We start from the raw sequence: 253,977 nt of genomic DNA, 5'->3' as shown, positions 1-253,977 counted from the left end.
CCAGTAAGGCCGATCCCAGGTGCCTGCCTTAGCCTCTCATTTTGCTTCTGGGAGGCAATGGGTACCAGGAACAAAGAAGCAGATGGGGCTGCCACCTCCTTCCCTATGTATGCTTCCCTGTACTTGGTCTTCAAGTCTAGACTGATATTCATTTTAATATTTTAAATCTTTGATGATATTCACTCCTGAGTACAAATGGAGGAAAGGAAAAAGGGTCACACACATTGTTCTGGTCCCATCCATTCCAGCCCATACTGGGCACTGTATGTTGCTGCTGCTAGCAGAGTCCTGATTCTCCTGTGTTCTTGGAATACAATTGGACCGGCTTCTCCTCCTGGAATTGACCTCCATCCACCTGGCCTTTCTAGCTAGAAACAATGTACCACCTTCACTTCCTCCCCTTCCCTTCCTTCCTCATCTCCCACTTCTGTCACCAAAAACTGTCGACTTTACCTTAGTCTCACAAATTCACTCCTCCCCCATTCATGCACAGCTTCATTCCATTTGTATATACCCTAAGGGTAACAAATACTAAAGGCTAAAAGGATCAAAAGGTGATAGGAAGTGAAGAAGGCCAGTGTGTCAGGCAACAGGGAGGGTGGGGACTGTGGTGAACTGGAAAGAGTTATCAGTGAAACCTAAGCCCCATGTGTGTCTCAGCCCCAGCCAGGTGTGGTCATTTGAGAAGACAGGTCCAAGTGTGGCCAGTTTTTTAAACTGCTGTTGTTTCTAATGTGAAATGTACCAAGTTAATATTGGCAACTGACTTTTTTTTATAAAAATGTTTTAAACAAGTAGACCACAAAGGGCAAACAAAACACATCAGTGGTCTGAATTCAGCACATGGGCTGCCAATTTTGGACCACGGGTTTGAACCAACATCCTAGCTAAGACTTTTTAAAAATATTTTTAACAATTGAAATGTAGTTGATTTACAATATCGTGTTAGTTTTAGGTGTACAGCACAGTGGTTCAGTTATACATATGTATGCTATTCTTCTTCAGATTCTCTTCCCTTATAGCTTATTACATAATATTGAGTATAGTTCCTAGCTAAGACTATTAATATGGTTACTTCTTTGGTCTCCTGCCTCTACTCTCTCTCACTTCCATGCACTTTGCCTGATAACTGAGTCACACCAGCTCATTCCTGGCAACTCCCTTCTCACTGTCCCCCTGCTAACTTTCCCACGAGATCAAGGGCAGATGATTTAGGCAGGCGCCAGACTTATCACTCTCTGACCCCAGGCCCATTCCACTCCCACCCGTGCTCTTCCCTGGCAAACACACATCAGCGCCTGTGTTACCTCCCCTGAGGTCTTCCCCAGGCACCTGTGTCACCCCGTTGTATTGTCTATTTACATGTATCTCCACCCAGACTGATGGTCCTTGACACATTGACCACCTTAGCCAAGTCAAACTATATTAAGGATGTTTATTTTCTTGCCCCATTTATACATAATTAAGACCTGAGCATCCTTTTGATAAAGACAATTTCTTCTTTCCCCTCATTGGTCCCCCACGCCCTCAGGTACAAGTGTGCTGGGATCCAGGGCGAGCTGGCCCTCTGCCCCAGCTGGGTATTCTTTTGGGCAGGTCTCTGGAGTTTCTGGGGCTTCCTTAATCCTCTTTCTCTTGAGTTGTGTTTTTTGAGGAAGTTTCCTTAAAGAACCTGAAAAAGGGCAAGTCAGAGACAGTGCTGATGACATCACGAATAGTAAGAGAATCTCAGTCTGTAACATGTGGGGGGCATGGTAGGGACTCAAAGGAAGAACAACAAAATCTTATCTTGCTTCCAACCTATGTCCCTTACTCTTTTCTCACAGAAATGTGGGGTAGGGAGATGGTATCCCTCCAATTTACAGTTGAGGGATCTCACACAGGCACAGAGTAAGGAAATGGGCTGCTGCTCAAAGCCTAAGCCAAGCTAGGGGTACAGTTGGGACTAGACCTCTGGCTTCCGACTCTGATTCCTTCCCACTCCTCTCTCTAGTTTCACAACCCAATTCCCAGTACTTTGTTGCTGGGTTGTTTGCAAACACCGTTGCCATCTTTTTCCTTAAGAACTGACTCATGAACATGGTGCCCAAGAAACACCATGCAGGTCACTTTTAACTGCACGATAGACTTGGTGATTCACTTAGTCATGGTGGCTCTACCAGGTAGTATGTGTTATCTCATGTAACACAATGTGAAAAACACAACCTTGTCTGTAACATATCCCAGCCAAAAACATGTTTAACATGAATTCATCGAGACTCTTGACCTACAATCCTGCTCCTGGATAGAGGAACAAGCTTCAAAGATACCAAAAGGAAGCAATAAGAAAAAAGCAGAAATTGGAACATTCTGTAGAATAGGCTGATCTCTTCAACAGGCCAGGGTGTAAAAAAGGGGACTTGGTTAGGTTAAAAGAGGCTTAAGAGACACAACCAGGTGAAACACATGGTTTGGGAAACCAGAGCAAAAGATATCTTTGCTGGGAAAATTTGAAAGTGGAGTATTTAATCCAACAATAAGATGAAATGAAGATGTTAACATGGAAGGTTTCTATAATTAACTGAAAAAAGCAAGTTCAAATCAAAATCCTATATACGGCATGGTCTCATTTTGGTTTAATACAGATATTTATATGCGTAAAAAACATCTGGAAAGTGCTAACTGTGGATGACAATGTTTATATTTTTTGCTGATCTGTATTATCTAATTTTCTAGGATATGCTTATGTTTGTCATAAAATGTTATTTTAAGAATTACAATTTCAAGCCCAATTTCTTATGCCACCATCCAAGCCTTTTTCCTGTTACCCGCCAGCCTGCACCTCTGCGGTGTGCTTGGCCATTCACCCCTGAGCCCAGCCTGTCTACTCACTGCCCCCTCACCTCCACGCACGCGTCCCTCCCACCTCTTTCCCCTTCCCCCTCCCTCTCCTTATTCCTTTCTTTAAATCCTGTCCCAAACCTACCTCCTCCAGACCTACCCTGTACCCTGTATCCTGAGATTGCCCATTTGTAGGAGGGGGATAATAATGCCCATCTCATCAGGATGCTGCAGGGTTTGGGTGAAATTGAGAGATACAAAGCTCTTGGTACAGGGAGACGCTGGCCCAAAAGCCTGCACCTCACTACCCTCATCTGATTCATGGACAGCTTGGCCTAGATCATTTTTTAAAATCAATTAATTAATTTTATTTATTTGGTGTACCGTGTCTTAGTTGTGGCAGGCAGGCTCCTTAGTTGTGGCTCTCCGGCTCCTTAGTTGCGGCATGTGAACTCTTAGTTGTGGCACGCATGTGGGATCTAGTTCCCTGACCAGGGATAGAACCTGGGCCCCCTGCATTGGGAGTGCAGAGTCTTAACCACTGCGCCACCAGGGAAGTCCCTGGCCTAGATCATCTTAATGATGGACTGGCCTTCATTCCACTGTATGTTTTACTTCCTCAATTTAAACAATAGGCACTGGGGCCACGGGCCCCCAGAGAGCCCAGGCAGAGAGAGTTCTGGGTCTCGGTAGCTGCCTGACCTGGGCCCTCTGTACCTGACCCATCCTCAATCCTGCCCTCCCACTGGGTCCAGCTGTGACTGGTGAAGACGCCCTGAGGGCTGCCCCAGCCAGCCCGGCCTTCAGAGGAACACCTGGGTCCAGTTTCGGACCATGCTCTGCGGTCCTAGGCGACCATTTGCCTTCATTTTCTCCCCCAGGAGCTAAGCAAGAAGCCAGTTCCAGAAAGGTGAGAGGTAGGTGGTCCAACACCTCTCCGCACCTCAGTGCACAGGAGGGGCCTTCATAGGTTCCAACCTTGGCTGGGGTCCCTCTCACTGAAGAGTCTCTGTCCCCTAATCCCACACCCTCTCTCCAGAGAGCCAGGCCGCGCAGTCACTGCAGAGGCGAAGGCTGCTGGGAAGGCGGTTCCCAGGCCACCTGGCTGGATGGCCTCCTCCCTGGTGGAATGAACCCCTCCCTCCGCCCATACGCTGCCCAACGCTAAGAAGGGGCATTCTGCTGCTGCTTGGACACTTCCTGGGAGTTCCTGCTCTTAGCCTCTAGAAACATCTCTGCTCTGCTTCTGGTTGTATGGGAAAGTGCTTTGTTTACATGTTAACTGAAAAAGCATGTCTCCTGAGACCTCTGGGTTGGGGGGTTGGGATGAAACAGAACAGTGAAGGAAACACACCTAAATGTTAATAGTAATGCGTCTGGGTGATTTTCCTCTCTTCTATTTTATACTATCTGTACATTTCAAACTTTCTATAATGAGCATACCTGTGGGGAAAGGGCGAAAAAGAGAAAAGAAAAAGTGGAGAGGGGGAAGGAAAATGGACAGAAAGAGAAATGTAGGGATGGGACTTCCCTGGTGGCGCAATGGTTAAGAATCCGCCTGCCAGTGCAAGGGACACAGGTTCAATCCCTAGTCCGGGAAGATCCCACATGCCGTGGAGCAACTAAGCCTGTGTGCCACAACTACTGAGCCTGCTCCCTAGAGCCCACGAGTCACAGCTACTGAGCCCGTGTGCCACAACTACTGAAGCCCGCATGCCTAGAGCCCGTGCTCCTCAGCAAGAGAAGCCATCTCAATGAGAAGTCCGCACGCGGCAACGAAGACCCAACACAGCCAACAATAAATAAATAAATAAGTGTAAATAAATAAATTTATAAAAAAAAAAAGAAAGAAGAAATGCAGGGATGGGGACTTCCCTGGTGGTCTAGTGGTTAAGACTCCGTGCTGTGAATGCAGGGGGCGTGGTTCGACCCCTGGTCTGGGAACTAGATCCCACATGCCGCGTGGTGTGGCCAATACATAAATAAATAAATAAATAAATAAATAAATAAATAAAAGAAATGCAGGGATGAAGAGAAGATGGGGAGGAGGGATGAAGACTATGTCAGGTGTTCCACGGGACACACAGGCCCCTTCTCCAGGCATTACCTCTCCTGCTGTGGCCCCTAGGTCTCAGCTCCCTGAGCAGGGAGACCTGGTGGCCCGGGGCGTGCACCTTGGACAGCCTCTCCTTCATGCCACTGAGGTGACTGTGCAGCCCCCAGGCAGTGCAGAGATTGGGCAGACTGTCTTCCTTGTTGGCCAGCAAGGAGCTCTCTGGGATGTCCAAGGGGTAGAAGGCTACCTGCAAGGGGGCCACAGTGTTGAGGAGAAGAGAGGGGCCCATGTGCCAGAGCCCCAGCCCTGCCCTTGTTAGGCAACTGCTTTGACTGCACCTCACACCTGCGTAGCCAGAAGGATGGAGGGCCACAGATGGGGAGCATGGGGACATTGAGACCAGGCTGCCAACTGTCCCTTCTTGGGTGTCTCTTTCCGTTGGGATATGTCCTTCATCTCTTTTTGAGTATAGTGTCTTATGTGTTTGTAATGAAACAGTGGTACTTGTTTTAAAGTCCTTTGCAAAATTAAAATTGAGAGCCTGAAAACATCTTTTGAAATTTTCCTGGCTGCTGAAATCCAAGAATCACCAAAACGGCAGCTCCTTATATTCAGAAGGGGAATCACTGAAACGATCCACTCATTCATGTTCAGAGGTAGAAATAAAGACCCAGAGAAAGAGAGGATTTGATTAAGACTGCACAGCTAGAGCAGTGGGTGGGGTGAGGGCAGGGCAGGGCTTTCCTTTGAGCTAGATTATGTTTGAATCCAATTCTTCCCTTCCACTTGCCCTGTGGTTTGGGTCAAGTTACTTTACCTCACCACCTTCATTTACACACTGTGGACAATAATTCTAATTACCACTTAGGGTTACTTCTGAAGATGACATGAGGGAACATAATGTGCCTGGTACATAAAAACTGTTATCTGTGATTATCCTTTTTTTTTTTTTGAATCTTTTTTTTTTTTAATTTATTTATATATATTTTTTATTTTTGGCTGTGTTGGGTCTTCGTTTCTGTGCGAGGGCTTTCTCCAATTGCAGTGAGCGGGGGCCACTCTTCATCGCGGTGCGCGGGCCTCTCACGGTCGTGGCCTCTCCTGTTGCGGAGCACAGGCTCCAGACACCCAGACGCTCAGGCTCAGTAGTTGTGGCTCACAGGCTTAGTCGCTCCGCGGCATGTGGGATCTTCCCAGACCAGGGCTCGAACCCGTGTCCCCTGCATTGGCAGGCAGATTCCCAACCACTGCGCCACCAGGGAAGCCCAATCTGTGATTATTCTTTCGGATCAGTGGTTCTCAAAGTGTGCTCTGTGAAATACTCTAACCTCACAGACCCCCTGAAAAGTGGGGTCCACTCAAAGTGCAAGAGAGAAACCAATGGATTCTAATGTACCCTAGTGTGAAAAGTTCATTGATACAAATCTGAAAAGGCTACATACTGTATGATGCCAACTACATGGATATTCCAGAAAAGGAAAAACTATGGAGACAATAAAAAGATGAGTGATTGCCAGGCGTCTGGGAGAAGGAGGGAGGAATGAATAGGTGGAGCACAGGGGATTTTTAGGGCAATGAAATTATTCTGTTTGCTACTGTAATGGTGGATACATGTTATTGTACATTTGTCAAAACCTATAGAATGTACAAAACAAAGAGTGCACCCTAATGTAAACTATGGACATTATTTTTTTAGCTAATAGTGTATCAATATTGGCTGATCAAAGATACAAATGTACCTCTCTAATGCAAGGTGCTAATAATAAGGAAGACAGAAAAGAGTGGGATATGGCAACTCTGTATTGAGTTGGCCAAAATGTTGGTTTGGGTTTTTCCATAACATTATATGGAAAAAGCCGAACTAACTTTTTGGCTAACCCTATACTTTATACTCAATTTTTCTGTAAACCTAAAACTGGTTTAAAAAAAAACTCTGGGACTTCCCTGGTGGCGCAGTGGTTAAGAATCCGCCTGCCAATGCAGGGGACACGGGTTCGATCCCTGGTCCGGGAAGATCCCACGTGCCCCGGAGCAACTAAGCCTGTGTGCCACAACTACTGAGCCTGCACGCTAGAGCCCGTGAGCCACAACTACTGAGCCCACGTGCCACAAGTGCTGAAGCCCACGCGCCTAGAGCCTGAGCTCTGAAACAAGAGAAGCCACTACAGTGAGAAGCCCTCGCACCACAACGAAGAGTAGCCCCCGCTCGCGGCAGCTAGAGAAAGCCCGTGCATAGCAGCGAACACCCAACAATGACGACCCGACGCAGCCAAAAAAAAAAAAAGAAAAATTAAATAAATGTTTTTAAATTCTATTTTAAAACATTCATCAATATGGTTTCAGATTCCACACTGCAATTAAGTAACTGCCACTTTCTGAGTTTTGGTGTGGTATCAAAGAAAAATATCCACAATTATCTGAAAACACTAATAAAATACTCCTCTCTTTTAACTATATATCTGTGTGAGGCTGGGTTTTCTTCATGCACTTTAACCAAATCATTATACCATAAGAGATTGAGCAGAAGCAGATATGAGAATCCAACTGTCTTCTATTAAGCCAGACACTAAAGAGATTTGCAAAAATGTCAAACAATGCCACTCTTCTCTCCAAATTTTTTTGTTTTGGAAAATATAGTTAACTCTCATAAAAATTATGTTAATATATAATGGACTCCTTGTTTTTATTTTTAAATGAATTAGTAAATACATATTTTGAATTATTTCTTTAGCTTTAATTTCTAGTAGGGCAAATAAATATCAATAGATGTAACCTACAGGAATACATGTTTTGGGGGGTTCCCAATGATTTTTAAGAGGGTAGAAGTGACCCGAGACCAAAATGTTTGAGAAGCACTGTTTTTGGACAAAGCCTGCCCAGGAACTTTTTTTTTTATTTAATTTTTTGGCCTCATGGCATGTGGGATCTTAGTTCCCCGACCAAGGATCGAACCACGCCCCCTGCATTGGAAAGCTTAGAGTCTTAACAACTGGACCACCAGGGAAGTCCCTGCCCAGGAATTTGTCCTCTGTTTTCTGTCCTTTGCAACAATCTCCAGAGTCTTCCCCAAGCTGGCTGTGCCTTTCTGCCTGGCCTCAATCATCCCTGCCCATGGCTCCCCAGGGATGTACTTGCCCCTGTTCACATCAGGGTGTGGGGGTGGAGGATGAATAAATACCTAGAACTTGAAGCTGGGTCTCTGCCCTCTTCAGCCGCACTCTGTGCCCACCGCAGGGGCAGTGGCGTCTTCCTCAGGCAGTGAGTGTGGAAGGGACTGAGGGGTGCTGGCTGTATCAGAGGGCCCTTCAGGGACTTCCCTAGTGGTCCCGTGGTTAGGATTCCAGGCTTTCACTGCAGGGGGCGCCGGTTTGAGCCCTGGTTGGGGAATTAAGATTCCACATGCTGCCCTTCAGTTGCAGGCCTCCTGTCACAAGTTAAGAACACATCAACCAACGCTCAGCTGGACCCTGGCAGAACCTCACCGGGAACTTGTCCGTCTGGTTGTTCTTGGTATACTTGTAGAGCCTGTGAAGCTGCTTCGCCTCCAGTTCTGAGAAGAGGGAGACAAATCGCCAGAGCATCCTGCAGGGGAGAAGTCCAAGCCCAAGGCTGAGGGGGGCGGAGCACAGCCCCTCTCCCTCCAGCATTTGTCCTGTGGCCAGGACCACCCAGGGGGAAATGCTGCCTCCTTAGTTTTCGGTTGGGGACATGGAGTTACGGGGATTTGCCAGACCTTGGATACCCTGTATCGGTGAGGAGCCCCCCACACCACACAGCAGTTATTCGATCAGAGGCCATTCTCCCCGGGGTCAGGAGAGTTCTTTGTCTACTCAGTGCTGCCCTGAGTCACTAGCGGACCCTGTTCTCCCCATCCCCCTTCACCATGCTCACTCCAGGATCCTGACTCTTTCACACTAAGATGAAGGACTAGGAGATTTTCACTAAGGTGTGACCTTGATTCTAGAGGGGTCGGCCCGGGAGTGAGTGTAGCGGTAAGGGTAAGGAGGCTGCCCTACTTCCTCCAGTGCTTGATTTCCCAGGCTCGGCAGTAGTGCTGCAGAAAGGTGTTGATGTGGTCCCCTAGGACCACCAGGCTCTGCTTCATGTACTTTAGCTTCTTCTTCTGGGGAAGGTCCCTGGGCAGGTGCAACTTTCGCAGGAACTTCTTCAGCGGCCTTAGATATTCTTTACACTTAGGAGGCAACAGGTGAAGTGAGGGGCCACAGGAAAAAGGAGAGGCAGCTGGGCAGCCCCACATAGCCAGCAGGTTGGCCCAGCTGCAACCCTTATGGCCCAGGAAGTGTTGAGGAGGTTCCCGTCAACCTCTTACCCCACTTCCTTCCCAAGGGTGTGTCAAGTGGGGCCGTGAACTATGAGTCTGAGGCTTGCCAATTTCTGACCCAGGTCTCCTGACCTGTGGGGAACAGGGGGCAGGGTCCTGGGCTGGCCCCTTACTCACAATTTTGAAGGTGTCCTGGCCCAGGCCCTTGGCCTGGCACACAAGTGAGCCTCTGGCAGGGATGGTGCTGGAGCTCCCCTCTGAGCAGGGTGCATCTGTCCCCTGGGAGAAGGCAGGGGCAGGAGTCAGCTGGGGGGCTTGGGCTACTGCTCCTGAGGGGCAGTGCTGGGCAACCACTGGTCCAGATGCCAGCCAAAGCCCTTCTCTGTTTTCCCAGTGACCTCGTCCTTGAGCCAGCACTCAGGCGAGTGAGCCCCGGGCAAAGAAAACCATCTCTGAGAATCCCTGTTTAGAAAACCTAGAACGCCCGACCCATTTCTTTTATAATAATGATAGCACAGTATACTAGCTAACTTTGCAAAGCACTTGATACACATTAACTCATTTTATTCTCCCACAGATTCTGTGAGGCTAGAAATCATTAATCCTGGTTACAGATGAGAACACTAACGGCACCAAGAAGTTTAAGTAACTCCTTGGGGGAATGATTAGGGATTCATTTACTCACTCATTCAGCACTTATTGAGTGCCTAAATCCCAGGTCCATGGGCTAATGGGCACTCAGAAAGTGTATGACGGTGATGGTGATGATGAAAAGGAACTTTCTGACAGCAAGCTGGGGCAAAAAAAGCTGAAACTTAATAACGACGAAGTGACTGTGGAATAATACTTGAAGTCAGAGCACAGGATTAGACTGACATGGGATTTACACCTGACCTTTCAAAAGCCTCTCAGAAAAGTGAGCATTAATTCCTGCCTGTGTTCAGGGGGCACAAGGAAGATCCAGGCCCAGACCACTCTGAAGGGAGAGACCAGGGAAAGGGAGGGAGAAAGAGAGGGAACGGGACACAGGCTCCTCCAGACCCGAGAGAGAGGGGACTCTGGCTGATCAATTCCATAAACATGCCACACAAATCAGGCAACCACCCTCACAGACCATAACGCATGCGCACACATACATATACACACACACACACACACACGCACACGAGCCTGTGTATCTTCATAAACAACAATCATCTTGCCGAGAACCTTCCCATCATCTAGCCAGGTATATATGTCCTTGATAAACATCTGTCTGAATGAATTAACCTCTTGTTCTTTCAGTCTCTTGCCCACTCGTGTACCTCACCCTTTTTCTTTCTTCTCTCCTTCCTTGAATTTCATACTCTCTGCCTTCCCAAACCAGCCCCTCCAGGGCCCTCCTTTCCTCCCTCCCTCACATCTCCAACCCCACTTCACCTTCTCTAGTGGCTGGTCCCCTTCACCCCCCTGCCCCTCTGAGGCTTCCATCTCAACAGGTGTGCTGATGGGCTCCAGAGATAGCACTCCTCAGCCCCCTCAGGCTTCTGACCTACTGCTTCTGGGATCTGAGTGTCTCACGGAGTGGGCAGGTTGGCACTCAGAACTTGGAGCAAAACCATGGCAACTGCCAACACAGAGCGTGCCCCTCCCCTCCCCTGCCCTCGTTCCCCAGGTGACCAGCCTCTCCTTCAACTGGGACTGGCTTAGGGAAGTGAGCAGGTTGTGCCAGGTAGACCCCGGACTTTGTCAGAGCGCACAGCTGGGCAGGAGGGGCTGGCATCCCTTCTGCCAAGAGAACTGTCAGATGCTGTCCATTTTGAACCCGGGTAAGGCTTTTGAAGTCATTTTCCGGCGTGTGTACCATTCATGCCCCTTCAGTTACAGCGTGGGCTTCCCGAGTGTGAGGACCAGGTCTTGTAACATCGCTTTCCCGATTGGGGACGATGGGCTAGAGGGTGTAGGGAGAAGGGAACGCTGTAAATCTGTCCTGGGATAGATCTTCTCTTCCATCCCCCGTAATCTCCAGGAAGGGAAGCAGCCCGTTGTGTTGGGTGGTGGCGGTGTTTCTAGAGAGGTGTACAAAAATACTAGCCACCGTGTATTATCTCAATTAACGCTCACAGCAGTCTTCCCCGGGGTAGGTCCCAGCAGTGATCCGCATTCACAGAAGACTAGCTGAGCTGAGACGCACAGAGGTCCCGTAAATTGCCTTGGGTCCGCCGCCACTAGGTGGGGCGCGAGGGTCTGGGTCGGATTCCGACCGCCCTGGCTTATCCCTCCTGCGTCGCCCTCGGGGGGATCAGAGGTCGCGGGGAGGTCCTCGGAGGCGCTCGGGGGCGCGGGTCCAAGCCGCCCCCTCACCCCTACCGCGGCCCGGGTGGCCGCTCCGGGCGCACAGCGGGTCGGGGCGCTGGTAAGACCGTGCGGCCTCAGTTCCCTCACCTGACCCTCATCTTCTTCCTTGGATCGCGGAACTCCCTCTTCTGGCCCTTGCCTTTCTGTCCTCTGGGCCCGGGTCCCGTTTTCCCCACTCCGTTTGGCCCTCTACCTCCCCTGCCTTCGCGGGCACTGGGTCGGACGGCCGTCGGCCAACCCAGCCCGGGCTGAGGCTGCGGCACGGTCCTCCCAGGCCTCCCTCTCGCCATCTGGCAGCAGTAGACGCGTTTGACAGGGGCATTTAGCTCCTGACGTTCCTAGGGGACAAGGTGGCTTTGCCTCTAAACTGGAGCAGCAATTCAAGATTATTTTGCGGCTATTAAGAAGGATAATTACACTGGCAAGAGTGAGGGGAAAGGAGCTCTTTTACAAGCTATTGGGAGTGATAATTAGTAAAAAAAAATGTAATTTAAAATGTTAAATATGCATTCTCTTTGACCCACAAATTCTACTTCTAGAATTAGCCCTACGGAGAGGTATATGTATGAGGACTGTTACAGTGGTGACAATTTGTAAACAACTGAAGCGTAATCCATAGGAAAGGGTAAATACACTGTGGCACACACATACTTAAAAATACTACTCTAAGGGCTTCCCTGGTGGCGCAGTGGTTGAGAATCTGCCTGCCAATGCAGGGGACACGGGTTCGAGCCCTGGTCTGGGAAGATCCCACATGCCACGGAGCAGCTGGGCCCGTGTGCCACAACTACTGAGCCTGCGCGTCTGGAGCCTGTGCCCCGCAACGGGAGGGGCCGCGATAGTGAAAGGCCCGCGCACCGCGATGAAGAGCGGTCCCCGCACCGCGATGAAGAGTGGCCCCCACTTGCCGCAACTAGAGAAAGCCCTCGCACGAACCGAAGACCCAACACAGCCAAAAATAAATAAAAGATTTAAAAAAAAAAAAAAAAAAAGAAAGAATAAAATAAAAATGGTAAAAAAAAAAAAAATACTACTCTAATATAAAGGTTAAGATTAATTTAGAAAATATTGGGCTTCCCTGGTGGCGCAGTGGTTAAGAATCCGCCTGCCAACGCAGGGGACACGGGGAGATCCCACATGCCACAGAGCGACTAAGCCCGTGCGCCACAATTACTGAGCCTGTGCTCTAGAGCCCGAGAGCCACAACTATGGAGCTTGCGAGCCACAACTACTGAAGCCCGCACGCACCTAGAGCCCTTGCTCCATAAGGAGAGAAGCCACTGCAATGAGAAGCCCGTGCACCGCAATGAAGAGTAGCCCCTGTTCACAGCAACTAGAGAAAGCCTGTGCGCAGCAACAAAGACCCAACACAGCCAAAAAAAAACCCAAAAAACTTTACTACTAAAATACTACTAATTATTAAAATACTACCCTACCAAATTAAATTTATAAGAATAAATTTAAATTAAATATGAATTAAAATTTTTAAATTTTAAATTGCTAATCTATATCTGTATTTAATTAATTAATTAATTAATTTATTTATTTATTCTTGGCTGTGTTGGGTCTTTGTTTCTGTGCGAGGGCTTTCTCCAGTTGTGGCGAGCGGGGGCCACGCTTCATCGCGGTGCGCGGGCCTCTCGCTGTCGCGGCCTCTCCCGTTGCGGAACACAGGCTCCAGACGCGCAGGCTCAGTAGTTGTGGCTCACGGGCTTAGTTGCTCCGTAGCATGTGGGATCTCCCGAGACCAGAGCTCGAACCCGTGTGCCCTGCATTGGCAGGCAGATTCTTAACCACTGCGCCACCAGGGAAGCCCCTATATCTGTATTTAATGACATGGAAAACAGGAACTGGAACAGCATGTATGGTATGATCCCATTTATTTTAAAATTTATTTTATTGACGTATAGTTGAGTTACAATGTTTTGTTAATTTCTACTGTACAGCAAAGTGATTCAGTTATACATATATTTACATTCTATTTCATATTCTTTTCCATTATGGTTTATCATGGGATATTGAATATTGTATTGTGCACCTTGTTGTTCATCCATTCTCTATGTAATAGTTTGCATCTACTAATCCCATACCCCCAATCCATCCCTCTCCCACAACCCCACCCCCTTGGCAACCACAAGTCTGTTCTCTATGTCTGTGAGTCTGTTTCTGTTTCATAGATAAGTTCATTTGTGTCATACTTTATTTATTCATTTATTTTAAATTTATTTATTATTTATTTTTGGCTGCATTGGGTCTTCACTGCTGCACGCGGGCTTTCTCTAGTTGCGGCGAGCGAGGGCTACTCTTCGTTGCGATGCGTGGGCTTCTCATTGCAGTGGCTTCTCTTGTTGCGGAGCATGGGCTCTAGGCGCGCAGGCTTCAGTAGTTGTGGCTCATGGGCTCTAGAGCGCAGGCTCTGTAGTTGTGGCGCAGGGGCTTAGTTGCTCCGAGGCATGTGAGATCTTCCCGAACTAGGGCTCAAACCCATGTCTCCTGCATTGGCAGGCAGATTCTTAACCACTCCACCACCAGGGAAGTCCCTGTGTCATATTTTAGATTCCACATATAAGTGATATCATATGGTATTTGCCTTTCTCTTTCTGACTTACTTCACTTAGTATGATAATCTCTAGGTCCATCTGTGTTACTTCAAATAGCATTATTATTATTTTTTTATGGCTGAGTAATATTCCATCATATATCCATTGTATACCACATCTTCTTTATCCATTCATCTGTCGATGGACATTTAGGTTGTTTCCATGTTTTGGCTATTGTGAGTAGTGCTGCTATGAACATAGGGGTGCATGTATCTTTTTGGATTATAGTTTTATCCGGATATATGCCCAGGAGTGGGATTGCTGGATCATATGGCAACTCTATTTTTAGTTTTTTGAGGAACATCCATGCCATTTTCCATTTATACCAATTTACATTCCCACCAACAGTGTAGGAATGTTCCCTTTTCTCCACACCATCTCCAGCATTTGTTATTTGTAGATTTTTTTGTAATGGCCATTTTGACTGGTGTGAAGTGGTACCTCATTGTGGTTTTGATTTGGATTTCTCTGTTGATTAGTGATGTTGAGCATCTTTTCATGTGCCTGTTGGCCATCTGTATGTCTTCTTTGGAGAAATGTCTATTTAGGCCTTCTGCCCATTTTTCGATTGGGTTGTTTGTTATTTTGTTGTTGAGTTGTACGAGCTGTTTGTATATCTTGGAAATTAAGCCCCTGTTGGTCGCATCATTTGCAAATGTTTTCTCCCAGTTCATAGGTTGTCTTTTTGTTTTGTTTATGGTTTCCTTTGCTGTGCAAAAGTTTGTAAGTTTGATTAGTTCCCATTTGTTTATTTTTGCTTTTATTTCTATTGCCTTGGGAGACTGACATAAGAAAATATTGGTACGATTTATGTCAGAGAATGTTTTGCCTATGTTCTCTTCTAGGAGTTTTATGGTGTCATGTCTTATATTTAAGTCTTTAAGTCATTTTGAGTTTATTTTTGTGTATGGTGTGAGGGTGTGTTCTAACTTCATTGATGTACATGCAGTTGTCCAACTTTCCCAACACCACTTGCTGAAGGGACTGTCTTTTTTCCATTGTATGTTCCTGCCTCCTTTGTCTAAGCTTAATTGACCATAGGTGTGTGGGTTTATTTCTGAGCTCTCTATTCTGTTCCATTGATCCATATGTCTCTTTTTGTGCCCATACCATGCTCTTTTGATTACTGTAGCTTTGTAGTATTGTCTGAAGTCTAGGAGGGTTATGCCTCCTGCTTTGTTCTTTTTACTCAGGATTGCTTTGGCAATTCTGGGTTTTTTATGGTTCTGTATACATTTTAGGATTATTTGTTCTAGTTCTGTGAAAACTTTCATGGGTAATTTGATAGGGTGGTATGATCCCCTTTTTGTAGGTATTTATATGCACATAGAAAAAAGTTTTGAGGGCTACACTTCAAAATATTGAGGGTGATTTTTCACTTTCTTTTCATGTTATCTGCATTTTTAAAAATAATGAATATGGGGCTTCCCTGGTGGCACAGTGGTTAAGAATCCGCCTGCCAATGCAGGAGACATGGGTTCAAGCCCTGGTCCAGGAAGATCCCACATGCAGTGGAGCAACAATGCCCGTGCACCACAGATACCAAGCCTGCACTCTAGAGCCCATGAACCACAACTACTGAGCCCACGTGCCACAACTACTGAAGTCCACGCACCTAGAGCCCATGCTCTGCAAAAAGAGAAGCCACCTCAATGAGAAGCCTGCGCACTGCAATGAACAGTAGCCCCCACTCGCCGCAACTAGAGAAAGCCCGTGCGCAGCAATGAAGACCCAACACAGCCAAAAATAAAATAAATAAAAATAAATTAATTTTAAAAAAAACATAGTGCTAAAAATAATGACTATGCTTTAGATTTACAATCAGAAAGAAAGGAGAGCTCTGTTTTTAAAAGCTATTTAAGGAATAAATAACATCATTAAAAATGTAATATAATGCTAAGTTTAAAAGCATAATGCAGAAGAGTATTACATTATAACTCATACTTAGGTAAGTGGATGTGAATATGGACCAAGACTGGATGAAAACAGAGAAAAAAAAAGAAGAAGGAACAAAGAATATATGTACATTTATTCCTCCACCAGCCCCAAACAATATCTAAAATTCAGAAGGGGGAATTAAGTATCAGAACCCCAAAGCTTCTCTGTCTCTGCCTGCTCCCTCACCGCACTCCACCCCTCCTTTTCTCTCCCAGAGCCTCCAGCAAATCCTAGAATCTGGATGTCTGCCCTATTCCCATAATGGTTTTATTATAAACCATAGGAAGTAGCCTGAAGAGACAATTAAATCTAACAGCAGTCACAAATAATGGCTCAAAGCTCAACGTTAACTAAGACAAAATGAAAATCCATTGCCTTTGGGAAACACTCTTCAAAATCCAATTGGTCAGGGTTCCCTGGTGGTGCAGTGGTTAAGAATCCGCCTGCCAATGCAGGAGACACGGGTTCGAGCCCTGGCAGGAAGATCCCACATGCCACCGAGCAGTTAAGCCTGTGCACCACGACTACTGAGCCTGCACTCTAGAGCCCGCGTGCCACAACTACTGAAGCCTGCACACCTAGAGCCCGTGCTCCACAACAAGGGAAGCCACCGCAATGAGAAGCCCACATACCGCAACGAAGAGTAGCCCCTGCACACCGCAACTAGAGAAAGCCCTTACGCAACAATGAAGACCCAACACAGCCAAAAATAAATTAATTAACTAATTAAAAAAGAATCCAAATGGTCAGCATAAAATGACTCTATAGGGCAAGGCAACTCTTTCAACAGTCATTCCTCCAATATTTAATTTAAAAAATAATCCTGTATGCCACATACTTTAGGCAGGAGGAGATGGGGGTAGAAAGGTGTGTGAATTTGTCCACCCTCCACTTTCTGCAGGCTGGCATGTTCCTTGATGGTATGGACCAATTTCATAATCATCACATCCCCCTCCCCCTGTAACCTGAAAACTGGGTTCACCTCTTGGTGGGTGTCAAGCCAAAGGACACAACCAAGCCAAAGATTGGGAGAAGGAAGGATTTATTACTTGCAGCAAGGAAGGAGAACACCGGGGATCTTTCCCAAAACAGTGTCTCCCAATGGCATAAGTGGGGAAGTTTTAAGCTAAGGGTGCATGCATCTTCATGAAGGGGCTTGGGCAAAGAATTCAGCATAAAATTGGGGCAAAGACTGAGAGTCCAAGCTTCAGTTGATTGACATCATAGGGTCAGAAAAGGTCAACATCATCATTCCAACCCCTTAGATCCTGCAGAACTCAAAGATAAGTATCAGATTTTTATGTGTATCCCTTGAGGAGGAACTAGGACTCTGTTTTATCACTGAACTATTGTTTCTTTTTCTTTTTTTTTATACTTTTTTAAAAAATAATTTTTATAGATTTATTTATTTTTATTTATTTATTTTTGGCTGCATTGGGTCTTCATTGCTGCTCGCAGGCTTTCTCTAGTTGTGGCGAATGGGGGCTACTCTTCCTTGCGGTGCGTGTGCTTCTCATTGCGGTGGATTCTCTTGTTGCGGAGCAGGGACTCTAGGTGCGCGGGCTTCAGTAGTTGTGGCTCACAGGCTTAGTTGCTTCACGGCATGTGGGGTCTTCCCAGACCAGGGGTCGAACCCATGTCCCCTGCATTGGCAGGCGGATTTTTAACCACTGCGCCACCAGGGAAGTCCCTGAACTATTGTTTCTTGACTGCTTTTCCTTTGTTCCTGCTTTCCCTCACTTTCCTTAAGATCATTAATTACTGAGACCTGTACAAGGGCAAGCATTGCAGCCAGGCTTAGATGACAAAATGGCTTAGGCTATACTGGCGTCTTTTATGTCAAGAAAGCCATGACTGGTTCTTTTTGTCCGGGGATCTCCTACTCTATCTGCTTATACCACCTCCCAGTGCACATGGTAGAGCTCACAAAATTCTATGCTCTGAATTCAGTGGACATGGAAAATGACTTGAGCATCTACTGCCTGCGCTTCCTCTCATAGACTTGAAGATTTTCCCGTCTCTCTCTCTCTGGGTTAAACAGTGACTCAGAGACTTTTTATTCCCCAAAAGAACTCTGCTCTATTCCTCTTGATGATAAGAAACCCCAGGGTATTTTAGCATTGCCAGAAGAAGCCTCTTGATCTTACTTTGAATTATCCAATTATCCAAATAGAATTATATCAAGACTTCAAGAAAAAGGGGGTCATTCAATTTCCTGTCGTAGCTGGAGTGCTGGATCTTCAGGGCTTGAGACAGTTCCCAGTGGAGGGCCAAGGCATCCCTACTCCAAAGCTACCAGGGTCTAAATCACTACCTAAGGCACAGTCTCTTTCTCTCTCTCTCTCTCTTTTTTTTTTAATTTTTATTGAAGTATAGTTGATTTACAATGTTGTGTTAGTTTCAGTTGTACACAAAGTGATTCAGTTATGCATATGTATATAAATATATATATTCGTTTTTTACATTCTCTTCCATTATAGGTTATTACAAGATAGTGAGTATAGTTCCCTGTGCTATATAGTAGGTCCTTGTTGGTTATCTAATTTATATATAGTAGTGTGTATATTTTAATCCCCAAAAGAGTCTCTTAATATGGATCCACTGACGGGCTTGAGGAAGTCAACAAGCCCTTTGGAACTCTAACTAGCATATTGTATGCAGGGACCCACAGCCTTCATCAGGCAATCAGAGAAGTCTATAGCCCCCAGAAGGTTAGGAACCAGTGATCTAAGAGGTCGCACCTAAAAGTGTGAACCTTCTCAGCCGTAGTTTTCCAGATGGGTCTTTAAACCTGAGCTGGTGGAAGCAAATAGAGACACTGAGAAATGCCAGAAACACAGCTAGTCTGGAGAGAAACAGGATGGAGGAAGAAGGCAAGAGGTTTTTAGGCCTAACTAACCATATTCCAGACCCAACCGAAGAAACCAGGGACTAAGCAGAAGACCAGTGAGGTCCTTGACCATGTCCAGTAAAGCTAAAGCACTGTGTCCCCTGCCAGGGACCTACAGCCAGCCTTACTGGTGGGAAGGAAGTATCTCTTGCTCTAATACAAGGGTGAGAGCCTGTCAGGACAGGGCTGCCTGCGTGAGGCTTTTCCCTCCATCGCTGGCAGGACCCAGGCACGTCTGTGCATGCTGATCAGCCACCTCAGTGAGAAGCCTGCACACCGCAATGGAGAGTAGCCCCCGCTCGCTGCAACTAGAGAAAGCCCACACTGTAACAAAGACACAATGCATCCAAAAATAATTAATTAAAAAAAAGTCCTCTCTCTCTCAATAAATAAATAATTAATAAATAAATAATAAAATCAAAATCAAAATTTATGTATCAGAATTTAGGCATTAAAATGAGTACTGATATTCAAAGTATTCTCTGATAAAAAAAAAAAAAAGTCCCAAAGGACTTATGCTCACCTCCCCTCTTCCAGGGCACCATATTTGTACCCCCTGCCTTCAGGCGTAGGTTTATTGGTACTGGAGGCTCATATCAGGTTTTCCAGACTGAGACAAATTCTGATGAGTAAAATCACTTCACCTCAGAGCTTCGGAATCAGAATCTCCCACGAGGGCCTGGGAATCACTATTTTAATGGATGTCCCAGGCAATTCTTATCATCAGGCACATTTGAAAGATGCTGGAGTTGAATCCCAAATTGGCCCTTGTTAGGTCTAATTTACTGAATAATGGACTCTCCAGCGTTGTGCTAGAGCTAGCTCTGACAGGCTCTAAGAGGCTCACCAGAGCTGATCGGTAAATTTTCAGGAATTTTGTCAGCTGTTTGTTAAACACAGACATTAAATGATATTGAAACTCCACATACTTGTACACTAATGTTCATAGCAACATTATTATCAATAGATAAAAGGTGGAAATAACCCAAGTGTCCATCAACAGATGAATGGATAAACAAAATGTTGTATATACATACAATAGAATTTTATTCAGCCATAAAAAGGAATGAAAAAAAAATTTAATTTTATTGAAGTATAGTTGATTTACAATGTTGTGTTGATTTCTGCCGTACAGCAAAGTGATTCAGTTATACACATATATATTTTAATTTATTTTTTTATTGAAGTATAGTTGATTTATAATATCATGCCAACCTCTCTGTACAGCAAAGTGACTCAGTTATACACATGTACACATTCTTTTTTTTTTTTTAATTTTATTTATTTATTTTTGTCTGTGTTGGGTCTTCGTTTCTGTGCGAGGGCTTTCTCTAGTTGTGGCGAGCGGGGGCCACTCTTCATCGCGGTGCGCCGGCCTCTCACTATCGCGGCCTTTCTTGTTGCGGAGCACAGGCTCCAGACGCGCAGGCTCAGCAATTGTGGCTCACGGGCCCAGTTGCTCCGCGGCATGTGGGATCTTTCCAGACCAGGGCTCTAACCCGTGTCCCCTGCATTGGCAGGCAGACTCCCAACCACTGCGCCACCAGGGAAGCCCTACACATTCTTTTTTTATATTCTTTTCCATTATGGTTTATCCCAGGAGACTGGATATAGTTCCCTGTGCTATACAGTAGGACCTTGTTGTTTATCCATCCTATATATAATAGTTTGCATCTGCTAATCCCAAACTCCCAATCCTTTCTTCCCCCTTGGCAACTACAAGTCTGTTCTCCATATCTGTGAGTTTGCTTGTTTTGTAGCTATGTTCATTTGTGTCATATTTTAGATTCCACATATAAGTGATATCATATGGTATTCGTCTTTCTGACATTCTTTGCTTAGTATGATAATCTCTAGGTCCATCCATGTTGCTGCAAATGGCATTATTTTATAAGGAATGAAAATTTTATATATGGATTTTACAGTATGGATGAACCTTGAAAACATTATGCTAAGTGAAATAAGCCAGATACAAAAGAACAAATATTGTATGATTCCACTTATATTAAAAAGACAGAAAGGAAAATAAAAGTTACCAGCATCTGGGAGAAAGAAGGAATAGTTACAGTTTCTGCTGGGGATGATGGAAAAGTTTATTGTTGGAAATAGATAATGGTGATAGCTATAAAACATTGTGAATATACTTAATGCCACTGAATTGTACACTTAAAAATGGTTAAGGGCTTCCCTGGTTGCGCAGTGGTTGAGAATCCGCCTGCCAATGCAGGGGACATGGGTTCGATCCCTGGTCCGGGAAGATCCCTCATGCCGCGGAGCAACTGGGCCCGTGCGCCACAGCTACTAAGCCTGCGCTCTAGAGCCCACGAGCCACAGCTACTGAGCCCATGTGCCACAGCTGCTGAGGCCCGCGTGCCCAGAGCCCATGCTCCACAACAAGAGAAGCCACCACAATGAGAAGCCCGCTCACCGCAACAAGGAGTGGCCCCTGCTCGCCGCAACTAGGGAGAGCCCACACACAGCAACGAAGACCCAGTGCAGCCAAAAAAATAATTAAAAAAAAATTTTTTTAAATGGTTAAAATGGTAAATTTTGTGTAATGTATATTTTACCACAATAAAGAAGTTAATTCTGGGACTTCCCTAGCGGTCCAGTGGTTAGGACTGCCCTTCCAATGCAGGGGGCATGGGTTTGATCCCTGGTTGGGGAACTAAGATCCCATATGCCATGCAGTGCAGCCAAAAAAAAAAAGGTTAATTCTGTAAAAATAAAATTATAAACTTAGTTAAATAAATTATATCGGAAAGAAAATAATACTCAAAACTCAGCACTTCTTGATTATTTTTCTACATTTTACAATGATCTTTGCCTGGGAGATGTTTATGTCTATTGTATCTGTTTGGTGGAGATACTATATCACAGTATCCTGTTAAGCATCTCTTCCCATCTCCAAATTCAGTGATGTCATATTGGTAGCTGGATGTTGGCTGCAGTAGGAGTATTTACACAGCAGAAACCAAAAACACTACAAATTAGGGTCTTCTCCCCACCAAACTGTTGGTTAAGCATTTACCAGCACCCCACTGTCTCTAAGCCATAATTTCCTCAATGGTCAAAAGGAGATGACAAAACCTACCTTACAGAGTTTCTCTGAGGATTAAATAAAGATAGTTCTCTATGTGAGGTGAGGGATGTTAATTAAACTTACTGTGGTGATCGTTTCGCAGTATATACATATGTCAAATCATTATGTTGTACACATTAAACTAATACAATGTTAGAGAGCAATAAAAAAATAGAACAAACAAAAAAAGTTTGTTCAGGTAAAGGGGCCCATTCACATGCCTGCTGCACAGGAAGTGCTGGGTTGGCGTCCCTTTCTCTAGAGACCACGAGCTCCCCCAGCAACTTTATAACTCCGGGGGCAGAAGGTGATACCTGCAGGCAAGGAGCCTTATCATCAAAAAGAGATAGCTAAGATGATGTGAAAGAGAAAATGAGAAGAATTTGGCCTTTGTTTTTACTTTCAATCTAGAATGCCAGGGGAGTTCCCTGGCAGTCCAGAGGTTAAGACTCCGCACTTCCACTACTGTGGCCTGGGTTTGACCCCTGGTTGGGGAGCTAAGATCCTGCAAGCTGCGGTGCAGCAATCCATCAGTGCATGCCAGAAGGGAGAGGAAGAAAGAGGGGACACTGCAGAGCGAGAAGCCAGCAAAACAGATAATGATAAGCTGGCTCACTGTGGGGTGAGTTGGAAGTTGGGTCAGACGGAGACTACACTTCCAATAAGACATTCCTGGGAAAGGGTGGCCAAAAGGATTAATATGGATTGTGTTCACTGGCTGTAAGGTACAAGATGCAACCCTTCACTAAAACCCTTCATGTCTACCCTACTCAACAGCCTCGGATTCATGTTTCTTTGGGAATGAAATGAATCAAAAAGAATCTAAGCTATCTTATTTTGGGCCCTGGTTGCCACTGAGAGATAAAGGGACAGCTAAAAGATAAGGTACAGAGGGAAAAATTCAATCAGAAGGTACCACCATGGTGACATAAATTCCTGGGAATTTGGAGAAACCTTGAAAAACACTTTGGACTTCTATCCTCTGCAGATTGGAGATCTGCATAAATTTTCTCTAGATTTTAAGAAGCTGGGAGATCTCGGCTGTCAATAGATTGCATTCAATTTTGTTAAAAAATTTAGAGCTATGTAATGTTGCATTGCTTGACAAGTGGGCATTAATACATTTTGGTTTATTTCTATAGTTCAGAAGGTCAGACTTCGAGAAGATTCTTTGTCTGTTTGGACTCCTTCTGGAATTAGGAATATTTTGAGTAAATCCATAAAACCTAAGGCCATTATAGTGTCAAATTACCCTGCTCTCTTTACAAAATGGTTTTTGATGCCCATCAAGATCTGAGCCATCCAAAGAATAGAGTAGGAACAGGGAATGTTAGTAACTTTACAGTGGAGAAGACTGGTAACACTAAATCAACCTAATGATGAAGGTTAATATTACCAATGATGTCATGTGGTTTTCATGTATGCACTCCCAAGTATGACGTGTGATGAGGACAGTTCAGCTTCACAGTATTTTTCAAAAAACCCATAACCCCAGTCTAATCATGAGAAAAACATCAGACAAAACAAGATTGGGAGACATTCTACAAGATATCTGGCCAGTCTTCCTCAAGACTGTTAAGACCATGAAAAACAAGGAAAGACCAAGAAACTGTCACGGACTAGAGAGGAGAAGGGAGACATGACAACTAAATGCAAAATGGTACTCTGCGTTGGATCCTGGAACAGAAAGTGAACATTAATGGAAAAACTGGTGAAATCCAAATAAAGCCTGGAGTTTAGATAATAATAATATACCAATGTCTATTTCTTGGCTTTGACAAATATATCATGATAATATAAGATGTTAACAATGGTGGAAGTTGAGTAAGGAGTATATAGAAACTCTCTATACAACCTTTGGGGGCTTCCCTGGTGGCGCAGTGGTTGAGAATCTGCCTGCCAATGCAGGGGACACGGGTTCGAGCCCTGGTCTGGGAAGATCCCGCATGCCGCAGAGCAACTAGGCCCGTGAGCCAAAACTACTGAGCCTGCGCGTCTGGAGCCTGTGCTCCGCAACAAGAGAGGCCGCGACAGTGAGAGGCCCGCGCACCGCGATGAAGAGTGGCCCCTGCTCGCCGCAACTAGAGAAAGCCCTCGCACAGCAACGAAGACCCAACACAGCCATAAATAAATAAATAAAATTAAAAAAAAGAACCTTTGCAACTTTTCTGTAAATTAAAAAGATTTATTTTATTGAAGTTTAGCTGATTTACAATGTTGTGTTAATTTCTGCTGTACAGCAAATTGATTCAGTTATACACATATATACATTCTTTTCGTATTCTGCTCCATTATGGTTTATCACAGGATATTGAATATAGTTCCCTGTGCTATACAGTAGGACCTTGTTGTTAAAAAGTTTATTTTTAAAAAATCTGGGACTTCCCTGGCAGTCCATTGGTTAAGACTCTGTGCTTGCAATGCAGGGGGTGCGGGTTTGACCCCTGGTTGGGAAACTAAGATCCCACATGCTGTGTGGCGTGGCCAAAAATAAATAAATAAATAAATAAATAAATAAAGTAGGGGTGGAAGCGACCAGCTCTCCATTTAAAAATTAAATAAATAAATAAATAAATAAATAATCTGAATTAAATGGCCTTTGGTCTAACCCAGGGAACCCACATATCCTTATGTTCTGGGCTTTTCTGTTTAAGGAAATATAATTATATGGTTTATTTGTGCCACCTGGCAGAGTATGTTTCAAGGAATCTTCATTTATCCCCACTGGCAAAAAAATGGGAGTCTCCTAGCCCATAAAAAAGAGATGCATTCGGGAACCTGGTCTCACAAAAGACATTCTCCCTTAAGCTGTTTCAGTAGGATCAAACCTGGCTTCCTTTCCAGGCCTGCACTTGGGGTGAATTACCCATTGATGTTTCACTTGTACAACTGTAATGTATTGAGATTGAGTGCAACTCTGTGCAGAATTCTGTCCTGAGTAGTTGCATGAGATACAACTACAAGGGATCAACTTGTAGTTGATCAACTACAACTAAAAGATACAACAGATACAAGGGAAAGAAGCAAGCAGGTACCATTTGGAAGGAGTTCATAGTTAGTGGAAAGTACATAACTTCATACAAATCCATCATGATGATACAAGTGGGTGACGTCTCCATAAGTGCAAAGTCCCCATGTTTCAGGTTAAATCCAAAGGGCTGGTGAGAAGCAGAGCATAGAGATTGAGAAATGTTAGGTAAGAATGATTTCCTAAAATAAATAATTTATAGGCCAAATCTGATGGATTGGCAAGAAGGGATTAGGATTTCTCTGTGGAAGGAATAGCATAGGCAAAGTCATGGAGATGGTAAAAAAGGAAGAATTGTGTGCAGGAAAGGGATCACATTAGCTTGACTGGAGTGGAGAAGCCAGATTAGAGTGAAGAGATGAGAATGTCAAGGAGGATAGCCACCCAAACCAAGGGCAGCATCTCTGATGTCATCTACAGGTAGAGAAGTGAGCCAGTTAAAGAAGAGAGATGGGCTAGGGATGGGGAGTGGGAAGAGAAAGGGAAGGGAGAGAGAACACTCACAAAGGGCATGGCAGAGTGAGGTATTTGAGGCCATAGTTCCTCTACCTGTTGGACAGAAGGGACTCAATTTCTTTCTTTCTTTTTTTTTTATTGGAGTATAGTTGATTTACAATGTTGTGTTAGTTTCTGTTGTACAGCAAAGTGAATCAGTTATACATACACATATATCCACTTTTTTTTAGATTCTTTTCCCACATAGGTCATTACAGAGTTCCCTGTGTTATACGGTAGTGGGACTCAATTTCTTGTCTGTGAAGGATTTTGTACTTATAGGACTAGCTTGTGTACGTTGAATGAAGTAGAGAATTAATTTACCAAATACATATATTTACACTGTGCCAACCACTATGCTAGACTCTGGGGATATAGAAGTGTGTGAAACAAGCCCAGTCTCTGCCCTTGGGGAGCTTTATTGTCTACTGGAAGAGAAAGATGTCAGTCAAGTACTCCCAGAAATTTGTAATTAGAGTGACAAGTATGACATCAGGTATCATGAGAGCTATAACAAAAGGACCTGCTGACCAAAAAAATCTTCAGATTATTAATTTAGTTTCCCAGGTTCCCTGATGCTCGAAGGGGGAAATTCTTTGTTTATTTATTTATTTTTTGCTGTGCTGCGTGGCTAGTGGGATCTTAGTTCCCTGACCAGTAATTGAACCCAGGCCATCGGGAGTAAGAGCACGGAATCTTAACCACTGGACAGACAGGGAAGTCCTGGGAAATTCTTTTTTTTTTTTTTTTAATTTAATTTATTTTTTTGGCTGTGTTGGGTCTTCCATTGCTGTGCGCGGGCTTCTCATTGTGGTGGCTTCTCTTGTTGTGGAGCACAGGCTCTAGGCGCCCGGGGTTTGGTAGCTGTGGCACGTGGGCTTAGTTGCTCCGCGGCATGAGGGATCTTCTCGGACCAGGGATTGATCCTGTGTCCCCTGCATTGGCAGGTGGATTCTTAACCACTGCACCACCAGGGAAGTCCCTGGGAAATTCTTAATAGAGACTAATATATCATATATCCCGGAAGAAATTTCTCCTATATAAAAGGCACTAACCATTTAGGTATGTATATTTGTTTCATGGGATTTTATTTTCAGTTTAAAATTCAACTTTACTGAGGTAAAGTGAACCCATTTCAAGCATAGAGTTCAGTGAGTATTAACAAATACGCCCTTATAACCTATAGAGCTACAATCAAGATATAGAACATTCCCATCACACCAAAATTTCCTTTCTCCTTTCCCAGCCAACCTTCACTCCTCCCTCCTCCTTCCGCCCTCACCCCCAGGCCCAGGTAACTATTGGTCTGCTTTCCATCATCATCAATTGTCTTTTCTACAGTTTCATATGAATAAATCATACAGGATGTACTTTTCACACCTGATTTCTTTTGCTCAGCAGAATGTTTTTGAGATTCTCCCATGTTGTCACATGGATGTATAGTCTGTTCCTTTTTATTGCTGAGTTGTATTCTATTGTATGAATATGTCAGTTTGGGGGGAGTTTTGTTTGTTTGTTTGTTTTCTAAATGGCTATCCAGTTGTTCCAGTACTATTTGTTGACGAGGTTCTAGCATGAGTTATCTGCTGCTGCTGGAAAATACATTGTTTTAAATTTTAATGGCTTAAGACAATCAGTACTTATTATCTGACAAAATTTCTGTGGGTCAAGAATCTAGCAGTTGCTTAGTTTGGTGAGTCTGACAATGTTTCTCATGAAGTTGCAGTCAAGATGTCAGCCAGGGCTGCGTCATCTGAAGACTTGACAGGGGCTGGAGCATCCACTTCCAAGGTGACTTGCTTGCGTGCCTGGCAACTGAGTGCTGGTTGTTGGTGGGAGGCCTCAGTTCCTCATTAGCTGGACCTCTCCGTAAGGCTTTTTGAGTCTCCTCAAGATGATAGTCACGTCAGACTTCTAGCCTACAGAACTGTGAGAGAATAAATTTTGTGTTGTTTTAAGACACCAAGTTTGTGTTAAATTATTACTGCAATAGAAGAGGAATATACTAGGTCATAAAAGGCATGTGCCTTCTTCCTTGCAGCCTCTTTTTTTTCTCTCTGAACACTTGCTTTGGGGGAAGCTAGCTGCCATGTTGAATTTTTCGTTTCAGGTATTATATTTCTCACCTTTAGAAGTTTTATGTGGTTCTTATATCTTCCATTTCTTTCCTCATTATGTTTGTGTTTTCTTTTAAATACCCCATTGTAGTTATAATAGCTGTTTTATCATTCTTGTTTGCTCATTCCATCATCTCTGTCATTTCTGGGTCTGTTTCTGTTGACTGGTTTTTCTCCTGGTTAGGCTATTCTTTTTTTTTTTTTTTTTTTTTTTAATCAGTCATCAATTTTTGGTTAGGCTATTCTTTTTCCTGCTTCTTGGCATATACGGTAATTTTTTTATCAGATGCTAGGATGTTAACATTGTTGAGTGCCTGAATTTTGTAGTCTTCCCTTAAACACCATAGGCTTTTGTTTTACCAGACATTTAGGTTACTTTCAGATTAATATGTTTTTGAGGCTTGTTTTAAAGTTTTGTTAAAGCAGGTCTAGAGTATAATTTACTCTAGAGGTAGTTTAGACCAACTGGTAATGTTTGACACTTCTGAGGTCTCTCTTGAACATCTTGGGTAGTCAGTGAGGTCTTTCTACTCAGACTGGTCAGAATGTTTCTTAGCCCTGTATGAGCTCTGGGAATTGTTCAGTTATATCTCTTTGATTATTCCTTGCTCATTCTCCTGGAATTTAACTCTACGTATGGCCACATTAGTATCCAGCAAAGACTCAAGGCCCTCAGCAGATTTTTGGAGCTCTTATTATATAACTTCTTCCATTTTGCTATTTTGTCTAGCAACTTCCAGCTGCCACAGAGACCCTGAACTCCAATCTCTGTCTTCTCAACTCAGTGAGACTGCTGTGTTCTGCCGTGTTGTGAATTTATGATCCAGAATGTGCTTCTAGGCATAAAGCCAGGGCAATTGTAGAACTCAGCTCATTTGTTTTTCTTCTCTCGACGATGTCAGTTCTGGACTACCTATTGTCCAATGTCTGAAAAGAATTGTTTTATATATTTTGTTTAGTTTCCTAGTTGTTATGGCAGAGGGTTAGGTCCCTTTAACTGCATCATGGTCAGAAACAAAGGTCCTCTGTTTCATGGTCATTTTATTAGCATAATCCAGTCTGTGAGAAATGATCAATCTGATAAAATGGAGTTTGTAAACCTAAAAGCTCCTCAAGTGAGGTGACTGCACTAAGATTAGTGTCAACCTGGGAAGCCTTTTATGGGCAGCTAACAAATCTGTCCAGGTGGTATCTCACCCCAATTTCTTACCCCATATGGTTATTTGACAAATGTTTGTTGAATAAGTGAATTACTAAATGAACATAATTACATTTAAGTGAGGTCATTCTAGGATCCAAAAGAATGGCCAGACTGATTTGCTCTATCCTAAGAATTTACTAACTCCTTGATCTATGAGTCTAATGGCAAAGAAGTTATCTAAGCATACTCATCATGAGAAACAATGCTAATTTATCAAAGAATGAATGTTCAGCATATGTGTGGGCAAAACTCATCAATGTTCTCACAAAGGAAAAATAACTCACAAAGTAGCAACATGCTTAAGTTCATACTTTATTTTATTCTATAATCCATAGAGTAAGTATAGGTTAGAGCATGATTCTGGATTTAGATTGCCTGGGTTCAAATCCTAGTTCCATTAACTAGTTGTATGACTCTGGGCAAATTATTTAAACCTGATAAACTTCAATTTTCTTCACCTGTAAAATGGAGATAATGATAATATATACCTCATAGGGCTGTTGTGAAGATTAAATGATTTGGGGCTTCCCTGGTGGTTCAGTGGATAAGAATCTGCCTGCCAATGCAGGGGACACAGGTTCAATCCCTGGTCCAGGAAGATCCCACATGCTGCGGAGCAACTAAATCCGTGCGCCACAACTACTGAGCCTGCGCTCTAGAGCCTGTGTGCCCTAGAGCCCGTGCTCCATAACAAGAGAAGCCACCGCAATTAGAAGCCCATGCACCAGCGTACTACACTGAAGAGTAGCCTCTGCTCGCTGCAACTAGAGAAGGCCCGCGTGTAGCAACAGAGACTCAACACAACCAAAAAAAAAAAAAAAAAGATTAAATGATTAAACAATATGTATAAAAGACCTTAATCCAGTGTCTGACACATGTAAGAGCTCAATAAATGCTAGCAATTATTATTAAATTGTTTAAGAGGATGATCCTTGATTACATATCTCACAAATGAACTCTTTATACATCTTCAGTATAGCTAATACTAATAATACAGCCACTATTTTTAGAGTTTGTGCTCTGGGAGCACAGTGATGGTTCTTCAAGAGAGTTAATCCCAGTCTCTTTTTGTTACAAGGAGGCTGATGTGCAACCCTCTGTAATTTCTCCAAAAGCCGAGCCACTCTTACAGATGCCTTTATTGTGTAGGTAACGCAAAGACCATGGAAAAGCTGAGTTTCAGCGAGGCCAAATCTCCCCTCTCAGAGAGGGATCTTTCCAAGACTAGCTCTTTAAGGAAATGGGATGTGGAGGAATGTAGGCTAAAATATGGGAGGTGATGGTTTCTTCTTGTAGACATCTGGGAAAAGGGAGAATTAAAGGGTCTTAATGTCCAAAAGTTAATAGAAAGGTCAAGTCAGGACTTGCCCCTGGAATGAAATATATCAAAATATTAATGCTCAGAACCTATTTCATTTTTTTTGAATTTTGACTATTTCACTTTTTTATTTGGAATTAATTTCAAGCTTACAGGAAAGTTGCAAAAATAAGAATAGTACAAATAATACTTTTATGCCCTTTACTCAGATTCATGTATTGTTAACATTTTACTGAATTTGCTTTATCATTTGCATTCTCCCTCTCTCCCATTCTCTTTATATATTTATATATATAAATACATATGTACATATATATACACACACACTACAGATATATGTGCCTACAATGCATATATATGTGTGTGTATATATATATATATATATATATATATATATATATTCTATCCTCAGATGTAACACAGTGCCATTTCTGCTGCATTCTATTCATTGAAGCAATCACGCAATCACGAATTTCTGCTCAGGCTCAAGGAGTGGGGAAATTGTTTCCAGAAATTGTGTGTGTATAAAAATAGTCTTTTCCTGAACCATTTAAAAGTAAGTTTCATACATCATGGTCCCTTTTCCCTGAATAACCTCAGTGTATATTTACAAAGAACAGGTGATCACGTCAAGAGATACTGTATTCAAAACACAACCAAGGAGCCTCACTCACAGCTGGACCTGATCTAGATGATGAGATCCCAGACTCCATGCCTGATCCTGATGTCATAACGGGAATTTTGGAGAAAAGGGTGAAGGTATATTGCATATGGGAAGAATGTAAATTGTTGTGACCAGAGGGCAGACTGTGGCACAGCAATATTTCTGGAGACTGTTTCCCCTCCCTTTGAACCTGGGCAGAACTCTGTGACTATTTCAATGATTAGAATGCAGCAGAAGTGACACTGCATTATATATAAGGCTACGTCATAAAAGGCGATATAGCTTAGGCTAATCCCCCCACCCCCCGCCCCTCTCATCTTTGGAAGCTAGCCACAACATTGTGGGGAAAGAAGAAACACATTACACGTGTAATCATTCCACTTGACAGTTCCAGCTACGGTCTCAGCCAACAACCAGGATCAACTGCCAGGCATGTGAGTGATCAAACCCTCAGAGGATTCCTACTTCCTAGCTTTCAAGCTGTTGCAGCTGACACTAAATGGAGCAGAGGTTAGTTATCCCCACTGAACCTTGCCCAAATTGCAGCTTCATGAGCAAAATAAATGTTGTCATTGTTTTAAGCCACTAAGTTTTGGGGGATAATTTCTTGTGCAGCAGTAATAACCAGAATCACGTACAGTAGCATAGGCATACTCACTCATGTAAGCAAAGACATATGTACTAGAATGTAATTACAATGAGTGCTCTAGCACTTCAGAAGAGTGAAAAAGTAAGTTGAAGATCAATGAGGGATGGAGTATTGAGGATAGAGAAAATCCTTATACTAGTATTTGTATAATGCTAAGTTGGGTGCCGTTAAATAAATGCACACAGGGGCCTATTAACTAGAATTTAACTCTGCCCATCTTTGTTTTTGTTCCGTAGCCACAGAAACTAGAAGATTTGGGTTAATTTAACACCCTTTTTTCAGAAGGTTGCCCATGAGTCCAGGACGTGGTCTGAGCTACTAATTAAAAGATAGTTCGACTGAGTGGAGGAAATCTGAACCATTTCCCTATGGATTTTCTGGGAACAATCTTTGTATTTATTGACTACTCTCTTAGATTTTTGTATGAATTAACTGGGATGTCAGTATTATTTACTAATGTACACAAAAGTATGGGCCTCAACAATCTCTTCTGAGTGACATCCGGGCTAAAGTTCATGCATTTGTAGAGATCTACTTTCAACCATTAATTTTTTTTTTTGGCTGCGCTGCTCACGGGATCTTAGTTCCTCGACCAGGGATTGAACCCTCGGCAGTGCAAGTGCAGAGTCCTAACCACTGGACCACAGGGGAATTCCCTCAACCATTAATTATTATACTTTAGCCTAATTCATTCTTTTAGATCAAATTTTAATGGTGCCTCTTGTACCAAGAACCTCTTGTCCAGTATTGCCCATTGACAAGCTCAAAGAGATCACAGCAAAATAGAAATCTCACAAAAACAAACTAAGTTCTAAAAAATCTGCCTGAAAGCATTCTTCAAATGCTTATAATTCTTACCAAGTGGTAAAAGTGAGAACTGTTGCCTTGCTAGTTAATAATGGATTTTGATTTTTCAGTTGTTTTAGCAGCTAGCTTTGATTTTGGTGGTACAAAAGGCATTTCTTTTTTTTTTTTTTAATTTATTTAATTTATTTATTTATTTTTGGCTGTGTTGGGTCTTCATTGCTGCACGCAGGCTTTCTCTAGTTGAAGTGAGCTGGGCTACTCTTCGTTGTGGCACACGGACTTCTCATTGTGGTGGCTTCTCTTGCGGTGAATCACAGGCTCTAGGCGCACGGGCTTCAGTAGTTGCAGCACACGGGCTCAGTAGTTGTGTTGCATGGGCTTAGTTGCTTCGCGGCATGTGGGATCTTCCCGGCCTAGGGATAGAACCCATGTCCCTTGCATTGGCAGGTGGATTCTCAACCACTGCGCCACCAGGGAAGCCCTGGTACAAAAGGCATTTCTGATGAAGCAGAGCTTCTTTGGAGTTCTACTTTATATCTCTGTGCCTTTATTCACACTCTTCTTTTTTCTTGGCATGCCCCCTCCCCTTATTTGCTTTCCTACCTCCCTGGCTTCACCTTCTCACTAAGTCTTCTTGTTTGTTCCCCATCTCTGAACTTCTAATGTTGGAAGCCCTTTGGGAGTGGAACATGTCCTTGGAGATATTATCCAGTCTCGTGACTTTAAATGCCATCAATCTCTAATGACTCCTCAATTTTTATCTCCAGCCTGGACTCTTTCTAACGTCAGACAAGTATTTAACTCTATTCACTTGGGGGTCTAACAGGCATCTCAAACATAACAGGTCCAAAGCTGAGCTCCTGATCTTTCCCCACAAACCTGCTCCTCCAATTGCCTTTCTCATCTCAGTGAATTGCAATTCTATCCTCCTAGTTACTTGGGCCACCGACTTGGGAGTCACCCTTGAATGTTCTCTCAGACATCCCAATCCAATTTGTCAATAAGTCCTGTCGGTTGTTCCTTCAAATTATTATCTTGGACCCAGCCTCTCACCCCTCAACCTCACTGCCTGGATATCTGTAATTGCCTCTTAACTGGTCTCCCTGTGTTTACCCTGTGTTTATCTCTTCTCTCACCCGCCCATTTTCAACACAGCAATTAAGAAATCGTTTAAAAATAGGGAGTTCCCTAGTGGTCCAGTGGTTAGGACTTGGTGTTTTCACAGCTGTGGCCCAGGTTCAACCCCTGGTTGGGGAACTAAGATGCCACATGCTGTGCGGCACGGCCAAAAAGTTTAAAAAAAAAAAAAAAGAGTGAATGAATGGCTGATTTCTTATTCATCCTTCAAGACTCCCGTCGCCCAAGACTTCCCTCCCTCCCTACTTCTTCAGTTTGGACTAACACCTCTCCCTACTTTCGGTTCCCATAACATACTGTGTTTATCCTGATCATAGTACTTCCCACAGGCTTTAAAAAGTTCATCTTTGATTCAGCACAGTCCTTTGCACACAGAAAAATGCTTAATGTTAAAATGAACTATTTGCAACATTCATACCAAATGTTGGGGTGGTGGGAAGATGTTAAATAGGAAGGATTGAGGGACTTGTCAACTTCCCGTTTTATTATGAGAATTTCCTTCCTCTTTCAAAGAAATCCGGATTTGATTCTAACCCCCAACCCCTGGGGGGCCAGTAATTGAACATAACTGCCAGAAAAATTTTGACCAAATGCTATTGTATAGCTTTCCAATCCTTTTAGAAGAAAATACTGGGATTTAAAAAAATAATAATTTATTTTATTTATTTATTTATTTTTGGCTGCATTGGGTCTTCGTTGCTGTACGCGGGCTTTCTCTAGGTGCGGTGAACGGGGGCTACTCTTTGAGGCGGTGCGCGGGCTTCTCATCGCCGTGGCTTCTCTTGTTGTGGAGCACGGGCTCTAGGCGCACGGGCTTCAGTCGTGTGGCTCGATTCTTAATCACTGCGCCACCAGGGAAGCCCAATACTGGGACTTTAAACGATGTTAGTTGTTGGATCAGTAACATCAAACAAACGTTTCACCTAAACCTACAATCACAACTTACACATACTGTATAGCTAGCTTCACCTCCTAACTCCTTTTAAGATTCCAATGATTTACTCCATCCTCACTTCCACTGTAAACCCGTGAGTTTTCAAAGTATAACACAATTACTAGCTATTAAAAACTGATATGTAGGCAGGCATATCTCTGTATCAGAATTTTTGAGTATCAGACTTTATTTTTTTGAGCAGTTTTAGGTTCACAGCAGAATTAAGCAGAAGGTACAGAGATTTCCCACTTACCCCCTGCCGCCACACATGCATAGCCTCCTCCATCAAAATAATAGTTATTGATCAAAAGGAAGCCTCAAGAGATGGAGGATAGTTAGACAAACAGCAGACTGGGAGTTCAGTAAAATGTGGGAAACAGAATAGAAACATTGCATTAATTAGCCATGTGAGAAAAAAAACTCAACCTGAACTAAAAATAAAAACAGATTTGAGGACTTCCCTGATGGCGCACAGGTTCGAGCCCTGGTCCGGGAAGATCCCACATGCAGCGGAGCAACTAAGCCCATGCACCACAACTACTGAGCCTGTGTGCCACAACTACTGAAGCCCGCGTGCCTAGAGCCTGTGCTCCGCAACAAGAGAAGCCACCGCAATGAGAAGCCCGTACACCGCAACAAAGAGTAGCTGCAACTAGAGAGAGCCCGCACACAGCAACGAAGCCCCAGTGCAGCCAAAAACAAGTAAATAAATTAATTAAACAAACAAACAAACAACCCCCCAAAAGACCAGATCTGAGCTGGCAAGAGAATGTACATTTCAAGAGCTAGTAAGATCATAGAATTTTTTTTTTTAATTTTATTTATTTATTTATTTATGGCTGTGTTGGGTCTTCGTTCCTGTGTGAGGGCTTTCTCTAGTTGCAGCAAGTGGGGGCCACTCTTCATTGCGGTGCGCGGGCCTCTCACTATCACGGCCTCTCCTGTTGCGGAGCACAGGCTCCAGACGCGCAGGCTCAGCAATTGTGGCTCACGGGCCTAGTCGCTCTGCGGCATGTGGGATCTTCCCAGACCAGGGCTCGAACCCGTGTCCCCTGCATTGGCAGGCAGATTCTCAACCACTGCGCCACCAGGGAAGCCCGATCATAGAATTTAAGACCTGAGAAAAGCCTGACTGAGTTTAAATCGCTCATCTACTAGATGAAGAAATCAAACTCAAAGGTACATTTGGCATTTCTCAGATATCTAAGAAAGCGTATTAGACTGATAAGCTGGACTTTGGATGACTTGACAAAGCTATTTAGAACCTAGAAACTGAAGTAAGGTATATCCTATCTGTTCAGAGCTGGATTCTGTATTATTCTATGTTTTAATTGCTGAGTGGAATTCAATTAATGGACTTATTCTCAAACTTGTAGTTCCTATTTTGCTGGAAAAGACTGGCCTAAGAGTACAATGAAATTGCCATATCGGAAGGAATAAGGAGATCAGAGGAGGACTAAAAGGAAGCTGCTTGATTTTTCAGTAGCTGACAAGAAAAAGCAGCCACTGGTGGTCCTGTCCTTAAGACCCATTTCCTAACATTTGTAAACAATTTAAAAAAGACACAAATACAAGTTAATTGCAGGTGGGGTGGAGGAGGGCAACAGAGGAGCATTATAAAGGCAAAACATCTACTCACAGGTTCAGTGGGTAGTGTAAAATGTTTGCCAAGCATGGACTGTGGTTAAGACAGAAGAAAACTTCTAAAGTAGGTCTAAGTTAAAGGCCCTCACTCTGAATATTGTACTTCTTTCCCATTCTTAGTTTTAGCTTAGGTATCTTGTGAGTTGGAAGCTCTTAGGCGATGGGCCCTGTTGAAATCTTGCCAATTTTAGGCACCTTTTTTAAAAAAAATTTATTTATTCATTTATTTAATTTTTGGCTGCATTGGGTCTTCACTGCTGCACGCTGGTTTTTCTCTAGTTGCTGAGAGCGGGGGCTACTCTTTTTTGCGGTGCGTGGGCTTCTCATTGTGGTGGCTTCTCTTGTTGTGGAGCACGGGCTCTAGGCTCGCGGGCTTCAGTAGTTGTGACTCACAGGCTCAGTAGTTGTGGCGCACCGGCTTAGTTGCTCTGCAGCATGTGAGATCTTCCCAGCCCAGGGCTCGAACCCGTGTCTCCTGCATTGGCAGGTGGATTCTTAACCACTGCGCCACAAGGGCAGCCCCTAGGCACCTTTTTAAGAATGATAAATGGGAAAGAGAAACATCTCTAATTGCTGATTAGAGAATGACATCTCTTTAGTCATTCTTCAAATATTTTGTCCAGGTTTAAAATGAAAATGAATTTCATGTCTAGAAAAGCAGGGGTTCAATTCTTTGTTCATAGGATTTGTAATAGTTAAACGGTAATAACAAAGATCAGCTTAACTTGATATTAATGTTAGCAAGGGTGAGGGGAAATTGGTTTTCTCAGATACTCTTGATTAGAATGTAAATTTTATTTTTATTTTATTTTATTTTTTTTAGATTAGAATGTAAATTGATCCAACTTTTTAGGCAGGCAATTTGGCAACATCTATTGAAACTTAAAAGGTGCATACTCTTAGACTCTGCCATTCCACTTCTGGAAATTTCGTCTACAGATACAGTCACATATGTAAAGAAGGATATATGTACTAGGATGTTTATTGCAACAGTATTTGTAATATTGAAATACTTGAAACAATCTAGTGTTCATCAATAGGTAATTGGTTAATTATACATTAAATACAGCTACTATGCTTCTGTTAAAAAGAATAAGATAGATCTGTATGCTGAGATGAAAAGCAGTCTGGGATATTCTATTAAGTGAAGAAAGAAACTGCAGATCAGTAGGTAGACTGAAAAATATGTGTAAAAATAAAGGGAGTATAGATGCATATCTTATATTCATGAAAAATATGGTGGGTATAGTCACAGAAAAGAGGAAGGATACACACTCCTAAGGAATGAGACTGGGTGAAGCAGGGAGTGTGATCTTTTGTTTTAGATACACTTTTGTACTGATGGAAAAATTTTTGTACAATGAGTGGTATTATTTTCATTAAAAAATAGCTTAAGGGACTTCCCTGCTGGCGCAGTGGTTAGGAATCTCCCTGCCAATGCAGGAGACACGGGTTCGATCCCTGGTCAGGGAAGATTGCACATGCCGCGGAGCAACTAAGCCCGTGTGCCACAACTGCTGAGCCTGCGCTCTAGAGCCCATGAGCCACAACTACTGAGTGCGTGTGCCACAACTGCTGAGGCCCGCGCACCTGGAGTCCATGCTCCATAACAAGAGAAGCCACAGCAATGAGAAGCCCACACACAGCAACGAAGAGTGGCCCCTGCTCGCCGCAACTAGAGAGAGCCCGCGCACAGAAACGAAGACCCAACGCAGCCAAAAATAAATTAATAAATTTATTTTTAAAAAAAACCAAAAAACTTAAAATGTTTTAAATAAAAATGTAATACAAGTAGGGAATTCCCTGGCAGTCCAGTGGTTAGGATTTGGTGCTTTCACTGCCGTGGCTCTGGGGAACTAAGAGCCCACAAGCCATGAAGCACGGCCAAAAAATATATATATATATATGGTGACCAGAACTTCACATTGTGTCACCATAAGGTAAAAAGTCCCTAGTTCTGGAAAATCAGTTCTCTTATTGTAGAGTCATACTTCCTACAGTGTTGGCCTCACTTTGTGGCAATCCGATTATACAAAAGTCAGGTGCTGTTCCACCCCTTCTTTATTGTAGTGACCTCCCTGTCTGTGACTTAAGCTTCTTTGGTAAGTACTAAAATGACTCTATCCTATTCCTATGTCAATTCTCTGGGAATATAAACTGAGGAACACTGTCATTTAGCTTGCCCAACTGGAAGTAGAAATTACATACCAATCTCCCATGCTTTACATCTTCGTATGGATAACTCTTTCACAGACATGTAATCATAGTTAAAGCAATGGTTGCCCAAGTGCGACCTAATGCTTAAAGTCAGGGGGCTGGTCAACTCTTCAATGGATGAAGTGAAAGATGATGAAACTGAACAAACTAAATGATTAATAGAATTCCTTTCAGCATGACAGGTAGACTTTAGATTTTCTACATCATCAAACTTAAGTGCTGTATCAATTTTAAGTTATAGAGGGATGTTTAACATTTGACTGCTTGATACCGTGTAATACAAACAGAAAAGCAGGTTTTAATCCCAGCTTAACATTTAAAATTCCCATCAAACATGTAACTATCTGCTTCACTGCCTTCAATAATATGCTTAATTTAACTTAGACAAGGGAGAAATAGTATTTCCTAGTTTTCTACCTCAACCCATAATTTTGAGTTGTGCTTAATCCATGGTAAACTCCATGATGGGGTGAAATTTTTTATGGCTCCAGGGGAAGCTGGGCCTAAAACCAAGGAGGAAATCTTAAAAGTTCCTGTGTATTAGTACTGCTCTTAAATGTTTCATTATATAGTTTATCTTCTATTCTTTCCTGAGTATTTTGTAATAATTTACTATTTCATGAGATAGATTAATTCCAACCCAATCCCACCTTTCAAGCGGGGCAAGTACTACAAAGAGATAAAACAATTTCTTCCAATTCTACTGTAAATCAAGAGAGTAGATAATCACCCAGGTCTGTCCTTTGTACAGCAAGGTCGCCTTTAGGTACTGATTATTTAGGACAGTAATAATGCCAAGGCATGCTGCAATTAAACTCTTGAGGGTCCTTTCTCCACAGCTGAGCCCTTTCTTAAGATTCACTTCCCATTAATTACTATAATCAAACTGCAGGCTGAAGATGACTGAGTTGTTTTGTCTGGAGACTTATGTCTATGCCGAGCTAATCACCCGGAAATTAAAGGCTTTGAAGTACATTCCCAACCCCCTTATTCATGGCTTTTTAGTAGTGAAACTAATCTGAGGCCTTAAAATTAACTACCTCACAGTGAACTGGAAAGGGCAGCACTGTGACTAATGCCACACCGCTGATCTAGTCTGCCAGGAAAGATGAGTAGAGAGTTAATTACCTTCTCTCTCTAGCAGGACGTATTATAACATGTTGGCTTTAGGAACTAAAAATCCTTTTGCTGCCCCTCAATTACCTAAGTAGCACCTTGAGTCTAATCTAATCCAAATGCTTATTTTTCAAATAAATGGTTGTGTTTCCTTATCCAGAAGTTTGATGCTGTGGCTTTCAGGGTGAAGACTAACGAAAGCAAACTGAATTTAAAAAAGCAAGGAACTGAATGTATTCCATTGTACACATATACTGTATTTATTTATTCATCTGTCGATGGACACTTGAACTGCTTCTACCTTTTGGTTACTGTGAATCATATTCTATCAACACAGATGTATAAATATCTGTTCCTGTCCCTGTTTTTAATTCTTTTGGGTATAATTTCACAAGTGGAATTGCTGGGTCATATGGTAAACCTGGGAAATTCTGATACTGTGCTGCAACATGGACAAACCTTAAGGACATTATGCTAAGTGAAATAAGCCAGTCACAAAAAGGGAAGTACTGTATAATTCTGCTCTTGAGATATTTAAAAATGGTTAGCATGGCCAATTCTCTTATACCTTACCACAATTTAAAAAAATAATAATTAAAAAAAAGCGTAGGAAACGCTGTTATCAGTCTTGTAACTCCCACATTTCTGGCAGGGAGCAACTCTTGCAGATCAGCAAGCTAAGCCTTTGCATTAACAGCTTCCAAAGACTGTGTACACGAAGCAGGCTCAGAGCAGGAGGTGCGCCCAGGGCCGGCAGGACATGCGCCCAGGGCCGGCTGGCTGAGCGTATGTGAAAGGAAATCTAGCGTCAACTGGGATGGGGGATGGGGTAACGCGAAACGGAAGATCTTCTCAACTCTGTCAGAACATTCGCTTTCCTTAAGGATCGCCCCACTAGGATAAAGAATTCTCTGGTGACATGAAATCCCTGAGAGTCTCCTTTCCTTTCACAGCTCCCTCCCAATCAAAAATGTCCTTAACGTTAGGAATGCACCTTCTGCCCGCTCCTTTCTCTCACGAACCGCACCGCTAGGACCCCCGCACCCTAAGATTCCATTTCTCTTTCAAGATGCGTCTGGGCCCAAGCCAGACCAACAGTCAAGGGCTCCGACCCCGCCCAGCGAGCGCCAGAACATGTGGGCGGGAGGACGGCCTCGAGCGCCCCGGAAGTCACTGGCCCCCAGGCGGGCGGAGGCTCCTGAGCCTCGCGGCTTCGGATTGGCCGGAAGGTGGCGATGATGCGTTACGCGCGAGGTCTGGCTCCGCCCCTACGCCCCTGCGCGCGGCGAGCGTGGGGCGGGGCGGAGTGGGTGGCCCCAGGCGGCCATTACCCGGAACAATCCCCGGCCTCGGGTCAGGTGACCCTCGGCGGGGCAGGCAGGAGGCGGGGAAGGGAAGAGGGCGTGAGGAGGGAAGGGAAGGGAGGGGAGGAGAGAAGAGAAGGGCGGAGTAAGAGGGAGGGGAAGGGGGCGGGGTGGGAGCGGGTCACGTGATTCGGCATGGAGGCGGTGGCGGCGGCCGGGAGGAGCCGCCGGGGCAGAAGCCGCACTTGTTAGTGTGGGGGGAGGAGGAGGCCGGGGGACGCCAACACCGTCTGCCAGGGACGCCGAGGAGAAGGCGGGAGGGGGGTGGGGGCGAGATCGGGCTCCGACCCCCGGCCGAGGGGATGAGGGGAGCATGGGCGCCAAGGAGTCACGGATCGGATTCCTCAGCTACGAGGAGGCGCTGAGGAGAGGTGAGGGGGGGGGAGGGGTCTGGGCGAGCTGCCGGGGAGGCCGGCGACGGGCTGCCCTGAGGGTGGGTGACCGGGGAAGGGGAGGGGAGCTTGAGGGCGTGGGGCCTGAGGCGGAAGGGAAAGGAGGCCACGATGGGGATACCGTGGGGGAGAAGGGTCGGGTGGGAGCAGTGTTTGGGGATTGGGATCGTGTGGACGGGGGCGAAGCTTTCCCAGAGAGAGGGGTGTCAGGCGCTAGCAGGGCACTGCCCTTGCTCTGTGGTGGCGTTGTTATCCTGGATGTGTCCAGGGAAGTCCCTCCTCCCTCTTTTTCTTGGGTGGCACCAGCCCTTCCAGCCCCCCTCATCCTTTACTGCCATTTTCTCCTATCACTCCTTCATAAACCCTCCAGCAACATCCTAACCTCCTACCTAACAACCCCGGCTGGAAAGGGAGACGGGAGGCGGCTGCAAAGCCCTCCTTTTGCGAAGTAGAAGCCCCTTCAAGCCCCTTCCAATTGTAGTGTCTCTGCCTTTTCCAAGGGCTTTTGGCAGTCTCTTGGGGGCTGTCACCATCCCCTGCCTGCCACCCCCTCACCCTTTGAGCAGCTGACTTTGATAAGAACGACCTGAAATTGAGTTGTGTTTGAGGTGAGATGAGACTGGACAGCTGGTGTTGCCAGAAGACCTTGTCTTCGGTTTCATCGCCTCAGACGTTGGTCAAAGCCTTTCATTGCACTTGATCCCCAGTTCTCATCCCCTCCTTCCCCATAAAATGGCATTCGGAAATCCAGCATTCTGATATTGTGTTATAGCTCCCTTTAGAGACCGGCCTTGCTGTCAGTCCTAGCCTGCTGCTTATTGGCTCTGATGCACTGTATGTTGTCAACCACCTCCAACCCCCTATCACTCACTCTGATACCGCTGTCCATGATCACTAAGGCACACGCTAACTCGAAGTGTCTATTGCACGGTTTATGGCCGGAATGTGACTTAATTTTTCATGACTGGGATTTGAATGTGTGTGTGTGTGCGTGCGTGCGCGCGCGCTTGTATTTATTTCTTTTCGACGTTTAATGGATTTTCTTGGTAAGAAGTGAAAACCATTAAGCAGCTTAGGTGCTAGGCATTATTGGTAACAGGTTTCTGAGTCAAGAAACCAGCCGTGCTCCAGGTGATGGTTTTAGTAGCTAAAGATATAAAATAAAAAATCTAGATTACAAGACAGGCATTCAAAATGAGAATTTAATAGTGAACTCTTGTTCATGTGTAGGAAGGAAAGGGGTAAGTTCAGTGGGCCATCACCTGAAAATAGATACAGAATTTTGATATATTCTTGTGGACTGACCAGAATAACAAAAATATGCTTTTTAGGTCTTTTTTTTTTTTTTCCCCCCCTGTGGAACAGTATACTGATTGTTCTTAGGGACAATCTCACTTGAACTTTTTTCCTTTCTTCAATATGAGAAATATTCCAAATTCTTGATGTGTTTCCAGCTCTAGAAGTAGTCATTTCTGGGATGCTGTTGAGCCTGACAGGTCTGGCCTCAATTAGGCAATGGCTTACATGGCATGAAAGAGGACATCAGTCAAACTGATTTCAGCTTCAAGGTTTAGAAGTGTTTAGTTTCTTAAGTTTGAGGGTGTTTTAGCTGACATTAAGGAATTCTGAAATTAAACTTTTATCCAACTCTAGCCTGCATACTTTCATATAAAACTAAGATTCTACCTTTGTAAATATAAAGGAAATTAATAGTTGGTGTATTTTAAAGTGATTTGACCGAAGGTATTTGTTCAATTTGTTAGGAAGTGTCTGTTGAATTTTAAAGCATATATTTGAAGAGGTAGCAAAATATTTGTTAAAACCTTATTTAACTGTTGTTTGAATGAATTTATGTTTTATCATTTTTGCAGCAGAGGAAAATTACGGCAAGAAAGAGAAGCAAGTTGATAACATAGCATTTCTAAATGTAAACCAGCAGCTTTTTCTTTTATAAAATGGGTAGTTCTTTTGAATATGATACTGTTTACGCTAGTAAATGTCAGATTTTGATATAGAATTTTTTTTAGTGAGGTTATGGAAGGAATTTATAAAGCTTTTGGTAGAGCTAGAAAATAGTTTGAGAACTTTTTTGGGGCATGAGAATAATGTAAATAGGTACTGAAACTTCCATCCTTAGTCTTAGCTGCTTGCTTATATTGTATAAGGTGAATGGGAAGGGGGAAAGGATTGGACAAATACACATTGTGTGTTATATGAATCATTGTACAAGTAAAAAGCAAGCTTGATAAACTACTGAAATACCTACTTGCTTGGCTTTACTTAAAAGTACTGAGCACTAAATAATGCCTAACCACAATTAGATCGTATTAAAAAAATATCAAGTACATATTGCCACCTACAAATATGGAGTTACAAGCAGTTTATCTTGCAAAATGGGGCCGTGGAAATGGAGTGTTATGTGACAGATAACTCCTACTGAAAGGGCAGGCTAGTGACTTCTCATTTACATTTCAGAAGCTCTAGAAATTAGAAAGATTGGTTTTGCATACTATTTTAGCTACACTATATCAGTTTAATAAAAATTAATTTCCTTAAAATATACCTTCACTTTTTTTTTTTTCTTTAAGGGAGATGTATTAGTGGTAGCTTTTATTTTTGGCTTGTATCTATCTTTCTTAAATAGAACACAAACTTTCCCTTGAAGGCTTGACTCTGGTTCAATTGCATGTATTTTCTAAAGTACAGTATTACTGTACTTTATGGATAGTGAGAATTTTAGCATCTAAGTTCTTTATCTCTTTACTTCATTTCCTTATTGCATCTTAAGTTTGTGGCTCTGTATTCCTAAAAATGTATTCTAAGTGCTTGGAACATAGCAATAAAAAGAACGTTGAATGAAAGGAATTGCAGTTTAGAGCATTTCAGAACTCTCAAGAAACCTTAAAAAATCTTCTCCAGTTCTTTAATTCTTTCTTCCTGCTCCTCTCTTCTTTCCTTGCATCATTCTGGAAACAGAATTATAAGGCTTTTTTTTTTTTTTTAAATTAAGAACTGGCTGAATTAAAATTGTCCGTAGCTTTTAAATTGTAGTAATAAAATACAGTAGGTAAATTTCTTCTAATCCCTTTCTTTAAGTAGAATTTGGCACTTATATTAGACTAAGCAGCTGGCTGATGTCAAAAAGTTATGTTGTGGATTCACGTTTCAAGTGTCTCTTTGCTCATACATTCAGCAAATTTTTACTGAGCGCCGTCTATGGCTTAGACACTGAAGAAACAGAGATGACTAAGACCCCTCTGCTATAGCCTGGGTCGATGATCTCCACCGAAGTGTACAGTATATATTGTAAGGTGTGTGTAGGACTGTCCATGGCAAGTGGGAATAAAATATTAGAACTTCTATGTTAAGATTCTTTTTGTGTGTTTTTTTGATAATGGGCATAATACTTTCAAAATGTAGTATATATGTATTTAATTTATAAATGATTAACATGCAGTATATTAAGTGCTCCAGTGCTATAGAAGGGAGTGCTGTAGGAATACGGAGTGTGTGTGGGAGTATTTGGTGATCTGGAAGTGCCCTATCACCGTACTCATTTCATAGTATGTGCTCAATTAATTGTTTATTAAAGAATTTAATTTCCTAGTCACTTAAAGGTTGTTGTGTTTGCTAGTGGAATAATTAGGCATGTAATAGTTGAGGATTTCAGAACTTTTCATTTTGCTTATCCACTAACCCTAACATGCTCTAAAACATTGACTCCCCAACCAAGATTTTATTCTCCATGTTTTGTAGTATTAATATTAAAATTTCATTAGTATTATACTACCTATGATGTGATGTTAGCTGGTTTAGTATAAAATATCATTGTATAAATGGAAATTGAATTTCACAGTTGGTACCTTCTGGGATGCACTATTCTCTTTTATTAAAGCACTAATTTGCCTTCATCTAAATTTGCTAAATTTACCAGTGAATGCTCTAGCATTAGTGTGGAATGGTAGGTTTGGGTCAAGCCTTTTGCAAGTATGCCTCGCCAGCTGTTATTATATGTAAAGGAGAAAAATGGGGCAATTTAAAGTTAGTCTGCTTATATGTAGTCACCTAAGTAGTTACAAAGGTTCTATTCTTCATAATCTCTAGTTTGACACTCCATATGAAGTGTCAGTGACAAAGAGGAGATAAATACACCAATGAACCCTAGATATGGGGGGAATGAGCAGAATGAGGTGACATCACTTGATGGTTAATGGCCTCCCCATTTACCCAGCTGGACAGCTGTTGTTTGTTTTTTGTTGTTCATTGTTTGTATTTGTGCTTGGTTAGTGAGACTTTACAGTGACAGCATTCAGGGTTGCCTTCCAGAAAGATGTGTAAGTCACTTAGACTTGGGAATGTGGTGACCAACCAATAGCCAGGTGTTTTCTCAGGAGACAGGGAAGAATTTTGGCACTTGATTTTATGATAGGTCCCAGGAAAAGTTAGGGAAGTGATTATTATTGTTGCTGTGGCTATAGAAAATCTGTTTTTGGAGCGCTAGAGATTAATGCTGAGAGTTTAGAAGCTCCAATGTTAAACAGCTGCAGAGGTGAAGAGGTTTTTATTTATAAATTAAAAGTTGGTGGTTTGATAGTAGTACTGAGAAGGCTGGGACTGACAGGTTTTTTTTTTAAATATATCTTTAAACTTTAAAAAAAATTATTAAAAAATTTTTATTTTATATTGGAGTATAGTTGATTTACAATGTGTTAGTTTCAGGTGTACAGCAAAGTGATTCAGTTATACATATACATATATCTGTTCTTTTTCAGATTCTTTTCCCATTAAGGTTATTACAGAATATTGAGTAGAGTTCCCTGTGCTATACAGTAGGTCCTTGTTGATGACAGTTCTTTCCATACTGTTTCCAGAAAGCATGGCTTCTCTCTTCAGGGCTTGTTTATGCTTCTGCTTTTACCTTTTGGGCTTCATGATATTTGTGTTTAAATTGAGCCACCCACTCAGCCTCTTTCCTTTCTTTTAATAATAAAGAGCTCTTGGAGGTCAGAGATGGATAGTTAATTACTGACCCAAAAGCCTGATAAAACTAGCTTTATGGTATTTACTGTTACAGTCAGAGACCTGTTAGAAGACCCATCTATTCAAAGATGAAGGCTTTCCCTTGTCACCCCTTTTCATTAGGGAGTTAATATTAACATAAGGCTCTTTTTACTTTAGAGGAATCCCAAGTTCATCGCTATCTTGTGAACAACGTTCAGGAAAATTGATGCTTGCTGGAGTTCTTGATACTGGACTGCATTAAGAGCAAATCTATGCTAAAATGAGGTTTTACAGAGGAAGTTCTCCTCTTTCATTTCTGTGAAGTTAGAATGTCTTAGCATCTTACCCCTTGCAGAAAAAACTTTGAAGGTTTGCTGTGGTGTCTTGCCTTTTCCTAATGACTTGTAAAAGAGTCTAGAGAGGTTGCGTTGCGAAAAGGCCCTTCTGTCAAGGTCGGCCTCTCCTAGTCTTTCCCGTGACAGTAAATGGCACCACTATTCCAACACAGTGGGTAAAGCCAAAAATCTATAGACATCCTTAGTTCCTCTCTTTCACCATCTGACCTGACCTCTTATCCCCAGTTTGAGTCTGTTGCCTGGTCGTGTAGTTTGGTATCCAGTCCAGTCTGTTGACTTCTTATCTTCACTGCCACTACTCTAGTCCCAGCTGCCAGCATCTCTTGCTAAGATACCATGCAGTGGTTTCCCAGTTTCACACAGCGGCCAGTGTAATCTTAAAATTCAAATCAGATCCTGTCATTCCTTTCTTCTCAGGCTGTTTTCCTCTCAGTCTGGAAAGGCTGTTTACAAATTTTCACATGTCTGGCTCATTCTTCATACCTGAAGTCCTGACTCTGGTTGCCTCAGCTTGGCCTTTTCTTATCATCTTATATGAAGTGGTCTTCTGTCAGTATTGCACTATTCTGTATAGTTCATAATTTGTGATTATCATGTTTATCGTCAGTCATGATGATGAATCCCCAATGCCAAGATAGGTTCAGTGCCTGGTGTATTTTGTGCTCAGCAAATATTGCATGACTGGGTGAATATACAATTGATGGAGAGAAGATTTGGAGAACTGCATAATGTTTGTGAGGTTGGGGGGTAAAGAGTGGAGTATTGACAGGGATTGAGTATTCTGAGCAATCCATCTCAGAATTTCTTTTCCTTTCATCAGCTTTGAAAATCTTTGAAAAAAATTGCTCAAGGTTTTGAATCATAGTTAAAAACATGGGAGCCTTAAAAGTAATATGTAATTTTGTCTGTTTAGTTCAGATATTTAAGTTCATACCTAATAATGTAAAGTCCTGAGTAGTCATTGAGAGACTAGTATGGCAGTAAGTATTATGTTTATGAACACTTAAGAATGTCTTTTAGTAATATATAATATTTAATAATTTTGCTCATGAAGTGATTTTTTTGGAAGGGATTTATTTTTATTTTTTTATTTTTAAAAAAATTTAAAATTTTATTTATTTTTGGCTGCATTGGGTCTTCGTTGCTGCACGTGGGCTTTCTCTAGTTGCAGCGAGCGGGGGCTACTCTTCGTTGCTGTGCGTGGGCTTCTCATTGTCGTGGCTTCTCTTGTTGAGCACGGGCTCTAGACACGCAGGCTTCAGTAGTTATGGCACACGGGCTCAGTAGTTGTGGCTTGTGGGCTCTAGGTTGTGGGCTCAGCAGTTGTGGTGCAGGGGCTTAGTTGCTCAGGGACTTAGTTGCTCCACGGCATGTGGGATCTTCCCGGCCCAGGGTTCGAACCCATGTCTCCTGCATTGGCAGACGGATTCTTAAACACTGCGCCACCAGGGAAGTCCCTAAATTTATTAATTTGGTCTTTATATCTTGAAATTATATGCTTGTATTGCTACTTTTTTCTTCCATTTAAGGAGTATTTATTGTGTTCCCACTATTAAAGAGGAGGATTTGGCTCTTTTTCTATACTGCTACCAGTCCTCAAAGGACACACGTGCTCCTATCCGCCCATTTCCTTATCTTAGTATATGCATATTTTAATTTTGGTTAGGGATCATCGTTTGCTATTTACATAATTAGGCCTTTGTAAATGCTGTTCACCGCTAAGCTATTTAATATACTAGGATTACTTTTCCTTTTCTGTACACTTGATTTCCTCTTAAATATTTCCTTTAATAATTGCTTTTTATATTATTTGCTTAGGTTTCTATTTACTATAATTCAACCGCCAAAGTTACCACCAAATGTTAAATCTACTCCGTATGTTTTGTTTTTTTAAAAAATAATTTATTTATTTATTTTTGGCTGTGTTGGGGTCTTCGTTACTGCACGTGGGCTTTCTCTAGTGCCGTGCGCGGCCTTCTCACTGCAGTGGCTTCTCTTGTTGTGGAGCACAGGCTCTAGGAGCGTGGGCTTCAGTAGTTGTGGCGCATGGGCTTAGTTGCTCTGCGGCATGTGGGATCTTCCCAGACCAGGGATCGAAACTGTGTCGCCTGCATTGGCAGGTGGATTCTCAACCACTGTGCCACCAGGGAAGTCCCTACTCCATATGTTAATATACATCAGGTGTTCACTCAGTTCACCATATTAGAAAAAACTTTTCCTGGAACTTTCTGGCCTGCTCCAATCTGTACCTTTTGCCTTTGTGCATAAAGCATAGCTGCCATCCTGGGATCTTCCTCACCATTATTCTGGGGATTTCCTTTGCTGTCCTGTGTTGGATCCTGTTGTTTGTATTCTTCGTTTCCTCTTTCTTTTTTTTTTTTTTTTTTTTGTGTTTTTTTGTGTTGTTTTTGTTTTTGTTTTTTTTTTTTAAATTATTATTTATTTTATTTATTTATTTTTGGCTGTGTTGGGTCTTCGTTTCTGTGCGAGGGCTTTCTCCAGCTGCGGCAAGCGGGGGCCACTCTCCATCGCGGTGCGCGGGCCTCTCACCATCGCGGCCTCTCTTGTTGCCGGTCAGGCTCCAGACGCGCAGGCTCAGCAGTTGTGGCTCACGGGCCCAGTTGCTCCGCGGCACGTGGGATCCTCCCAGACCAGGGCTCGAACCTGTGTGCCCTGCATCGGCAGGCAGACTCTCAACCACTGTGCCACCAGGGAAGCCCCGTTTCCTCTTTCTTGATTTACTCTTCCATTTTGGTGGGACACCACTGCACAGCTTGTGGGATCGAACCCGCCCGCCGGGCAGTGGACAGGGATCGAACCTGTGCCCCCTGCAGTGGAAGCACAGAGTCTTAACCACTGGACCACCAGGGAAGTCCCCAGTCTGGTGCTTTTTAAAAAATAATTCTTATATCTCTACTTTTTAATTTCCGAGAGGCCTTCTATGTTTTTACCAACTAATTATTTTGAAGTTCCTTTTTAATGATCCTTATACTTAATCTTCAGTCATGGGGATCTTAATTTAAGGCTCAGGGCAGATTCACTGCAGTGTTCACTTAGAGACTGGGGTAGGAGCAAGACATTGCCCCAGCATACAGTTTTCATGATCATATGCCACTAGGGTATAAAACTCCATGAGTGTGGGGACGTGTCTTACTCACTGCTGTATCCCTAGCACTTGCACAGTGCCTGTCATACATTAGCTAATCAATACATATTTGTTGAATGAGTGAATTGTATATCAAAGCAATCTTTTCTAAAAACCAGATTGAATTTTTAGAGGAAAATTGGTTCGGATATGTGTGTGTGCCCAGAGGCTTAAGACTCATGTTTTCTTATCTATAGTATATATGTATTTAAATGCATCTTTTGCTTTTAAAAAATGGTTAGTTGTATTAGGCATGTTATTATGTCATTTTTGGCTCTGCTTTAAAGTTGGTTTTGGAATCTATTGGTGAGTAGCTGTGGTAGGAAGCTGTGGTGAGTTTGGAACAGTTGTTTGATTAATAAATTTGGTTTAGAGATTCTTTAGTTTATGTAAGCATCTATAAATGAAATCTTTCACTGTATAGAATTTTATAGATCAGAAGTTATCATTTTGTCAGAGATGCTGACTTGAGAATACTTCTTTACAGCTGATTATGGAGGGACAAATTGCTTATTCTTTGTAGGCTTAGAGGTGTAGTAAGGAGCAATTACCTAATGATGGAAACATTTTATATTGTCACATCGCTGGTACCATAGAGATTCAAATTGAAGTTGACAGATGATTGCCAAGCAAATATATTTATTAAAAAATTTTTTTATTTATGGCTGTGTTGGGTCTTCGTTGCTGTGCATGGGCCTCTCTAGTTGTGGCGAGTGGGGGCTAGTGCGCGGGCTTCTCATTCCGCTGGCCTATCCCATTGCGGAGCACGGGCTCTAGGTGCATGGACCTCAGTAGTTGTGGCTCGTGGGCTCCAGAGCGCAGGCTCAGTAGTTGTGGTGCACAGGCTTAGTTGCTCTGCGGAATGTGGGATCTTCCAGGACCAGTGCTCGAACCTGCGTCCCCTGCATTGGCAGGCAGATTTCTAACCACTGCGCCACCAGGGAAGTCCCAAGCAAATGTATTTAAATAATAAAGGAAAATAAGACATCAACTGAATGAACACTTGGCAATGAATAACATCTCATAGAAAAATGTTCCATTTTGAGTGGAGCATGTTTCTTATATTATTTCAGTAGAGTCCAAAACTAAATGCAACTTCGGGCCCAAGCCAGAAACCTAGTCATCAGTTGAGACTCTTTCTTTCCTCTGTTCACATTTAATCAGTCACAGTGTCCTTTTGGTGCTACCTTCTTATTATCTTCTGTTTCTTCTCCACCTTTAAAGTCATTGCCTTAGAAAAGGGCTTCATCTGTCCCCTGGGCTATTAGTCTCGTACCCCTCCAATCCATTATACATCTGGAATAGTCTTTCTGAAATGGACATCTGGTCATTTTACTCAAGTGCCTTTCAGTGGAAGGTACACATGGTTTGAAGTCAGTCTTTTTAGCATGGCAAGCCCTGGTAGTTTCTGTGATTTGGTCCTTGTCTGAATACTCTGTGCCTTTGAAAATGCTGCTTCCTAGATCTGGGAATGCCCCCCTTCATTACTTACATACAACAGAATCTCACTGTACAGCTTGATGAAATTTTAGGTATGTACCCAAGTAACCACCATGCAAAACCAAGATAAAGAACATTCCCACTGCCCCAGTAGGTTCCCTCCTGCCCTCTTCCAGTTGATACTGCCCTTCAGAGGTAACCATTGTTTTTTTTTTTTTTTTTTTTTTTAAACATTTTTTTTTTTTTTTTTTTTTTTTTTTAAGGATTTTCTTATTTTATTTATTTATTTATTTATTTATTTTTGGCTGTGTTGGGTCTTCGGTTCGTGCGAGGGCTTTCTCCAGTTGCGGCAAGCGGGGGCCACTCTTCATCGCGGTGCGGGGACCGCTCTTCATCGCGGTGCGCGGGCCTTTCTCTATCGCGGCCCCTCCCGTCGCGGGGCACAGGCTCCAGACGCGCAGGCTCAGCAATTGTGGCTCACGGGCCCAGCTGCTCCGTGGCATGTGGGATCTTCCCAGACCAGGGCTCGAACCCGTGTCCCCTGCATTAGCAGGCAGATTCTCAACCACTGCGCCACCAGGGAAGCCCCGGTAACCATTGTTTTGACTTCTATCACTATAGATTAGTTTTGCTTATTTTTGAGTCTCATATGAATAGAATCATGCAATATTTACTTTTTTGTGCACAGTGAACTCATTAAAAAAAAATTGAGTGTGAACTCATTTTTAAGACCAAATTTTAAGCCTTTTCTCTATGAAGTAAATTCTTGAGAAGATTACTAGTGTCTTGAATTAGCGTCAATGTATTATTTTTATTTCCAGAAGCTGACATAGAGGCTGGCATGAAGTACATGCTCATCAATGAATTTACATGCATCTTTCTCCCTGAGCTATCTGCCTTACTAGATCCTCATCCATCAAAACTAAACCCAGGCATCAAGTCCTTTTAGAAACCTTCCGTGATATTGCTCCTACTTTCTCTCCTGCTGTAATATACTTTTATTGTAGTAGTTATCCCGCTGCATTATAGCTGCTGGTTTAATTGGCTGTCTCCTCTACTTTATGTTGAGTTCTGAAATCCTTCAGAATGAGAACTTTGGGGTCTAGAAGGTGCCTGGTAGGGCTTATTAAAATGTTGACTGAATGAATGGGACAACTTAGTGCCTTTTGAATAAAGGAGAAAGCTCACAGAATAAAGCTAATAGTAATAATCTGGTAAATTGTATTTTTACAGGATAAATTATGGTTGTTTCATGATATTTGTGCAAATATTTAAATGTTCCAGGAATATAAACATTTAAAATTGGGTTAAAAACTGGCTCTAAACTAAAATTACATGAATCTACAGAGCACTCAGTAGAACATATGAGGAAAACAGAAACATGACCTTATATGCAAGGACTAGTATATTTCTTTTAAAAATATTTATTTATTTGTTTGTTTGTTTAATTTATTCGGTTGCGCCAGGTCTTAGTTGTGGCAGGCTGCTCCTTAGTTGCGGCTTGTGGGCTCCTTGGTTGAGGTTCACTGGTTCCTTAGTGGGGGCTCGTGGGCACCTTAGTTGTGGCTTGCCAGCTCCTTAGTTGTGGTGTGCGAACTTTTTTTTTTTTTTTTAATTTTTAACTTTTAAAAAAATCTTTATTGGAGTATAATTGCTTTACAATGGTGTGTTACTTTCTGCTTTATAACAAAGTGAGTCAGCTATACATTTATATATATCCCCGTATCTCCTCCCTTTTGCGTCTCCCTCCCACCCTCCCTATCCCACCCCTCTAAGGTGGTCACAAACCACCGAGCTGATCTCCCTGGGCTATGCGGCTGGTTCCCAAGAGCTATCTATTTCACATTTGGTAGTGTATATACGTCCATGCCACTCTCTCACTTCGTCCCAGCTTACCCTTCCCCCTCCCTGTGTCCTCAAGTCCATTCTCTACGTCTGTCTCTTTATTCCTGTCCTGACCCTAGGTTCATCAGAACCTTTTTTTTTTTTATTAACATCTTTATTGGAGTATAATTGCTTTACAATGGTGTGTTAGTTTCTGCTTTACAACAAAGTGAATCAGTTATACATATACATATGTTCCCATATCTCTTCCCTCCTGCGTCTCCCTCCCTCCCACCCTCCCTGTCCCACCCCTCTAGGTGGTCACAAACCACCGAGCTGATCTCCCTGTGCTATGCGGCTGCTTCCCACTAGCTACCTATTTTACGTTTGGTAGTGTATATATGTCCATGCCACTCTCTCACTTTGTCACAGCTTACCCTTCCCCCTCCCCGTATCCTCAAGTCCATTCTCTAGTAGGTCTGTGTCTTTATTCCCATCTTACCCCTAAGTTCTTCATGACCTTTTTTTTTTTTCTTAGATTCCATATATATGTGTTAGCATATGGTATTTGTTTTTCTCTTTCTGACTTACTTCACTCTGTGTGACAGACTCTAGGTCCATCCACCTCATTACAAATAACTCAATTTCGTTTTTTATGGTTGAGTAATATTCCATTGTGTATATGTGCCACATCTTCTTTATCCATTCATCTGTCAGTGGACATTTAGGTTGCTTCCATATCCTGGCTGTTGTAAGTAGAGCTGCAATGAACATTGTGGTCCATGTCTTTTTTTGAATTATGGTTTTCTCAGGGTATATGCCCAGTAGTGGGATTGCTGGTTCATATGGTAGTTCTATTTTTAGTTTTTTAAGGAACCTCCATACTGTTCTCAATAGTGGCTGTATCAATCTACATTCCCACCAATAGTGCAAGAGGGTTTCCTTTTCTCCACACCCTCTCCAGCGTTTATTGTTTGTAGATTTTTTGATGATGGCCATTCTGACTGGTGGGAGATGATATATCATTGTAGTTTTGATTTGCATTTCTCTAATGATTAATGATGTTGAGCATTCTTTCGTGTGTTTGTTGGCAATCTGTATATCTTCTTTGGAGTAATGTCTATTTAGGTCTTCTGCCCATTTTTGGATTGGGTTGTTTGCTTTTTTGATGTTGAGCTGCCTGAGTTGCTTGTATGTTTTGGAGATTAATCCGTTGTCAGTTGCTTCATTTGCAAATATTTTCTCCCATTCTGAGGGTTGTCTTTCGTCTTGTTTATGGTTTCCTTGTTTATTTTTGTTTTTATTTCCATTTCTCTAAGAGGTGGGTCAAAAAGGATCTTGCTGTGATTTATGTCATAGAGTGTTCTGCCTATGTTTTCCTCTAAGAGCTTTATAGTGTCTGGCCTAACATTTAGGTCTTTAATCCATTTTGAGTTTATTTTTGTGTATGGTGTTAGGGAGTGTTCTAATTTCATACTTTTACATGTAGCTGTCCAGTTTTCCCAGCACTACTTATTGAAGAGGCTCTCTTTTCTCCATTGTATATTCTTGCTTCCTTTATAAAAAATAAGGTGACCATATGTGCGTGGGTTCATCTCTGGGCTTTCTATCCTGTTCCATTGATCTATATGTCTGATTTTGTTCCAGTACCATACTGTCTTGATTACTGTAGCTTTGTAGTATAGTCTGAAGTCTGGGAGCCTGATTCCTCCAGCTCCGTTTTTCTTCCTCAAGATTGCTTTGGCTATTCGGGGTCTTTTGTGTTTCCATACAGATTGTGAAATTTTTTGTTGTAGTTCTGTAATAAATGCCATTGGTAGTTTGATAAGGATTGCATTGAATCTGTAGATTGCTTTGGGTGGTATAGTCATTCTCACAACGTTGATTCTTCCAGTCCAAGAACATGGTATATCTCTCCATCTGTTTGTATTATCTTTAATTTCTTTCATCAGTGTCTTATAGTTTTCCGCATACAGGTCTTTTGTCTCCTTAGGGAGGTTTATTCCTAGGTATTTTATTTTTTTTGTTGCAATCGTAAATGGGAGAGTTTCCTTAATTTCTCTTTCAGATTTTACATCATTAGTGTATAGCAATGCAAGAGATTTCTGTGCATTAATTTTGTATCCTGCTACTTTACCAAATTCGTTGATTAGCTCTAGTAGTTTTCTGGTGGCATCTTTAGGATTCTCAATGTATAGTATCATGTCATCTGCAGTGACAGCTTTACTTCTTCTTTTCCGATTTGGATTCCTTTTATTTCTTTTTATTCTCTGATTGCTGTGGCTATAACTTCCAACTATGTTGAATAATAGTGGTGAGAGTGGACAACCTTGTCTTATTCCTGATCTTAGTGGAAATGCTTTCAGTTTTTCACCATTGAGGATGATGTTGGCTGTGAGTTTGTCATATATGGCCTTTATTATGTTGAGGTAAGTTCCCTCTATGCCTGCTTTCTGGAGGGATTTTATCATAAATGGGTGTTGAATTTTGTCAAAAGCTTTTTCTGCATCTATTGAGATGATTGTATGGTTTTTCTCCTTCAGTGTGTTAATATGGTTTATCACATTGATTGATTTGTGTATATTGAAGAATCCTTGCATTCCTGGGATAAACCCCACTTGATCATGGTGTATGATCCTTTTAATGTGCTGTTGGATTCTGTTTGGTAGTATTTTGTTGAGGATTTTTGCATCTAAGTTCATCAGTTATATTGGCCTGTAGTTTTCTTTCTTTGTGACATATTTGTCTGGTTTTGGTATCAGGGTGATGGTGGCCTCGTAGAATGAGTTTGGGAGTGTTCCTCCCTCTGCTATATTTGGAAGAGTTTGAGAAGGATAGGTGTTAGCTCTTCTCTACATATTTGATAGAAATCACCTGTGAAGCCATCTGGTCCTGGACTTTTGTTTGTTGGAAGATTTTAAATCACAGTTTCTATTTCATTACTTGTGATTGGTCTGTTCATATTTTCTGTTTCTTCCTGGTTCAGTCTCGGAAGGTTGTGCTTTTCTAAGAATTTGTCCATGTCTTCCAGGTTGTCCATTTTATTGGCATGTAGTTGCTTGTAGTAGTCTCTCATGATCCTTTGTATTTCTGCATTGTCAGTTGTTACTTCTCCTTTTTCATTTCTAATTCTATTGATTTGAGTCTTCTCCCTTTTTTTCTTGATGAGTCTGGCTAATGGTTTATCAAATTTTGTTTATCTTCTCAAAGAACCAGCTATTTGTTTTATTGATCTTTGCTATTGTTTCCTTCATTTCTTTTTCATTTATTTCTGATCTGATCTTTATGATTTCTTTCCTTCTGCTAACTTTGGGGGATTTTTTTTTCTTCTTTCTCTAATTGCTTTAGATGTAAAGTTAGGTGTTTTATTTGAGATGTTTCTTGTTTCTTGAGGTAGGATTGTATTGCTATAAACTTCCCTCTTAGAACTGCTTTTGCTGCATCCCATAGGTTTTGGGTCATCGTGTTTCATTGTCATTTGTCTCTAGGTATATTTTGATTTCCTCTTTGATTTCTTCAGTGATGTCTTGGTTATTTAGTAATGTATTGTTTAGCCTCCATGTGTTTGTATTTTTTACAGATTTTTTCCTGTAATTTATATCTAGTCGTATACTGTTGTGGTTGGAAAAGATACTTGATACAATTTTAATTTTCTTAAATTTACCAAGGCTTGATTTGTGACCCCAGGTATGATCTGTCCTGGAGAATGTTCCATGAGCACTTCAGAAGAAAGTGTGTTCTGTTTTTTTTGGATGGAATGTCCTATAAATATCAATTAAGTCCATCTTGTTTAATGTATCATTTAAAGCTTGTGTTTCCTTATTTATTTTCATTTTGGATGATCTGTCCATTGGTGAAAGTGGGGTGTTAAAGTCCCCTATTGTGATTGTGTCACTGTCGATTTCCCCTTTTATGGCTGTTAGCACTTGCCTTATGTATTGAGGTGCTCTTATGTTGGGTGCATAAATATTTACAATTGTTGCATCTTCTTGGATTGATCCCTTGATCATTATGTAGCATCCTTCTTTGTCTCTTTTAATAGTCTTTATTTTAAAGTCTATTTTGTCTGATATGAGAAGTGCTGCTCCAGCTTTCTTTTGATTTCCATTTGCATGGAATATCTCTTTCCATTCCCTCACTTTCAGTCTGTATGTGTCCCTAGGTTGAAGTGGGTCTCTTGTAGACAGCATATATATGGGTCTTGTTTATTTATTTATTTATTTATTTATTTAATTTTTGGCTGTGTTGGGTCTTCGTTTCTGTGCGAGGGCTTTCTCCAGTTGGCAGTGAGCGGGGGCCTCTCACTATCGCGGCCTCTCTTGTTGCGGAGCACAAGCTCCAGACGCGCAGGCTCAGTAGGTGTGGCTTACGGGCCTAGTTGCTCCGCGTCATGTGGGATCTTCCCAGACCAATGCACGAACCTGTGTCCCCTGCATCGGCAGGCAGATTCTCAACCACTGCGCCACCAGGGAAGCCCTGGGTCTTGTTTTTGTATCCATTCAGCCAGTCTGTGTCTTTTGGTTGGAGCATTTAATCCATTTATATTTAAGGTAATTATCGATACGTATGTTCCTGTTACCATTTTCTTAATTGTTTTGGGTTTGTTATTGCAGATCTTTTCCATCTCTTGTGTTTCCTCCCTAGAGAACTTCCTTTAGCATTTGTTGTAAAGCTGCTTTGGTGGTGCTGAATTCTCCTAGCTTTTGCTTGTCTGTAAAGGTTTTAATTTCTCCAACAAATTTGAATGAGATCCTTGCTGGGTAGAGTAATCTTGGTTGTAGGTTTTTCCCTTTCATCACTTTAAATATGTCCTGCCACTCCCTTCTGGCTTGCAGAGTTTCTCCTGAAAGATCAGCTGTTAACCTTATGGGGATTCCCTTGTATGTTATTTGTTGTTTTTCCCTTGCTGCTTTTAATATGTTTTCTTTGTATTTAATTTTTGATAGTTTGATTAATATTTGTCTTGGCGTGTTTCTCCTTGGATTTATCCTGTATGGGACTTTCTGTGCTTCCTGGACTTGATTGACTATTTCCTTTCCCATATTAGGGAAGTTTTCAATTATAATCTCTTCAAATATTTTCTCAATCCCTTTCTTTTTCTCTTCTTCTTCTGGGACCCATATAATTCGAATGTTGGTGTGTTTAATGTTGTCCCAGAGGTCTCTGAGACTGTCCTCAATTCTTTTCATTCTTTTTTCTTTATTCTGTTCTGCTGTAGTTATATCCAGTATTTTATCTTCCAGGTCACTTATCCGTTCTTTTGCCTCAGTTATTCTGCTATTGATTCCTTCTAGAGATTTTTAATTTCATTTATTGTGTTGTTGATCATTGTTTGTTTTCTCTTTAGTTCTTCTGGGTCCTTGTTAAAGATTTCTTGTGTTTTCTCCTTTCTATTTCCAAGATTTTGGATCATCTTTACTATCATTATTCTGAATTCTTTTTCAGGTAGACTGCCTATTTCCTCGTCATTTATTTGATCTGGTGGGTTTTTACCTTGCTCCTTCATCTGCTCTGTGTTTCTCTGTCTTCTCATTTTGCTTCACTCACTGTGTTTGGGGTCTCCTTTTCGCAGGCTGCAGGTTCGTAGTTCCCGTTGTTTTTGGTGTCTGACCCCAGTGGCTAAGTTTGGTTCAGTGGGTTGTGGAGGTTTCCTGGTGCAGAGGACTAGTGCCTGTGTTCTGGTGGATGAGGCTGGATCTTGTCTTTCTGGTGGGCAGGACTGTGTCCAGTAGTGTGTTTTGGGGTGTCTGTGACCTTATTATGATTTTAGGCAGCCTCTCTGCTAATGGGTGGGGTTGTGTTCCTGTCTTGCTAGTTGTTTGGCATAGGGTGTCCAGCACTGTAGCTTGCTGGTTGTTGAGTGGAGCTGGGTCTTAGCATTGAGATGGAGATCTCTAGGAGAGCTTTCGCCATTTGATATTTCGTGGAGCCAGGAGGTCTCTGGTGGACCGATGTCCTGGACTCAGCTCTCCCACCTCAGAGGCACAGGCCTGACACCCGGGCAGAGCAACAGGAGCCTATCATCCACATGGCTCAGAAGAAAAGGGAGAAAAAAAGAAAGAAAGAAAAAATAAATAAAATAAAGTTATTAAAATAAAAAATAAAAAATAGGGCTTCCCTGGTGGCGCAGTGGTTGAGAATCTGCCTGCCAACGCAGGGAACACGGGTTCGAGCCCTGGTCTGGGAAGATCCCACATGCCGCGGAGCAACTAGGCCCGTGAGCCACAGTTACTTAGCCTGTGTGTCTGGAGCCTGTGCTCCACAACAAGAGAGGCCGCGATAATGAGAGGCCCGTGCACCACGATGAAGAGTGGCCCCCACTTGCCGCAACTAGAGAAAGCCCTCACACAGAAACGAAGACCCAACACAGCCATAAATAAATAAATAAATAAATAATTTTTAAAAATTATTAAAAATAAAAAAAATTAAAAAGTAAGAAACAAAAAGAAAAAAAGAAAGAAAGAAAGATAGAAGAGAGCAACCAAACCAAAAAACAAATCCACCAGTGGTAACAAGCGCTAAAACTATACTAAAAAAAAAAAACTGAAAACGGACAGACAAAACCCTAGAACAAATGGTAAAAGCAAAGCTATACAGACAGAATCACACAAAGAAGCATACACATACACACTCACAAAAGAGAAAAAGGGAAAATATATATATATATCTGTATATAAAAAAAAAAAGGAAGAGAGCAACCAAATCAATAAAGAAATCTACCAATGATAATAAACTCTAAATACTAAACTAAGATAAACCTAAAGCCAGGAACAAATTAGATGCAGAAAGCAAACCCCAAGTCTACAGTTGCTCCCAAAGTCCACCGCCTCAATTTTGGGTTGATTCGTTGTCTATTCAGGTATTCCACAGATGCAGGGTACATCAAGTTGATTGTGGAGATTTAATCCACTGCTCTTGAGGCTGCTGGGAGAGATTTCCCTTTCTTTTCTTTGTTTGCACAGCTCCTGGGGTTCAGCTTTGGATTTGGCCCCGCCTCTGCGTGTAGGTTGCCTGAGGGCAACTGTTCTTTGCTGAGACAGGACGGGGTTAAAGGAGCAGCTGATTCGGGGGCTCTGGCTCACTCAGGCTGGGGGGAGGGAGGGGTTCAGAATGTGGGGCGAGCCTGTGGTGGCAGAGGCAGACATGACGTTGCAACAGCCTGAGGCGTGCTGTGTGTTCTCCCAGGGAAGTTGTCCCTGGATCACGGGACCCTGGCAGTGGCGGGCTGCACAGGCTCCCGGGAGGGGAGGTGTGGATAGTGACCTGTGCTTGCACACTGGCTTCTTGGTGGCTGCAGGAGCAGCCTTAGCATTTCATGCCGGTCTCTGGGGTCCGCGCTGATAGCCGTGGTTTGCGCCCATCTCTGGAACTCATTTAGGTGTTGCTCTGAATTCCCTCTCTTCACGCTCCCCAAAACAATGATCTCTTGCCCCTTAGGCAGGTCCAGACTTTTTCCTGGACTCCCACTCGGCTAGCTGTGGCGCACTAGCCCCCTTCAGGCTGTGTTCACGCAGCCAACCCCAGTCCTCTCCCTGGGATCTGACCTCCGAAGGCGAAGCCTCAGCTCCCAGCTCCCACCTGCCCTGAGGGTGAGCAGACAAGCCTCTCAGGCTGGTGAGTGCTAGTCGGCACCGATCCTTTGTGCGGGAATCTCTCCGCTTTGACCTCTGCACCCCTGTTGCTGCACTCTCCTTCGTGGCTCTGAAGCTTGCCCCTCCCCTCCTGCCACGCCCCCCCTCCCCCCCCCGCCCCGTCTCTGCCAGTGAAGGGGCTTCCTAGTGTGTGGAAACTTTTCCTCCTTCACAGCTACCTCCCAGAGGTGCAGGTCCCGTCTCTATTCTTTTGTCTCTGGTTTTTCTTTTTTCTTTTGCCCTACCCAGGTACGTGGGGAGTTTCTTGCCTTTTGGGAAGTCTGAGGTCTTCTGCCAGCGTTCAGTAGGTGTTCTGTAGGAGTTGTTCCACATGTAGATGTATTTCTGATGTATTTTTGGGGGGGAAGGTGATCTCCAGGTCTTACTCCTCCGCCATCTTGAAGGTCTTGGCATGCGAACTCTTAGTTGCGGCATGCCTGTGGGATCTAGTTCCCTGACCAGGGATTGAATCCCGACCCCCTACATTGGGAGCTCGGAGTCTTTTTTGTTTGTTTGTTTGTTTGTTTAATTTATTTTTTGGCTTCGTTGCTCTTCACGGGCTTTCTCTAGTTGCGGCAAGTGGGGGCTACCCTTTTTGCGATGCGTGGGCTTCTCATTGCGGTGGCTTCTCTTGTTGTGGAGCATGGGCTCTAGGTGTGTGGGCTTCAGTAGTTGCAGCATGTGGGCTCAGTAGTTGTGGCACATGGGCCCTAGAGCACGCGGGCATAAGTAGTTGTGGCGCGTGGGCTCAGTAGTTGAGGCTCACGGGCCCTAGGGCACACAAGCTTCAGTAGTTGGGCCACGTGGGCTCAGTATGTGGTGCACAGGCTCAGTAGTTGTGGTGCATGGACTTAGTTGCTCCGCGGCTTGTGGGATCTTCCCAGACCAGGGCTTGAACCCGTGTCTCCTGCATTGGCAGGCGGATTCTTAACCACTGCACAACCAGGGAAGTCCCAGGACTAGTAGATTTCTAATTTGTGTTATAATTAACACCTTTGATTAAGTTTGAGTGCCCACTTTTTGCAGATGAACATTGGTTTGCTTGGTTCTGAGACACATTTCTCATAAACAGTAAATACTTACTGATATGAATAGAAAATAAGGGAAAGTCATGTCAAAAGTCCATGCAATTTTTGGAAACTTCTTTTCATATAATTTACACACTTGGATATATACTCCTACTTAAAAAATTTTAACTTCTCTACAGTAAGCATTATGTGGGCTAGTTGGTTGGTTCTCCTCATTTCATATTTCTGTCATTTGTCTGGGTGACTTTTTCTCTGCTTTCATTTATTCTAATAATTTTATATTGTACAGAGTGTTGGACAGGCAAGATGAGGCTAGAATATGAAGGGATTGTTCTCATTTGATTCTACCCATCTTTCTGGACTTCTAGACTTTGTCTAAATCGTGCCTTCTTCTCTGGTATGTTCCTGGACTATCCAGCACTTACCAGTTTTGAATTCCTGTGACTCTTTTTTTTTTTTTTTAATTTTATTTATTTATTTATTTATGGCTGTGTTGGGTCTTCGTTTCTGTGCGAGGGCTCTCTCCAGTTGTGGCAAGTGGGGGCCACTCCTCATCGCGGTGCGCGGGCCTCTCACTATCACTATCGCAGCCTCTCTTGTTGCAGAGCACAGGCTCCAGACGCACAGGCTCCAGACGCGCAGGCTCAGTAATTGTGGCTCACGGGCCCAGTTGCTCCGTGGCATGTGGGATCCTCCCAGACCAGGGCCCGAACCCACGCCCCCCGCATTGGCAGGCAGACCCTCAACCACTGCGCCACCAGGGAAGCCCTCCTGTGACTCTTAATTTGTATCCTTGTTATTTTAATATTTTTACATACATATGGTATTGTTTTATGTTTACTAATTTAATCTTCCTGCTAGATTGCAAATTTCTTGAGGAGGAATCTTTAAAAAAAAACACTTTGGGGGGGTGGGATGAATTGGGAGATCGGGATTGATATATATACACTAATATGTATAAAATAGATAATTAATGAGAACCTGCTGTATAGCACAGGGAACTCTATTTCACTTCACTATACAGTAGAAACTAACACAACATTGTGAAACAAGTGTACCCCAATAAACAACAACAAAAACCCACTTTGTACTGTTTTAAGAACAGATAGATGTTCAGCATTTGTTTGGTGATCAAGAGAAGCAGATGGTTACAGTCATTGGTGTCTTTATATGATGATGTGTTGCATTTTAAAATCAGTAGTTATTTCTTATTTAGTTTTATTTTAAGATATACAGTTGGCCCTCTGTCCTCCTTGGGTTTTGCATCTGCGGATAAGGAGGGCTGACTGTATTCATTGTACTGCACCATTTAATGTAAAGGACTTGAGCATCTGTGGATTTTGGTATCCACAGGGGCTCCTGGAACTAGTCCCCCACAGATACCAAGGGACAACTGCATCTTTTAAATTTCATTTCCATGTCTTCATCTGAATGTTTAAATAACATGTGGCTCATACCTCAAACTCCCAATTTGCAAGTTTATAGAAATGTGACTGAAGGTTACAATTATAGGTCCAAGAGAACTGCACTGCATGGCAGTTCTGTATGTGTTAGAAGAATTTATTAGAAGATAGACAATTGTAGGTTGCACTGCTATTTAGAAGACTTTTCTCATCTTATCTATTTGTGTCAGTTTGAGGATTTGAAAATACACCCAAGATGTCTACTTCTCACCGGTGCCTTTGTGATCCTGGCAGGGGTAAGCTAAGCTGAAAGGGTAGACTTTTATGTTTATCTTAGTATCCTGAGTCCTTATACCTGGAATGATAGATGTTTACTTATTTCCCTATGCAAGTGGAAACACTGCAAGTGGATTTTTCAGCCTTTTAAAGTTTTCACATTTATTAAGTCCTTCACAATTATTTCCAATAGTTAAAAAAAAATCTAATTTGACATTTGCACTTCTGTAAAGCCCTTTCTAAAAGCTGTGTGTGTGTGTGTATTCCTAACATTAACAAGTAAAATAATATACTTTTCTCATACATATGAGATAGAAAGCAAAAATTATACTCAGTTATGATTTCTAATTGCAGTAGGAACATAGCCTTTTGACCAGTATTGTATTTTCAACTGTCTTAGCATTGTTGTAAGGGACTTCTGAAATGTTTCATGTGAATTTTTGTCTCATCTTCACAGACTCAGGTATGTACATAATTTTGTTTTTTTTCTGACTTCAGTCATTTATTACTACTATGGTAAACTATACATAATATTAACTTTACTCTTTGAACCATTTAAAAATGCATAATTCACTGGCATTAAGTACATTCATAATGTTGTGCAACCATCACCAGTATCTATTTCTAGAACTTATTCATCATCCCAAACAGAAACTCTGTAATTGTTAAATAATAACCCCTCCTCCGCCACCCCCTAGCCCCTGGTAACCTCTGTTCTACTTTCTGTCTCTGAATTTGCGTATTCTAGGTACCTCTGTAAGTGGAATCATGCAGTATTTATCCTTTCATGTCTTATTTCACTTAACATAATATTTTCAGGGTTCATCCATGTTGTAGCATGTAGCAGATTTTATTCCTTTTTATGGCTGAATAATATATATATTATTAATAATAACGAATATACTACATTTTGTTTATCCATTCATCTGGACATTTGAATTGTTTCTACCTTTTTGTTATTGTGAATAATGCTGCTATGAACTTTGGTGTACAAAGATCTGTTTGAGTCCCTGCTTTCAGTTCTTTTGAGTATATACCTAGGAGTGGAATTTCTGGGTCATATGGTACCTCGATATTTAACAGTTTGAGGAACTGCCCATCTGTTTTCCAAAGTGGCTGCACTATTTTACACTCCCACCAGCAATGTATGAGGGTTACGGTTTTTCCACATTCTTGTCTACACTTGTTATCTGTCTTATTTTAGTCATCCTAGTGGATATGAAGTAGTATCTCCTTGTAGTTTTTTTTTTTTTAAGATTTAATTTTATTTATTTTTGTCTGCGTTGGGTCTTCATTGCTGCACGCGGGCTTTCTCTAGTTGTGGCGAACAGGGGCTACTCTTTGATGCGGTGCATGGGCTTCTCGTTGCAGTGGCTTCTCTTGTTGTGGAGCACGGGCTCTAGGCCGTGGGCTTCAGTAGTTGTAGCACGCAGGCTCAGTAATTGTGGCACGTGGGCTCTAGAGCGCAGGCTTAGTAGTCATGGCGCACGGGCTTAGTTGCTCCATGGCATGTGGGATCTTCCTGGACCAGGGCTCGAACCCATGTCCCCTGCCTTGGCAGGCAGATTCTTAACCACTGTGCCACGAGGGAAGTCCCAAATTTTCTTCATTTTAAAAAAGTTGTTCCTTTTCATAAAATTAAAAATCAGAGTATAATTGGCAAAAAAATTGAGTGATAACGAAAATGCAGTGCATATTCTGAGTTACTGCTTTTTGATTACGTATGTTGGAAGATATGAATTATCCTTTCTTTCCAGATTAGTTTAGAAGTTAAAGATTTGTTGGGAAAATTAAAAATGACAGGTCAAAATTATTATTTACTTTTTTCACTTTCCTCCTACTGTCATTTTTGTGCTTAGAATTCACATCTCAATTCTGATTGTCATGTTAGACTTACTTCTGCAGCTTTCTGTCAGATTGTCTCTACCAGTGTTGATGGGATAAGGGCAATCATAACTCTGGCCTTATCCATGGAATGTACTCAGCTCTACTGCATTTTAAATAGGAAAAGGAGAAACAGTATTAACCAAAGACATAATTTAATATGTGTTATTTACACACTTTATGGGTATGCATATATGTGTTTGGTCCTAGAATGCAAATTCTGGCATTGGGCTGTATAATTTATGGTGCATTATAGATATTTCCTTAAATGCTCAATAATACTGTTTATTTAGTACACTATAACTTAAATGATCAGAACTTTAAAAAATTTCTTTGTAAAAAACCTATCGGGAGTAGTTTCAAGCTTCCTTCTTGTTGTATAACTTAAAATATGGAGTGGGCATCTTTTCTTTGGTGAATTGTCATAGTCCTTTCTAAGTATGGGTTACTTCCAACACTTTTTCTCCTTTCAATGTTGTGAAAGTACCTCTGAGGGTTCCTTAAAAGTTTTTTTGCCAGTGCTGCTTCCTCTGGGACATCTTCATCTTTTTCAACACAACTACTTTCCTTATTTACCTTTCACTAAGTTCCTCTAAATGCATATCTAGTGTCTCTTGAAAGGTAGCAATGTCAGTATTTCCATGGTCAGCTGTTTCTTCTAAATCTCCATTTATGTTCAATTTGAATTTAGCATTATCAGTTCATTTATTTGCTACATTTTTATCTTTGTTGGCGAGTTCCCTCTTTTGATTCTCCATTTTCATAAAATATCATGTGGATTTATTACGTAACTACCTTTGCTCTCCACATGAGAACTAAATAACAGATGCTGAGTGACCAGTTATGGACAGACATTTAAAGAAGTGACACTGTTGGTCACTGATCATGATGTGCATCTTTTGTTTACATAGGGATTTGTGCACTGAGGAGATAGCAGTGAAATTTGTACTTTATGCAATTATTTATAGTTAATATAATGTGATGACTGAAATTTGAGCTGTGTTTTGGGGAGACTTGGGTTATCCAGCTAAGCTGTAGTAACTGAAATTCATGAGTATGGGATTTCTTCGATTTCTCAGGAAAGGAATAAATGTGTATGCGGTTTGCAGAGAAAAGGACGTGAGGCTTACCTATATAACCTCAGTCTTTTCTTACACTTAAAAATTCTACGAGCTTACTGCCTTTTTAAAAAATTAATGAAGTTATTTTTGGCTGTGCTGGGTCTTTGTAGATGCGCACCGGCTTTCTCTAGTTGCGGCCAGCAGGGGCTGTTCGTCGCAGTGCGCGGGCTTCTCATTGCTGTGGCTTTTCTTGTTGCAGAGCATGGGCTCTAGGCGTGCGGGCTTCAGTAGTTGCAGCATGCAGGCTTTAGAGCGTGCAGGCTTCAGTAGTTGTGGTGTGCAGGCTCAGTAGTTGTGGCGTGCGGGCTTTAGAGCACAGGCTCAGTAGTTGTGGCACACGGGCTTAGTTGCACCATGGCATGTGGGATATTCCCAGACCAGGGATCAAACCCGTGTCCCCTGCATTGGCAGGCGGATTCTTAACCACTGGACCACCAGGGAAGTCCTGAGCTTACTGCTTTTAATGTAGACAATGTATGATGTGCTTACGTTCTGTGGGTAGTTTTTGAGATGCTTTTCGTTTCTTACCTACCTTGTGGACCTGATTAACAAAGATATTCTTTTTTCACCAAAAAGATTTAGTAATAATTATTTGTTTTAGATTGTTTACAATTAAAAAAAATTATGAACAGCTTAAGTATCCACCAGTAGATTAGTAAAATGAATTATGTTATATCCACACAATGAATATCATATGCCCATTAAAACTGATACTGTAGAAGAATACTTAATAACATGGAATGCTGTTCACAGTATGGTATAGTGAGGAAAACATGAAGTAATATAATGTGTGATCTCATTTTTGTAAAAATTATATACATGTAAAGGAAAACAAATTTGAAGAATATTTTGCAAAACATTAACAGATTGACAGGTTATCACTGTGTTGTGAGGTTGAAGGTGATTTTTATTGTCTCCTTGTATATCTGTTTTTCAAAAAAGTTTAAGTTGTATTTTTAAAATTATTTTTTTTATTACCAAAAAAAAAAAGAAAAAAAAAGGCAGCATCACGTTTTAGGCCACTTCATGAGTGACCTGTGTTTGTTTCATATTTAGCTGTAATAAGGAGTTCCATTTCTTTTGGTATTCCAATGGGATTAAAGTCCCATTGTAAAGTTTTTTGTGACTTTTTTTAAGGTTAAATTTTCAGGTTAATATGTAAATGCTTTTTCTGTGTTTTCTAGCCAGTTGTTTCATAAAAATAGATTTGTGTTTTATGAAGCTTTCAACAGCTCTTATTAATTTATTCCCTTTGCCATTAATAGCTTTTTAAAGTTTTTTGTGTAGCAGAAAAATTGAGGTTATTTGTTGGCATCACCATTAAAAGTGTTTGTGTTGACAGAATCTGATCAGGTTAAGAGCTTGTTGTTGATCAATATAATTGAAAAAATTTTTCTAAAAAATATAATACATTCTCTTCAACATCAAAGTTTAGAGAATCATCTGATATCTGCCTCTTTCATTAGCTTATGAAGAATTTAAGACGCTTTGAGTTTATCCTTAAGGTAATCTAGGTAAGTTCCTATTAAAGATTTGGATAATACTTTGTCAACCTGAGTTATATAGAGAAGTAAAAGGTAGATTATTTTAAAAATGTTAAAGTAGAAAAAATGAAATTTAATAGTAAGAAATTACATTTCCCTTTTAAAAGTCTCTTCTGTGTGTAATTTATTAGCTCCTTTTGCCTTTTTTCCCTCTTTTTAAAAATTTTATGGTCTGTTTGATTTGACAAAAGCACTTAGATTTCTTATTGAAATAAATAAATAATTGAATGATTAATTATTTATTAAATGCCTACATACTGTTCTAGGCTCTGTGCTGAGTGCTAGGTGTATCAAGACAAATAAGACATGATACGACCTTCAGGAGCTTATTATTCATACAAGATAAAGCAGGGTCATGAAGGAGACAGTAGTTTGGGGATGAAAGGAAAGAGGAGGTGATGTTTTAACCAAGTCACAAAAGATGATTAGATGTTCAGGTGTCATTGTAAAAAGTAGGGTGGTATCTATAGAGGAGGACGGAGCATTGTAAATAAAGGCAAACAGGGATGTCACCTAACAGCCAATAGCACTTTTGTAAAATTTGCGTAAAAATTATAAAAGCAATACAATAGTATTATGAAAGACTGGAAAAGGGAGAACATTTCACTAATGATCCTGTCACCTAACACAGCTAATTATTTGCTTTTACCCTTTTTTCAAATAAATGTTTTATATTATTTTAATCATAACACATGCAGTTTTATATCTTTTAGTTTTTTCTGAGATGTCTATTTTTATTGGTGCTATACATGCATATAGCTTAAAGCATTAAGTAGTTTGTATAAGATTTGTTGAATAATAAGCAGTTGCCTAATCTTCCTTGGTATTTTCTCCTTCTCAGAAGAGACTACTTTATATTCTAGGCATTATCTATTGACTTCCCACTTCTGAGCGTGTGAATTTAGCTTTCTTCCCCCCCTTCCCCCTTAGCCACTTCCTCTTCACCTCTCCCTATTACTTCATCCTACACTACAGCTACATGGTAATCTTGGTTAGATAAATATTCAGTGTTTACCTTATGACCATGTACATATGATTCACAGCTGAAGTTATGTAGTGAGCTATGATTACTTTTCTAGCACAATTTTTTGTTTTCCCTAGCGCTAATAATTGTGGTTTTATTTGTGTTTGTTTAGTATTCTAAGTATCACTAATTCAACCCTACACTCGCCTCTCAAGATTATCAGATGTTGTCAGTTGCATCTAATGTTTTTGTGTAGCCTTTGGACTGGCTTCCAACTAGATTGGCTACTCTTTGAACCTGGTCCATGGTTATGATCCTGGCAACTCCCTTCACCCTTATCCTGGGGTTTCTCCTGTACTAGATCTTTGTTACTTCTATCCCATATCTTCTGCTTTCTGGATTTTTTCTTGTTTTGGTTTTCTCCAGGAACTTTTTGAGCAAGAGTTTATTAGAGGTAAATTATTGAAATTTGTAAATCTGAAAATATCTTAAATCTGTCCTCATACTTAAGACCCTGCGCTGGGTCTTAGTTGTGGCATGCGGGATCTTCGTTGCAGTGTGTGGGATCTTTTAGTTGCGGCACTTGGGATCTTTAGTTGCGGCATGCAGGCTCTTAGTTGCAGCATGCAGGATCTAGTTCCCTGACCAGGGATCGAACCCTGGCCCCCTGCATTGGGAGTGCAGAGTCCCAACCGCTGGACCACCAGGGAAGTCCCTAGAAATCATTTTTCTTCAGAATTTTGAAAAAGTATTGCTTCATTTTTAGCCGGGCTTCCCATTTGCTGTTGAGATATCCAGTGCCATTCTAATTCTTGGACTGTTGTATTTGTTTCTGTTTCTGGAAGCTTATAGGATTTTTATCTAAAATGTTCTGAATTTTCACAGTGATGTCCTTTAATATGGCTCTGTTTTCACCTATTTATTGCTAAAAATGGGCTCCTTTAATCTGAAGGCTAATCTCTTTCAGTTCTGGGAAATGAAAAAAATTATCTCATAGATGATTTCCTCTCTTAGATTTTCTTTCTTCTTGCAACTCTTATTTGAATATTGGACCTCCTGGACTGATCCTCTAATTTTCTTAGCTTTTTCCATCTTTGTCTTTTTACTGCTTTGGGGGAGATTTCTTTAAACTTACCTTACAGTTTTTCAATTGATCTTTGTCTTTCTGCTCTCATTTTAAAATTTTTTGAAAATTTTTATTTATTTTGTTTATTTCATTTTTGGCTGCGTTGGGTCTTTGTTGCGTGCGGGCTTTCTCTAGTTGTGGCAGGCGGGGGCTACTCTTCGTTGCGGTGTGTGGGCTTCTCATTGCGGTGGCTTCTCTTGTTGCAGAGCACGGGCTCTAGGTGCGTGGGCTTCAGTAGTTGTGGCACGTGGGCTCAGTAGTTGTGGCTCGCGGGCTCTAGAGCGCAAGCTTAGTAGTTGTGATGCATGGGCTTAGTTGCTCCACGGCATGTGGAATCTTCCCGGACCAGAGCTCGAACCTGTGTCCCCTTCATTGGCAGGCACCACCAGGAAAGCCCTCATTTTTTAATTTTTAAGAGCTCTCAAATTTTTTCTTTACTGAAAATTTTCATTTGATAAAATTATATGTGGTAAAATGCACAAATCTTAAGTGTACACTTCAATGAGATTAAAAAACATGCACTCATGTAATCTACACTCCTAGCAAGATATAGATCTTAAATGTTTAGTTCAGTGATTTCTGACAAATGCTTTATAATTATGTTATTACCCAATTCAAGATATGGAATATTTCCATCACCCCAGAAAGGCGCTTCATGCCTCTTTCCAATCAGTCATTCTCCACCCACCAGAGGCATCCACTTTTCTGATTTCTATCATGATATATTAGTTTTGTTTGTTTTTACACTTAATATAAATGGCATCGTATAGTATCCTTTTGCATCTGGCTTTTTTTTTTTTTGCTCAAAAAATATCTGAGAGATGTGATATTCATCCAAGTTGTTGCTGAGTAGTATTCTACTGTATGAATTGAACACAATCATTTATTCTTCAGTTAGAAATTTGAGTTTCCTAGTTTTGGCTATTATGAATAAAACTGCTATAAACATTTTTGTGCAAGTCTTTCTGGACATAAGCTTTCATATATCTTACATACCTAGGAGCATAGTGGAATGGTTGAGACATAGAGTAGGTATATGTTTAGCTTTATTAGAAACCATCAAATAGTTTTTCAAAGTGGTTATACAATTTTTTTACTTTCACCAGTTTTAGTTGCTCTGCCTCCTTACCAATGCTTGGTGTTGTGAGTCTTTTTAATTTTCACACATTCAGATTAGTGGAAAGTAGTATCTCAGTGTGGTTTTAATTTGTATTTCCTTGAAGTCTAATAATGTTGAACATTTTTAATTGTGCATGTTGGCCCTTTGTATGTCCTTAAGAGCCCTTTTTTGTTCTATGAATTTTGTTTAAATAGTATCTTGTTCTTTTTTTTCATCTTTTATCTCTTTGAAGATATTAATGGTACTTTTTTTTAGTAGGTCTTTATTGGAGTATAATTGCTTCACAATACTGTGTTAGTTTCTGTTGCACAACAAAGCAAATCAGCCATATGCATACACATGTCCCCATATCCCCCTCCCTTCTGAGCCTCCCTCCCATCCTCCCTATCCCACCCTTCTAGGTCATCGCAAAGCACCGAGCTGATCTCCCTGTGCTATGCTGCTGCTTCCCACCAGCCAACTATTTTACGTGCGGTAGTGTATATATGTTGATGTTACTCTCACTTCGCCCCAGCTTCGCCCTCCCACCCCATGTCCTCAAGTCCATTATCTGTGTCTACCTCTTTATTCCTGCCCTGCAACGAGGTTCATCAGTACCATTTTTTCTTTTTAGATTCCATATGTATGTGTTAGCATATGGTATTTGTTTTTCTCTTTCTGACTTACTTCACTCTGTATGACAGACTCTAGGTCCATCCACCTCACTACAAATAACTGAATTTCGTTTCTTTTTATGGCTGAGGAATATTCCATTGTATATATGTGCCACATCTTCTTTATCCATTCATCTGTCGATGGACATTTAGGTTGGTTCCATGTCCTGGCTATTGTAAATAGCGCTGCAGTGAACATTGTGGTACATGTCTCTTTTTGAATTACGGTTTTCTCAGGGTATATGCCCAGCAGTGGGATTGCTGGGTAATATGGTAGTTCTATTTGTAGTTTTTTAAGGAACCTCCATACTGTTTTCCATAGTGGTTGTATCAATTTACATTCCCACCAACAGTGTAGGAGGGTTCCCTTTTCACCACACCCTTTCCAGCATTTATTGCTTCTAGATTTTTTTTTTTTTCTGTTGGTGGTTGTTATTGTTGTTTTATACTGTAATGCCCAAAGACTATTTCCTACCAGGCCCTCCCTGCACACACTGGTCACTCAATAAATACTGTGGACAGATTGACAAAACCTGAACTGTATATCCACAATGATTTACTTTTTTTTTTTTTTCCACACACACACACTGTATTTTATTTTTACAAGAGATAGACTGACACCAAGCATTGTACATGGATGACCACAACAAAAGCAACAATGATTGCAATTACCAAACATGAAACACACTCATACTATGTCATAATATTGACATTCAGTCCAGCAATCGTCCACTGTAACAGCTCCTTTACTTTGCAGTGAAAATTGATTTGTATATTCTTTGCCTCTGAGTCCTTGTGGGATTTTTTTTTTTAATTCAGACAGAAAGTCACAAAAATTATACTCATCCTCATCAGTTCACTCAGTCCCATGTAATTAATTTTTTTTTCATCTTGATCTTTTGTTAGCACTTTTATGAGTTCATCAGTTTTTCATTAGAGTTCTGAAAATGCTTATTCATTCAGTTCAGCAGTACAGTCAGTTACCAGAAACCTGTACTTGTCAGAGTCTTTTCCATGAATTTCTTGAAGATGAAACCCTTTTATAGGAACATATTTGCAAAAGCATCAGAGTACACCCAGAACTGTCTGTAAATGACAAAAGACTTAAAAATGACCACAGTTAAAGATTTGATGAAAGTTCATAATAATGCAGTTGACAAGAAAATTAGTTATTTCTGAGATATACATTTTAAAGTAATAACTAGGATTATTACTTATAACATTATACCAGAACATATAAGATTTTTAGAAATTTCATGTAATGTCTGAAACATTTATATTAACATATTTCCATACAAATAACCCAATGAAAGTTTAGTATTAGTTGTTTTGTTTGTTTGTTTTTTTATACTGCAGGTTCTTATTAGGCATCAATTTTATACACATCAGTGTATACATGTCAATCCCAATCGCCCAATTCAGCACACCACCATCCCCACCCCACCGCAGTTTTCCCCTCTTGGTGTCCATATGTCCATTCTCTACATCTGTGTCTCAACTTCTGCCCTGCAAACCGGCTCACCTGTACCATTTTTCTAGGTTCCACATACATGCATTAATATACGATATTTGTTTTTCTCTTTCTGACTTACTTCACTCTGTATGACAGTCTCTAGATCCATCCACTTCTCAACAAATGACTCAGTTTCATTCCTTTTTATGGCTGAGTAATATTCCATTGTATATATGTACCACAACTTCTTTATCCATTCGTCTGTTGATGGGCATTTAGGTTGCTTCCATGACCTGGCTATTGTAAATAGTGCTGCAATGAACATTTGGGTGCATGTGTCTTTTTGAATTATGGTTTTCTCTGGGTATATGCCCAGGAGTGGGATTGCTGGGTCATATGGTAACTCTATTTTTAGTTTTTTAAGGAACCTCCATATTGTTCTCCATAGTGGCTGTATCAATTTACATTCCCACCAACAGTGCAAGAGGGTTTCCTTTTCTCCACACCCTCTCCAGCATTTATTGTTTGTAGATTTTTTGATAATGGCCATTCTGACTGGTGTGAAGTGATACCTCATTGTAGTTTTGATTTGCATTTCTCTAATAATTAGTGATGTTGAGCATCTTTTCATGTGCTTCTTGGCCAGCTGTATGTCTTCCTTGGTGAAATGTCTATTTAGGTCTTCTGCCCATTTTTTAACTGGATAATTTGTTTTTTTGATATTGAGCTCCATGAGCTGTTTGTATATTTTGGAGATTAATCCTTTGTCTGTTGTTTCATTTGCAAATATTTTCTCCCATTCTGAGGGTTGTCTTTTTGTCTTGTTTATGGTTTCCTTTGCTGTGCAAAAGCTTTTAAGTTTAATTAAGTCCCATTTATTAATTTTTGTTTTTATTTCTGTTGCTTTAGGAGGTGGGTCAAAAAAGATCTTGCTGTGGTTTATGTCAAAGAGTGTTTTTCCTGTGTTTTCCTCTAAGAGTTTTATAGTGTCTGGTCTTCCATTTAAGTCTTTAATCCATTTGGAGTTTATTTTTATGTATGGTGTTAGGTAGTGTTCTAATTTCATTCTTTTACATGTAGCTGTCCAGTTTTCCCAGCACCACTTATTGAAGAGGCTGTCTTTTCTCCATTGTATGTTCTTGCCTCCTGTGTCGTAAATTAGGTGCCCATATGTGCGTGGGTTTATCTCTGGGCATTCTATGTTGTACCACTGATCTATATTTGTGTTTTTGTGCCAGTCTCATACTGTCTTGATTACTATAGCTTTGTGGTATTGTTTGAAGTCAGGGAACCTGATTCCTCCAGCTCTGTTTTTCTTTCTCAAGATTGCTTTGGCTATTCGGGGTCTTTTGTGTTTCCATACAAATTGTAAAATTTTTTGTTCTAATTCTGTGAAGAATGCCATTGGTAGTTTGATAGGGATTGCACTGAATCTGTAGATTGCTTTGGGTAGTATAGTCATTTTCACAATATTGATTCTTACAATCCAAGAACATGGTATATCTCTCCATCTGTTGATATCACCTTTAATTTCTTTCATCAGTGTCTTATAGTTTTCTGCATACAGGTCTTTTGTCTCCCTAGGTAGGTTTATTCCTAGGTATTTTATTCGTTTTGTTGCAATGGTAAATGGGAGTGTTTCCTTAATTTCTCTTTCAGATTTTTCATCATTAGTATATAGGAATGCAAGAGATTTCTGTGCATTAATTTTGTATCCTGCAACTTTACCAAATTCATTGATTAGCTCTAGTAGTTTTCTGGTGGCATCTTTAGGATTCTCTATGTATAGTATCATGTCATCTGCAAACAGTGACAGTTTTATTTCTTCTTTTCTGATTTGTATTCCTTTTATTTCTTTTACTTCTCTGATTGCCGTGGCTAGGACTTCCAAAACTATGTTGAATAATATAGTGGTGAGAGTGAACATCCTTGTCTTGTTCCTGATCCTAGTGGAAGTGCTTTCAGTTTTTCACCATCGAGTATGATACTTGCTGTGGATTTGTCATATATAGCCTTTATTATGTTGAGGTAGTTTCCCTCTATGCCCATTTTCTGTAGAGTTTTCATCATAATTGTGTGTTGAATTTTGTCAAAAGCTTTTTCTGCATCTATTGAGATGATCATATGGTTTTTATTCCTTAATTTGTTAATGTGGTGTATCACATTGATTGATTTGTGTATATTGAAGAATCCTTGCATCCCTGGGATAAATCCCACGTGATCATGGTGTATGATCCTTTTAATGTGCTGTTGGATTCTGTTTGCTAGTATTTTGATCAGGATTTTTGCATCTATGTTCATCAGTGATATTGGTGTGTAATTTTCTTTTTTTGTGATATCTTTTTATGGTTTTGGTGTCAGGGTGATGGTGGCTTCGTAGAATGAATTTGGGAGTGTTTCTCCCTCTGCAGTTTTTTGGAAGAGTTTGAGAAGGATAGGTGTTAGCTCTTCTCTAAATGTTTGATAGAAGTCACCTGTGAAGCCATCTGGTCCTGGACTTTTGTTTGTTGGAAGATTTTTAATTACAGTTTCAATTTCATTACTTGTGATAGGTCTGTTTATACTTTCTAATTCTTCTGGTTCAATCTTAGAAATTTGTACCTTTCTAAGAATTTGTCCATTTCTTCCAGGTTGTCCATTTTATTGGCATATAGTTGTTTGTAGTAGTCTCTTATAGTCCTTTGTGTTTCTGCAGTGTCAGTTGTGATTTCTCCTTTTTCATTTCTAATTTTATTGATTTGCATCCTCTCCCTTTTTTTCTTGATGAGTCTGGTTAAGGGTTTATCAATTTTCTTTATCTTCTCCAAGAACCAGCTTTTAGTTTTATTCATCTTTGCTATTGTTTTCTTTGTTTCTATTTCATTTACTTCTGCTCTGATCTTTATGATTTCTTTCCTTCTACTGACTTTGGGTTTTCTTTGTTCTTCTTTCTCTAGTTTTTTTTTTTTTTTAATTTTATTATTATTATTTTTAACATCTTTATTGGAGTATAATTTCTTTACAATGGTGTGTTAGTTTCTCTCTAGATGTTTTAAGTGTAGGGGTTAGATTGTTTATTTGAGATTCTTTTTGTTTCTTTAGGTGAGACTGTATAAGTCAGTATATTTAGGTCTTTACTCAGAGAAGTCCTCTCAGGTCTTCTGTCTGGAGGGTGAATGTCTGACTGCCAGACTCCGGAAGCTCAGAAGAGGAAGAGGGGTGATATCTCTACATTCCCATTCATCTGTTTATTTAATACCCATGTTTTTAGAATGGCTTATCTAACTTCATTTATGTCTGATGTCCAAATTGTCTGATGTTTCATATCTTCTAGACAATAAACTTCTAGTCTTTTGCCATAGTTGGGGAAGCTTAGTGGCTAGGCTTGTGAAATGGAGTTGGGTATCTCTGGAATGTCACTGTTTCTTAGTTAGCTTTGAGCCAATAGCACAACTACCTTCTTTACTCCCACCTTCTAGAGGTACCCTGGTCCCACTAATCCTGAGCCTTTATAGGATTCTGCATATAAAAAGCTCATCTTCTCCTATTGTCAGCTTAGGGATTCAGCTTTATTATGTCTACTAAGTCCTGTATTTAATATTGAATATACATCCATCTGCTTTACAGCTTCCAAAATTTTCTTAGTTTTATCTCCTATCCTGATTTCTTTGTCTTTGGGTTTATGCATTTAAAGAAGCAAACAGTCCCTTTATTGAGTTTTAGTGGGCTTTAAGAAGGGAGTGGAATTAAATGTATTTCAATCCAGTGTTCTTTTATTAGAATTCTGTATTTTTTGTTACATAGTGTATCATATCTTATTTTTTTCAAATTGTTATATTTTCATAATTATAATGATTCTTGGTTGCTTGATATTGCATTGCCTGGATTGCCCATAATTTACTGTTGCCTTATTACTAGATATTTAAGTTTCTTCCAGTTTTTCACTTATTACATTATGCTGAAGTGAACATCTTCATTAATTTAAGATTCCCCCAAATTTAGGATTATTCCCTTAGAATAGAATTCGAGAAATAACATCTTTTTGAATTTTATTTCTTTTTTTAAATTAATTTTATTGAAGTATAATTGATTTACAATGTTGTGTTTTTCTGCTGTATAGAAAAGTGATTCATCTATACATATATATATTCTTTTTCATTACATTTATTACAGGATATTGAATATAGTTCCCTGTGCTATATAGTAAGACCTTGTTATTTTGTAATCATTTTCTGAAAGTGATACATGAGTGTTGATTTTACTAAACATTTATCAGAATTTGGTATTATAATTTGCCAAAAAAATTATTTGCTAATTGAATAGTCTAAAATGGCAGCTTGTTTTAATTTGTATTTTTTTGTATTAGTTGTCAAGGTAGAAACTTTCCCCACGTTTTTGATAGTTGTATTTACTCACTGTCTTTTTCTCCTTTGTTCTTATCAACATTTTTAGTTCCTAAAACATAAAATAAATCAATTTGTAGACCCTCTTTATAATAAATGCCTTAAACGTAAACTGTCAGACAGATATGCTATAAATATTTTCTCCAGTTGGTTTACCATTTTTTGATTTTTTTTGCTATTTTTTAATGTGTGTGAGTTTAAAATTTGTATATAGTCAAACCTGTGAGCTGTTGTATTTTGTATCACTTTTGAAGTTTCACATTTTTACTCTAAAGATCTCTGAAAGATAATCGATTCTAATTTATGACTTTATATTTTTAGTATTGAACTTAAAAAGAAATTACCTGAAATTTATTTTCGAGTGTAGTAAAAGTTAGTATCTAAATTTATGTTTTGTTTTTGTTTTTCAAGCTGCTAAGCAGCTAATCCAATATGAGCCAGGGGATCATTTCCATTCTTGGTTTTTAAAAAATCTTAAAAAAAAGAATTTGAATATGTGTAATAACTCCTATTTTACCTCATAAATTCTGTTCTAATTATTCCTCCATATAGTTTTGCATCAGAAACTTGTGTATTCCCTCACAGAAACTTGCATTGCATCATATGTAATCTAGACTTCCTTATTTTAAATTAAGTTGTTCTGCTTTGGTTGTTTGGGAAGTGTTTGTACACTTTTGCTTTTATGTAATAAAACTTCAGAATGTTGCCATCTTGAGGTTGTTTATAAAGCCGTGTATGGTTATCAGGAAATTGCTGACAATTATGAAGTGCTTATTGTGTGCAATAGGGAAAAGAAAGTCCTAGACATATTTTATGTTTATTTTTTGATGGCCAGATTCAATTCTTGGTTTTAATAGTTTGTTTTGTTTTATTTTTGTTTTTTAACTAGGACCTTAGTTTAGAATATATTTTCCCTATAGCGTTTTTCCCCCCACTACAACTAGTAGTTGGCCCTACAACTAGCAGCCTTGTTTCTTTTGAACCAGGGCCGTTTGGTGAAAAGATTTTCTTCTAGTAGCAAAGATCCTTTAGATCTTTATATCAGGATTTCTTATTAACAATAGAACTTCTCTTTTCCTTGATTACTAGAAAGTAAAAAAATGGCAAAAAAACCACTACATATTGAAATGAAATTTAGTGTTTATATAACTTTGTCAAAGTTTAAAAAATTTTACATTAAAATAAATAAACAGCGAGTGGAACACTACCCAGTATTGTAGTACAGCATGAAATGCTTCATTATCTCTAAATATTTTATTTTTCTTGCAGCAGGAAGGATGAAATTGTGTTATATGAAATAGGATGAACTTGGTTATATGGAATGTTTACTTCCTGTCAGCATTTTCTTTTTATTTATTTGTTGGTTTGTTTGTTTATTGCCTGTTAGCTTATATGGCTTTTTGAGTTATATGGGTTTCTTTTAAAAAGTGGGCTTAACAGGGAGATCAGCTCGGTGCTTTGTGACCACCTAGAGGGGTGGGATAGGGTGAGTGGGAGGGAGACGAGACACAAGAGGGAGGAGATATGGGGATATAGGTATATGTATAGCTGATCACTTTGTTATAAAGCAGAAACTAGCACACCATTGTAAAGCAATTATACTCCAATAAAGATGTTAAAAAAATAAAAATAAAAAATAAAAATTGGGCTTAAGATTCTTATCCACTTTAATAATAGCAGTGTGTTTCTGTTTCTGGGAGAAAAGCAATAGCACCACAATTTTCAAAAATAGACTTAAATTAGAATATTTTTAGAATTATAAAAATCAAGAATCAATAGCAGACTCTTACCAAATCTAATTATATTCTTTTTTCCTAAAAGTGCAGTGAAATATTCATTTCAGTTTTAAATGTCAGAGTACTAAAACTATTACTATAAAAATATGAGTTAATTTCTTCAAAAGGCAGAAGTTTGGATTCAAGGCCAAACTCTTTTTGGTACTTTTGTTTTAATTTTTCCTCTTATATATTTATTCTGTGGCATTATTTTTGATATTTTAATAAAATTATGTATAAAATTTTATTTGTAAAAATGCCTTCTCTGAATGAATCCTTTTAGTAATTACTTTGTTTCCTGACGACTTAATAACCACTGCCATGAAGTCACAGTGTAGAGTAATGAAAAAAGTAATAAAATTTTTGTACATAACTAGGGCAGGAATTCCTTGGGGCAATATTGAGTGAATGATTACAGGAAAGGTAATTCTTTAGTTACAGATTGTCTTGAAAGTTAAATTCAACTTTAAAACAGAGTCATTTTTAAAGCAATAAACTTATTTATGAAACTAGATTAACTGAATAATTAGAGCTTGGTTGACAAGAAAAACTGGAAAACAATGACCATTTTCTTCATTTAAACAAAATTAACTTTCACTTGTTGAAATAACTTTCTTTTTATTTTTCTTCAAACCATAAACTGGTAATGCTGTTGTCTATTACTCTACCTGAATGTTTAATAGAACAGTAATGATTTTTCCCTCCAATGCTTGTTGGTAATCATTGCTGTAGAAAATCTGAGATAAGAGAACTGGTAACGGACAGTATCTAAAATACTCATGAAAATTAAGTATCTGTGATACATGAATTCTTTCTATAAAAATTTGAAGCTGTTAGATTTTCTTATAATTTTAATTAAAATTTTTCAGATTAAAACATTTGTCATTACCAGGTTGGTATGCACCTTCTTATTATAAAGTATGGGTAAACACTGTTGAGAAAATAGAAAGTAAGAACTCAGTTTGACAATGTAAGTATGTGAATTTCTTTAAAGAATTCAGAATTGTCCACATCTGGCTCTTATCCATTTAAATAATTTTGTTCTGAGTTGCTTTTGGTATCAGAAGGAATAACATATGAAGGTTTTCAGATGTTATATGTTGTTATCATCAGTAGTACTGAAAATGACATTTTTTCCTGTCACTTGTTAGGTGTAGTGGCTGCCAAGGCATCAGTTGATTTTCAACAGTTCTTCCTAAATGACAGCAGTGTTGAGAATAGAGGCACTATATGTGTTCTCTTTCACCAGTTTGTCAGGAAAGATGTTAAAAAATTAGTTATTTCCACTATGTATGGAAAGTAGAAGAACAGTTCCAAATTTCATTAATATGTTTTCTTCTGACTAATACATTGTTTTTTTTTTTGTTTCCAAATTTCATTAATTTGTTCTCTTCTAAGGTGTTTTTTTTTTATAGTACCTTTCAGCAAGGATCTTAATGACACATAAAGTTGAGTGAATTCTCATAGAATTGTGGGAAATTTTTCATGGTTTCTTAATTGAAAGGTACAAGAAAATGACTTTCAACTCGAATATTATGGATTTAGCTAGTACTAGTAGTAGAATGTAGAATATCTGACTTTTAATTCTGTACTCATTTGATAAAGATGTACACCTGTGTTGTTATTTGTGGCTTTCTTTACAAATGGGAACCTAAAATATAAAATTTGACTGTTACTTGGAAGGTGACTCTCACTGGAGGATTGAGCTTTCTTTTCTTTGCAGACATCATAGTGAATAATAAAGTTTCTGGAAAGGGGAGATTTAGGATATATTATGTTATAAAAGACTGCTCTTAAAGGGAAAGAGAATGGAAGTAATAACTAATTTTAAATTCATGGATATTAAATGTGATTGGCTTAGCAGATTTTGGGGGATGGTGGTGAATGAAACGTCATTGGTTTCCTTAGGGAACCTGAAAACTTACATATGTGTGTGGGCTGGCCTTCTCTTCCTCCCGTCCCCCCATCCTTCCTCCTTGCCCTCCTCCCTTCCTTTTTTCTTGCCTTTCTGCCTCCCTTCCTCCCCTCCCTCCTTGCCTTCAGTCTTTTTCTCTTTCTCTTTCTCTTTCCCAGTACAGAGAAATATGTTATCCTTATCTTATGAGCCTATTGCAAAAATCTTTTTTTTTTTTTTTTTTGGCCACGATGTGTGGCTTGCGGGATCTTAGTTCCTGGACCAGGGATTGAACCCAGACCCTTGGCAGTGGAAGTTCAGAGTCCTAAACACTGGACCGCCAGGGAATTCCCCCTTTTTTTCTTTTTTTTAAGAATCTTATGAGATAGTGTCTTTGAGTGTGCTTTTTAAAGAGTAAAATGCTAGGTTAGAAACAATACTATTAATCTTTTTTTTTTTTTTTTTTAAGGTTAAATGCACTAATGACAACTTGTCATTCCACTTTTGTTAGACTTGCAGAGGGATTTGGACTACTAGATGTCTTTTGACTAAGTGTTTTTCCTCTCTGGGGGAAAGGGGGGTACTTGGAAACATACATTTTAATGTAGTTGAACTGATGAGTGCCATGTTGCTGATAGCTCAGAAGTTTATGAACCAGGAGAATGATAAATTGTGTGTTTGACTTGAGAAACTGCTGGAAGCAAGTGAATGAACTAGAAAACTTGTCATCAACATATGTTAAGTAGTCATTTTGTTTTATTATGGAGAATAAAAAAAGCTAAGGAATACTTAAAGGCATTCTTTCCATGATGTTTTTAAGACTCTCCTGCAGCGTTTAAGTATACAACAGATTTCCTGTGACCATAAACTAAGTGGTGTCTTTTTTGATTTATGTTCTTATGGGCAGTTTCCAAAGACATATTTGTCCCCAGAAATTATTTGAATTTGTTGACTGTAAAGTGGCATATTTGGCATGTTTCAGAATGTGAGCTGCTATTCTTAGTAGAAGAAAGCTTGTACAACTTGCCTATTTCTCCATTTGTGCTCTAGGTTGATAAGTTGTTACTGGTTCATTCATTAATAAACTAGCTTAGCTGTCCAGCACACATATTCCATTCTATATTATTTTTCCTTCATATTTTTATGCTTGTTAATAGAAACTAATAGAAAGGAAGAAGCAGAATTTTCTCTTAGACTACTGCAATTTTTTATGCAGTGCAGCAAAGCTCAGGGATGCTGGGGAACAGAAGTAGTGGCAGATGGTCCAACTTGATGCTCTGCAAAGATAGGGTGGTTCCTTTTGATTACAGACACTGGCAGTCTGTGAAGTGAAGATATGGAGCTACAGTCTATTTTCTAGCATGCACTAACCATGTGTGTTGTGGTAAAGCCAAGAACAACTTTGTATGGGCATAGTGGAAGAGATGACTGCATTCACTTCCAGTTTCCACACACCCACACATAACAGTACTGTCAACCTTGTACCTTTGAGCGCTAAGGCTGAATGGTATATACATCGCCACACTGTTTTCTGCTTTGAATTACAGATGATGTGCTCAGGGATAAAACTAGGACATAATAGCAGGGAGCTAGATTTATACCTTCTCAATAACAAGAGAAGTGGAGATTTATTTTCTTCATCATTTAAACAGCTACCCATACAAGGCCATACAGGATAGATTCTTTTAGAAATTTTTGTTCGTTTGAATTACAGAGACTATATAAACAACAGTGAATAAAAGGCTAGGAAAAGCCCAATTGTAGGAATGTAAATTGATAGAGCCACTTGGAAGTTTGGTGGTATTTATTAAATGAAAAAAATGTGAATGGCCTAGTGCTTACTAGAGAAGCATATTTTTTTTTTCTAAGGAGACATGTACATGATTTTTCATGGCAATTGTTGTATGAAAGAAAAAATGAGAAACAGGCTAAATGTCTACAATAAGTGACATCTAGATGATCTATAGGATTGTTATGTGATGGAATACTAATACTATGCAACACATAAAGGAATGAGCTACATTTCTATGGGTACTTCTTATGAAAGCATGCAAAAAGATCTGAAAGGAGGTAGACCAAACATGATTATCTCTTGGGGAAGGGTGAGGGATCAAGACTACTGGGAATCAGTGACTAGGGTTTAGTAGTGGTGGTGCCTTTAGCCTTATCTGTATGCACTGTTTGAATTTAAAAGAAGAATACTTTTACTTATTACTTGTGTAATAAAAAATTAATCAAAAAATGATCCCAAAGTACCACCCAATACAACAACCACTTTGTTTTTTGCATAATGTCATTCATTTTTTTTTTTTTTAAACTTTGGGTTTATTTACTTATTTATTTATTTATTTATTTATGGCTGTGTTGGGTCTTCGTTTCTGTGCGAGGGCTTTCTCTAGTTGCGGCAAGTGGGGGCCACTCTTCATCGCGGTGCGCGGGCCTCTCATTATCGCGGCCTCTCTTGTTGCGGAACACAGGCTCCAGATGCGCAGGCTCAGTAATTGTGGCTCACGGGCCTCGTTGCTCCGTGGCATGTGGGATCTTCCCAGACCAGGGCTCGAACCCATGTCCCCTGCATTGGCAGGCAGATTCTCAACCACTGTGCCACCAGGGAAGCCCTGTCATTCATTTTTGTGTATATTCTGAACACGTTTAATAATCTTTGGTTAATTTATTATATTACAAACATGTTTTCATGTTTCTATAAAATCTTTTTTTTACCGTCTTTACTGATACTCTTAAATTATTTCTTTAAATGAAATTCCCAGGAATGAACCACATGATCGAAGGATATGAACATTTCCTGCTCTTCTTAAGTATTGCTGTATTACTTTACAAAAGGATTTTGCCAGTGTATAATGCTACCAGCAATGGTGAAGTGCACTAACTTCACGACCTCAGTGTTCAAATTTCTTTTCTTTTTAAAAATTAATTAATTAATTAATTAATTAATTTTTGGCTTGTTGGGTCTTCGTTGCTGCACACAGGCTTTCTCTAGTTGTGGCGAGTGGGGGCTGCTCTTCGTTGCGGTGCCTGGGCTTCTCATTGTGGTGGCTTCTCTTGTTGCAGAGCACGGGTTCTAGGCACGCAGGCTTCAGTAGTTGTGGCATGCGGGCTCAGTAGCTGTGGCTCACAGGCTCTAGAGCGCAGGCTCAGTAGTTGTGGCACATGGGCTTAGTTGCTCTGCGGCATGTGAGATCTTCCTGGACCAGCGCTCGAACCCGTGTCCCCTGCACTGGCAGGCGGATTCTTAACCACTGCGCCTCCAGGGAAGCCCTCAAGTTTCTTCTTAAAAGCATAATGTAGAGATTAAGAGTATGGACCCTGGAAACTGAGTCCTTGGGTGCAAATCATGCTTCTGCCACTCAAATGTGTGACCTTGGGCAAGTGACGTTCATGCTTCAACTTCCTCATCTATAAAATGGGAATAATAACAGTGTCTACTCTGTAGGGAAATTACAAGGATTATATTAAATAATATTTGTAAACACCTGGAATACCTGACACAGGGCAAATGTTAGATAAAAAATTTTTTTTAAAAAGGATAGTTTGGAGGCGCTTTGGAGCAAGACCGGGTCATATCCAGTTTGTATCTTATCTGCCTTGTTTGATATTGTGTGATTATTTTTCTTCTAAAATTTGTCACTTTTTATCTTTTGAAGCAAAAACATACCACAAAAATGTATAAATAGTAATTTTTCAGTACATGGTATCTGTTTTAATGATAAGGAAAAAGATGCATTTATCAGAGTTAAGAGATTTTGAGTCATTATTTGATTTTCTGCCTTTGCGCAGGTAAATGTCTAAATTATACCTATTCCACAGCACTTTTAGAATTAACGTACTATATTTCCCACCTGGGTTTCATTCAGTAGGTTACTAAATGAACTCGATTGAAAATTGGTTTTAGGCTGAGGAAAGATGTGAGCAGGAGATACATTTAGTGATGACAAACATCAGGTACAAGATAATGAAAAAACATTTTTATTGAGCCCTTACTGTGAGTCAGTACAGTTTTAAATGCTGTGGTTCAGTAATAAGTGAAAGGCTGTGAATAGAAGAATAGATAGGACATTCATTTGATCATCAAAAAATCTAAATCTTTATCCAAAAATTTATTGAACATCAGTAGTATATAAGGTTCTTTGATAGGTGTTGGAATACAGATTAATAAGACCATTTCTTTGCTCTCAAGAGCAGAGGGGAGATACACAATTAAATTAACAAATACAGTGTAAGTTGTGTTATTTAAAGGTTAAAACATCTAAAGTTTGATACTGAGTAAATGGTGGTAAGGAAGGTCATTCTATGGGAGGGACACCTACCTTTACTTAGTGGGGCATGGAAGCCTTTAGAATATGCTTCAAAAAAAAAGTAAAAGAGAGACATTAAGCCAAGTCTTGAAGGATGTTGGGCCAATTAGAGTAATTGGGGATAATAGGCAGAGGACAGTGCAAGGATGATGGCAGTGAGTATTAATATTATTAGGGAAAGGTAAGTACAGTTGACTCTTAACTCAGGTTTGAACTGTGCAGGTCCACTTGTACTCAGATTTTTTTCAATAGTAAATACATATAGTATTGTATGATCATGGTTGGATAAGTCTGAGGATGTGGACCTGAGGATACAGAGGAACCATGGATACGGAAGAACTGCAGATATGGAGGACCAACTGTAAGTTATATGTGGATTTTTCGACTGCATGGAGGGTTGACACTCCTAGCCCCCTGCATTATTTAAGGGTCAACTATAGTTTGGGATAGTTGGAGCCTTTGTATTGCTACTTCTCATTCTAAGGTTTACAATTAAATTTTTCAAAAAAAAAGATTAAAAAAAGAAAGTGGACTTCCCTGGTGGTCCAGTGGTTGGGACTCTATGCTTCCACTTCAGGGGGCAGAGTTTCAATCCCTGGTCTGGGAACTAGGATCCCACATGCCGTGCAGCCAAAAAAAAAAAAAAAAAAAAAAAGATAAAATTTTTCATCTATTTATTGCATGCTAGAACATTTTAGATCTTTTTGTTCTAAGACAAGGATCCTCATCATCAATATTCTGGTCTTGGCTAGTTTCTCCAAATTTGATCTATAATAAACTCCGTCTGTAAAAATTACTTTCATTTTAAATCTAATTTTTAGATGTAAAAACTCTTGCTTGGGGCTCCTGTTTTCAAAGTGGTCTTTTATATTCTTGATGTACAGAGTAACATTATCTTTATTAAACCTTGCCTTTACTGGTTTTCTGATCCTTTGAATTTTGCATTATCTACATTTTTCTAGTACTATTTCTCAGTTGTGAGGTTCTGACCTATAGTAGATTTGTTTCTGATTGCTCCCTTATACATTTTATATATTCAAGTAGCCATTAATTGTATTTTATATGCTCTCCTTATTGTATTAGATATCAAGGTCTACTTCAGAATTTGTTCTTTTCTACTAGGTTAATGTATGTTGTAGTTACCTTTGCAATCTATTCGTGCCAGGCATAATTTATTCATCACTAGTTTGCTTTTTGCAATTTTTCCCGTGTCATATTTGTACAAATTTCTTTGTTTCTACTGTGGGATTTCTTCTATATTACTTCTGCTTTTATGTTTAGTTAACCATTTATATATTGTCATTCTTTTCCTCTCTAATAGATACTTTGAAAACGTTGAAGGAATGGTTATTTTGGCTTTTCCTTCAAAATGCTATATTTCTGTTTTAGTTTAGAGTCAAAAACCAAAGTACTGTGAATGCTTAAAGGGATTTGTGAAAATTTATTTTGGTAGTCATGTTTACTATCAAAAATTAGATTTGTACTATTGAGTGATTTAATGATGTTAGAGAAACATATTGAATTAACTGAGCTATTGAAACGTGTTTTTTTAATCTAAGAGAGAGTAAGCTAGTTTTAAAGTACTCTATACATTGACTTCCAAAAGTTTATTTGGAATTTAAAATTTATTTCTCCATAGAAACAGTGTTATAAATGATGATTAGATTCATAGGGTGGTGACTTACAGAAATTTAAGTCACTATGTAGCTGAAATACTGTACATTTGCAATAAAAAAAATAACAGAAACAATTCTGTGGGAATACTAGATGAAGCACAATAACAATAAAATTGAAAAAGTCATTTAAAAATGTATCTAAATGCTAATATTTGAAGATGTGGAATACTATTCCCTGCTAGGTCAGTGAGTCCTTTTCAGATGCAGCTTCAGAGTGTTTATCAACTACTGTTAGTCACATAGAGGGATAAGAGTATTCTTAGGGAATTTCTGTCCATTCGTAAGTAGCTGGGGAGTTGTCAGTACATCAGGTATTTGTATTTGTAGGGCTGTTCCTATGCATTTGGGATAGGTTTATTAGTTTTTCACGTAAGTAGAATCTACTCTTTTTATCAGCCTTCTTTTGTTCAGTATAGTAACTGTGAGCTTCATCCATGTTACGTGGTTGAGTAGCTTTTGCCTCTTCAGTGCTGAATAGTATTCTATAATATTAATATATCATAATTTTTTGTTAACTTGTTCATGAACATTTGGGTCATTTCCAGTTTTTTGCTATTATCAATGAAGTTACTGTGAACATTTTGTACAAGTCTTCTGGGATCATCATATGTTTTTATTTCTCTTAGGTAAATACTTAGTGAAATTGCTAGGTCATAGGATAGGTATGTGTTAACTTAATAAGAAACTGCTAAACCTTTTCACAAAGTAGATATACCATTTTATTATATTCCCACTAGCAGTGAGTAAGAGTTTCAGTTCCTCTATATCCTTGCCAACATTTGGTGTTCTCAGACTTTTAAATTTTAGCCATTTTAATGGTTGTGTAGTAGTATCTTATCATGGTTTTAATTTGCATTTCCTTGATTGCTAATGAAATTGAACACCTTTTCTGATGTTCTAATGAATACCTTAGCTATCCTCTTTTATGAAATGCTCATTTAAGTCTTTTTTTCCAACTTTCAGTTGGGCTCTCTGTCCTTCTAATGTTTGTTTTAAAGGAAGATAATAAAAGGAGTCTGATAGTTAAAGATCATTCCCTGTGACATGAAGTTGTAGATATTCAGAAGCAGTGTAGTTAATACTCTTAAATCTGGCAATGACTGTTTTCTGGGTTGATGAGGGGTCTTGGCATTGGAATTTTAATGATCTCATTTGCTTTTTGTATTTTGATAGATGGAATTCAGAATAAGTAGAAAGCTTATTAATTTAGACTGTAATAATAGAGTTTATACTTTGGGTTCACAGATACAGCCATAACTGCCATGATCTGCCACAGAAACAGTTTGTATAAGCATTGTTGTAACTCCTATGAGCCATTACTTTTTTTGAGGGCAATATTGCTTAGAGATCAAAATCAGTATTTATAGTTTTAGTATTTATTGTTCTTGATTGGCCAAATCAATCTTTTTTTTGCCTCACTTATAAAAATTGGGAACTTTTATCCTGTCTTATGTTGGTATTGTGGAAAATTGTGATGCTCAGAAGTCCTCTAATCTTTTTAGAAGAATAAATACATAATCATTAAAATTAGTTTTTTATATTATCTTATTTAGAGCTGATTTCCTGTATCAAAATGAATTGATCATTTATATTAGAAACTCTAGTTTACAGAACAAATGTTAGGCCAGTTTCAGAATTTCTAATTTTGTTCCACTTGATTAAAGATTATGAATATGTGTGTGAGTTTAATCATTCAGCCTTGCTTTGCCCCTTTTTAATTTAATTTAATTTTTATTTGTTTATTTTTTTAAAAAAATATTTATTTATTTGGTTGCATTGGGTCTTAGTTGCAGCAGGCGGGCTCCTTAGTTGTGGCATGCAAACTCTTAGCTGCGGCATGCATGTGGGATCTAGTTCCCTGACGAGGGATCGAACCCGGGCCTCCTGCATTGGGAGCATGGAGTCTTAACCACTGCGCCACCAGGGAAGTCCCTGCCCCTTCTTATGAGGGAAAAAACTCTTATGACACCATTTGGCCCTAGATATATTCTGAAGCTCTTGTTTTCTGAAGTCACTAGTGGCAAAAAAACGTGCTGGTTGTGGGCTGCCTCTTACCTGAGATGTTCCATTTAGGTTGGCCTTTTTTTGCAATAGTTTTTGCTATAGGTATTCTGCTAGAGAGACTTTTGGTAGGTAAATTCATTTTAGATCAGCTGCACCAAGCACATTTATAATTTAATATTGGTTGTGATTTCTTTGCTACACTGGGCATTTTCCTTCGTCTGTATTTGGAAATTCTTACTCTAGTTTGGCAGTGAAAGGCATATTTCCCAGTGTTTGTTTACTTCTGTGGTTATCTTCTGATTCAGATGTTGTTAAATTTTCATCCATGCCTTTGGAACTAGACTGTTAAAACAGCAATTCCTATCTTTTAGCAAAAATCTGAATGCATGACAAGCTTTGGCTCTATGAGAAAGATGAAGAAATAGATTACTTGGTCCCTGCTTTCGAGAGACTTAAAATCTACTTGGAGAGATAAGACTTAAACATTACCTTTGAAAAAAAGTTGTGATATAAGGCAGTATATAATAGGAGTATAGAACACCAATATTGTGGTCTAATGTGAAATATTTTATAACCATGTAATGAGTAATAGTGAAGTACTGAACTTTGTTTAAAAAAAAAGCTTACCTTTACAAAAGTGGATTAAAGTTCATATACTTCACATATGTATATGATTTATTTATTTTTTAAAAATTTATTTATTTTTTAAAAATTTATTTATTTATTTATTTGGCTGCACCAGGTCTTACTTGCAGCATGCGGGATCTTTAGTTGCAGCATGTGAACTCTTAGTTTTGGCATGTGGGATCTAGTTCCCTGACCAGGGCCCGGGCCCCCCACATTGGGAGTGCAGAGTCTTAGCCACTGATCCACCAGGGAAGTCCCCTATATGATTTAAATGGAAGTAAAAAGACTGTAGTTACAGCTAGAGTTCAGGGAATGCACATGGAAATGAAAACATCCATCCTGTGTCATTGCAGAAAAAGTTTGATAACTACTGGTATAGATTAAAAAAAAAAATTTTAAGAGTTTAGAGATGAGCATTGTGCTGTTCTTTCTTTCACACTGAGTTTTTTTTGGTGAGATCACTAAAGTATAGACTTATTTTCCTTTCAAAGACGGTGAGTTCTAATCCCTTCCTCTGATCCTGCAAAAGCCATTTAAATAGCTTTTCTATCTAAATTAGAAAGGAGGAGTTGGCCTATTTATTATTGGTACTGTAAATATTGTATTGGTCTGCTGTAACAAAATACCATAGACTGGGTGGCTTAAAAAACATAAACTAATTTTCTCACATTTGTGGAAGCTGAAAAGTCCAAGATCAAGGTTCTGGCAGGGTTTGGTTTCTGGTGATGGCTCTTTTCCTGGCTTGCAGATGGCCGCCTTATCTCTGTGCCTTCAAGTGGCTTTTCTCCTGTGTGCTTGAAGGGAGAGAAAGAGAGTTCTCAAGCTCTCTGGTGCTAATCTTATTTTTAAACAATCAGGACCCCACCCTTCTGACCTCATTTAACCTTAATTACTTTCCAGTCTAAATATAGCTACACTGGGGTTTAGGGTTTCAACATATGAATTTTGGGGGACATATCAGTTTATAACATGCTGCCTGCTGGCCCCCCCAAATTAATGTCCTCCTTGCATTGAAAATACATTAATTCCATCCCAGCAGCCTCCAAAGTCTTAACTCATTCCAGCACGAACTGTAAAGTCTGAAGTCTATAGTCTCATCTAAATATCATCTAAATCCGGGTGTGGATGAGACTGGAGATAAGCTTGCAAAAATACAATGCTGGGACAGAATAGGATATACATTCTCATTCCAAAAGGGAAAAGTCGAAAGAAGAAAGGAGTGACAGTTCTCAAGCAAGTCTGAAATTTACAAAGGCAAATTCCATTAGATTTTTTTTTTTAATATTTATTTATTTGGTTGCACTGGGTCTTAGCTGTGGCAGGTGGGCCTCTTGGTTGCGGCTTGCTGGCTCCTTAGTTGCGGCACGTGGGCTTCTTAGTTGTGGCATGCGAACTCTTAGTTGCGGCATGCATGTGGGATCTAGTTCCCTGACCAGGGATTGAACTCAGGCCCCCTGAATTGGGAGCACAGAGTCTTAACCACTGTGCTACCAGGGAAGTCTCTCCGTTAGATGTTAAGAGTTGAATAATCCTCTTTGGTTTCATGCACTACCCTCCAGGTGCATTGGGGAAGCAGCGTCACCCCCAAGGCTCTGTGGGGAAGGAAGCCTTGCCCCCAGCCCCTGGGCCATGGCCTTGCTCTTGAGGCACTGGGTGGTGGCATCTTGGTCCCCCACCCTCAAACCAAGGAGGCCACACCTTTTGAAGATGAGGAGGAGCCAGCACTACCCCCTGGACCGGTGGTGGGAGTGGCAGCCCTGCCCTCTCAGAATCGCCTTTGGGGTCAGTCTTCCCTTTTCTTGAAGGATGATGCATGTTTGTAGCTGGTAACTATTGTTCCATCCTGTAGAATCCCAGACAGCCTTCTTTCATTCTGTCCCATTTGTTTTCTATTCCTTTTAGTCCCAGCTAGCAGTGTTTCTGCTCCTATAATCCCATCTTTATTCCTGGCTTCTGCTGAAGTGGCTGATTAAGTTTGTGGTTCAACTCCTTATCAAATAGATGTTAGCCACATCTATTGTTAGTGTTCTCTTCAGATCAATCCTTTATCATTTTTTGCAGCAGTATGGATAGGCTGAGAATTTTCCAAACCTTCAAGTTCTGGGTCCTTTTTGTTTAACAATTCCTTCAATTTATCTCTTTCCTCACATTTTACTAAAAACAAGTAAGAGAAAAACAAGTCTTCAACACTTTTCTTAGAAATCTCTTCACCCAAATATCCAATTTCATCACTTGAAAGTTCTGTATTCTACAGAACACTAGAACATGACAACAGTTCAGCCAAGTTCTTTGTCACTTTTTAGCAAGGATCACCTCTCCTCCAGTTTTTTGTTCCTCATTTCTGTCTGTGATCTTTTTTTTTTTAATTTTTATTTTTTATTTATTTTTGGCTGTGTTGGGTCTTTGTTGTGGCGAGTGGGTGCTACTCTTCGTTGCTGCGGTGGCTTCTCTTGTTGCGGAGTACAGGCTGTAGGTGCGCAGGCTTCAGTAATTGTGGCATACAGGCTCAATAGTTGTGGCTCACGGGCTCTAGAGCACAGGCTCAGTAGTTGTGGTGCACGGGCTTAGTTGCTCTGGGGCATGTGGGATCTTCCCAGACCAGGGCTCAAACCTGTGTCCCCTGCGTTGGCAGGCGGATTCTTAACCACTGTGCCAGCAGCGAAGTCCCTAAGATATTTTTACCCAACCGAACTTGGGTTCACTTGCCCACCACGCAGTAAAGCCAATCTACTGACGCCAGGTTGTGGTGAAAGAAAGTATGGCCTTTATTTGTAGGTCACCAAGCAAGGAGAGTGGGCAGCTAATGATCAAAAAACCTGAACTCCCCCATGGCTTTCAGGCAAGGGTTTTAAAAGGCAGCATTAGGGATGAGGGTCACAGAGTACATGATCAGCTAGTGGACATTTTTCTGATTGGTTGGTGGTAATGTTCAGGAATCTTAATCATCAACTTTCTGGTTCCAACCAGTTTAGGGTCTATGTGCTTGTGGTCATGCTTGTGGTCAGCTTGTAGTTACCATCCTCCACTGGGTTGGGGGTCTTAGTTTCGGCAGAACAACTCAAAGATACACGTCAGACTGTTATCTGTATCCCTTCAGTGACTTAGTCCTGTGACTCCATTGTTCAAGCTATTATTACTTCTCTTGCTTGACTGCTTTCCTTTGTTTCTGCATTTTCCACTTCTCTAATCATTAATTGCTTGAGTCTGCTCTTTGGCCAAACAAGCGGGGGACACAGAGGGGCTAGTACCCAGGAAGGCTCTGCATGGTCTCACTTGGTTTCAGTCCCCCCTTTTCTTTGATATTCCTCAATCCTGAGGGGAAAGGGGTGGGACAAGAAAGGGAATAAAGTTTTGGATAGAGAGGTTAATCATAAACTCTGCAGGGGAACTTGGTTTTAGGGGGACTTGGTTTCAGTCTCAGCAGAATGGCCTTAAGCATGCATATTCCTAACCTACATTCTGTTCATGATGTATTCTTTAAGATGACAGAGACTTTCTCCATAGCCCTCCTCTTTCTAAACTCTCCCTAGAATTGCCTTTGACGTCCATATTTTTGCCAACAGTTCTTTAACAGCAGTCTAAGCCTTTTCTATCAAGTACCTCAAAACTCCCCCCGCCTCTACCCATTACCCAGTTCCAAAGCTGCGTCCACATTTTTAGGCATTTGTTATAGCAGCAGCTCACTTCTCAATACCAAATTCTGTATTAATCGGCTTGGGCTACCATAACAAATATCACAGACTGGGTGGCTTAAACAACAGAAATTTATTTTCTCACAGTTCTGGAGGCTGGAAAGTCTAAGATCAGGGTTCTGGCAGGGTTTGGTTTCTGATGGCGACTCTCTTGGCTTGCAGATGGCTGCCTTCTCTCTGGCTCCTCACATGGCCTTCTGTGTATATGTGGGGAGCTGGGGGAGAGGTGGCGAGTGCAAGCTCTCTGGTGTTTCTTCTTAGGTGGACACTAATCCAATGGCCCCACCCTTATAATCTCATTTAACAGTAGTTACTTCTTAACTCCAAATGCAGCCACACTGGGGGTCAGGGCTTCAGCATATGAATTTTGTTAGTGACATTCATTTAGTCCGTAACAGAAATGTAAATACAGTTGACCTTTGAATAACTTAGGAGTTCTGGGTGCTGACCCATAGTTGAAAATCTGTGTATGACTTACAGTCGGCCTTCTGTATACAAGGTTCCTCCATATCTGGGGTTCCGCATCTGAGGATTCAACCAACCTCGGATGGCGGATGGCGTAGTCCTCTGTGTTTACTATTGGAAAAAAATCTGCGTATAAGTGTACCTGAGTAGTTTAAACCCACGTTATTCAAAGGTCAGCTGTACAATGTGAAATATTCAAGTTTTCCTATAGACTTGGTTTTCATCAAGTCTGAGTATAACTTAGTACCAAGCAGACATCTAGAAATCACCATAGATCCTTTTTTCTTTCTTGTTTTTTTCACAGCTAATTATTCATTGAACTCTGTTCAGTCAACTCTTATATCTCTTGAATCTGTCTTACCTTACCTCCTTTTTATAGTTTAAGTCCTCAACTCTTGTCTGAACTAACACAATAGCCTCTCAGCTGCTCTTTATGCTGCTTATCTGGTCTTTTCCCGGTCTTTTAAACACATTAATACGAGTGTGAACATAAATCTGATTGTTATTTCTTTGTTTAAAACTCAGGAATAGCTTAGAGTGTCCTTCCATGCAGTTGCATCTGATATCTCTATCTATCTAGGATTAAGTTTGGATGAATATTAAACAGAAAATATGTAAGATATAGTTCTTTATTTTTCTCATACATAAATCTGGAGATAGAATATCCAGAGGTTGTATGGCAATTCCATGGTCATTAAGCTTTTTCTGTCTCTTTGACTTCACCATCTTTAGTGTATGGTTTTTAACTTCAAGTTCACTTACAGTGTACAATGCCTTCTGGAGAGGCAGCCATCCCATCTTGAGATCCAGGTGGGAAGAAGAGATAATAGCAAAAGGACATTGCTAGCTCTCTGGAGCTTTTAAGGTGTCTTCTTGCAGCAATTTCTATTACATTTCATTGGCTATTTCTAGTTCCATAGCAAGGGAAGCTGGAAAGTATAGTCTTTTACCTGGGAACATTATCACCTCGAAAAAAGGATTCTGTTTATCTGCCAGTTATCGTTCCAACCTCATTTCCTGCGACTCTGTTTCTTGTACCCTGTACTTCATTTATATCAAACTACCTGCAATCCCCTGATTATCCATGCTACTTTATTCTTTTATATATGTTTTCCTTACATGGATTACACTTTTGCCCTTTTTGGCCAGGTGAACTCCTATCCTTCAAGGGTCAACATCTCTTGGAAGCCTTTCTTAGTTACCAACTGGGACAGAATTAATCACTCGCTATTTGGGGACTCCATTTTAATACCTCCTCTTTAACATTTCCTGTCTGGCATTGCAGTTATTTTGGTTTTGTGCCTTTTTTCCCTACTAAATTTTGAAGTATTAGAATGCAGGGACTATGTCTTATTCATTTTGACTGTGCCTGACACATAGGAGACATTTAATAAGTGATTGTTGAAAAAAATCAGCTAAAAGTACAATTTAATAACAGCTAGGTGGAATGTTATTCTTGTAGGCCACATGCAATTAGGAACTGCCTCTAAGAACTACAGATAATGAATATATAGGGTATGTGGACTATAACATTAAAATGATGGAATTAGAGAAAGTTCTGAAATCCTTGGTTGAATGATTTGAACATACTTATTGCTTAAAACAAGGTGAAACAGAATTAGTGTTGATAGCTCTGCTTTGTAAATGAATTTTTGTAAATGAATTTTTTTTTTTTGGCAGATTATGCTTCCCCCTCCTCTTTTAAAACAGTTACAACAAACTAACAGTTATAACAAACTAGGTCTGTTTCATCTTTGATTTTCTTTCCCAAGGACAGTGTGTCCATTGCCTTGCTAAGTTGTATTTCATTATACAAGTCAAGCTGACTATGAGAAAAGAGAAAATATTCATTTAAACTTTCAGGAAGGAAGGCTCTCAATGGTCTTAGAACCTCATATCAGGAAGTAAAGCTAACCTAATTTTTTTTATCCTTTTGCCTTGGAATATATTTGCCCTCCCTCCCTTCCTTCCTTCCCCCCGCCACCCTTCTTTCTACAGATTTTAGATACCGAAGTTCTTTGTGAAGAAATAGATCACAGTCTTCTCTCCCCGCCTCCCCTTTTTTTCTCTAAGGCTAGGTTACTCCTAATTTCTGAAATGGTACCCTTAGATGTAGTACAGATGGGATTTTGATCTCTCCCAATGGGGTTGAAAGTTTAAATCTTCACTTTAGCTCTCTTTGGCTAGAGGTAATGGTTTAGTATTCCTGAAGGAGAGTTGTATGGTTGACTATTTTAGGGCCAACTTCTTTGGTAACACTTTTGACGGAAGTACCATTTTCTTTAGTACTTACGTATCTAGCTTGTGTTACAGAGATTTGTAAATATTTAGAAGAGTAGTATAAGATGTGAAATTCTTCAGATGCCTATGGAGAAAAGAAAACCCAGTACAGATGTAATACTTAGGATTCGTGTTTATGGCAGATTATATTTTCAAAAGATAGCTATGACAAATATCTCCCATCCCACAAGCTGGTTACAATGTGACTTTGACACACTGGAATCTGTGGTTGCTCCTCTTGAACCTGGGCAGGTTTATGACTGCAGCAGAAGTGACAGTCTTGTTATTTCAGCTTTTAAAATTTGGGATACCAGTGGAATGTATGTTGATTTCCTGTGCCTCTTTGTATAATATTTTCTCTCTAATCTTTCTGTTTTCACTTTGTTAACTTTCTTGTTCTATTTGCCTTCTTTTCCTCAGTCTTGTTCTCTTTCTGTTTCCTGCATCATTTCTTTCTTTGGCCAGGGAGCGAATGATGGGCATTTTGGTAGACATTTTTCCATAATACTGGAGATCTCAAACCGAGGCCGAGTGGCCCTTCTTCCTTCTTCTCTGTTATCAGACAATGAAATAAAATGAGGAGGGATGGATTTGTATGAGGGCTGATGTATGTCTCTCTGGCTTTCTTTTTCAAATTGTAAACTTTTTCAGTGTGGAATATGTTGTGTCTATATGAACACTGAGCACTTAATAGAAGTCTTAGATAGTTTTTCATTAGCTTCTAGATTTGCATTCCTAATTTTAAAAATTTACACCTTATTATATACTTCTTTCACACTCTCACCAGAATAACTCCTGAAAAAGTAAAAACTCATTAGCATATTTATCACCCTAGATATTCCTTCCACTTCTCTTCCCATACTTTTCTGTTTTGCAGTCCCCACACTTTACATTCCAGCCTCAAAAACTGTCCTCTAAACATTCCTAACATCTTCTGACTTCTGTGTCATTGCTCACTCCCTTCCTGATACTTGACATGTTCTTCCTGTCTCCCTGTCTTGTACTCATTCTTAACTTTCTAGTATGGGAACTGCCCCCCTTTTATGAAACTTTCCTAGATTCCTCCCTTGTAATCTTTTCTTCTGTACTTCCATATCACTTGTTTATACCCTTTAGGCTATTTATTACAGTCTACTTTGTGTTATTGGTATGTTACTTATGTATTCATTTATTTAGCAAACATTTGAATCCCTGGGTCCTACTTCCAGAGATTTCAGTTTATTGGTTTGGGATGGAGCCTGGGCATCAGAATTCTTTAAATGCTCCTCAGTTGATTCCAGGATTAAGAACTAATAGAATAAAGATATAACACAGTGCCCATCTGGCCTGTGATAAGCACTCAAATATTTGTTGACAGATTTTAAGCTTTTAAATCCAAGGACCATAGTTTATTTTTGTATCCCCCATAGCACCCAACACACTATTGCCTACTATTGTATACAGGTTTTCCCTATTATCCGAAAGTAGAGCATTCCTGTGAAACCTTTTGTAAGCTGAAATGGCATAAAGCAGAGAGGCAGTCACCTTAGGACACATCTTGCTAACAATGTACAAAATAAACTGAGATAAAACATAAATGCTCACAGACATAGTTCAGAGCTATGGCAGCTTGATGCTGAGATGCTAGTGTAGTTCCCAGGGAAGGAGCTTGGCAATGCCACTCTTGCTGCTTGGGGTACGTGATGCCTCTATAATAGCTCTCTGCAAAACAAATGCTAAAAGCTCTTTTCACCTTTTTTTGTAAAAGCAGAAATCCTCTTTAGATTTCTTTTGATTAGCGAAAACAGGTGCTAACGTAGGTTTCTCATGAAAGTGAAGAGGCATAAAGTGAACTTTTGAAAAGCGGGGGATACCTGTATATAATTAGGTGAAATACATAGTTCTTTTCAGTTTTCATGATATTTCATGTAGTTGCAGGGGCCATTCAGAATATGCTTGGATTACTATGTAACTAGAAACTGCTAGACAACCGTAAAATGTTTTTTCTGCTTTTTTTCTTTTTTTCTTTTTGGCTGTGCCTGTGGGGCAAGTGGGATCCTAGTTCCCCAACCAGGGATTGAACCTGCGCCCCCTGCATTGGAAGCACGGAGTCTTAACCACTGGCTCTACAGGGAAGTCCCTGTTTTTTCTGCTCTTGTTTGTATTTTTAAAATAAATTTTAAAATACCCTCTAGAGAAGTCTTGGATTTACTGAACTCTAAACTAGTCTTGTGTTTGATCTGTGGGTTAAATATAAAATATGAGCTCCATTCTTTAATCTGATACAACGTAGTCTTCATAAAATGTGACTTTAGTTCAAGTATGATTAGGAGCCTTTATAGATAAATATAATAAATATAGCAATGAATGTACCCATGCTTCAAGTAAATATAATATTTAGCCCAACCTATAGCCAGTGCATGCAGCAGAATTATCAGATTGAACCTTTGACCTATTCAGACCATATGGCTCCTGACTTACTTCTTTTATGTGATGTTGATAGCAAAATTTGTTTTACAAAGGGAGGTTTTATTTTGTTCATAATTTTTTGGAATGTTAATAACCTTTTAATTAAAAGTGCTTATGAATACTCATACTTATGTGACTAACCTGGCTTTGAGTAAGACAGCACTCATGGTCAAATCTAATACAGTTGGCCCTCTGTATCCACAGGTTCCTCATCTGTGGATTCAACCAGGTGTGGATCGAAAATATTTGGGGGAAAAAATTCCAGAAAGTTCCAAAAAACAAAACTTCAATTTGCCACGCCTGCTACACACAGACAACTATTTATATAGCATTTACATTGTATTTACAACAATTTATTGATACTTAGCATTTACACTGTATTAGGTATTATAAGGAATATAGAGATGATTTAAAGTATAGAGGAGGACTTTTGTAGGTTACATGCAAATACTACACCATTTTATATAAGGGACTTTGATCGTCTGTGGATTTTGGTATCGGGGTTGGGGTGGGGTGGGTTTGCTGGTCCTGGAACCAATGCCCCGAAGGTACTAAGCGTTGACTTGGGTAGTTCTTTACAATTAATGACAATACTTTCTGTATGCTTGTCTGTCAAACCTACAGAAATTGCCTTCCTCTTCTTGATATTTCCCTTCCTCTTCTGCTTGCTCTCTTTTCCTTCCCTCCCCTTTGTTCCAGTGTTAGGCAGCAGCTGGATCTGCTGGGATGGTAACATTAGTCTATAGGTAAGGAGGAAAAAGGATAGGGGAAGAAAAATTTGTTGTTGTTTGTTGGACTTTTACCTCCTTTCTCCAGTCCTCATTTTCACAACTTTCCTCCAGAGTTAGGAGTAGAAAGTAGACAGGGGCTGCTCTCATTACTGCTAGAAATCTCCTCCTCCCCACAGACTGTCATTATTGGGTATCCATTATTTTTCTGTCTTTGTTTTATACATATATATATATATATATATATATATATATATATATATATATATATATATATATATATATGTAAGTGACCGTGTTGGATTCGAACATATATATATTTTGTTTGTGCCCTTAACCATTTGGCCAGAGGTTGCCAAACTTGGCAGCTGGTGGGTCATATTTAGATTGCATGTTGATTAATTTTTTTTAAAATATTAGCTGCTAACACTTTTAATGTGGAGAGATTTCACAAAAAATTTATATTACTGGTTTCCTCATTGCCACATTGCAGCATAGGCCTGGAACTTAGTAGCAGCTTCATGCTGTAGGAGGAATATGTGCTCTCTGGGGTTCCACAGACCCCACCTGGCCCTCTTCATCATTTATATTACCCTCCTGCTCCCTGTAGGTATTTCCGTTTTTGAGGTTTGCATCATCAGTCTGTACTACCACCAGTAATTCCTTTTATGCTTGAACTTGTGTTCTAGAGCAGAGGAGCTACAGAATATTTTTATTCATACAGCTTTTCTTCCCAATGTGAGGTCTGACAATAGTCAAGTGTAAGGGAGATGCCTTATGTTTCTGGCCTTCTGAGTTGGAATTACACATATATTTTCATTTATTTGGACAATATTTATTGATAGTGATGGTAAAGGATCAGATGAAATGTGGTTCAGGAATAGAGAGTATTAAAGAAGCACAGGTTTCTTGTCAGCACCCACGGCCCTGAATATGTAGTCCTTCAGTGAGACATAGACTGCCCGGAGTGAATTCAGTGTCCTCGCCTTAGCTCGCCACAGTACACTGTTGCCTTTCGCCCTGCTCCGAAAGCCAAGTGATGAGAAAGGGTGGGAAAGTCTTGGATGAGAAGGTGTCCAGGAGGCACAAATTCATGGCTACAATTAACTCTAATCAGCCATGTTAGTCACAGTTATATCAACTGATATAACCTGTAAATCTTACTTAGCTCGGAAGACTACCATTTTCTCTTAAAAACTGGTGATTAGGTTGTTTATGCTGATAAGTTGCTATATTAGGTTTATTATAGATCAAATAGGTCTTGAGAATGTCATGCTATAGATGATCAAATGTAAAAAGAATTCACAAGGAGATCTTTATAGAAAGTATATATGCAAATAATCACTAGATGCACCTAGCTATCTGTTTTGCTCTAACTTGTGCTTAGTAATGTAGTTTTAGAGCACTCTTCCCCCTTTTTAGATGTTCTTCCTCTGTGCACAACTATGTCTTTTATGTTTACTATATTGTCATTGTTTATTCATGAGTCTGTCTCTTAGCTGTGAGTTCCTTGAAAGCAGAGTTGGAGGTCTTAATAGTTTTGTGTTCCTCATGGCCTAGCACAGTGTTTGGGCATATGATCAGTAATGGCACAGTAGCCTTTAATTAATTAATGATTTGTTGATTGATTGCATTTCAGGAGCGTCTTACTGGAAGGATTCTGTTTCTGTGGTGAGGACCATAATCTTTGTTTTATCTTTGTTTCAGTATTTGCCCTTTCTGTGTAATTGCTTTTACTTTTGTGCTATAATCATTACGTGATTATCAAGTACTTTCTTTTTCTTACCATATCTTGGTATTTGATTGTGAGTTGCTAATTCTCACTAATGGAATATTTTGAAAACTGAGATGTCTTGAAATCACCAAGGCTTTTTGTTGAATGAGATTTGTGTTAAATTCTCTTGAAAATCTGTTTTGATATGAGAAAAGAAAACTTTCTCCCTTGGTTCTTTGCCTTGGGTGTTCCCTTGTCTTTCATCATGCTTACTTCCTGTTTGAGGAAGGATTTGAGTTCTGTTTCTGTAGTTTTCAATAAGATTCTGGTTAGTTTCTTGACTCTTATGACAGTGTTATAGGTGGACTTGAAGTATTTCTACAGTTCCTTAGATTAAGAAAAACCTAAAGTAAAACCAGCCCTTGAGATTTATTTTTTGAAGGTGAAATACCTCTTTAAGCTATTCCCATTGTGTTCAAATATATTAGTTTACTGTCCAAATGTATTAGTTTACTGTCATGCTTTCCTTTTTTATTCTGGAGTCCTTCATTTCTAATCTAGTCTTGTTCTCTAGGATTATGCATAGCTGTCCTGCTGGGATATCATATCATAATCATCCTGGAAATTCCCTTTACCTCTCTCATGCTACAGTCAGTGTTTCCTGGATCCCTTTTCTTTCCTTTGTTTACCCCCTCATTTTGTTGTAGGACATTCTCCTGTAGCTTTCTGGAAAAGGTACAGGAGAGATTGTTTGTACTTTTTCCTTGTTATATTTTTATAGTACCCTATTCCTATTTGGATGTAATTTTCTTTTTCTCCTTTTCTGAGAATATTTGGAGGTTTTCATATTTTTTTCTTCTTTCTTCATTATTTCTGTTCACCTCTCCCCCTTCCCCCATTTGTTTGTTTTGGTACCTTTCTTTTTGGAATCTTCCTTAATTTTTGGTGTTCCTTGGCAGTTCATTCATTTTTTCAGTCTACTCTATTGATATATAATTTACATACAATAAAATGCACAGATTTTAAGTATTCAGTTTAGTAAGTTTTGACAATCATATTCACTTTTGTAGCCACCACCCCGATCAAATATATAAGACATTTCCATCACCTCAGAAGAGTTCCCTCCTATCTCTTTGCAGTGTCTGTTCCCTGCAGTTCCAGCCACATACTTCCCACTTCACCACCTGTCAACCACTGTCTTTGACATCACAGCTAGTTTTGCCTCTTTAAGTCTTTTATATAATGCAGTCATATGGTATATGTTCTTTTGTGTCTGGCTTATTTTGCTCAGCATAGTTTTTGAGATCCACTTATGTTGGTGCATGAATCAGTGGTTTCTTCATTTTTATTGCAGAATACTATTCCATTGTATGGATATACCACATTTATTTATTCATCTGTTCAAGGATCAAGGGGTTGTTGTTTCTAGTGTTTTTGCTATTGTTAATAAAGCTCCTTTGTATGTTTCTGTACAGTATTTTCTTGGGTAAATAGCAAGGATTGGAATTATTGGGTCATAAGGTAAGTATATGCTTAACTTTATAATAACTGCCAAACTGCCTTTTTATTTTAAAGAGTGATGCATTAAAAGATTGACTGGAAGACTTACATGTTTGAGTATATCACTTGTTGACTTGTGGATTTTCCTTTTGGGAACCCAGCCATTTCTAAAGGGGGAATGGAGACATTCCCCTCACCCCATGTCAGTAACAGTAGGTCTTTGTTCTAGAATCATTTACTTTCTTCAGAGAAGAATCCTCATTGATTCTGCCCAGGTGATATATATGTGAGAATAGGGCAAGGGAGGGAAGCTGGATGCAAATGCTCACTTAATCTTCACCTTTTTTCATACCTCATTGTCCTTCCTTTAGCTGTCAGCTAAATTAGGTGTTTCCATGTATGGAGCCTTTCTGTGTCAGTGTCTCCAGAGAATGTATCTCTGGTTTTTGATATATATCTACATCTAAAAGTGATGTGTGGGGGGTGGGGGGTAGATGGTAGATTGGTGCGTGACTGTGTTGTGCTGCAAGGGACCCGAGAGTCTAAGCACTCCTCATATAACTTTCAACCAATTTCTCTTCAATCCCACCTTTTACCCTCACCCCTTTTTTTTTGTGGTAATTGGTACAATGAATTCGAGTCTTTTTTGGGTGCTCTAGACAGAGTAAGTTAGTTCACTTTCTTGTTCACATTTCTCAACTGCTGGTGCTTAGGTTTCAATTTTATTTTATCTGCTCAGGTCAGTCACTCCTCCAGACACTAATGTTCCCCAGAAAAAATTGACTGCCTCTTAGATCCTCAGTTCTTTTTTCTCCTATTCTCTTTGTCCTTGTGAGTTTATGTCCTTTTTTATTCTTGCTGTAATTTTAGTGAAGTCTTTGGAGAGAGAGGAGATAGAAAAACCACACGTGTTCAGTTTTCTATTTTTTCCAGAAATTGCTTTTTCTTTCTAAAACGAAAATAACTGCATTAATATTATGTTTTCCTACCCTAAAATTTTACTAGGCTTGATTCTCTTTTGTTTTCCATCTTGCCTGAATCTTTATTTTTAAAGTTTTCAAAGTTTCACTTGTACAATGAACGCTTTTATGTATTCCTTATCTACAGACGAACTAATTGTTAGATTGTTTATTTTGAATAAAAATACTATTTATTTTCAGTAAATATGGATCTCTGGCAGTATTTTAGTGTCTGATAGTTTCTTTTGTGCATATACAATAACTTATTCAATCTGTCTTCTGCTGATGGACATTGTTTGCTTTTACAAATGCTTTAAAAAGCTTATATGTACATTTTCTCCTGTTATAAGGGAATAAATTCATTCATCATCTGGTTGCTATTTTTTTAACATATTATCAAACAGTCCTTCAAATATCTGTAACCAACAGTGTATGAGATTATCATTTTATATCACAATGATTGATTTTTCTTGTCTCCTCCACTAGACTATGAGCATCCTAATTTGTTAGTAAAACCATTAATGAAAATTAGGCATATTGAAGAAATAGGTATTCTGGTAGCTGAAGTAATTTCTTCTTTTTTATTGTAATTTATAAAATGAGCTTTGTTCTGTTTCTCACTTTTGCATTCTAAAAAGGAAAAAAATTAGTAACTTGGGGCTATTAATATTATGAATTCATTTTTTAATGAATTAAGCATCTAGTATTCATACTTTTCTCTAGCTACTTATTCAAGTATTAGTTCTTATTGTTTTATCGTTGCCCTACAGGTTGTTGAATTCATGAACTTTCCCTCCCTACCACAGACTTTCATTGAATGATAATCTATGTGCCAGGGCAGTCTTTAGTCTTTATCTTGCTGGCCCTTTCTGCCTTACTTGAGACTGTAGACCAGCCCTTTTTCTTGTCCTTTGGAGACTACACTCTTGTTTTTCCTGTTCTAACTATTCCTTGTTGATCTTGTTTGAGTATTTTTTCTTTCTCCACAGGTACTGTAAGCTTTGGTTTCTCCCAGTTTTGTCTCTGTCTCATTTGTGCTCTTCATTCATGGCTTTAATTGCCACCTATAGGTTGATGACTCTCATCAAACCTCTCCTAAGCTTTACACTCATAATTGTAAAAACCCAATGGATCTCCCCAAGGTTCCTCATTTTCAGTATGTCCTTATCAGAATTTATCATTTTTCTTCTTCCTCACTATTTTTTAAAAAATATTTTTAAAATTTATTTATTTGGCTCTGCTGGGTGTTAGTTGCAGCACGCAGGATCTTTGTTGCTGCATGTGGGATCTTCATTGCGGCATGCAGAATCTTTAGTTGTGGCATGCAAACCCTTAGTTGCGGCATGTGGGCTCTAATCTAGTTCCCTGACTAGGGATTGAACCTGGGCCCCCTCCATTGGGAGTGCGGAGTCTTAGCCACTGGACCACCAGGGAAGTCCCCACTTCCTCACTTACTCTTTTTCGTACATTTCCTTTCTACATGCTAATACCATCCTTCAAGATTCCCAGGATAGAATCCTGAGTGTTATTCTAGATTGCTTCTACTTTTAGTCAAGCTTCAGATTCTACTGACTTTTCCTTCTAAATATTTCCCAGATTTAGCTCCTCCTTTTCTTCTCTTAGTAGCAGTCTATCTTTTGCTTCCACATTTGTTCCATTCTCTATAGAACTGGTAAACTATCTGAATTTTATCTGACTGTGTCCTGTTTCCTGTCTGCCTGGAGTTTGTATCTGAATTGTGTCTGACGGAGTCCCTTCCTTATTATGACAGAACCGAATTTCTCTGAATTGGTCAATGACTGCTTCAGGTTTATCACTTACTACTCCCTGCCTTATTCATTTTGTTCTAGTAACATACAATTCTCCACACGCTCTATACATCATGCTCTATGCATTATACTTTGAAACAAACTATTATGTCTGCCTGGCATGCCCTTGTCCATTTTGCCTGGGTTAGCCTTTAAAAGTTTAAGTAATCATCCTCTCTGTCCAGAAGTCTTGTCTTTCTTCTCTAGCATGGGATAAAGGTACCAATTCTGTTACCTCCATAGTGACGATTGTACTGACCACATAATACTAAAGAGTATTTATTTTTCTGTCCTTGTAGACAGAGATTGTTCTATTCAGTGGAAAAAAGGCTTCAATACCTAAAATAAAGTAATGACTCAGTAATTTTTTTTTTGAGAGTGGGTGTCTAAAAATTATAGTTTATTAGAATCATCTATTTATAGGTTACTTTCTTTGTAGATGATGACATGGTCTAAGGTAAACTTAGGGGGTGTCTTCTGCATGGATAGATACATGCTCAAAGAGTAGAAATAATATAATTTTTATCCCAGAGGCAATGAGTGCATTGCTGCTAAAAACATATTAATGCCAGCGTCTAAGGCCATTTAGCTTACTTGCTAATTCGAAGTACTTGTTATCTCTTCCTTACCCCTGCCTAAAATTTGTATGCATAATTTAATTTTCTGTCATTTGAGAATAGTGGGTCAGGAATTTGCATATTTATTTTCTAGATTAGATTTGAAAATATTAGAATTATGAAAAATATCTTTGGGTTTATTTGACTTATTTGGAAAGAGAAATAATATTTGCCAATTTTTATTAGGAATTGGGCTGAAAAAATGTAAAGATTTTGAGAGATGACCTTTCTCCTCTAGTTTCTTACCCATCTTCTCTTTCTGAATTGCAGTTACAGATGTAGAGCTGAAACGACTGAAAGATGCCTTCAAGAGGACCTGTGGACTCTCATATTACATGGGCCAGCACTGCTTCATCAGAGAAGTGCTTGGGGATGGAGTGCCTCCAAAAGTTGCTGAGGTAATCTTTATGTTCTAGGTTTTCCTTTGAGATAGTTACCACCAGCCTGAATTCTTGAGGGTTCTCCTGGTCTTGACAGATTTAATCTTCCCTACAGTTATTTTTCTTGCTGAGTAGGTTAACAGATCTTGTTTTAGATGTCAATATGGCTGTGTTCTTAGAGGCCAAATGGGAGTACTGCAGAGCTGCAATTCTGCTTCTGTGTACTTCTGAGCTTTAATAGCCACTGATTATTATCATGGGACCATTTATATGACTAGCTTCTTATTCTTATAAACTTCATCACTCTGACATACAATTTTTATGTTGGGAGTATTTTTATAAATTTTGAATTTAAAACCTTTCCATATAGTAAAACCTAATTAAATTAATTCTGTAAAATTAAATTTTGTACATGAAACACTAGCTTACTGGAATTTGTAAAGGCTTATTTAAATTCTACTAAAAATTTTAGGTAGAGATAAAATGAGCTAAGTTGATATAAATATCCCCTTTCTAACATTAAGTTCACTATTTTATAGGTATATACACAGATATGTCATTCAAAAGGTGAAATGAGAATAAAATTAATAAAACAGTGAAAATTGTAATAAGAATTTTAAGCTTGGTGTATTTCATAAAACCTTAATTCACCATTCCTAATTAGTGACAGTTGATATTTCTAACCTGTGCTGTGTGCTTTTGAATCTTATGGTTTACATAATATAGAAATTACATTTATTGCTTTTTTGTGTGTTTTAATCTTTTTTTTTTTTTTTGGTGGGGATATATGTTGCATTAATTCTGTTACATGTATTCTTGTGTAAAATTATGTACTTTCTTGCTCTGTCATTATTTTGGATTTATGACAGGATTAGTTTTTTTCCTGATACTATTTATTGGGTTCTCTTTTTCAGTATGAATTCATCTTCCTATTTTCTTTTAATTTATTTGTCTTAAGTGCTAGTATAATATAAAAATTTGGAATTCAGAATTTTTCATTTTAGGATATAACTAGCAATTTAATGAGATAATATAAGTTACCCATTAGAGGAAGGGATTTAAACTGAATCCATAGTATTTAAAACAAGATGCTTCCAAATTCAAATGTATACTAACTTGAGCCTTTCTTTCCCTCAGCTTCTTCCTTAAAGTCAAAACTGTCAGTCTCTGTAAATGCATGGTGCTGGGAAAACTTAGGTCAGAATATCTGATTTATCTCTTTGGATCATGTATAAAGATTTACATGTGTACATCTACATACCTATAAACAGATGTCCATTCAGGTCCTTGTCCATTTTTTAATTGGGTTGTCTTTTTATGCTTGAGATGTAAGAGTTCTTTATATATTCTAGGTCCCAGTCCCTTATAAGATACATGACTTGCAAATATATTGTCCCATCACTCTCTTGATGGTGTTCTTTGAAACACAAAACTTTAAAATTTGATAAAGTCCAGTTTACCTGTTTTTCCTTTTATCACTTGTGTTTCTGGTGTTATGTCTAGGAAACCATTGCCTAACCCAAGGTCACAAAGATTTACTCTTCTGTTTCCGTCTAAGGATTTTAGCCCTTACCTTTAGGTCTCATCCATCTTGTGCTAATTTTTGTGTATGGTGTGACGAGTCCAACTTCATTCTTTTGGAAATAGTTCTTTAGTCGTCCTGTTACCGAGTCCAAGCTCCTACTGCTCGCCACATGACAGGTCAATAAATTGAGAGACGCGTTGTGGGGGCAAGGAATAACGACTTTATTCCGAAAGCCAGCAGACCAAGAAGATGGTGGACTAGTGTCCCAAAGAACCATCTTCCCTGAGTTAGAATTCAGGCTTCTTTTATACTAAAAGGGGAGAGGGTGTGGCTGGTTGTTGCAGACTTCTTGGTGCCTTTGTTCTTGCAGCTGTCCACGGAGGTCTGATCACAATGTTCCTAGACCTCCTGCAAGACAAATGTTATTCTCTGTTCTGTAACTTTTTATCTTATATGAATGAAAAAGTGTTATACCTTTAAAAAGTCAGAGCCTTGAGAATGGGCTATCTTGTATATTTCAGGCTATAGGCAACATTCTTTTACAAAAGGTGCAAAGCCTGCATGACTAAGCACAGGCAACAGAAAGCAAAGGTTAGAGCTAAAGGAATAGATTCAATATGGAGTCAGGTTTATTCTTCTCTGTTATAGTCCGAGCAACTGTTTGTTGAAAAGATTATTCTTTCCCATTGAATCGTCTTATCACTGTTGTTGAAAATCAACTGATCATAAGCATAAGGTTTTACTTCTGGATTCTCAATTCTGTTCCATTGCTTTCTGTGTCTATCCTTGCATCAGTATCATATTGTCTTGATTACTCTAGGTTTATAGTAAGTGTTGAAATCAGAAAGTGTCATTTCCCCATCTTTCTAATTTTTCAAGTTGTTGCGTCTATTCTGGGTCCCTTGCATTTACATATGAATTTTTGTATCAGTTTTTCAATTTCTGCAAAAGAAGCAGCTGAGATTTTGATAGGGGTTGCATTGAATCAGTAGATTGATTTGGGGAGTATTGCCATTTTAACAATATTTAAGTCTTCTGACTCACAAAATTAGAATGCCTTTCCATTGATTTAGATTTTTAATTTCTTTCAGCAATGTTTTATAGTTTTCAGTGTACAAGTCAAATGTCCATCAATAGAACAAAACGTGGTATATCTAATCTATAGAATGGAATATTGTTAATAAAAAAGGAATGAAGTTTTCTGATACATGCATGGATGAACCTGCAAAACATTCTACGTCAAATACAAAACACCATGTATTTTTTTATTCTATTTGTGTGAAATGGCCAGAATAGCCAAATCTATGGAGACAGGAAATAGATTAGTGGCACTCTGTTAAAATTTTAGCTGATTTTTTTCTTACTCGCTTGCATGGTAGCTGCCTCTTCCTGCTGTTGTTTTGGAGGAATCTATCTTTCTTGAAATGTCAGATACAGGTTGCCCTGTTAACTCAGCTCTCCGATATGCTCGAGAAATGTAATATGATAGTTAAATGACTTTTTCTTGTTTTTAGGTTAGGAGTGACACTCAGGCTTTCTACATCTAAGGTGGAAGTGGAACTCCCTGGAGCGTCATTTTTATGTGAATATTTCGTAAATTTCATTTCACGCAAAATTATTTCAAGAGTCTCTGTCCTTTGGACTATCTTTTAAGAATCACCACTGGCTAGAATAATTAAAGTATTGAATAATTGTTTTACAACAATGATCTTAATTTTAAATTGTAAAATCCATAATGATAGTTTCAAATTTCAGTTTCATTGTAGTTAACACTTTTTTGTGTGTAAACTCTAGCACAGTATTAAACACAAATAGAAATTTTATAAATGCTTTTAGTGATGATGGTGAACTTCATTTATCCTATTATTTATGGACCTAGGTTTATTTTAAGTGAGGAGGAGTACTATTAGCATGTGAATATTGATTAGTACATATAACACTGTGTAAGTTTTAAAGTACTATAAGGAACTAAGTACTTCTGTCTTTAATCTCTGGTATTTTCTCATGAAAGGATGTCTTTATAGTGTCTCATACAACAATCTCAAAGGATGAGTGAACCCCATTAAGCTCAGTTCTGGAACAGTTCCAGCATTTATATAAAATGAGCTTGTAGCTTATTTCAGGCATCTCTCCAAGACAGGCAGGTTAGTAGATAGACTTCAGCTTTTGTGTGTATTTGGGAAAGGGAGAGAATTTATGAGTATGTTTCATCTTGCAGAGTACAAAGTTATTTGCTAAAGAGGAAATAGTACATTTTAAGTAAAATGGAAGTATAGATCTGGGCAGATAGTTTTGAAGTTTGAATTTAGATATAGTGGGTAGGCAGACTCATAGAATGGAGGATCTGTATTCTGTAGTTGCAGCAAAATCTTGTTAAATAATGGAGTTTCTAAACAAAGTGATTAGTTGCAAAGCTAAGGAAGTAATCATTCCACTGTATATGGCTCTTCTGCGATCTTTCCTAAAATCCTTCTAAGAGTTTCCTATGATAAATTCCAAGACAGGCTATTTTGCATAAGGAAAAATAACTCAAAGCAGTTTAAAATTTTTAGAATCAAAGCATTGATTTCATTTGACTCATTATTTTCTAGGATAGATTAGTGTACTTAATATTTTGATGTAATTCTGATCTTGCTTATAATAATAACTATGTGTTATTTGAACAAAATATTAAATGAATGGAATTTGAGGGAATTAAGAAAACAAGGTCAAAACAAGGTGAATGGAAAACTGTGTTCTACTTGAAATTGGACTTCTCTGAACCAAGGCCACTAACTCTTAATTATTCAGTGTTTTTTCTTTAGTGTGTCACCCATCTCCCAACCCCTATTCCCCCAAAGAAATCTAATGACAAAACATTTCCATGTAGTATTAATTTGTAATCATTTCCTCTTGTTTTCACATTCACTTAAAACTGGTTTTCACCATTTACAAAATATGCGATGCAAGTGAATTGATAGTTGCTACTCCTTAACTATTTCTTTTAACTGGAAACTCTTAAATCTCTATCCCAGGATTGATTTCAATTCTGGATGGCTGTCTAGGATAAAAATTCCACTCCACCTTCCTCCATAAAGCTGTCTCTGACAATTTTAGCCCACACTGTTTTTCTCCCATCCTTAAACTCTTAACAGGCATTAAAGCCTGCCTCTGTACTATGTAGTACAATGTTTTTATTAGATAATGACTAATTGTTCATTTAAATCTTGTCTCAACTAAGTTATGATTCTTGACAGGCAGACTTTATGACTTTTAAAAAATTGGCCCCAGAGTGTTGTGCATATAATATAAACTCAGTGAGTATTTTGATTTTTTTGTTTTGTTTTGTTTGTAAGTAATTGTATATTCTGCAAAACCCTATTGTAAAAATAACCAGGACAATGACCAGGAAACCATACTCCTAAAGTCATTTAGCTTTACTAGCTTTGCAGTCTTTGAACATTTAACCTTTTCCAAATTAGAGGAAAATGCACATTTTAAGCAAAAGCAATCATAGAGCCTGGAGTATTTTTAGACATAGTGGTCAACATGTGAAAACAAGCAGCTGATTAGTAGGATATTTTTCCATTAGTGTTGGTAAATTTATGCTGAGGTATTCATAATGCATTTAGATGCCCCTTGGGACTAGGGACATGCATTTATTGAGTTGGCCAAAAAGTTTGTTGCGGTTTTTCAGTAAGATGTTATGGAAAAACCCGAACGAACTTTTTGGCCAATCCAATGCTAGACAGTCTAGGTTTAGGGGGCCTATCTGACCATAGAATAATGATTTGTGATTGTTTTTTTGTTTTGATGTTAGTTGATCAGTATTATTGATTACATCCCTTTATGTTGGATTTACTAGCATCATGGATAACAACTTTCTTGACAACTCTAGCCATTGTCAGCTCCTGATGCTGTTGATCATTGACTATTATAATATACTAAAATAATATGTTCATATCAACCAGAGAAAAGCAGCTAATGTTTTCATGTTACATTAAATCCTAGTCTTGACATTATGGCTAACAGTAGAACGCTAAGCAGGATACTAGTGTAAAATCTTTCTCTGGAACTAGAATCTGTAAAATATCCACTAGTCTTTATCTTAACTGCATCACTTTTGTTCAGTGTAATATTCATGCTAGTTCTTAAATTGCATTGTTGTTGTTGTTGTTTTTGTATTTCTCTTTGTAAGACCAGACAAAAAAGATTCCAGGGGCTCTCTTAGATGAAGATAATAACAGAATATATCACTCCCTTCTTGTAAAATTACATATGGACTTTTAAAAAAAATATGCATTATTGTCTTGATGGTTCTTAACTGCCAAGTTTTGTCCTAGAGCAATATTTAAACAGTTTCATAAGCTATTGAAAAACAAAGTTTATAGTAGAAGAGCTGACATGTCATTAAGCATAATGGGACTAGGGAATTCCTTGTATAGAACATTACATCAAATACATTACATAAATTATAAGTGTTCTAAGTGGTATGCCACATGTCAAAGAAGTTACTCACTTATACTGGTACTAAAAAATACTCTTATAGAAAATAACTTATGCATAATCACTTATTTTGAATCCTTGGTGTATTAAGTGAGCCACTGACGTGACTAGTGTAGTAGATGATAAAAATAATTGACATCCTTTTCAAGTCAGTCTTGATAAGACACTTCTATCCAATAGCATATTCCTTAATTGGTATTATAAGGTAAAATAAGGTTGATTTAATTTATAATCGAGAGTGTTAAAAACCTTTGCCTAAATTTAGCTGATAAAATTCAGCTGAGTTTGACTACAGAAGTTGGAAATTTTATATAAAAAGAATTCTAAATGGTGGGAAAAGCAACTAACATTTTCTAAACTTGGGTGAATGTAAAAGAAAGGCATATTCATTCTTATCCTTTTCTCCCTTTCTGCATGCCCATGGAATAAATATAGCTGTATTTTATTGAGCACCTACCTAATAAATTTCTTTTCTTTTTTAAATTTATTTATTTTTGGCTGCGTTGGGTCTTTGTTGCTGTGCGTGGGCTTTCTCTAGTTACGGAGAGCGGGGGCTACTCTTCCTTGCGGTGCATGGACTTCTTATTGCGGTGGCTTCTCTTGTTGCGGAGCACAGGCTCTAGGCACGCGGGCTTCAGTAGTTGTGGTGTGTGGGCTCAGTAGTTGTGGCTCGCGGGCTCTAGAGTGCAGGCTCAGTAGTTGTGGTGCACGGACTTTGTTGCTCAGCGGCATTTGGGATCTTACTGGACCAGGAATCGAACCCGTGACTCCTGCATTGGCAGGCGGATTCTTAACCACTGTGCCACCAGGGAAGTCCCTAATAAATTTCTGTTTGTAGCAGAAATGGAATGATTTTTATGTTTGCCTTGCATATGGTAGTTATTATCTTTTAAGACTATCATCTTTGAGTAATATGAGTTATTATATTCAATACTTAGATTAAAATATAGGGAGAAGAGTTGTAAAATACAGTTGAACTTTCTGTATTTCCATAATTTTGTCATTAAGTGATAAATATGAGAATCCTTCCTTAATGTACTTCTAAATGTAATTTCTTTTTTTAAAAATAATTTTATTTATTTATTTTTGGCTATGTTGGGTCTTTGTTGCTGCACATGGGCTTTCTCTAGTTGTGGCGAGTGGGGGCTACTCTTCGTTGCAGTGCACAGGCTTCTCATTGTGGTGGCTTCTCTTGTTGCAGAGCAAGGGCTCTAGGTGTGCGGGCTTCAGTAGTTGCGGCATGAGGGCTCTAGGGCGTGCCGTCTTCAGTAGTTGTGGCTCACGGGCTCTATAGCGCAGGCTCAGTAGTTGTGGCACACAGGCTTAGTTGCCCCGCGGCATGTGGGATCTTAGTTCCCCAACCAGGAATCAAATCCGTGTCCCCTGCGTTGCGAGCGGATTCTTAACCACTGAACCACCAGGGAAGTCCCCATCCTAAATTTTTTAAACTGAAATTTTTATTAAGATAAATACAGATTCACATGCAGTTAATAAGGAAGAAAACAGAGATCCTTTTTATATTTTGCCAGTTTCTCCTTGAAGATAACATTTTACAAATGCATAAAATCACAATCAGGATATTGTCACTGATGTTATCCACTGATCTTATTTCACTTTCCCCAGTTTTACTGTGTGTGTGTGTAAAATTCTGTACAATTTTATAACTGTGTGGATGTATGTATCTACCACCACAGTCAAGATACTAAATAGTTGGTAAAGTCACCAAAGCTTGATAGTTTGATGAGCTTTGAGTTTTCTGGCATTATAGGTCTTCTGTTGGTAGAAGTCACAGAATGGAACCCAGGTGCAATACGGTTTGCCACTGTCCATTTATCAGTCTTCTTCCAGCAAAGTTCCTTGGGTTTCTGGTTCCGATTGAGTCGACTGAGTTTGGTTTGGGGCACTTCTCATGATACCCCTTAGTTCCTGAGAATTGGAGTCCCTCATTCAAGAATGTTTGAGGATCCTTTTGTTTGTCCAAGAGAGCCCTGAAAAAGGATCAGCAGCTTAATTTTACTGGTATTTTGAAAGCTATGTATTGAAGATTTTTGGACTGAAAAATAGTCCCCATTACTGATTTTCATTTTTTTTTTTTCCCTCATTAAGGTCGGGAATATTTTTTCAGTAACCCCTGGGAACCACTTTAAGCCCTCACCGGCCTATTTATTTGAAGGATAATAGTATGTTTATTTCATATCCTTGAACTCCCAAGAGATACTACCTGAACTTATCATTAGTCTGTTTCTCTGTTAGGTCATTTGAGAGCATCATGCTATAATGGCCAAGGTTGTTAGTTTTATCCTTCTGTGGGTAATTTCAACTGAACCCAAAATTGGCAATATCGTAGTTATATATAATAACATGGTTTGCAAATGTTACAGGAGGTATAAATAAAAGTAATTTGTTTATTTGAAACCAAACCTTTCCCTCAGAGATACTGTATGACTGTGAGAGACTTTGGTTGTTGTTTATTGATATTATATGCTAGCTACTTTATTAGCTGCTTTGCAAATATGTTGTTTAGTACTTTGAACAGCCACATTATGCTGTTAATGGGAGTGGTGACTTTGAATACTTGGTAAAGATTGTGTTTTCCTAGTGAATTCACAAATTTTTATCTATTTATTTAAGTTATATGACATTTGTCATGATGCAGGTACTAATGTTACTACCATTTTTTTAAATAAAGATAAGTACTTTTAAAAAAAGTTAATTAATTAATTTTTAGCTGTGTTGGGTCTTTGTTGCTACACGCAGGCTTCCTCTAGCTGCGGCGAGCGGGGGCTACTCTTCCTTGAGGTGCGCAGACTTCTAATTGCGGTGGCTTCTTTCGTTGCAGAGCATGGGCTCTAAGTGCACAAGCTTCTGTAGTTGTGGCTCATGGGCTTCAGTAGTTGTGGCTTGCGGGCTCTAGAGTGCAGGCTCAGTAGTTGTGGTGCACGGGTTTAGTTGTTCTGCAGCATGTGGGATCTTCCCGGACCAGGGCTCGAACCCGTGTCCCCTGCATTGGCAGGTGGATTCTTTTTTTTTTTTTTTTAAGATCTTTATTAGAGTATAATTGCTTTACAATGGTGTGTCAGTTTCTGCTTTATAACAAAGTGAATCAGTTATACGTATACATATGTGCCCATATCTCTTCCCTCTTGCATCTCCCTCCCTTCCACCCTCCCTATCCCACCCCTCTAGGTGGTCACAAAGCATTGAGCTGATCTCCCTGTGCTATGCAGCTGCTTCCCACTAGCTATCTATTTTACGTTCAGTAGTATATATATGTCCATGCCACTCTGTCACTTGTCCCAGCTTACCCTTCCCCCTCCCCATTTCCTCAAGTCCATTCTCTAGTAGGTCTGCATCTTTATTCCCATCTTGCCCCTAGGTTCTTCTGACCATTTCCTTTTTTTTTTCTTTTTTTTTTTTAGATTCCATATATATGTGTTAGCATATGGTATTTGTTTTTCTCTTTCTGACTTACTTCACTCTGTATGATAGCCTCTAGGTCCATCCACCTCACTACAAATAACTCAGTTTCGTTCCTTTTTATGGCTGAGTAATATTCCATTGTATATATGTGCCACATCTTCTTTATCCATTCGTCTGTTGATGGACACTTAGGTTGCTTCCATGTCCTGGCTATTGTAAGTAGAGCTGCAATGAACATTTTGGTACATGACTCTTTTTGAATTATGGTTTTCTCAGGGTATATGCCCAGTAGTGGGATTGCTGGGTCGTATGGTAGTTCTATTTTCAGTTTTTTAAGGAACCTCCATACTGTTCTCCATAGTGGCTGTATCAATTTACATTCCCACCAACAGTGCAAGAGGGTTCCCTTTTCTCCACACCCTCTCCAGCATTTATTGTTTGTAGATTTTTTGATGATGGCCATTCTGACCAGTGTGAGGTGATATCTCATTGTAGTTTTGATTTGCATTTCTCTAATGATTAGTGATGTTGAGCATTCTTTCATGTGTTTGTTGGCAATCTGTATATGTTCTTTGGAGAAATGTCTATTTAGGTCTTCTGCCCATTTTTGGATTGGGTTGTTTGTTTTTTTGATATTGAGCTGCATGAGTTGCTTGTAAATTTTGGAGATTAATCCTTTGTCAGTTGCTTCATTTGCAAATATTTTCTCCCATTCTGAGGGTTGTCTTTTCATCTTGTTTATGGTTTCCTTTGCTGTGCAAAAGCTTTTAAGTTTCATTAGGTCCCATTTGTTTATTTTTGTTTTTATTTCCATTTCTCTAGGAGCTGGGTCAAAAAGGATCTTGCTGTGATTTATGTCATAGAGTGTTCTGCCTATGTTTTCCTCTAAGAGTTTGATGGTGTCTGGACTTACATTTAGGTCTTTAATCCATTTTGAGTTTATTTTTGTGTATGGTGTTAGGGAGTGTTGTAATTTCATTCTTTTACATGTAGCTGTCCAGTTTTCCCAGCACCACTTATTGAAGAGGTTGTCTTTTCTCCACTGTATAGTCTTGCCTCCTCTATCAAAGATAAGGTGACCATATGTGCGTGGGTTTATCTCTGGGCTTTCTATCCTGTTCCATTGATCTATATTTCTGTTTTAGTGCCAGTACCATACTGTCTTGATTACTGTAGCTTTGTAGTATAGTCTGAAGTCTGGGAGCCTGATTCCTCCAGCTCCATTTTCTTTCTCAAGATTGCTTTAGCTATTGGGGGTCTTTTGTGTTTCCATACAAATTGTGAAATTTTTTGTTCTAGTTCTGTGAAAAATGCCAGTGGTAGTTTGATAGGGATTGCATTGAATCTGTAGATTGCTTTGGGTAGTAGAGTCATTTTCACAATGTTGATTCTTCCAATCCAGGAACATGGTATATCTCTCCATCTATTTGTATCATCTTTAATTTCTTTCATCGGTGTCTTATAATTTTCTGCATACAGGTCTTTTGTCTCCTTAGGTAGGTTTATTCCTAGATATTTTATTCTTTTTGTTGCAGTGGTAAATGGGAGTGTTTTCTTAATTTCACTTTCAGATTTTTCACCATTAGTGTATAGGAATGCAAGAGATTTCTGTGCACTAATTTTGTATCCTGCTACTTTACCAAATTCGTTGATTAGCTCTAGTAGTTTTCTGGTAGCATCTTTAGGATTCTCTATGTATAGTATCATGTCATCTGCAAACAGTGACAGCTTTACTTCTTCTTTTCCAATTTGGATTCCTTTTATTTCTTTTTATTCTCTGATTGCTGTGGCTAAAACTTCCAAAACTATGTTGAAGAATAATGGTGAGAGTGGACAACCTTGTCTTGTTCCTGATCTTAGTGGAAATGGTTTCAGTTTTTCACCATTGAGGACGATGTTGGCTGTGGGTTTGTCATATATGGCCTTTATTATGTTGAGGAAAGTTCCCTCTATGCCTACTTTCTGGAGGGTTTTTATCATAAATGGGTGTTGAATTTTGTCGAAAGCTTTTTCTGCATCTATTGAGAAGATCATATGTTTTTTCTCCTTAAGTTTGTTAATATGGTGTATCACATTGATTGATTTGAGTATATTGAACAATCCCTGCATTCCTGAGATAAACCCCACTTGATCATAGTGTATGATCCTTTTAATGTGCTGTTGGATTCTGTTTGCTGGTATTTTGTAGAGGATTTTTGCATCTATGTTCATCAGTGATATTGGCCTGTAGTTTTCTTTCTTTGTGACATCTTTGACTGGTTTTGGTATCAGAGTGATGGTGGCCTCATAGAATGAGTTTGGGCGTGTTCCTCCCTCTGCTATATTTTGTAAGAGTTTGAGAAGGACAGGTGTTAGGTCTTCTCTAAATGTTTGATAGAATTCATGGCAGGAGGATTCTTAACGACTGCGCCACCAGGGAAGCCCTCTGTTCCTACCATTTTATGAATGAGAAAAAGATACTGAATCTTAAGGATGTTAGGTTACTTGCTCAAGTATTAAAGCTAATGAGCAGATCCAGGATTCAAGTCCAGGTATCCAGATCCTTATTAGCTACTGTTCTGTGTTGTCCCCCGTGGATGATGATAATAACTAAAATTTATGGAGTTATTTACCATGCACCTGGCTTAGGGTAAATATTTTATGTAAATTATCTCATTTAATTTTCACCACACCATGTGAATGTTGCTATTATTAATAGCACCATGGAGGTGCTATTATTATTAATCCCATTTTCTAGACTAGCAAATTGAAGTTATATAATTTATTCAAGACCATACAGCTCCTAATTAGAAGAGCTAGGATTTGACCCCGGGTCTTTTTGGTTCCAGAGTTGTTAACAATTATGTTTCACTGAAAACTCAGGTGCAGTTGCAAGCTCATACATTTATTTGTCATGTTGATTCTTTTACTTTTATATAAGATGCACAGCACTGTGTTATTTGGTCTACTGAAAATCTGTCTTGTCTGGTGACTGTGGCTTCATTTTTTACCTGATTTAGATCTCTGTCAGTATGATATGGCTTTTGAGGACAATTAGGAAATACATGTCTTTTTTTCTTTCTTATTCTCTTTCTGTACTTTTAAACAAATGATACATTCTCATGGTTCAAAATTTTAAAAAGAACAGACCGTGAAAAAATCTCCTTTCCACCCAGTCCACTAGGCATCTAATTTCCCTCCCATAAGGAAGGACCTTTCTTACCATTTTTTTTTTTTTCTGGCTGTGCCGCTTGACTTGTGAGATCTTAGCTCCCCAACCAGGGATCAAACCCAGGCCGCTGGCAGTGGAAGCACAGAGTCCTAACCACTGGACCTCCAGGGAATTCCCTCCTACCAGTTTTTGATGTATCCTATTAAAGATGTATCTTAAAGGTATGAACTGGGATATGTACTCTATTTTTTTAAAATTGCCATCACAGCAGTTTCTTTAGATTTCTAAAACACTTTGTTATCCTGGAGTTTACAGAATGTAACTCCTGGGCTTTTTTTTTTTTTTTTGGTAAGAACATTTAAGTTCTCTTAACAAATTTGAATTAGTGGCATATAATATAGTGTTATCAACTATAGTCACCATGTTGTGCATTAGATCCTCACATCTCCTTATTCATCTTACAGCTGAGAAGTTTGTGCCTTTTTACCAACCTGTCCCTGTTTCCCCCAGGCCTTGGCAGCTACTTTTCTACTCAGTTTCTAAGAGTTTGACCTTTTTTTAAAGAGATTCCACATATAAGTGATACCATGCATAATTTTTATTTCTCTTTCTGGCTTATTTCTTATAGCATAATACCCTCAAGGTTTATCCATGTTGCTGCAAATGGCAGGATTTTCTTTTTTCTCATGGCTAAATAATACTCCATTGTATATGTATACCACATCTTTACTCATTCATCCATTGATGAATACTTAAGTTGTTTCCATATCTTGGCTATTGTGAATAATATATGTTGCATTGAAAATGGGAGTACATGTATGTCTTCAACATCCTGTTTTCATTTCCTTTGGATATATTCCCAGAAGTGGAGTTGCTGGATCATATGGTAATTCTATTTTTAGTGTTTTGGGGAACCTCCATACTGTTTTCCATAATGGCTGCACCAATGTACATTCCTACCAACAGTGCACCAGTGTTGCCTTTTCTCCATATCCTCACCAAGACTTTATTTTTTTCTTCCAATTTTATTGAGATATAAGTTGACATACAGCATTGAAGTTTAAGGTGTACAGCATAATGATTTGATTTACATATTTCTTGAAATGTTATCACAGTAAGTTTCATTAACATCTGTCATCGTATATAGATATAAAAAAGAAAAAAAATTTTATACTTGTGATAAGAACTCTTTTGATTTACTCTCTTAACAACTTTCATATATGCCATACAACAGTGTCTCTTGTCTTTTTGATGATAGCCATTCTAACAGGTGTGAGGTAGTACCTCCTTGTGATTTTGATTTTGATTTTCCTGATGATTAGTGATGTTGAGCACCTTTTCATGTACCTGTTGATCATTTGTATGTCTTTGGGAAAATGTCTATATTCAGTTCCTCTGTCCTTTTAAAAACCAGGTTGTTTGATTTTTTTTTTCTTTGCTACTGAGTTGTATGAGTTCTTTATATATTTTGGATATTAACCCCTTATATATAATCTACAAATATTTTTTTCCCATTATATAGGTTGCCTTTTCATTTTGTTCTTGATTTCCTTTGCTGTGCAGAAGCTTTGTAGCTCGATGTAGTCCTACTTTTTTGTCTTTGTTGCCTAGAATGAATGTGTGTTTGGGTTTGTGTGGTGTTTCTCAAATTTGCCTGATGATAAGATATACCAGAATGCTATTTATTTGTTAACTGTGTATTTTTGGTTACTGAGAGAAATATAGGAAGATAAAAATATCTTGGCACAAAGATGTCCATTCTTTAAAATGGCATTTTAGAGCCCACATACTCTTTTTTTCTTAAACATGTTACATTTTATTTTATTTTATTATTTTATTTATTTATTTTTTTGGCTGCGTCAAGTCTTAGTTGTGGCACTCGGGATCTTCGTTGCAGCACGTGGGATCTTTTGTTGCAGCATGTGGGCTTCTCTCTAGTTTTGGCATGTGGGCTCCAGAGCACGTGGACTCAGTAGTTGTGGCACGCGGGCTCTGTAGTTTGGGGCACACAGACTCTCCATTTGAAGTGCACGGGCTCAGTAGTTGTGGCGTGCGGGCCTAGCAGCCCCGTGGCATGTGGGATCCTAGTTCCCTGACCAGGGATCGAACCGCGTTCTGCGCTTGGAAGGCAGACTCTCAACCATTGGAGCGCCAGGGAAGTCCCCAGAACCAACATATTCTTAAATGTAGCTACAAGGCAGCATCTGCATATGACAGCACCTTGCTGGTATTCTCTTAGTTTCACTGTTGACTTCCCTCCAGGTTTATTATTACCAGTAGCCAAGGTATATATGTGCAGAAAGAGTGCTCTATGCTCATTACTTCTTTTTTTTTAAATTTATTTTGACATATAGTTGCTTTACTATGTTGTGTTAGTTTCTGGTGTGCAGCAAAGTGATTCAGTTATGCATATAGATAATAGTTTCATGCTCATTACTTCTTGACTTGAACTGGATTCATGAGAATAAGGCATGACCAAAGGATAGCCAAACATGTTATTACCCTGCTTGATCGATCCATCTTTAGAGGAATGGTGGTCTCGGTTCTGGGAATGTGATTTTGGGTAGATGTATTATCAAGGACATTTCTGGCATGTAGGGACTTGATAATGTGCACTGCCCCTATTCCAGTTGCTCATTCTTTCTTTAGTTTACTTTTGTCTGCTTAAAAATACCAGCAATGGGTACTGCGTGGGACCAGGAAAGAGAGGAGAGATGGACTGAGACATTCATATTGTCTTTTTATTTCCTTTTTATCACATAGTGTACACATTTCCCTGGAAATAATATTTGTAAATAATGACTGCATTCCTGTACTAGCCCCTAAGCTTATTTAGTTCATAATACAGATGAATACATTCATAGTTGTATACTTTTAAAGTCTTCTTTAAATTATTGTTAGTTACTCAGTATTTTAACCACATTATAATTTAGGTAGAATTCATGGGGTTAGCCAGGGAAATCTGATCATTATGAGAGAAAATGCATTCTGTATTCAAACAGTTCTTTCCACAAGGTATAGTTTGTGAGTGGGGAATGATTTCCTTGTTTCTTAGTAACTAAACTGCTTGTGAGTTATTTTAAGGGCTGCTTTTGGGTTAGGGTTTTGTTTGATTTTGCTAGTCAATCTTTGAATTTTCTAGGTAATTCCATGACATCAGAGATTTGGACTGGATGAGTGAGGTAGGTCAGGCCTCAAATAAGTCCCTTTCTTTGCTGGATCCTACTGAGCTGAGAGAGAGCAAATAGTGTTTGTGTTAAAATATATATAACAAAATTTGCTGTTTTAACTATTTTCAAGTATACATTTAAGTGGCATTAATTACATTCACAGTGTTATGGAACTATCACTACTATCTTTATCTAAAATGTCTTCATCACCCCAAACAGAACTTCTGTGCTTATTAAGTGATAATAATGCCACCTGCCCCCCCGCCACTTCAGCCACTTTCTGTCTCTATGAATTTGCCTATTCTAAATATTTCATATATGTGAAATCATACAATATTTGTCTTTTTGTGTGTGGCTTATTTCCTTGGCATAATGTTTTCAAGATTCATCCATGTTGTAGTATGTGTTACATACTTCATTTCTTTTTACGGCTGAATAATATCCCATTGTAACTAATAACTTAAAAGTGGTCAGTTTTATCTCAAACATCCTTCTCTGTAACATTTCTCTTACATTGTTGAAGTTTCTGTGTCTTGCTAAGTGTTGGATGTTGTAAATTGATGTGGCAAATCACCTTGAAAATGTACGATATCATGAATTCAGTGAAATTTTTGTTTTTCATTCTACCCCCTTTAAATTTGGGGGCATTAAAACAGTTCTATATATTCACCTAACCTAGTACCAGCCTCATTTTCTGGTTTTAGAGATAAGGGTGGAGCTAGAAGCCACTGGGGATTTTGGCATGGTATCATGGTCCCAGAGTTTTTGCTGTCACTACTAGAACTCCCATTGGAAATCTGCTACCCCTCAGAGATGGAATTAAGCTATTTGAATTGGGAAGTGGGAACCTTCCCTTCTAGGCATATGAACAAGTCCTTTTCCCCTGCTGCTCCTTAACCATAGTTAATATGCATACTGGTTAATCCCATGCTGCTCTCTAGATGGAATTAGATTAGTGAACAGTAGGAGAATATTTAATTCTTTAATCACTACCATGCAGCATAAAATTGTATTAGCTTAAGCAGAAAGGTCATAGCTTTGTTAGCTAAAATTTCCAAGCTTGATCTTGTTCTTCTATCCTTATGTATAATACTGAGTTTTTAAAAAATTCTGAATATATTACATTTAATCTTGTTGCATTTAGCCTAGTGTCCCTGCCTAAGATGAATTTGATTCTATATTCTGCTACCTATTTTATTAGCCATTCCTTCCATCTTTGTCATTTACACAATTAACACACACGGCTTCTATGTCATAATCCAAATCACTGGTAAAAAGTGTTTAATAGTTATGATAAAATATAAAGTCCAGGTTGGCACTTCTTTATAGCCTTTTCTTCCAAAGAAGGTATAGAATTTTTAATCAACACTCTTTGTGTTTATAATTTTCAATCAGATTTGCATGACCCTAACTATAATTATTCAGTCCACAATTTACTATATTATCTAAAATGTGTTATTATGAGACCATGTCAAATACTTTCCTAAATAAAGTCAGCATGTTTATCTTAATTCTTATTAGTTAATTTGATCACTTTACCATTTTAAACTTCTGGAACATGATCTTTGTTGTAACATGGAAGCTAATTAACTTTCTGTAACTTCTAGGCTAGATTTATAGTTAGGCATATGAGGAAACTGGTCTACTTCTTATGTGATCTCTTAAAGGGAAAGGTATATTTTTAAAAAATTCACTTTTCAGCATTTATTTTATTTTATTTTCATTTTTGGCCACAACGTGCTGCTTGCAGGATCTTAGTTCCCCACCAGGGTCTTAGTTCCCCATCAAACCCGGGCCCCCTGCAGTGGAATCTCGGAGTCCTAACCACTGGACAGCCAGGAAATACCCATAAAAATTTACTTTTCTAGAGATTTGAATTGAGTCCTTTTTGAAAATAGTAATAGAAAAATGTGAGAATTGATATATTCAATTATTAAAGGATTGTTTCATTCACTTGAAAATAGTTATTTACTGTATTATGTTAAAACAAAAGGTATGTCAAGTTGACCTTTTGCCAGTTCCTATAGACTGTCTATTTTTCCAAAACTAAACATTCATCACATCATCGTAGGAGAATCTGAAGCATAAGATTAATCCAAGTCTAAAATTAATTTTGCTAAGATTTCTATATAAGATTCAAAATCATTTAAGTAAAAACAAGCGATATCTGTATAAATTTGATCTAAAATGCCCTACTTAAGGAGTAAACAAATGAATTATCTATTATAATTATCTTTAAAAATGTATTTTTCTAATATCATTTATATAAAAAGGAATAGTGAGTGCTGAAAAGCAGTAAACAATCAGATAAAATCCCTTACATTTTTGTCAGGAGAGACAGATAATAAGCAAAACATACAAAATGAAAAAATTGCCCATCTTTTAAAACTCTCAAATGACTGTACTTTGTATAATTTATTCTCTTCAGCTTTCCTTTAAGATAACATTAACAGAAGGGTATATGTTACTAGTTCTTTTGATCCTAAGGAGCAGAGAATCACTTAAGTTTCCTTAAATAAATGGTTGGTTATAAGGAATACAAGAAAATAAGAATCTTAGACTACTACTGTGTCTGATTTTAACATTGAAATGGGCTCACATTCAAAAGAATGAAATGGAGTTCAGGAACTTCAGAATTGTCTAGGATCCTGTGTATTTTAATCATTAATGTGTCCCATGAATCTACTCCTAATTTCTTATGGTTGATAGCATTTTAATGGAAAGTGAAAAGATGCGATGGGGAAGATTGCTGGTAGGTTGGTCAGAATGGGACTCTAGCTGCCAACAAACCTGGATGGTGGAGTGAAATGTCTATTTTCTTTTTTATTATTTTAATTAATTAATTAATTTGGCTGCATCGGGTCTTAGTTGTGGCACACGGGGTCTTTCATTGTGGTGCTTGGGCTCTTTGTTGCGGCGCATGGGCTTCTCTCTAGTTGTGGCACAGGCTCCAGAGCGCGCTGGCTCAGTAGTTGCAGCACGTGGGCTCTCTAGTTGTGGCGTACGGGCTCTAGAGCGCGCCCCCTGCATTGGAAGGCAGATTCTTAACCACTGGACCACCAGGGAGGTCCCTGAAATGTCTGTTTTCTTAAGTGCACTCAATAATTCAAAAAATATTTGTTGTCTGTAATGTATGAGGCACTAAAGGATTTATTGCAGTATTTAAGATCTACCAAAAATGTAAAGAAATAAAGCAGAATAAAAGCATTTTCTATACAGATGAAATCCTCTGTACCTTTCTCCCCACAATGTTCATTTCCCCACAGAGATCATAATTGTTTTCCTAAAATTGATGTTTCAGAAAAGTGGTGTTTCCAAAAATTGGTGTTTTAAGCTTTTGGGTTGGAACAAGGCAGGTTTTTTAAAGTGGGAAACAAAATTCAAAGCTGCTTTCTAACAGTAACTTAATAGGTTAAGGCACTAATTGTGTATTTTAAAAATCTTTTCTAAACAAACGAGAACATTTGTGCTGAACAATCAGGTATAATCAGGTGTTTATTATTAGTTGATAGTGATAAACAGGTTCTAAGTAGAAGTTCTCCCATGTTTGTTTGTTTATTTTTAGTATGTTTTAATTGTGGTAAAATATTTATAACATAAAATTTACCATTTTAACTATTTTTAAGTACACGTTTCAGTGGCAATAATTTCATTCACCATGTTATGTTGTGTCCAGTCATCACCACTGTCTATTTCCAAAGTTTTTCATCACTCCAAATAACATAAGGTTATTTTTCAGTCATAAAAATACTGTTGATGGAGTTGGGTGACTCTCCATGACAGCTCTTTTTGTTGGTTCAGCTTTACAGGCAGTGTCAATTTTCCCCCCTTTTTTCTTTTTTTCCTGCACTGAAGCCAAAATGTTTATTTTCAATTTGGTATTCATTCATAAGATAATAGTGCACATTTTAGTGGGTCTTTTTCTTTTAATGAATTTTTTGTGTGTGTGGTATAGTTGATGTACATATATATATGTTTCAGGTGTACAAAATAGTGATTCACAATTTTTAAAGGTTTTATTCCATTTATAGTTATTATAAAATATTGGCTGTATTCCCTGTATTGTACAATATATCCTTGTAGCTTATTTATTTTATACATAGTAGTTTTCATCTCTTAATCCTTTACCCCTTTCTTGCCCCTCCCCTCTTCCTCCTCCTTGCTGGTAACCACTAGTTTGTTCTCTATATCTGTGAGTCTGTTTCTTTTTTGTTGTATTCACTACGTATTTGTTTGTTTGTTTGTTTTAGATTCCACATATGATATCATACCATATTTGTCTTTCTCTGACTTATTTCACTTAGCATAATACCCTCCAAGTCCATCCATGTTGTTGCAGATGGCAAAATTTCATTCTTTTTTATGACTGAGTAGTATTCCGTTGTGTATATGTATGTGTACAAACACACACCCCACATCTTTATGCGTTCATCTGTTAATGGATACTTAGGTTGCTTCCATATCTTGGCTATTGTAAATAATGCTATGAACATTGGGGTACATGTATCTTTTTGAATTAGTGTTTTTGTTTGGCAGTGTCAAATCTTTGGCACTTACATATCAGAAAGAGCTTCTATAAATCAGTAGTGGAGTAATGGAAGTCATGCTAGGGAGAGGTCTTGTGCAATTAGGTGCATGGCCCAGAAGTTGTGTCTGTTATTTCTATTCATAACCTTTTGGCCAGAAGTAGTCATACAGCCCTATTCAGTTGCAAGAAGCATGAGAAAATGTCTCCATGCCTTATGTCCCCAAAGAAAGGAGAACTACCTTTGTGAGAACATCAGAAGTCTTTTCTACAAATATCTAGGCCCAGTATTCTCATGCTTTATGGTCTCAGATTCCCTTTTGAAGTTACCGCTTAGAATTATCTTCTCGTTATCCTACTTCCATGTTACCTTAGTTCAGTGATGTCCTCTAGAAAGGAACATAGAAACATTATTAATATTGAAACATTCAATCGATATCAAAATGTAATAATTAGTTGGAGATGAAATGGAAAAGATTGCATGTATATGGGAGTATTAGTATAAATTCATGATGTGTTTTACTTTCCTAGATCTGTCCACTGAAAAGTTTGAGAAACAGTCACTAATACCCAAGCAATAAGCACCACTAATATCCTGATTGTGATCTCTAAATACAACTTCCCATTTCAAAGAACAAGGCTGTTTGGAAAAATGTCTGATTCTAGGTCTGGGTCAGGGAATTTATAAAATGAGCTTAGAACATCTTGTCATATCAGAAAGTAAGGAAGGTGTAAGACACTACTTAGAGTCATATAGAAGGGATTCAGGAGCCAATTCGAAGAGTCTCCCTCTACAAAGGGATAGGCAAAAATGGGGAAATTGATCATCACTAAGGATAATTGTAAGGAGATTGAAACATATCAAATATATTTTTTAAAATACTCCTTTTGGGACTTCCCTGGTGGCGCAGTGGTTAAGAATCCGCCTGCCCATGCAGGGGACACGGGTTCAATCCCTGGTCTAGGAAAGTCCCGCATGCCGCAGAGCAACTAAGCCCGTGCGCTACAACTACTGAGCTCGCGCTCTAGAGCCAGCGAGCCACAACTACTGAAGCCCGCGCGCCTAGAGCCCCTGCTCCTCAGCAAGAGAAGCCACCGCAATGAGAAGCCTGTGCGCCACAACTAGAGAAAGCCCGTGTGCGCAGCAATGAAGACCCAACACAGCCAAAATAAAAAAATAAAAATACTCCTTTTAGACACAGGTTTCCAAGACCACCCCCAGATTCATGATTAACAGGAAGGGCTCCCAGGACTGAGCATATATCATACTCACTATTGTGATTTATTATAGCAAAAGGATACAAAGCAAAATCAGCAAAGAGGAAAGGAATATGGGGCAAAGTCTGGAGGAGACCAGATGCAAGCTTCTAAGAGTCCTCTTCCAGTGGAGTCGCACAGGATGTACTTAGTTTCTCTAGCAATAAGTTGTGACAGCAGGTGTGAAATGTTGTCTACTAGAGAAGCTCTTTAGAGAGACTCAGTGCTCAAGGCTTTTATTGGAGCTGGTCACCTGGGTACCTTCTACCTATCACATACCAAAATTCCAAACTTCCAAAAGAAAGCAGGTGTTGAGTATAAGCCACATTGTTTTTTGTTTTTTTAATAAATTTATTTTATTTACTTATTTTTGGCTGCGTTGGGTCTTCGTTGCTGCACGCGGGCTTTCTCTAGTTGTGGCGAGCGGGGGCTACTCTTAGTTGTGGTGTGTGGCCTTCTCATTGCGGTGGCTTCTCTTGTTGCAGAGCATGGGCTCTAGGTCGCACGGGCTTCAGCAGTTGCAGCGCGCGGGCTCAGTAGTTGTGGCTCGCAGACTCTAGAGCGCAGGCTCAGTAGTTGTGGCACACATGCTTAGTTGCTCTGTGGCATGTGGGATCTTCCGGGACCAGGGCTCAAACCCGTATCCCCTGCATTGGCAGGCGGATTCTTAACCACTGCGCCACCAGGGAAGCCCTGCCACATTGTTTTTATAAACAGTTTAGGTAGTTAACCACATTTAACATTTAAGGAATGGTGGAAATCTTCCCGAAATCCAAGTTCACAGATATCAGTCAAGGGCCAAACTGGCAAGCAGACCTAAGGATAGCAGTCTTAGGTCTTCTATATTTTCTTTTTTCTGCGCAGGTACCTTTGAAAGATGCTAGGAAACCAACTCATATTTTAAAAACTGATTAATGAAGGAAAAGAATCAAACATTTATTCTGGCTCTTCTATACAAAGTGCATCTCAGGGTAACCAAATAGTAGATTAGGAGAATTTTCTCTTTATCGAAATATTTCAGCCAATAAACAAAAGAATTACCAGCCTTTTTTAACCTTTAATGAATTTGTGAATCTAGGCAGTGATCATTAATGGCTATTAATATCACAAAAAGAGAGATAAGCAGTCATTGTGTGCCTCCTGATGGAGATACAGTAGCACCAACTGGGAGATGGTTCTTGCCAAAAAATATAATTTAAACGTGATCAATTCTTTGGATCTAACTCCCAATTTACAGGAAATACAGAGGATAGACAATACAATCATCAAAATGCAGACTTTGGAAAACTCCACAGGACAAACATCTTGCTTTCTTCAGCAAATAAATTGTGATGAAAAAGAGAGGGAGTGAGAAGAAGAGGGAGAGAGAAAGAAAACCTACAGCTCAAGAGAGTTAAGAGACTAGCAACCAATTATATATTTTAGCTCTCAAGTTGAGCAAACAAGTTGAAAAAAAAATAAGACAGTTGGGGAAATTTGAATACTGACTAGATACTTGATGATACTAAGGAATTTTTGTTAGTGTTTGTCTTAGTCCACTTGGGCTGCTGTAGCAGAATACCATATTCTGGATGGCTTATAAACAGAATTGTATTTCCCACAGTTCTGGAGGCTGAGAAGTCCAAGATTAAGGTGCCCACAGATTCAGTGTCTGGTGAGGGCCCACTTCCTGGTCATAGATGGCCATCTTTTTGCTGTGTCCGCCCATGGCAGAAGGAGCAAAGGAGCTTCTTAGGCCTCTTTTATAAGAGCACTGATCCCATTCATGAGGGCTTTGCCCTTGTGACCTAATCACCTCCCAAAAGTCCATCTCACACTGGGTTTCAACATATGAATTTTGGGAAGACCGGTTTTTCTTAGTTGTGATAATGATATTATGGTTATATTTTAAAAGTATCTTGTAGAGATAGACAATAAAATATTTACATATCAAATTAAGAATAAACTGTATATCAGGTTTCTAAACTTTATTTACTTATTTAAAAATTTTTTTTATGGAAATAGAGTTGATTTACAATGTTGTGTTAGTTTCTGGTATACAGCAACGTGATTCAATACACACACACACACACACACACACAGTATTTTATATTCTTTTACAGGACGTTGAATATAGTTCCCTGTGCTATACAGTAGGACCTTGTTGTTTATCCATTCTATATATAATAGTTTGCATCTGCTAATCCCAAAATCCCAATCCATCCCTTCTCCACCTCATCCCCCCTCCTGGCAACCACAAGTCTGTTCTCCATGCCTGTGGATATGTTTCTGTTTCATAAATAAGTTCATTTGTGTCATGTTTATTTTTAAAATTTATTTTTTGGCCACACCACGAGGCTTGTGGGAGATTGAACCTGGGCCCTCAGCAGTGAAAGCACGGAGTCCTAACCACTAGACTGCCAGGGAATTCCCTGTGTCCTATTTTAGATTCCACGTATAAGTGATATCATGGTATGGAACGCTTCACGAATTTGCGTGTCATCCTTGCACAGGGGCCATGGATCTGTATCATTTCAGTTTTAGCGCATGCGCTACTGAAGTGAGCACTAACAGGTCTTTTTTTTTTTAAAGCACGTTTGTCGTTGTTTAGACATTTCTAGAAAAATCAATTCTATTTATTTATTTATTTGGCTGCGTCGGGTCTTAGTTGCGGCACTCGGGATCTTTGTTGTGGCAAAGCGGGCTTCTCTCTAGTTGTGGGTGCAGATTTTCTCTTCTCTAGTCGTGGCGCACAGGCTTCAAGGCTTGTGGGCTCTGTAGTTTGCGGCACACGGGCTCTAGTTGAGGCGCGTGAGCTCAGTAGTTGTGGCACGCAGGCTTAGTTGTCCCGCGGCATGTGGGATCTTAGTTCCCCGACCAGGGATTGAACCCACGTCCCCTGCATTGGAGGCGGATTCTTTACCACTGGACCACCAGAGAAGCCCCTATTCTTCTTTCTTTTTAATAGCTAAAGAAGATTATTAGAGGGATTTTAAAATAAAAATCTTATAACAAGTTATAGTAATAAGTTAACACTTATGTGCCTTTTAAAAAGTAGCATCAAAATATCCTTGCCTATCCTGTGCACAACGCCTCTCTTCAATCCTAAAAACAGTGTGAATAGTAATGAACGTGGCACTTAATATTTCATTAATGTTAAATCATTGTCAGTTATAAGGTGACTGTTGATTTAAAAATAACTTTTTGAGGGTGAAAAAAGATATTACACATTTGATGTTAGATGCATGATTTCTGACACATTGATAAAAGGTGGAAAATGCATACATCTTAGAATTCAGGAGATGTGGTGATTTTCCCGGGCCTCCTTTCATCATCTGTTAAATGAACTTTTGAACTTGGTGGTTTTAGAAAGTTATTGCCGTTCTTATATTTTGGGAGTGAGGGACCAGTATATTCCATCATTCCAACCAGGTGAATTCAAAACAAAATCTTCTACATTTTGCAAATACTTGCAAAATTGAAAATCATATCTTACCCAAAATTTCTTTCTCAAGTTTACTGTTACTACTTTGCTCTCTTTGTACTAAAGTCAGTGATCAAAAGTGAAAAGACCACATTATCAAGTTAAACTGGGGAGAAAGGGATGCCAAAAACATAGTGTCTGTAGATTGGGTTCGTGATAGTTTGAAATTTCTTAATCTTCAATATATTTCACCAAAATGGTATACATCTTGCTGGTGATGTATTTCATTTCATATAATACTAGAGAATGTATATAATTGTACTATAGAACTGTGAAGTGGTTAAGAGTTCAGTTTCAGAAACCTAGGTTTGAATCTTGACCCTGCAGCTTCATTGATGTATGACTTTGGACAAGTTACTTAGATCTCCTTGGGCTCTAGTTTTCCTCAGCCATAAAATGGGGACACCAGTAATGTCTTCCTCATGGAATCATCTTGAGGCTTAATACTGGTAAAGCACTTACAACAATAGTTATATGCCATGTAATAACCATTTAAGTGTGTTAGCTATTGTTTTTATAATAATAATAATATCAATGGAGTTGATGTTGGGTTAAGCACTATAGTGCTATGATTAACTAATTTCTTGCTGACTGGCAATGTACAGACTGAGATACATGGTATAATATCTTAGTGTACAACAGTATACTTCCAATTTCTCTGTCCCATCTTTTGTGCTGTTGTCATGTGTTTTACATGTGCTATAAGCACATTAAAATTTTACTATTATTCCGTTAGCCAGCCAGTTGTCTTTTAGAGCAATTAAAAATTAGGAAACAAATTTTATATTTACCTTCATTTATGCTATTTCCTACTCATTTCTTTGTGTAGATACAGTTATCTGTTTGATATCATATTTCCTTCAGCCTGAGGTACTACTTTCTTTTGCCCTTTTATGTAGTACACATTCGTTGGTAATGACTTCTCTGGTTTTGTTTTGTTTTTTTAATATTTACTTATTTATTTATTTGGCTGCACTGGGTCTTAGTTGGGGCATGTGGGATCTTTGTTGCGGTGTGCGGGATCTTCAGTTGTGGCATGCAGGATCTTTTAGTTGCACATGCAAACTCTTAGTTGCAGCATGTGGGATCTAGTTCCCTGACCAGGGATGGAACCCGGGCCCCCTGCATTAGGAGCGTAGAGTCTTAGCAACTGGACCACCAGGGAAGTCCCATGACTTCTCTGTTTTCATTTTCCTGAAAAAGTCTGTTTTTCTTTCTTTTTCAAAGATATTTTCATTGGGTATAGGATTCTCAGTTGTTTTTTTTCCTTTAGTGCTTTAAACATGTCATTGCACTGTTTTCTGGCTTATGTGGTTTTTGATGAGAAATGTTTCTCTCAGTGTAATCCGTCTTTTTTCCTCTGGCAGCCTTAAAGATTTTCTTTTTATCTTTTGTTTTGAATAGTTTGGGTATGGTTTGTCTAGTTGGTTTTGGGGGATTAAAAGTATGATTTACCCTACCTGTTCTCTGAACAACTTGTATCTGTGGTTTTGTGTCTTTATTAGTTTTGGAAGATCCTCAGCCTTTATCTCTTCAGATATTTCTTCTGACCCATTCTCTTTTACTTCTTGGATTTCAATTACATGTATTTAAGTCATTTGATATTTTCTCGCAGCTCTTGGATTTTCTGTTTTGTTCCCTCCCATCCCCACATTTTTTTTCCTTCTGTGTTTCATTTGGATAATCTCTAACTTGAGTCTGTTGAGTTTACTATTGAGCCATTCCAAAGCTTTATTGAACTCTATTCCCATGTTTTTCCTTTGTCAGTGTGTGAGGTTTTGGGTGTTTTTCTCTGCTTCCTTGTGTGACTTATAATTTGTGGTGGAAAGATAGATGTTTTATATAGGACAGTAGAGACTGAGCTAAATAGTATTTATGCCTGGCTAGGTCTTTAGCACAAGTAGTTGTCAGTCTAGTCTGTAGTTGAGCTGGTTTTTTGTGTTGCTATGGCTACTCACAGTGCACTACAGGCTTCAAATTCCAGACTACGGTTACCTTTTTTAGGGTAGAGTCCTGTTTGCCAGAGAACATTTCTAATGTCTGCTCTATCTTTAACTTTTGATTTTATTTTCTCTCTGTTACTGTACCACAGAGAAGATCTCTCTCCATACTCTTCCCTCTCCTTCGGCAGTAGACTGCTGTTATTTATTCCTCAGTGTTTGCTAGCACAGTGGTGGAGGTGGGTGAGGGGTACTGGGGGGGAGAAACATTCTCTGTTGTCCTATTTCTGTCTCAGTTCTAGGGGGTCATTATGTCTCTGGATCTTGGAGGGCAAGACTTTCTCAGTGATTCTGCCTTTCCCCCAATGGTAGGGGAGTTTTAAAGGTCTGGGGCTTTATAAATCAGGGATAGAGGGGGTTTTCTGTTACCTTCCTCTGGTTATGCAGGGGCTAACTAAAAATAGTTATTCTATGAAGTATACTTCTTATGTTCTTTTTATGTTTTATATATTCTGATTTGGGGCCATCTCCCTATGCTAGTTTTTGCTCTCAGTGGCACTAAACATACAGTTTTTGGCATCAGCTGTCAGAGTATTATTAAATATATTTATAAGTATCATTTAATGAATATGTATTTTCATATGTTGACCATTTAAGTTTTATTCCTTGAATTATCTTTAATCATGTATTTCAATGACAAATTCTGCATGGCAGTTACTAGGTCGGGTTTTTTTCTTTTTTCTTTTTTAAACAACACAGCACTTCCGATGCCAAATGTGTGGAGTTTTTTCCCCACATCAATCAGTTCTCCAACTCTCTGAACACCAACTGGGTGTCCTACAATTCAATTAAGTTCTGATACTAACTATCCAGAGTTAGTGCAGACCCCACAGGTCTGCCCCCCAGTTCAGAAGTTGCCAATCGCAGGTCCCCGACCTCCTGTACTTCTGACCAATCAGCTATAAGTCGAGGGTTCCCATGTCCCCCTTCTGGGATTCAGTAATTTGCTAGAATGGCCCACAGAACTCAGGAAGACACTTTATTTAATATCACCAGTTTATTATAAAGGATATAACTCAGGAACAACCAAATGCAAAAAGATGCATGGGATGGCGGGGGGCAGTTAGGAGGGCGATGGTGCACAGTACTTTCTTGTCCTTTCTGGATGTTCCAACCTTCTTGCACCTTGATGTGTTCACCAACAAACCTGTAGTTTAGGGGTTCTTATAGAAGTTCCATTACATAGGCATGAATGATTAAGTCACTTGCCATTGGTGATTAGCTCAATCTTCAGCTCCTCTCCCTTTCCCTGACTTTGGGAAGTGGGGCTGAAAGTTCTAACCCTCTAATCACATCATTAGTACCTCTGAATACCAGCTCCCATTCTGAAGCTTTGTAAGGACTCACCAAGAGTCACCTTATTAGCATAAATTCAGGTATGGTTTAAAGGGGTATTATCAATAACAAAAGATGCTCCTTTCACCTGTATCACTCTGAGAATTCCAAAGATTTTAGAAGCTCTTGTGTCAGGAACCTGGAGGAAGACCAAATATATGTTTGTTGTATCACACTATCACACTAGGCACTCAACACAGAATTGTTGAATAAATGAATTTATGTGATTGCTGTTACTGTCCCTTTCTTATGAATAGCTTTTCTTTTTTATTTCTGATTACTATAGTACTCAATTCTAAGAGTATAAAAATGTCTTTATGTATTTTCTTCGTTTTTTTACTTAAAATTTGAATATATTTGACATATAACATTGTATAAATTTAAGGTGTACAACATGTTAATTAGGTACATTTATATATTGCAGTGTAATTGCCACTGTATTTCTGAACATTCACTTAGAGAATGTTGATCTTTCAAATCAAAATTATGTGTATATGTTTAACAGAGGTTGAAGGAAGCTGTCTAATTGCATGAAATCCTTATCACATTATTGGGACTATTGAAGGGGAGGAACTTATCTTTTTGGACCTTGATGAGGACTCCCAAGAGAAAGAAAATTCAGTGTGTGAGCCAGTGATATATGTACTTTAGGATAAGTACAGTATATTCTTGGCTGAGTGCCATAACAGGTATAAGGGAGGAAGAAGAGGGAGAAACAACATCATTGCACTAAAATTTACCAGGACCTTGTTTGGAGATGGAGATAAGATTTGTTAAAGGTGATATCAGCCTCACATTCCTCGACAACTGAAATGTCTATAGTTGACTGTATCATTCATTTTCTCCTAGGTGATTTATTGTTCTTTTGGTGGAACATCCAAAGGACTGCACTTCAATAACTTAATAGTTGGACTTGTCCTTCTTACAAGAGGCAGAGATGAAGAGAAAGCAAAATGTGAGTACTTTTATTATCTCAAAATGTTAAAATACTACATCTGTGTACAGAATAATCTACCTCAAAATTTTGATGACAGTCAAAGGATTTGAAGTGATGTTTCTCCAAAGAAGATATAGAAGTAGCCAGTAAGCACTTGAAAAAATGTTAAACATAAGTAGTTACTTGGGAAGTGTAAATTCAAATTACAATTAGATACCACGTAAGTGTAAGATAGATAATGAAGCCACTTTGGAAAACTGGCAGTTTCTCAAACTGTTAATCACTGAGTTTTCATATGATCCCACAATTTCATTCCTAGGTATATACCCAAGAAAACTGAAAACATATATTCATTAAAAAAAAAAATGTTCCTAACAGCACTGTTCATAATGGTTACAAAATGGTAACAACCCTAATGCCCATCAACTGATGCATTCAGCATAAACAAAACGTGATATAACCAACAATAGAATGTTACTCAACAATAAGAAGGAATAAAGTACTGTGTAAGAGTGGAAAAAATTTCCCTTCTAGGTCTTTTGGCTGATCTAATAATTAAGTTGATATAAGACAGATTAACAGGAGAAAACCAAACAAATTTTGTATATACGTACAGGAGCCCCATAAAAATATGAGACCCAAAGGGCAGCCAGGTAATTGAGGCTTATATAACATTCTGAGCTAAGGAAAGGGTTAGGGATCTGAGGATTCAAGAGGAAGGGAGTCCATTCACAGGAAGGCAGAGGAGATGTTTGGAGAACAAAGGTTGCCCTGTTATACTAGTTTCTTAGGTAAAAAAGTATCTCTGATAATAACTCTCTTTCTGGTATAGGCCTTTTTTCCAATGTAAATTTAGGCTGTTGATGGGGAGGTAATGAGCTTTTCTGAATCTGCTGGGTTTTGATTGCGTTTAAGCTCAAAATAATTGTCAAGCCAAAGTGACGTATTTGGGGGCAACAAATTCTGCTCTCCTCCAAGAGATACATGCTACAACATAGATGAACCTGAAAACGTTATGCTAAGTGATAAATGCCAGTCAAAACAGGCCACACATTATGTGGTTCCAATCATATGAAATGTCCAGATTAGGCAAATTTATAGAGACAGGATATAGATTAGTGGTTGCCAGAGGCTAGGGGGAGAGGGAAATGGAGAGCTTACTGCCAATGAGTATGGGGTTTCTTTTGTGTGAAAATGTTCTGTAATTAGATAGCGGTGATGATTGCACAGCCGTGTAAATATATTAAAAAACACTGAATTGTACACTTTAAAAGAGTGAATTTTATGGAACATGCCTTATATCTCAGTAAAGCTGTTATTTAAAATATAATTCTGAAGACATAGATTTAGCAATCTATTCTTGCCTTACTTCACAAATACAACCAGAAGTTCACTTGATAATACTTTATACAAATTCTTGGTAAAAGGTTTAATTATTTTTAATGGTTTTACTTTTAACTTCAGAGATGAATTGTATCAGGTGAATTATGTAAGCCCAGAAGAGGATGGCACCTTTAAGTTTTACTAAGCAGGGAAATTTTATATTACAATGAGAGGGCATCATTTACCCTCTAAATGCGAAAGGGAAGACAACCTTAGTTGATCATTCATCATTCATCTGTGTTTCCTAGGATATGCATTTATTTACTTAATTTTTAATTCATTCATTTAATTACTTATAATGTCTTATGTTTCCTCATTCTTTTCTTTGAGCTCCCCCAAGGCAAATCTGCTCTTAACAAGAATATTAGTAAACAATGTAAATTTTATTGAAAATTTTCCAGGGGAGATGAGAGGGAAATGTCAGATGACAGTTAAAATTTAAGTGACAACATGGGAGGACTCAGCTAGAATTGCTCTATCCCTGACACTCTGACCCCAATGTCTGGCACATAGTAGGAATTCAGTAGTATAATTTGACTATTATCAAATAGGGTAGTATAATTTGACTATTATCAAATTTAGTAGTATAATTTGACTATTATCATAATTAATGATTCTCAGAGCAAAACATGGGAGAAAGACCAAGACCAAAAGCTAGCTTGACCGATTACTATATGTATGACTCTGGGTCTCTTCCTTGATCTTCTGAGCCCCTGTTTTTCATCACTACAAGGATGAAAGTAACATCCACCAAAAACTTTCATTGTAAAACTCAGAAGAAAAAATTTATGTAAAGCACCTGGTAAGTATCAAGAACTAGCGGGCAATCAATAAATTGTTAACTTTCACCGTTTTCTCAAAGTGATTGTTTATATACACACATATGTACCTACAATTAAATGTGTGAAAAACATTGAGGCCAAAATAAACTTTCAAAGAAGAAAATTTTCCAGGGGAAGTTTAGGAGGGTGTTTATATTAAAGAGTGTGACATTTTGCTCTAAAAATCCCTAGAATTTTACCCTTGCCCACTGGATGCTGGTCTTTCTTCTTTCTTCCTTTTCTAAGCTGCCCTCTTACTGCTTCTAAATCTCTCAGAATCTTCTCTCTCACTTCTGAATTTAGACTGTTGTTCTTCAGCTGTTTCCTTTTTTACAGTTTTGTTGAGGTATAATTGATATACAATAAAATCTACATATTTAAAGAGTGTACATTTTGATGTTTTCAGACATGTATATAGCCACATTATCACAATCAAGATAATTTAACATATCCCTAAACCCAATTTTATGTATTGGAATTTAACTGAGGTCCTGATTTTTTCAAATTAACATCCCTCTACCAACAAACACATACTCTGGCTCCAGGTAGCCAATAAATAAAAATAACCAATTTGAGGGTCATAAACACATATATTTAAAATTTTAAATCATTTTTATTATACAATTGTATTAGTTTCCTAGGGCAGCTGTAGCAAAGTACCACAAACTGGGTGGCTCAAAACAACAGAAATTTATTATCTCACAGTCTAGAGGCTAGAAGTCCAAAATTAAGATGTTAGCAGGGCCTTACTCCCTCTGAAATCTACAGGGAAGAATCCTTCTTTTTACCTAACTTCTGGTGGTAGCCCTCAATCCTTGGTATTCCTTGGCTTGCAGTTGCATCACTCCAGTCTCTTTCCATCTCATCATATGACTTTCTTCCCACTGTTTCTGTCTTGTCTTCTTATAATTAATCATATTGGGTTAAGACCCACCCTCATGACCTCATCTTAACTTGATTATATCTGCAGAGACCCTGTTTCAAATAAGGTCACAATCATGGGTACTGAGGTTAAGACCTCAACATCTTTTGGAGCGGGGGAATATAATTTAACCCATAACAGATGGTCAGAGGCTTCTAGCAAATATTCCCCTTAAGGGAATCAGCCATGGCATGTGGGAGGGCAGGCAATGGAACCCACTGGGCCTTCAGAGGGATGGAATGTCTCTTCTATCTTTCTGTCTCCTATCTTTCCAAATAAGGTCATATTCTCAGGTACTTGGAGGTTAGGATTTCAGCATGTCTTTTGGGGGGATGCAGTTCAACTCATAACAGTAATATTTCAAACATACATGTAGTATGTACTTCCACCCAGCTTTATTATTTCTTACCATTGTGTCATATTTGTCCCAGAGCTTGTTTTTTAAGAAATAAAAGATTATAGCCAAGGTGAGGCTCTTTCTCAGTATCCCTCCATGTTCCCATCCACATTCTTCCCTTGACAGAAGTAAGCACTCTCATGAAATTGGTGATCTTTCATTTCTCATGCAGGTCTTTATACATTTATGACATTTGTATGTATCCTTAAACATATCTTCAACTGTTTTACAGATTTAAAACTTTTAAAATAAATTGTATACTATACAGGTTTTGCAATTTGCTTTTTCCCCTGAATATTATTGATATTTACCCATGTTGAAACACTTAGTTTCTTTATTCTAACTGCTATATAGTATTTCATTGTGTGTGTGTGTCTCAGGTTACCTATATTTTTTGTTGATAGACATTTATCTTTTCTTTCCTAAATTTTGCTATTACAAAGTATACTTCAGTGTATGTTGTACCTCACGCACGTATGTATGAGAGTTTCTCACAAGTGGAGGTGGAGTTGCCTAGAAATTGAATTTCTAGCATAAATATTCATCTTTACTAGATTTTGGCAAAGTGCTCTCCAAAGTGTTACAGTAATCTATACTCATTAACAGTATATAAGAGTTCCTGTTTATCCCAGTTTATTGCTAACACTTGGTATTGTCACACCTAAACATTTTTGCAAATTTGGTATTTGAAAAGGTACCACATTCCTGTTTTAATTAGCATTGTTTTTTTTAATGAATAAATTAAATTGTATATTTATAAAGTGCTTGGCGCTAGTAATCACTCAATAATTGTTACCTATCTCTTCCCTCCCTACTTCCACCAGAGTACATTAATCTATGATAAAATTACTTTATTCTTTCTTTCTCCTAGACATTTTTAGTCTTTTTGCAAGTGAATCCGGGAGCTATGTTATACGGGAAGAAATGGAAAGAATGCTCCACGTGGTGGATGGTAAAGTCCCAGATACACTCAGGAAGTGTTTCTCAGAGGTATATTTAAAGATTTACATTTCATCCCTCCCTGTGGACAAAGTATTAACTCTTAGTTGTATAATGAATTTAGCTGTGATGAATAGACGTTTATGTGTAGCATATTCTTGACATTTTTCTATTTAATGGTTGATGCTTTAACGATTTGTGTGCTATGCTCAAAGGTCCATGACGCTTATTACTGCTGTGTTTGTGAATCTGAAAATTCCCAATTCCCAATAAAGGCAACTGTCTATACTTAACGGTATAATGAAACATACTCCCCCACTGTCACACCAGCATACATACAGACATACACACAGGTGATCCTGCAGGAACAGCATTGCTTAGGTTGTGGTGCTCATTGCTTTTCATCATGAGCATGTAGATATATCACTCATTGGCCTTGAGCCATAGGTGACCTCTATGATCCATCAATGCCTATTTTATCATTTATTTTACTTAATTGATTAGCATAGTGAAATATTTGGGTTTTAAAAATTTGTCATTTTCCTGTTTTCATAAATTATATATTTTCATTGTAAAAAACTTTAACAACAGAAAATGTGTATCTTTAACAGAGAAAATTCTTTTATTTCTTTTCAGAGGTCTGCTAATATGGGAAAAGTCCCAAGAGATGTCAGAGTAAAGTCCTTTTACAAGTTTCTGATTCTTTCCTGCAGCACTCAGTGCTGTATGATTTCTTATGGGTGGCTATTTGACCCACTTCCATTTCACTTTCACTGCTCTTGGTTTTATTCAGAGAGTTTTAATTCAATTTAGTTTAGTCACCTTCCTAACTATATAAGCATTGATTGTTAATACCCCAGCCATATGTGGTTCTTTTTTTTTTTTTAATATAAATTTATTTTATTTATTTATTTATTTTGGCTGTGTTGGGTCTTTGTTGCCGCACGTGGGCTTTCTCTAGTTGCGGCGAGCGCGGGCTACTCTTCCTTGCAGTGCGTAGGCTTCTCATTGTGGTGGCTTCTCTCATTGTGGAGCACAGGCTCTAGGCATGCAGGCTCAGTAGTTGTGGCTCACGGGCTTAGTTGCTCCACGGCATGTGGGATCTTCCCGGACCAGGGATCGAACCCATGTCCCCTGCATTGGCAGATGGATTCTCAACCACTGCGCCACCAGGGAAGCCCATGTGTGTGGTTCTTATATCTCTTTGGACTCTCTGGCTTTACCTTTAGCTTTTTATCACTCTGGCTTTAAGTTTCCTCTGTGCTGATAACATCTGGAGATTTCCCTTTCTTGCTTTTGAGCTTGGCTAAGCAGTTTTTGGTAGTAGTTATGGTGTTACATTTTACTCAGCATTTCTGTGTGTTTGGTGCAGAAGGATTGTCCTCCTGCATTTCTGGTTCTGACTTATTGACTGGAAGTTGCTGTGATGATATTTCAGTACCTCAAGACAAACTAGATCATTTTTTTTCCCCCTAATAAAATTTGCTGACCAGAATAAAAAAACTGATCTAATCTTTACAGGCCTGATTACTTGAATTTTTCACAGAGATGTCAAGTGCTTTGCTCATTGCCGGGGAGAATGTATATATATACATATATGTGTATATTTTAAAATATTTTATTTATTTATTTATTTGTTTGTTTGTTTATTTTGCCATGTTGGGTCTTAGTTGTGGCATGCGGGATCCTTTGTTGAGGCATGCGGGCTTCTCTCTAGTTGTGGTGTGAGGGTTTTCTCTCTCTAGTTGTGGCACGCAGGCTCCAGGGCACGTGGGCTCTGTAGTTTGTGGCACGCAGGCTCTAGATGAGACGCGCAGCCTTAGTTGCCCCGCGGCACGTGGGGTCTTAGTTCCCTGACCAAGGATTGAACGGGCATCCCCTGCATTGGAAGGCGGATTCCTTACCACTGGATACCAGGGAAGTTCCTATTTTTTTTTTCATTTTGCTAAGGCTTATGCAGACATTACCATTTTATAGATGGGGATTAAATGTGGTTAGCCACCCAGTTCTCTTATAATTTAGGCACAATAGCAGGTACATATATTAGATAATAATTAGTGCTATAGGGAAAAATAAAGTAGACTACAGGGCATAGGTGGTGATGGGGAGGAGGTAGACAAGTGTAGGTATTTTGTATAGGATAGTTAGGAGAGGCTTATCAGAGAAAGTGACATTTGAACAAAGAATTTTAAGGAAGTGAGAGAGAAAACCCACGCGGATATCTAGGGAAAGCATTTTTCATGAAGAGAATATAGCAAAAGCCCTGAGGGGAAGTGTGCTTGACTTGTTCAAGGAACAAGAAGAGGTCAATTTAGCTAGAATGGAATGAGCAAGGGAATAGTAGGAAATGAAGTTACAGAGGTTGGGGGAGGGGGTGGGATGGGGTAGGGAGATTACACATGGCCCTGTAGGACAGTGTGAGTTCTTCAGCTTTCACCCTGAGTGAGATAGAAGTCTTTAGAGGTATTTGAGCAGGAAAATATATGAGTTTTTGTTGCTGTTGTTTAATTACTTTTTTTTTTTTTTTTGGCTGCGTTGGGTCTTTGTTGCTGTGTGCGGGCTTTCTCTACTTGCAGCGAGCAGAGGCTACTCTTCGTTGCGATGCGTGGGCTTCTGATTGTGATGGCTTCTCTTGTTGCGGAGCACAGGCTCTAGGGCGCACAGGCTTCAGTAGTTGTGGTTCGCGGGCTCTAGAACACTGGCTCAGTAGTTGTGAAACATGCACTTAGTTGCTCCGCAGCGTGTGGGATCTTCCCAGACCAGGGCTCGAACCCGTGTCCCCTGCATTGGCAGGTGGATTCTTAACCACTGCGCCACCAAGGGAAGTCCTAATTACATTTTAAACGTCATCATTTTGGCTCTTATGTAGAAAGTACACTGAACAGAGTCTGATCAAGGTATCTGAATAATCCAGGGAAGAGGTCATGGTGTAACAGTGAGGTGATGAGACTTTTCAGATTCTGCATTTATTTTGAAGGTGGAGTTGACAGGACCATTTCTTGTATTGATGATGGGCTGTGAGTGAAAGAGAAAAGGAAGATTAAGGTGTTTCGCTTGATTTAGTAAATGAATGGAGTTGCCATTAACTGAGATGGCTAATGCTATAGGAGAGGGAAGTTGGAGGTTTCAAAAGCAAGAGAAGTTTAAGACATAATTAGAGAATCATATTAGACATTCAGGTGGAGTTGTAACCGTGTTTTTGACATATAAGTTGGAGTTCAGAGGAAAGGATTTCTTGGCTTATAGATGTGGATGAGGTCATCTAGGAGTGAATTAAGATAGAAAACGGATTGGAAGACGGAGTCCTGTACTCTGACGTATGGCGAGATGATGAAGAATCAAAACAGGAGCCTAAGGAATAGCTTGTGAGGAGGAACAAAAGAGAATGGTGTCCTAGAAGTCAAGTGATAAAAATGCTCAAGAGGGCTTCCCTGGTGGCGCAGTGGTTGAGAATCTGCCTGCCAATGCAGGGGACACGGGTTCGAGCCCTGGTCTGGGAAGATCCCACATGCCGCGGAGCAACTGGGCCCGTGAGCCACAACTACTGAGCCTGTGCATCTGGAGCCTGTGCTCCGCAACAAGAGAGGCCGCGATAGTGAGAGGCCCGCGCACCGCGATGAGGAGTGGCCCCCGCTCGCCGCAACTAGAGAAAGCCCTCGCACAGAAACGAAGACCCAACACAGCCATAAATAAATAAATTAATTTAAGAAATAAATGTTTCAAGAGGAAGGAGTATTTAACTACATCAAATAAACCGAAAGATCAAGTGAGTTGTCCTTTGATCATTGAGAAGTGATCATTAGATTTGACAAGGTGAAGGGTAGGTGATTGGTGTAGGTCCTGTGGAGTTAAAAAATCACTGGAGTCAGGATACTAGAAGGAGTGTGCTCATAAGAGGAAATTGTGACAGGGAGAGTGGAATGCTTAAAATTGCATTTATTGGAAAGGGAATGGTTATTATAATAAAAATATCAATATAAGACTATGGTAATAAACGGTTGGGTTAGTCTTGTATGAAGGACAAGATCTATGGAAGAGGGAGGATCAAAGAAATGAGAGGTCTAGGTTTTGGGATACTCATGTGTATAGCTGTTTAAATGATTAGGTACTTAAGGTTGGTTAAAAAAAACCCAAAAAAACAAGACTGTAAATGGGCTAATTTTACCTAATTCAACTATTTGGTGTATTTATCTGCTGTAATTTCTGAGTAATGTGTGTGATGTGATCCAGACCCTTGCTTTTCAAGTTACCATGTTTCAGTAACTTGAAATGAAGGAAATCCACATAGGAGTTATATTGTTTTTTTCTTACTGAATTTTTTTGGGTGTTGATTCTCAAGGTGGAAATTCATATTTTACATTGTTCTTCAAAGATGTATCAGTTTCAGAAATCTGTTTATTTTTAATTGCCTTTTATAGTACTGGAAATTTTTTTTCTAGACTGCTATTATGACAGTTTATAAAAGGAGACTTTCCCTTTACTTCCCTTATTTAGAGCCATGATTCAAAACATAAAAAGTCAGGTTTGGCAGATGCAATTTTGGTGCTACCAGTTATATGGAGTGATCCCAATGGGCAAGTGGGTTTCAGAGATTGCTTTATATTTCACTAAGTCGGCCAGGCAGTGAAGTGTATAGTTTAGGCACAGAGACTTTGGAGCCTTGACTACCTGGGTTCAATCCTGTCTCTGCCACGGTATAACCTTGAACGCATAACTTTTTGGAGCCTCAGTTTTCTCATGTGTAAAATGGAGATAATAGTATCTCCTCTAGAGGGTTGCTTGAGGATTAAATGAATATAAAAATACTTAGAATGGTGCTTAGGGCATTGTAAATACTCAATAAGTATTACCTATATGTGAAGGTGGTAGAATAATCGGCAGCTTCTTTCTTTCTTAGAGGTACATGAAGGTGCATCTTATAACAACATCTTAGCTTCACTGAAACCATTGAAACTACCACGTTCAACTGAATCTAAGACGCCATCGATTAATAAGATGCGCTTTTATGTATTATAAAGAACAAAAAACCTGCGAGTTACAATTGAAGGGTATTATTGATTTTAAGACTTTTCCCAATGTCAGAGATGTTAACTTGTAAAAATGTGCATCAGCTTGTAGGGTTTATACTGCAAACCCTCTTTCTAGACTAAATGTGGGGTAGAGAAAGAATATGGCTATGATTCTCTAAACATGTTGGCAATGTCCTCACATCCCTGCAGCAAGTCTGAATGCCATATTCTTCCATTTAGAAAAACAAGACTTCCAATGTTGTCTTGATTGCTTGGATTGCACTGTTAAATGTTCTGAAACCACGAGGCTTAAGTATGTTGCTATATAGTTAATAGGATGCTACTAACAATATAGAAATTATTTCTACCATAACTCTTTTAGGTTCTAAGTTATTTGTATCCCTTAATATCTCCATCAAGATTAGAGCTGCTAGGTCATTCTTCATTGTATTTCTATGTGGGTTGCTTCTGCCTTTTTCTTCATAGAAACATCTGGCCCTCACTCTACCTGGGTCCTCTTGTCTTCCAGTCAAAGAGATTGACTTACACAGCCATATGATGTTCTTTCTCAGCCTGGATACTTTTTTTCCTCCAGAGATTAAGCAAGACAAATACTTGGAAAGAAAGCAAAGAAATAGAAATCTCCTTGCTTCTTTTTGTATTCTAGTTGACTTGTGAATACATGTTTTCAGTGATGTCTTTTGGAGGAGGACTCCTGGATAGTTTTTAATTCGCCAATGAAATTTAAAAGAGTATTTAAATTCCATACATATTTAATTAAAATATGCTAATTCTGACCAATTGAAGTGCTGAAGAAGAGGGATGAAGCAAGTGAAAAGTTGGTTTTATTAAATATTGAAAGAAATTCAGTTTACTGATTTCAGGATATACCTTAGCAAATAAAATGTGACTTATTAGTAGAAATGCACTGCTTTAATGAATTGATGAAATAATTTGCAATTAGCATATAGATTTTATGCAAATGGAAGTTCTGAAGTACAATTATATTTGAAAACAGTTTTATTTCCAGGTATATAGCCTATAATGATATTTAGATAATTCTTCCTTTATAGATAGTAGAAGGGTAAATGTCAATTAAATGCAAATTTCAAGTTGTATAAGTTCCAAGTAGGTACCTTAAAATTTGACTAAACCTATGTTTTCTTGTTTTAATTTTAGGGTGAAAAGGTAAACTATGAAAAGTTTAGAAATTGGCTTCTACTAAACAAAGATGCTTTTACCTTCTCTCGTTGGCTGCTGTCTGGAGGTGTATATGTGACCCTCACTGATGATAGTGATACTCCCACTTTCTACCAAACTCTGGCTGGAGTCACACATTGTAAGTAATGGCATTTCATTGTGTTCTGTTCACTTTTTAATACAATTGCCTGGTAATATGAGAATATGAGAATATGCCTATTATCAGTGGGGTTTTTTCTTCCAAAGTATAGTAAAATGGAATACTGGAGTCTTGAGTACATAGCTGAAAAGGAAAACTCTCTTTTTTGTCTACTCACTGAATACTTTTGTACTCCAAATGTGTGGGGTGTTTTTTTTTTTCCCACACCAAGCAATTCTCCAGTGCTCTATGGATACCAACTGGGTGTCCTGCATCTCAGTTCAGTCTGACACTGTCTGCCTGGGGTTAGCACAGACCCCACAGGTTTAGGGCTTAGTCTCGAAAGACTGCCCCTCTGCTCCCCACTTCAGACGCCAAGTCCAGATTGTGACCTGTGCTTCTGACCAACCACCTATAAATGAGACTTCCCATGACCCCCTCCTTGGGTTTGGTAATTTACTAGAACAGTTCACAGAACTTCAGGAAACAGTTACATTTACTGATGCATTATATAATAAAGGATATGTTGAAGGATACAGATGAACAGCTGGATGAACAGATACATAGGGCAGGATCTGGAAGGGCCCCAAACACAGGAACTTCTGTCCCTGTGGAGCTGTGATGCCCCAATTCTTCTGGCATGTAGATGTGTTTACCAGTCTAGAAGCTCTCCAGACCCTGTGCTTTGGGGATTTTCGTGCAGGCTTATTACATAAGCATGATTGATTATTAACTACATTTCTAGTTCATCTTCCATCTCCAGAGAATGGGGAATGGGGCTGAAAGTTCCGAGTTTCTAATTATGACTTGGTCTTTCTAGTGACCAGCCACTTTCTAAGAGCTTACCAAAAGTCATCTCAGACATTAAAACAAAAGATTCCGATCACCCAGAAAATTGCGAAGAATTTAGGAGCTCTGTGTCAGAGATTCCTATCACTCAGGAAATTACAGGAATTTGGTCAAAGAGCAAATATTAGCATGAACGAGGGTCAATATTACTATTTCACAATAGCCCTCTACTAATTGTCCTTAACCATGCTGTATTAGTTTCCTAGGGCTGCTGTAACAAATTGCCACAATCTGTAAACTGAAAAAACAGAGATGTATTCTCTCACAGTTCTGGGAGCTGAAATCAAAGTGTTAACAGAGCCTTGTTCCCTCTGAAGGCCCTAGGGAAGAATCTTTCCTTGTCTCTCCCAGCTTCTGGCGACCCCAGGCTTTGCTTGGCCTGTAGCAGCGTAACTCCAATCTCTGCGTCTGTCTTCCCATGGCCTTCTCTCTGTGTGTGTCTATGTCCTCTCTTCTTTTAAGGACACCAGTCATTGGATTTAGGGCCCAGTCTAAATTCAGGATGATTTTAACTCAAGGGCCTTTAAATTCATTACATCTGCAAAGACCCTATTTCCAATAAGGTCACATTCTGTGATTGCAGGTGATAATGAATTTTTGAGGGACAATATTTAGTCCTCCACAACACAGACCTAAGTGTTAACTTCTACTGTTCTTCTTTCCTGTGGTTACAGAATTGTACCTACACTGGGCTTTTGCTTATGCTACTTCTTAACACTAGAATGAATGCCTTTCCCTTTTATTCTCCCTATAAACCTTAGTCATCTTTGAAGACTTAAATCACATGCTGCTTGGTTTTCATAAAACATTTTCTTGCCTTCCTGTGAGAAATCATCTCTCCTTCATCTGAACTCTCATAACACCTTTTTTGTACTCTTCTTTAATGAACTTATGACTTTTGTCCTTGTATTATAATTATTTATAACATTCCATTTATTTGTACATGTCATCTCTCTTAAATCATAGAGAGTCTGTATTATTTTTTTATTCACCCTGTGTCAAGCCTTAAATAAGTATTTGTTGACTGAGTAGAGGACCTTGGGTATCAAGTGCTATTTGTATCTATTTGTTCATGGAATTTATGAGTTGGCTACTAGTTATACACCAGCTACTTTCCCTCTCATTTTCATTCCATTGTCACCAGAAGTTCTGACAGATAAATTCTGGCATGAATAGGCAATGAATTTGATGTTCCTACTTTTCAGTGCCCCCGCCTTTATTTTTGATAGGGAAGCCTTTTAAAAAAAATTGTTTTGTATAAAAAATTAGGGAATCTTTTTATACTTACTTTAAGCTCTATCTAACTTACATTAATATTTAAGTTGTCAGTCATGTAGATATTCTGGTGAACTCTTGCTTTCGTTTGTGATTGTATGGTAAATTATTTTTCTATTATTATTGGCTAAAGGTGTGATTACTTTCCTTGAATGACTTATGTTACAGAAAAAATTATTCTGACATTTGTTAAAATGGTAAACAAGACTTTATTCAAGACTTTTGCAGTAACATATTGCAATAGGGGATAGATATTGGTCTTACCTCCAAATATTACAAGGACAAGTAATTTATGTCCAGGGAGCAAGGTGAGGGGGTCAGTGGAGGGAAAATTACTAAGAGGAATCATCAAGGGTAGGGGAATTCTTGCTAAAAGTAGGCTGAAGACTTATTCACTAAATATGGAGTATGAGGAACTTGATCAGATATCAAGAATAGGGGGATGATTTAGCAGGATTCTTTGCTAAGATTCAGCTGGGCAGGGCTTCCCTGGTGGTGCAGTGGTTAAGAGTCTGCCTGACAATGCAGGGGACACGGGTTCGAGCCCTGGTCCAGGAGGATCCCACGTGCCATGGAGCAACTAAGCCCATGCGCCACAACTACTGAGCCTGCGTTCTAGAGCCCAGGAGCTATAACTACTGAGTCTGTGCGCCACAACTACTGAAGCCCACGTGCCCTAGAGCCTGTGCTCTGCAACAGGAGAAGCCACTACAATGAGAAACCTGCGCACCTCAGCGAAGAGTGGCCCCTGCTCACTGCAACTAGAGAAAGCTCGCGCGCAGCAACAAAGACCCAACGCAGCCAAAAATAAATAAACAAATAAAATAAATTTATGGGAAAAAGAAAAAGATTCAGCTGGGCAGGCCAAAGACAGGATATGGGGGCCAACTTCGAGGCCTAGTAGAAAAGAGGGCTCAAAGGAGTAGGACTAAAGTTTGGTCAAGGAGAGAGTCTTTGTCAGTTGCTTAAAGTTAAATGAGTTCTGACATACTTTGCAAATGCAAATGCAAATGCTACTTATTGCTTGTTTTTGAAAGCACCGTATTAAAGATTACAGATTTATTTAAATTTAATGAGTCAAAATAATTATCAAAATGTTAAAAATATTATCCCATTATATGGCTCCATTTTAATTTGAAAATGATCTTTTCTATTTATTTTTTTATCAAGTGGGAAGATTTTTGGATTTTTTTAAGTTTAATTAATTAATTAATTAATTAATTAATTAATTAATTTATGGCTGTGTTGGGTCTTCATTTCTGTGCGAGGGCCTTCTCCAGTTGTGGCAAGCGGGGGCCACTCCTCATCGCGGTGCGCAGGCCTCTCACTATCGCGGCCTCTCCTGTTGCGGAGCACAGGCTCCAGACGCGCAGGCTCAGTAATTGTGGCTCATGGGCCTAGTTGCTCCGTGGCATGTGGGATCTTCCCAGACCAGGGCTCGAACCCGTGTCCCCTGCATTGGCAGGCAGATTCTCAACCACTGAGCCACCAGGGAAGCCCTGGATTTTTAATGGTATCTAAAAGTACAATGCCTTTGCCTTGTTAAAAAATATTTTATCATGAATTATTTAAAATATTAATGCAGATGCATTGTTTCAGCTGAAATGATGACCTAATTTCTAAACTGAGAGGTTTCTTCATAGGGTCATTCATTGTACCTGCTAATATCTCTGCAGCATTTTAGCACTATTGACCATTCAGTTTTCTTGAAATTCTCTTCTCCTGTGGTTTTGAAACATTGTAGTTTTCTAGCTTTTTATTATTTCTTTTGACTTTTCTTCACTGCTATCCTTTTTCTGTTTACTTTTCGAGTGTAAGTTATTTCTCATGGATCAGCCTTTAGCTCTATTCTATTCTTAAATGGCATATGTGCTTTGCTTCATCACAGCCTTTTTTTTTTTTTCTTTTGCATATCTTTGTAGGTGATACCTAGATGAAGTTTTCTGATCTTAAGGTATCTCTCAAACTGCATATTTATTTTAATAAATGCCTCCTGGATATATATTCTAACATCTTACTCTCATGTCTAAAACCAAATTTATCTTTCCTCACTTCAGTCCATCTATAGGTAAAAAAAGCAAACAGTATGTTCTTCCTGCTCTCTTTTCTTTTTTTTCTTTTTTTTTTTAAATTGAAGTATAGTTGCTGTACAATATAATGTAAATTATGGGTGTATAATATAGTGATTCACAATTTTTAAAGGTTATGCTCCATTTCTAGTTATTTAAAATGTTGGCTATATTCCCTGTGTTGTACAATATACCCTTGTAGCTTATTTTATACTTAATAGTTTGTACCTCTTTATTCCCCTGCCTCTATATTGCCCCTCCCCCCTTCCCTCTTCTCACTGGTAACCACTAGTTTGTTCTCTATGTCATCTGTGAGTCTGCTTTTTTTGTTGTTGTTATATTCACTAGTTTGTTGTATTTTTTAGATTCCATACCTCCTGTCTTTTCCATCTTGGTTACTAGTATCTGTAATTCTAGTAATCCAATTTCAGGCTACCTTTGACTTCTTTATCAAGCTTCATATTAGATCCTATCAATCTTTTTTTTATATATATAAATTTATTTATTTATTTATTTATTTATGGCTGTGTTGGGTCTTTGCTGCTGTGTGCAGGCTTTCTCTAGTTGCAGCAAGTGGGGGCTACTCTTTGTTGCAGTGCACGGGCTTCTTATTGCGGTGGCTTCTCTTGTTGCAGAGCATGGGCTCTAGGCGTGCAGGCTTCAGTAGTTGTGGCACGTGGGCTCAGTATTTGTGGCTTGCAGGCTCTAGAGCTCAGGCTTAGTAGTTGTGGCGCACAGGCTTAGTTGCTCTGTGGCATGTGGGATCTTCCTGGGCCAGGGCTCAAACCCATGTGTCTTGCATTGGCAGGCAGATTCTTAACCACTGTGCCACCAGGGAAGCCCTAGATCCTAACAATCTTAACTCAGCTATATTTCTTACATCTTTCTTTGCTACTATCATCATTGTAATAGCTTTCCTTATTTATCTGACTACATGTTAATGATAGGAAAGAATGAAAGACAAGTTTTCTGGTTTTGCTTTTTTAGTTTGTGTTTAAAAAAAAACCAAAAACCATTCTTAATTTCCCTGCTTAGAAACCTTTGAAAATTCTTCATATTCTGTAGAATAAAGTTTTAAAATCCTTAGTATAACTCTAAAGTCTCTTAGTTTATTATTCTTAATTTTCCATACCTGTTTCTCCTCACATATGTTCTCTGCTTCAACTGCAGCGCCCTGGTCAATATTCCGTGACTATACCATGAAATTTTATAGCTACCCTATCTACCATCACTCCTAATATTCCTTCATTTAAGAACACATTCCATCTTTCAGTTCTTGACAATTGAAATACTTTGTCATCAAACCCAACTCAGATGCTGTCACGCCTTCTCCATTTTTCTGCAGTTTGAATTAATCACTTTTCTCTTTGCATTCCTGCACACTAAACATTTCAATTAAAGCAATTAAGATGCTTTTTGCCTTACCTTAGAGTCAATTGGAAATGCCTTTGTTTTTCATCAGAAGTTACAAGTCCCTTGAGGACAAGGCTTATATCCTATTCATCTACATTCTAAGTACTGATTTAAACATTTGATTTCCCCAGGAGTGAGCAGGAAGAATATGTTGTTTTAGGATTGTAGGACTAAACCCATACGAGGGAGAAGGACCAAGATAAATCATCATGTTTGAATAGGTTTAACAGCTTCATAGTATGTGAGTGTTCATATAAAGACATACATTTTTAGGGTGAAAATGAATTATATTTGTAAATTTAAGGAACTGCTTAAGGTTGCAAAGTTACTTGTTCTTAGATCTTACCTTTAAAACTTTTGGTTAGATAAATTATGTGAGCTACAGAAAATTAACTTACTTCAAATACTAAAGAGAATAAGCTATCTGAACTAATTATTTTCTCTCCTCCTGTAACGCACCCATTGGTTTCCTTGGTGGCCATAGAAGTAAATTGGTAGTGTGTGGTAAAAGCTTGAAGAAATAAACTGTGCTTTCAGTTTTCTCCGTTATCTATAACATTTTTAATTGCCGATCTCTTGGCTGAATTTTGTTGTATACTTTTTTCTTGTAAGAGGAATACACCAAAATAAAAAGTTAATCAATTATTAAACCACTATTGTATATTGGTAGTTATTAGCCTTTATTGAGCTTCAGAATTATTTGAAGAGAGTATTAAAAGTGCAGGTTACTGGTTCTGTCTTCAAGGATTTTTATCAGTGGTCCCTAGGACTCTGTACTTTTAATAGATATCCAGGGTAATTCTGATATAGATGGACCATGAACTATATTTTGAGAAATAATACTCATGTGGTATTTAGGAGTTCTTCGGACTCTGAGTCAGACACTCTGGCCCTGCTACTTATTATTCATGTAGCTGTGGGAAATTTAATCTCTATGAACTTCTTTTTTCATCTGGAAAACAGGGATAATGATATAACTGTACCTCATAGATGTGTTGTAAGGAGTGTGGGGAAGGAAAAGTATTTTCCTCTACTTATCTTGGTTTCATTGGGTGGGGGCCCTTTAAATTAGACTAACAAAAGACAGATAACAAGAGAAAAACATAAGCTTACTTTCTTACTATTGATACTTAACTAACTTACTTATGTACCAGAACTTTCAGTGATGAGTAACTCAAAGGGGTGGTTAGAGCTTGAGCTTATATAGCATCTTAGCAAAGAGCAATAATTTTATGGAGATGTGACAAGACAAAAGAAAAGGACTTTGAGCTGCTAGGGATGGCACATTGTGGGAAGGCAAATACATGGAGAAACTGTTGATTGATATGGCTGGTTAATGAGGTTTGTTATGTAGATTCTTTCCTTTGGTGCTATCTCCAGGTTGATAAGTATCTAGAGTGGTCTCTGGTGATTAACTTCTATCCTTCCTGGTGGAAGGGCTGGTAAGACATCTTTATAAATTAGGCTAATAGGGGGAGCTGGAGAGCTTTTTTTTGTATCAGCTTCTTCTCAATTGCCTTCAACTCAAAATAACCCTTATGCTAAAGTGGCATGTTTGGGGTGGTATATGGTGCTACCCTTCAGGAATACATGAGATAGTACCTTTTTTAAGGGACTCAGCATTATGCCTGGTATAGAATAGGTAGGTGCTTTACAATGAGTATGCATCCTCTTTTTTTTATTTTTGGCTGGGCCGTGTATGCGCTGCATGAGGGATCTTAGTTCCCTGACCAGGGATCAAACCCGTGCCCCCTGCAGTGGAAGCATGGAGTGCTAACCACTGGATCATCAAGGAACTCCCTGCATCCTTTTGTATTAGTGAACACTTGGCTTGGGAATGTCAGTGAGCTTCATCCCACTTTCTCCAGAGAGTAATTGTTTTGGGAGCAAGCAGTTTTCTAAGAGAGGACTGTAGATCAGTACAAAAATTAACTCATCCATGTCTGTGGGAAGAAAGTGTTTTTCTTACCAGTTTGCTTTCTTTTATTTTAGAATTTATAAAAATAAAGAACAAAAATAAACTAGTACAACAGACAACTCATTTGCTGCTGGCTTCAGCAAATGGCTCCTTTCTTAGTGGGCTTTCCTTTGAAAGCATTATGACAGTCAGAATTACTGCTAAATTTCTTACAGAAATTCTGACATGGGTAGGTTTATATTCTGATATCTGTGATTTATCATATTATTTATAAATTCTCAGCTTCTGTGGATGTCTTTGCAGGCTCTTTCACTCAAAGAATATTTGGTACATTAAACTTTTCAAATAATGTGTCAGGAATGTGGAAACGTGGGATAAAAATAGAGAATGTTATTAACTGATTTATAAGTAAACAGAAAATATTTATTTTAAAGCATCACTGACTCCATTTAAATTTGTGTAATGACCCAAGGTATCTAGGAAACAAAAAGGAGTTATAATTTTTCACTTGTAAATAACATTTATGTTAGAGTGCAGATGTCTTTAATTACTTTTTCACATACGATTATAAAGTAAAATTTGAAGTCACAGTAAGTTGAACATACAGCCATTTTTAATCAAATTTTTTCTCTTTCGTGTAAATCACAAATGAAACTGGGGTGCTATTTGTATTCGATACAGAGTTAGAATAACTAACTGATTTGATTTACACAAGATTTTAGATTTTGTCATGGCCAGTACAGTTTTTAGAACTTCAGATTCCAAACTATTGTTACCTTACCTTTTATTTAAGAAATTGAATTAGAACTTTTTTTTGGCTGCACCACCTTGCAGGATCTTAGTTCTCCAACCAGGGATTGAACCCGGGCCCTCAGTAGTGAAAGCACTGAGTTCTAACCACTGGACCGCCAGGGAATTCCCTGAATTAGAACTTTAGCCAAAAGTCCAAGTTTTTATGCTTGAGTAGATCTTAACCAGATTTTTATCAAGACTGATATATTTTTCTTTTTTTTTTATTTTTATAAATTTATTTATTTATTTTTGGCTGTGTTGGGTCTTCGTTTCTGTGTGAGGGCTTTCTCTAGTTGCGGTGAGCGGGGGCCACTCTTCATCGCGGTGCACGGGCCTCTCACTATCGCGGGCTCTCTTGTGGCGGAGCACAAGCTCCAGACGTGCAGGCTCAGTAGTTGTGGCTCACGGGCCCAGTTGCTCCACGGCATGTGGGATCTTCTCAGACCAGGGCTCGAACCCCTGTCCCCTGCATTGGCAGGCGGATTCTCAACCATTGCACCACCAGGGAAGCCCCCTATTTTTCTTTTATAATTTGCTGTTTAAATACCTAAGATTAGATTTCCTAAAAAGATTTTTTTTGTCAAATATACAGTGTTTTTAATGACAAGTTAATTTTTAAACATTTTGATATTCAGAATCAGGGAACATATATAGAGAACATAAACATATTCTATATAGTTAAATGTTTGAAATAGTTTGGTACAAGTTTATTTTTATTATTATTGATATCTGAAAGAAGATTCTACTTTCTAAGACTAACTAGTCATTTGGCTTTTTCTTGTAATAGCCTTTCCCCACCCATTTTGTTCATGGTTATTTAGCACCACATAGTGTTGGAATTTGGAGCCACAGACTATAAACTCAAAATAATTTGTTTTAATCAGCTTTTTACAAATTTAGTTCAGTGTATCAAATCCCCTACTATTGTACATGCATAGTCCTATCCAATCACAGTCTGGCATCTCTCTGCTTGAGTTTGAAGGCTCATCCTTTAGATGCTAACCTTTGAAATAAATGTCTACATTCTAACCGAACTGTCTACTAATTCTAGGTTGAACTGCCATCTTTAACACTCTTTTTTTGTCACTCACTGGAAAGTAAAGTTCTCTCTTGTTTTTTGTCTTTTATCTTGTGTCCATAGCATAAATCCTTCTATAGGTTATCCTCTTCCTTTTTTTTGAATTATAGCAGAATACAATGGTTATTCTTTTTGTTTTCCTGTCCTATCACTACCTGTTTTTCCTAGAGACTTTTACACATGCTTTTTTACTTCTGCTTGTAATATCCTTCTTCTGCCACACTAGTTTTCCTTTCCCTGGTCAACCCTTAGATGTTCTGTGTGTACCTCTTTAAATATCAAGACTTCTAGGGCCTCACTGCTTATGTGCTCCCTGAAAACCCTGTGTCTCTGTTCCTTCATTGTACTTTCCACACTGAATTAAAATGACCCATTTTCTCTTCTATTAGAATCTAAACATAATTATTTTGTTCACAATCATGTCTATAATTTTTAGCGCAAGGTCAGGCACATAAAATGTTTTTATTGAATGTTTGTAGAATATTAAATGATCTTGACTATAGCTCCTGTACTTTTTTTTTTTTTTCCCAAAAATGCTTTGGAAGGTTCCAATTTACCACATACAGATTGAGCCCTTACTAAAGGAGGCACTATACTCCTTGTACATTATCTCATTTAATCCTTGTGCCACCTCTGAAGTTCATTTTATCTCAGTTCTAAAAATGAGGAAACCACAGCTACAAGAAGTTAAAGAAACTTTCTCAAGAGCAAATGGCTGATAGGTGCCAAAATTGGGATGTTTGAAGCCCAGAGTGCATGATTAGTATCATTTTAGGATTTGAAGACAGTTTATTGACACACAGTCATTTTTTTCTTTAATCTTTCATGAGCAGCTTGTAATTGCAGATAAAAGGAGGTGGTCATGTGATAGTAGTGGTTGTGGTGAGCCATCTTCCTCAGACTCACTTCAGACAATCTTGCAGCTTCACTTTTCCAATTTCCTTTTTTTTCCCCTTGGGATACCTTCAAAAGATTATTATTTTAAATTTCTCTTTAATAATTAACTTCATTTGATCCAGGCAAGGTCACTGAATGATTCCCCATTTACCAACAGTGAAATAGGTAATTGGAAGAACTAAGATTTTAAGAACTATGTTTTAAGAACTAATTGAGAGTTTTTTTTCCTTAATGATGACCATCTTTTCATAGAGTTTAGCTATATTATTTGGAAGAAAATATGTGTGCTACCTCTTTCTTGTAAATACGTTTTTTAGAGTTTCCCTAAAATGTATCATAAGCGTGATTTCTTTTAAGTAGTAGAATCTGGATCCTGAGGTAATTAATGTAGTATTTTGGGCTAATTTTAGGGCCATTGAACTCATTTTGATTGGTTTTCTTTTCTTATCTAACTCAAATTTATATAACTCAAATGCTTTATTTTAGCATTTATTATCTCAACTAAAAATATGCATATTATTATATTCCCTTGCCACATTTTAGTTTGCAATGTTAAAACCTCCTTTCAGTAAGAGAAAAGTACTTCAGTGATTCTTAGGCCATAAACTGCCTAGTAAATCTGCATGTCCCTCCTTCATTATCCTCTTATCTTGTTGTAAATAATGTAAGGCTTAAATAGATCGCAGAAGGTCATTGCTTTTGAGAACAGGTTGCTTCCTCAGAAATGTTAAAGAACTGTGTTACTGTTTGAAAATACTTGGATATTTTGCTTGGCTTTGTTTTTGTTTTTGTTTTTAAATAAGAATCCAATTCTCGCATTAAAGAGCAATTTCTGCAGCTGGAGCCTCCGGTAAGGTGGGACTTGATTAGGATGGCCCAAAGGGCAGGCCAGGAACTATTTAGAATGTTGGGAATATAGTATGCTGCTGTTGTGAACCAGAAAAAATTATACCAATAGGTGGGTGATAAATTCATTCCCATTTAGCTAGTAAAGTATAAGTTTTGATATTTATTTATGAATTGCAAATAGAGTAACTACTGCAGTTGTTAGCCTCTAACTTCTTTAAGTGAAAATAAGGTTAGTTATCTTTCCTCTTCTCAGCAATTCAGCTGCCAACTCATGTAAAATGTTTGGGTAATGATAATATATATAACTTACTTTAGCATGCTTTTGCAAATATTTGATTAACAAATTACAGTCTGTAACTATAAATGAACAGATCACATAAACTTAAAAGGGAGCTGTAGCATAACCAATCTGATCATTTTTGTCTTCTAAATATGTTCTGCTTACTTGTCTTTCCACATTTCTACTTCAACAAAAAAAAATGTGTTTTTTAAGGAGATTAATGAACTTAGTTTTCAAAGGTAAAAACATTTGGGAGGAAGTTGATGTGAATTTTCTGTGTTCTAATTTAGTGTATTAACTGAACACCAACTGATCAGAAGTACTCATTGAATACCCATTATATGCTCAGCACCTAGATGTATAAAAATGAGAACATAGTTTCTGTCTTCCACCTTTGGTTTCAGTGTCAGATTTTTTTAATCAGCAGATCTACTACTTGGAAGAAAATTTAGAATTTGAGAAAACTGTTTCTCTGGAGGAACAGAAGAAATTTCTCTTTCTTTCTTCCTTTCACATCATAAATGGAGTAAACAGACATCTTATTTAGGAAAATGAGGCAGTAATGCTCAATTTATATATCAAACTCCTGTGATTACTCTCCCTATTGCTAAAATTTTAAATTATTCCTCTTAAATAAATTCAGTCATCTGGGTATTTGAAGTAGATACTTCTGTTAAAAAAAAAAAAGAAAAAAGAAAACTATGGGAATTCCCTGGTGGTCCAGTGGTTAAGACTCAGCACTTTCACTGCAGTGGCCCGGGTTCAAACCCTGGTCGGGGAACTAAAATCCCGCAAGCTGCGCAGCACAGCCAAAAAAACTTTAAAAAAAAAAAAAAAGAAAGACAGAAAAACCAAAACTGCTAAGGAATAGAGTAAGAATGAATGCTTTGAAATCACTAGAAATTTAAAATACATTGTTCTTGTCTTGCCAGGTAACTTGTAAGCTACTTGTCCGTTAAAAAAATATTTCTGGAGTGCTCAAAAGGTACCAGATATTATTCTAAGTTTTAGAATATAACAATGAATAAAATAGACCAAAAAGCCTGCCTGCAAGGAGCATATGTTCTAGTTGGAGGAAACAACAAACAAAACAAATAAGTCTTAGAGAGCAAAGTAAAGCAGGGAAGAGGGATGGAGGAACATCATTGGATGGGGTGCAGTTTAGAAGATCCGAGAATGTGACATCGAGTAAAGATCTGAAAGAGTTGTAATAGCCATGCGGGTATCTTGCGAGAAGAGTGTTAAAAAAGTTTTGAAGCAGAGAAGTAGCATGATTCTGCTTAAATTTTTCTTCTGAAATGATGTTTTTATTCTTAGTGAAATTAACTCCCCCCCTTTTTATGAATTGTCTGTCTTGTACTTGTTAATTTATTGTAGTCTTAATGCTTTTTAATTCCGTATATTGATGATTTAAACTCACTTCTGTTCTTAGCTGCCCACTAGGCTATTCTTAACTCAGCAGTCAAGAGTGATCCTGTAGGTTGGATCATGGCACTCCTCTGCTTTAGATCCTCCAATGGTTCACAATTTCACTTAAAATCAAAGTCCTTACAGTGGCCTGTATAATCTGACCCCCATTTTCTTACCGACTTTTATTTTTGGATATTTGTTTCTTGTGGGGAAATTGCTATTATTGTTATGCTTTTTCTCTTTTATGTTTTCTTACATGTTATTAATGTTATATAGGAAAAGCATTGATTTTTGTATATTTATTTTATATCCCTACAGATTTTTAAACTCAATTATAATTTTTAAATGTTTTCTCTTTGAGTTTTTTGGAATGCATTCTACTTATATGCAAATAATAACCTTGCTTATTTTCTAACATTATACCTCATATTCGTATCTTATTGCATTGGTGAGAATTTTCAGAATCATGTTAAATAACGGGAAAGGTTCTACTTTAGGTTGGGAAGTAGAAGGACATGAAGGATCTTCATTCCCATTTTAATAACATGAAATCACTACATAAACCAAACAATCATAATCTTTAAAGCCACTGAAGACATATCAATACAAAGAAATCTTAAAAAACAAAGCAAAACTGAACTCCAGAGGGACAAGTGCTTCCTAGGTAATCAAAGAATATAAAGGTGCTTTCATTTCTGAGGCCAGAGGCTGAGATTGGGGCTAAGGCTGCCAGAAGAGTGAGCCTGCCTGAGGACAGTCTTTGCTGGGATGAGGAGAATCCAGCCAAACTTTGAAAAACCCGTTTCAGGTTTAAATCTGAAGGAACCGCAAGTGCAAAGATAATCATCTCCACCCCGTAATTCTGTCCTGTGGAAATTTTGCTGAGACTGGGGTTAGGCAGTTTCATGAGCTCATAATTTTGAAGTCTCAAAATCTTGAAGGTTGCAGTCTCAAGGCTCTGTGGTCCTGAGCTGCTGTCATTTTATGGAGTTGCAGTCTTGAAGTCCTGTGGTTATGCAGTTTCAACACAGGTATTGACAAACATTTTCTTTAAAAGGCAAATAGTTAATATTTCAGACTTGTAGGCCATATGGCTCTTTGTTACAATTACTCAACTCTGCCATTGTAACACATTAGCAACCATAAACTATATGTAAGTAAATGGCATTGTTGTGTTCTAATAAAACATTATTTATACAAACATGCGTGCAGCCTTCAGGCTGGAGTTTATAGATCTCCAGTTTCAAAAACTAGCAGTTTCTGAGCTCTCCTGAATAGAAATCTGAGCTCACCTTCAGAGCATTTGAACTAGAGGTAAACTTAGTCTAACCAAAGCTGCAACTAAACTCCTATCCAAAATCTGTCATGATTAATGATATAAGATGGACATTATGGACTGGGTGTTTCCTGTTTTCATCATTGCTCTGTGTAGATACTAATTTCCATCTGGTATCATTTAATTTAGTCTGAAGAACATCCTTTAACATTCCTTTTGGTACTGTTCTGCTATTGATGAATTCTCTCAGCTTTTGTTTGTCCAAAAAATACTTTATTTTGCCTTTGTTTTTGAAGGATATTTTCATAGGATATAGAATTTGAGATTAACAGTTGTTTTTTTTTTTTCTCCTTTCAAACCCTTTTTTACCCCCATTAATCTTCTGGCTCCCTTGTTTTCGAAAAGAAATCATTGCTTATCTTAGTTCCTGTGTTTGTAATGTATTTTTTCTCCCCTCTCATGCTGCTTTTAAGATTTTTACTTTATCAGCAATTGGATCGTGTCTTGCCTTGGTTTGGTTTTCCTTGAATTTTTCTTGCACAAGTTTCATTGAACTTCTGTCTATGGGATTATGGTTTTAATCAAATTTGAAATTTTTTCAGCTGTTATTTGTTTTAAATATTTTCTGCCCCCTCTTTTCTGGGACCCCAGTAACATGTATGCTATACTTTTGATATTGTCTTACAGGTCACTAAGAGTCTACTAATTTTTTCAGTCTTTTTTTTCTCCTTATGCTTCCATTTGGATAGTTTCTATTGCTCAGTCTTCAGGTTCACTGACCTTTCCTCTATATTTTTTAATCTGCAGTTAATCTCCCATGAATTTTTAAAATTTCAAGTACAGTTAACCCTCCATATCCACAGATTTCGCATCCACAGATTCAACCAATTGGGGATTGAAAATTTTTGAAAAAAATTTTTTTCCAGAAAGTTCCAAAAAGCAAAACTTGAATTTGCCACGTACCAGCAACTGTTTATATAGCATCTACATTTTATTAGGTATTATAAGTAATCTAGAGATGATTTAAAGTATACAGGAGGATGTGCATTGGTTATATGCAAATACTACACCATTTTATATAAGGGCCTTGAGCATCCTTGGATTTTGGTATCCACGGGGGTCCTGGAACCAATCTCCTATGGATACCAAGGGATGATTGTATTGTACTCTTCATCTCTAGTAGTTTCATTTGGTACTTTTTTTTTTTTAATAGTTTCTGTTTCTCCTTTCAATATAGTCATGGTTTTCCTTAAATTCTGGAGATATTTATAATGGATGTTTTAAAGCCTTGTCTGCTAATTCCATCATCTCTGTTATTTCTATGGCTTTTTCTATTGACTGGTTTTTATCCTGGTTTTGGATTGCTTTTTCCTGCTGTTTTATGTACATATATATATTTGGATGCTAGACATTATGAATGTTATATGGCTAATGGATTCTATTGTCATCCTTTAAAATAGGAAGTTTGTTTTGTTTTGATAGGGAATTATTTGTGGATCAGGTTGATATTTTCTAGAATTTTTTTTTTTAAGTTTTTTGGGGGCAAGTCTGGAGTAGCCTTTACTCTAAGAGTTAGTTTTTCCCCTACTGATTAAGTGTGACCCTCTGAGTCTGTGAATGCTCCCAGTGTTCAACAAGGTATCTCCGCTCTGGCTGGTCAGAACTTAGGCATCTCCTAGCCCAGCCTCAATGAATTTCACTCTATGCGTACATAGCTTAGTACTCTGCCAAAACTCAGCAAGACTCCTGTTCATTTTTCTGGAGCTCTTTCTCTACATAACTCTTTCCTCTCCAGTATTCTGCCCTGTAAACTTGAGCTACCTCAACCTCCCTGAACTACAAGTTCTATTCTTAACTCAGTGAAATTTCACTGCTTAGGTTCCTCATACCTTGCCAAGGTCTGGGAAGAGGCTGCAGGCAGAAAGCCAGGGTAATGGAAGGACTCACCTTGTTTGTTTTCCAAATCTTACTTTAGTTCCTTGGAGGAACTAAAAAAAAAAACAACAATGCACATATAGAATGTAACCATAGTTGGAGTTTACCTGTGATTTTTTAAAAATACATCTTCTGATGAATGAGGAGAAAAAGATGTTCATGTTTTCATGATGCCCCTATTACCTATCACATTATAAATCCTGTTCTACTCTCTGTCTTATTTATTGACTTTATTACTTATAACATCTTTTGTCATGTTCATTTTCATTTATTTAATAAGTATTGAATGTGTGTAGTTACCATATCGACAGGATGGATCAGACGTGGGATCCTGCTATTAGGATGTTTATAGTGTAGCCAGGAGAGAATATGTATATAGAATCACTAAATCCAAGATACAGATTGAAAATTACCAAAAATGAGTACAGATAAAAATGGTGTGGGAAGCCAAAAAAAAAGGTCTCAGTTGTTTCCTGTTTTGCATATTGGATTTAAATGGGGAACTGCAAAAAAAAAATTTTTCCATTTTAAAGCTTCTTATATGTTAATTTGAATTTAATTTTCATTCCATTTTAAATATAATGTATTTGTCTTTCAGAGTTTTGTTTTAGGTAATTTTTAGCAATTTAACTGGGAAATTAAAATATATCGTTAGAAGTTACATTATCAGGATGAACTAACTGCCCAGAAGAGAAGACTGAGGTTTTATAATCTTGTTTGATTTGACTCTCAGTGGAGGAATCAGACATCATTGATCTGGAGAAACGCTATTGGTTGCTGAAGGCTCAATCCCGAACTGGACGATTTGATTTAGAGACATTTGGCCCATTGGTTTCACCACCAATTCGTCCATCTCTAAGTGAAGGTAGGAATCATTCTATTTCTAGTGTTCCTTGCTAAACACACATAAGACCATCTTTTATTTCTTTTTTTTTTTTTAAATTATTTTATTTATTTATTTATGGCTGTGTTGGGTCTTCGTTTCTGTGCGAGGGCTTTCTCTAGTTGTGGCAAGAAGGGGACACTCCTCATCGCGGTGCGCAGGCCTCTCACTATCGCGGCCTCTCTTGTTGTGGAGCACAGGCTCCAGACGCGCAAGCTCAGTAATTGTGGCTCACGGGCCCAGTTGCTCCGCGGCATGTGGGATCTTCCCAGACCAGGGCTCGAACCCGTGTCCCCTGCATTGGCAGGCAGATTCTCAACCACTGCACCACCAGGGAAGCCCCCATCTTTTATTTCTAACCAATACATCTTAACTCTAAAAGGCTATAATGTTACAAGTTTGCAAGTTTCTTGCAAATAGTGTAGTTCAGTGGGAAAAAAAACTAAATTGGGATTTATAGTGTTGAGCTTCCTATTCTACCTATGTAGCCTTGCATAAGTCAGTTTTGCTCTCTCACCTGTATATTCTCATATATAAAACATTTTGACCGAGACAGTGGTTACAAAACTGTACTCCAATGAGGTGCCTCAGCATCTGGTGCAGGGATTAGGGAGGTGGCCACTGAGCAGGCAAAGCTCTAGGCTTCCACACATAGCCCCACCTCTTCCCTCACCTCAAGAGCCTCCACTATTTTTCTTTTACGTAAGAAGGTTCCACTGGGGAATTCCCTGGTGGTCCAGTGGTTAGGACTCTGCACTTTCACTGCTGAGGGCCCGGGTTCAGTCTCTGGTTGGGGAACTAAGATCCTGCAAGCCGTGTGGTGTGGCACCAAAAAAAAAAAAAGGAAGAAGAAGTTTCCACTGTTGTATCCCTCCCTCCCTCCCCTGCCCAAAAAAGATTAAGAAACCACTGGACTGGGCCATCCCTATGCTCCCCACTTAGCCCTAAACTTTTCATTGCTATAACTTTAAAAAATAAAGTTAGGAATGCAAAGGGTAGTTGTTGGTGATATCACAAAAACCATATTTGGAATCTGAATACTTGGGTTCTGCTTCTGGTTCAGACCTTTTTAAACTTTTCTAACTTTTGGCAAGTCATGTAACTACTTCTACCTTTGATTTTCTACTCTTTAAACGGAGGGCACAGAAGTAGAGTCTTACAGACAATCTGTATTCTTCACATTCCCAGTGTATTTCAGAAATACCTGTTAGGGGAGCCAGAACAGATAGGGCTTGTACCTACTTCAAAGGTGCAGTTGTGTTTTTACCTTTCTAGAATTGGAGAGTGATAAGTCATTTTATTTGAAAACAAAATTATTCCATTTCTATTTTTTACAAAAAGTTTGAAAACCACAGGATTATATTATAAATTCCCTTTTATTTCTGAATTTTAAAATATTTATAAATATTAAGTAATACAAAGAAGACTGCAGTACAGAATTTCTTTCTTTGGTAATATAGTGTGTTATTTTTCTTTGCTTCATGAAAGAGCTTAATGGAGCTTATTAATAACAACACAGTATATCTTTGATAATGCAGTTCAACTTTTCTTCTTTTTTCCTTTTTCTTCTTAGTCTTTCCAAATAAGGATAATTGTGGTCTCTGACATTTTTTTTCAGTTCTTGATTTTTTAAACTGATTTTTATTTTTTACATGCTATAGTCATTTTTAGCTATAGGAATTGATATAAGATAGAGACAGGCAGGCAAACAAAACCAAACACTAAATGATAGTAATGTATTTTCTGCTAGAAAGTTAAGCTTTATAATTATACCAGGAAAAAGAGAAATACTTCCTAGGACAATGGGAACTACTGATAAACTTTTTTTTTTTTAAATTCAGTCAGTTTATGGGAAAGAGTCATGCCTCCTTTCATAAACATGTCATTATTAACACTAGGAAGTTTGTTTGTTGTGATTTACGTTGTCTTCCTATTTTACAGGTTTGTTTAATGCTTTTGATGAAAATCGTGACAATCACATAGATTTTAAGGAGATATCCTGTGGGTTATCAGCCTGTTGCAGAGGACCCCTGGCCGAAAGACAAAAATGTAAGTGTGTTAAACATTGTCACAAAATTTGCAAACTATACAGCGAAAAAAATCAGCATTCATTCATATAAAAATCATCTGTGGATTTAGGCTTGAATTTTCATTACTTTGGCAAATAGCAGTCTCATGTTGAGGTTTTACTGAGGTCGCTGTAAGGATTCAGTCACCTATTTTCTGTGGAGTGATTTGGGATTTGTCATTAGTAACGGGGTTGATTTTTCCAGATGAATGTGCAGTTCATGATAAATGAACTACATCAGTCATGATGTATTTGAAAATGTTAAGCATTTAGAAAATATTTTCTGGTAGTCTATAGAGAATTTTGTGTCTTGCATGACTTGAAGTATAACTTATTTTCTGTCACTTGAATACATTAATATTTTATTAGCAAAGTGAAATTTATGATCAAAACACAGTTTTATTAAATACTAAAATGGTCTTTTAAGCCTAACTAAAATGTTATAGTGTAATTTATAAGCATAAGTATATTAAATTAATAAATCTTAACTATATTTGAGAAAATGCAACAGTTTACATTTAATTGGAACCTGATTCTAATATATTTACAAGTGTCATTATCTCTGTGTCTTTCTAAAATACAGCTTCACAAATGTTGCCTATTTGGGGTATGCTACTTGTTATTTGATATTCTTCAGTAATGTGCTGTGATGCACTCCATTGATTTAATAGCATAATTATTATGGGAGTATATGAAATAGATAAGTGTGTAATCTAAAAAATTTATATTTCTTTTTTCTTCCCTGATATGGTATACCATTATTCTAACCTGGCTTTATGATAGATTATTTGTTCCCATTAAAGTTCAAATATTAAATAAAGAGGCCGAAATCTTTGCTTTTCAATTGAGGTTTATTATTGCCTTAAAAATTTTTTTAATTTCTTTTTTGCTAGTGGAAGTTAATAAACTAGAGTGATTCATTTGATGTTAATTAGCAAAGTGCTGCTATTTCTAATTCTTAGTCTGTTGTATATAAACAAAGAATTGAAGAGTTGAAATTGTTCTTTGGCAAAAAATGAGTGTGCCTTAATTACATTGGAGAGGCAAAATCTTTATACAGTTATCCCTCAGTATCTGCTGGGGATTGGTTCTGGGACCTTCTCGGATACCAAAATCCATGGATACTCAAGTCCTTGTATAAAATGGCATAGTATTTGCATATAACCTATGCACATCTTCTTGTGTACTTTACATCATCTCTAGGTTATTTATAATACCTAATACAATGTAAATAGTTGTAAATACAATGTAGATGCTATTAAATAGTTGCCAGTGTGGCAAATTCAAGTTTTGCTCTTGGGGACTTTATGGAAAATTTTTTTCTTAATTTTTATATATTTTCGATCTGTGGTTGTTTGAATCTACAAATGTGGAACCTGTGGATACAGAGGGCCAACTGTACCACCTTGTTATTGTTGATTCTTAATGTAGATGGAACATTTTCAGCATTGTGAGAATCAACTCTGAAGTGATCAGTTTTAAATATTAGAAATTAATTTAAAGGCTTGAACTACCTCCTCAAAATCTGTGAGGTATTATATAGTAATTTGGCTCTTATTTTTCAGTTTGCAAGGAATTTAACTCTAGATTTGGGGGAAGGATAGGGTTCTCCAACCTGGCTAATGATTTAGATAGAGAGACTTAGCAAGTATGTGTAGGAAGTCCTACAAGTTCAGAGGACTTTAATGACATAGTCTGCTCCAGATGAGCAGACTTAATCCAGAATATACTTGCTTAAGAAACTAAGTAATTTTACTAAGGCAGCTTCCAGTAAAACGTATTGTACTTCAGAATACAAAAGTAATTTCCCTCCATAAGAGTTTCTTTTCTTTAGTTTGCTTCAAGGTGTTTGATGTTGACCGTGATGGAGTTCTCTCCAGGGTTGAACTGAGAGACATGGTGGTTGCACTCTTAGAGGTCTGGAAGGACAACCGCACTGATGACATCCTGGTAAATTCTGGTTGTATACATCTTGTTGCATGTAAATTTCCAACAGGAAAATAGAGTGAAAAATTTTAAAAAGAGATCAAGAGAAAGGGATTTGTTATTACCTCTAGTTGCTATATTATGCTACTCAAAATATCCATAGCTGAAGGTACAAAATTGGGAAAAGAATTTGCCTTAGAAAATTTCATAAACTGAATGTATTGTGTAAAGTAAAAATAAAACCAGAGGGAAATTGGCTTAATTTTTTAAAGCAAGTGTAACAATCTATTAATGGTAATTTAAAAAAATACTTGACCAAAATATCGTATACCTTAGTCACTGACTAATAAAGATGATATCTAGTCTTTTCTAATTATGTCTTTGGGTTTCTGTTTTTAAAGGAATTACACATGGATCTATCTGACATTGTAGAAGGCATATTGAATGCACATGACACCACAAAGGTGAGTCTCGCTGGGACTAATCCTTTTCTAAAAATATCTTGTACTCTGAATTGATATATATAGTTTATATACATATTTAAATCTCTTCTACCTCATCCCCACCAAGTGCTCATTTGGATCTGTGGTTACAACACCTCCAAGTTGTCTCTAAAGATAGCCCATTCCATCTTTAAACAACTCCATTAAGTGTTACATACATAAAAACATTTATTATATTTTATAAGCTAGGCATTTTATAAAAATTAAGTAGACACAGCCCTTGCCATCGTTTATAATCTTTATTTCTCCCATTTTAATAAGTTATGGTAGGGCTAACCTTATATTGAGCGAAAGAATGCACAGAAAAAAGGAACACATATTGTATGATTCCATTTATATGAAGTTCGAAAACAGAGGCAAAACTTAAAAATGGTAATAGGTTGTTACAACAGTGATTTCGGGGATGAATGATTTAACTGGGGAGGATCATAAGGATATTTGGGATGATGGAAATGACCTTTTATCTCAATCTGGGTAGTACATATATTCTTTTTTTTTTTTTTTTTTTAATTTATTTATTTTTGTCTGCACTGGGTGTTTGTTGCTGTGTGCGTGGGCTTTCTCTAGTTGTGGTGAGGGGGGGCTACTCTTCGCTGCGGTGCGTGGGCTTCTCACTGCAGTGGCTTCTCTTGTTGCAGAGCATGGGCTCTAGGCGCAGGCTCAGGAGTTGTGGCTCACGGGCTTAGTTGCTCCGCGGCATGTGGGATCTTCCCGGACCAGGGCTCGAACCTGTGTCCCCTGCATTGGCAGACGGATTCTTAACCACTGTGCCACCAAGGAAGCCCCACATATATTCTTTTAAAAAATTTAAAAAGTAATATTGGTAAAGGTCTCTTCTGAGTTCTTTAATGGCAGCCAGAATAAGCATGTAATAGCTTACATATATTTTGCCTTCTGTATGAAAATGTAATTTTTGGTACAGTTCGACACCAAGAAAATGTTGCTTTACTCAACTTATAAGAGTAATGTTAAATTGTATTTTGGGGAAATGTAATGTAGATACTCATTTTTTATATTTATTAAATTCTGTTAAATCTCTAAGAATTCTGATAAAATTGCCAGATATTTCTAAGAAGGTCTTAGAAAATTGTTAGGATCAAAGGGCACAATCCAAAGAGTCTGCAAAAATGCTTTCAAAATTAGTAAATGCTTCATTTTCCCTACTCAGGGCGTTTTATGGGTTCCATAAGTAACCTTTGAACCAGAAGATACTGTGAGTTATTTCCCAGGTCTTATTGGAAGAAGAAGATTGTTGGTGATAAATTGTCCTCATTGCCATTGACTATTTCAACAAAGTTTGGTTACTTTTAAACTTACCCTAGCTGGCCTACTTCTCAGATGAACACATAGCATCTCCCTTAAATTATTGGTTTTCTTTCAGACATATGACAATTAGAAGTTTAATAAACCAGATTTTATTCAAATACTATAAAAAATGAGATCTTTTAAAATACTGTTTCTCTTTCAGATGGGCCATCTTACTCTAGAAGACTATCAAATCTGGAGTGTGAAAAATGTTCTTGCCAATGAATTTTTGAATCTACTTTTCCAGGTATGTTTAAGGTAAATGACAGGTACAGAGGACAGTGGTACCAGTAGTTCTGCATCTTTTCCATTATGTAATAGTTATTACAACTGGGCTACAAAACCATATATTATAAAAAGAACTACATTATCCCGTACACGACCTGAAGGATGGTGAGAGAGCATGAGTGCCTACTGAAGCTTCTCAAAGTCATGAGACGATAGGAAAGTAGAATAGAGCTGATTATGTTTATCTTACAACTAATGACAGAGGAGAATGTAGACACATAGAGAATAATTTAAATTGTAAAAGCCATTATAATTTGCTATTTTTCTTCGTTGTTGTCTTGTTTAAAGGCCCCTCCTAACAAGTAAGGCTGTGTGAACAGAGAGATGGATCATAAGTAGGCAGCTGTAAATTTTTCACAAAATATACAATCTTCCCAGTTAGGAGATTATCTTAGATGCAAGACTGTTTCTCAGTTTTGTTTTTTTTTCTAATTCTTTAGAAGGTCCAGAAAAGATTGAAGGAGAAGGAAGAAAGAATAGCTGCTAGCAGTGAGCAGACATATTTTAACTGTTTTCCCAGTTAAAATACTTCTCTTGCTCCAATTTAAAAAAATAACTGATGGTTTCCCATTTTTCATGGTTCTTTATAAATATTTGTTGATTTAATAGTGATATTTTAGATTCTCCTTATTATATTTTCCTTTCCTTGTAAAAGCACCCCTGTGAAAGTCAGGTTTAGTATCTTTGTATGTATCATGGTCTTCCATTGCAAATAAAGAGTAACTTGTCTGCGACACAACGATGTTAGAATAAATGGAAATTGAACTCTTCATGATAGCTAATGACTAATTAATGTATATTTAGAGCATATGCGATCTGATAAGCCTATAATATCCATATAAATCACTCAGCTGCTCCACTATCAGTTTTCAGCAGGGATTTAAGTTGATGGCTTTGTAAAATAAAAAATGTACAAAAATATTATAAATCACTACTATAAACAGAAATGACTTGCTTGGTAATATGAAAATTGATCACCTATTTTTTTATCTCATTTAAAATAATATTCTCAACTACATTAAGTCATAATTAGTTATATAAACATTTTGACCACTTAAGTAAGCTTTATGTTCACTTAATATATGAGTAAGCAGACTGTTATGCTAATTTGTTTTATTTTCTATCTGTGTCTTAAAATAGGTAGAGTTAGCTGGTAAGTTCAGTGATAAAAGCTTGAATTATGCTCTTATTTTATTTGCCAAGATCCCACACTTGCCTGAGTATTTAAGTGTAACATAAGTATCAGTAGAATTAGTAAACCATTCCTGTGGTAATACTTTATTTTCAATCCTTTTTAATAAACTCAGTGCCCAATATTTTGCAGAGGAAGCATGCTAAACATGAGCAGCATCTTCTATCTTATACATTTGTCAGAAAGTATCAAATGTTAAATAATGTGGTAAGCAGAATAACGCACCCTACCCCCACCCCCACCAATATCCATGCCCTAATCCTTGGAACCTGTGAATATGTTATTTTGCATGGCAAAGGGGATTTTGCAGATGTATCAGTTTAAGGACTCTGAGATGGGGAGATTGTCCTGTATTATCCAGATGGGTCCAGTCTAATCACATGAGTCCTTAAAAGTGGAAAATCTTTCTCAGCTGTGGTCAGAGAGAAAGAAATGACGTTGGAAGAAGAGTGAGAGAGGTGCAAGTGGCTAGCTTTGAAGAAAGAGGAAGGGGCCACGAGCAAAGGAATGTGGGTGAACTCTAGAAGCTGGAAAAGGCAAGGAAGCATATTCTTCCTTTGACCTCCGGAAAGGAATACAGCCCTGTTGCCATCTTGATTTTTAGCCTAGTGAGATCCATGCCTTACTTTTGACCTACATAACGGTAAGATAATGAATTTGTGTTGTTTTAAGCTGCAAATTTTGTGATAATTTGTTACAGCAGTAATAAAAAAACCAATACAGGGCTTCCCTCGTGGCGCAGTGGTTGAGAATCTGCCTGCTAATGCAGGGGACACGGGTTCGAGCCCTGGTCTGGGAAGATCCCACATGCCGTAGAACAGCTAGGCCCGTGAGCCACAATTACTGAGCCTGCGCATCTGGAGCCTGTGCTCCACAACAAGAGAGGCCGCGATAGTGAGAAGCCCGCGCACCGCCATGAGTGGCCCCCACTTGTCACAACTAGAGAAAGCCCTCGCACAGAAACGAAGACCCAACACAGCCATAAATAAATAAATAAATACAATTTAAAAAAAAAAAACCAATACAGAGAGAGATAATCCATATTTATAGATTGGAAGGCTCAATACTTTAAAGACGTCACTTCCCCTTCAGTTGATTTAAAGATTTGTGCACTCACAGTCAGAATCCCAAAAAGTTCATTGTTGTCATTGTGTTTTTGTAGAACTTGACAAGCTGATTCTAAATACACAGAGAAGTATGAAGGGCCAAAAATAAAAATAGCAAAGGTGATATTAAAGAACAGTGGACTTGTATTACCAGATATTAGAACTTGTTATAAAATAACAGTATTAAGACAATGTGATATCTGCATAAAGTCAGACAAACCAGTGGAACAGTATTGAGAGTTCTTAAACAGACCTACATAGGTGTGATCACTTGATTTATAACAAAGAAGACATTGCATTGCAGATGCAAAGAGGTGGTCTTTTCAGTAAGTGGTACTAAATTAATTAGTATTCATATGGTGAAAACATGCATCATTATTCCCACCCCATTATAATACATGGAAAGTAATTTAGGTAGATTATAAATCTAATAAATTTGAACGGTAAACAATAAAATGTCTAGAAAATAATATAGGAGATATTTTAATGCCTTTGAGGTGGCAAAGAGTTCTTAAACAGGACACAGAGAGCACTAAGCATAAAGAAAAGTTTTAAGTTGGACTTAAGTAACATTAAGAATTCTTTTTATCAAGAGATACCATTAAGAAAGTGAAAAGAGGGACTTCCCTGACTGTCCAGTGGTTAAGACGCCACGCTTCTGATACAGGGGGCACGGGTTTGATCTCTGGTTGGGGAACTAGGTAGGATTCCCCATGCCACACGGCATGGCCCCAAAAAAAAAAAAAAAAAGTGAAAATATAAGAATATATTTGCTATACCTGTATCCAACAAAAGACTTGTATATAGGGCATACAAAGAGCAAAAATCAATGAAAAAAAGGCAGAAGCTCAATATCAAAGTGTACAAAAAACTTGAACAGGTGCTTCACAAACAAGAATATCCAAATAGCTAATAATTATGAAAGGGGGCTAACTTCTTTAGTCATAATGGAAATACATTTTAAAATCACACTTGGAGTACCATTAGACATCCACTAGAATGGTTAGCTTTGAAGTGATATGAAGCATTGTTGAGGATAACAAGCAACTGGAACTCTTACACATTGCCAGTAGGAATAGAAATTCTTACAAGTATTTTGGAAATTGTTTAGCTGTTTTTATGTATACTCCATGACTCATCAAATCTACCCCATGTATGTACCCTACAGAAACTTGTATATCTGAGCGCCAAAAAACATAGAATAAGCTCTTTTATTTATTTATTTGTTTATTTATTTATTTATTTATGGCTGCATTGGATCTTAGTTTCTGTGCGAGGACTTTCTCTAGTTGCAGCGAGCGGGGGCCACTCTTCATCGTGGTGCGCGGGCCCCTCACTATCGTGGCCTCTCTTGTTGCGGAGCACAAGCTCCAGACGCGCAGGCTCAGTAGTTGTGGCTCACGGGCCCAGCCGCTCCGCGGCATGTGGGATCCTCCCAGACCAGGGCTCGAACCCGTGTCCCCTGCATTGGCAGGCGGATTCTCAACCACTGCAGCACCAGGGAAGCCCAGAATAAGTTCTTATAATCACTTTTTGTTACAGCCCCAAACAGAAAATGACCCAAGTACCTATCAACAATAAATACATAAACAGAAATGGTGGCACATGCATACATATGGTTTACTTTAAAGCAATAAAAATAAATATACTAGTGCTACACACAACCACATGGATGAATCTTACATAATTTTGAGTGGAAAATACTGGGCCAGAAAATTCAAAAGCAGACAAAACCAATCCATGGTGGTAGAATTTAGTATAGTGAACACATCAAAGGGGTACAGTGGTGTCTGGGAAAGAACTCAAAGTGGAACTTTGGGGGAGGTAGCAATGTTCTGTTTCTTGACTAGATGAAGGTTACATAGGTGTGTTTACTTTGTGAAAAGTCACTAAACTGTACACTTAAGATTTGTTCACTTTTATCACTTTGCTGTACATGTGAAACTAACACAATATTGTAAATCAACTATACTTCAATTAAAAAATCTTTTAAAAATATTGTTCACTTTTAAGCATGTATATTATATTTCGTTTTTATTAAGTTTGCTTACAAAAAACCAGTTACCTGTGCTTCCCTCGTGGCGCAGTGGTTAAGAATCCACCTGCCAACGCAGGAGACCCGGGTTTGAGCCCTGGTCCAGGAAGATCCCACATGCCGCGGAGCCACTAAGCCTGTGCGCCACAACTACTGAGCCTGTGCTCTAGAGCCCGCGAGTGACAACTACTGAGCCCATGTGCCACAACTACTGAAACCTGCATGCCCTAGAGCCCGTGCTCTGCAACAAGAGAAGCCACCACAATGAGAAGCCTGTGCACCGCAACCAAGAGTAGACCCCGCTCACCACAACTAGAGAAAGCCCGCGCGCAGCAACGAAGACCCAACACAGCCAAAAATAAATTAAAATAAAAAAAACAAAACCCAAAGCCCAAGTATTCATCAGTAGGAGAAAGGATAAAATGGTATTTTCAAACTGTGGACTATTACTCAGCAATAAAAAAGAATGAACTACTGATACGTGGATGAATCTTATAAACCTAATTTGTGTACTGTTAAGTAAATTGTACCTCAAAATGTAAACAAAACTATAAACAGGCATGCTGATGTATTTACAGGGAGCTGTACTAATAGCTATAATTTACTTTGAAATGCATGCAAAAATTAAGATGATGAATTGAGGGATGAATAGATTAAGTATAATAAAAATGTAAATGTTAGACTTAGGTAATGGGTATGAGGTGTTCAGTGTAAAATTCTTTCAACTTTTCTGTAGTTTTGAAAGTTTTCATGTTAAATGTTGGGGGAAAAATCATATCTTTTGTGATGATATTTAGAGAAGGCAAATAAATTGAGGAGAAAATGAGCCTTAAAAAAACATATTTAGCACTAGTGGCAATAATGTTTTTCTTAGAGTTGTTCAAATTGAAATGCCACCATTATCCTTCATTTTCTATATCCTTTTCATCTCCCCTTCACCTCTCTGCCCAGGTGCCATGGTATGCTCTTCAGATTTCAGAAAAGGAAGTAATATTCTCTATGTGAGATAATTAAGATATATAGTGTTAATGAAATATTCTGAAAAGTAGTTTCTTTCTTCCTTTCTTTCTCCTTTTCTTCCTTTCTTCCTTTCTCTGTCTCTCTCTCTCTGTGTCTCTTTCTTATCACGCAGAGATTTGGAAATTGCTTTCCATTGCAATGGTTTGTTTAAAAAGAAACAACAACACAAAAAACTTAAGTTTAAAGTTCAGATTTGCTTAAGTGGATCATTGATAATTCATCAATTGAAAGCTATTGCTGATTAAGATTCCCATCTAGAATATGGATCTCATACAGAGAATGTGAAATAGTCTATAGTCCAGTCATTGGCACCAAAGAAGTTTAATTTACCGCTTTTATCTCTAGGTATGTCACATAGTTCTGGGGTTAAGACCAGCTACTCCAGAAGAGGAAGGACAAATTATTAGGTAAGTTTGTAGATCCAATCTGTATATTTTTCATTAAATAGTTGAAATTTCTGACACCTGAAATATATTGTTACTGAGTAACAGCATGTCCCATTTTAATGTTATCATTACAGTAGCACTTTGTTTCTCCAAAATAGTTATATAATGAAATGTTTTTGTTAAACTAACTTCCTAACCAAGGGATTGGGTTAAGATATTTAAAGTGTACAATGTGATGACTTGATACATTGTATTCATTATGAAAGGATTCCACCCATTGAGTTAATTAACACACCATCATCATCAGCTCACATATTTATTTACCTTTTGAGGGTGAGAACATTTAAGTTCTGCTCTCTTAGCAGGTTTCATTTATATAATACATTGTTATCAACTATATCACATTGGATTTGAAGACCTTATATATCTTATAATGGAAATTTGTACCTTTTTACCGACCTCTATTTCTCCCAGCCCCTGGCAACCACTTTTCTCTTCAGTTTCTGAATTTGACTTTTTTTTTTTTTGATACCATGCAGTATTTGTCTTTCTTTGTCTGGCTTATTTCACTTAGCTTAATGCCCTCCAGCTTCATCCATGTTTTTGTAAATGACATGATTTCCTTCTCTTTTAAGGCTGAATAAAATTCCATTTTATATACATAAAAACACCACATTTTCTTTATCCATTCATCCGTTTTGGGACACTTAGATTGTTTCCATACCTTGGCTAGTGTGAATAATACTCCAATGAACTTGGGAATAGAGCTATCTCTTCAAGATAATGATTTCGTTTCCTTTGGATATATACCCGGGAGTGGGATTGCTGGATCATATGGTAGTTCCATTTATAATTTCCTGAGAAACCACACTGTTTTCCGTGATGGCTGTATCAGTTTACATTCCCACCAACAGTGTACAAGGGTTTCTTTTCTCTACATCCTTGCCAGCATTTGTTATCTCTTATCTTTTTTATAATAGCCATCCTAAAAGATGTGAGATGATATCTCATTGTGGTTTTGATATGTATTTCCCTCATTTTTAGTGATGTTGAGCACCTTTTCATGTAGCCATTGGCCATTTGTATGTTTTCTTTAGAAAAATGTCTATTCAGGTCCTTTGCCCATTTTTTTTTTCTTTGCCCATTTTTTTAATTGGATTGTTTTGGTGTTTTGCTAGTGAACTATATGAGTTCTTTGTATATTTTGGATATCAACCCCTTATCAAATATGTGGTTTGCAAATATTTGCTCCCATTTTATAGGTTGCCTTTTCATTTTGTTGATGGTTGCACTATTGGCACTCTATCACATATGCACATACGTGTTTACCTCTGAAGGAATTTGTAAATTTTTTACAAAAATGAGAATATTCTGAAATATAGTTTTACTTTCTGCTTACATTTCCACTGCAGATAATATAAAATGACACTTTTATTTATCAATAAAAGCCTCTTATAATTTAATTGATTGGCTAATAGGTCCTATTCATTCCCTAATTTTATCTCTATTTTTCTTTAACGTAAGTATATTGGAACAATTTAGTCATAAAGTCTATAAGCCTTTGATTAGGGATTTACTTAGGCAGAATTACTAGAAGTCATATACGTGGGTTAATGAGCCTGTATATTTTTATAGTTATAATTCAATTTTTAATACCTTAAGTATCTTTCATTGCTTTAGGATTACTATTATACTACATGTTTATATAGAAAGTTTTAGAAATATGACTGAATCTCTACTAAACTTTGCTTTTAGAATAAAGTCTCAACATATAGTTTGTCACTTGACTTTTTCCTGAAGTAGTGTGTATACCAATTTTTTAGTAGTTTCTTTTGGCTTTGGACTAATGGATAAAAGAGATTTTACTGAAACAGAGTTGTTGGGAACACCAGAGAACAAGATTACATAGTCAAATTTAAATAGGCAGTGCCAATTGAGATTTAGGTTAGTTGAAGTAGTAAATATATTCTGCAACTTTTTAAAATGGATTTTTAAAAATGGTTACTTCTTAAAGAAGGTTAGGCAAAATCCATTTTTTAAAATGTTGTTTTCATAAAAACTGTAGTCTCGTGTAGTCTTTTTCACTTTCATACTCAGAAGACTTCTTCTTATTTACAGTTTACAGATGTTGACAGTGTTGCTTGATTTTCTCTAATGTTTAACTCTCGTAAAATAAAAATTAAAAATACATTGAAGTGTACAAATGAGATAGTGTAAGGAAATACTAAAAGGTTTTTATGTAGCTGCAGTAACTTTTTTTTCTGACAGCACTGCAATATAATTTCATGTTATACTAATATCTTCTTAAGTCATTATGACTTAGCATAGATATTAAGAATGCTGTGTAAACTGTATATATATTTCTTGGCTTAATTATTTTGCAAATGTTCATAGTAACCCTATTTAAAAGTATAATGTTGAGATAATCTTATATTTTTATAAAACTTTGTTCTTTGCAAAATACTTCCACTTGGATTATTTCTTCTAGTCCTCAGAATAACTGCATGAAATTAATTTCATCATCCCATTTTGTAAAAGAGAAAACTGAGATTCACAAAAGTTGAGGAACTTACCTAAAATTACATGGAGGTGGCAGAATCAAGTCTAGGACTTTTTTCATTAAAAACACAACTACTGCTTTCCGTATTTCTTATTTTTCAATAAATCTGAATTTTAAATCCTAGATTCCAAATTTTTTATTTCATTTGGATTTCTGAGTTTTGTTTTATTTTGCCTCCACTTTTCACTTCAAAAATTCATTTTACTGTGATGGTTTTTGATGGATGAGTCAGGGAATCACCCTTCTAGTTGCTAGACGGGATGCTACCTGATTCATGAATCATTGAATAAACTGAATTAGATCTTCAAAAAAAATTTTTTTTTTAATAAAAAGTAAAGGATGAGGGACTTCCTTGGTGGTCCAGTGGGTAGGACTCCACGCTCCCAATGCAGGGGGCCCGGATTCAATCCCTGATTGGGGAAATAGATCCTGCACGCATGCCGAAACTAAAGAGTTCACATGCCACAACTAAGAGCCGCATGCCGCAGCTAAGAAGTCCACCTGCTACAACTAAAGATCCCACGTGCTGCAACTAAGACCCAGCACAGCTAAAATAAATAATAAATAAATAAATAAATAAATAAAGGATGAGTCAGGTTGGTACATAGGCAATGAAGTGAAAGAAATATTTGTCTCAAAGAAAAAAAAAGAAAAAAATATTTGTTGCTAACTTAAAGAATCAGTACTTTGTTTAAAAATCAGTATCATGGACTTCCCTGGTGGCGCAGTGGTTAAGAATCCACCTGCCAATGCAGGGGACACAGGTTTGATCCCTGGTCTGGGAAGATCCCACGTGCTGCAGAGCACCTAAGCCCATGTGCCACAACTACTGAGCCTGCGCTCTAGAACCCGTGTGCCACAACTACTGAGCCTGCGCGCCTAGAGCCCCTGCTCCGCAACAAGAGAAGCCACCACAATGAGAAGCCTACGTACCACACTGCAATGAAGAGCAGCCCCCGCTCGCTGCAACTAGAGAAAGCCCACGCGCAGCAATGAAGACCCAAAGCAGTCAAAAAATTAATTAATTTATTTTAAAAAAATCAGTAGCATGATTTCTGCAATGGCTGAGTGAAGATCTCAGCAAATTCTCTCCCCGAAAAGCAACTGGGCAAAATTGTCAACCAACCATTTTAGGACTCTGGGAACTGAACAGAGTTATTCAACAAATTGAGAAGCATTTATTCAAGAAAAACTACTAAACCTTGGTAAGAATAATGGGATTCTGTAGTATTTCTACCTGAGACTGTTCCCTTGCCCTCCCATCCAACAGATCTGCATGATAGTTTTACCAGGGCAGGCCAGAGAGGGCTGACTTGATTTGCAGTAGAGCAGGGCTGAGTGCCTGGCCAAGAGAATTGTAAAAAAAATGGGAGTGGGGGGTGGAATTAGAAGTTTGGGATTAACATATACACACTACTGTGTATAAAATAGATAAACAACAAGGGCCTGCTGTATAGGGAACTATATTCAATATCTTATAATAATCTATGATGGAAAAGAATCTGAAAGGAATATATATATATATCTGAATCACTTTGCTGTATACCTAAAACTAACACAACATTGTAAATTAACTATACTTCAATTTAAAAAAGAAAACAAAAAAAGAAAATAAGAATATAAACAATCTTATAAAAAAAATTGTAAGAAACAGTAGAGATCACATGGTGGCAAATGATCAGGGAACATCACTAGCTTGGGGTTGAGGTACTGGTTAAAGGAAGCAGCAGACTGACAGCCCAGTCAAAATTTTAACAAAGAGATCCAGAGAACAAGATAACCATAGTGAGTATTAATAAACTTCCCCATATTCTAAATGATTTGGAAAGCTGCTAGTATATACAAGACTACATGCAAGCTCAGAAGACACCAAAGCGAGCCTTAGCTGTCTATTCATTCCTGGTTTAATGGGAATCCTTGCACATGCAGAAAGTAAAAGCCTTCCCTTGCACAGAGAAGGTTTGTAACCTTTCTGAACTTTGCATGTGTTTCTCAAATGGTGAACACAGATCCATCAGGGAAGAGGTGCAAGTGGCTCCAGATGTTTAAGCACAGCCTCTCACTAGTCATTGGCTGGCAAGTAAGTTATGCTCTTCCCAAGAAATCCAGGCTTAAAAATAAATATAAGAAATAATAATAAAGAAAACTGGGACTTCCCTGGTGGTCCAGTGGTTAAGAATCTGCCTTCCAATGCAGGGGACGTGGGTTTGATCCCTGGTCGGGGAACTAAGATCCCACGTGCCGCGGGGCAACTAAGCCCGCGTGCCACAGCTACGGAGCACACGGGCCACAACTAGAGAGCCCAGGCACCACAACTAGAGAGTCCATACATTCTGGAGCCCATGCACCACAACTAGAGAGAAGCCCACGTGCCGCAACGAGGAGCCCGTGTGCCACAGCAGAGGATCCCGCATGCCTAAACGAAGATCCTGCATGCCACAACTAATACCCGATGCAGCCAAAAATAAAATAAATAAATATTTTAAAATAATAATAAAGAAAACTGAGCAGCCTTATACTTGCAGAAGAGACAGACTCTACAGAATTAGTTCAGGAAGTCACGAGGAAGAACACACGTGGGGGCGGTCAGAATCCAGAGTTGCTGAAATATATTATCAAATATGTCTGGTTTTCAATAATAAAAAATTACAAGACATTCAGCAGAATAGGAAAATATGACCCGTATAAGGAGGGAAAACTAGTTGATAGAAACTGTCTCTGAGGTGGCCACTGATGTTAGACTTAATACGCAGACTTCAAAGCAGTATTTGAATATAAGTGTTTTCAAAGAACTAAAGTAAGCTTTGTTTAAAGAATTAAAGTATCATGACAATGACTGCTCAAATACATAATATCAGTAAAGAGACAGAAATTTTTTTTTTAATTTTTTTTTTAATTTTTTTTTTTAATTTTATTTATTTATTATTTATTTTTGGCTGTGTTGGGTCTTCGTTTCTGTGCGAGGGCTTTCTCTAGTTGCGGCAAGCGGGGGCCACTCTTCATCGCGATGCGCGGGCCTCTCACTATCGCGGCCTCTCTTGTTGCGGAGCACAGGCTCCAGACGCGCAGACTCAGTAGTTGTGGCTCACGGGCCTAGTTGCTCTGCGGCATGTGGGATCTTCCCAGACCAGGGCTCGAACCCGTGTCCCCTGCATTAGCAGGCAGATTCTCGACCACTGCGCCACCAGGGAAGCCCAAGAGACAGAAATTTTAAAAGAGAAGCCAATAGAAATTCCGGAGTTGAAAAGTACAGTAAGTGAAACAAAAATTCACAACAGATTTGAACCGACAGAGAAGTAACCAGCAAAATATAACATAGACCAATAGAGATTTTTCCAATATGAAGGACAGAAACAAAAGAATAAATAAAAGTGAACAGCACTTCAGGGACATATGGAATGCCAGAAATAAGTATACCAACATAAACATAATGGAAGTTCCAGAAGGAAAGGAGAGAGAGAGAAAAGAGCAAAGAAAAATATTTGACAAATTAATGGCTGAACCTTCCAAAATGTGTTGAAAATCAGTAATTCAGGAATTCCAGTGAACTGCAAGTAAGTGAAACATAAAGAGATTCATATCTAGACACATGGTCAAACTGTTCAAAGCTATAGGCAAAGAGAAGATCTCAAAAGCAGGAAGAGAAGAATGACTTCTTTTGTAGACGGCAACCCCAATACAGTCAACAGCTGACGTTCTTAAAAGATGGAGGTCAGTAGCCAGTGGGATGGCATTTAAAATGCTAAAAGGGGAAAAACTGTCAATCCAGAATTCTTTATCCAGCAGAACTATCTTTCAGAAATGAAGGTAAATATAAATACTGAATTTGTTGCTAGTAAACATGTCCTAAGATAAATGCTAAAGAAACTTCTTCAGGCTGAAAGGAAGTGACACCAGACAGTAATTTGTCTCCACCCAAAGAAATATAGAGCACCAGTAAACATAATTACATAGTTAATAAAAGACAGTATAAATATATATTTTCTGTTTCTTTTTACTAATTTAAAATTAATGAGATAGTGATTTAAAAATTGTGTTTTTGTAACATAGAGAATGTGTGACAATAATAATACAAAAAGAGTAGGAGGCAGAGCTATATTTGAGTAAGGTTTCTATATATCACTGCAATAATTTAGAGTTAATCTGAAGTAGAATATGTTAAGATCCATATTGTAACTCTAGAGCAGCCACTAAGAAAATAATCCCAAAATATGGTTTCTTAAAAATAATTAAAGTGATATACTAGAAAATATCTATTTAATGCAAAAAAGGAAGTAAAGGAGGAATAGAGGAACAAATAAAAATACTTGAAATAAATAGAAAACAAATAACTAAATAGTAGGCATAAATCCAAACCAATAATTACCTTAAATAATAATGAATTAAACACTCTAATCAAAAGCTAAAGATAGACTGAATCTTTTTAAATCCAACTACAGACAGTCCCTGAGTTATGATTTTTTGACTTTATCATGGTTCAAAAGCAATAACACATTTAGTAGAAACCATATTTTGAATTTTGATCTTTTTCTGAGCTACTGATATGTGGTACGATACTCTCTTGTAATGCTGGGCAGCAGCAGTGAGCTGCAGCTTCCAGTCAGCCACTTAATCACAAGGGTAAGCAACCAATACACTTACAACCATTCTGTACTAATACAACCATTGTGTTTTTCACTTCCAGTATAATATTCAATAAATTGCATGAGATATTCAACACTGTATTATAAAATGGATTTTGTGTTAGATGATTTTGCTCAACTGTAGGCTAATATAAGTGTTCTGAGCACGTTTAAGGTAGCCTAAGCTAATCAATCTATGATGTTCAGTAGATTTTGTGTATTAAACACATTTTCAACTTAAGATATTTTCAACTTATGATGAGTTTATCGTGCCATAACCCCATCATAAATTGTGGATGATCTGTACTTGAGATTTAAAGACACAAATAGATTGAAAATAAAAGGATGAAAAAGATATAACCATGCAGATAGTAATCATAAGAGCTGGAGTGGCTATACTGATATTAGAATTAAAATGGCTTTTATGCAAGAAAATGTTACTACAAACAGACATTTTATAATGATAAAAGTTTCAATTCATCAGGAAGATATAACAATTGTAAATACATATGCACCCACTAACAGAACACTCTACCCAGCAAACAGCAGAATACATATTCAAGTGCACATGGAATACAGTCTAGGACAGACTGTATTCTAGGCCATGGATTTTCATACTCTGGCCCTTTGGCTAACTTGGGAATGCTACCTGATTTTTATACAGCCTGCAAGCTAAAAATGTTATTTTACATTTTTAAATGTTTGAAAACCATCAAAAGGGGATTAATAATTTGGGACACTTTACAATTAAATGAAACTCTAATCTCAGGGTACACAAACAAAGTTTTATTGGAACACAACTATGCACATTCAAAGAAACCTTTGGGGAATGGAAATTTGTTAACCTGATAAAGATTTCTTGAAAAACCTACAACTGATATATCTAACGGTGGAACACTGAAGACTTTTCCCATAAGATCAGGACAAAGGCAAGGATGCTTGCTCTTACCACGTCTATCAACTTTGTATTAGAGGTTCTAGCCAGTGAAATCAGGTAAGATTAAATAAATAAATTTTTAAAAGTCATCCAGATTATAAAGGAAGAAGTAAAACTGTTTCTATTTGCAGACATAGATTCTAACTCTTAAAGAATCCACAGAATATCTATTAATCTAGAATTAATAATTAGTTCAACAAGGTTATAGGATACAAAATCAATATAAAAAGTCAATTGAATTGCTATTTACTAACACTGAATAATTTGAAAGTAAACTTAAAATTAAGACTCTAGTTCCTTTCTCAATAGAATCAAAATAAATAAAATCCTAGGAAACAAATTTAACGAAAGAAGTGTGAGACTTGTGCACTGAAAACTACAAAGCCAGGCTGAGAGAAATTAAAATCTTTGTAAATGAAGAGACTTTCCATGTTCATGTGTTTGAAAACTCAGTACTGTCAAGATAATTCTCCCAAACTGATTTATAGATTCAACATACCAATCAAAATCCTAGGTTTTTGGAGAAACTGACAAGCTATTCCTAATTTTCATATAGAAACACAAAGAACTCAGATTAGCCTAAACAACTTCAAAAAAGAACAGAATTGGAGAACTTCCTGAATTCAAACTTACTGTAAGGCTGCATTAATCAAGGTAGTGTGGTACTGGCACATGGACAGACACAGAGATCAATCAAACTGAACTGACAGTTTAGAAATAAACCTTTATATATTTGGTCAATTAATTTCCTACAAATTTGCCAACAAAATGTAATGGAGAAAGGGTTGTCTTTTCGACAAATTGTGTGGGAATAGTTGGATATTCACCTTGAAAAGATTTAGATCCTTACCTATACCATACAAAAAAAAATGTAGTCCAAATGGATCCCATAGACCTAAACATAAAAACTGAAACTATAACACTTCTGGAGAAAAAAAATAGAAAGTCTTTGTGATTTGGTGTTGCCAAGGATTTCTTAGATATAACACCAAAAGCACAATCCATAAATGAATTTGTTTTGATAAACTGGACATAGTCAAAATTAAAAACTTTCAAGGTTCAAGAGATACTATTAACACAGAGACTGGGAGAAAATATTTGCATATCATTTATTCGATAAAGGACTTGTTTCCAGGTTATATAAGTGAGTGTTACAACATTAGAAATTTTTAAATCCAAGTAAAATATGCAAAAGACTTGAATAGGCATTTCACTAAACATATATGAATGAATGGCTAGTACACCCATGCATTTTCAGGGAAGGCAAATTAAAAGCACAATGACAGCAGTGACTCAGTGAAACTGGTGTAGTAGGTAGCTCCAAGAGCCTGTCTCTCCACAGAAACAGTGAAAAATAAAGGAAAAACTGTCAAAACAAACTTTGTTAGAACTCTTAAAAAAAAAAAAAAGGCCAACTGAAAAGCAATAGGAAAACTCTGGCATTTATATTTGCCCTTATCTGGTTCATTGTCAGTCTTGAAGATGGCAACTCATGTTCCTGGTTTAGGCACCTGTGCTTGGTTTCACATGGAACAGAGCACACCATGTTCACAAAGATTTGTGTTTGTTTGTTCTAACTTGTCTGGGTTTATTTGAAGAACTGACACAAGGAGTTCATCTCTGGTATGCCTGAGAACTTAACCAGGCTGGAAAAGCAGTGGGCATTCCTCAAAAATATTGTAAAGCAAATGAACAAACCGTAACGACCTGGGGCAAAAGATTATAGTTGAGCCGTACAACAGAGTGCCAAAAGTCTAGGAGGAGAAGCTGGAGAGAGTTTCTTTGGAAAATTAGGGCATTTGAAAGCACACTTGTGTATACTAGCAAATTTAGAAAGCCTTGCACGAACTCGTGGCAAGATGCATGCTCAGAATAGACCTGAGAATACCCCTATGTTTTCACCTCTGGCTAATCTCTAGACTGAGGGCATGTATAAAATGAAGGCTAAGGCAGCTGTAAAGAGCCTGGATAAGCATTGAAGAATTCCCCAGCACAGAGCTATTCTGTAAAGACAGGAGTGGTTTTTGTTTCCTCCTCATCTTCTTCCTGTGCCCACCCTGCCCTCCTCCATCCCCTCCTCCCTATTCTTCCTCTCCTCCTCCCTTTTTTTCTTCCCCCTACTATTCCTTTTCTCTCCCTCTCCCCTCGCTCCTGCCATTCAAGGAAATCTCTGTCAAAACACCAGCTGAACACGAGTGAAGTGAAGAGAGACTTCAGAGACCACACATAACAGACTTTACAAAAAATAGTTTAGGAATGTCACTGAACAAACACTATAGCAAGCAACAAAAACCAGCAGAGGCAGGGGGAGGATCAGATTTCCAGAGTTGCCACATTATAATTTTCAAAAGGTCTAGTTTTCAACAAAAATTATGAACCATGCAGCAAAACAAGAAAGTCCATTGCCCATTCATAGAAGAAGTTAACAGAAACTGTCTCTAAGGAAGCACAGACATTGGACTTAGTAGACAAAGATTTTAATCAACTATCTTAAATATGTTCAGAAAGCTGCTGGAAACCATGAACAAAGAGGTTAAAATAACCAGGAGAATAATGTATGGACAAACAGATAATATCAGTAAAGAGAAAGAAAGTATAAAAAGGAACCAAGCACAAATTCTGGAGCTGAAAAGCACAATAAGGAAAATGAAAAATTCAGTAGAGAGGTTCACCACCAGATTTGAGTAGATAGAAGAAAGAGTCAGCAAATTTAAAGGTAGTTCAATTGAACTACCCCAGACTGAGGGGTAGAAAGGAAAAAGAATGAAGGAAGATGAACAGAGCCTAGGAGACTTGTGAAATAGCAGCAAGCATTCACATGATGGAAACCCCAGAAGGAGAGGAGAGAGAGGAAGTGACAGAATATTTGAAGAAAAAACTTACCAAATTTGATAAAAGACAAGAACCTAAACATTCAAAAAGCTCATTGAACAGCAGGGTTAAACTCTAAGAGATCCACATCAAGACACATTATCATCAAGTTGTCAGAAGCCAGGGACAGAATTTTGAAAGCAGCAAGAGGGAAGCTACTTATCACATACAATGGATCCTCAATAAGATTTAAAGTGCTGAAAGAAAAAACAAAAAACAAGAATTCTATATCCTGCAAAAATATTTCTTCAAGAATGATTTGGATTTTGAAATTAATTCTTATACATGACCCCCAAAGCATAAGCAACCAAAGAAAAAAATGGATAAATTTGGCTTCATCAAAATTTAAAAACTTTTCATCAAAGGGCATTGTCAAGAAAGTGAAAAGAAAGCCTACAGAATGAGACATAATATTTGTAAATCATAGATCTGACAAGGGTCAAGTAAGTAGAATATATAAAGAACTCCTACAGCTCACCAACCAAAAGATAACTCAATTTTAAAATGGGCAAGGGACTTGAATACACATTTCTTCAGAGATGATATACAAGTGGTTATCCAGCAGTTGAAAAGGTGCTCAAAAACATGAGTCATTAAGGAAATTTTGCAATTCAAAACCACATGAAATTCCACTTTGCACCCTAGGATATTTTTAATTTTTAAAATGGAAAATAAATTTTGTGATGATGTGGAGAATTTGGGATCCTCATTGCACCACTGGTAGAATTGTAAAATGGTGTAGCTGCTTTAGAAAACAAGTTGGTACTTCTTCAACATGGAATTACCACATAATCCAGCAATTCCACTTCTAGGTATATACTTAAAACAATTGAAAATAGACACTCAAATACTTGTACCCAAATGTTTATATCAGCACTATTCACAATAGCCATAAGGTGGAAACAGCCCAAACATCAACCAGTAGATGAATGAATAAACAAAATGTATATCTATGCCATGAAATATTAGCCATAAAAAGGAGTGATGTACTGATACATGCTACATCATGGATGAACCTCACAAATGAAGAAGCCAGACACAATAGGTCACATATTACATGATTCCATTTATATCAGTGGTCCCCAACCTTTTTGGCACGAGGGGCTGGTTTCGTGGAAGACAATTTTTCCACAGACTCGGGGGTGTGGGGTGAGGGGGAAATGGTTCAGGCAGTAATGTGAGTGATGGTTCAGACGGTAATGCGAGCAATGGGGAGCGATGGGGAGCGGCAGATGAAGCATTGCTTGCTTACCCGCCACTCACCTCCTGCTGTGCGGCCGGTTCCTAACAGGCCACAGACCAATACTGGTCCACGGCCTGGGTGTTGGGGCCTCCTGATTTATATGAAATATCCAGAATAGGTAAATCTATTGGTACAGAAAGCAGATTGGTGATTGTCAAGGGCTGGGGGAAGGGAGTAATAGAAAATAACTGCTTAGTTGGGATGTATGAAAATGTTTTGGAGAAGTTCACATAGCATAAAATTAACAATTGTAGCACTGTTGGTCGGATACAGCCGCTATGAAGAACAGTATGGAGGTTCCTTAAAAAACTAAAAATAGAACTACCATATGACCTAGCAATCCCACTACTGGGCATATACCCTGAGAAAACCATAGTTCAAAAAGAGTCATGTACCACAATGTTCATTGCAGCACTATTTACAATAGCCAGGACGTGGAAGCAGCCTAAGTGTCCATTGACAGATGAATGGATAAAGAAGATGTGGCACATATATACAATGGAATATTACTCAGCCATAAAAAGAAATGAAATTGAGTTATTTGTAGTGAGGTGGATGGACCTAGAGACTGTCATACAGAGTGAAGTAAGTCAGAAGAGAAAAACAAATACCATATGCTAACATATATGGAATCTAAAAAAAAAAAAAAAAAGGTTCTGAAGAACCTAGGGGCAGGACAGGAATAAAGATGCAAACTTAGAGAATGGACTTGAGGACATGGGGAGGGAGTAGGGTAAGCTGGGACGAAGTGAGAGAGTGGCATGGACATATGTATACTACCAAATGTAAAATAGATAGCTAGTAGGAAGCAGCCAAATGTCACAGGGAGATCAGCTCCATGCTTTGTGTCCACCTAGAGGGATGGGATAGGGAGGGTGGGAGGGAGAAGCAAGAGGGAGGAGAAATGGGGATAAATGTATATGTATAGCTGATTCACTTTGTTATACAGTAGAAACTAACACACCATTGTAAAGCAATTATACTCCAATAAAGATGTTAAAAAAAAAACGATTGTAAAGTATACAATTCAGTGGCATTTAGTACATTTAAAATGTGCAACAGCCATCTTATGTTATATGAATTTCTCCTCAATAAGAATAGTGTTTTAAAAATCACAGTGCGGGGACTTCCCTGGTGGTCCAGTGGTAAAGAATCCACCTTACAATGCAGAGGACATGGGTTTGATCCCTGGTCAGGGAACCAACATCCCACATGCCATGGGGCAACTAAGCCCACACGCCACAATTACAGAGCCCACTCACCACAACTACAGAGCCCACGCATCTTGGAGCCTGCATGCCACAACTAGAGAAGAGAAAACCCACAGGCCACAACTAGAGAGAAGCCCGAGCACTGCAACAAAGATCCCACGTGCCATAACTAAGACCTGATGCAGCCAAAAATAAATAAAGGAAACCATAAACAAGACGAAAAGACAGCCCTCAGAATGGGAGAAAGTATTTGCAAATGAAGCAATAAACAAAGGATTAATCTCCAAAATATACAAACAGCTCATGGAGCTCAATATCAAAAAACAAACAACCCTATTAAAAAATGAGCAGAAGACCTAAATAGACATTTCACCAAAGAAGACATACAGATGACCAAGAGGCACATGAAAAGATTCTCAACATCACTAATTATTAGAGAAATGCAAATCAAAACTACAGTGAGGTATCACCTCACATTGGTCAGAATGGCCATCATCAAAAAATCTACAAACAATAAATGCTGGAGAGGGTGTGGAAAAAAGGGAACCCTTTTGCACTGTTGGTGGGAATGTAAACTGATTCAGCCACTATGGAGAACAGTATGGAGGTCCCTTAAAAAACTAAAAATAGAGCTACCATATGACCCAGCAATCCCACTACTGGGCATATACCCTGAGAAAACCATAATTCAAAAGGACACATGTACCCCAGTGTTCATTGTAGCACTGTTTACAATAGCCAGGACATGGAAACAACCTAAATGTCCAACGACAGATGAATGGATAAAGAAGTTGTGGTACATATATGCAATGGAATATTACTCAGCCAGAAAAAGGGATGAAATTGGGTCATTTGTAGAGATGTGGCTGGACCTAGAGTCTGTCATACAGAGTGAAGTAAGCCAGAAAGAGAAAAACAAATATCGTATATTCATGTATATATGTGGAATCTAGAAAAATGGTAGATGAACCTATTTGCAGGGCAGGAATAGAGACATAGACATAGAGAATGGACATGTGGACACAGCAGGGGAAGGGGAGGGTGGGACCAACTGGGAGATCAGGTTTGACATAAACACACTACCATGTGTAAAATAGATAGCTAGTGGGAACCTGCTGTATAGCACAGGGAGCTCAGCTTGGTGCTCTGTGATGACCTAGATGGGTAGGATGGGGGCATGGGAGGGAGGTCCAAGAGGGAGGGGATATAGATATACATATAGCTGATTCACCTCATTGTACAGCAGAAACTAACACATTGTAAAGCAATTATACTCCAATAAAAATAAATAAATAATAAATTAATCTTAAAAATAAAATCACAATGTGACACCACTTCACACCCATTAGGACATTTGTGATAGAAAAGACAGACAATAACTGATGGGGATGTTAAATGGTGCAGCCAATTTGGAAAACAGTTGGCCAGTTTCAAATTATCAGGTGTTAGATAAACAAAATATGGTGTATATATGTATATATATAATAATATACCTATGGAATATTATTCAGTAATAAAAAAGCACAAACTAGTGATATCTACTCCAACATAGATGAACCTCTAAAACATGCTAAGTAAAAGAGGCCAAATAGGGCTTCCCTGGTGGCGCAGTGGTTGAGAATCTGCCTGCCAATGCAGGGGACACGGGTTCGAGCCCTGGTCTGGGAAGATCCCACATACCGCAGAGCAACTAGGCCCGTGAGCCACAATTACTGAGCCTGCGCGTCTGGAGCCTGTGCTCCGCAACAAGAGAGGCCGCGATAGTGAGAGGCCTGTGCACCGCGATGAAGAGTGGTCCCCACTTGCCACAACTAGAGAAAGCCCTCGCACAGAAACGAAGACCCAACACAGCCATAAATAAATAAAAAATAAATAAATAAATAAAAATTAAAATAAAAAAGAGGCCAGATATAAAAGACCATGTGATAACATTCCATTTATTTAAGTTCCTTGTCCATTTAAAAATTGCAAAATGTTCATAAAAAGGAAATTTATAAGAAATAGAAAATAGACTAGTGGTGTCTTGTGGCTGAGGGCAGTAATTTGACTAAAAAATGACTAAAAATAGGCATAAAGTATCTTTTGGGGGTATCTGAAATGTTCTAAAATTGGATTGTGGTGATGGTTGCACGTGACTGTAAGTTTACCAAAATCATTGAGTTCTTTACTTAATTCAGGTAACTAGTATGTTATTAAATTATTCCTTAGTTAAGCTGTATTTGAAACATCAGTTGGAGGCTTAATAGTGGTGTTATGACTCCAGAAATTGGCTTATCAATGTTTCACTAATTTAAAATGTGGCCATCTCCCAAGTATATCTGTTTCATGTTTTTCCTTTGAAAAATTTCTGATGATAATTTGTAGGTGCGTGGTCATATGTTTTATACACCATTTTTTGTACTGAATTTCTTTTGTATGTACAGAGGATGGTTAGAACGAGAGAGCAGGTATGGTCTGCAACCTGGACACAATTGGTTTATCATCTCCATGCAGTGGTGGCAGCAGTGGAAAGAATATGTCAAATATGTGAGTAAGATTCCTGTATATCTACATTTTTCATAGGATTATTAACTCCATCAGACTTTGTGTGACTAGTGGCCAGTAATAAAATGCTCCAGATTTGAAGGGGAAAGAAATGAATACCTATATGATGCTACCAACTTGCTTTTCTAAAAAGCAAGTTCCAGAGCAAGTAATAGATTCATTAAGAAATCAGTTACTATACTCAGCATTTGGAGCACATTATGAAAACAAAAGTAGGAGACTATAATCTTCACTTGGGCAGTGGCTGCATAGCAAAATCACATAGAAAGCTTAAAAAAAAAAAAAGAAAGAAATGCCTATGCTCCACTCCAGACCAGATAAATCAGAAAGCATAGTTGAAGAAAAAGTTTGAATTAATTTAAATAAGTCATTTTTGTTTACTGAAAATTCTCTTTTGAAATCTAATTTAAATGGAATACATTTTGTTGGTATGGACTCAATATCAGAAAAGCTGTGAGAAGATCAATATTATCTTTAATAAATTGTTATGAAGTCTACAAACTGAAGTCCAAACATATTAATATAAACTAACTATTCAGACCTACTTCACAGGCCATAGGTCAGTGTGATTCTATTGTTCCATTGTCCATATACAATTTTGACTTCTTTGGTGGGTAGTTGAATTTAAAATATTGATGACCCCAAATCCATACTTAATGTAGACTCCCAGTTTTTAATCATTTGTGTACTATGGTCACCATTTTTTTACCATATAGTTCCCATACTATTATTTTCTTAGTATGTTTATATAAATAACTTTATCATTTTTATGTAAATATATTTCATTTTAAAAGGAAACTTTATATCACTATCTTAAATAGAAAATCAGCGTCACATTTCAGAAATAGAGGATCAAAATAAAATCAATGAAAATAAAATATATTATTAAAGTCTAGCCAAGTAGTGTTGCCTTTTGAAGACTGATAACTGAGACCTGTTCTCTGTCAAAAAGAGAAATTGTCAAGTATTAGATTAGCAGATCAAGCATTAGATTAACACATTAGTACCAAACTGAGACCCTGTCCTTGAAGTAATCAGAGGATTGAAAGAGAATTGAATAGGGAATAATCTTTTCACTGTGAACTAGGGTTATTTAATACCCAAAATAATCTGGTACCTTTCCCATATTTTAAGAAAGTTAATAATTAATAGAAGATGCTAACACTTGGATCTGTAATAAAGAATGTGAATCTATGTGCTTCTGAACTATTTGAAGTTTTAACAATAAGGCTATTTAAAAATTTTTAGTCCAATAAAGTTAATTGGTATGTAGAAAGAAGTCTAGGTTTCATTCTCGTTCTTATTGCCACTCTTTTGATTAAAGGCACTGGAATTTCTTCAGAGCTGGCTTCTGAAGGATTTACAAATTGATAGTATTCACCTGCCTTACAGATCAAAGAGGGGAAAAAATCTAATAAAATATTGACACAGTGTCTCCTTGTTTTGGCTAAAATTAGGGATGCTGTAATTTCATTAAAAGAATCTAAAGCATCCATTATGCTGTTGCTATTCTGTGACTTGGAGTTTGTCTTTTAAATTTGATGTTTTTCTTGGGTTTCAATTAGTTACTTTATAAGCTGTGCCTTCAAGACCCACATCCATTGATCAGTTTCATCTACTAAAATTCATGTCATTATTTATTGAATGCCGCTTGAGATCCTTTACCCATGCTACTGTCTATCATTCTCAGATGCCTATGGGATCTTGTTCTACTGGTTAGCCCCTTTAGTCTTTCTCTTTACCCTCTCACTTAAAAATATCCTGATCTTTTTAAAACACTCACAGATATACATTCTCATAGCACCTTCCCTCCAGCTTCTCAAGTCTTAGCTCTCTCTCTCTTTTTTTTGTTTTTTTTTTCCACAAGTAAACTTAGTAGAGAATAGTTCTATGCTAGTGGCCTCTGCTTCTGGTATTCTGCATCTCCTGATTTTTCTCTGGTCTTTCAGACTCAGTGTCCTTCCCAGATTCTTCTGCTACCTATCCTGTAAATATTGTACTCTCCTTATTCTATATACACCATTTTCTTGTCCTTGCGGAAGTCTGTTGAGCCCCACATTTTTTTTTTAATAAATTTATTTATTTATTTATTTTGGCTGTGTTGGGTCTTCGTTTCTCTGCGAGGGCTTTCTCTAGTTGCGGCAAGCGGGGGCCACTCTTCATCGCTGTGCGCGGGCCTCTCACTATCGTGGTCTCTCTTGTTGTGAAGCACAGGTTCCAGACGCGCAGGCTCAGTAGTTGTGGCTCACGGTCCTAGTTGCTCCGTGGCATGTGAGACCTTCCCAGACCAGGGATCGAACCCGTGTCCCCTGCATTAGCAGGCAGATTCTCAACCACTGTGCCACCAGGGAAGCCCCGAGCCCCACATTTTTATATCTAGTCTCTTTCTCTGTCCTGAGCACTAGACTCAAATGTCCACATATCTCAAACCAGAATATCCCAAAATAAGGTCATTCCCAAAACGATTCCAGTCACCAATACACCTTATCTTATGAAGGTGCCAACTCCCATCCAGTCATCTAAGCCAGCACCTCATGTCCGACCTTGGAATTATCTGTGCCCCTCTTTCATACACAATTAGTTGTCAAGTTTTTTTTAATCTCCTAGATCCATGCTCTTCTCTCTATCTCCTTACTTATGGATCTGGCTTTTTATGGTTTAGTGCCTCATCATCTCTTGCCTGAATTATTATAGAAGTCTTCTAACTTGTGTCTCAATTTTCAGTTTCTGCCTCAAATCCTTTCTGCTCACTAGAGTTATTTTTAAAGCAAAAATTGGGTTATGCTATTCCCCTATTTAAAAGCCTCTCACAGAAAAATCCTGTCAATATAATGTTAAGGGAAAGAAAAACTAGCAATATGCTGTATTTAAAATGTGATATCTAACAACAACCAGAATGATAGTTCACATTTACTAAATGCCAGGCATAAAACTCTGAGGTAGATATTAATACTAATATTATCCTAGTTTTTACCCATGAAGGAGCTGAGGCTTATAAGTTTACTTATTGTAAAAGGTCACATAGCTGGAAAGTCAGTGTCCTGCCCTTAATTCTAACTGTATTCTCCACATTTAGTTTTTACATATATGTATATGTTTTCAGTCACAAAAAATAAATGATGGCATCTGAGTACTTGTGATATTTATTTTCTTCATATTTTTCCATATTTTCTATAATAACAATGTAATCTTTAATAGTAAAAAGAATAAATATTATTTAATTTTTTAGTATCAATAAAAGCTTTCCATGATTTCCAACTTTCAACAGAATAAAGTCTAAATTATTTTATGTGGCACAGAATCCCTTGCAGTCTGTTCCCATTCTGCCTTACCAATTTTATTTATATACACTATTCCCCTTTGAAGAAATTAAAATTTAGTTATACATCAAAATGTTTTTAAGTGGCTGTAGCCAACCACAGGAAGATTAGAAACAATAGACAATTTGCGGATTCATTTTTGAAGGCTGCATAATTGGCAGATTATTAAATTTTACCTCTTAATTTCTGACTTCATGATTTTTAGGATACCAGCCCTGTTGTAATTGAGCCGTCATCTGTTCTGAATGGAGGAAAATATTTATTTGGAACAACAGTACATCCTATAGAGCAGAGTGAAGATAGAATCGGAGGAGGCAGCCCCAGTTATGTGAACACCACAGAAGAGAAATTTTCAGACAACATTTCTACTGCATCTGAAGCCTCGGAAACTGCTGGCAGTGGTAAGCTAGTTTGTTTTCCAAGAGGTTTAGGCAGGGTCATTTCTTAAAGGGGTACACTTTGTCAGAGAGTTTGCTTGGTAGGATATGGGGCATCAGGTTTCCATTCACAGAAATAAGTTTCGAATGAAATGGTCAATTAATAGATTCTTGAATGTATTAGTAGCTTTACAAAGAGGAACTCTTCTATATTCTACTTCATTAATCTCTCAATTTGAGAATATTTTCACAGTTTTCATTGATTAAGTCAATCTTTCCATATTGTTATTAAATCATTTTGTCAATAAATTTAGATTTGAGAAGACGTAAGAAAACCTAAATTTTTATCTCCAGAACTCTCTCTAACCTAAGCATACATTCATTGGATTAAATGCACCCTCATATCAGATTCTACAGACATTTCAGGATGGAATTTGGGGGTTATTTTGTTAAAATATTTAGAAAGACTTCATAATGTTCCCCATAATCCCCATCCGTTGTTGATACCTACATAAAACTTAGTGGTTTGGGCTTCCCTGGTGGCGCAGTAGTTGAGAATCCACCTGCCAATGCAGGGGACACGGGTTTGAGCCCTGGTCTGGGAAGATCTCACATGCTGCGGAGCAACTAGGCCCGTGAGCCACAATTACTGAGCCTGCGCGTCTGGAGCCTGTGCTCCGCAACAAGAGAGGCCACGACAGTGAGAGGTCCGCGCAATGAGGAGTGGCCCCCGCCCGCCGCAACTAGAGAAAGCCCTCGCACAGAAACGAAGACCCAACACAGCCATAAATAAATAAATAAATAAATAATTTAAAAAAAAAACAAAAAACAAACTTAGTGGTCTGCACTTATGGGGAAGATGCTTTGGTGTATTTTGGCCCAAATGAATTTAGTTGATCCCTATCATTCTGCTGATACAGTAGCAGGACTCTCAACCTTATTCTGTTGTTGTTTCATCTTTGAGATTTTTTTCTCCTTTTCTGTGGAGGGAGAAGGCAAATTGGACAGAGTTAGCATTTTCTCTACAAAACTCTAGAATCTACTGCTTCTTTTTCCCCATCTGACGTTACAGAGATCACTTAGCAGTCCTGGAAGTGCTCTCTCTGATCAGCTTTCACACTAAGATTGTTTCTTGACCCTCCCTAAGATCCTTTTTGATATGTGCTCACTCTGTATAATCTGTGCTATACACATGCTAAGCCATACCACAGATAGAAGGTTCAAAGTAATTGATGGCTAGAAGGTTTACCTGAGATTAACATGTGGTTGAGAGTTGAAATACCGTAAGATACCACTGGGGTTCACAACTCTAAGTTATCACCAGTCATTTTCCTGTGTGTATTTTTCTATTGTAACATTCATGCCTTCCTTTCAAATAGATTTATTAAGCAACAGTTTCTTCCCTCCCAGCACTCTCCTGTTGGGGTTCTTGTTTTAGCTCCTTCCCTTTGGTTTAGAGACTTGTCATCACCATTATCTACCAAGAACCTTTGCAGGTGGAAGGAAGAATTAAGGGAAGATACGTGAGAGCCCAGCTACTTGACTGTATTTCTTCCTTTCCTATCAGAGGAAAGGAAGAGGATATATAATTCTTGTGAATTATTAGATATTCTAGGAGTCTGGCCAAACATTCATTTGGTAACAATTTTCAAAGCTTTTATTCTACCTAGTGTTACACTAGGAATTGTCCAGAAAGGAATACCTCTCTATTTCCTATCTTCTACAGAATTAATCAGAATCTAACCCTGTACTGACCTAACCTCAGAATAATAGCATTAACCTAATACATGGACATTGAGTTTGTATATTCAAGCCTATTTATGTATAATAAAATAAAGAGATTCCATCTTCTTTTTCCTTACAGGCTTTCTGTATTCTGCCACACCAGGGGCAGATATGTGCTTTGCTCGACAACATAACACTTCTGACAATAACAACCAGTGTTTACTAGGAACCAGTGGGAATATTTTGTTGCACCTCAATCCTCAGAAACCAGGGGCTATTGATAACCAGCCACTAGTAACTCAAGAACCAGTAAAGGTAAGTAATTTGACATCTCTTTCAAGTTGCTAATAAATTTCATTCTACAGATTTTAGCACATAGAAAATGTCTGTGATTCATTTTATTAACCAGTTGTAGATGGAAATATTTCTGTGAGAATATTTTATGACTTTGTACTTGCGTAGAAGCAGTTTAGTGATCCTTAGAAATGTTTTCCTTACTTAGGACAGCTACTGTAAAAATGTAGTTTCACGTGTATGTGAATTTTTTTTTTCAAAATAATATTTTTTACTGTTGGAAAGAAGTCTGAAAACTTTTATTATTTCCAAATGTTCCAGTGACTTTTTTCAAATGATTTGCCTTGAGTTTCATTCCTTAGTTTATTTTGAAAGTTCAAAATAAAAATCTTTTAGAAAATTCATTTTTTTCTAGTGACATGAAACTGAGTAGTGACATGTGTTTATTCTACTGTATCTAGGTTTTGTTAAAACACAGGAGACTGTAATTTTAAAAGTCAAAATTTTGGGGAATTCCCTGGCAGTCCAGTGGTTAGGACTGCACACTTTCACTGCCGTGGGCCCGGGTTCCATCCGTAGTCTGGGAACTAAGATCACGAAAGCTGCGAGGTGCAGCCAAAAAAAAAAAAAAGAAAAGAAATCAACATTTACATTCCATTCTTTCTAAGGCTACATCATTAACACTAGAAGGAGGACGATTAAAACGAACCCCACAGCTGATTCATGGAAGAGATTATGAAATGGTTCCAGAACCTGTATGGAGAGCACTTTATCATTGGTATGGAGCAAACCTGGCCCTACCTAGACCTGTAAGTATAGCCAATATTGCCTTATATAAGGAGCAATTATAGATGGGGTCTTCTATTAATTTTTTATGTGAACGTCACTATCCACAAATTAGTTCTTACCCATGGTAGCAGAGTATTCAGTACCTGTTCAAATTAGCTGAATGAATTTTAGGTTCTTTCATATTCATTCATTCATTTACTCATACATTTATTGAGCACTACGTTAGGTACTAACCATACAATGATGTTCCTTTGGGAGTGGGTGACTTATATGGAGTGGAGGAAATAGTCACTGGACTAAATAGAGTCAAGGAATTATGAGGCTAGTCTATTAAATAAGTCATCCACATAAACATAGCCATTAAGATAATGCAGAACTCAGACTGGAGCAGAAGTCTGAGAGCCAGTGCCAAAAAGTTCAGTGAATGTAGAGGAAGTGGTACAGAGGTTACTTCTAAAACTGTTACTCCCATTAACCACACAGGCATCCACTTAGGGATTGGATTCATCTTGTAGCTGTTGGTGGATTTTTGTGGTTTGTCTTTTTGAAGGAGGGACATATAAAAGATCACAACATATGATAAAAAGAATTCAAAGCTAGTGAATTCTGATTGTTGCCATTACTAGAATGAGTCATTTAGAGCATAAGTAAAATGCTCTAAAGTAATTTAAAGGGCTTGGAGTGTGTAATATCAAAATATTAGTGAGTTAACTATTCAACATCATTTGTTCTGCTTATACAGTAAACAGCAGTACTCACTGCCCTGAATACTCTTCACATTATTGATGCAGTAAAATACTTTATAAGAAGATTCTTTTACTGTATCAAGAAACACTCTCCCTGTATAATGTCCAAGCTAGAACGTTTTTATACCAGGAAGGTTTTACATGGATAAGATAAAGTAAGTTAGATCACATCCAAAAAGAGTAAAAGTCTGCTATATATCCATAGTCTATAATTTTGATAATGATTTTGAGTTATTAATAATTATGTTTATTAAAAATTATGTTTAAATCACAATCAGGAATTTAGGGTTTGTGTTTGTTGGCTCCAAAAGGTTTCTACTGTATTTGTCAACAGAACTCCTAGGTAGATACATATAAATATGAATATACATAGATACATTTACATACATATTATATTCTTTATTTATTGGGGGGTGGGATAGTCCTTGAGTTAATCACTTAATTTCTGGTGGAACTTTCCTGCTCTAATATTCTTCTTTTTTTTTTTTTAATAAATTTATTTATTTATTTGTTTGTTTATTTATGGCTGCGTTGGGTCTTCGTTGCTGCATGCGGGCTTTCTTTAGTTGCGGCGAGCAGGAGCTACTCTTCTTTGTGGTGCACGGGCTTCTTATTGTGGTGGCTTCTCTTGTTGTGGAGCACAGGCTCTAGGCACGTGGGCTTCAGTAGTTGCAGGGCGTGGGCCCAGTAGTTGTAGCTCATGGGCTCTAGAGCACAGGCTCAATAGTTGTGGCACACAGGGTTGGTTGCTCTGAGGCGTGTGGGATCTTCCCGGACCAGGGATCGAACCCGTGTCCCCTGCCTTGGCAGAGACGGATCTAATATTCTATATCTGTAGGAGAATCATTGTGATAATTATGTTGGATGGATAGGTAGGTAGGTAGGTAGGTAGGCAGACAGACAGACAGATAGATAGATAGATAGATAGATAGATAGATAGATAGATACATAGATAGAGTGAGTTTGATGTTTTGGAGTCTGCCTGGATTCAGATTACCAGTGTTCTAGTCTCTAAACCTTAGTTTCCTCATCTGTAAAATGGTGATAACAATAATATCTACCTCATTAGAGTTGTTTTGATAAGTAAGAAGTACATATGATTAGCACAGCACCTGATTTATAGTAAATGGTCAATAAATTTTGCCTGTTGCTACTATCATCACCATCATCATTATAATTATTAAACAAGTTTTTTTGGAGCCTCACAAAAGGTCATGTTTTTTAACATTGATGTCAGATAAATATTAGTTTAAATAAGCAGTAATTTTACTACATGAAAGCTTCGGTTGCTGGCTTGATAATATTTTTTTACCTCTAAATATGATAAATTTACCTGATTTCAGGAAAAATTGCTGTAAAAACATTTAGAATATGGTGTTTCAAGTTAAAGAATACTAAATATATTTGCCACAGCAAGGTTAAAAAAATACTTTCATCTTCATATTTACATAAATCATACCATTTTAAAAAATAGCTTTATTTAATTTACACATGTACAAGCTCAATGATAACAAATTAAGCAATATAGAAAAAATAAAGAAGAAAATAAAAAGCATACCATATCTACCATATCCTACTACTTAAGAGATAATTACTATTAACATTTTGGTGTTCATCTTTCCAAACATTCCTCTGTGCCTATTCATATACATATATAAATATGTATAGATAATTTAATGAAATTGAATCATATTATACTTGATGTCCTGTGATCTGCTATTTTCAGTCTAAGATAGATGCTATTGATATCTTTCTAGGTTAATAAATTTAGATCTATACCATTATTTTTAATAATTGCATAGTGTTCCTTAATTTATTACATACACATGCATATGTACATAAATCACAATTTATTAACCAATCACCACTGATGGACTTTTAGTTTGCCTCTAGATTTTGGCTGTTTAAAGCAATTTTCTGGGACTTCCCTGGCAGTCCAGTGGTTGAGACTTTGTGCTCCCAATGCAGGGGGCACAGGTTCGATCCCTGGTCGGGGAACTAAGATCCTGTGTGCCGCACCACACGACTGAAAAAAAAACAATTTTCTGGTGAATAGTCTCTTTCTAAACATGTGTGATGATCTCTTTAAGGTAAATTCCTGTAAATGGAATTGCATCTATTGTTTGCCAGTTGTGGTTGATGTTAATAAGTTCATATACAAGAAAAATTAAAATGTAAATAAATATGTATTTATGTATGATTGTGCATGTATATATAAGAATTTGTTAATCTGTAATTTGCTCACAAAATCACTTGTCTTGGAAAGCAAGCTACAGATTATAAAAATTACTTCTTTGTCATTTCAGATTCTGCCAAAAGTATGTTTTTTACGTAGCCTGACGACTATAGATGCAGAATTATTGATCTTTCCCAAAATCACAGTTAAACTGAAATCATAAGAGAATTTTACTGTTGGCTTTGCAGCTATCAGTGACTCTCTAGAAGTGGACAGACTTTGTTTTCCTCCAGTGTCAGGGAGAGCTCCTTTTACTGCTTTAAATAGGAGTTGAAAAAGCTCCCAAGTGGAGCTTTCCTAGTACCATACTATAGCATATCAGAACATGTAGAATACTTTTAAGAAATAGTCCTAAAGGTTTGGTTTGTAGCATTGTTTTTATCTGGCTCTTTACTGCCCCCTCTTGATATTAAAAAATGCTCTGTTGCAGAATATATTGGTTACTAAGGCAAAAGGAAATGAAACAAAGCCCAATCACTTGAGACTATTAAAGATTCTGTAAGATTTTATGTTTTAAAGAGTTTGAGTGTTGACCCTGCTATCCTTTTGGAATGCTGAATTGATAAGGTGCTACTCTTAAAACTCTTAAAGCACTACTTTGGTAATATGTTTTCCTGTGTTTTGGGGCTAGCAAGCAAGTTAATAGAGGGATTACTGAAAAATCCTGTTTCAACCGTGTGACTTCCAGTTTTGTACATCCAGTTTAGTTGTTTTAATCATAGACAAAAAATATATAAACAGTCCAGTTACACAAAACACATAGATAGTAAATTTTTACATGGAAACATTTTTGTTCTCACTACAAATACAAGAAATAAAATTTTAAGCAAATTTATAATATTCTTTATATGTATTAAAGAAATGGGATTTGTTTGTTTTTTAATTTTATTTATTATTTATTTTTGGTTGCATTGGGTCTTCGTTGCTGCGCATGGGCTTTCTCTGGTTGTGGCGAACAGGGGCTACTCTTTGTTGCAGTGCACGGGCTTTTCACTGCGGTGGCTTCTCTTGTTGCGGAGCACGGGCTCTAGGTGGGCTTCAGTAGCTGTGGCACATGGGTTCAGTAGTTGTGGCTTGCAGGCTCAGTAGTTGTGGCACACGGGCTTAGTTGCTCCATGGCATATGGGATCTTCCTGGACCAGGGATCGAACCTGTGTCCTCTGCATTGGCAGGAGGGTTCTTAACCACTGCACCACCAGGGAAGCCCAGAAATGGGGTATCTTTAAATGATGTCCAGTGATAAGTTTTCGTGAAAGTAATACATTCATACATTTCCGGGAATATTGCTACATTTTGGGTGGCACTGTGACTTATGTAGTTAATGACATGAATACTTCCTTACTTTTATACTAATTCCATTCCTAAGAATTTGTCCTTTAAAATACCATCATTTATATGTATGAAATATGTAAAAGTGAAAAGAGTTATGGTGTGAGAGTGCTAGAATTGTAGATAATATTTAAGATTTTTTCCCCTTAATTTTGATGTTACTTGCTTTTAAATGAAAGGGGAGAAAATACCCACCAGGAATCCTAATCCTGGAAAATGGATTTAGGTGCAGGAGGCTGAGGGTCTTTAAACCCATGTAATTTAAACCTGTGAATTTCTATAATCTAACTGAAACATAGGCAGTGAACCTATTGAATATTTTAGTTTAAAAATAAATCTAAGATAAAGGTATTGGTAGGGTGGGTTTCTTCTGAGGCCTCTCTCCTTGGCTTGTAGATGGCCATCTACTCCCTGCGTCTTCACATGGTCTTTCCTCTGCATGTCTGTGTCCTAATCTCCCCTTCTTATAAGGACACCAGTCATATTAGATTAGGGCCTACCCTTAATTTCCTCCTTAAAGACCCTATCTCCAAATGCAGTCACATTCTGAAGTACGGGGAATTGGGACTTCAACATATGATTTGGGGGGACACAACTCAGCCCATAACACCTACCATTCCTCCAGACCAACTCAATTCCTACCTCTTCTGTAAAGCCTTCCCTACCTACCTCCTCAAACATCATTATTCTGCTAGTACTACTGAAAGTTTAACACAAAGTTAAATATAATTCTAATCAACTTTATGTTTTTCTCCTATTGTTTTTTGTCTGTTAGACCTCAACATAATCGTAAGTTTCCTGAGAACCAGGAAAATGTGTGATATTCTTTTGACTTCCTCAGCATTTATTGATGAACCCTTACAGTCTGAACTTGTAGTGTTGATAGGGGCTTTAGAAAATATCAAATTCAGCCTCATTCCCCATTTGGAATCCTTCCTACAACAGTTGTTGACAGAAGGCCTTCATAAAAAAATAATAATAATAAATCTAAGAAATTAGGTAAAAAATGGCAAGTTTTGTTTCTTTTACAGTGATCACTTTATGTCTTTTAAAACAATAGGTAATCAAGAATAGCAAGACAGAAATCCCAGAGCTGGAATTATTTCCTCGCTATCTTCTCTTCCTGAGACAGCAGCCTGCCACTCGGACACAGCAGTCTAACATCTGGGTGAATATGGGTATGATGAGCCTGAGAATGTTTCCTCAGCATTTACCAAGAGGTAACTTAAGAATGCAGCAAGAATACCACGCATTTCCTTAAAAAAATAAAAACCAATTTGCTCATAGTCTGGTGCCACTGTACTAATACACATTTTCATCTGTTTTCATACAGAATCAGTAAATCACTTGTGGGGCTTAGATCTACGGTCATGCGCAAGAACTAGATGGGGTAGAGGCAAAATCTCAGCAGCAAACTGAGAAGTGTTGTTCCCTTTTTTGGCTTGTAAACATACAAAGATAATATGTATAAGTAAATTTTATTTACTTTGTTTCTTTGAGAACAAGACATTGTAAATTATGTGCTTGACCTAAATTAGAGTCTGCCAGTCAATGACTGGTCTTTTCAACTCCACTCAAATTTCTAAGCAGTAATTTCTTTGGCAATATCATCTTTTTTTGTTTGTTTTTTGGTTTTTGCTTTTTTTTAACAAAACATGATACATTTCTCATACTAGGTCCAAGGAGCCTTTATAACAGACTGATAATACAAAGGAAAAGATACATTTTTGAAAATGAAATGGACACATTTTCTTTCAAAAACATCAAGCCTATCAAAATGACATATAAATAAGTTCTCATTTTAATGTAATACATGCAAAAAGTTCCCTTTTGATTTCTCTATGAGGTTAAATTTTATTTTATTTTATTTTATTTTTCTAACATCTTTATTGGAGTATAATTGCTTTACAATGGTGTGTTAGTTTCTGCTTTATAACCAAGTGAATCAGCTATACATATACATATCCCCGTATCTCCTCCCTCTTGTGTCTCACTCCCACCCTCCCTATCCCACCCCTCTAGGTGGTCACAAAGCACCGAGCTGATCTGTGAGGTTAAATTTTATTGATGGGCCGGACTTGCTCAATGCTCTTGCCTTGCAAATATTTGAAATAGTTCTTCTTCAGCAAAAATAATGAGTTCATCCATTTACACAAAGTCCCAGACTGTGTTAACAATGCCAGAATGTTGTTATAATTAATATAACTTAAGATGAAAGAACTACCTTTGAACCCAAACCAACCCTATAAAGTATCATCCCTCCTTTGAAATGTAATAGAGTAGTTTTATGTCTTCATTAAAGGTTGTATTCAGATAATATATGGAGATTCTTACACATACTGTTTGGTAAGAATTATAGCAAAGCAGTGGCCTCTGCCTAACCAAACTTTGTCTTGGAACACATTAAAATCAAGGAACAGTGAAATAAGAATCTCTCTGAAACACTCTTGATTTAATTTTCCATTGAATAATAGTATTTGCCTTGCTTCCATGGCACCCTTAGTACATATCTTTTTCAATTCTCTTTGAAAGATAACATGAGAGGCAAGATGTGTTGTTGCGCTTTTAGTAAGTATTCTTTGTAACTCTTGTGCTGATCCTAGATTTTTGCTGCTTCTGTAAATTCCACTAGATTTGTTGGTGCTATTCAAAAGCACGAAATTATGTATAATAAGTGGCTGCCTGCTTAATGAGCTATGCTACAAAAACTGTCTAGAATTCAAACAAATTTCTTATGTGGCTTAAGGACAATAGAAATTGACTTGGACACTACACTTGCAAATGCTTCTGAATCCTAGAACTGGGTAGTTATTATGCTCCAAATTTGTTCTTAATTTGAAATTTTATTTCTTACTAATTAGTTGTGAAATCAATCATTAATCATTTTGAAGTTTATAAAAATATGCTTTCTTGCTGTAATCTTATAACTAATCCTCTGATGTGTTTTTGGAGAAATTTGCTCTTTTGTTTTCTTCTAGGGATTATCCTTTGCTTGCTGATAGTAAATGATTTGCTTTGCTAGATGTTTAAAAATTGATCATAGTTGGGTTTGTTCTCCATAACGTAGTTTTCATCTTTCTCATTACTCAATTTATCACAGCTGTTTACTAGGCTCTTTTATTCCTTTTGGAATGACAGGTATACAAACCTTGCCACAGTTACAATGACTTAATTGTAGCCTTTCCAACAGACAAGAAGTCATTGTTAGATGATTTTTCAGCTTATTTTAGGTGAGTTAATTCTTGGAAGCTCTGAAAAAGTGGATGATGCCAGTACTTTTCTCCTCTGTTTAGTAGGTAAAGACTCAAAGCACATTTAATGGGAGGAAAAAAGCTAAGTCACCATTGAATGGATGGAAAACTACCTGGAGTGTATAATTTTACCCTTCATGGATTATATTGATATGTTAAGTGTATTTTAGTTTTGGGTTGCTCAGTAAACTATAACCTCCCATAGGCAGAGATGACCATTTTAAGCTACAGCTTTTGTCTAGATTTTTGGCTGAGTAGTTACCCAGGGTTTAGCAGATTGTTTTAGCAACCTGTTTTTGATTTCCATAATCTCTTGTCATTTTGTCACCCTTTTCTTTTGAAGTATGTGGTTAGACTTGATATATTCTTCCTTCAGTCTTCACTCTTTCCTCTTATTGCCTTTGTTTCCACCTTGAGCCCTTCAAGAATTCAAGGTCACGTCTGCTTTCCTATTTTCGGGTGGGCAGGCCATATGATTCCCCCCTTACTACCTTTCAATAGGGCAATTTTTTTGTCATGGGAAGTTTCTTGGCTTCACTTTAAAGCTTTGTTTGGCCAAGTAACATCTATGCCTACTTGGAATTCTAAGTACAAGTAACAATTCTTGTGTAATTGTACCAGTGTGCCAGGTAATTGGGCTATTTAATGAGAGTGATGTGATTAGTAACTCAAAGACAGTTTATTTTAAGAAAGTAGATCAGGTAAATCCAATTATCTATCTGTGGAATTCAAATCCAGTCCCATTTTATCTTCCCCATTCTTACACTGAGTTTTGATTTTGCTATTGAGTGTGACCCAGCTGAGGGCAGCCTAGATACGGATGCCCGTTGAGATTTGCCACTCTTCTTGGGATCCAGATACTGCCAATTATTTGGGCCTCTAATTTTGTTGTTCTTCCTTTCAAAGTTAAGGCTTACTCTAAGACACTTAGTTCTCCTATCTTCATTTTAAAGCTTTCTCTTAAAGTGTCTTAATTTATAAAATTATTAAATCTGTAACTCTCATTTCTCATCATGTCCAAAAATAGTATGGTCCCCGTTGCTGAGAGGGGTGCTTTTTTTTTTTTTACATCTGCGTTTTTCCTTACTGTGACTACTATGACCATAGGAAATGTACCTTCTCCGAATGCACCATTAAAGCGGGTCTTAGCCTATACAGGCTGTTTTAGTCGAATGCAGACCATCAAGGAAATTCATGAATATCTATCTCAGAGGCTGCGCATCAAAGAGGAAGATATGCGCCTGTGGCTATACAACAGTGAGGTAAGAGATATGTCGGAGTCAAGGAAAGTCCTGATTAAGTGTTAAATCCATGTTTCATAAGTATGGGTTTTTTTTATCTGCACTAATTGTTCTGAAAGCCTTGTCTTGGAATCGCAGTGGAAACTTCAACTTTTAAATTACTGGATGCATACATGTAGATATTTGTCATCTGAAACCCATAATAACAATCATGGACAGTACCATCTTGTAAAGATTATTATTATAAAGTAATGGCAAATATTTTTTAACAAATAGTTTATTTTTGATTTGTCTTAAAGTAACTTATATACATGTTAAAAAAATTCAAACAATACAAAAGTATATAGTGAAAATTCTTCCTTTCCATCCTCTGACCCCTATCTTCCATTCTCCTCAGAGGCAGTGCTGTTAATTGCTTATATATTCTTCCTAACACATGCAATATATTTCCCTTAATACTCTGAAATTGGATCATAAGTAGTTTTAACCAGTTCTTTATTCCCTAGTTCCTTCTTTCTTACATCCTCCTTTGGTCACCATGGAGAGGTGACCAATAGTATAATACGTTAAGAGCAGAGGCGCTGGAGCCACACTGCCACGGATTAAATCTTGGCCCTCACACCTGTTAGTTGAATAAACAAGGCCAAGTCCCTTGACTCTCTGTCACAGTTTTCTCATGAGTAAATGGGGAAAATAATAGTATTTCCCTTAGGATAGTTGTAAGAATTAAATGAATTAATTTTCTGAGTGCTTTAGACAGGGTGAGCATCAACAAAAATGTATAATTCTATTGCATGACATTTGGTTTTACATTTTCAGTTCCTAGTAAATAATCAAGTTCCATCTTGACCACAAGCACATTTACTGAATTTCATACTAGATACTAAAAAAAACTTCTTTTCTATAAGCTGTTCAGAAAATCTAAATCTCAATGAATTTTGGTTTGATGTGTGATGAGTCTTTTCTGGTCTCCCCCAAATCCTATATAACTTTTTTAGAGACATAAAGTATGTGTTTACAAAGTATACATTGTCTTTCCCTCATTTTGCCACCAAAATTATGAGCATTTCTGAATAACTATAATACGCTAAATATCTGTCACGAGTTATGTAACTACAAGGATGTTTTTAATTGTCATTCATTTTTATTTCCATATTTGTTTCAAGTTTAGTAATTAAATTAACAAAACATTTCCTCCTCCATATACAGAATTACCTCACTCTTCTGGATGATGAGGATCATAGATTGGAATATTTGAAAATCCAGGATGAGCAGCACTTGGTAATTGAAGGTACAAGATGGAAGCATGCATTTGTATTAGATTTTTAGGGGAAGAATTTAAAGATTTAATTACTGATAATCCATTTTATAGTTTTTCCAACTGGTATTTGATCACTATATTCTATATAGTAAAGAAAACCCATTAAACCCTTATGTAATCCTACTGTAATGTAATACTCTTTGTATTGCTTTAAGAGAAAAACATGTCTACATTCATTGGCTGGCAAGGGTGGAAGCGGTGGGTAAAAACAAGTGAATTCAGTTATAAGTTTACAGCTCCTTAAAATTTTCAAGCTGCCTCTTTGTCAGGAGACTTTCTTGCATAGTTAGTGGTGCAGGCTTTTCATTAGTCAACACTAGTCATTCACCAACATAAGCATAGATTTACACACTGGCATGCACACATCATTGAAAACTTAGTGTGTCTTTTCTCATCAAGATTCATGAAACATTCCTAGCTGCCTCTGTATTAAAATGAATAGATTACTCTGGGAGTTGTCACAATTTAAGAAAGCATTGTAATAGTTCCAATGTATTAAGTTTAAGAACTTTAATTCCTTCTATAGATGGTTGAGTATAATTTTACTTCAGGTATGTAATTGAGGGATTAGCTTACTAATTAATTCTAACCAGTAAAGTCTCCGGTGTAAAGAATTGGAATGGTTTCAGAGGCAGTTACTAAAATTAACTTGATTTTTTTTTTTCAGTTTCTGATTTAGAAATAAGAACTTTTTTTTTTAACAGAAGCAATTTAGTGGGTGTGATTTGAATAGATAAGAAATTAACACATTGCTGTCTCTGTTTTTCCAGTTCGCAACAAAGATATGAGTTGGCCTGAAGAAATGTCCTTTATAGCAAACAGTAGTAAAATAGATAGACACAAGGGTAAGTCTACAGTATATTATTTTTAAACAAACTATCTTAAAATAATTCTTTTATTTTTCCTTCCCTCAACTATTGAAGTCTTAACAACTTGTAGCTTTCTAGCTCAAAAACGATTAGGCCCCCTCTTATTTTTCTTTTTCCTGAAGCATCAAATTTCTTTCTAACCATGCAATTAAATAATGTATACATTTTGAAAGACATAATTCTAGGAGAGAATTGTTTGAACTCTAAAAAACGATCATAGCAATTAAAGAGAATCACTGCTGCTTCTAGATTACAAATGAGCGTAGATTATCATGATTGCCGATGATGCTCCATGAAAAAACCTCTACTTAGCACTGCAAGACCCAATAGAGAAATATCAGCTCCATTTAATTGATTAGAAGAGTTATAAAAATCATTGCATTGAATACAAATAACTGTTTGGTCATGACATCTTGCTACAGCTAGGCTTCCGTTCTCGTGTTGTTTGTTCCAGTTCCGACAGAAAAGGGGGCCACAGGTCTGAGTAACCTGGGAAACACATGCTTCATGAACTCAAGCATCCAATGTGTTAGTAACACACAGCCACTGACACAGTATTTTATCTCAGGGAGACATCTTTATGAACTCAACAGGTAATCTTCCTTGAGTCATTGGCTCTTAACTTTTATAACTTTGCTATGAATGCAACATTACCTAAATCTCCTCTTTCTTCACCCTGGGGGAGGAAAGTCTTAATCTTATTTGCCCTATTAAGCATGAAGTAAGGACCAAATGCTACTTCTCTTATTTTGAAAAGATATTTTGATGTGAGAAAACAGACTCTAGGCACTTCTGTGTCCACATGATTGTGATTTATAAGAATCTTTGGCAACAAATTTTCCTCTCAAACTTCTAGGACAAATCCCATTGGTATGAAGGGGCATATGGCTAAATGCTATGGGGATTTAGTACAGGAACTTTGGAGTGGAACTCAGAAGAATGTTGCCCCATTAAAGCTTCGGGTAAGCATGTTAAAATAATATAAAGGTATTTAAGTCCTAAGCAGTTATTAAGTAATTATTTTTCTCTACGTGTTTTTTATATTTAGCTTTTTAGTTTTAGTGTAATGTTTTTGGGTCCTTCACAAGGCATAAACTGGATGTCAGATACTTTTACTTCTTAACATATATGCAAAATACTACTATAGACATAGTGGGTAGAAAAAGATCAAAAGTATAGTTAAATTTGGGATGCCATTCATTTTACTAATTTATCAGGTATCTTACTTGTATATACAGTAAACCTTTCTTTCTTAATCCTTCACTATTAGCAGTATTCTAACTGCAAGGTAGACCTGAGTCTAATTAATGATACTCAGTACATTTTTAACATTACTAAGATAATTAGTTCTATCTGTAGAATTTTAAAAAGTAGCAGAAAGAAAGAATGTAATTAATGGATACAAATTTGACATTAATATCATATGCAGTGAATTCTAGTTGATGTTAGGATTACCACTGTAATAATTGTGTATTAACTCATTTAATCTTCTAAATGGCCCTACAGTATAAAGCAACATTATTATCCCCATTTTATGGCTCAGGAAACTAAGACTCATAGCAGTCAAATAACTTGTCCAAGGTTGCAAGCTAGTTACTAAGTCCTCAAGTTGAACATGAGGCTATTCTGCCTCTAATAATAAAAGTTAGGATACAACAAGACCAGAAAAGCTAACTGTAAAAGAAAACATTATAAAAGGGAATCTTCCAATGTGAGCAAATGCTATTTTACTATTTCCATCTTGTATATTAAATAGCTATGTACCTAAAGAACTATTTGCTTATATGATGCTAAACCAGGACATAGGATTGGCCATAATACTTTTTTGGGGCTGGGGGAGGGAACATCATTTGAGATTAAGATTAGAAAGATTTCATGATTATCCAAAATATATTTGCTGAAATAGAGACAGACTAAATACTATACTATTTATCTTCTTCTAATGCCTCTAATAGAATTATGGGCATGTTCATTCTAAACTTTATGAGATAGCAAATAATGAGTTTGATTCCTCTTATATTTATAGTGGACCATAGCAAAATATGCTCCCAGGTTTAATGGGTTCCAGCAACAAGACTCCCAAGAACTTCTGGCTTTTCTCTTGGATGGTCTTCATGAAGATCTCAACCGAGTCCATGAGAAGCCATATGTGGAACTAAAGGACAGTGATGGCCGACCAGACTGGGAAGTAGCTGCAGAGGTTTGTCAGTTTTGAGTTTCTAATGTAAGCAATAGATAAAATATTCTGACCACAAGTATGTGTTGCACAACTTAAATGCTAACTAAACTGTTCTGCGGTCAGAATTTTACTGCGAAAATGAAGGAATTTATATTTCTCTGCTTATTTCTTGTGCAGTAATCCTAAAACAAAGCATCTTTAATGAAAATAGAAAAATGTTTCCTCTTCAATGTAAATTTGGGGGAGAGGATGTAGGAATAATTATTCAGTAGAAATTTAGGAGCCCCCATAATTGCTAAAGTAATGTGTACAGTGACCAATAGGCATATTTTTTCCGCTTTTTAATGGACAAAGAACTCATCATTGTTACCATGGTAAGAAGAAAGAAAAACATAGGGTTTTCCATCTGAATTTAATACTTTATAGATTGAGCAGAAAGAATCACATTCTATTCTGGACCGCCAGGGAAGTCCCGATGGTGGTATTTTTAAAGAAGGGAAATACGTAAGCCCAAAGCTGCCTATACAGAGTGATCTGGCTATGTCACTACAGTCTAGATTAACCCCAGTGAGTGCTGCTGCTACACTTGGCAGCTCTTCTGTGTTACCACTGTTGCCAGAATTCTTGAAGTATTTTATGTATTTCTCTACTATCTCAATAGGCAATATATATATATATTTTTTGGCAATATATTTTAAATTACATATCCGACTTGTAAATTTGTAGGCACAAAGCTTTTTTTTTTTAAGGGTTATATTCTTGACATTTAAATCTAATATATTTAACCATTTTCTTTGAATTTGGGGAGATAAAAAATTTCTCTAATCTTTTTTCTTGCTAGGCCTGGGACAACCATCTGAGGAGAAATAGATCAATCGTTGTGGATTTGTTCCATGGGCAGCTAAGGTCCCAAGTCAAATGCAAGACATGTGGGCATATAAGTGTCCGATTTGACCCTTTCAATTTTTTGTCTTTGCCACTACCGATGGACAGTTATATGCACTTAGAAATAACAGGTGGGTCGCAAAGTTATGAAAAATTATTTAATTCCATTGTCTTTTACCTTATTCAAGCAGCCTGAATTTGTAAGTATAGTCATTTGTGTATAATGCGTTCTCATAAAGATTGGTAGTCAGCATGTTATAATTTTTTTAAAAATTTTATTGGTGTTAGTTGGTTTACAGTGTTGTGAGCATGTTACAATTTAACAATCTAATTTCAGGCATGATTTGAGGTTTGAAAGACTTGGAACATGGGTCCATTTTTGTGCCCATTGAGTCTTCTGTTAGTTTCAAATGTGCCAGGAACTCTCTTTAAAATCTTGCAAAGCCACTCACACTTCTGTATCAGATGAATATTCAAAAAATAATGATTTTACTTAAGATTATCTTTAAGCACCATCTGTTGTAGTGTTTACATATAAAATTAAAGTTCTAGACTGAAATATTTGCTGTTTCCAAGTCTCTCTCTCACACACACACAGACACACACAGTGTAAAGCTTTCAATGAAACCTGAATTTTACTGGTAAAAAACCTTTTCTCTTTACTAGTTATTACGTTGGATGGTACTACCCCTATACGATATGGACTAAGACTGAATATGGATGAAAAGTACACAGGTTTAAAAAAACAGCTGAGCGATCTCTGTGGACTTAAATCAGAACAGATCCTTCTTGCAGAAGTACATGGTTCCAACATAAAGGTGATATTAACTGTTCTTTTTAGGAAACTCTTGATTCCATCCTTCAGAGATCACAGTTAATTAATAATAATTAATAATAATAAGTATTATTATTAATTATTAATAATAATTAATAATTCTCAATTAATTATTGTGTCAAATGACCAAGGGAGATAATAAAACACAACAAAAACTGGAAAAAAATTTGTGAAGTTTTTCGTTCTAGAAGAAACTTAAAAGAGTTGTCCACCAGAATAAAAGAGTAATAATGATGGTGGTATTTTTATTATTATTATTATTTTTGGCCACACTGCATGGCATGCGGGATCTTAGTTCCCCTACAAGGGATCGAACCCATGTCCCCTGCAGTGGAAGCACAGAGTCTTAACCACTGGACCACCAGGGAAGTCCCAATGGTGGTACTTTTAAAGAAGGGAAATATGTAAGCCCAAAGCTACCTATACGGAGTGATCTAGCTGTGTCACTACAGTCTAGATTTACCCCCAGTGACTGCTGCTGCTACACCTAACAGCTCTTCTGTATTACCACTATTGCTAGAATTCTTAAAGTATTTTAGGTATGTATGAATGTGTTCTTTTAGTACTTTTTTTTTAGTACCTTTATGAATATATATACCTGGCCTTTCAACAGACTAAGAAACTAAAGAGTAAAGACAAAGTGACACAAATCACTTCTTCTTGCATACCAGCTGGAGAAACAAATTTAATAGATATATTGCCTACCCTGAATTGAGCTCCTACCACTGGTATTATTTATATTCATCTTCGGGGTTTCTGAACAAACTCCCACCTCTTTGACATTTTTCTTCATATGTAATGCGGAGGTGAGATCTCTCTGGGGATTTTGGGTTTAGATTCTTGAAATGACGGACAAAACTTAAGAAGTCAATTATACACATCATACTGTCCTCCTATGAAAGGGGATAATGGTTTTGTCAGGAAGGTTAGTTTTCACTTAGTTTATCAAGCTTTCATTTATAGTTATTTTAGAAAAATTATTCGGACATCTTATTTGTTTTACTGATAAAAGGATCTAAGACATTTGCTTCAGATATATCAGAGAGGTGATTCTCCATTTTATCTGAAACATCTCCCCCTTCTCATCTCGCCTCTTTTTCTATAGAATTTCCCTCAGGACAACCAGAAAGTACGACTCTCAGTGAGTGGATTTTTGTGTGCATTTGAAATTCCCGTCCCTGGATCTCCAATTTCAGCTCCTAGTCCAGTACAGACAGGTAAGATAGAACTAGAGCTCCTTCTCATGATTTTAGCTTTGAATAACAGTCTAAGGGTTGTCATCCTTTTCAGGCTTTTGTTTAGGCTAAAAATATTAGAGCAAAAGAATTTTGGAGCCTGAAGGAAACCTTGGTGATCATTTATCTCAAATCCTCATTTTATAGGTGAGGAACCTAAAATTCAGAGAACCTGACTAAGTTAGATAGGTAGTTATTAGCTAAATCTACCACTGGAATTCAGATCTCCTTTAACTCTTTTATCTAATATTAACATGGTAACAGATGGTGTAAGAGAAATGTACTATGAGAAAACAAAATAATAAATTTGACTAAAAAGGAATCTGTTTATCTAATATTGCCTGTGATTTAATATGGTCATCCAGTGAGTCTTTTTGGCCATTAGTGGGGTTTGTCTCCTCTTTATACTGTTGGCAGTTAGATTCATTCCCCAACTATAACGTGCTTCAGAGAGAATGAGGCTCCTGTCACTGGCACTCAGTAGATGGTACTGATGGTTGGGTTGGTGGATGATTTAACATTGCTTTTTGGTTATCATCACTGTCCAGTAGAACTCTCTGCAATGAGGAAAAGTTTCTGTAATCTTTGCCATCCAATACAGTTATCTACTAGTCACATGGACTGTTTAGCACTTGAAATGTGGCTAGTGAAAGGGAGGAAATGCACTTTTAATTTAATTTTAATTTAAAAAGCAGTGACTTTCATCAGCTGTAGCAAATGTTTCACTCTGGTGCGGCAGGTTGCTACTGGGGGAGGCTGTGCTGGGTGGGGGCAGGCAGCAGGTGGGAAATCTCTACCTTGCTCTTTATCTTATTGAGTCTAAAACTGCCCTAAAAAATAGTCTTTTTTAAAAATTAAACAATTTTTTAAAAACCCATCATCTGGCTAGGGACTACCATCTTAGAACATTTCTAGAAGAATGGAGAAATGAATTTTTAGAGGAGAAGAAAAAGAAAAGCAGTAGAACTGTTTTCGTGCCACAACACGGAGCTAATAAAGACTGTTGAAAAAATTCTACTTACTCTTTCTGTCAGTTACTCGTGCTTTGTCATTTAGTCAGAAGTGTGAGTTATCGAGGTAAAATCTGAAGTTAAAATCTTCCAATTAATCTAGAATTATCATTTGACCCATGATTCCTCCCTGTCCTCTGTTAAAAGAGACTGTCAGTGGTCTGGGTCCCAGCGATATTTGAGAAAAGAGCAAAGATAAAGGTACCACAGACTTGTGATGCTATACTTATCTTTGAATTTGTAGATTTTTCCTCTTCCCCGTCTACAAATGGAATGTTCACCCTAACCACCAATGGGGACCTGCCTCGATCGATATTCATCCCCAATGGAATGCCAAACACTGTTGTGCCATGTGGAACTGAGAAAAGCTTCACAAATGGAACGGTGAATGGTCATATGCCATCTCTTCCTGACAGTTCCTTTACAGGCTACATCATTGCAGTCCACCGAAAAATGGTTAGTTTAATGTTAGGCAAGTTACTGCAGGTCTTGCCAGTGTTATTTATGAAACAGCCATTTTCTGTCTTTGCAACATTTTCAGTGTGTGCACTTTCAATGTGTTATGTTCTAAGTGATTGCGGTGTGTTCTAACTGATTGCAGCCAGGATTTAATATCACACATGACGGCCTACGTATGAAATGACATTCCTCACTCATGTATCAGGCAGCAACAAGAGAGCTGGTGCATCTGAATATAGTACTACTGTCTTTAAAAAGTTTGTGGCTCCTATATGTTCATGTAGCCGTGTACATCTTCTCCGCCATATAAGTGTAGATGCCTTTGGAGAAGGTTTTGTTTGTTTGTTTTGGAGGGAGAAACAAGAAGATTCTTGGGCAAGACAAGTTGTTTCCTAGGACTGCTGTAACAAATTACCACAAACTTGGTGGCTTAAAACAACAGAAATTAATTCTTTCACAGTTCTGAAGGCCGGAAGTCTGAAATCAAGGCATCAACAGGGTTGTGCCCCCTCCATAGGTTTTAGGAGAGAATCCTTCTTGCCTCTTCCAACTTGTACAGGCATTCCTTAGCTTGTGGCTGTATAACTCCAATCTCTGCATCTGTCTTGGCCTTCTTCTCCTTCTTCCTCTGCCTTTCACTGTTAAGAACAATTGTCATAGGATTTAGGGGCCATCCAAATAATCCAGGATGATATCTCAATTTAATTACATATGCAAAAACCCTTTTGCCATATAGGGTCACATTCGTAAGTTCTAGGAGTTAGGATGTGGACATATCTTTTTGGGGACCACCAAAATTCACTACAGAAATCATTTATCATAAAATTATCACTTATTCAAAAAACGAAGTACCAAGAAAAAAATTAAATACCTGGAAATAAACTTTACAAAAAATATACAAGGTATCTGTATAGAAAACAATAAAATATTATTGCTCAAAATTAAAGAAGACTCAGATGTTTGAAGGAACAGACCGTATTCATGGATTAGAAGACTCAGTATTTCAAAGATATCCGTTCTCCACAAACAAATCTACAGATTCAATGCACAATCCCAATAAAAATGCATACTCTGTATGTGTATGCTTGTGTGTGTATAACTTGATAAGCTGATTTTAATATATGGAAGCACAAAGCACTAAAATAACCAAGACAGTCTTGAAGAAGAGCAAAACATGAAGAATTGAGCTACCAGATATCATGATTTTATAAAGCAATGATACTTGAGACATTGTGATATTGGTGTGAGAAAAGACAAATAGACCAATGGAATAAAATAGAGAGCCCAGAAACAGGTTCGCATATGTATGAACACTTGATTTATAACAAAGATGGCATTACAGAGCAGTGAAAGACAGTTTTCTCGGTAAATGGAGCTGGGATAATAGAATAACCATATGAAACTTGACGCACCTACCTCTCACCACATAAAAATCAATTCCAGGTGGACTGCAGAATTAAATATGAAAGCAAAACAGAAAAGCAGACCCTAGAAGATAATAAACGTGAATATATTCATGACCTTGGTTTAGAGAAAAAGACTTCTTGAATAGGACACAGAAAGCACTAACCATAAAAGAAAAGATTGATAAATTGTACATCATTAAAATTATGAACTTCGGTTTCATCAAAAGATCACTAAGAAAATAAAAGGCAAGCCTAGTAGTAGAAGATGTTTGTAACTCATGTAACCAACAAAAAGGCTCAATCCAGAAAATATAAAGGACTCCTATAAGTCACTAAGAAAAAACAATTCAATAAAAAAATGGCTAATACTTAAATAGGCACATCACAGAAAGGATATCCAAATGGCCAATAATCATATAAAAAAGTGATCAGCCACACTACTAATTAGGGAAATGCAAATTAAAATCACATTACAAAGACTTCCCTGGTGGCGCAGTGGTTAAGAATCCGCCTGCCAATGCAGGGGACATGGGTTCGAGCCCTGGTCCGGGAAGATCCCACATGCCGTGGAGCAACTAAGCCCGTGCGCCACAACTACTGAGCCTGAGCTCTAGAACCCACGCGCCACAACTACTGAGCCTGTGTGCCACAACTACTGAAGCCCACAGCCTAGAGCCCTTGCTCCACAACAAGAGAAGCCACCACAGTGAGAAGCCCGCGCACCACAATGAAGAGCAGCCTGCGCTCTCCGCAACTAGAGAAGACCGCGTGCGGCAACGAAGACCCAAGGCAGCCAAAAATAAAGCAGCCGCATAGCACAGGGAGATCAGCTCGGTGCTTTGTGACCACCTAGAGGGGTGGGATGGGGAGGGTGGGAGGGAGGGAGATGCAAGAGGGAAGAGAAATGGGAACATATTGTATATGTATAACTGATTCACTTTGTTATAAAGCAGAAGCTAACACACCATTGTAAGGCAATTATACTTCAATAAAGATGTTTAAAAAAAATAAAAATTAAAAAAATAAATAAATAAATAAAAATCTTTGAACAATTTAAAAAAAAAAACCCACATTACAATATCACTGCACACCCACCAGAATAGTTATCATTATTAAACAGGTTGACAGTGTTGGTAAGAATAATTGAGCAACAGGAACTCTCATACACTGCTGATGAGAGTGTACATTAATACGGCTACTTGTAAAAATAGTTTTCTAATTAAAGATAAGTAATTCCACTATTCCATTTTGTGTTTTTATGAAAACACAAAATAAAGCCATTAAATGTCCATTAGTAGTAGAAAGGATAAGGAAGTTGAGACATGGTCATATAATAGAATATTATACAGCAATGAAAATGAATGAATTTTTAGTTATACCCAACGTAAATGAATCTCATAAACATAATGTGGGAAAGAAGCCAGACACAAAAGAAATACCAATAATATGATTCTATTTATAAATAAAAACTTTAAAGACAGGGAAAATGAAATTTACTGTTTATGCGTAGGGTGTAAAATGATAAAGAAAAGCAAAGAATTGATTACCATAAAATTCAGAAAAACTGTTACCGTTAGGAGAAAGGAAGAATTTGTGATTGGGAGGAAGCAAGAGGAAGGCTTTGGAGTGCTGGCTGAATTGTTTCTTGACCTGACTGGTGATTACACAACTATTTGCTCTGTGATAATTCTTTGAAATGCATTTTTTCCCTCCTTTGAATCAGTAACTCCCGAGTTAAAGTGATTTTCTGACCATGTGAACAATGTTCTATGGAACATATTCTAAACAGGATTGTATGAGTGGACATCCTAGAGAATTAAGGGATATATTTGTGTCTTGGAATTTTGTTTAAGCACAGCTCCAACAGGTCCCATCAGCTAAAATAATTGGGGTGATTCATTCATTTCCCCATGTCTTTTTTAATGGAGCATTATCAGATTATATATTAAGAACACTGATGTATTTTTAATCTTTCTTAGAGAACAGCTCTCTTCAGTTATCATGTATATGTTACGTAAAGTGCTTGTAAGTGCTAAAGCATTATATATAGGTTTTTGTAATTATTGGACCATAAAGCCATATTATCAGCTCTAAATTTTCACCTTTTAACCAGTTCCCTGTTTCCAGTTTCCTTCATGATCTAGCAGCTTCTTTGGGGAATGCCTAAAATTGATTTTACCATCTGTCCCAAGTCAACTCCCTTTTCCCATTATTCATGTGAAAGGCAACACCGTTCTTCCATGCTAAAGGCTAAAGGCTAGAAGTGTTCTTAGAATTTTTTCCCCCTTCTAAAACCCTATATTCAGTATATCATTATGCCTTTTAATTTCTTCTTTCAAAATACTACTTGAATTTACCATTTTTCATCATTTTCATTGCCACCTTCTTTCAGACCCTTTGATCTCATGGTTGACTTACTTTGAAAGTATTTTTCTTCTACTCCCTTCTACAAGATAGAAAAAGAAGGGGAATAAGGCAAGGTAACACAGGCAAGAATATTCAGAGACTAAAGGGAGAAATAGTGTTGTGTTGACACAACAACTAAAGGGAAGTCAGTTTCAAAAAAAATTAAGAATGAAAGATATGGTTACATAGGCCAGAGACATCAAAAAGAATGAAAACTGAGAAGTTCGGCTGTGTAACCAAGTAAAGAAATAGGGCAAGAACTTAGCACAGTAGGTCAAGTGAGTTTTTTCAGATTAGAGAAAAAATCGTTAGGAGAGGACAAAAGGACAATTCCTGGTGCAGTAAAGCTGGGAGCATGCTGAGCAGGTATGGGCCACAGGGCCCTGGGAGAAGTTACCTTCAAGAGGATGAAAATTGTGTGGGTTTAGAAGTGAAATACAGGGACTTCCCTGGTGACATAGTGGTTAAGAATCCACCTGACAAGGCAGGGGACACGGGTTTGAGCCCTGGTCCAGGAAGACCCCACATGCCGCAGAGCAATTAAGCCCGTGCACCACAACTACTGAGCCCATGTGCCACAGCTACTGAAGCCCACACAGCTAGAGCCCGTGCTGTGCAACAAGAGAAGCCACCACAATGAGAAGCCTGCGCACCGCAATGAAGAGTAGCCCCCGCTTGCCGCAACTAGAGAAAGCCCGCGCGCAGCAACGAAGACCCAACGCAGCCAAAAATAAATTAATTAAAAAAAAAAAAAGAAGAGAAATACACTGAGAAGAGTAAGAAATAGTTGCTTAAATGACCTCATTTATTTAGTAAAATAAGTCATCTACCGAGAGTTGGTGTGGAAGAAAAGTAGAAGTTTTAGGAGAGAAAAACTCATCTAAGTTTTTTGATTTTTAAAAAATAGTTCTGAACTCTGTCCACATTTCTGTGGGTCTTATAATAATATAACTACCAACACATGAAATGGGGTCTTAAAATCATGTATTTAGCTAATCTTAAGTGAATAATGGCAAAATAAAATACTTGAGGATCTGAAATAAGAGTCTTTTCACTTAGAAACTAGTGGGTTTATAAGTTGTTGGCTTAGCTTCTCTACTATATAAAGACCAAACTTAAAGAATTAAACGTCCAAGCGCTCATCAGCTTTTTTGAGTAATCCTGCAACTACCAGCAACCTTTCTATTATACTGAACTTATGTTTTAAGCCATGATTTCCAAGCTAATTCTGTGCAGTATCTCCATGTTAAGAAATAATAAAAATCTCCTTGGGCTTCCCTGGTGGCGCAGTGGTTGAGAATCTGCCTGCTAATGCAGGGGACACGGGTTCGAGCCCTGGTCTGGGAAGATCCCACATGCCACGGAGCAGCTGGGCCCGTGAGCCACAACTACTGAGCCTGCGCGTCTGGAGCCTGTGCCCCGCAACGGGAGGGGCCGCGATAGTGAAAGGCCCGCGCACCGCGATGAAGAGCGGTCCCCGCACCGCGATGAAGAGTGGCCCCCACTTGCCGTAACCAGAGAAAGCCCTCGCACGAACCGAAGACCCAACAGAGCCAAAAAAATAAATAAATAAATAAATAAATAAATAAATAAAGTAGCTATAAAATTAAAAAAAAAAATCTCCTTTAACATACTCAAAGCAAACGTTTCAAAAGTTTACCTTACTTTTATCCTATCGTGTAATTAAGAATATGATTTTTAATTTTTTTACATATGATTCTGTGTGTGTGAGAAATGTTTATCAGAGAAACCTACGCAGTTTGAAAATATTAAATGCTGAAAACCCAAGTTTGATAGATAGAGAGCAACTCTGAAATTGGCAATACCTCAACCTTTCAGTGATTCCAGTTTGAATAACCATTCTCTTCATATTAATAAAAGATGGTCCTATAAATAAAGAGAAGTGTGATAGCGACTAAGTTGAAAATGGTAGTGATGCCTGTTTTTGGCAGTCTTAGAAGAATGAAAGGGAGGAATCAGAGGCCTATCTTCTCCGCTCTTTCTTCTCTTGTTTGTACATACAGATGAGGACAGAACTGTATTTCCTGTCATCTCAGAAGAATCGCCCCAGCCTTTTTGGAATGCCTCTGATTGTTCCATGTACTGTGCATACCCGGAAGAAAGACCTGTATGATGCGGTTTGGATTCAAGTATCTCGATTAGCCAGCCCACTCCCACCTCAGGAAGCTAGTAATCATGCGCAAGATTGGTGAGTTTCAGGGCATCTTCCTAGATCTTTGGTTTCCAAATGTAGAAAAAGAATTTATGTAAATTCTGTGTGATTTATAGAACCCATTCCATGTCAGGTTAATAACTCCTTGAAGAACCATCCAGAGAACATACAGTTCAACCATTTGGTTTGGTCTTTTGAGTAGGAGAGACTGTACACCTTCCTTTCATCACCTAGACATTCCAGTGTCTAATAATCGTTGTATTCTCTGATCTCTTACCTAAATCTTTCTGGCTAGTATTTTATATGCTTCAGGTAATATCCTTGGCTTCTGTTACTACAAAAGTAGAGAGAATGAATTCACCAGGAAATTTGCATCATCTCAACCCTCTGAAATTCCAAATGGGAGCAGTATCTATACGTGCATATCTATACATGAACTCTGAAAAAGTCTCATGCCATAACAATGATTCAGTTGGATTATCTCCCTACCATGTCATTTTAACAATGAGTAATTTCCTAAGTCTTGGTAAAGAAAATAAGCATCTTCTGTTTTTTTTCCATTCCTCTTACCACTGTTCTATTGGATTAGTAAATGTATTTACTTCTAATAATCTTTGGGATTGTGTTGCCTTTTATATCTCATTTGAATTGAAGATCATTTTCTTGTTATCATGGTGCAAGTGGGAGTTCTGCTTCTGTGTTAACTGAGTAAAGAAATTATTTTTGCTGATAGGTTATTTGTTATGGTATGAGGGTCTTTTGATAATTAGGATAAGGCTTAAGGTAAATAAATTTTAAAGGAAAAGTACAAATAATAGATAAGTGATTTAATTGATGAATGTTGTGTTTAGTAAAAATGACAATAGGGCAAGATTAAATTTGAAGTGAAAATCTAATTGAATTAGAAGGCTTCTAGATGAGGACTTTTCCCAGGGCTTGCTAATGAATCAGATATGGAGTATGAGGGGAGGAGGAATCCAAGCTAGATTTTCAGCCTGAACAATTGTTTGTGAATGCTGGTACCGTTTAATGAAATGAGGAAGACTGGAGAAGGAGTAGGTTTTGGCAAGCGATGACAGGAATCAAGCTAAATTCAAGATCTGTGTTATATTTTCAAGTGGGAAATAGACTTAAGGTCTTTCCAGGAGGTATAAATATAGGTGTCATCAACAAATAGTTGGTATTTAAAGCCCTGAGACCAGTTGATATTATTTAGATAGTAAGAGAGAAGATGCCTAAGATCTAATTCCTGATGCATTCCAGCATTTAGAGGTTGAATAGTGGAGGGAGAGACAACAAAGGAGATTCAGAAGGAACAGCCAGTGAAGTAAGAAGAAAACCAGGAGTGAGTAGTGTCCCAGAAGTTAAGTGAAGATAGTGTTTAAGGGAGGACTGATCAGTTTCCAGATGCTACAGAGAGATTAAGAGAAGGACTGGGAATTGACCACTGGATTTGATTAAATGGCAGCCTTTGGTGACCTTGCAAAAGCTGTTTTAGTGGAGTGGTGTAGATGAAGACACAGAGGTTAGAGTAGGTTAAAGAGAAGATGGTCCTACAGACATTCAAAGAATAATAAGAGCTTATCTTTTAGAGATAACACAGTGAAATATTTATGGATGAAAATGATAAAATGCCTCTGATTTTCTTCAAAAGTATCTAGTGGGTCACAGTAGCCAAGAGGTGGAAACAACCCAGAAGTCCATCAACAGATGAATGGATAAACAAAATGTGGTATATACATACAGTGGAGTATTATTCAGCCATAAAAAGGAATGGAGTTCTGATACATACTTCAACATGGATGAGCCTTGAAGACATTACACTCAGTGAAATAAGCTAGACACAAAAGGACAAATGTTTGTATGATTCCACTTTTATGAGGTGTATCTCGAATAGGCAAGTTTATAGACAGAAAGTAGATTAGAGGTTAACAAGGTCTGGGGGGAGGGGAATTTATTATTGCTTAATGGGTAGAGTTTCTGTTTGAGGAGATAAAAAGGTTCTGGAGCTGGGTGGTAGTGATAATTGCACAGCATTGTGAATGTACCTAATGCCTCTGAGTTATACACTTAAAATGATTAAATGGTAAATTTTATGTATATTGTACCACATTTTAAAAAATGGAATAAAAAATCTAGTGGGGCTAGGTAAGGGTATAGATGAAATAAGAGTGGCCAAGAGTTGATGATTAATTGTAGTTGGGTGCTGTTCATTGTACAGTTCTCTACTTTTCTGAGTGTTTATGTCAATAAATTTGAAATTTTAGATTAAATGGACAAATTCCTGGAATTGAGGATCCATGCAAAAGATGATTAGTTTGAGGGACAGTGGATAAGGAGGAAAGTGAGGATTTGAGGGCAGTGATTGGAGGTTTATGTTGGGTCAAAGAATTGTTAGAGTAGTGATACTTGAATAAGTGATCCAAGAAGACAGGAGATGTTTGTTGCAAAGTAGGATGTTTGGAATTGAGATTTTTGGAGATGGTAAAGTCCTTATCATGGCTTCATTACCTTCAGCAGCCATGTAATAGCCACTATCAGTTGACAAGATCTAGAATATGACCATTGGAGAGGGTAGATCAATATAGAATGGAGATTATTGTTGGAAGAGAGAAGGCCGAGGAGTTGTTAGATAAGTTACATTGAAGTCACCAAGAGTAATGATGGAAGTGACAGAGAGAAAAACAGTGAACTGGGTTCTAAAATCTTTAGTGAATAAAGAAGAAATGTCCCTACCAAGGAGGAATAGCAAGCAGGTGGTATAATTCAGTAGCAGACGCTACATAGAAACCAGAATTTTACCAGAAGTGGTAAAGAGGAATAAGGAGGAGACCCATATCACCTTCAGGTTCTGGGGTTTATGAGAAGAAAGCTAGCACTTAAGAGGTGAACTGGAAGCGGAGTCCTCAGGAAAGCCAGGTTTCCGTTAGAGCAAAAAAGTAAAGAAACTTTTTAGAAGAGAGGTGCTGCACAGTTCTCTGACAGAGTGCTGCCTGGTTGTTTTGTCCCTTTATCTTTCTTTGGATTCCTCACTTACCATTGACCTGGTTTACATTGACATGATACTGGACAGCATGGGCTATCAATAGTCATTCAATCAACAAGTTATGCAGAAATCTAGGAACTGCTGTGACAGGCATGATACTCACTGTTGCCCTTACAGTGTGTCCTTATCATGGTTTTATTACCTTCAGCAGCCATGCAATAGCCGCTACAAATTGCCAAATGATCCATAAAGTATATTGCTCTTATGTTATAGTCCTTGCATTGCTTCTTATTGGGGCAAGGATGAATACATTTTTTTTAAGTTGGAGAACTCACAAGGCTATCTTGCAGTTAAGACATTACCCTAAAAATGTTACGTAGCTTATAGCTTTAGATAGTTAAGGCAGGGAAAGGGGGTATCTGCCATGTACCACATCAGGGATTCTGATTAAAGAAGCTTCTAAATATATAGTTAGTCAACTCCTCTAATACCATTATGACCTTTCAGCTTTCTGTGGTGTGTCAGTGTTCTTGTCATGGAAGAGGTCTGGTTTAATGTGAATTAAATCTCTTGATAGAGTTAGGGCTGAAGGATAATTAGCATTTGATTTCATGATTAGCTTATTTCATGAAATTTGCGTGGACCACGTGGACTCTCTCAGAGACATCTGGCAGTCTGCTGTGTGCCCCCCTCTATAAGCAGGGAGCCCTGAGTGTGGTTGTACAGGGCTGCAGTTTATGGGTTAGGATAACCAGCATTGAGCTGTCAGTGTGAACATACTGCTCTGACAGATGCCCCTTTCTAGGGTTAGTTCAAGAGAAGATGAAAGAGACCTCAACTAAGAAATGTTTCTTATACTCTTTGGTTTATGTTCTGTTTCAGTGATGACAGTATGGGTTATCAGTATCCATTCACTCTACGAGTTGTGCAGAAAGATGGGAACTCCTGTGCTTGGTGCCCATGGTATAGGTAAAGTGACCTTCTGCAAAAGAAAAATTTTAGAATTGCAGCTTCAGATATTATACCTTTTTCATAAGGTTTCCAGTTTTTAGAAGTAATCATGAATAATGAGAAGCTTGAAATAAACTTAAGAGTTCTTCATTCATCTCTTCCCTGTGAGGTCTATAGCTAAGTTTTGCTCTTGAGATTTAGCTGGTTTTGTAAACTCTACAATCCTCATCAAATTCGTAGTTTATGACTAACACTTATCATTCTATACCTTCTGCTCCTTAGATATAAATCAGTTTAGCAATTCTGAGCCCAATAAGACATAGTCTATTTACTAGACCTTGCTGGAAGTCTATTTTTGGTTTATAGAAGAGTTATGGAGATTGATTGACCATTACTGTCCCAGCTTGGAAAATGCCTGAGTACTGAAGTCAGCCTTCAGAGAAGTGTAATAGCTTTAGCAAACTGAGTCTGTATAGGCCTTGGAACCATGGCCTTTGTCATGGTTCCCTCCCCCGCCCCATAAATTTTTATATATATTTATTTAATGTGCCATTTTACAAACAAGGAAATAGGCATGGTTATGCCAGATAAATTGTCCTACCTCCAAGCATTTAATAACTAAATTTAGAATTTCTTGAGGGTGTATGGTCTCAGATAGCCAATTCCCATATCATTTATTTGCCATAAAGTCCACATATTCATGTGGATTTACAAATGGTTATCAAGTACCTTGAAAAACCAAAGATTTGAGAAGTGATAAGCAGGATTCCCTGAAATAATAATAATTACTAGTACATATTCATGCATTTATCAGTCTGAAGTTAGAAGCTCATGACAAATTGGGACGTCCAAGAAGGAAAGTAGAGAAGTAGAAAGGGGGACTTCCCTGGTGGTGCAGTGGTTAGGAGTCCACCTGCCAATGCAGGGGACATGGGTTCGAGCCCTGGTCCAGGAAGATCCCACATGCCGCACAGCAACTAAGCCTGTGCGCCACAACTACTGAGTCTGCGTGCTCTAGAGCCCACGAGCCACAACTACTGAGCCCACGTGCCACAACTACTGAAGCCTGTGAGCCGGGAGCCCATGCTCCACAACAAGAGACGCCACTGCAGTAAGAAGCCCGCGTATTGCAGTGAAGAGTAGCCGCCCCCCCCAATGCAATTAGAGAAAGCCCGCAGGCAACAACAAAGACCCAATGCAGCCATAAATAAATAAATAAATAAACAAATTTATTTTTTTTAAAAAAAGTAGAAAGGGAGGGTTTTGGGGGCTTTTTGGTTTTTTTGTGTTGTTTGGCCACGCCCCACAGCTTGCAGGATCTTAGTTCCCCTACCAGGGATTCAACCCAGGCCGTGGCAGTGAAAGTGACAAGTCCTAACCACTGGACCTCCAGGGAATTCCCGGGGAGAATATTTCTTTTTTTTTTTTTTTTTTTTTTGAGAATATTTCTGATAAAGAAAATTTGGATTCCTTCATAATTACTCTTTCCTCAGTAGATCTTTTTTCCCCCTTTAGATTTTGCAGGGGCTGTAAAATTGATTGTGGGGAAGACAGAGCTTTCATTGGAAATGCCTATATTGCTGTGGATTGGGACCCCACGGCCCTTCACCTCCGCTATCAAACATCACAGGAAAGGGTAAGTACTCAAAGCCATCGTAAGATGGTGGTTTTCCTATGTAAAATTTTTCCCAGCTTAACTGTATCATGCCATTTCTATTTTCAGACAGTTTAAAAACAGCTAGAAAAACATTCATTGGCATTCTCTGTGGCACTTAAATATATTAACATGATTATGTGGATGTTTCAGTTTTCCCACTTGTAGAGTTAATTGTATTGGAGCATTGAATTTCAACAATATTAATAATAAGTAAATCTTGAAACAAAACTTGGGGCATAATTAAGAAGTTATATTCTCTGGCCATGACATATCAAGCATGCCAGTCTCTCTGCCTGTTTATTAATTATTATTGAAGCTGCAGCATTTGGTAACCACTATTACTTAGCTCAAGTGCATTCCAGGGCTATAGCTGCTACCTTTAATGGGCATAGTGATCAGAAAATTAGAGAAAGAACTGAATGTTTCAAGACTGGGCACCTAAGAGTACATCTCCATGCCTGTTCTTCACACTTAGCATTCCTCTACTGCCACTCTGGCTGGAGCAGTTTTTGAATTTTGAAAATGTAACTTCCAAAAGAATACTACCTCCATATCTAAAAATGTTTGCCAAATATTGTTTGAAGGGTAGATTGACTAGATAGCTTGTGCATAGAGAGATGAAGAATCTGGTGGAGATGTAAAAGCAACAGAATCAAAGGAGTTGTTTTAGTCACAGGAAGAGTAGTAGTGGCTTTTGCATTTATATGATTCTTGATGGAAATTTCCTTCACTGTTTCTTAAGGCATTCCCTTTAGATAAGTTAGTAATGAGAATTAACTTTTCTGTCTTTTTTTAAGTATAGTTGACTTACAACGTTGTGTTTCTGGTGTACAGCAAAGTGATTCTGTTATACATACATATATATTCTTTTTTTGTATTCTTTTCCATTATGGTTTATTACAGGGTACTGATTATAATTCACTGTGCTATATAATAGGATCTTGTTGTTTATCCATTCGCATATATAATGCACGTGTAATAGTTCTCATCTGCTAATCCCAAACTCCCAGTCCAACCCTCCCCCACCCCCTTGGCAACCACAAGTCTGTTCTCTATGGACTTTTCTGTCTTTTTGTGCTATTGAGGAGTGGGGGAACTCCCAGTTCCAGACCAAATTCCCTATTTGGATCCCTAAATATGCCCCCACACACCCTAAGGCTCTCACTAGCCAAGGATGAGTACTATTTGTGGATACTTGGCCAAATGAAACATCATTGGGCTAAAGGAAACTGAAGAGAAGTAGATGTTTTGGCAGATTATGCTCGCTGTAGCAAGGTAGTTCAACAACCTCAACCATGGTTCCTTTGAAGAGGGAAAATTTTAGCAATTGAAAGAAAGATTCTTAAATCTTCATCAGCACAAAATCCAACAGGACATTATTGTGACAAGATACTCCTGTCAAAGATGAACAATTATTTGGCTGTAAATCTCTTTCCCTTTTTAACAAACCCAGTGTGCAATCTGAAAAACTCTGGAGGACATCCTGCTTTATAGGAAGAGGGACCTACGTGACCTGTTAAATCTCATCCCACTTCCATTTTCAGTGATGCTCTTAGGATACCATGGAAACCAAGCTGCTATTGAGATATCCTTCCTTGCTGGGGAATGGGGCCACATGACTAATTTCTTCCTACATGTGGTTTCTGCATGTGCTTGGAGAGTCACGTAGACAAAGGAGATTCAAAATTGAGATTGTTGCCTGTATGTTTTATGGTTTTTATTCCAGTAATTCCCCTTTTAAGAATTTATCCTAGGGAAATACTCTGTGATTTGCTGACAAATTTCATCATAGCATTTGTTAGAATAGTAAAAAATTAGAAGCAACTTGTATTTGTCCCACATTAGAGGCATGTGGTATAGAAATTAGATAAAATATTATGCAGTCATTGAAAATGATGACTACCAGGAGTTTTTCCCGACATACATGGAGAGATGCTTATGATGTCTTTTAAAGTTTTTTATAAAGCAAGATATAAAATTGAAAAAAAGATATAAAATTGCATACACTGAAAAATCTCTTCATATAAAAAAAGAGCAGAAGAAAATCTGCCAATATTTTGACAGTTTGCCTTTATATTAAGAATATAAAAGGTTTCCTGCCTTTTTACATTTTTCACTGCTTTCCAGAATTTCTACATGAATGTTTTATTTGGTAAGGAGGGAAAAATATAGGCAATTGTGCTTATTCTTTTCATTTTTCCCCTGTTTGGACCTCATATTCCTTAATAAAAAATTAAACTAGATAACTTCGCAGATCTCCCTCTTTTTCTAATAGTCTTATAATGTATGAAAGCTTATTATTTCATTCCTTTATGTTTTGGGCTAAGGATGAGCTTTCAAGCAACTTAGATTAAAAAAAAAAAGGAAGAGGGTGCCAATAATAATTTAGACTATTTGAATAATTGTAGAGGATCTGGGAATGGATCCCAAGAGGTAAAGGGAATCTTTATCATTTAGGGAAATTTTATTAATAAATAAAAATTATTTTTGTCCACAGATATGTTTTTCATCCATCTCCTTCCTCCCTGTCTCCATCCAGCTCTATATCCTGTGTGTTCTATAGAACATATAGTCAATAAAAATCAACATTCTTTACTTACTTACTATAATTTGTGGTTGGCCATAAAGCATCCCTGGTAGAGATAATACAGATAATGTTTAACTGGCTGTGAGAAAAGAGACAGTACTATATTTAATACACCTCTTTTTCTATTCTGATTCTAACCACCATGATACAGCATGTTTCCTTTTGAAGCATGTCAGTTTTTCCCTTGGATGACCAGCCCTAAAAATGATGAGAGTTAGTATCAGAAAAGAAGTCAAGGTCAAGCCAGATTTCCCTTCCTAAAAAAAAGAGATTTCCTCTAAGTTCCCCTTTTTAAATAAGCTCTTTAGAAATGGATGGCGATGCAATGATAAAACTCTTCATTGCATAATCAACCCCAACCTTGATAGTTTATAAAAACATTTGACAGCCTGTGACTCAGCCATCTTCTCACGTAGGGAAAAAGTCACACCTGAAAACCTGTTCTAAACTGTGAGCTCAGGAAGGAAAACTTGAGGGAAATTGCCTCAGGCAAAGGCAATTCACCTCCAGAAGGGAGGAGTAATAAGTGGGGTGAGGGACCTGTATGTGACCTGTGCCAAAAAGAGAGGCATTCATTGTTGTACTTGTAGTCCCAGCTCCACCCTGCGACGTGATCCCTGTGGAGTCTCACGGTCATTCATAGTCATGCTATGTATGCCTCACCTGCCGTGGTTCTTGATTGCTTATTAAGTGGCAGCCAAGAATTGGAGAGGGAAAAATCCTTTCTGTTGCATTCTAGGCCCCTCCTTGTCTCCTTCCTCCTGATTCCCACGCCACCTCCAACATACATCCTTGCACATCTACCCCCCTTTGCTCTCTCCTTCCTCATATTTACCTCCTCCTTGCTTCAAAGCCTAGCATGCTGGTTAACAGGACCACAGAGGTTTGGGCAGGTATTAGGGGTCTTCTCAGCAAAATCAGGCTTTTTTGAGCCTGCTGTTCCTTTTATTGCCATCTCAGATAGAAAGGCACCAAGAGGCAGGAGACAGATAATAATACACATGGTATTTTGATAACTCTGTGTTATGTGGCATCAATATGCAAATGAGTTGTGGCCTGTGAGTTTTAATGCCCTGGGGGTTGTCCTCTTAAGGTTAGCTTTTCTGTATCCTTTCTTATTTAATCCAGATCTGGCATCTGTGTTTCAGTGATATTATTTCTCCTAGCCTCTGTAAAGCCTGCAGCATACTAATAATGTTCTGTGTCCCTGCTAAAAAATAAATGGCCTAATCTCAACACCCTGGCTTGAGAGCCAGCCCACATGTAAGCTATTTTAGGATTTCAAATTGTAAAATAAACAGGCAGTTCCTTGTTTGTTTTTGTTTTTGTCATTTGGAAGCATGCAGAAATTTTTCCCAAAAAAGCTATGGTCATATAAATAGAAATTTGATCAAGGATGTTATTGATGTGATATTTGTGAATAAATGTACAAATGCCCTATTTGCTCAGACTCTAGTTTGGGTTGTATTTTTTTCCTCATGTAAAGTAAATGAGGTTGAGTCACCTAGAGGATGATGCATAGCAGGTGACCATTTTCAACTGCCTCCCTCCCACCCCTTCTCCCATGCCTCCTGTTCCCTCCACCTGCAGGTCGTAGATGAGCACGAGAGTGTGGAGCAGAGTCGGCGAGCGCAAGCTGAGCCCATCAACCTGGACAGCTGTCTGCGTGCTTTCACCAGTGAGGAGGAGCTAGGGGAAAATGAGATGTACTACTGCTCCAAGTGTAAGACCCACTGCTTGGCAACCAAGAAGCTAGATCTCTGGAGGCTCCCCCCCATTCTGGTATGTTACAGTCCCACCTCTGAGAGAGCAAGAGAGTCTAGCTTGAAGGAAAGAAGTGGGGAACAAATAAGAGTTTTTGAGAATAAGACCCTTCCTGCAGCAGTGTTTAAAACACATTTGCTGTTGCACACAGAGATGAATGGTACTACAGATATTTGCTAGTTTTGTATCCTAAAGAGCATACAGCCTAGAAGGGGAGAGAAGTCATATAGATCAGTAACTGCATTAAGTGCAATATATGAGAAGTGCCACGAGTGGTACAACCTGGTGAATTTGAACTTCAGGAAAAGGTGAAAGCACTTGGGGCTCTAGGGAGAGAGGAAGCTTTAGGCTTGTGCTTTATGGACTACAGAAGAGAACAGAGGCTGAACCTCCGATCCCGCTGTGCTTCATCACATGGCCACAACACGCTGCTGAATTAAATGTGTAGGCACAAGTGCACTGGGGCTTACATAGTCTTTCTGATTTGATGTACTTCTGCCTTCTCCATTCATGGATTAGGAGACTCTCCTGTTGCTTGTCAAGAAAGTTTGAGGTGTCAATTCTTCCTATTCATTTAAGAAAGTTTTTTCCTTAAGGGAGGAAATCATATCAAATGTAAGGCACTGGTGTATTTTAACCAGACCTTGTGTGTATTTTTTTATTCATATCTTCTTCCTACTACTCTGTGAGACTGTGAATGTAGACCAGAACAACTTCCCAGGGAAGGATGCACAAGAAATTACTAATGGTGATTAGCTAGCTCCAGGGATGGGAAGCAGAGCACAGGGACAGGCTTGGGAACAGGTAGGTGGAAAGGGGGAAGTTTTTTTTTTTTAATTGAGGTATAGTTAACATGGAATTAAATTCATAGATGTTAAATGTCTAGTTTGATGAGTTTGACAATTATATATACTCATATAACCATCACATAAAACATATCATGAAGTACTGGCTTTTGCAAAACTATGTTTTTGAGGTCTTTAAAGAATAATGAGGAGTAGATGTTATGTTGAGAGCTTGGTGGGCTTCTGTTAAATCCACACACCAGCATGCCCCTTACAGAGGGGTTCTCTGTATATAAACAGTAAATTATTAAGCATTTAGGGTAGAGGGAGCCACCCAAATATCTGTGCCCACAGTAGAGAGCATAATCACACTGCGTAAGGCTAGAGGAATTCATTGCTCTTGAAAAGAAAAAGAGGAGGGAGATTCTTATGCTCTTCAGGACAGTGAAACTCCGTGGTAGCAACCAAAGGATGTGGTAAGAAGGAAGAGGCCTCCTATTGGAGATTGGATAAGTTTCATCTGTAAAAAACGCCTCCATTTTTCTTCAAAACATTCAGTATATAGTATTCTATCCTCATGAGTGTGTTTATGAATGGACCTTCTATGATATTGGAGAGAGGTAAAGGTCGGTGTGCGTCACAAGCCCAGAGAACATGCAAGTGTAGGCTCCTAGGATATTGAAGGAAATTAGGAGGATTACCATGTTAGTCATATAGCTAAAGGGCAGTGGCCTGACTGTTAACTATGTTACATCATAAAATGTATTCTTTTGGGGGAAAAAAAGTTATATTTTTGGAACATTTACGTGTATTAGACTTGGGGTTTTTTAATGTGTATTTTGTATCTTCAGAACTCTTTAATGCAACTGTTTTCTATTCTTCTCCAGATTATTCATCTTAAACGATTTCAATTTGTAAATGGGCGATGGATAAAATCACAGAAAATTGTTAAATTTCCTCGTGAGAGTTTTGACCCTAGTGCTTTTTTGGTGCCGAGAGACCCAGCTCTCTGTCAGCGTAAGCCACTCACACCCCAGGGGGACGACCTCTCTGAGCCCAGGGTCCTGGCAGGAGAGGTGAAGAAAGTGGATGCTCAGAACTCAGCTGGGGAAGACAACACGCTCCTGAGCAAGAGCCCATCCTCGCTCAGCGCCAACGTCATCAGTAGCCCTAAAGGTGAGGAGGCCTGGGGGACTTCACGGAGCCCAGACGTCACTCTGCAAGGGGCTCTCCAGGGATCCCTCTAGGCTGCGTGTTTCCCTGTTTTCCACTCTGGAGCAACAGCTTGGTTGTACAAGGAACCTGTCTGAAATGTGACTTTTAGCAAGAAGTACAGCCTCGCTAAATCTATTTTCTCATTCATAAAATGAAGATAATACTAAATTCACAGAGTGAGAAATTGATACATCAAGAGTAAAGCACTTTAGGACTTCCCTGGGTCCAGTTGTTAAGACAGTGCTTCCAGTGCAGGGGGCATGGGTTCAGTCCCTGGTCAGGGAACTAAGATCCCACATGCCGGACTGCGTAGCCAAAAAAAACCCAAAAAACAAACAAAACATTTAAAAAAAGAAAAAGAGTAAAGAACTTTACATAGAGCCTGACATTTGGTGATCATGAATGATAGTTGTCATCCTTGTTCCCTTACAGCAGGGGTTCTCAAAATATAGTCTGGGAACCCCTAGAGAGTCCCTGAGACCCCTTCTGGAGGATCAGAACTATTTTCATAAAAATACTAAGTATTTGGGGGTTCCCTGGCGGTCCAGTTGTTAGGACACAGCGCTTTCTCTGCTGTGGGCTAAGGTTCAATCCCTGGTCAGGAAACTAAGATCCCACAAGCCACGCAGCAAGGCAAAAAAAAAAGAAAAAGGAAAAAATACTAAGTATTTGCCTTTCCACTCTCATTCTCTCACAAGCGGAGTCAAAGCCAACGATACGTGTGATATTGTCAGTGAAATATATGCTTGTGTGGGACTTCCCTGGTGGTGCAGTGGTTAGGAATCCGTCTGCCAGTGCAGGGGACACGGGTTCGAGCCCTGGTCCGGGAAGATCCCACATGCCAAGGAGCAACTAAGCCCATGCACCACAACTACTGAGCCTGCGCTCTAGAGCCCGAGAGCCACAATTACTGAGCCTGCATGCCACAACTACTGAAGCCCGCATGCCTAGAGCCTGTGCTCTGCAACAAGAGAAGCCACCGCAATAAGAAGCCAGCACACTGCAAAGAAGAGTAGCCCCCACGTACTGCAACTAGAGAAAGCCTGTGTGCAGCAACAAAGACCCAACGCAGCCAAAGAATAATTAATTAATTAATTTTAAAAAGAAAGAAAAATATATGCTTGTGTATTGTGTTTTTCAAATTCCTCAGTTTTAATTTCTAGTATGGTAAAAATTGATAGATAGAATTTACATAAACAAAAGTTCTAGAGGTCCTCAACAATTCTTAAGGGTATATAAGGGGGTGGGGAGCTGTTTATGGCCTGCTGCTTTACAGGATTGTTGTGAGAGGTAGAGATAATAGAGTTCCCAATATCATGCCTAGCAATAGTAAGTGCTTGATAATTAGTGATCGTATTTTTTAATCTAATTTTACAAAGAAGAAGAATATGTATTTGTAAAACTCCTTAGTCTAATATTGTTTTGAACTGAATCTGTCCTAAATCATCTTTCTGCTATTTTCTAAGTCTGTACTTAGTTGTACTTCACATTTTCAGGACATTGCTGCCTTGAGGGGGTTGGCGTTGAGGAAGACAAGAATGTAACCTACTGTCCACATAATAGGAATAAAGCGTAACCAGTCAGGACGCCCCTGTCTTTACCTTTATGTGTACACTTGTGAAGTTGACTTCATAGTTAGCATTTGGTGGCTGGTTTAACTTGTGGCATTTGGATTTATCTTTTCTTCCCTTTCACAGGTTCACCTTCTTCGTCAAGAAAAAGTGGAACCAGCTGTCCCTCCAGCAAAAACAGCAGCCCTAACAGCAGCCCTCGGACTATAGGGAGGAGCAAAGGGAGGCTCCGGCTACCCCAGATCGGCAGCAAAAATAAACTGTCAAGTAGTAAGGAGAACTTGGATGCCAGCAAAGAGAACGGGGCTGGGCAAGTTTGTGAGCTGGCTGATGCCTTGAGCCGAGGGCACATGCTGGGGGGCAGCCAGCCTGAGCTGGTCACCCCGCAGGACCATGAAGTAGCTTTGGCCAACGGCTTCCTTTATGAGCATGAGGCATGTGGCAATGGCTACAGCAATGGTCAGTTTGAAAACCACAGTGAAGAAGACAGCACCGATGACCAAAGAGAAGATATTCATGTTAAGCCTATTTATAATCTATATGCAATTTCGGTAAGTGGTTTGTTGTATGTATTCAGAATGATCTGCACTTTCAGTGGTTTGTTTGCTCATCTTCATTCATTCATTCATTCATTCATCATTTTTTCAGGGCCTGCTTATTTGCTGGGCATTGAGCTTGGTGATAGACAAAGTTAGCAGTAGATATCTTGGCCTTTTGGGTAGAATCCAAGATGCTCACAGTGTAATAAAGGGAACAGTCGTGTAATCATTATAACCGGAGTCACAGGTTCAAGTCATTCACAACTGTGTGTTTCTAAGGAATTTTTGCTTTCCAAAAATAATTACAGCAATAAAATGGTAAGATTCAGAGTTTTAAAATTTTCAGTTTTCCTCTTTGATTTGTTTTTGGAAGAAGGAAAACACTTTTTTTTCCCAAAAGTGTTTTCCTGATTGGATCCTAGTACTGTGCCCTGTCAACTACTAATATACCTCCACTTTCTTCTCTCTTATAGTGCCATTCAGGAATTCTGGGCGGGGGCCATTACGTCACTTATGCCAAAAACCCAAACAGCAGGTGGTACTGTTACAATGACAGCAGCTGTAAGGTAAATATCCCCAATCTTTGAATAAAAGAAACAAATGTCAACAGAACTGGAGGGCATTTGTTGAAATAATGGACTTTCTCCTGAATAGGAAATAGTTGTTGCTATTAGAATCATGAAAAAAAGAAAAAAGAAATTCCTCTAAGGGAGAATCAGTATATAGATGCCTTCAGTATAAAGGAATAAAAGTGATATGCAGGGAATTCCCTGGCACTCCAGTGGTTGGGACTCGACGCCTTCACTGCGAGGGCCCAGGTTTGATCCCTGGTTGGGGTGGGGGCGGTTATGCAGAGCAGAGAATGAAAACAGTGAAGAGGAAGAAGGTATTGGTTATAAGAAAAATTTCTTATCTTTTGAGCTAGTAGAATTTGATGGGTTGTTTTGTTTCATTTTTTGTCATTCTTTTGACTTGTCTATGGTATGAATATTTCCCCAAAACAAACATTGAAAATAATGGGTCTTATTTTAGGGGCAGGTATGAGACAGCCAAAATATTAAGCTGATTGGAAGCAATCAGATTTAGTAATTAAAGAGTGTTGGTCCTCCCTTCCCTGGTGAGGATTAAGAGCCAGCATAGTGATGGCTTTTTAGTTAAAGCCTTTCTTGCTCCTTCAGGAACTTCACCCTGATGAAATTGACACCGACTCTGCCTACATTCTTTTCTATGAGCAGCAGGGGATAGACTATGCACAATTTCTGCCAAAGATTGATGGCAAAAAGATGGCAGACACAAGCAGCATGGACGAAGACTTTGAGTCTGATTACAAAAAGTACTGTGTGTTACAGTAAAGCTACCACTCTGGCTGCTAGACAGGCTGTGATGAGGGAGATGACTCCCCATAGCTGACATTGGGCAAAAGCGTCGCTGAAAGGCAAGCTAAATGTGTAGTTATTTTATCCTGTGACCCTGAAGCACAAAATAAAAATCCTAATTAAAATAGCAGTTAACATAACAGTAGTAATAATTTTGTTTGGAAGTGTCTCACACGAGCTCCCTGGTAGAGAACTTTCAGGCAGAGCCCACCATTAGCCTGTAAACAAAAGGGTTTGGCACCAGCCCCCTGGGACCAAATAAGAACTAAGTTGTGCTTGTCCAGATATGAACAAACATGTAGCAAGTATAATTTACCAATAATCATAACAAAATACTAAGAATTTCCTTGGAGTCAAAGTAAAACAAAAAATTGTAGTGTTGTCTGGGGACGACATGATATGCTACCTCCTTTTTCCTGAAGTTTTATTCCACTGTAGTGACTGACACGATGGAGAAAGCAAGATCACAAAGGTGTGCGAAGGATTCTTACAGCACGGACACAGATTTTTCGATTTACTTTTTAAACCATTTTCCCACTCTTTCTATGTCTTTATTGCTTTTTGTTTTTGTTGTTGTGTTTGTGTTTGAGACACAACCAATCACTGGTGGTAGCAGAGGCATATATAAGTGGTAAGTCTGAAAGGGAGAATCTCTTAAGAGTTGCGTGCCTTCTACCCAGGGCCTTGGTTGGGAGACCCTGCAGAAAAAAAAAAAAAAAAAAAAGCATCCTGGGAGATCCAGCTAAAATAAAATAGCCCTCCAGATAGAGGCAGCCTACTTTGAGGATACTTCAAGAGCCCTCAAAAATGTTTACCACCACTGCTGAGTGTGGGAGGGGAGTTGCCAAAATTTGCACCATCTTTACATGCACTGTTGCACAGAGAGCTTCTGAGAGGGAAAGTGGCAACAAAGCTAGATGGTATTTTAAAATTAGTGGTTGTTTGTTCTTTGTTTCTTTGTTTTGCACTTTAAAGAAAGAATACGTGCAAATGAACTTTTCAGAACTTGTTCATATTTGATGGCTATAAGGGCTATAAATTAACTTAATTGGGGTATTTTCCCCCGTCATATTAAATTTAACAACAAAACACATCCCAAACATTGATAGTGTATAAGTATTTTTAATGAAATTGGTGGTTTTAGGAAGTAAACTTTTGTTTGCATGTCCATATACTTTTTTTATTTTGGTGTTTGTCCTTTTTATTTTTTATTTTTTTACATTTCACAGTAGTGGTCATCAAAAGTTATGTTTCTTTGCTCACTTCATTTTTTTCTTCAATAATTCAAGACTGGAACAAAAGTATATAAATGTTATTTATTTCAGGCAACATTTTTTTCCTGTGTTGTTTTTAAATATGTATTCGAAGTAAATATTTCACTTTTTTTTCAGTCTTTTTTTATTCATCTGGACCCTGGAAGCTGATTCTCATTAATTGTCAGATTCCATTACCCTTCCTTCCTCATAGATAGTAGGTACCAATGTAATTAAGCATTTGTGTTCTGATATCTGAGGTTGGTTGCTATCCAGTTCTTCTCAGAGCATTTGGAAAGGTTGTCATAAATGGCTGTCTAAGTTGAAACCCTACTCAGAAGAAGACTATAATCGCAGGTAGGAAGGAGTGGCCTAAATGGTATAATGTGATAAAGTCAGACAAAATGCAGACTTTATAGTTTCATGATTTTCAGTGTATAAAATCTGTCCATTCCTAACTGGACAAGTCCCATGAAAAAGTGGAAGATTTTAAAGAATTTCCTCACAGATGTTTTATTTAAGCAGGTAGCACAATCTACTAATGTTGTTTGATCTGTGTTGGTTATATTGGTTGTAATTAATTTTTTTAATTCATGATTAGCAGAAAATTTATTAAATTAACTAACTACATTCACTTTGTAAATTACTGTATAAAACTTGTTGACAATGCACTGACTTTAGAAAGATGTTAATGTACATAAATAGAGTGTAAATAAAATAGTGTTGATGTACTGAAATACGAACTGTATAAAAAAGTATTGGTAATTGTATATGGAGTGTAACTGTTTATCTGTAACTATTATCCAAACAAATTAAATACTGTGGATGCATCTATGTGCTGTTTTTCCTCTATACAAGTAAGCACAAAAAAGTCAAATTCTTTAGCCTTCCTCTCTGTGACCCTGTTTTAATTCTCCTAACTTGAATAATACCTACCTGACTTACAGAGTTGGAGGTTCTATCTCTGAGGGAATGCAAGCTGTGTTGAAGGTAGAACAAGATACCTGCAGTGACTGGATAAATTGATTTAAATTTGGTTCACATCCCTGTTAGGAAATTGCTTCGAAGGTATTGAAGGGGTTGGGGAGAAGGGTGGCTTGCTGGTTTGGAACTGAGAATTGATGAAGGAGGTTTCGCAATAGTTTTCCTGCAGATTAAGAGATAAGGTGAAGAAGAGGCCGACTTCTTATTTGTATAATACCTTGAGATGATCCTGGATTTCTAGGAGGCTCTGAGAAACCAGGGATATCCCTGGTTGTCGTTCTGGGAGATCTCTAGGGAGGCAGTTGACAGTGTTGAGAAGAGTCTAAGATTTAGAGTTGTGGGTCCTTCACATTCAGTCCTATCTATTTACCTTTAAAATCAGAATACCTACCTCTGGGGCTTATATTAAGTAAATGAAGTATATAAATGCCTGACACAGTTTCTTAGGACGTGCTCGATGAATGTGAAATCCTTCCCCCATGAGTTCAGTCCTATACAAGGAGGTTTTTGTATTCCCTTGCCGTACTGACACTAAAAGAATTTGATAGCTCTCTGCTCACATTCTCCAAAAAACAGGAATACACATTAAAAATGTATAGAATGAAACATGTTGAATCAGCAGCAATAGTAGCTTGTTTAAGGAAACGAACAAACAAAAAAAGGATCAGAAACGTCATCAAAAATGAAGCACGGCTTCCAAAGTGCAGTCTGTGTCTCTGGCTTTTTAAAAGACACCCTTGAATATCTTCATCTTTGTATCTCAAACATTGTTCCTGGCACATGGAAGGTAAATAATATATAAAATAAATAATATTTCAATGAAAAAAATAAAAGACAATCTTGAAAAGAAACAGCATACAGAGATGGGCAGGCATTTTATTTCTGGTTCCTGAATGGCCCTGTAAATTGAGAGTGGTCATCAGCCCCTCTGGCTAAGGCAGTTCAACATGGAATCTCCCTTCCACTTGGTGGCATTGCTCACTTATGGGTTCTATTCTTAGTTGTAGATACCATTGAATTGGAGCAAGTAGATGAATGGCCACATTTTCTCCAACTATTTTAAAGGTTGACTATAGAATTTTACTAGGCTAGAGCCATAATGCGCAGCTTAAGGAACAGAGATCCCAGCTTTCCTTGATGATGTACCACCAGGTTTCTTAGTATTGAAATCAGAAGGTCAGAAACACACCTACGTCTATGATCAGAGACCCATACATGATAGAGCAATAAAAAGAGGTTGCCTTTAGGTTTGCCAAACTTCCTACCAGGGGAAAGCAAGGTAGTAAATAAGAGTGCAGGAGTTGCAAACTCAGAGTCCTATAGGGACCAGGTTGGGAACAGAGTGTAAGAGAAGCTGGTCCAGCTGTGGATGAGAATGGGGAATAGTGGTGAGTTGTAGGGCACACATCCTTCTAAAGGCTCCATTTGTTGCCATGCAGGAATGCGGGCCCCAGTGTTAGACCAAACCTCTTTTTTTCCCCCCTAAAGAGGAGCCAGAAATCCAGATATTTATACAAAATATCCAATTTAGACATGTTGGCAGGTTTGTTTTTTAATTTTTAAACATTGTCCTGTCCAAGTAAAACATATTTGCAAGCCAGATACTAGCCACCACTTTTATGCCCTCTGGTAAGTAGGAAGGTCATGGACTTGGAGAGATTCTAGGTCTTGCTATATTACAGCAACTGTGCACTAAAACAAGTTCTTTGGGCCCTCAGATTTCTCATGCCCAATGAGAATACCACTTTACTTCAAAGGATTATTATAAGGAATAGATAATGAATGTGAATAGGCACAGGCCCTGACACCTATTGGGTACTCAAATAATAGTATTCTTTCCCCACTTAGAGAAGCAGAACACAGGTATAACAATAATGTTATGCTCCAGTTCATTACCAGTCAAGAAGCGTACAGCTAACGACATATGAGCACATTCTAGGTACAGAGCTCTGTGCTAGATTCTCTGGGGGCAGCTGTTCCCAACCTGGCAATTCATGAGCATCATCAAAATCAACTAGGAGCTTGTTAAATGTGCTGATTCCAGAGTCCCACCCACATTGTCATATTACATCTGTGCTCTGTGCCTATTGACACCCAGATTTATGAGATCATCTTCTCCCAAGCAGTCCAAGAATCTGCATTTTTTAGTATAAATTTATTTATTTATTTTTGGCTGTGTTGGTTCCTCTTTGCTGTGCGCAGGCTTTCTCTAGTTGGGGCGAGCAGGGGCTACTCTTTTTTTTTTTTTTTTTTGGCTGTGTTGGGTCTTCGTTGCTGTGCAAGGACTTTCTCTAGTTGCGGCGAGCGGGGGCCACCCTTCATCACGGTGCGCGCGGGCCTCTTGGTTGCGGTGCACAGGCTTCTCATTGCGGTGGCTTCTCTTGTTGCAGAGCGCGGGCTCTAGGCGCGTGGGCTTCAGTAGTTGTGGCTCACAGGCTCAGTAGTTGTGGCTTGCGGGCTCTAGAGCACAGGCTCAGTAGTTGTGGCGCACGGGTTTAGTTGCTCCGTGGCATGTGGGATCTTCCTGGACCAGGGCTCGAACCTGTGTCCCCTGCATTGGCAGGCGGATTCTTAACCACCGTACCACCAGGGAAGCTCCAGAATCTGCATTTTAATAAGTTCCTCAGGGGAGATTCTTTTGTAGCCAGTTGGCACTGTCCTGCAGATTGGTCATTTATGGAAACCACTGCTCCAGGGAATGAATCATTACTTCCAGTCTAATTAGGGAAAGATGATATGCATATGCACACATGTAAGGAGTATTGGTAGGTATAATTGTCTCCGATGAAGTGCTGACTGAGGACGTTAGACAGTAGCTGTTGGCAGAGTACTTAGGGAAAACCATATGGGAAAGGGAAGTGAGCAGCGCCATGAAGCAAGACCAGGATTTTCTTGTCAGAAGTGTGCAGAGCAGTGTAGCAGTCTGAACAGAAAAGGCAGCCGAGGTGGTGCGTTCCAGAGGCTGTGGAGGCCGTTTGAGGTGAGCTGAAGGTGCACGAGGAGCATAGTAGAAGATAACAAGCAGGAGAAACCATGTTGTGAAGGCCTGAGAAGGTCAGACCTGCTCTCATAAAAGTGTTTCACATTGCCAAGTATTTTGGTATGGTTGCAAAACATTTTCCCATGGTTTTCATTAAGTACACACTAATCTGAGACCACTTAGTTATAAACAAATTTGTGTTTTCTGTAACTTAACTTTCCCTTTTTCAAATACACAATCCACTTCTGCTGAAATTTCTCTTGATAATGAACTTTGGACTTTACCACAAGCCCAAGAGGAATGCAGATGGAAACTAGGCTTCAAGTGCTCCAAGAAGATCAAAGGAAGTAGAGGAAAAAGAAAAAAGGAAACAGGCAGGAAATGGGAGGAAAACTAGAAGGGCTGTGGAAAAAGAGAAGGAAGGCAAGCCAGAGAAAGGAGCCCGCCTAGTGTGGCCCGGAGAACAGAGGAGAAGAGGACCAGGAGGGAGAGTGGGCTGGTGGCCGTGTCCAAGATCCTTGGAGGCCCCGGGGGCGGGCGTCTTCAGTTCTTCATGGTGGGATCCTCTGCACTGATGGTAAACCCCAGCGCTCACTGGGGTTATAGAGGAAGGCCTTCTGTATTGAGGATCAGTAGGGAGCCCCCCAGGATGGATTAGGAGACGCCCGTGGTCAGCAGGGCTGCTCCAGCCCCTAGTTCAGGGCCGTCATCTTAGGTGACCCCACAGAAAGCCATGTTGCTCTGCTTCTTGCAGAACGGTATGACTTTGGAGTAGGTCACTTGTCTCCCCTGCACCTCTGTTCCATTGTGAATCATGAAGGGTTTGCCTGATGTCAGTGGTCTTAAACATTTATTTTGAAACAACGTTGGGGCAGGACCCTTTCCTCCAATTGTATTATTTTTATGTATAATTTTATTTATTTATTTTTTGACTGCGTTGGGTCTTCATGGCTGCGCGCGGGCTTTCTCTAGTTGCAGCCAGCGGGGGTTACTCTTTGTGTGGTGCGGGGGCTTCTGTTGTTGCGGAGCAGGGGCTCTAGGTGCACCGGCTTGGTAGTTGTGGCTCGTGGGCTCTAGAGCGCAGGCTCAGTAGTTGTGGTGCGTGTGCTTAGCTGCTCCACGGCATGTGGGATCTTCCAGAACCAGAGCTCGAACCCATGTCCCCTGCATTGGCAGGCAGATTCTGAACCACTGCACCACCAGGGAAGCCCCCTCCAACTGTATTTTATCTGAAGGACCCATAGCTGAAGCAGGTGAGGTTGGAGTTGCTCAGGTTGAAGTGAGGGTGGGGGATGGGGTGCTGCTTGAGCAGCCTCTGGGAACTCTGGATCAAATGTTCAGTAAAGCACCTGGGGGCTTCCCTGGTGGCAGCAGTGGTTAAGAATCCACCTGCCAGTACCGAGGACACGGGTTCGAGCCCTGGTCCGGGAAGATCCCACATGCCCTCGAGCAACTAAGCCCACGTGCACAACTACTGAGCCTGCGCTCTAGAGCCCGCGAGCCACAACTGCTGAAGCCCGTGCGCCTAGAGCTCGTTTTCCACGGCAAGAGAAGCCACCGCAATGAGAAGCCTGCACAGTCTAACGAACAGTAGCCCCCGCTCGCTGCAACTAGAGAAAGCCTGCACGCAGCAATGAAGACCCGATGGAGCCAAATATAGATAAATAAATAAATTTTTTAAATTTGTTTTAAAAAATATAAATAAAGCCCCTTGGACACTAAAGCATTCAGAAAGTCGATCATGGGGAATTCCCTGGCAGGCCAGTGGTTAGGACTTGGGGCTTTCACTGCCGTGGCCCCGGGTTCAATCCCTGGTTGGGGAACTGTGCAAGACTCGCTGCGCGGCCAAAAAAAAAACAGTCGATCATGATGCAGTGCTGATCCCTGAAGAGCTCCCGGAGAATGGTCCCCAGCAACAGTGCTGTCGAGCCCAAGTTCGAGTACCCGGTGCTGAGGCCAAACAAATCGAAATACCGGAGTCTGGTGCAGAGGAAGGTTTACCGATAGAGAGGGTGGCAACCGAGAAGATGGAAACGTACGTTTGTCTCAGATCCGCTTTACTGGCTGACCTGGGCGCAAGGCTTTTAGGGATAAAGGGGCGGGGCCTTGGGGTGCGTGACCAGCTCACGCTCAGTCCTCTGACTGGTGCGTGGTGAGGTAACAGGGTGAAGCTTTTCCTGACAACATCAACCACCTGGGGTCTACATGCTTGTGGTCAGCATGCAGTCACCTTCTTCCACCAGATGTGGGTCCTTGTTTCTGCAGAACAATTCAACGGTATGTGTCAGATTTTTGTATATCCCTTCAGGAGGAATTAGGACTCTGTTTCATAGCTGAACTATTGTTTCTTGACTGCTTTTCCTTTGTTTCTGTATTCCCTCTCTTCCTTAATTACTAACTGCTTGAATCTGCTCTTTGGAACTCAGGGAAGGCCTAGGAGACCACAGCTTGTTTCTACAAACAAGAAACAGGGGGCACAGGGAATTCCCTGGCAATCCAGTGGTTAGGACTCGGCACTTTCACTGCTGAGGGCCCAGGTTCAATCCCTGGTGGGGGAACTGAGGTCCCACAAGCCACGTGGCACGGCCAAAAAAGAAAGAAAAAGAGGGGCTTCCCTGGTGGCGCAGTGGTTGAGAATCTGCCTGCCAATGCAGGGGACACGGGTTCGAGCCCTGGTCTGGGAAGATCCCACATGCCGCGGAGCAACTAAGCCCGTGTGCCACAACTACTGAGCTTGCGCGTCTGGAGCCTGTGCTCCGCAACGAGAGGCTGCGATAGTGAGAGGCCCGCGCACCGCGATGAAGAGTAGCCCCAGCTTGCCACAACTAGAGAAAGCCCTCGCACAGAAACGAAAACCCAACACAGCCAAAAAATAAAGTGAAATTCTTTAAAAAAAAAAAAAAAGAAAGAAAGAAAGAAAAAGAAACGGTGGGCATGGAGGGGCTTTTGTACCAAGGAGGGTCCACAGGGTCTTGCTCGATTTCAACAGCAGAGCATTCTCATTTTCTGCTGGAAATCGCCGTGCCAGCAGGGTGGGCCTTTCCAAAGCCATTTTGCTACTCTCAGTACATCCGGCTGGGCAGGGAGGAAAAGCCAGCCAACTAGAGTGAAGGCCAGTCAACTTCCCTCCCCCGCTGCAGAGACTACTGGAGCAGCCTGTGGCAGGGCATCTATAGGGACCCAGCCCCAGGGCCTGTGGCCTTTCACCTTGCTGGCTGGAGAAAGTCACTGCTGCCACTCCTTGTTTGCAGAACTCTGTGCGGCTTGGAGTTGCAAATAAACATCCTCTCACTTTGGGAGAGATGGGAAAGGGAGAGGGCAGAGTTTATCACTCATACATCAAATGTTTATTGAGCACTTACTATGTGGCATAAAGGATAGTTCTGCCCTTGGAATCCGGAGAAAAGTTGAAAAGGGCACTTTTAGCCATTAAACGGACATTTACTGCTTGCCAGACCCCAAGCTATGCATGTTTCGTTCATTCTTTAATGCTCACCACAGCTCTGTGAGGGATGCATTATCATCTCTTTTTATAGATGAGGAAACAGAATCAGTGAGATTATTGTGATAATCACTGAATGAGAAAGTGAACGTGAACCCCTTTTACAACCAATAACGCTTATGCAAATGCAAAGTATTATTGTTATGTGAGGAGAGGAAGTAGGTGTCCTGAAAGCAGCCTCCTCTCCCTCTTCCTGGAAGATGAAAAACTCTTGGGAGCAAATAGCCATTCAGTGACTCTTGAGGGAGACCGACTTCCTAGGTTTGTTCTCTTCACCTCTGGAGGCCCAGGGGCTTTAGGAGCCAGACGGAGGGAGGAAGGGGTGTTGAAGGGGAAGTGGGAGCAGGGAGGGAGAAAGAAAGGACTCTGGGGCGGGTCAAGGCCACTAGCTCCAAACTGGACTTTGGAGTGCCTGGTAGTATCAGGGGTTTAGCAGGGAGGTGATTGTGCCAGAGGCAGGATGGGAAAGACCAGGATTGAATGAACTGGTTTCAGGAAGGCAGCCATCAGCCACAGAAGCCGTGAGAATCCCATGTTCCCCACGGGCCCCCTGCCAGACGGGCTACCTGAGATGCCTGACCTACCAAGTACAATGCCTCCTCCCTTCAGCTGAGGCCTTTTCCTTCCTGGCCTTTCCTGGGAAGGGAGGGAGAACAATCGAGCCTGACCATTTATAACTAGGTGTTTGCGCCCATAAGCCTGGGCTTCTAAACCAGATACCACATGTCCATCCAGCCCGCAGAGTGGGCCAATCACGCAGCGGGCTGACTCCTCAGCGGCCTTCCATTCAATTCTGACTATGCTGAGCCCCAAAGAGGCAGCCCATTGTCTTTTTCCCCAGGGTTTATGAGCCCAGCTTTGGTTTTCTCATCTCTCCCCTTTGATGATAATGAAATGTCAAGCCTCAATCCAAAACTCATATACATCAGGAGAGAGAAAGTATGCCTAATCTGGACTCTGGGAACATAAGCAGTATAAATGTAGAGGGAAATCTAAACTCCCTGACTGATTAGAAAAGAAAGGGAATGTCCTGGAAGTGGCAGCATGGCCACAGCGCCCGGCAAAGGCTTGAACGAAACGTTTCATCTAATCCTGCTTGCATGGGTATTTGTTGAGGCAACCGTTTCCTCATCTAGAGCGCAGACCAGCCTCATCCTGCTCCCTGAACTTGAACCGTCACCAAATTCCACGGACAGCATCTGTGAACCAGCTTCTGTGCCGACTGTGCTGGCCTGGCCAAAGCAACCTTGGGCTCAAGTGAAGGTCACTCTCTGAATACACAGGTTTCAATGGATCTCACTCTTACTCCTGCAAAAATCCCACTCTCCGTCTACACATTGATGCAGCCTCCGGAGGGTATCTAAATGTGTTTTGAACTAGTCCTTTCAGCTGTCATGTGGTATCCGCTGGGCAGGACCCCCTGATCTTTTAGGCGCCCCTAATCCAACACAACCACTGCCTCCCCCCACAGACTGGGCACCAGGATCGGAGTCCCCCGCTGGGCCCTTCTACTCTGCTACAGTGTTCCCACAGCAGAGCTGCTGTCCCCCACGTTAGTATTTGGGTAAAATTGCTCTTCCGGTTTTTATAAGCCACTTCCATTCCCCTTATGACCCCAGTGTGAACCCCAGAGGCTGACTGAGAGATGCCACTCCAAACTCCACATCCCTTCACCCCTACAACTCTGAGGCCTCACGTGGACCCAGCATGTCACACCCAACGCCTCTCCCTTAGGAGAGGTGCCTCCCAGGAGGCCACTCGGGCAATAGTCCCAGCACCCGTGGAGGGTCCTATGACCCTCCAAGCAGCCCCAGTGTGACTCAACCCTTGATTGCACGTGAAGCCACAGCTTAAACTAGAGTGAAACCCCAATTTGACCTGCAGCCTTGTGGAGCCTGGCCAGGCCTGCAGGATGGAGGGGCAAAGGGACTTAGGGCCCAAGGATGGGGAAGCGGATTCACTGGGGAGAACACATGATGCTGGTGCACAGCGGAAGCCGAGGATCAAGCACCTCGTACAGGGCTTCCCTGGTGGCACAGTGGTTAAGAATCTGCCTGCCAATGCAGGGGACACGGGTTTGAGCCCTGGTCCGGGAAGATCCCAGATGCTGCAGAGCCACTAAGTCCGTGCGCCACAACTACTGAGCCCGCGTGCCACAACTACTGAAGCCCGCGTGCCTAGAGCTCGTGCTCCATAACAAGAGAAGCCACCGCAATGAGAAGCCGGCGCACCACAACAAAGAGTAGCCCCCGCTCGCCACAACTAGAGAAAGCCCGCGCGCAGCAACGAAGACCCAACACAGCCAAAAATAAATAAATAAAATAAATAAAGCACCTCTTATGCCCTGGCCCCACGTGTGGAAACAGCTGTTCCAACTATAACAAAACCAGGTTGATTGTGTCAGTTACTGAAGGAAAGTCTGCATAAATAGAGCTCAGAAAACAAGGATTATCTCTCAGGACTGCCCGATGGGCGAGGTAAATATTTAGTCCCAGCCCTGGACTGGTGCCTGCTAATTCTGTGCTTTACTGTCATCTTTCCCTTTATTCATTCACCCTGACATTTGTTGCCTGCCTCCCTCCCGCCCCCTGCCTCCACGTGGCCAACCCTGGCCTGGCACTTCCATCCTCCGACGGCTCTCGGATGGGATCCTCCAGTCTTCCCTTAGGGGGTCTTGGTGGAGAAGGAGGGGAGCAGGGATCGGGGAAGCTTTCACAAAGGAGTTAACTTTTAAGCCGGGTTTTGGCTGCTGTGTGGACCTCATGAGACAAGCCACAAGCAGGGGAAGGGCAGGGAGAGCAGTGAAGATCTAGGGAACAGCATGTGTCCCCAGCATCTCTGGCCAGACTGGTGGTTTCTAAATCCAAGCTTCCCTCTGAGGACTCCTTAGAAGCACTTTCAGGCCAGCATCACTCAGTTCAAGCAGGGACTGTGGGGCTTGTAGATCGGGTGGCCACTCATTGGCTGGCAAGGGGCGAGATCCTTTACCTTGCTAAGCCTTGGTTTCCTTCCGAAAAGGGATGGTAAGAGGGTAGGCTTGAGTGTCAGATGGTCTGGGTCCAAATCCTACTACTGCTCTCCTACTTGTCAGCTCTGGGTCCTCTGTCTCATCTCTTCATCTGAAAGTGGAGGACATGCCCATCTCAGAAGCTCATTCTAAGGACTGAGATAGAGAGCATGTCAAATAGTTTCACCTGAGTAAACGTTAGCTGCTCTGATTATACCCTTATTTGTATAGTCAGGAGCAGCAATGCCTGCCCCAGGGTACTTCCAAGTGAGTATTGATTGAGAGCCCACCGTGTGCTCTGTACTGTTCGGACACTTGATGCCCTTGGGGTTGGCTTCCTGAGAAGCCGATGGCGTTGCGTGTGCAGGATGTTTATTAAGGAGTACCTCGAGGACCAGCACCTGTGGGAGGGAAGAGACGGAAGCAGGACTGGGGAGAGAAATGCAGCAGCCACGAGGGCCCAGTGCTAACCTCAACTGGCCCCACCGAGAGCTCTGATGCTGGAATGGCCCTTTGGGGTCACCCTAAATGGGGCCGGCCCTTTATCCCACTTTTTCCCCTGTTGGTCAGTCAATGGCTGGGGGTCTGCAGAGAGGAGTGTGACCTTGAGCAAAGAAGCCTCCCCTTCCTGGAGAGGCCAACGGCTGAAGAGGACCGCACGCCACAGCACCCGGAGCTGGGACACACCATTCCTTGAAGGGGGCTCTGAGCCATGCATCACCATGCCCACCTTGAGCAGGAAACAAAACAGATGAAAATCCCCACTGTCCTGCAGCAGCTGTTCCAGTGGGAGTTTACGTTCTAAAGGTTGCTGTCAGGATGAGATGAGATAGTAGGTGTAAATTACCTTACAAATGGCCTTGCATAACAGTGCAGGAGTGCAAATAGTGAGAGCTAAAGGTCGTTAAACAGATGGGGAGATTACAAGGTGAAAGGAGTTAGAGGAAGAGCATCTGATTTGAACGGACCGGACTCAGTTGTCTGCTGGTGTCTCGATCCTTCTCTGCCTGCACCCCAGGCTGTGACGTGGACGGGCGTTTCAACCCCGTCGGGGTCCTGCACCTCTTGAGACTCTCCTCAGTTTGTAAATAAAATCCTGGCATCAGGCCCCTTCAGACCCCTCCTGGGACAGCCGCCAGGCGCTCCCTGGGGGCTCCCTTCCGCGAGAGGTGGCTGGGATGATGGGCGGGAGCCCGACTGCAGGAAGGGAGCCCCGGCACATCCAGCGCAGCGAGGGGGGCTCGGGCAGAGACCAGGAAAGGGAGATAAAGAGATGTCCTTGGCACCGGCCTCTCCCATTTCTTTGGAAAACAGTGGGGAGGAAATCCACTGGCAGAAGGGCCTGCTCCAGCTCCCTTCTGAGGCGGGCCCAGCTGCCCTCCCCACGGGGAGCCTGATACACCAGAATCTCCTATTCCTGGCGGGAAAACCAGTCTGCTAGCAGTTCCTGGGAGGTGTGGCCAGCCGGAGGGAGAAGGAGAAGGACCAGGAGGAGGAAGGGGTGGTGGTCTCAGCCTCTAGTCCCTTCTTTTGCCCACCCTTCTCTCTTTATCTCAGTTTCCCTAGCGTAGGTGGGATGAGGGTAGGGCCATCAGATTCAGTAAATCCAAATACACGACCCTCGGTGCAATGTAAATCTCAGATAAACAACAGGTAATGTTTTAGTGTAAGTGTGCCCCATGCAACTTGGGAGGGATATATTTATACTAAAATTTACTTGTTTTTCTGTTTATTTGTTGTTTATACTGTCTGGCAGCCCAGACCATGTGCTGGGGGAAGCCTGCAGCAAACGCGAATAGGAGAGGCCCGCTGGCAGACAGCAGGGACAGAGCCCATGCTGGAGAGAGGGACGGATCAGAGGGCGCGTGCGTGAGTTCGCGCGCGGCTCCTTGGGAAGAGGGAGGGGAAGGGCTGGAGGAAGGTGAACTAGGAGCCCAATCCCCAGCCCAGTCAATCCCACAGCAGCAAAGCAGACTCCCACCCTGACCCCACCTAGCAAAGCAGGGACAGGAGAGCTGCAGGCAGCCTGGGCCTCCACTGGCCCCCTTGGCTCCTCCTGATGATGTCCTGAGGGACCCTAGGCAACGCTGGGCTGAGGTCGGGCTGGGAGGTCTGGCTCAGTGGACGGCTCTGTGCATGGGTGGGGTGGGGCGGAGGGCTGGGGGGACGTCCCTGCGTGTCTGAGCAGAGCGGCAGTCCCCGTGAGTGTGTTGGGCATGCGAAGGTCCCCCCTTGGGTAGGAGCAGCCCTGCTACCCCACCAAACATCAGCTGCTGACCCCAGAGGCGAACCAATGCATCGCTCCTCAGAATTCCAGCCTCTGCCCACCCTTTCCTATCTCCATCCCCGGAAGCAGCCAGTGTTTCCCCATCTGTAGGCCTTACCCATCCTTCAGTGTTCTCTCTCTAGTAAAAAGAATCATAATAGTAACTACAAATTATTGAATACATCCTCCTGGCCAGGCACCTTGTTTCATCTTTACAGCAACCCTATGAGGTAAATGCCGTCCCCGTCCCCATTTTACAGATGAGGAAACAGGCTCAGAATGGTTAATTAAATTACCAAAGTCACCTCACCGAGCTAGTCAGCAGGGGGAAGGGACTCAAACCCCAGGTCTGGGGCCCCTGTGCCCCCCTCACAGCCTATGTTTTGTAGGCCCTCCGGTTGGGAGTCCTGGGGAAAAGGCACAGATGGGCCTTTTTCTCCCCGAATCATCAGTCTCTGGCACAGAGGAAATAATAGTGTTTGTTGAAAGACTTGATCTTGTTGGAAGAAAAATCTTGTTCCATGTACCCACGTCCCTTCCCGGGCCCCTGTGCCTATCCCCACCCTCCCATGCTTTGCAGCAGCAACACTCGGAATATGAGTCCAATCTCAGCTGGGACTAGGGCTCTGAGGAAGGAACTGGCTTGTGACTTGTCTGTCCTGTCACTCCCTCCAGAGGAAGCCCCTCCCTGGGCACAGGGGGGCCAGGAACATGTCCTTGGTCCCTAGAGGAGATAATGCCTTTGTCCCTATTCAGATAAACAAGCAGAGCCACTCGTGCAATGCAAGGTGCAGGAGCAGCGTCCCACCCACAGACACGGGCCTGGCCTTCCTGCCAAGGTCACCAGCAGGAACCTGAGGACAGCTAGGCCCCGTTAGATAGAAGGGCCAGCCTTAGCCCATTTTGCAGGGGGATAAAGAGGCCCGTAGCAGGGAAGCCACATTTCCATCCCTGCAAGGTTACCAGCTTCCCTGCCTCTTCCCACCCCTAACCCACTCAGAAGCACGGAGCCTCAGGGCCCACCACGCCGGGGCAGCGTTCACAATGCGGTCTCCGTACAGGCAGCCCCTGGAGTTCTGTGACACAGCAGCCTTTACACTTACATGTGCGCCTGGGCACGTCCACCACCACCACGCTTGACTCTGGGCCCCTACAGACCCTACTACTCCCCCCACCCCCTGCTTCCCTTATCCCCCTCCCAACACTGTCAGATCAGAGCCACAGGAACCGGGGCCAGCAAGTGTGCACACTGAGAGCCAAGACGGGGAAGTTTATTTTCTAAGAATCATCTAAACACATGGAGAGTATTTTTAGCCCCTGGCTCCCTCCCAGGTGCCAAATCTAAACAGGGGGCCAGAGGGACAGCCCATCAGGGATACAGAGCAGCATGTGGAGACAGGGTGGGACAGCGTGCTGCAGACCCCACCCCGCCCCTGTTCCAGAGAGAAAGCTGGCCGTGCAGCCCAAGAGGCAGAGAAGTGACCCCGGGTTCTGACAGGTCCCGTAAGCCCTCTCTGTGCCTCAGCATCCTCATCCGTGCGACGGGAGAAATACCCCGCTTATAGGATTGTCGTGTGGCCCATGGCGGCGCCTGCAGGCATTCAGTGAACGTGCATATGGTCTGTGCTAAGGGACCTAGAGGTCAGGTGGTGGCCCAAACCTTCAGCCATGGAACCTTCCCCAGCCCCGGTCGGCCGCAGTGAAGTGTGTGTGCACACACGTGTGCTCGTGTGTGTGCGTACGTTGTTGTACCCAATGCAGGGACTCGGGAGTGAATGAAAGTAGGGCTGGGGGCTGCTGGTAGCCCCCATCGTCTCTGGTGGAGCTGTGTCAGGAGCCAGGCTGGCTGGGCACCAGGAGCTTAGAGCACCTTCTCCAGAGAAGGGGTCTGCAGAGGGTGCAGGGCCGGGGCTGGCTGGGGCAGGGGAGTGAAACTGCTCAGAAGCGGACGCTCTCAGGAGCACACGCGCGCAGCTCATTGGCCTCGGCCTCCAGAACGCAGGGGCCAGTTCCAGGGGCGGGGCTGCCCCCTCCTGGGGTGACTGGCCAGCAGTGACCTTGCTGTAAGTCGAGCGCTGACAGCACCTGCTCTGGCCTCCAGGTGCAGGGGCCTGGACAAGCTGTGCCCGTTCTGGCCCCCACTGGCCAGGTTTATTACTGCGGGGTCAGAGGGACGGTGGGGGGCGGGGGGGGCCGGGGGGAGGGTCGTGTGCCTGCAGCGGGGGGTTGGAGAGGCCCAGGCTCCCCTACTCTCTAGAAAAGAGCTGGGACTTCCTGGTTCTGCTGCCACATTATTCACTGAACGTTGCCTTGAGGGTGTAGTGGGGGGGGAGGGGCAGTTCAGACTTGTGAGAGCCCTGAGCCTGAAAGGGGGAGGGGAGGAGGAGGGCACAGCTTGGATCTTAGATCCCCCCAGCCTGCCTGCGTGGGAACCAAAGAGAACAGGTTCGTGTCCACACACCCCCTGCTGACACAAGCTGCCTGCTGTTGCCATAGTGACAGTAATACCAACCCCCCCCACCAAGGCTGGCTGTGTGGTCAGCAGTGAAGGGAGGGGGTGCTTATTCTTGGTCACGAAGGAGGAAAGGGAGAGGGAGGCTGCAATGGAGGGAGAGCAGCCCTTGTCCCTCAGCCCGGCTGGGGGTGGTCAGGGACTCTGAGGGTATCAGAGTGGGAGAAGGCTTAGAGGTCACCTCCTCCAACCAGCTCCCCTCCAGAGACCAACGGCAAGCCAGGGCTTCCAGCGTCAGGTAATGGAATCCCATGTGTGCTGGCCTAGCTCTGCGTCTTCCTGTGGGAATCTATCTCATCACCTCCAGACGGGAAGCCTCTTACAGAGAGGTTGTCCCCGCACCAGCTGACCTGGCCCCGGCCCCAGGGCCCCTCGCCACCCAGCAAGGCCCATTCTTGGCCTCTTCCCCTCTTCTCACGCTCCTCCAAAATCCATTCTTTTTTTTTTTTTTTGTAAATTTATTTATTTTATTTATTTATTTTTGGCTGCGTTGGGTCCTTGCTGTGCACCGGCTTTCTCTAGTTGCGGCGAGCGGGGGCTACTCTTGGTTGCGGTGCGCGGGCTTCTCATTGCAGTGGCTTCTCTTGTTGCGGAGCACGGGCTCTAGGTGTGCGGGCTTCAGTAGTTGCGGCACGTAGGCTTCAGTAGTTGTGGCACGTGGGCTCTAGAGCGCAGGCTCGGTAGTTGTAGCGCACGGGCCTAGTTGCTCCGTGGCACGTGGGATCTTCCCGGACCAGGGCTCGAACCCGTGTCCCCTGCATCAGCAGGCAGATTCTTAACCACTGCGCCACCAGGGGAGCCCCCAAAATCTATTCTTA

The 253,977-nt window shown here is 39.0% G+C and overlaps 2 protein-coding genes and 1 pseudogene across 3 annotated transcripts; 1 reads left to right on the top strand and 2 right to left on the bottom strand.

The window, feature by feature from the left end:
• Positions 1–1,508: 1,508 nt before the first annotated feature.
• Positions 1,509–10,694, bottom strand: CHCT1 (CHD1 helical C-terminal domain containing 1). The gene is made up of 6 exons (XM_007190265.2): positions 10,578–10,694; positions 9,336–9,437; positions 8,893–9,068; positions 8,359–8,458; positions 4,928–5,123; positions 1,509–1,672 (listed from the first exon to the last, which is right to left on the bottom strand). The coding sequence occupies exons 1-6, from the start codon at positions 10,626–10,628 to the stop codon at positions 1,509–1,511; spliced, it is 789 nt and encodes a 262-aa protein (XP_007190327.2). The 5' UTR covers positions 10,629–10,694.
• Positions 10,695–40,843: 30,149 nt separating this feature from the next.
• USP32 (ubiquitin specific peptidase 32) lies at positions 40,844–238,742 on the top strand. 2 transcript variants are annotated; one of them, XM_007190263.2, is made up of 34 exons: positions 40,844–41,067; positions 106,210–106,337; positions 135,500–135,605; positions 139,982–140,100; positions 146,238–146,397; positions 163,172–163,303; positions 165,263–165,370; positions 167,224–167,339; positions 167,717–167,779; positions 169,287–169,370; positions 175,110–175,171; positions 191,018–191,120; positions 194,664–194,859; positions 196,700–196,875; positions 197,523–197,663; positions 203,015–203,132; positions 206,313–206,467; positions 207,656–207,737; positions 208,538–208,612; positions 209,091–209,229; positions 209,493–209,598; positions 210,663–210,836; positions 211,657–211,831; positions 212,367–212,518; positions 213,641–213,752; positions 215,025–215,236; positions 221,076–221,260; positions 225,093–225,179; positions 226,677–226,797; positions 230,996–231,187; positions 232,842–233,130; positions 234,867–235,291; positions 235,753–235,845; positions 236,458–238,742. In XM_007190263.2, the coding sequence occupies exons 1-34, from the start codon at positions 41,010–41,012 to the stop codon at positions 236,629–236,631; spliced, it is 4,818 nt and encodes a 1,605-aa protein (XP_007190325.2). In that variant the 5' UTR covers positions 40,844–41,009; the 3' UTR covers positions 236,632–238,742. The 2 variants fall into 2 exon arrangements, with proteins under 2 accessions (XP_007190325.2, XP_007190324.2); XM_007190262.2 differs by having other exon boundaries at positions 203,015–203,174.
• On the bottom strand, positions 130,300–130,399 carry LOC114238861 (U6 spliceosomal RNA; annotated as a pseudogene).
• Positions 238,743–253,977: the final 15,235 nt, after the last annotated feature.

The sequence above is a fragment of the Balaenoptera acutorostrata genome, chromosome 20, assembly GCF_949987535.1.
Source record: "Balaenoptera acutorostrata chromosome 20, mBalAcu1.1, whole genome shotgun sequence".
Lineage (NCBI taxonomy): Eukaryota > Metazoa > Chordata > Mammalia > Artiodactyla > Balaenopteridae > Balaenoptera > Balaenoptera acutorostrata.
This window is presented reverse-complemented; position numbering and strand designations above follow the sequence as displayed.

Coding starts and splice junctions, on each gene's coding strand:
- CHCT1 (XM_007190265.2), bottom strand. CDS start 10,628: ATGGAAGCCTCAGAGGGGCAGGGGGGTGAAGGGGACCAGCCACTAGAG. Junction 5,124..8,358: donor ACCAGACGGACAAGTTCCCG/GTGAGGTTCTGC, acceptor GCCCCCTTGCAG/GTAGCCTTCTACCCCTTGGA. Junction 1,673..4,927: donor TAGGGGCCACAGCAGGAGAG/GTAATGCCTGGA, acceptor GCCCTTTTTCAG/GTTCTTTAAGGAAACTTCCT.
- USP32 (XM_007190262.2), top strand. CDS start 41,010: ATGGGCGCCAAGGAGTCACGGATCGGATTCCTCAGCTACGAGGAGGCG. Junction 165,371..167,223: donor CCTGGCCGAAAGACAAAAAT/GTAAGTGTGTTA, acceptor TCTTTTCTTTAG/TTTGCTTCAAGGTGTTTGAT. Junction 197,664..203,014: donor ACCTGGCCCTACCTAGACCT/GTAAGTATAGCC, acceptor TTAAAACAATAG/GTAATCAAGAATAGCAAGAC.